This window comes from Lissotriton helveticus, chromosome 7, assembly GCF_964261635.1.
Source record: "Lissotriton helveticus chromosome 7, aLisHel1.1, whole genome shotgun sequence".
NCBI lineage: Eukaryota > Metazoa > Chordata > Amphibia > Caudata > Salamandridae > Lissotriton > Lissotriton helveticus.
Genome location: NC_136068.1, coordinates 1,127,645,027 through 1,127,933,384, shown reverse-complemented (window position 1 = coordinate 1,127,933,384; position 288,358 = coordinate 1,127,645,027). Strand labels below are relative to the sequence as shown.

The following is a 288,358-nucleotide window of genomic DNA, read 5'->3' as shown; positions in this document are numbered from 1 at the left end:
AATGCCACCAAAAGACTGAGGGGGTCTTGCCTGTCCCAGCCTACTGGGCGGCTCATTTGCGTTTCCTTTCAGAGTGGGTGGTTTGTGAAAGCGAGAAACATTGGTTTCACATGGATAGGGCGGTTGCATGCCGCCCTCTTTGGGTTTGGCCTGGCTACCAAAAAGAGCGTGTCCACGCAGTGCCTACATTGCAAGCACCAACAAGAACAGTCCTGGATTTATGGGACAGAGTAGCGATCAACTGTGGGCTTACCTCCTTCCCCTCTCCCAACACGCCCCTTGTCCACAATCCTGGCATCCCCCCAGCCCCCAACCCAGCTCTTTTCAGGCTTGGGTAAGCAGAGAGTGTCGTACGATCACTGCCTTCTTTGAGAGAGAAGTCTTCAAATCCTTTGACTGCTGTAGACAGGAATTCCATCTTCCAGCTTCAGCACACTTGCAATACTATCAAATTCGGTGCTGGCTATATACCCCCTTAAATAAACTGGGTGCCACGCATCAACTTACCTCATTTGAGATGCTAGTACGATCTTTTGATGGCTCGTGAGGCCTTATTTCCAGTACTTATGGGGTCCTGCAGCACTCTCAACCTCTACCACATCATCCCTATCAACAGAAATGGCATATAGATATTGCAGAAGATGCCCCCCCTGAACACTGAGAACAGCTGTGGAGAGACATTCCCATCACTTAAAAGAGTATCGCACAACAAGAGACAGCTCATAAAATTATGACCTGTTGGTATTACACCCCACTTCGCCTCCAGAAAATGTTCCCCACTTCCAATGTCTTGTGCTGGGGCTGCAATGAGGACACTGGTTCATTTATTCTCATTTGGTAGTCATGCCCACTATTGAGGATTTTTTTGGAAGGAGGTGCTGAGCCACATCAAAGACTTGGTGGGGTTCCCTATCCCGAGAACCCCTGGGAAACAATTCTTGGACTTCAACCTCAATCTCTAAAAGCTATGACCCATTCGGATTGGCGCTTGATCCTATACATGCTAGGAGCAGCAAAGCAGGTCATTGCTTTGCAGTGGAAAAAAGCCCTGACCACTCCGTCTCCGGTGTGGCTCACCCGCCTCTGGAATATAATGGCGATGGAGCTCCTGTCCAATCGTCTTGCACACAATGACACTAAAGTTGCACAAATTTGGCAACCCATAGTGCAAAATCTTTCTAAATTGGAGCACGCCCACTTGTCTACCCCCGACTACGGGCTCTTCAATTATTTGAGGACTCTTTACTTACATGAGAAGCGGACCTCTTAGAGTGACAAAGGACGAACCAAGTACTCACCTCTCCCCTCCCCCTTCTTGCCACTAACATGGGCACACACAACAAATCAGGGGTAGGGAGTATCTCCTAGCGATGTGCATGTGGAAGGGTCCCCCCAACCCATCCCCTTTCATCCACCCCATTGTTGTTCTCAGTTTTGCTTTTTGTTGTGCTTTGACAAAACAGTGCTTGACAGAGGAAGATAATCTATTATCTACGCCAATTAACTATTCCAAGCATACTAATTCATAGGTGACGCTAATACCTTAAGACAATTGGGCCTAGTCAGGGCTTTGTGGTTTTTGAAACATTGATGGGCACTGTTTTTAATCTGTCATAGATTTATATATTTGCAGGCTTATTGCCTTCATTGTCTAGGTAGAGGTTATAAGTTTGTATCCGATTGTGAAAACAATAAAATTGATGTCAAAACAAAATGTCTAAACTTTAACTCAGAAATGCATTTACAAAGAACACTCTGAATATCATTACTATATGGATCACAAGAATAACCCTATCTAGAAGTGGTCAAATAAACCATGAGGACCCCAAAATGGAGTCCCAGAAAACATTTTATTCAGAAAATACAACCTTCAAAAAGAAGGAATTGTTTAAAGAATAACAGCATAACTTCCTTTACAAGAATATATAATCAAAAAACGACTGCTTTTAAATTTAAACTATGTTTCTTTCAATCACTTTAGCGTTTTCTACAACTACATGAAAAACTGTGGTAATAAACAAGAGAGGTAAAGTTGTGTTAAAACAGATGAGAGGCTTGGAATTATCTGCCCATGTTCAGAAAAGGTTCTTTTAAAAACAAATCTTTGTATTTTTTGTAGCTTTACCCAGTCTTGCTTCTGAGGATAAGCTAAAATCAAGTTTTCTTTAAACGTGTCGGCCTTGATACATTAAGGAGTTGGTGAACTTTGCAACTTACAATCACAAAACCCTAGCATTCAGAAACTAGTGACTGTTGTATTGTCCATGATTAGTCAATGAAGGAATGTTAATATGTTTATAATTTAGTGGAACTTTTTGGGCTAAAACGTGTATACAATTGTTTTGTTATGTTGTCCAATGAATACACTAAATATGTATAATGTTTGTGAAGGAACTACTTTTTGTATCCAATGCACCCTGCACTATGTGTCTTTAAGGGTGAATTATAAATATTATAAAGGAAGGTTTATGCCTGGCAAAAGGTTTATTTGATCAGGTTGAAATGGCAGTTTGAAACTGCATTACCGGCTGCAGAGACATGTTTTACAGTGCTACTAGTAGCATTTAAATTACAGGTACTGGGTACCAATTACTAGGGACCTCTAAGTCAATTAAATGTGACAATGAGGTTTGCCAATTTTAACATGTTTAAGGGAACACTTAACAGCTCATTAGCAGGGATAAAGTGCATGGAGTCATAATGCCAACAAAAATATTAGCAAAAAGGGGAGTGAAGGCAAAAGGTTTGGGGTAATACCATGCTATGGATGTCAGGTATAACACAAGGCAATCTATGAGTGTAGATCTTCTAATCTTCACATAATTCATAGCTACCCCAATAAGTGAAATCCCAGCACCTAAAACATCTAGCACACTTTTACTCTTCTCAAACCAACAGCATCACTCAATTCATTTACTTCGTAAACCCTTGGAAACGCCTAAGAGTTTTATCTAAATATTGGCTCTTCACCAACCAAAAACTCACCATTCACAACATAACTACTTTCGCACCCACTCTCTCCAAGAAACTTAATTGATCTAATTCCCTTAGCCCCTTTTCATTGGATCTAGTCGCCTTAACCCATTTTAATTGGAATTAGGACTGTTATCCTTCTTTCATAAATATGTGATGAACTTCTCAAGTAAACACTACTCATGTATCCTGGCATTTACAGTCGATGAAAGATCCCTTCATTCAAAGCAGTGCATTACTTCTTACGACAGCCGCATAGCAAAATAATATAAATGTAAACATTAGTGAAAAGCAAGATATTGGTGGAAGATCTAAGCATTACAAATGTAACACATTAGAAATGAGTGCAGCTAATACTGCTGGATATAACCGAACAAGAGTGATAATATCAAACAAAAGCATGTATAATGATGCAATTTGTGATGATGACATGGGGAGGCAGGCACATGTTGAGTCCTCCAGGATTCAAATTCACTTGTTATCAGGATCTCATTTATCACTAATTGTAATGACAACACAACAAAAGAATACATCATGTTCACTAATGAAGGTTCACAGAAAGGTAAGTACACAGAGTTTTAAAGTAACTTCCAAAAAACCCTTCCCTCACAGACAACTCCACTCTACTCCTCAACTAACCCATTTGAACCACCACATTTGCTAATAAACCCATCCACCTTCCTTCTGCCCTATCCTAATTACCACTCTACTCCATCTTTTCCTGGTCCATAGCGACTAAGTCTTACCCTAATAAATCCACTCTCCAACTAATCCTTACTCTACATGTATATCTCATCAACTACTATACCTGTACACTGCACTTATCAATGTAACCCAAACTACTTACAAAAATATAGATATTTTAAGGTCACAGACTTTCGTTTTTCTTGCTGGGGTGGTTCTGATCAGACTGAATTTTCTCTCCCATTTCAAGACCTTATATGGGTTTACCTACTGATGTGAGTTTGATTGTGTGGTGATAGAAGGGGGTGGGCAATTGCTGATGGTGCTACTTTTCTGACAATCTCCAGGCATTTGTGTGAGTGACAGCCATTCATTGTTAGTTGACTATAGATCACTTGTCCATAGCTTAGTTTCATCTAACCTGGCAACATGCCCCTCTGCCACACGCCTGGTAAACTGACAGAGAGCATCGATCATGTCCCAAATTGCCCTCCAGTTGGCTTTCTCCTCTACCAAGCCCAACACATGATGCCTTTGGTCAGATTTTGAATGCTGTGCTGCAGGTGTTATGCTAGTGCACTGTGCTTTGACAGTAGTGGTAGGTGAGGTAGCAGGAATCATTGTGGGGACAAACAATTATTGTAATGCATTCCTCCTCTCATACTGTGGTGATGGTACCTAGCTGTTAGACGTTTGCGCATAGGTGCCTTTGTTTGCCTGCAGTAGGAGTAGAGTAACTAGAAGCAGTGATGTGAGACGTGAAAGCCTAGAAGCATAAGTGTGAAATTAGGCTAAATTTCTGCGGAGTCACTCATAGCTTTGTTTCTAAATAGTAGCTGCTACTACCCTGTCATACTGTGCCCAAACTGGGATGAAAAGTCACTTATTTCACTGTTAAATATGTTGCACAAACAACCTATCCTATGTGTAGTGCCCCACAAATTACCCTACTTTTCACTCATGTGAAAATTGTGTATTGAATCTTCTGTGATTTACATGTTGGATTTTCAGTCTTCCTTCTTCACTTCTAATGTAGGAAGGGGAGCAATACTAGCCTTCACCAAAAGGACCTGTGCATATAGCATTGCTTATCAAGCCATTATAATCCTACCCCAATTTCCTATGTATTATATTGATATCATCATGTACATTATTATGTATGGTGCACAGCCTAAATATCGATTTTTTTATATCGACCTACAAAAATATCGAGTTGGAAATATCGAAGGTATAGAATATCGAGGTCAAGAATATCGTTGGACAGCATATCGACCCTAAGGTAAGTAATATAGATTTTTTTAATATCGATGTAAGTAATATCGAAGTTAGTAATATCGATAGCATATATATGGATGTAACTAATCTCGATGTTACTAATATCGATATTTGTATTATTGGTATGTATTTTAATATGTATGTGTAATCTGTTTTTGTTAAGTATTTTAATTGTTTTAAAATATATGTGTACTATTTTTATATATTAATAATGTTATTTTTAACTAAATTTTTGTTTTAGTACCGGAGCGGGTTGTGGGTTTATAGGGGAATAGGGTGGATAGTAATTTAAATATACTAAATTAATTATTAATTTTTAGGAATTATAAATTAATTTAATTATTTTTGTTTTTATTTCTGTAGTGGGTTGTGGGTTTATAGGGGAATTGGGTGGGAAGTAATTTAATTGTAATTAATTAATGATTTATATTTATTTATTGGTATGGATACTTATTTTATTTATAATTAATTATTAATTGGCAATTAATTATTTTAATTGATAATTAACTTTGTTTAATAGGTACTTAATGTCTTAATTGTTAAATCATTTTTTTAATTGGTAATTAATTATTTTAATTGGTAGTCAATTTTTTAATTGGTAAATAATTTTGTTAATTGGCAAATACTCTTTTTAATTGGCAATTAATTTTTTGGAGAAATTATTTTTAATTAATTGGTAATCAACGTTTCATAAAAAGTATTATTTGGTATCAAAAAGAGTTTTATTGTTTAATAATTTTTAATTGGGAATTAATTTTAAATAATACATTTTTTGTATTAAAAAATATGTTATTGTTTAATATTTATTATTTGGTGACTAATATTTATTAATTAATATTTATTGGTATTTATTGTTAATTTATTGGTAATTATTTATTCATTTGTAATTGCTTTTAATAAATATTAATTGTTTGTAAATGATGCAGATTTGTTTAAAAATTACATTATTTATTATTTTAAATACAAAAATTATTTATAAGTATGTTATATTTAAATTTTACGCTATCCAACATTTTCCTTACTGTTTCACTCCCTGGAGTTGGAATAGTAATTTTTACCAGTACGGTATCCAACGCTTTCCCTATTGTTGCACCCTCTGGAGGTGGAATAGTAGTTTTTACCCCTACGCTATCCAACGCTTTCCCTACTGTTGCACCCTCTGGAGTTGGAACAGTAATTTGTACCTCTACGCTATCCAACGCTTTCCCTACTGTAGCACTCTTTGGAGTTGGAATAGTAATTTTTACCCCTACGCTATCCAATGCTTTCCCTACTGTTACACCCTCTGGAGTTGGAATAGTAATTTTTACCCCTACGCTATCCAACGCTTTCCCTACTGTTACACCCTCTGGAGTTGGAATAATCATTTTTACCCCTACGCTATCCAACACTTTCCCTACTGTTCCACCCTCTGGAGTTGGAATAGTATTTTTCACCGTTAAGCTATCCAACGCTTTCCCTACTGTTACACCTTCTGTAGTTGGAATAGTAATTTTTACCCCTATGCTATCCAACGCTTTCCCTACTGTCGCCCCCTCTGGAGTTGGAATAGTAATTTTACCTCTACTCTATCCAATGCTCTCCCTACTGTTGCACTCTTTGGGGTTGGAATAGTAATTTGTACCCCTACGCTATCCAATACTTTCCCTACTGTTACACCCTCTGGAGTTGGAATAGTAGTTTTTACCCCTACGCTATTCAACGCTTTCCCTACTATTACACCCTCTGGAGTTGGAATAGTAAGTTTTACCCCTACGCTATCCAAAGCTTTCCCTACTGTTACACCCTCTAGAGTTGGAATAGTAATTGTTACCGCTACGCTATCCAACGCTTTCCGTACTGTTACACCCTCTGGAGTTGGAATAGTAATTTTTACCTCTACGCTATCCAAAGCTTTCCCTCCTGTTGCTTCCTCTGGAGTTGAAATAGTAATTTTTCCCTCTACGCTATCTAACGATTTCCCTACTGTAGCACTCTTTGGAGTTGGAATAGTAATTTTTACCCATACACTATCCAATGCTTTCCCTACTGTAACACCCTCTGGAGTTGGAATAGTAATGTTTACCCTTACGCTATCCAACACTTTCTTTACTGTTGCCCCCTCTGGAGTTGAAATAGTAATGTTTACCCCTACGCTATCCAATGCTTTCCCTACTGTAGCACCCAATTTTATCATTACTTTCGTTTTTTTGAGACTTTGAATAGTACTTTTATTTATTTAGCTGTTTAATATTTTTATAATTATTTTTGATAATGTAGTATAATAGTAATTTAAAAAACTATTGAAAGTATATTTATGTATTAAATATAAATATTTACTTTTATTTATGTTATTGTTTTATGTTTAGATGTATTTTTAATGTATCATATTTTTAATAATGTATGAGTTATTAAAATAATTATTAAAACGTATTATTAAGTATATATTATATATTTTATGTATATGTTTAATTAATGTTATATTATTTTATATGTATTATTTATTACTTGTAAACATTATTCAATATTTGTATCTATGTTTATTTGGGTTATAAGTATTATTTACTTTATTTTACACTTTTTTCAATTAAAAAAATACAATATTTTTAATTACGATATTTTTAACATCGATATATTTTTTCAATATTTTTGTACTTACCATGTTGTAGGTAGGATGTCGATATTCTTGCCTTCGTTTTCCAGCGTCCATTTTTCTGTAGGTCGATATTTTGTCCGTCGATATTCTGTCAGTGATTCATTATGTACAACAGTTAAAATTTTGAATGTAACTAATCTATATATTGAAAGAGTAGCCATTTGATAGACTCAGTTGACTATTTCATACGTGTTAGGTTATGCTATCTTACAGTATCTTGTATGGCACACGGCTACCCAGAGCTAGCTTCCAAGTGCTTTGGCAGAGATCGTGGGATGAGGGATGGGCTGATTACACAAAGAAGTGTGTCTTGGGTTGCTTTCTGAAATTGAGTAAGTTGCTGTTTGCTCTTAAGTGAATGGGTAGAGAGTTCCACATCTTGGACACTAAACATGCAAACAAAGACCCTCCTCCTCTAGCCCTTTCAATTTCGGGCGTAGCCAGGAGGACATGCATTGTAGTAAGCATTTATGAGATTACTAAGAATGTGAGGGCCATGGGCATGTTTTACCTTGTGTGCAATACAGAGAGCTTTAAATTCTTTTTTTTTTTACCGGCAACCAGTGAAGGCTGGCCAGAGCCGAAGTACTGTCTGTGATTTTGAAAGACTCAGCAGTGCTCGAGCTGCAGCATTTTGAATGAGCTGCAATATCCTGATGATTAAGGCAGGGCTGCCTAGATACAGCAAATTGCCATGGTCAAGGTGTGAAAGTATAAGGCTGAACACCACAGTTCTCCTAGATTCTACAGGGAGCCATTTGAGCATCTTCCTAAGGGATCTAAGCAGACCAAAGCATGTTCCTGCCCCTTTTTTGGCTTGAGTGGTCATGGCGAGGTCTTTTTCCAAAAAAGACACCTAAACTTTAGTTCTGATTTATGGGAAGGGCAATGGCCCATGCATGGCTGCCAGAGGAGATGGTCCTAGAGAGATGGATTGTTCCCCACCACCATGACCTCTGTTTTGTCGCCATTTAACTTGAGGCTGGTAGCAGACATCCAATTATTCACTCGTTCCATACAGGCACACCGTTTTTCTGCTGACGGCTGATGTTAGGAGCTAGGGAAATGATGATCTGGGTGTCTTTGGCATATAACACCATTGTAAAACCTAATGAGCAGATGCTGTTAGCTAAGGGATGCGCATGCACATTAAAGAGGTTGGGACATAAGGTTGAGCCCAGGAAAAATCTGCACTTGAGCTGATCGACCACTGACAAACACTTGACCTGGAAGCTTCTATTATCTAGGGATGAGGTCAGCCATTTTAGTGCCTTTCCAGTGATGCCCAGCACCTTCAGCCTATGTCTGAGGATGCCATGGGAGATGGTGACAAAAGCAACGCTCATATGAAGAGGAATGAGTGCAGTTGATCCACCTTGGTCCAAAGTTTTCTTCAGGTCCTCCGTGGCCATTAAGAGGACTGTTTCTGTACTATAGCCAGGGTTGAAACCAGTCTGCATCTGCTGCAAGAGGTCATGGTTTTCCAAGAAGTCGGATATATAGCCATTGACCACTATCTCTAGAATATTCCTGACACCCGGAAGCAGAGATATGGGTCTATAATTATCTGCTTTGCCAGGGTATAGGAGGGCTTTTTCAACAGCTTGTTTCTAGGGGTTGGGTACCTGTCTACTTTCTAGAGATAACTTATACATAGTCGTCAAGGCAGATATTATAGTATATCCTTATTTTAGCATGATATCTATAGGGGTTGGGTCCAGAGGGAAGCCCGATTTGACTGTATTTGCCACTTTCCATATAGAGTTGCTACTTAATTGTGGGAATGGTGGGAGAACTGGGGGGTCTTGCTATCTGGAATAAACTCACTTGTAGCTGAATACAGGTCTGGATCCGCTACCAGGGAATCATAGATGAGGCTGACTTTTTCAAGAACGAAATTGATGTTTGTTTCAGCGTTGTATCTATGGAAGAAGGGGGGCCGCTCCTGTGATTTTTGTTTTTTAGAAGGAATTTACTATCATGTACATTTCTTTGGAGACCTCTGAGGACTGAGGGATACTATCAGCAGAGTCTGCTAATCTAGCTCTCCTAATTGCGTGCTGATATTTTTTCACTACTTTTTTGTAAATAGACTTCCTCTCTTCATCATAATTGGCTCTCCATTTTACTCTCCCTCTTAAACTCCCTGATCTTGGATGTGAACCATGTAGCACTGGTACCAGTTTGAGACCTTCTGGTATCTTTTTTGAGATGTGAGTCGCTAGTGTTGACTTAATCCATTCATTGAAGGCCTCGTAGACAGTGACAACATCTCTGTCTTGGTTCCAAGCTGAATCCTGCAGTAACTCTGTCCAAGGTGAAATGTCAAGTTTGTCACTGTCTGGTCAATTTAGTGTAAAGGATGCTGGGTATAGGTGATTCTGTCTTCATGATGAAAAACTCAATCAGCGAATGATCTAAACAGGGTACCAGTAGGGTGTCATTTACCTTCAAAGTAGGCATATTGGTAAAGATAGTATCCAATTGTTGACCTTTCCTGTGTTTAGGGAGCTTAACCAATTGTGCAAGCTGAATTGTTATCAAATCATGTTTAAGATATAGAGCTTGTGGATAGGTGTTTTCGTCCACATGAATGTTCTGATCTCCCAACAATGAAAAATTTGCAGGTTCAAGGCCTGTATTTTGCTATGATTTCTGGGATAGCCTGTACAAAAAAATGAAGCAGGCCCTGGGGGTCGGTAGAGTAGCAGACCCGAGAATGTAAAGGAGTGTGATATTTCGAAAGAAAATATCAGATTTCTGCAACCTTCAATGTCTACTTGGGAGAACCTACATTAAAGAGTATCTTTATAGATAATGGCTACACTTCCCCCTTTCTTACCAACCCAATCAATGATTGCGTATCACAGTGGGATGGCTACCACAATATCAGGACCATTGTCCTCACTCAGCCACTTTTCTGTGGGGAATAGCACAACTTCCAGCTTCTGCTCCAGATAAATGCCCTCTTTACTTATCAGGATGATGACGATGCACACCTTGTCCTCCCAAGGTTAGTGGTCCAATTTTGATGCAGGTCCACCCAACTTGCCATTGACTCTCGGCAGCTCTTGATAGCTCACTGACACTATTCTTCAAGGATTAAATGTGGCTTCAAAGAACAAAAAACGTTATGGCGAATAGCACTACAGAGAAACCATTTCACCTGAACTGTTTAATGGAAAGTTTGAATGGCATTTATCATTTCATAGAAACCAATTCATAGAAGTCTCTGTTTCAAAATTGACTTTTGCATGCTTTTTTATGGTATAAATGCATTGGTTGCACATCTTACTTTCAGAAACATTTTTGTCTGAAGTAGGTAGTTCATTGGTTTCATTTGGAGAGGCACAATTTTTGAATTATATCTATTACAATATCAAAATTACTTTGGTGGTATTAATTAGCAGAACCCCCCACCATACCTAAACACCATCCATCCATAACCCATAAACTCCACAAGTTCTGAACCCTAAATGCCTTTATAACCCTGAACTACAATCCCATCAGCAAGCCTAAACTACACCCATCCCTGTTCCCTAAACTCTAACCCTAAAACCCCTTTCTAGGCCTAAACCTCTCCCAAGCCTGAACCCTAAAACCCCATCACTACCCTAAACTCTACTCGTAACTGAGCCCTAAATAACCCACATCATCTCTATACACCACCTCTAAAAATGTTTTCTACAACACTCCGCCCATTCCTGAACCCTTAAACTACTTTGCCACCCTAAATTTCACTCCTTCCTGAACCCTAAAACCCCACCCTTCCCTGACCTCTAAAACCTTTCACCACCCCTAACATCCCTAACACCCCCCTGCTTCCGAAACCCTACAAAAAATCACTATCCCAAACCCTACCCATAACCGAATCTTAAAAACCCTCACCACCCCTAAACTATGAATTCTAAAAACCCCTTATCACCTCTAAACTCAACCCATTATTTATCTCTAAAAAAATCCTCACCCACCCCTAACTTCAACAAATCTCCGAACTCCCTAAAAGCCCCTATCCATGCCTGAACTCCACCCACCCCTGAGCCTTAAATACCCCTCATCACTCCCTGAACCTCACTTCATCCCTGAACCCCCAAAAACTTTAATTAATGTCGTTTTGGATTTTTTTCCTTAAAATTACCTTTCCTTTCAAATGTTTCCTCTATTTTTATATTTATTTGTCTTTCCTTATAACTGTCATTCCTTAAAATTATTTTCCATGGTTGGTTTTCCTCTAATGTGGTGCTCAGTTTTTACATTTCCTTTAATTCACGTATATAACACTTCAAGTTGTTTAATTGCTTTTTACAGTCCAAATGGTACAAGGAGGGGAAGGCACCACATTATTAGGGATCACCAGCCTCAGTTTTCCTATCACCTTGACATTTGCTTTATGAAGAAGTTGTTCCATATGCCTGGGCACGTTCTTGACCACTGCCTCTGGCACAATCTGCTGTTCTTGTTCAGTGAATTGTATCTTCATCTTATGATATGAGACCAGGGTAAACAGCTGGGATAGTTTGAGCTATGGGTAGCTTTTCAGTGATGTAAATGGAACTGGACTGACTAAACCAAGAAGACTGCTGTAGATATGGTAGGGAGTTGGATGTCCTCAAAGTAAGCTTTGTATGTCAAACTAAATAGAGGCTAGGCAGTGTCAGCTCCTTCAGCACCTGACATGATGGAGTCTGACAAATAGGACTCTTGTCTTGCTTTTGTAGGCCACTTCATGAATGTAGTTATATATTTTTCCTCTAATCCCTTACCCTATTACTCTCACCCATGCAATAAATTTGATCTTCAGTGTTCCTCAATTGGCATGTTGCTGGGTTAGGCCCCAGAAGAATTGTCATCATTTACAAGCACATGTTTCTTAAGTGGCCTTTTATTCATACACAGTGACTTTTGACATACATTTGCCTGCATGAATGTGCAGGATTAATTTATCTGAAACCAAATTGCTTACATTTCCATTTCGTATGTATCCTATCACAACACCTTGAACATTTAGTTCAAGGCCTTTAGTTCAAGGCCTAAAAGTAGATTGTACAAATGTTGTTATTTGTTGATCATCTATAAGGCAACACACCTATCACAAGAGGATAAACAATTTCAACCTGGCTGAGGTTTGTGAACGGAATCATGGGTGCTGTTTAATACAAATACACAAACCATGTTTTAGGAGAGGAACACTCTGCTGTTACCTTGACCCTTCACTGCTCTTCAGAAATCTCAGCCCGCTGATTCCAGTTTTCCTTCAATGAGGAGGAATGTCTGACTTGTGACCAAGACGGGTACTTGCATGCACTTACCTCCTGGTAACGGGGCGTTAGATCATCCAGTAAGGGATTTTGGCAGATCACCCGCCCCAGGCAACTAAGGGGCCGATTAGGATTGCGGTTTTTCCGCATCCTCCGGGCCGGCGGACACTTCCGCCGGCCCGGAGGATGCGGAAAAACCTCTGCGGAGCCTTCAAAGACCCTCCGCCAGATTAGGATGGCTGGGGGGTCAGGAAGACCGTCCGCAGCTTTTCCGCCACGGTCGCCTTCCGACCGCGGCGGAAAAGCTCTAACATGTCCGGCGGTGCCGTGGAAAGGCATACGGACTTTTGTTTGGGGGCCCGTTGCGGGTCCCCAGAGGTGAAGGGGGTGGGGGGTGCACATGGGGCGGGTACCTATGGTTCCCCGCTGCCTTTGCGTGCACGAAGTGGCAGGCACCACGCGGTGCCTGCCGCTTTGTGCATGCAAATGCACTGCTTTCATTTTTAACATTGCGGCGGGTGCTGCTTCAAGCAGCACCCGCCGCAATGTTAAAAATACAGGATGTGACCGCCAGGGTGGCGGTCACACCCTAATTTGCACGGAGGGACCGCCGCTGCCCCTGCGGACGGTCCCTCCTTCTCTGGGGTGGCGGACGGACGCAGGTACGTCCGCCATCCTAATCGGCCCCTAAGTTAGGAAACACATAGTAAGAGAACACTATACACAGTACTTATATGCCTCCATATACACTCACTGCTTTAGTACGATGGTGGAATTGTTTATCCTCCTCACGGCTCCCGTTATGCTAATAACTTTTATCTGCTTCTGTCTATTAATCATTGCAACACACGTCTTCAATACAAGAATCAGAGTGGTTCAATAAATATTGAAACACCTATTTGTGCTTTTCTTTTGTATCTCTCTGGGAATTCATAAGAGACTAAGTGAAAGGGTTCTAGGTCTGTTACCATGATTACTGGGGGAGTCAGGGTTTGTCATGTTCTGAGGTTGCATAATCCAATTGTTACCTTCCTAGGGTAACTTATGGTTGCACTTTGAGCTAGCACTCTACGCCAACATATCCTAGGGATGAGCACAGAATCAGTCTTGCACAGTCCTAATTGTTATGTTGTCAAACAAATGCATAGTTTTGCCCATGTGTTAATTCAGAAAATTTAGTTTTTTCTACCTGTCGCTGGTGTTTGACTTGCATTCTGTTTTAAGATCATTTGTGAGTGTACTTGATGTAATAACCCTATTCTGCTTCAACTTTTCAGAGACAATTTTTAGTGCCTGTTCATTTTGAAGATAGACGTTATGTTTACAATGGTGTTCCTGATTTCAAATAATGCAATTTTCTTTGCGCTATGATAATGGCATTTGTGCATTCTGAGACTTGACCTACATGGTATCATGCCCCAATGCCCTAGTTTTAAACTCATGTCTACTATGCTCAACTCGTTAATTGATGTCAGCTGTTCAAAATGGAACTGCTGTGACCTCTCTTCAACACTCTAACTTAATAGAGGAAAATGCCATGCACACTAATGTCATTAGGTACATGCTTATCAGACCATAAACAGAACATGTGTTTCTGTCACAAATGAAAAGTGTTATAAACTAATGTCTACTAAATGTATGTCTATTGCTTCACACCATGAAATGTAAGATGTAGAATCACTGCCAAATCTGGCAAATGTTTTTCAATATCACTAATGTCTAATAAGCACAGCTGGACTGGGTACCAAAAGCAGCCCTGGCAAATTTTGTCTTTGTCATACCAGCTTCCCATAGTGCATGCAGCAAGCGAATGCAGAAAACTAGCCTGACCCTGCACAGGAGGATTTGCAGGGAACGGTGGAGGGGGGTTCTCCCGTCAAGAATTTTTTTTAACACAATTGCACAGATGGTGCATTGTTCAACAGATTTTTTTATTATCAAACCTTATCCAATCATTGAATGGATGGACCCTGGAGACCGTGTTGCATGACTCAATGATGGAATAGTGAGATGGTGGGGAGTGGGTGAATGGATTTAATCAAGAATGGATGCCAATCAGAAAAGACTTTAGCTACATGGAGCAAATGGTGGCAATGTACTGGCCGAAGGAGATTTCTCTGGTGTTCATTCTAGTTTCAGCATCAAAATATCACCCTGCCAAACACACTACCATCACTTTGCAGCTAATCCTCTATCGGAGGGACACTACTGACATTGAGACGAAACGTTAGAATTGTCTGGGGTTTTTCTTCATTGTCCATTCTTACAATATATTCTCTCTATTGTACTTCAATGAGAAATTATAACTGGTCACTCTCTATGACAGCAAATACCTTCTGTATAAGAAATTGGTGTTGGGAGGCGTGCATGTGAATCCTTATATTACTTAACACAGCAAGTAAGGATGGAGGTGCTCTGTGAGACCTTTGATTTTCTGAGTACAGTCAATTTAAGGGTGCACTGACAGACCTGTAGACGCCCCAGTTCTAAGATAGTGGTACATAGAGAGCGTTAGGCTGGAGGTGCATTGTGAAAGGTCCAGCATTGCTTCAGTATAATGAGGCCGGCGCATGTGCAAGGCAGGGATTAGGGGCTTTTTGAAAGCTCTGCAGATGTCCCAGTCTTGTGATACTGGTGCAAGCAGGCAATCAAAACAAGGTACCTTGAAAGTGTTTTGGATGTTGCTGAACAAGTATTCTAGTCTACTATAAGAATTGAATTGCTAGAGAGGTTCCTGTGTCTAATTGCTGAAAACAAACCATGCAACTAGTTATGGATATAGGCCAGGAAAGATGTGAGAGCTCTGTGCAGGTTGTGGCACAGGCATTCTGGTCCAGTAAATGAAGTGAATTTACTGGACCAGAATGCCTGTGCCACAAGCAGGCTGGGCATCTCATCTATGAAAACAGGCCATAATATAGGCCGAAAGGGAGATGCCTTACGAGAGCTCTGTGCATGTTGTGGAACAGGCAATGTGGTCCGATATGTAAAGTGAATTGTAAGAGTTGTGCTGGTGTCTCATTCCTGAAAAGGAAGAACAGGTGCACAATATATACCAGGATAGAGGTTCTTTGTGAGAGCTCTGTGCATGTTGCAGCATGCATTCAACGCCAATAAACAAAGTATATATATATATATTTAAGTGCCTTCCTCATTTTCAAATATGCCCCGATGAATCCTATAATCATGATATCCACCACCTTAAACCAGTAGTTGCTGAAATTCCAGAGGGATGGCCCTAAACTGATACAACATTTTCGGTACGAAAATCATCTGTATAACGTCCAACTACAGAAAAATGTAAATTGTCCATTCTATGCAATTCTCTATCTGCCTTACCTATAACGGGGGCTAGATTGATATCAACCGGTTGAACCAACTCTGGCGTCATGGTAACTCCTAAGTAGAAAGCTCTCTCAACTACCCTATCAATTCTAAACTGTAAATAACTGTTACATACTCTGTGGGTTTTGCTTTGATTCAGCAAATAGCCTGAGAATCGCCCAAATGCCTGAGCCTCCTTTTCAATTTCCGTTAAAGCCATTGTGGGGCTAGGGGTAACTATTGCCACATCATCTGCATAAGCAAGCACTTTAGTATCCTCACCATGGAATTGCATAGGTACGATCAGGGGGTTCAGGTCAAGGTTCCAGCTCACAGGATTATTATAAAGCACAAAGAGTAAAGGGGAACAGGGACACCCCTGCCTGAGCCTCATGAATTTGGATTTCCCCCGACTACCCACTCATCAATTGCAGTCTGGCAGTCGGCCTTTGGTACACTACTCTTACTGCTTTAATGAAACCAGGTCCTAATCCATACTGACCCATGACTGTCCAAATATATTTCCAGGAAACCCTATCAAACGCCTTTGCTTCATCTAATAATATCAAGGCCATAGGGCTCCCGGACACAGTCAAGGCATCGAAAAGTGTAATGACCCAGCGGGTATAGTCTGTGGCTCCCTTTCTCGGTATAGACCAATGCTGTCTTGGTGATACTATTTTACTTATAATTAAAATTAAACGTGAGGCTAGAATTTTAGAATAGATATTTGTGTCACTATTGATAAGTGTTATGGGCCTATATGACCCGGGCTCTTGGGGTGGTTTACCTTTTTTGGGGAAAACAATGATGTTTGATGTTGACCATGAATCTTGAGCTGGCTGACCCTGTTGTATCTGCAAACATTTATCTAGCAGCTGTTATTCTAGTAGTGATAGAAAAACGTTGTAAAACTCTAGAGGGATCTTATCCCATTTCACTGCATTCCCCAAGGGCAAATGTTTTATGGCAGCTTGCACTTCTTCCAGCAATAGGAAGGCCTCCAATAGATCTCGTTCTTCCACGCTAAGTCTCCCAAAGGGTACTGAGTCAAAAAAGTGTATAATATCCCCTAAGTCGTTATCATCCTTCTTTTCTCCCTTAAAAAATTTCTCTTAAAATCTCCTGAACACTGTTGTAAATACTATCTACAGTCAATGTCTCTATGATCTCTGTTTCTCTATGTACTCCCTACATTCCAGAATGTGTATTGCTCTGACTCTACACTCCATGTTCTTGAGGAGTCAGTTGGAGTTGGTCAGTAGGCGTTTGGGTTACTCTCTGTTGTTCTCCTCAATAAATCAGTTGTCAAGCCAATGTGTACCTGAGCTTATATACGACATTTCTGGCGACGATTGTCTGCTGACCAGAGAGATGAAGGAGCGGAATTAACACTGTAATGATAGCGTTTTACTAGCAGCAGCAGAAGTGACCCATAGCAGAAGAATCCACGTGAACCCATTTTTACTAAAGAAGGTCTACTCAGAAAATGAGGAAAATCGGATGAAAATTCGAGAAAACAACATTTTAAGAAGAAACTGTACCTCGTTGCGGTAGAGCATGTGGCTCTAAAACGTATCATAGCAACAAGCCGGATTCCATAATTAAAGGGAAGACGTCAATTGTACAGCCTCTCTCAGAATCTTGGAATGTGTGCAAGGAAGTGACGCATCGCGTGATACGCGCAGCGTAGACGCAAACGTGCGTTGCAAGCCTCGTTTTAGGAAAGCGGCCATCTTTCAATTATAACTACAGCGTTTCAGTCACTGCGAGCTGTCACCCGGTCTAGCAGCATTTAATCAACGATATTTACCGTGGTCTGGCCATATTCAACCAACCCTTTATTGCAGTGAATTTCAACTGGCATATGGTATTGTCGCATCAACATATCCAAAGGAATTTTCTTAAGGAAAGTTTGGAAATTAATTTTGGGGTATGATGACTGATTATTTTTGACTGCCTGCTTTAAGATCGCTCTGTGCATCATAACTGAGCATTACTGTATGTCTGCTTTTACATCGCATCGCATTTTCTCACTCAAGTTAGCAATGATGACTGATTATTTTGGACTGCCTGCTTTAAGATCGATTTGTGCATCATAACTAAGAATTACTGTCTGTCTGCTTTAACATTGCATCACATTTTCTCTCTCAAGTGAGCAGTATTTACAGCTATTTGTTTCATACTTTAAATCCCTCAAAGGTAAAGTTTATCAACCTATTGTATCTCAGAAGTATTTACTGTATGTCCAGTAAGGAAACCATCATGGCACATTAAGTGAATGTCACTCTTCCTCCACCATTTTTGAATGAGCCTGGTAATCCACCCATATCCTGGGAAGACTGGTTCAATATGTTTGACAATTACTTAGAGGCACTTGATGGACAAGAGTTTTCTCCTAAGAGAAAAAAGGTGATACTGTTAAGCACATTGGGCAAAGAAGGGCAACGAGTTTTTAGATTCTTACCGATGGCATTACAAGCAAATGGGCAATCTATGCCTGACGAATACAAAGAGGCAATTTCTAGACTAGAAGTAAGGTTCTCAAAGGAGGAAAACCTTGTCATGAATCGTAACAAATTTTATATGCAGAAACAGAAAACTTAGGAGTCTATTGATGACTATGCTGCGCCAGAGAGAGCTATCCATCAAATGTAAGTTTGGGACAATGAGTGATGAACTCAGTTGTGATCAATTGATAGTACAGTGCAACAACAGGAAGATTCAACAAAGACTGTGGGCAGCGAAAAATCCCATGTTAAAAGTAGCAATCGAATTGGCAAAAGTAATAGAATAATCTGAAAAGTGTATTAAGGTGATTGAGTCACAAAAGAAAAACAGTTCACAACAGGAAGTTACTGAAGTCTCAGAGAAAAACTATATTGTTGAATGTGGGGGAAATGGAGGTGAGTCAGCTGTGATTAAAAACCAATTCAAAACCAACTTGAGGAAGAATGTTTCTACAAATAAGTTTTGTTCAAGGTGTGGGAGTAATACCCACACTTCGGAAGCTAGATTCTGCTTTGCAGCCAACAAGGAGTGTCTCAAATGTGGACGTATTGGACATTTTTCCAAAATGTGTAAGACGAAGAACAGACAGAAAGTCGCAGTTGTTGAAGAATACACTGATAGTTGTAGAATTGAAAAAGACATAGTGTTAGTTGTCGATGATGTTGACATAGTTAATGAAGACGATAGAAGGCAAAACAGACCAAAGGCTGATTTTGTGATAGATGGACGTGAAGTGTCACTCATGGTTGAGACTGGGTCACTATACACAATTATTCCCCAATCTACATTCAAGATGTTTTGGATTGATAAACCTTTGTTAAAAAGTGACATTTCGCCTAGGGGTTTCCAAGGGGAAGCTATTGACATTGTAGGACATTTTGTTTCAGAAAATTGTTTTCAAGAACAGATCCACTACTGGATAAATATATGTTTCAGTTGATGGCCCTCCAATTTTGGGTCGGGTACACCAATATGATTTATACATCATTATTAATCCTAGGGCACCTAACCAGATTATGGTTCTTGAAGATGATTCAATTGATGCAATATTGAGTGACTTCACCTCTGTTTTCAAAAACGATTTGGGGGAAATGAAGGGCTATTCTCATCTCATCAAGCTTAGGAAAAATTCATTACCTGTTCAACACAAATTGAGAAGAATTCCACTCTCTATTAAAGATGAGGTAAAATCTCTTCAAGATGAGATGCTTCATAGTGGAGTTATTGAGCCAGTGGAGGCGTCCTCATGGGTGTCTCCGGTCATGATTTCTAAGAAATCGGACGGAAAATTAAGATTCTGTGTTGATCTAAGATCCTTGAACAAGTGCGTGATTGCAGACACTCCCATTACCCAACATTGGTGCAAATTCTTTTCGAAGTTGGATCTCAAGAGTGCGTACCACCAAATAAGGTTACATGAAAGTTGCAAACCCTCACAGCTTTCATCACTACTGAAGATATTTTTCAGTTTACACTGCTCACGTTTGGCTTAATTTCAGCAGCCACGTATTCCAGCGTATGGTTACTGAAATTTGTAAAGGGATACAGAAGGTTGTGTATTTTCAAGATGACATTGTAGTTTTTGGCGATGCAGTGGCAGATCACAACAGTGTACTCAGAGAGGTTATGCATAGGATTTCGCACACAGGCCTTACTTTACATAGGGAAAAGTGTTCGTTTCTTGTGCAGCATGTCGAGTATCTTGGTCATGAGATCTCAGCCTCTGGAGTCAAACCAAAGAAAGATTTATTAGAAGCAATACGTTCTGCCCCATGTCCGATTGATAAGGATCAACTTAGGTCGTTCATGGGGTTAATAGAGTATTACTCTAAATTTGTTAAAAACTTCTTAGAGAAGACAACATGCCTAAGAGCTCTACTTAAAAAGGTTCAAAGTTCGTGTGGAGTTCAGTTCAGGAAACAAGTTTCAGACAAATAAAAAAAGAAATATGCGAGGCAAATGTTCTTGCACCTTTTGACACTAAATGTACCTCAATACTGATGGTAGATGCGAGTGCAACAGGACTAGGTGCAGTACTTCTACAAAAACACAATGAGGGTGAACGTCCTATTGCTTATTGCAGCTTATCCTCCTCTGAACTGAACTATTCTATAATCGAGAAGGAGGCATTAGCAGCTGTTTGGGGTACGCAATATTTTCGTACATATCTTTGGGGCACAAAGTTCATTCTCAAAACGGATCACAGTGTGGTATGTCACACCATCGAACATCGCTGTACAATCCCCAGGGAAATGGACTCTGTGAGAGGATCAATAGACTTTTAAAAGGTACAGTTCAACTAGCTCACTCCAAGGGTGAGTCAGTTTCTGATCTTGTACAGGATATGGTTTATGCATACCGTACTACAATTCATGGTTGTAGAGAGAAATCACCCTTTGAGATTATTCGTGGTAGAGTTCCAAGCACAAAACTCAAACCTGCTTGGTTGAAAGATTTACATACCAAGGTTGTCATTTTGAGTCATGAAAACTTAATTGGTGACATAACTTCTAACATTTCAAAAGGTGACTATGTAAAAGTAAAACCTGGTAGGATCACAAGAGGCCTATCCAAATGAAGGGAGCCTTACTGTGTTAGAGAGGTGTTTCCACATTATGTTGTTCTTTCCATTGGGGAGAAATGGAATACCAGAAGAGTCGCTTTCTATCAAAAGAATGGGTCACTGTCGTCTGACAGTGTTTTGCAGGATTCTTCTGATGTATTTTCCAACAGTAGGAATAGTGGTTACATGTTCTCTTCTACTCAAACCCCCATTTCATTTTCATCTCCTGTTAACAGAAGTTGTGATGGTGGAGGTGATGCCACTGATTCTGGCTGTTCAAATTTTCCAAGTGTCATCACTGATTCCTCCCTTTCTCAAAAATCTTCTTTTGATGCAAATGCCAGAATTACAAGGTATCGTAAATCACCTGCTTATCTAAATGATGATTGTTGCAATTAATTTGCTCTGCATTTTATTCTTCGTTGTTCATTGTGTTATGTATGGTTTCCTGTATTTTGTAAAGGAGGAAGATGTGTTGTAAATACTATCAATAGTCAATGTCTCAATGTTCCCTGTTTCTCTATGTACTCCCTACATTCCAGAATGTGTATTGCTCTGACTCTACACTCCATGTTCTTGAGGAGTCAGTTGGAGTTGGTCAGCAGGCGTTTGGGTTACTCTCTGTTGTTCTCCTCAATAAAACAGCTTGTCAAGCCAATGTGTACCTGAGCTTATATACGACAAACACCTCCCAAATTCCATCTGGGTCGGAGACCAAGGCACCATGAGCACCCCTTATTTCCCTTATTCCAGACTGCGCACTTTTTTCCCTTCCCTTGGACTGCCGATAAGTGCCCCACCCATTGCTATATTCATAGCATTCCCTTTCCCGTGGTATATATTTTTCTGCAGCTATCTTTCCCGAAATATAGTTGATCGCGGCTTTAGCTTATGCCAACTTGCGCTGAGCCTCTTCCATATTGTGCCCTTCTGAGACTGCTAAAATTAGCTGGGATTCAGCTTCTTCCAAGGCTCTATATAGCTCTCTGAGCTGCCACTTTTCTCTCTTTTCATGATTTAGGCCAAAACTGAGAGTCTTCCCCCCCATTCATATGCTGAATGTAGTCTTCATCCGAGAACAGTGCGTGCTCAAAGATCCAATGCCTAACCGTAGACCCGAAACTCATCGTCGATAATTCTAGGGCCAATGGGTTGTGGTCCAACATTCCCCGAGAAAAATTTAAATTTTAAACCCTTGTAAAATGCTGTATGAAACAACTATATAAATTAAACCGGCATGTGACCTATGAGGTGCAGAATCATAAGTGTGTCCTAGATCTGGCACTCTAAGCTTATACCAATCATCAGCCAGCCTAAATTTATTCCACGCACAAACCAGCAATTTAAAACCTTTTGGCTTACTTCGTGAATATCTGCTTGACCTCCCGTCTATCCAGCCCCCACTTTCATTAAAATGTAAGTCTCCACATATTACTATCATAGTTAGCCATAGGGGAAATAATTATTCAACCAATTGATGATTGCCGGGTCATCAGTGACCTACCCATACAGACCTACCCATACACTAACCCAAAGTGAAAAGGCCATTCACATGCTGACACACAGTAAACACTCATCTTCCAAGCCTATCTGCCTTTGTGTGATTAAAACAGCAGATATTTACCCATGCCATAATGGCAACTCCTCAGGTCCTCACCCACTGGGTTGTTTGCTCAACCAGTTTAAAGCCAATGGTTCCAAGCAGGTGTTTCCATGATTCTTCCATTTGTGTGTCTTGTAGACAGACTATATCCGCCTGCAGGATTTTTAGATCTTGAATCACCTTTCTCCTTTTACTATTGTCATTCAGCCCGCAGATATTAACCGTTACTATGCTTATCTTACTCATACTCCTTGTTCCAGAAGAAATGTGTTTGTACTATTACCCACAAAGAACAGTCTGTGCCAATACCTCCCCTCTTAAAATGCCCCCAATCCTCCCACCCCTTCCTCCAGCCACCCTGGCACCCAACCCAAGCCCCCACCCCACAGGACCCTGCAAACACCCTCCCCCCACCACCAACCTGAAGCAATCAGACCCTACAGGGCTTGAATAATGGATATTGATACCACTCTTCACATGTTATCCCCCTCTGCTCATAGATACCATATTTTGAGGGAATACGAAAGTGTCAAAAGAAAAAACATCCAAGTACCTCTACCCTATCTTACAGAAGAAAACAATAGATAATTCCTCCCTTTTTCTGGCCCACCCAAACATATCAAGACACTACCCCAAGAACAATATAACTACCAATATTGACAGCAGTCATCACTTTATATTAATTCTCCTATACTAGGAGACTTACCCAACATCAGGGGAAATATTCTTCAAAAACTCCGAACTTTTATCATAGACAAGATGTCCTCATTTGCCTTTAAAGCTGACCTTCAGGCTAGTTGGATTCAGCAGAAAGGCTTCTGCTTCCAAGTCCTAGAATGAGTTAAGAGCTGCCTAAGCTGCCATCTTCTCTCCACTGTTGCCTGACAAAAATCCAGGCGGGCAAAAAAAGAATGCCCACTGAAACTCGGCTTGGTATCGGGAAGGACTTTTCAAAAAATTGCTTGTCACAACAAAAAACTTCCAAAGTAAACCAACATATCCCTGGGTCCATCAACTTGCCCACCACATAGTTTTTTAAGCATTAACGGGAAGCGTTGGACTTCCAAGACTCAATTCCAAATGGTGAGTTCAGTAAAATCCCTTTTGAGGAGATTTACCATGAAGACCATACTATTACTGCCTTCTATTCCCTCAGTAAGGCTCTAAAATCTCATTTCTGCCCTGCCTATTTTCTAAATCCTCCATCTTCCACATTAGATCAGACTTCTGAGACTGCTGTTATTCAGTTAGGCCTCAGAACACCCCGAGATCTGCATGCTCTTCCACAGCAGAAATTAAATCCCCAATTTCAGCACATGTGACTTTTCTGATATCCCCTCATTTCTGGTCTCTTCCTGCAACTTTCTTATAGAGTTGTATATAAGTCCCAGTGAGTGTTTTCCTCTGACCGCAGAGGTCTGATGACCATCTTCATGAGAGGGTACGTTTTTCTGGAGCAAGGGGTCTTCAGGAGAGACTTGGTTTGTTGCAGAGTAATCCCATTTCAAGGCTCGGCTATTAGAGATCTATTTTGCCCTTCACTCTGTTTCTTTGAGCTTCTCCCTCTCAAATTCCCCCCCAAAGTTTCTTTTGTTTAGCAGTACATGGCTCATCCTGTGTGGTACTTGACCTGAATAGGGAGGCTTCCAAGGCTCCTGAAGCTGCAGATGGCAGGTCTTTATCTAGATCACTAGCGCTTGAATTAGAGGTGTCTGACCCATCCGTGAGAGAAAAGAACTTGTCCCCATGTTCGGGGGAATCAACCATGTTGTCTAGCCCAACTAACTGCCCTTTATTAGGGCACAATTCTCTCTTTGGGGAAATAGGCAAAACCTGAGCTTACCGGGGCACTAGAAGATTGTAAGCATTTGACTGAAGGGGATTAGCTGTAGCCTTAGGTATTGCATTAAGATGTTGTTGCCCCTCATGTTCTTTGCCTGGTTAATTTTCATCTTTCTCCAGAAGCATTGGGGCATCAGACCAAACAGAATTCACACTTCCGATTTCCGCTTCCGCTCTAGGGGTATACCTCAGTACCAGCAAATACCATGCACTGACCTGTTTACTTAGGAGCAAGGGAATTTTTTCCCGAAAAGCGTAGAGTGGCTTATTTGCCTATGAACTTTCCAAATTAAAAGGCTACCTTTGGATGCAAATCTGCGTTCGTGTATTTACTGTTACCAGTGGACATCATTGGAAAGAGACGGTATTTTGAGTTTATTTGAAGGTTCGCCACCTTTACACGGACCGCTGTTGTCAAGTGGCTGGACCATGGCGCTGCTCGGCGTCTGCTGAGCACAAACGAGTTTTTATATATATATATATATATATATATATATATTACGCTCCGTTGTGGACAACTTGGAGCATTGATATATATATATATATATTCACTGAAAAAACCATAGGTTATAGACCATATATAGTTAGGAATTAGCATTTACAAAACCTTGAAAATTCACTGAAAAAACCATAGGTTATAGACCATATATAGTTAGGAATTAGCATTTAAAAACCCTTATTTTACTCACACAAAACCATTGAAATTCCATATATAGTTAGTTGTACTAACTATATATCGCGCACCCGCAATCCACTGCTGATCATGTCACATATTACATCATTCATGACATGGTCAGTGACATCACTGATGACATCACTGATGACATCTCAAATGACATCACTGATGACATCACTGATGACATCTCAAATGACATCACTGATGACATCACTGATGACAACATCCAGTGACTGTATTTTTCTGCAAAGTTAAAATATGTCTTACATATTGAAGAATGAGTGGATGTATAAGTGTCTTGATGAAGGATTTAGTAGGGGCATGACTGACTGTATGAGTGACTGATTAAATGTGTCTCACTGAGTGCATGGGTTAGTGACTAAACTGTCTTAATTTGTGCATCTTTATGTCTGTTGTTCTGTAAACTGCTGCATGTGTTGATCAGTAGCTATATGATTAACTATATGGGTTATTGATTGGTTGCCCAAGCATTTGTATGGGAGACTGAGTGTGTGTGTGGGTGGCTGGGAGGTGTATGACTCTCTGCATAGATGTGTGAGCAGTTGATTCACTAGATGTATGGGTTCAAAAGTGCATGTGGAAACAGCTGTATGGGCGGTTGACTGTGTGCATGAGTGTATTGGTGAGTGAATGGATATCTCAGTGCTACATGTCAAAGTAAGTACATATGTAAAATACAGTACATGTGAGAGTTGATATATATAAATAACTGTGCATAAGAGCCAGTGAATGTGTGAGTGGCTGTATGGATCATTGTGAACTTGTATCCAGGATTGTATAAGTGAGTAAATATGTTTTAGTATATGTTTGAATAAGTAAGGTGTGTATAACTGTATAGTTGAGGAAATGGAGGTGTGATTGATTCTTTGCATGACTGACTAGGTGTGTGAGTAACTCCATGGATGAGTGACAGTCTGTGAGTGTATGTTTATACTGAGTGTATCTAAGATTATATAAGAGTCTGAAGAGGTTCATCATAATATCACATGAATGATGTCATCAGTGATGTGATCAGTAATGTCAAATGAGATGTCATCAGTGATGTCATCAGTGATGTCATTTGAGATGTCATCAGTGATGTCATCAGTGATGTCAAATGAGATGTCATCAGTGATGTCATTTGAGATGTCATTTGAGATGTCATCAGTGATGTCATCAGTGATGTCATTAGTGATGTCATTTTAGATGACATCAGTGATGTCATCAGTGATGTCATTTGAGATGTCATCAGTGATGTCATCAGTGATGTCATTTGAGATGTCATCAGTGATGTCATCAGTGATGTCACTGACCATGTCATGAATGATGTAATATGTGACATGATCAGCAGTGGATTGCGGGTGCGCGATATATAGTTAGTAGAACTAACTATATATGGAATTTCAATGGTTTTGTGTGAGTAAAATAAGGTTTTTTAAATGCTAATTCCTAACTATATATGGTCTATAACCTATGGTTTTTTCAGTGAATTTTCAAGGTTTTGTAAATGCTAATTCCTAACTATACATGGTCTATAACCTATGGTTTTTTCAGTGAATTTCATTGGTTTTTTAAAAGCTAATATCTGTAGCTGTAAAATGTAATCTTCTTTAAATCCAAAAATATATGTTATATGTTTATTAATAATTTTTTTTTAAATATTTTTTTTTCTTCGCTCCCGGTTCGCGAACCGGGAAGCTTCCCGTTAGCTCAATTTGATGCCGCGACCCGGTCCGCGAACCGGTAAACGTTCTGTTTGCGCAACTGCCGCGTTAGAAATCAACATCGTGACGCGTTGCGGAAGCGCGACATATCACGTTGTCGCGTAATGCGTCTTATGACGCACCGCGTTAGCGCACCCGGAAGTGCTCCGGAGCGCGAACCGAGGCGCGAAGGGCAGCGACCTGGAAGCGATCCGGGGCGCGTTCCGCAGCGCGTAACATAAGCGTAACAGGTCATGTGACTTGTTAATAAAACTTTTCATTGGTTCATTTCACTTTTGGTTTCATAATGATGTAAGGCTAGGTCAGGTGACCTAAAAATAACACTTTTCATTGGTTTCGAACTATTGTTTTTCCCAAATGATGAAAACCCCTCCTTCTTTCCTCACTCTGACTTTCATCTTTGAGAGAGGAAGACCTTTTTTGATAGTTCAGCAATGGCTTCATTGGTAGCTTCAGCTGGTGGACCCCCACCACCACCACCACCTCCTCATGGGAAGAGAGGACCACCTCCCCAGTTCATCAGCAACACAGAGGAGGAAGAGGATGAGCAAGAGGAAGAGGAGACAGAAGGACCACAGTTTTTAGAAGAGCAGCCCCGGGCTTCTCATCGGAAAACCAGTTTTATTTGGCAGTTTTTTTCGATCCCTGAAGGGCAGAAGAAAGTAAATGCCAGATATGTCACCTGCCTCATATGTAAGGAGAAGTTATCTAGAGGCACCTTAAAAAAATACAGCTTCGGTAACTACACCATGCATCGTCATATGAGCAGGTGGCATCCATTAAACTACAGCCGGGCAGAGATGCGTGACCAGCAGGACAACCCAACAACTCCTGTGGCCAGGTCATCATCACAGATATCTTTGACAGCAGCAGAGGCACGGGAAACCGTGCCAAACATTCAGGACAACTTTGTCCATATGAAGTTTACCTGCTTGTATTGTGGTGCATTACTGTCTTGTGGCAATATGAGTATTACCGTAATCAACCGAGCTTATGAAAATCACAATTGCCCTAAACGCCGCAGACAGTAATTTTTTTTTTTTGCTCCTGTTGAGCCCTTTCCAATGCCTGTTTTTTGTTGTTTCCCCTCCATCAAAAACCAAAAAAAACATAAAACTGTTCAAAAAATACAATAAAAACAAAAAATGTTCAGAAAAATAAAAAACAAATATAAAACAACAAAAACATTTAAAAAAAAGTTCTTTTCAGAACTACCTCCCCTTTCAAAAAAAATTGCTAGAATGTTTAGCACTCTGGCAAGCTCTATTTCTTTTGGTTCGCTTCCCCGTTCGCTTCCCGGTTCGCGAACCGGGAGCGAACCAAAAAAAAAAAAAAAAAAAAGAAGAGTTAGTATAAGGGAAGTAAACAGAGAGTAATGTTAAAAGAAAGACAGCTATAGGGAGTAAACCAGAGATACTGTTTAATAGATCTATTTACCGAAGAAAAGATGGAAGAGGGTATAATTGTGAAAAACAAAAGAAAAAAGGAAGTGAAAGAAAAAAAAGAGAGTAGAACAATAACAAAGAAGAGTTTCTTGGAGAATGTGAGTGAATGTTCAAAATAAGATTAAAACATGTGGAATAACAGAGAGAAAAAACAGAAAACAGAAAAGAAAAAATAACAGAAAAAGATTAATTGAAACAGCAAAGAAATGTAAATAACATAGAGCCATATCATCAACATAGCCAATAAAAGTTTTGCAGCTTTTATCGGCAGAAATGTGTCGCTAAAGCCGCTTTTGCGGCAGAAAACTGCCGCTAAAACCACTTTTGCAGCAGTTTTCTGCCAATAAAAACAGCAATAATTGTATTGGCTGTGTTCATAATATGCCTCTTAGTGTGCTTCAACTACACAGAGAAAGCATTATGAACAAGTAGTGAAAGAGTGATCAGTCAAAGACACTAAGAGTAATAGAGATGGAGTGAGTGAACAAGAGTGAGGAACTATGAGAAGAGAGGGACTGAGAAAAAGAGTGGAAGGAGTTGAGTAAGTAGGTAATAGAGAAAGGAATGAGGAAAGTAGCAAAGGCAGGAAACTGAGGGTTAAAGAAATGAAGCTGTGGAACTAATAGTAGGTGAATGTGATAGAAAAGTAACGAAAAGAGTACAAAACATTTACCTTATAATTGTCGTTAACTTACTCACTTTTTATTTTTATACTTTCAATCTGTGAAAGAGAGAACAAACATTTGAAAAATATTAAAACATGTATTTAAAAATTAGAAAAGACAAGGGAAAAGATTGAAGGACAAACAGTTTTTCAACAACTTTGACACTTACAGAAGCTTCTGCTTCTCCAGGCCCCCTACACAGTCCTAAAGATATACATTTTAAACTAACAGTATCTTGATGCAGATGAAGTGAGGCCTATCTTAAAACATGGTGCATCTTTTGCACTGCTGTTGTCTCACAAAAGTATCGCAAGACACTAACATTTTAAATGATTGTTTCAGGATTCCAATAAGATGTGTCCTATCCAGAGGTTTGTTTGAGGTGAGGCCTACTCAGGGTTCCAAATGAAATTTCGAGTTGTTGAAGAGAACAGAGGACATAATACATGTGAAGGCCTACCAATGAAGTAAGACATGTCCACTTCACTCTTGAACAAAGGCCAGACCTCTTCTGTGTCCGTGGACAGACCTAAAGTTCATCTGCACAATGTCATTCGTAAACTTAGGAAACACTGGTGATGTAATTGAAAAATGTGGAGTTTCTTTTCCTCATTTCACAATCACATCACCTGTGTTGCCTTTGGTTAGGTATCTCATAGTGCAGATGGAGTCTAGCATATCAAAGAGTACATAGAAGTTGAGCAGTATATACAACAATTTTGACATTTACAGAAGACTTAGCTTCTTATCTTGTTGGAGATGAAGTCAGGCCTGTCTTGCAACATGGTGCATCTTTTGCATCACTGCTGCATCGGTTTCATGTGGCACGGGTTTTTTACAGCATGACACATCTGCCTAGATGCATCAATTTGTAATTTTGTCGCCTCATAGCAAATCTTTTGCACCGCCGCTGCATCACAAAAGTGACGCACAGTGGCGCAAAAGAGGCATACACCTATCATAAATCTGTCCCTAACATTTGAAATGATTGATTCAGGATGACGATAAGGTGTGGCCTCTCCAGAGGTTTGTTTAAGGTGAGGCCTACTCAGGATTGCATATCAAATTTATGCTTGTTGAAGAATACAGAGGAGATAATACATGTGAAGGCCTACCAATGAAGTAAGTCATGTCCACTTCACTCTTGAACAAAGGCCAGACCTCTTCTGTGTCCGTGGACAGACCTAAACTTCATCTGCACAATGTCATTCGTAAACTTAGGAAACACAGGTGATGTAATTGAAAAATGTGGAGTTTCTTTTCCTCATTTCACAATCACATCACCTGTGTTGCCTTTGCTTAGGTATCTCATAGTGCAGATGTAGTCCAGCATATGAAACAGTACCCAGAAGTGCAGCACTGCATGCAACAACTTTGACACTTACAAAAGCTTCAGCTTCTGCATGCCCCCTACACAGTGCTAATTATATACATTTTAAACTGATGGTATCTTGCTGGAGATGAACTGAAACCTATCTTGCAACATGGTGCATCTTTTACACAAAAGTGACCCACAGCGGAGCAAAAGAGGCGCACGGCCATCATAAATCTGACCCTAACATTTTAAATGATTATTTCAAGATGCCGATAAGGTGTAACCTATCCACAGATTTGTTTCAGGTAAGTCCTACTCAGAGTTGCAGATGAAATTTAGGTTTGTTGAAGAATACAGAGGAGATAATACATGTGCAGGCCTACCAACGAAGTGAGTCATGTCCACTGCACTCTTGAACAAATGTCAGACCTCCTCTGTCTCCAGGAACAGGCCTAAACCTCATCTACACAATGTGATGTGTAATGTTAGAAAACACAGGTAATATAATTGAAAAACGTGCAATTTTTTTTGCTCATTCCACAATCATATCACCTGTGTTTCCTTTGCTTAGGTATCTCATTGTGGAAATGTAGTCTATCATATGAAAGACTACGTAGAATATGAGCACTGTATGCAACAACTTTGACACTTACAGAAGCCTCACCTTCTCCATGCCTCCTACACAGTTCTACATGTACATCATAAATGCAAACAGTACAGAATTAATTATACATGTTAAATGGTTTATTTTTGCTGTTCTCAGAATGTATCAAATTTCACTAAAAACAGTGACTTGAAGGTATTCATCATATAACAGCGGGGAAAAAAAACACAATCAAAATGATTGTGTTTAAAAAACCCATACAACATAACAAATCAGAATTCAGAACTCCTTAAAGTTAACTTACTTTCCATGACGTCGAAGGATGTCCTATGAACAGCTTACACTCTGTTGTGCTGTTATTACTTTCAGCCCGCCACTTTCTGAAAGAAAACCTCATCGTTTTGAAAAATATGTTACATACAATAAATGACTTCTCGCTCTCTACCACACGTTTCCACAAGGCCAAATCATGTCAGAGCCATTTATAACTCTTAGAATTCTTGTAAGCCAATCCCGTCATGTTGTATTTCCGCAACTTTCAGAATTAAAATGTTGAAGATCATTTTCACAATCCTGGACTACTAATATCTTACCCTTCTTGCTCACTCATGTTCTACATTTCCTATGACACTGATACTGCTTACTATGAAGCAGACTTACACTACCTCTATGACTACTACAATTATTTAATTCTCTACATCACTTTTAATCACAAAGCAATATAAAACAGTAGACAGCATTGCAGACTTACATTCCCTCTACTCCATGTTTTGATTGGCTGCTTGAATTAGCTTATAAAAAGAAATAGTTTTTTCTGAACTCATTCAAAGTGCACTTATTTTTCCATGATGTCCAGTGTTATGGTAAGAAGTTATGTCTCTGTACTACACTTATCCTCAAGGCCAAATCGTGTAGGAGCCATTAGAACTTCTTGAAATTCCTCAGAGCACATCCCGAGATTCTTTCCCTAAAATTTTGGTTTTAAAAACACCAGGTAAGAATTTTTAAGGTCATACGGCAATTTTTTTGTGAAAATTAAAACAGAATCGTTGCAGAATGACCAGCCATTTCTAGACTTTAAATAAGCTGTGTAATGTCCTGATGTTATTGAAGGACCGTCATGATATATAATTGCTACAGTTACAAAAGTCCTTCCTGATATTGACAACTGTGAAGCCACAAAATTTTTAATTAAAGTTGTCAATTTTGTTCCATCAGGCCTACATCGTTGGAACATTAAAATGACATACTGGCCATGTGTTCGTATAAATAATGTTGAAATCATTTCAGATTTACATTGGCTACATTCCATGTTGTGATCAGCTGCTTTTACTAGCTTATTAAAGGAGACTGATTTACTGTCTGGCAAAGTTAAATACATAAATCTTTCTGAGTCTACACTAGTAGTACTTGATACCCTACAGTTCTCGCAGTCATGCTGCCATTGATAAGAAAGCCCAAACAGGTGATCTACATCTACACCTTCAGCATGCAATACATCAAGCATATACATTAAAAACTCCTGACAATCTTGCTGAATATTTTGAGAGAATTGTGTTTGGCCTGAACATCTGTCTAACAGATTTCGAATTTCAGACACACTTTCTATTTTTGTTTTATCAGTGCTACATTTCTCTAACACAGAATTTAACAAACTGCATAATCTTTGATCAGAATTGACCACAATCTCTTCTTTTACATTTTCTAGAGAAAACAAAACATTAACCACTACATTAGCATAGCAGTTGACACCAGAAGTGTTTTCAAATTGAAAAACAAACAACATCTTCAACAGAATCCTTTTTGTTTCTGCTTATAACTTCAGGTTCATCGACTTTTCGTCTTTTTGCTACAACCTCCCCAGTATTGGTCACATTTCTTCGTTTCCGGCCTACCACACGTTTCTCAAACAAAGGATATTGAGGCAAATGTGGCGCATACTCTCTTCTCAACCTATTGTATTCCTTAACACAATCTAGATCCGCACAAATGTTTGTGACATCACACTCAATCAAGTACAATCCCGATAAAGTTCTAACTCTTGACAATGCCACATATGCCATACCCTCCTTGAACACAGAACTGCCAATATTCACCAATGCACTGTCTACACTTAAACCTTGCGATTTATGGATTGTCACCGCATATGCCAAGCAAACAGGAAACTGCTTACGGCGAACATATAAGTCTTTTACATCCATTTACCAGACCTCTTTCAACATGTAAATTCCTTCTTAAAATTATACGGCAGTTCAAGCACACATTCAGACTCTTTTCAAAACCTGCAGTTTTAGATATAGTCTTCTCTAATGAATCCAATTTTGATTTCAAATTCTCAGACAAAATAATTGTTGATCCCATATGCTCTACTCTGTCAATAGCTTCCAGTTTCACAATCTCTTGCTTTTCTAAATTCAACATTTTGTTGTTGAAGATGGCACATTCTGCAAGAGTTGGCATCAAACATATTCCAGATATCTTCTCAGTAATTTTCTGAAAAATATTCTCAGGCCCAACATCTTGTTCTGGATATAAATTTGACAGTAATCGTGCATGTAAAGCTTCTTTCCCATGCTCGGTCACTTTTCCTATTCTAACATCTTGTAGAATATTCTTGTAAACTTCATCCTTCGCCTGACGCATATTTTCATGCAGTTCAGCATAATTGAAGTTTAACCATATATTGACGTTGCCAATGCTCCCTAGGCACTTCCTGGTATCTTCATGCGTGAGCATTTTGAACACAGGTTGCCCTTTCACTGGTGTCAGCTGCAGAAGATCTCCGAAAACAATGATGTGTTTGCCACCAAATAACACATCATACTCTGTTTTGAGAACTTCTTGCATTCTCAAATGCACAAAGGCAAGCATGACATTGGAAACCATGCTTACTTCGTCAATGATAAGAAGTTTCATTTTCCTCAAGATTCTTGAAACTTCACAACAAGCATCTCCAGATAGCTTGTGATATTGTAATTTGTTGTCATGCTCCACTGGCAGCATCAGTAAACGATGTAAAGTAATCCCTTTAATGTTATGTGCTGCCAGTCCAGTTGGAGCGGTGACAACACAAGACAGCGATGACTCAGTCCTTTCCTGCAAATAACATGAAATTGCTTTAATAAGGAAACTTTTTCCAGTTCCCGCTTCTCCACTCACGTAGAGTCGGACAGGCTTCAACAACGTACATGAGCACTCTTTCTTCTCATGACTTAATCCATGATCAATTTGCATGGTAACTTCGTCATATATTTTCCTCTGCTCAACGTTGAGTTGTCTTTCCAACTCTTCTAAGTTAACCGCATCCTCCTGAGCATGTGCCATGGCTCTTTCCACTTCATTCATAGCAGTGGCAGTTTCATTTTCGATAACAGGTCCTCCTAGTGGATCCTGACTCAATGAAGCAGAACTCTGACTGTCCTGAGAACTGTCTCTGGCAATCTCGGCTGCAATCGTTGCTTCCTGTTCGATTTCCACATTCAACATTTCTACATATTTGGGAAAAGCAGGACATTCTATGGTCTCCTTGGCGGCAGTGAAAGAGTCTTCGTAACAGAGGAAATCTCCAAGCAGTTCCTCTTCTGCACGCCAAGGCTTGAAAAGTTGCAAAAGTGCTAAATAGAAAAACTCCTTTTTTTCAGGAGATTCGCCACTCAATTTTCGATGGTTTACCAAGTGGCATTTTCTTTGCTTGACCAGACATCCCTCACTTCCAATTACAGCATACACTCCTTTCTCAGTATCTTCTTTGATGTTCCTCTTGAATATGTAATTTTGAAGAACCTCATACAGACAAACATTCTCGAGGTGACTGCTTCGATTTGGATAATATGTTTCCAACATGTTGCTCTTCAAAATGTCGTTACTGTTTGGCTCCTTTTCCGCCAAATACTCAATTTCCCGCACAGGTTTCAGAACTCGATTACGCGTTGCAGCAAGACCAAGACTCGCCCAAACGATACTCCTAGATTTGGCATAGAGACTTGCTGAAGACAACCGGTCAGAACATTCGTAAGCTCCGATTTCTCGATGCGACAACATCTTCAGACTGAAACTGTACAACTTCTTACTGAGGCTCTTTTCATGGGAAATGTCCTCCCACATATCCTTCAATTCTGTCTTCTCTTTTTTGGTGATGTAAGATGTCACATACCGAGCCACAGCCATACAGTTATCAGCCACAAACTGTATATCCATGTTAGCATTCCACATGGACAAAATCACCGGGTTGTAGTCGTTGATGTACTTGGACTCTTCGTTCCTCTTCAAATTGTATGTGTTTTTAGGTGATTTCTTCATCACATTATGTCGCAGCGAAGACATCAAACTGTTTACTCTTCCTTTAGAAATCACCGGTCGTGGAAAGCCGAAACGACATTTGGTGTAGAACTTGTCCTTGTTTCGGAATTTACGACGACAGTACTTTCCACAACGATGGCTTTGGAAACGTAGAACTTTTTCTCTTAGGCTTTTCTACTCCTTTGCGTTTGGAACAGCACACGTAGAATACTGTTGTATGAAACTCATCACTGAGTCTTCTGGATCTGTTCCAAATTTAGGTGCATCCTTGATCCACAACAGCATATGTATGTGAGGAGCACCTCTTGCTTGGTACTCCTTTCTCCAGAAGAAATCCAACACCTCTCCAAGAGGTGGATTCTTCTTATTCATGATGAAAGACATCATAGCTTCAAATCTATGATTGAAGTACCGGCATACATTGACTGGATCCAAAGAGCACAGTTCTCCGGGTGTCTTGAATTCGATGTTTTCGATGTTTCCATTTGCCTCTCGTAGAAATTCAAGTAAGTCTTCCCAGCCATACTCGGCACAGCTCAGAGTGAGGAACCATGTGGGAGTTCCTAAGTTCCTCAGCATACATTTTAAATCACCATGACGACGGTACCAGTACTCATTAGTACCACGCTGACACGCCATGAGATTAATCAGGTGAGAATCCAAAATACTGTCTTGGACATTGACTTTATCCATAAAGTCACTTGCCGAGATGTTTTGCATGTGTATACCACTTTTCAAGATGTGGTTCACTGCATATGACAGTCCAGACAGATCGCTTTCAAACAGGAGATGAAACAAATAGGGAATACATTGTCGAAACCTAGCATCTCCTGCATACAATCGCAAAGTCCGGTATTCAGAAGCAGGAATTTGATGAGGTCGCTCATCATATCTTCCTCCCTGACCTGTTGGAAAAAGCTGTGGGAAACACCGAGCTTCCAAACTTTCCTCCCAAACACTAATGGGACTCCCTTTGGCTTGTTTCATTTGAAACAACTCAATAGCATTCCCCATGACTTCCTTGGAATGCAAAGGATGAACACTATAATGTTCATATATTTCTTCACTAGTAGAGGGTTCTACTTTCTCAATTTGACCAGCACACAAATCGCTATCCTCTTCCTCACTTACTTCCTCTTCTGCAACATATATATTCTTATAGTACTTATTATTTTTTTACAATGTTGCCTTTTTGACTTTCCTAACATTCACTAAATCTTGCCATATTTTCTTATTCTTTGTCGGACCCCCATTAACTAAGATAACCAGAGGGTCCTCTTCCACTTTTTCTACTCCAATTGTGTTAATGTTTTTCTTCAAATCTAGAGGCAAATAAACAACTCTTCCCTTTAATCCTCTCTGTAAATCTGATGGAGGCAATTTCCCTGTCTTTGGCTCCATACTTACAATAGCCTGAAAAGGATGGATACTTTGAATCAAAATAGATTCATAAGTATTTAAATCCTTCAATTCAGAAGGAATCTCAACCAATTCCAGATTATTATGAACTGCTCTAGCAGGCATCTGGTTTTGATTTAATTTGCTACAACAATAAGTACACACACGTTGATCCGATCCCAAATCAAAACTATTTTCTACCATCAAATATGTTGTGAAATCCTTCCATTCACTATTATTTTCCCTTTCACTTTTTGCATATAAATCCTCTAACTTAGTCTAATTCTTATAATAAGTGCGTCGACAACACACACAAGTGAAATTAGGCCTCTCACTTGATTTCACCTGAAACGTCGCAATTTCCCTCTGAAAATTATCTGTACTGGAAACCTGTACACTATCTTCCACATTACCCTCTTCTTCTTGGTCAATTTCAACATTCTCCTCTTTACTTCCAAAGTAACAAAACTCAATTTCTGCACAAATATTCTTCACATCTATTTCAGAACCATGCAAAAGAGCAGCGCATAATTGTTTAAGCATAATTGCTGGACTCTTAGCATAATACAACATTCTAACTAATTTCCTCACTTTATTATGATGCACTGCTAGCATCCTGAAATGATGAAAAACACTCTGGCAAACTCTCCTGGAAAGACAAGCCAGTGAATGACCATGCAAACCTGTCACTTCTCTCACTCTGCAAGGATCTAATTCTTGCAACAACTTCATTTTCTGCTTCAAACTTTTCTTATTAAATGTCCGTACAAAATCACAAAGCAAATTGATGGAATCCTGTCGCACACTGCAAATACTACTACACTTCCAGGTGTACACAGGACCCTTAGGACGTCTTCCTAAAACCTCATTATCTAACACCTCTTCTGTCTCTGTTGTCACAAGTTTTTCTTTTTCAACTGGACAACCATCTTTCACTTCATAAGCTCGACCACTGGTGTCAACTGCATGCACCAAATCATTATCCTGGAAATAACTCTCCTCATTAAAAAATGCCTCACAACTTGAACTATGCATCCATTCTCCGGAAAAAACTTCACAAAAATTACTACGATTAACTATTCTCTTCCATCTACTATTTCTTTTGAAATCATAAATTGCCTTGTTTAGCTTCCTAATTCTATTGATTATCAAAATAAATAACTTACGTTTAATTTCAAATGCCTGATCAATAACTTTCTCAACTTTTTTTTTCTCTTATAAAAAAACACTTTCTGTTGACCTTTCTTAATATTTTTTAACAAATTGCCAATTATCCTGTTGCGGAACATTCGTTTACGAATGTCCCTAAACTGTTGTTTCCTTCTACTATCATGCACAGAGTTATCTCTTGCTCTAGCAGTAACATTTTTGATTGGCCTTTCCTTTCCGTTTAAAATGCTTCTCTTTTTCTGGACTGAAACATTTTCTGTAGTAATATTTTTTTTACAACAAATATTTCTTATAAATGTTTTTGTGCTCTTACCCGGTGCTTTCTTGGTGACTTGACAAGTTTTTTTGTTAGATAACTGCTGCATTATATCATGTACCTGCTGTCTTTGACGTTTTGCAGCCTTTCTAAGTCTTTCTTTAGTTGGCATGCTGAAATCTTAAAAATGATCTGCAGTTGAATCTGTGGTAAAATATAATAAAAAATGTTATTAACCACTATTACCAAACAGTAAATCAATAACAGTCATCAAAAACTTAACACACTACTTGAAATTTTTAGTGCTTGGCAAATTTAGAATACAGAAATAGCAGAAAAGAAATGGAATTCATATTCATTTTACCTGTGCTGTTTTATATGTGAATCTGATCTAATTTTACGAGCATATTTTAATATTTTATTGAAGACACTACACATAACCTGTTTTTGAAGGTGTCTTTATTTTTAAATGAAACGGTTTACATTTTTACTTTTCATTTATTATAAATTTTTAAAAATAAATGTTTATAGTTCCATAGGCTCAAGCACGTCAGCTTCCCACCATATGTCATACAATTCTGACAAATCTGCATCCTCATCATGTTCTTCTTCATCCTCAGGATTTAAATCATCCAAGGGATCTACTTCCACTGATGTTTCAATTACGAGTTCAATTATGAGGTCGAGATCAACTGATTGCTGATTGTCGCTCATGTTGATGTTGTCGTTATCTTTAAAGAAAGAGAACAACAATGAGATGTTGCAGAGTAAGGCACAAATCTCAGAGACTATAATAGTAAAATTGTTTAACAAGAGTAACATTTTGCAGCTATTATTTAGCCATGACCAGCGATGCTGAGGAGGTAAGGCCTATGTCCAAGTTTTCAGTGAACAGGACTCATCTCTTCTTAACCTTGGATAAGCCTCACCAACTCTGTGTCCCCTGCTCATACTTAAATGTAAAGTGGCAGATTTATGTTAACTGACCAATTCCCAGGGATGCACCAGTTAATGTGCACCGCTGCTCTGCCACCCATGGTGTGCGGCATTTACAATGTGGAGCACCATTGAGTGAAAACAGCACAGATGCGTCACGCATCTGTGCCGCAAAAGCAGCACATTGCAGGAATCACGTCGTAAGCGCAACATGTCTACTGCAATGCACAGGAGCAAGCCACACATTGCATGGTGCATCACTCCTTATGCCTGTTTCAAACAGGCGTAATGATTTGATTCAGCAATGCTATAAAGCTGAGTCAGTGAAATCTTCTAAATTTCACTGTGTTAGTTTTACAGGGCTTTCTTGCAAATTAATGCATACCTTGCAACAAAACACCTATATGAAAACTGACGCAGGTTTCATGTGGCACAGGACTTTACAGCATGACACATCTGCCTAGATGCATCAATTTTTAAATATGTCGCCACATAGCAAATCTTTTGCACCGCCGCTGCGTCACAAAAGTGACGCACAGCGGCACAAAAGAGGCCCACGGCTATCATAAATCTGTCCCTAACATGTTAAATGATTGATTCAGGATGACGATAAGGTGTGGCCTATCCAGAGGTTTGTTTAAGGTGAGGCCTACTCAGGGTTGCAGATTAAATGGAGATGGGGCACCCCTGAGCCTTGCTGGAGCTGCATGGCACTTGCGATGCAGCTCCAGCAATGCGCCACCTTTACGGCACAGATGCGTCACGCATCTGTGCTGTTTTTGCCCCATGGTGCGCCGCATTGTAAATGCAGCGCACCATGGGTGGCGGAACAGCGGCGCAGGATGACTGGCAAATCCCTGGGGATGCACCAGTCATCATAAATCTATCCCTAAGCTTCTTATCTTGTTGGAGATGAAGTGAGGCCTGTCTTGCAACATGGTGCATCTTTTGCATCACTGCTGCATCGGTTTCATGTGGCACGGTTTTTTTACAGCATGACACATCTGCCTAGATGCATCAATTTGTAATTTTGTCGCCACATAGCAAATCTTTTGCACCGCCACTGCGTCACAAAAGTGACGCACAGTGGCGCAAAAGAGGCATACACCTATCATAAATCTGCCCCTAGCATTTTAAATGATTAATTCAGGATGACGATAAGGTGTGGCCTATCCAGAGGTTTGTTTAAGGTTAGGCCTACCTACATTCATGGGGAAATGAATTAAAATGTCCTTAAGACACATGAAAGCGTTTTTTTAAAGCCTTTGCAGCATTTTTGGGTCACTTTTAACATGGCTATGTAACTTAAACAATCAAAATCTAAATTTGCCAAGCACAGGTGGGAGCATAATTACAAGGAATTTGCACCACGGGGAAAGGTCTTACATTAAAATGGAAAAATGACATCAGAGACACTCAAATGCCTTATAAAAAAGCATACACCATTATGTCCTTGTCATAAATGTTAAAAGCATTCCTTTTCCTCAAAAACGATTTTCAAGTCTTAATTTGAAAACACTGCACATGGGGAAATGACTTAAAATGTCCTTAAGACACATGAAAGCGTTTTTTGATTGCCTTTGCAGCATTTTTGGGTCACTTTTAACATGGCTATGTAACTCAAACTATCAAAATGTAAATTTGCCAAGCACAGGTGGGAGCATATTTACAAGGAATTTGCACCACGGGGAAAGGTCTTACATTAAAATGGAAAAACAACATCAGAGACACTCAAATGCCTTATAAAGAAGCATACACCATTATGTCCTTGTCATAAATGTTAAAAGCATTCCTTTTCCTCAAAAACGATTTTCAAGTCTTAATTTGAAAACACTGCACATGGGGAAATGACTTAAAATGTCCTTTAGACACATGAAAGCGTTTTTTGATTGCCTTTGCAGCATTTTTGGGTCACTTTTTACATGGCTATGTAACTCAAACTATCAAAATGTAAATTTGCCAAGCACAGGTGGGAGCATATTTACAAGGAATTTGCACCACGGGGAAAGGTCTTACATTAAAATGGGAAAAATAACATCAGAGACACTCAAATGCCTTATAAAGAAGCAGACACCATTATGTCCTTGTCATAAATGTTAAAAGCATTCCTTTACCTCAAAAAACGATTTTCAAGTCATAATTTGAAAACACTGCACATGGGGAAATGACTTAAAATGTCCTTAAGACACATGGAAGCGTTTTTTGATTGCCTTTGCAGCATTTTAGGGTCACTTTTAACATGGCTATGTAACTCAAACATTCAAAATCTAAATTTGCCAAGCACAGGTGGGAGCATATTTACAAGGAATTTGCACCACGGGGAAAGGTCTTACATTAAAATGGGAAAAATAACATCAGAGACACTCCAATGCCTTATAAAGAAGCAGACACCATTATGTCCTTGTCATAAATGTTAAAAGCATTCCTTTACCTCAAAAACGATTTTCAAGTCATAATTTGAAAACACTGCACATGGGGAAATGACTGAAAATGTCCTTAAGACACATGGAAGCGTTTTTTGATTGCCTTTGCAGCATTTTAGGGTCACTTTTAACATGGCTATGTAACTCAAACATTCAAAATCTAAATTTGCCAAGCACAGGTGCGAGCATATTTACAAGGAATTTGCACCACGGGGAAAGGTCTTACATTAAAATGGGAAAAATAACATCAGAGACACTCAAATGCCTTATAAAGAAGCATACACCATTATGTCCTTGTCATAAATGTTAAAAGCATTCCTTTTCCTCAAAAACGATTTTCAAGTCATAATTTGAAAACACTGCACAGCTCCTATGCACAAAAACACCCTGTCAGTACTAATACTTCACATTTTCTCCAATTACAATTTCTCAAAGAAACAAAATCTATTTGTAAAACACTTGAGGCAAAGCAACATTTTAAAAACACAACTTTCTTCATCATTTTCTCCTTAAAGCACACTATTCTCTATCTAAATTAAATAAATCTTTTCTCACCTTAGCAAATACTTTATGAGTTTCAAAACAGTCTCAGAAACACACCACTTTGTCTTTAGCAGAGCAAAAGGTATGCACTCCAGAGTCTGCAGCTATCAAAAGCACAGAAATGCTGTAATTCTTCACACATATCTCTCATGTCACCCAATCAAAACTCTTCCCTCACTTTTTTCAAATCAAAACCCTTCCCCCCTCTGCCCTCTCTGCCTTTTTTGCATATCAACCACCTCCTGGAAGACCTCTGGTGTTTGCAAGTTCACACAACAATGTTTCAATTCAACTCTGAACTCTCAGTGCACCTGCATATCCAGTGCAATCTTTCATTTAATGATTTTTTATTGACCATTCAAAATACATCTTTCAAATAACTCATCCATGCACCCTAACTTTCTGTTTTCAGCAATCAAAATCCACCAATCACTGTTACTGCTTCATTAACACAGAAACTCCACAGTTTTTTTCATTTTAAACTCTTATTTTTTCAACTGCCATTTCATTGCCACACTTCATCTGACTGCAGCAGAACCTTCTCTCACCATGTTTTTTGTCTGGATTGTTGGACATAGTTACATCTATTGGGCTCAGAGGTATGCTGAGAACAGAAATTTACCTAACCTCAATTTACAAGATGTGGAAATTAAGTGGTTTGGCCACAGAGGATTAAAATGTCACCAATTGATACCATTGGTGAAAACCTTTATGCATTTGCCAAAACCTGACCTGTTAATTGTGCACTGTGGAGGTAATGATTTGGGCACTTTGACTGGGGTAGGTCTGGAAATGCTTTTAAAGGACACCTTTGAGCAATTAATGGCACTTTTTCCTCAAACTGCCTTGGTATATTCAAATATATGCCAAAGACAGAAATGGAGGTGGTCGAACCAATTTTGTCCACAAATTGAGAAGTCGAGGAAGCATGTAAACAAATCTGTTTCAGCTTACATGAGAGACCATGGAATGGGCTCCATGTACAACAATAACTTGCGTTACTACATGCAAGATATCTACAGAGGAGATGGAGTTCACTTCTCAGATGAGGGCAACAGAGTTTTCATTCTGAATTTAAGACTGTGCATTGGTACCTACTTATAAGTAACTAAATGTACCATAAACCCAAAAGCTCTTCTCAGAGCTACCCTACATCTGATCACTCACAATTATTATTTTACTCTAACTTTTTTCACTAATTTTCAACAAAGTACGCTCCCCGGGGCGCTACCCGGTACGCGGACCGGAAGCTAACCTCGCGAAATTTTTAAAAAAAATGGTTTTTTTTCGCACATATGGGCCTCCTCAGCCACCCTCAGAAAACCTAGGGGGTCAAGATAAGTCTACCGTGCCCCCTTCTACCCATTCTGAACATTAGTTGCCCTCCATCTTGTATCTCAATTATACCGAAACACAAAATGGAGGACTCCCGTAACGCTTCAGGTTCGCGTACCGGGGCGCTCGCCAGTTCGCGTACCGGGGCGCTCCCCGGGAAGCGCTCCATCAAAAAAGGTGGGAAAGTAATTTACAGAAAAACGACTGGAGACACTTTCACCAAATATAGATTAGCTCATACTACATACCAATCCCTATCATTTTCACAAATTTGATTGAAATTCCATTTAGCCATTTAGCCTGTAGACCTCTCTAAATACCGTGAGGTAAATTACTTCACAAAACACATCTGAAGTGTTGGAATTGACAACCAATGAAAATGTTACTTTCATTTTCTACTTTTTTTACCTGACATTTGATTGGTTATATACCTGAATATATATAAAGGAAGAGAAGGAAACACAGCCATTTTGACTACTACTTCCTGGTGTACATTTCAATTGGATTTTCACTAATCACTTCAACTTCTTTGTAAAGGTAAGTTGTTATTTTAAAAACTGAAGTATATTGTGCACTATCAGTTAATATGGTAAACTTTTTCTGATAGTTATATACTATCCCTCTGTAGTAGTTATAGATTTAGATAGACTTCTCTGTTATAGTTATGGATGGAGTTAGGTTTCTCTTGTATAATTATGAATTTACTTACGTTAAATCACATACACTTTTTTATATTCCTACTTCCACTCTGATACTATACACTGCCCAAAGATAAATTCACTGATAAAAACTGCCTATCTAAAATTAATCCCAACAGTGCCCTATCTCTACTAATATATATTTTTTTATCCAAATTTCAGGCAACATGGAAGGCGAACAGAAAGTTTCATTTCAAATTGTCCTGCAAGAGAGCAGCCAAGAATTAATTGATCCAAATTATATAGAATTTATGGATGAAACTTGGGACCAAGAACTACTGCAATGTGTGCAAGCAGTAGATGACCTCCTTCAAAATGAGGACATTTTACACACTCAGAGATTACAAGCTATATTCAATGAAAATGACGACATTTCAGACAGTGAAATGTTAGAAATGTTATTAAATTTTGAAACACAATCACAATAATAAATAATTGCTTAAAAAATAAAGAAATTAAAAAATAATCAACAAAACCAACAATCAATTAACATACAGTATTTTAAAAGTCTATCATTCTTTTTTCCTTATAGTACGCTCCCCAGAACGCTTCCCGGTTCGCGGACCGGGCGCTCCCCACGCAAAAAAACAAAACAACATTTTTTTTTTTGCACTGCGGGGCCCTTTTAAAGCCTCCACATCAAACCTAGGGGGTCAGGGAGGATCTACTATGCCCCCTTATGGTCATTTCCCCCTTTGTTTTGGCCTCCTCTTGTCTCTCGATCCTACCGAGAGACAAGATGGCGGCCGCTCCGGACTGTTTAGAATGTTGACAGACACCGGAGAGCCAATCAGCTTCGCTACGCGAAGTTCCGTTACGCGTCAGGTACGCGAACCGGAGCGCTGCCTGGAGCGCGCTTACAGATATATATCTTTTTTTGAACGTTAATTTCTCAAAATCCACTGGAGCACATATATTGAGACCTAGCAAAGGCACATCAGGCTAACAGTCCCTACAATTTTGCCAAGTTTCGTGCAAATCCATTCAGCCGTTCGGCCTAAAAATGAGGCCAACCGCCCTATGGAAATTAACATGGGAAAAACACGTTTTGAGACCCCCCTTTTTTCTCGGCCACCCCTTGACGACCCCCCCCAAATTTCCAGGGGCTGCTCAGAAACAAAATGTTCCATTTTCCTGAAAATTTCAGCCAATTCCGTCCTCAAACGCCAAAGTTATTAGACATAGAATTTTCAAAAATCCCATAGGGTAAAAATCCTAACTATATATACCTACTGGCGACCGCCAGTAGGTAATATATATATATATATATATATATATATATATATGACTGCTCCAGAAACACCAAAAGCGAGTCACTCTTAGGGCGGGTGCTGCAACGCGGTGGTGTAGCGTGATATTTATAATATATATATATCAAAGCTCCGTTTGTCACACTTGCACAAATAGTGCACTGATTCGGCGGGTGCTGGTTACGGTCGTGACAGACCGATATTAAATTCAAGCTCGTTTTCTCCAAATCCCAAAGAGAAAGTCTTGTGCGAGCCCCTCCACCTTGAGTGCGGTATTTTGTCTTTGGGATTTGGAGAAAATGAGCTTCAATATCAATATATATCTATATATATATATATATATATATTTATATATATATATATATATATATATAGATATATATATATATTTATTCACTGAAAAAACATAGGTTTCAGGTATGCTTTAGTTAGTTGGACATTTTGGCTGTTATAGTTAGTTCAGCTAACTATAACTCGCGCCCCGCGCAATGCACTGCTGATGACGTCACATATTACATCATTTATGACATGGTCAGTGAAATCACTGATGCGGTTTACATTTTTTATTTAGTTAGAAGAAATTCCAAATTATATGAATTCATTTTAGATATCTCTAACTCAAAAAAGGCACAGGTGCTCGGCCATTGGGCAGCGCAGCTTCCCATTGTTGAACTTTCAACCCCCGGCTACCCTATTGACAAAATGATTTGGTCTTGGGCAAATCATTTACCTTCCGGAACCTGTTACCCTACTTTGCTCATCCGCTTAAGGAAAAACACAAGCGAAAGAGCGGAATGGACATGTGTGTAAAACCCATGGTGCGCATGCCCCCTGCCCTGCGCACTAACCTCATCTCCGCGGCTTTTTGTCTTTAAGGCCGGTTGCGTAGTGAAGCAAGGCTCAGTGCTCCTCCTCCTCACAGGCTCCTATCAGCGCTTCTGCCTTCTTCCTGCTAACTTTCAGTTTACAGCTCTTGAGTAGCTCTTTTAATGCATGCCTGTCCAGCCACGGAAGACTTAAGATGTTGTGAATGGAGCACCTGCTTATGCGGGTGTTGCCAGGTCTGTGCACGTCCAGATTGACAGGTACAGGCAGCACGTGCGGCGCGCCAGCTATATTAATAAAATGTAAAGCACATTTTTAAGAAGAGAGATACCTCACTGAGGCACAACTTACTTTGCAAGGCGACTCAATGAGTGGAAATTGTATGGGCTGCTCGATGCAAGGCACAAGATGGCTGCCAACACTTCTTGGTTTGAAGTGTTGGCAGCCAATTAGAGCCAAGCTCATGCTCCGGGGTTAGGCTCCACCCAGATATAAATATATATTTTTCCTTTAATAGCTCAACAACTACTGAACCGATTTACACCATTTACAAAAAAGGCCTCTTTCTGAACCAAGACCTTCCTTTTGTCAAATGGGTAAAACGCGTTTTGGGACCCCCCTTTTTTCTCGCCCCGACAGTTTTTAAAATTTTGCGAAGATTCGTCAAACGGCGCCAAAGATATTGGCTAAAGAAAAAACGCTTTTTGAATAGAAACAATGTCCTAACTATAACTACCCCACCAGTTGGTAGTATTCATATATATATATATATATATATATATATATATATATATATATATATATATATATATATATATATATATATACATATATATATATATATCAGGCTCACGCTTGCACCAACAGGCGGGAGGAACGCGAGCACGGCCACGGGCCTCAAGCTGCAGCCCAAACTTCGATCTAGAAGCCGTCTGCTTGCCACATCCTTTAGCAGCCCCAATCACCACTGCCTGACGCGTTTCAATTATTCTTCCTCAGAGGCTTGGGCGAAGGAGAAACCACGCATACAGCTGTCCTGCAGTATTCAAGCTTTATTAATTGCGCGCCGTGAATCAGCTGCTCATATGAGCCTGCGCATTGCTTGCTGGTACCTGCAGTCCAGAGGGATGTAGATATCCCCTCAGAGTGTGCGTGAAAATGTTCTGCTGGCAATTAGGCCCCCCAATGGGCCCCGAGAAACAGGTAGGTTCTGTATTCAGTGTCCGTGAACCCACATCGTGAGGCTTGCTGGATGCACTTCCCAGTGATGTCATCAATGATGTCATTTGAGATGTCATCAGTGATGTCACTGACCATGTCATGAATGATCTAATATGTGACATCATCACCAGTGGATTGCGGGTACGCAAAATATAGTTAGTACAACTAACTATATGGGAGCAATTTCAATGGTTTTGTATGAGTGAAATGTCCAGCTAACTATAACACCCCTAAAACTTATAGTTTTTTGAGTGACTAAAAGCTAATTCCTAACTATATAAGGCCTGAAACCTATGGTTTTTTCAGTGAATTTGCAAGGTTTTTTAAATGCTAATTCCTAACTATATAAGGCCTGAAACCTATGGTTTTTTAAGAGAATTTGCAAGGTTTTTTTAAATGCTAATTCCTAACTATATAAGGCCTGAAACCTATGGTTTTTTCATTGAATTTCGAAGGTTTTTTAAATGACAATTTTTAAATGTATTAATTGTTATTTTTTTTATACTGCTTTACTACATTTTTGCAGGCAGGTGTTCAGAGGCCACGCCCCCTTTTTACAACGTTCTGCAGCGCGACCCCTGGCGCGTTTGCAGAGGAGGAACTAATTCCCCTTGCATACTGGGGGTCCGTGGGGGGCAACTAGCCCACCAGGAGCCTCCAGTATAAGCCAGGGAGCTGCATTACAGAGAGGTGTAATGAGGCCTCACCCTTTTTTACACCTCTCTGCAACGCAGCCCCCGGGCGTGTTTGCAGAGGGGGAACTGATTCCCCTTGCATACTGCAGGACCCTGGGGGCCAATTAGCCCACCTGGAACCTGCAGTATGCGCCAGGGGGGTGCATTGCAGAGAGGTGTAATGAGGCCACACCTAGCGCAACCCCTGGCGTGTTTGCAGAATAGGAACTAATTCCCCTTGCATACTGGGGGTCTCTGTGGGCCAAGTAGTAAACCAGGAGCCTCCAGTATGCGCCAAGGGGCTGTGTTGCTTTGCCCCGGGGGCGGCGGTCCCCGGGGCAGTGTGGGGGGGATTGTGGACCCCATACACTTCTTTATCACTATGCCGCCATGATTTGGTCCCCCCGGGGGGTAATTTAAAAAAAAAAAGACCAGGTTTAAAAAAAAAAAGAAAATGGGCCTTTTTTGTCCTTGTAGGACCACCTGGGCAGGCCTAGGGGGTCAGGGTGTATCTACCCTGCCCCCTTTTTGTGTTCTTCACGTTTGTTTTTCTGCTTTCTTGTGCCTTTGTCTAACTGTGGAATTTTAGTTCGTGAACTGAACATCATCTGCGCCATCTTGCCCATTCCTCAGACTCACGTATGAACATACACGACAGCCATTTTAGGTACCATGGTCTCCCTGTTCACGATCGATCCTCAGCGCACTTCCCTGACCCTGCAAGCATCCCCCATGCACCCTGGCTGCCCCCGCTCTCACATGCACAAGTCATGAACCCTCCCCTTCCGCATGACTCTGTCTCTGGGTATCACACCCCGCGCCTGACCAACACCTCCTTTCCTTCCATGAATACCCCTCTTTTGATAAACCCTTCCTCTACGCTCGATTGTCCACACCGATCCTTCCTTTCATGAATATCTCTCCTTTGATGACCCCTTCCTCTGAGCCCGATTGTCTGCACGGACCGCTGGTCATCCCTTAGCCTGAGGATACAGTTTATTGCCCACTACTGTATGCACTCGCCCCTCTTCAAAGGAGCTACTATTGATCATGACCTCCCCACCCCCTGAGATTCGATCAGGCGCACACATTCCAAAGGAATCGGCGGAACACTCAGCTGCGTGATAGCCCCCTCCTAATGTATGGGGGGTGAGGACCTCTACTGTAGCCACGTGTTGGAATGAGCCGGAACTGGGGGGTACCGGGGATGTCATTTTTCATTACTTCACAATGTCCTTATTGTAATAAAGAGCGGTCACATGTCGTAAACCAGTGTATAAAAGGTCAGGTCTCAGAGAGGCTGTTAGAGAGCACCTCGAGACGATACCTTGTTGTCCGATCTGATGTGTTCTGCTCCGTCGGAATAAAACTTGTTTCCTGTCTTCCTGTCTCCAGCGCCCGCCTCTTTATTTGATAAGCTTCGTATTGTATTAGAGGCGTTTAACGCCGGGCAAAATTACTTAAGAAACATCGACTAAATCGCCTGACCATTTTTTAGAAATCCACAATTGGCGCCCAACATGGGGCCCATCAGCGACACGTGGATCCAGTGGGAGAGGTCCCGACGACAGAGTGAACGACTGCAATGATCGGGAGAGCTTCTGTCCGATAGACCCTCGTCTGACAGCCGATCATCCGAACTTCACTGGTTCCAAGCAGACCTCTCCCGAGTGATCTACGGTCCTGACTGGGAACCATCAGGAGTGCCACGGTAGCAACAGAGAGTAGAGGACGATCGGGCGCTGGAAGCGGAAGACGAGAAACTGTCCATGCGGTCCGGGTAAGGTCGTGACACACGACGAATTGCGAATTGATTGATTGTTTGATTGATTGAAATACTAGTATTTGCTTTGTCGCTCTTTAAGATATTCGCTGCCTGCAAACGGGGAGGAATAGGAATATTCTATCTCCCTTTGCGGATAGTGAAGGGTAGGTAACGCGGACTTTTGTCCCCCATTGTAATCTGCCGTACCTATTTTTCTCCCCACTGATTGATTGTCCGAACAATAGATTGTTTTAGGAGTATAGTTCTTTTGAGGTTCTCTGCTTGCAAATAACGTAGAATAGCAATATTCTGTCTAGTCTTTGCAAATAGTGAAAGATAGGTAGTGCGGACCTTTGTCCCCCGTTGTAATCTGTCATGCCTGTCTTCTCCCCACTGATTGGTAGTTGGTACAACCCGGACCGCTTATTAGAGATGAACCATCCAGTTCCATTGGAAGGCACCCCTAATAAGGACATGTTCACTAAACAAGGACTAGTCGCTATAGCTTATAGTAAGTTATGGCATAAATATACAAAAAAGGACCCCGAAAGTCAGTGGCCACTGATAGGTTCCTTTGATGATCATAAAATAAAAACGTTAGAAGCAGCTGTTAGAACAAATAAGGCAACGCCCACCATGCTCGATAGTATCGGCATGTGGCGCAAAGAAGCAGAGCAACGAAGAAAAAGAGAAGAAGCAAAAATAGGGAAAGAGTTACGAAAGGCAGCCCACCTGGCCGCTAAGGAACTAGATGAAGAAATAAGAAGGAGAGAGGAAGTTAGACAAACGCAAGAATCAGGGTCGGCAGGCCAATGCCCTGTTAGGACCCCCTCTACGCTCTACCCGGAGATGCCCTCCAAACAACGGGCAAACGACGAGTTACTGCTAGGTCCTCCGATTATCTACATGCCCCCTCCTTATGCCCCCTGCCAGCCTCTAGCACAGCACCTACCAGTTCTGAGTGCGGGCAAGGGTGACCCTAGCGCTAGTGCCCCGGCTCTTACGGCCTTCGCACCGGCCACATTGGTAACAACATCAGATGAACTCGAGACTAGCAAGCAGCCAACAGCCAGACCAAATAGGTTGAGCAAAGACGAGCGGGATGGGATTGACAAGATAGCAAAGACACTGGTAGAACGGAAAGAGAGCGAAGAATATACGATGGATATGCACAATTCACATGCCGGTAGCCACAGACGGCATTTCATTTTACGGTTCAGCTACCACACCCTGAACGCATTTGAGGATAGATATCAAACTAAGGGTCCTGCTAAGCTGACGGCTCTATATAGAAAGGTCGATATTGGAGATGGGACTGAGCGCGATGTGACGGACCTCTTCATGCAAACGCTTGAAGTCTTCCGCCACCTCACGGAACAGAAACCAGAGGTCAAGATCACAGTCCCTGAAACGGCTGAGTCCCCATTAGAAGTAGCTAACACTATGATGCCTATCAGAGAAGCCGCCCCCTACTGGGTTCCCCCAAGAGGTCAGGGAACAAACGACGATATCAACCACGCAGATGCAAAAGGAAGGGTTGTGTACAATTGGGTTTACCAACCATGGGATCGACAAGATATTTTAACCTTTAGGCAAACCCTGCCTGATTTAAGGAAGAACCCGACAGCATTTTACACCGAATTAGGCACAGCCTTGGGCTCAACGATAATGACTCTAGCAGACATTGATTTGTTTTTCGGGTTATGTCTGCCGGCTGACGTGTGGAAGCAAATCCGGAAAGCCGAACACACAGATCTGTTCGGACATACCTGGAATCAACTCAGTGAGCTAGATAGACGACGAGAGCCCGGAAGGAAACCGATAAAAGACATACTGGAACTTCCGGACAAAATAGTTCAGAAGTTAAAAACCTTGATCCCAGAGAAAAAGGTAGATTGGTCAATAGTCACGGCTTGCCGTCAGAAACCCCAGGAAGACGTATCAGAATACTTCTCCCGATTTGAAACGGTGTTCTCCGACTACAGTGGCCAAGACATGACATCCGCAACCGGACAACACCTATTTGTGCAAAACTACGTAAAGGGTCTGTCACGAGAGGTTTCCCAAAAGTTACAAACGAGCGAGAGTAGTTGGGGGGCCTCCAAACCCGCCGCTATTCTCCAAATGGCTCAGTACTACGAACACCAAAAGGATGAGAATGATAGGGCAATCGAGAGAAAGAAGAAAGATTTGAAAGAAAGGGTGATGATAGCCCAGATACAAGGGGTGGCAGTCGGGAAAGAACTACACAGGGGGAGCTACCAATCAATCGCCCCTAGAAATCCACCCCCAAAGGACTGCACACCCACTCCCTACTCTGGACGTAGGGATATAGAAAATAATCAGTGTGTATTTTGCAAAGGATTCGGGCATTGGAAGTCTCAATGTCCGGTTCTTCTGGAACTAATTAAAAATAAAGAAACGAGGGACATGACGAATGGCCCCAGGACTAGAGGACAGGGACGGGGGTACACAAACGACACCAACAGCGACAGACCAGGAAGATCGAACACATTTGACCGTCCCCGACAGAACCAGTACCAACTATCTGACAGTGAGAACACTCCCGACTTCGCATAGGACTGCCAGGGGCAAGGGAGGGATCCAGTAGAGCTCTGTGTTGACCAGCAAGGTCCTTACGTCACCGCTAAGGTCCTGGGTACAAAGTCTCCATTCTTGGTAGACACTGGAGCGACACGTAGTGTATTATCAAAGCGACTGATTCCAAGGGCACCCTTGTCTGGCTCACACATTACATCGATAGGTTTCGATGGAACGCCCTCCACTAATCCCCTGTCTGCACCTATCTCCTTTGACCTAGGAAACAACCCCACTGACACAACATTTCTGCTCTCCTCCAACTCCCCAGACGCCATTATGGGTATTGACTTACTAAAACATTTCCGAGCTACTATTAGGTGTTCCCCAGATGGAGTCCGGGTCATCCTGTACGACAACCCGAACATGTCCAGATCCCGCCCCGCACGACATATGTACTCTATAACTGATGCTAACCTATCCTTGCTCGACACCCTACCCCTGTACCTATGGGCCAGAAACGACTCGGATGTAGGACGAATGATGATCGACCCTGTGCACATAACTGTTCGACCAGACGCAATACTCCCGAAACTCCCACAGTACCGGATATCGCCCGAAGGCGAGAAGGCATTGGTAGCGATTATTCAGTCCCTGGTAGATGCAGGAGTGGTAGAGGAAGTGGTTAGTAATGTCTGCAACAGCCCTATCCTACCCATTGTTAAGAAGCAAGGTGAGGGAGATGAGAAAGCGTACCGCTTCATCATCGACCTGCGAGAAGTCAACAAAGTGGTGGTGCCACAGTACCCCGTAGTCTCAGACATCACCACCATTCTGACCCTCATCCCGTCCACTGCCACCACCTTCACCGTTATTGATCTCAAGAATGCATTTTTCTCTATCCCCATCCATCCAGACAGCCGTTATCTCTTCGGCTTCACCTTAAAAAACCGTTCGTACCGATTTTGTAGAGCTCCCCAGGGCTACACCGAAAGTCCCAGCATTTACAGCCAGGCCCTCAAAAGACAGCTGGACGCCGTCCAGCTACCAGATGGAGTGGTGTTGATCCAATATGTCGATGATATCCTTTTGGCGGCCGACACCACTCCACTTGCAATCACGGCCACTATCCAACTCTTGCACTTTCTTGCGGAGAATGGCCACAAAGTCTCCAAAAAGAAACTGCAGTTCTGCCAGCCTCAAGTGACATACCTAGGCCATCTCCTGTCCAAAGAAGGGAGGAAACTTACGCCCGACCGAATCCAAACCATCCTAGACACCCCCATCCCAAAAACACAGAAGCAAGTGAATGAATGAATGAATGAAAAGAGATTTATAGAGCGCAAAACAATAACCCGCAGGTATCAAGGCGCCTAGCAAAAATGATCAGAGAATGATCAGGAAAAAGACATGAAGCCCTACACATATGCTTGCTGAAAGAGAAGGGTTTTTAAAGCAGTACGGAAGTTCTGTAAGGACGGGAGAGATCTCAGATCCGGAGGAAGTTCATTCCACCACTTAGGAGCAAGAGTGGAGAAGGCTCTGCCACCCCATTTGGCTCTTCGTACACGGGGGGCTGCCAGAAGCAGTTTCCCAGAGGAACGCAAGTTCCTTCGGGGGACATAGTGGGAGATGATGGATCCTATTCCAGTGTCGCTCTTTTTGGCGATGGCTCTGTAGGTCATACATAGAGTCCGTTCATTGGTGGGCCTTACCTCTTTTTGCCGACAATGGTTACCAAATTTCAGTCTCATTATAAAGCCCCTACTTTCCCTGTTGGCCAAAGATGTTCCCTTCCCACTCCCTTGGACCCCCGAATGCCAAGCATCCTTTAAGGAGTTGCGGGATGCCCTTTGCTCGGCACCCGTCCTAGGGACACCAGATTACTCCAAGCCCTTCTCCCTCTTCACTCACGAAAGGGAGGGATGCGCATTATCTGTTCTAACTCAGCCCATCGGCTCCAAACAACGCCCTTGTGCCTACTTCTCTGCCACTCTTGACCCAGTCGCCAGAGCTTTACCTGCCTGCCTTCGAGCAGTAGCCGCCGCTGCTGTCTCTATCCGTCAGAGTGAGGGAATTGTACTTTCGAACTCTCTCACGGTGTTAGTACCCCACGCAGTTGACACCCTTTTGAACCAGACCAAGACCCAACACCTGACTAGTGCACGACTGACGGGGTACGAATTGACTCTACTTGCACCCCACATCACTCTGAAGAGATGCACAACTTTGAATCCTGCTACACTGTTGTCCTTGCCTGAAAATGACCCCGATGTGCCCCCTATACACGACTGTGTGACCCTCACGGACGAACAGACCAGGAGTAGAATTGACCTCCGAGACATTGCTTTTACAGACCCTGATGGAGAACTATGGGTAGACGGCTCTTGTATCAAACTCCCAGACGGCACCACTTCAGCTGCCTATGCGGTGACGACAGCCCGAACAGTAGTTGAAACAGCCCGCATCACACAACGATCCGCACAGGCGGCAGAGCTAATTGCCCTCACACGAGCATGTATCATAGCAGCAGGAACCACGGCGAACATTTACACGGACAGCCAGTATGCCTTCGGGGTGGTTCATCATTTTGGGCTCTTGTGGAGGGAAAGGGGATTCCTGACGTCCCACGGCACGCCCATCCTTCACGGAGATCTAGTCTCCGCCCTGATTGAAGCAGTTCTCCTCCCCAAACGATTAGCAGTGATCAAATGCCAGGCACACAAGAAGGTGACGGACTTAGTTGGACAGGGAAACGCACTGGCCGACATCACTGCCCGAACCACAGCTGAGAATAGGATGACGACACACATATATGTGACCAGGTCACAAGCAGAAAAATGGACTGACGCTAGGGAAACGATTAGGGACATCCAGTCGGCCAGCACACCTCACGAACTGACTGAGTGGGCACGGGTGGGTCTAAAGGACGATGAAGGCTGCTGGCGGACAAAAGACACAAACAAATGGTTGCTGCCTGACTCATACTTGATTCCCATACTGACTATGGCGCACTCCCCTGCACACATAGGTTCTGCCCCCATGATTGAACTCATTTCCAAAGTCTGGCACAACAACAAAAATCCCCGACTCAGCCAAACGCCTGGTCCAGCAGTGCCTTATCTGCCTACAACACAACCCCGGGAAAGGAACTGTGGTACCCCGGGGAGGGTTTGGGATCCCCGACCACCCCTTTGAGGTCCTCCAGATGGATTACATCCAGCTGGAGAGATGCCAAGGCTTGAAGTACGTATTAGTCATTGTATGCGCCTTCAGCAAATGGGTGGAAGCCTATCCAACCCGTGATAACACTGCCATGACTACTGCCAAAGTACTACTGAAAGAGTTTTTCCCTCGCTACGGCCTTTGTCGAATTTTATGGAGCGACAATGGCCCCCACTTCATTGCTGAAGTTATTCAACTAATCTTGAAGGGCCTGGGGGTAAAGCAAAGGTTTCATGCGGTCTTCCACCCCCAATCCGCTGGCCTAGTTGAGCGACACAATGCTACACTGAAACTGAAACTGAAACTGTCAAAAATAGTGGCCACCACAGGGCTTAAATGGCCAGATGCCCTCCCACTGGCATTGCTATCGATGCGCTCCACTCCCACTAAGCACCACTTGACCCCCTACGAGGTTGTGTTTGGGCGACCAATGAACCTCTGGACTGCCCCCAAACCGACCTCCATTCACGACGTCCCCGACGTCCTGCTGTCAGATTATTTATACAAATTAACTAAAACGTTGTCTGTCATTCATCAACAGGTGCAGCAGGCCATCCCCGATGCTTCCAGGGGTCCCGGTCACGATATCCAACCGGGAGATTATGTTTTAGTATGGAATTTTCAACGGGCCAAGAGTCTAGAACCCCGGTAGACGGGCCCTTGGCAAGTACTGATCACCACTCTGACGGCTCTTCGAGTAGAGGGGAAAAGGCACTGGCTGCACGCCCACCACTGCAAGAAGGTCTCCTCGACCCTGGCCACGACAGAAAACGTCGACACCCAAGAAGAGCTCCTGAACAGAGACCGGCCATCACTGAACTGCTATCCTGATACCGAGGCACTTGAACTTGCAAAATTCTCTGATCCCACTGTGCCATCCCGGGAAGGGTATTTCCTGCGTCGAAAGGAGGGAGCTTCGGCTAAGTAGACCTCGGACTAAGTTGAATCTCAGAACGGTAGCCTAAAACAACCAAGGGTTACCCGGAGAGAAGCTAAACAAAGTCTGTGGTTCTGCCCACTACCGAGCATCTTGAAGATGATGGAAGCGCCAGATAAGAAGATGATGGAAGCGCCAGACAAGAAGATGATGGACGCAATCGGAAATACCCACTACAGGAACCCAAAGGCTGACAATTTGCACAAATCAAAGACAATCGCCTTCTTCATTCTCTTCCTCCTGTGCCTCCTCCTCATGACTTCCTTCTGGATCTTGGAGGAAAGCACACCCGCTCATCAGATATTGCCGACCACTGCACAGCCAACCACCATGAAAGAGCATCACCTGATCTCCCTTTCGCCTCAGCTCCGAGAAAGGCGTAAGGAGTTCTGGAACAATTCCTTCGTGCAACTATTGCACCAGCACAACCTTGCTGCAAATGCCACGAACTGCTGGGTCTGCGGGTTGATCCCGCATGCCACTGGACACTCCATCCACTTCATCCCTTCTCCTTTCTCAGTTCACGGCTCCTGCCTCGCCTGGTTGATCCTCTTGCAGGAAAGCCACAAGGACAACGCCGCTTCTGGTCAAACAGTGTCACACTTCTACTATGGGTTCTGGCTGAACAAAACAGGAAGGACGTCTGCCCCCTTTTGTCCTGTGACCTCAGGTTCCGCCTTCCATATGAACATCCCTGCCAAAGAACGAGTTGAAATGCAAGTGCTCCACAATCCAGCTAGACCCACCTTCTCCTACCTGCGGAAGCGAACGGCTGCCACTCTGACTGTGGCCCTGTCTGTCATCAATGTCACAGGTCTCGTGTGCCTCGAAGGCCAGGGAACACAGCTGGTGGGTCACAATTCCTGCCACATCACCAGAACATTGGTCTCAGTTGATCCCCCCTCCTTTGTTGCTTCTCCGAATATGTACTTTGTTTGTGGCATCAAAGTTTACACTTGGCTCCCGAAAGGTTGGAGGGGTACGTGCTACATCGCCTTCATTCTCCCCCCCACGTATGTGGCCCCAGCCTACCATCACCGGCAAAAGCGTGCCGGAGACATTGGACAAGCCGACTCCACCGGAGCACAGTTCCTGGATGCGGTGAAGGGACTTGTTCCTCTGTGGGGCCCAATGGCAAATAGCCGCGCTATCCGACACCTGACTCAGGCAGTGGAAACGACCATTAACATCACGGCTGGCATCCTCGCTAACAACACGGCTGAGCTTCAGGCAGTCCGCCTGGTGGCGCTTCAAAACCGCCTTGTTCTAGATGTGGTTCTGGCCGACCGTGGAGGAGCATGCCGCATCATCGGCTCCAGCTGTTGCACCTACGTGCCAGATAACTCGCCTTCCGTCTACAAAGCAATCGAACACCTCCACAGACTATCCTCAGAGGTTCACCAGGAGCAAGAAGGATGGTCGCTTGGAAGCTGGTTTTGGGACACTTTGAAGGACTGGGGATGGAGGTTGTTTACATTTATACTGATACCAGTCGTGGTACTGTGTGGGTGTTGCTTAGGTATTCAATGTTTGCCACCTTTGTGTTCACTCATTTCTAACTGTATGTGCCCTAAGACTTTGGACTTTAGAACTGAGCACATGAGTCCCCTCTATGAGATAGAAATACGTGGTCTTATGGGGATAGATCCGAATTGACAAGCTGGCGAGACATGTTAAAAGGGAGGACTGTGGAATTTTAGTTCGTGAACTGAACATCATCTGCGCCATCTTGCCCATTCCTCAGACTCACGTATGAACATACACGACAGCCATTTTAGGTACCATGGTCTCCCTGTTCACGATCGATCCTCAGCGCACTTCCCTGACCCTGCAAGCATCCCCCATGCACCCTGGCTGCCCCCGCTCTCACATGCACAAGTCATGAACCCTCCCCTTCCGCATGACTCTGTCTCTGGGTATCACACCCCGCGCCTGACCAACACCTCTTTCCTTCCATGAATACCCCTCTTTTGATAAACCCTTCCTCTACGCTCGATTGTCCACACCGATCCTTCCTTTCATGAATATCTCTCCTTTGATGACCCCTTCCTCTGAGCCCGATTGTCTGCACGGACCGCTGGTCATCCCTTAGCCTGAGGATACAGTTTATTGCCCACTACTGTATGCACTCGCCCCTCTTCAAAGGAGCTACTATTGATCATGACCTCCCCACCCCCTGAGATTCGATCAGGCGCACACATTCCAAAGGAATCGGCGGAACACTCAGCTGTGTGATAGCCCCCTCCTATTGTATGGGGGGTGAGGACCTCTACTGTAGCCACGTGTTGGAATGAGCCGGAACTGGGGGGTACCGGGGATGTCATTTTTCATTACTTCACAATGTCCTTATTGTAATAAAGAGCGGTCACATGTCGTAAACCAGTGTATAAAAGGCCAGGCCTCAGAGAGGCTGTTAGAGAGCACCTCGAGACGATACCTTGTTGTCCGATCTGATGTGTTCTGCTCCGTCGGAATAAAACTTGTTCCCTGTCTTCCTGTCTCCAGCGCCCGCCTCTTTATTTGATAAACTTCGTATGGTATTAGAGGCGTTTAACGCCGGGCAAAATTACTTAAGAAACATCGACTAAATCGCCTGACCATTTTTTAGAAATCCACATATCTACACGCACACATATACACAAATATATATGCATATATAAGCATTTATATATATGTATGTGTATATATATATACACATACATATATAAACATATATAATCTGCATATCTATATAAATACAAATATAAATGCATGCATACATATACATATATGCATACATATGCATGTTACTTACATGAAAGTTTGAAAAACACTATTAAAAGCAAAGCTAAAAAGCCACCTCATTACAAACAGAATGGCTTTATCTTAAACGAGGGCGAGATCTATTGCATTTTCAATGCTTGTTTACTTTGGTTCCATCAAGAAGGCATTCAGATGTGTGACATATTTGCCATAAATTCTGAATGTTAGCACTCTAGTTGCTCATTATATCACTGTAGTAAAGCTACTGCTCACCAGGGAAGTCTACTGCTGGTATTCAAAGTGCATGTTTCAGTCTGCATGTCAGAATTTTTTTAATGAAATAGAAGAGGATTTGAGAAGTCACTCAAAATGTGCCCTAATTTTTCTTTCTGAAGCACTAATCATACTTTCTATGGCAAAATGCAACCCCCTCATTTTATTCCTTTTTAAATCAAATGTTTTCAGACTTACAACTTCATTCCAATCAAGATGGCTTCTGGTGTGCCATACTTTTGTCATAAGTAAGACTGTTAGCGTTCTAGTTGTTCTTTAGAACACTCTGGGACATTCTGTCATTAGGCTATACTTGGGCTACATCTGGGTGATATTTGAGCTACATTTGGGCCCTTTTGTCTCTGGTGGCCATCTTGGGAGACTGCATGTCAGAATTTTTTAATGAAATAGAAGAGGATTTGAGAAGTCACCCAAAATGTGCCCTAATTTTTCTTTCTGAAGCACTAATCATACTTTCTATGGCAAAACATACCCCCTCATTTCGTTCCTTTTTAAATTAAATGTTTTAAGAGTTACCACTTTATTCCAATCAAGATGGCTTCAGGTGTGCCATACCTTTGTAATAATTAGGACTGTTAGCGCTCTAGTTGTTCTTTAGAACTCTCTGGGAAGCTGCAGTAGAACACAAAGGAATCAACTGACAGTCTCTGTCCTTGTTGGATGTACATGTTTTACTGAGAATGTCAGACTTCATTCTCACATGACTGAGAAAGATAATGTGAATTTACAGAAAATATGCTTTCAGTTTATCTTATAGATCCCCTTCCAAATCACTGTGGGAAAAGCATGAGATAATAGTTTTCTTTCAAACATGATTCATGATATCCCAGCAGAAGGCTTTTTCACATGGTAAAATCACCTTAGAACACACCACAATTCCTAAAATGAGTATGGTACCATCAACAAATGATTTATAATGTAACTAAAGTCCTAAAACCTTCTATTAACTGCAATGCTTTTTAATGAGGTGCTATCGTGTATATTGGTCCCAAGATGGCTGCCGACACTTCTTGGATGAAGAATTTGAATTTTGAAAACAATTTATTTATTTTTTTGCCTTGGGGGTCCTTGTGGGATCCCTCACCAGGCCTAGGGGGTCAGGGTGCTTCTACCCTGCCCCCTTTTTGAGTTCTACACGTCTGTTTTTCAGCTTTCCTGTGCCTCAGTCTACCGAGGTACAAGATGGCTGCCAACAATTTCTGTTTTGGAGTGTTGACAGACATTGGCAGCCAATCAGAATGCAGCTCGTACTCGGGAAGGTACAGAGTACAGTAAGCTTACAGTAAGCTTACAGTAAGCTTATATAGATATATGTGTTTTTGAAGTTAATTTTCATAAAAACCACTGGAGCAATATTCACCAAATATAGAAAAGGCACTTCTGCGTACCAGTCCCTACAATTTTGCAAAGTTTGGTGTAATTCCATTCAGTGGTTCGGGCTGTAGCCTTGTCTATACGTCCTATGGAAATTAACATGGGGAAAACACGTTTTGGGGACCCCCCTTTTTTCTCGGCCCCCGCATGATGAATCCCCCCGAAACTTCCAGGGAACAAGCGGAGCGGAGCTGGCCTAAATTTTGGAAAATTACACGCAAATTCCTCAACCAGCACCAAAGTCATTCCCAATAGAATGTTGCGGATTTCCTATGGTAGCTAGGTCCTAACTTTATATACCTACTGGCTATCGCCAGTAGGTAATATATACTTTTGTATATATATATATATATATATATATATATATATATATATATATATATATATATATATATATATATATATATATTACCTACTGGCGGTCGCCAGTAGGTATATATAGTTAGGATTTTTTCTCTATGGGATTTTTGAAAATTCTATGTCTAATAACTTTGGCGTTTGTGGACGGAATTGGCTGAAATTTTCAGGAAAATGGCACATTTTGTTTCTGAGCAGCCCCTGAAAATTTGGGGGGGTTCGTCAAGGGGGGGCCGAGAAAAAAGGGGGGTCCCAAAACGTGTTTTTAACATTGAGTTTTCCATAGGGCGGTTGGCCTCACTTTTAGCCCGAACGGCTGAATGGATTTGCACGAAACTTGACAAAATTGTAGGGACTGGTAGCCCGATGTGCCTTTTGTAGGTCTCAATATATGTGCTTCAGTGGATTTTGAGAAATTAACGTTCAAAAAAAGATATATATCTGTAACAGCGGACCGGGCAGCGCTCCGGTTCGCGGACTTTACGCGGCACGGAGCTTTGTGAAGCGAAGCTGATTGGTTCTCCGGTGTCTGTAAACATTCCAAACAGTTCGTAGCGGCCGCCATCTTGTCTCTCGGTAGGATCGAGAGACAAGCGGAGGCCAAACCGAAGGGGCAAATGACCATAAGGGGGCATAGTAGATCCTCCCTGACCCTCTAGGTTTGATGTGGAGGTTTTAAAAGGGCCCCGTGGGGCAAAAAATAAATAAATAATAATAATGGAACGGCTGAATGGATTTGCACGAAATTGGCAAAATTGTAGGGACTGGTAGCCCGATGTGCCTTTGCTAGGTCTCAATATATGTGCTCCAGTGGATTTTGAGAAATTAATGTTCAAAAAAAGATATATATCTGTAACAGCGCTCCGCTTCGCGTACTTTTCGCGTTACGGAGCTTTGCGAAGCTGATTGGTTCTTCGGCGTCTGTAAACATTCCAAACAGTCCGTAGCGGCCGCCATCTTGTCTCTCGGTAGGATCGAGAGACAAGAGGAGGCCAAAGCGAAGGGGCAAATGACCATAAGGGGGCATAGTAGATCCTCCCTGACCCCCTAGGTTTGATGTGGAGGCTTTAAAAGGGTCTCGCAGGGCAAAAAAAAAAAATATCGTTTTTTTAGTTTTTTTGCGTGGAGTGCGCCCGGTTCGCGAACCGGGAAGCGTTCTGGGGAGCGTACTTTCTTGAAAATTAGTGAAAAAAGTTAGAGTAAAATAATAATTGTGAGTGATCAGATGTAGGGTAGCTCTGAGAAGAGCTTTTGGGTTTATGGTACATTTAGGTACTTATAAGTAGGTACCAATGCACAGTCTTAAATTCAGAGTGAAAATTCTGTTGCCCTCATCTGAGAAGTGAACTCCATCTCCTCTGTAGATATCTTGCATGTAGTAACGCAAGTTATTGTTGTACAGGGAGCCCATTCCATGGTCTCTCATGTAAGCTGAAACAGATTTGTTTACATGCTTCCTCGATTTCTCAATTTGTGGACAAAGTTGGTTCGACCACCTCCATTTCTGTCTTTGGCATATATTTGAATATACCAAGGCAGTCTGAGGAAAAAGTGCCATCAATTGCTCAAAGGTGTCCTTTAAAAGCATTTCCAGACCTACCCCAGTCAAAGTGCCCAAATCATTACCTCCACAGTGCACAATTAACAGGTCAGGTTTTGGCAAATGCATAAAGGTTTTCACCAATGGTATCAATTGGTGACATTTTAATCCTCTGTGGCCAAACCACTTAATTTCCACATCTTGTAAATTGAGGTTAGGTAAATTCCTGTTTTCAGCGTACCTCTGAGCCCAATAGATGTAACTATGTCCAACAATCCAGACAGAAAACATGGCGAGAGAAGGTTCTCCTGCGGTCAGAAGAAGTGTGGCAATGAAATGGCAGTTGAAAAAATGAGAGTGTAAAATGAAAAAAACTGAGGAGTTTCTGTGTTAATGAAGCAGTAAGAGTGATTGGTGGATTTTGATTGCTGAAAACAGAAAGTTAGGGTGCATGGATGAGTTTGTTGAAAGATGTATTTTGAGTGGCGAAGAAAAAATCATTAAATGAAAGATTGCACTGGATATGCAGGTGCACTGAGAGTTCAGAGTTCAATTGCAACATTGTTGTGTGAACTTGGAAACACCAGAGGTCTTGCAAGAGGTGGTTGCTATGCAGAAAAAGCAGAGAGGGGGCAGAGGGGGGAAGGGTTTTGATTTGAAAAAAAGTGAGGGAAGAGTTTTGATTGGGTGACATGAGAGATATGTGTGAAGAATTACAGCATTTCTGTGCTTTTGATAGCTGCAGACTCTGGAGTGCATACCTTTTGCTCTGCTGAAGACAAATTGGTGTGTTTCTGAGACTGTTTTGAAACTCAAAGTATTTGCTAAGGTGAGAAAAGATTTCTTTAATTTAGATAGAAAATAGTGTGCTTTAAGGAGAAAATTATGAAGAAAGTTGTGTTTTTCAAATGTTGCTTTGTCTCAAGTGTTTTACAAATAGATTTTGTTTCTTTGAGAAATTGTAATTGGAGAAAATGTGAAGTATTAGTACTGACAGGGTTTTTATGTGCATAGGAGCTGTGGAGTGTTTTCAAATTATGACTTGTAAATCGTTTTTGAGAAAAAGCAATGGTTTTAATATTGATGACAAGGACATAATGGTGTCTGCTTCTTTATAAGGTAATTGAGAGTCTCTGATGTTATTTTTCCCATTTCAATGTAAGAAGTTTGTCTGTGGAGCAAATTGCTTGTAAATATGCTCCCACCTGTGCATGGCAAATTTAGATTTTGAATGTTTGCGTTACATAGGCATGTTAAAGGTGACTGAAACATGCTGCAAAGGCAATCAAAAAACGCTTTTATGTGTCTTAAGGACATTTTAAGTCATTTCCCCATGTGCAGTGTTTTCAAATTATGAGTTGAAAATCGTTTTTGAGGTAAAGGAATGTTTTCAAAATGTATGTGCGCCATATGCCCCCAAATTTCTTTTTCAGGGGTGCAGCAGGGTGTTCTTGAGACACCCCTGCACCCTCGGAAAAATTCGTAATTTGCGATGAGGTAATTGCTAATCGCAAATTGCACCTTCATTCCTATGGGCCTCCTGCTGCATGGAAATGAATGGGTAATTTGTAATTAGCAAATAGCTCATCGCAAACTAGGAATGGTAAAGAATCGCTATTTATTCCTTAAAGTTCGCTATTTAGGAAATGCAAAAAACTTTGATGATACATATGGCGGTTCATCTCTAACAAGATAAGAAGCATAGGGATAGATTTATGATGACTGGCGCATCACCAGGGATGTGTTAGTCATTCTGTGCCGCTGTTCCGTCACCTATGGTGTGCTGCATTTACAATGCGGCGCATCATGGGGCAAAAACAGCACAGATGCGTGACGTATCTGTGCCGTAAAGGTGGCGCATTGCTGGAGTTGTATCGCAAGTGTGATGAAGCTCCAGCAAGGCTCAGGGGTGTCCCTGTCGCAGGGTTTCTGTTCTCGCACAGAACTGTGGACAGAGGATTGGAACCTCGGCGAATTAGGGTGCCCCAAAACTCACCTTAGTAATCAAAAACCCCTTAGCAAGCTAGGTACAGTGTCACATTGGATATAACAAACTCTCAATGTTTAGACAATCCAGAATATGAACTTATAGTACCTCAGGATACGTGGAACTCATGAACAGTCGGTCGTTATATATTTCTTAGAAACCAGAACATGGAGTTAAGAAGAACACATGTGTATTTGAAATGTTTATTTACTAATGCCGTCTTCTCAGGCGTAGTATCTTAGATAATACAAGTACACATATTATCAGTAGCAAAATTACCAGCATAGTTACTAGTACATAAAAAGCGAATGGTGACAGTATGTTAACATGCTGTAAATGAATAAGAGTTAGCAACACTTATAAGCAGCCGCGGGCCGTGGAGGGAGTTACGGTGGGGCAGGGAGGCGGGAAGGGGGAGGGGCAGGGTGGAGAGGGCTCCACCCTGCCTCTCCCCCTCCCCGCCTTCCTGCCCCACCGTAACTCCCTCCACGGCCCGCGGCTGCTTATATCTCACCCTCCCTAATACACATATTATATTATTTGCTAAGAAGGTCTCTTTGTGTTGGTTTAGGGCGTGCCCGTACTTTAGTGTCTTAGATTTGAAGGAATCACATCAGCATACACCAGCTCTCTCTTCATGTGAACCGCATCAAGTGTTGTGTATGTGTGTTCGGCAAAGCAATATAAAACCCGCCTCATGCCCAGAATTGGCAGAAGCTGCACTTATGTTATGAGTATGAAGTCGTGGAGATCAGACCTCATAACAATTCTGTATCGTGTTGTTCTTGAAACTTCAGCACTCGCTGTACAGATATAGTTTAACAAGTAAAGCAGATAGTAGAGCAATAACATATTATTCTCATGTAAATCACGATGAACTATTAGGTTGAAAGCTAAAGCAACAACTAAGTGTCGTGTGCAGAAGTTGCAAAAAAGGAAAAATGGCGTTTAGACCGGTAATGAGCCCATGCTAACTTAACACGTTGTAAAGATATCCAGGATCTAGATGACACCTCCCCATGATCCGGAAACGAACTGAATAAGATAATAGAAGTGCCATCTCATGAGAGCAGATTGCAACTTTATATGTGGACGGTCCGCAAGGTAAAACATTAAAAACTAGGAAAATTTAATGCTAAAGAAAAATAAAACAGCCAACCACTTTATCGAGGCTTAAGCCAATAGGCAAGCTAAATAATAAAAACTTGACAAATAAGTCAATGAATTGTCAATGAAATGCTAGTACTCAGCATATCAAGCATGAAAAAGGTCTATGACATAACTGTGTATGCAAAATAAGCTGCAACAGCCTCTAATAGGAAGTCACCGTCTTCATCCGAAAAGAGTTCAGCCATCCAATTTAAAAGCGGAAAAGAACATACGTGCTCTCCCAGCACCGGATCCTCTATCACCATCAGAGGACAGCTCGGTGGGTTTTCAAGAAAGCTCTGTTCCAAGAAAGACTGTGTTGCCGCCAGTAAATTCCAGGGACCAATTAGTCCATGCATCAATGCCACAGCCATAATCCTTTCGCCAGGACAAACCAACTCGTGAGTAATGATAGGAGTCATCAGCTGATTAAAGTCGACGTCAGGAGAAACCGGTCCGCAGAGACACAAATCAATGGCCCAATCGAAATCACAGGTCAGGCAGTGAAATACAGGCTGGACACAGGTGAAGTAGGAGAATCGAAAAGATAATCCATATGCCGTGCTTAATATCGCCAACGGCATTGTGCCATAATATTCAAGCATGCGATTGCGGAACAGCGTCAGCAGCTGCAGGGCGGGAGCTTGCACAGGAGGGACATCCATATTTAAAAATGTAAAAAAGCACAAGAGCGTCCGTTGGTAATGCAAGTAAAAATGGGAATCCACCAAGCACAGTGGAAAAAATAGAATGAAAGAAAGCAGGGATGACTCCAAAGATTTTCTCAAATGAAGTCACGAGACCACTGGTAACAACTTTAAAAAAGTGCGCCAGGCCCTTTGTGGAGGACGCGTTAAAGATAGTCCGAACCATGTCGCTGAAATGCAAAGGCGAATCAGTATTTAAAAGGGTCTGCACCTCTGTACGGGTGTTCGCTATGTGAAGCACGAAAGTTTCACGGGCCGAACTCAAGGCCACCTCTCTCTGAGACAAAAGAGCTCTTATTCTTGCCATGCCGTTGAAATGTGCTCCCAAGGTTGGTATTTGTGGCCAGATTGAAAACTCCCTATGTTCATGTGTGGGAGGAAATAGAACATTTCTGCAGCAAATAACCCGTTCACTTACTGTTACGATAAAAGGAATACTTTTAATTAACCCAGAACAATCTTCATTATTGAGCATCAAATAACTACCATTTTCCAACAACTTGAACGTGGGGATGATAGCAGGAACTGGCGTGCCTTGCAACACGCAAGCCATATTTGGTCGGTGTTTGTTGCATGAACCGTGTAACTGTATGTGCCTACACATTAGTGAATGATCTGGCATCTCAGTGCATTCCTCTCCATTCAGATAAACTTCTTGATCATCTTTGAAAATCTGTATGTGTATGGAAGCGACCAGACCTCATGAAGAAAACCACTACCTAAAGGTTCATAACGACCTATTGGTATATATTTCATACAATTTGAAAACTTATATAAAGCAAAAGGCAGCGTTATTAAACCGTGGATAAGGCACGTTGCCAAAGCAGCCAACCTTTTGGATTTATACTGGAAATGTTAAAGGAAGAATTACGGAGTAGGGCCTGTAAATCTTTAATGGACAACCGAGTAAAATTACTCCAACCATCATATTCCTCTAACTCCGGGATAGTAGGGGTGTTTAATTTTTTAGAAGTAGCCAATCCAAAGCATTTGGTCTGGGAAATTGTTTCATTCACAAACAACATATGATTTGGGATGAGACATGCACGGTGCAAAGCCTCAGTGCCTTGTACCTGCCAGGTTCGTGAACCCCAAACTGATGTAGATCCTGGATATCTTTACACTGTGTTAAGTTAGCATGGGCTCATTACTGGTTTAAACGCCATTTTTCCTTTTTTGCAACTTCTGCACACAACACTTAGTTGTTGCTTTAGCTTTCAGCCTACCTGCGTCAAGATCTATGCCTGCTTCAAGCAGGCGCAGGGTTTTGATGCAGCTTTGTCCTATCTGATTGTAAATGCGGCACACCGTGGGTGGCAGAGCAGCGGTGCACGTTAACTGGTGCATCCCTGGGGATGTGCTAGTTAATATAAATCTGCCCCTTTACATTTAATTATGTGCAGGGGACACAGAGTCGGTGAGGTTTATCCAAGGTTAAAAAGAGATGAGTCCTGTTCAGTGAAAAATTGGAGATAGACTTCACCTCCTCACAGCCGCGGGCCGTGGAGGGAGTTACGGTGGGGCAGGGAGGCGGGGAGGGGGAGGGGCAGCGTGGAGGGACCTAAAAACTGGCATATGGATAATTGCAGGTAAGTACACAATTTAATTATTTAAACGAAATTCGTAGCGCGCACAGCATCGCATTTTGCGATGCTGTGCGCGCTACGAAATTTGTTTGAATAATTAAATTGTGTACTTAGCTGAAATTATTTATATGCCAGTTTTTAGGTCCCTCCACCCTGCCCCTCCCCCTACCCACTTCCCTGCCCCACCGTAACTCCCTCCACGGCCCGCGGCTGCCTCCTCAGCATCGTTGGACATGGTTAAATAATAGCTGCAAAATGTTACTCTTGTTAAACAATTTTACTATTATAATCTCTGAGATTTGTGTCTTACTCTGCAACATCTCATTGTCGTTATCTTTCTTTAAAGATAAAGACAACATCAACATGAGCGACAATCAGCAATCAGTTGATTTCGACCTCATCATTGAACTCGTAATTGAAACATCAGTGGATGTTGATCCCTTGGATGATTTCAATCCTGAGGATGAAGAAGAACGTGATGAGGATGCAGATTTGTCAGAATTGTATGACATAGGATGGGAAGCTGACGTGCTTGAGCCTATGGAACTATAAACATTTATTTTATAAATTTATAATAAATAAAAAGTAAATATTTAAACCGTTTAATTTAAAAATAAAGACACCTTCAAAAAACAGGTTATGTGTAGTGTCTTCAATAAAATATTAAAATATGGTCATAAAATTAGATCAGATTCATATATAAAACAGCACAGGTAAAATGAATATAAATTCCATTTCTTTTCTGCTATTTCTGTATTCTAAATTTGCCATGCACAAAAAAATGTTCTATGTAAAAATGTTAAGTAATGTGTTAAGTTTTTGATGACTGTTATTAATTTACTGTTGGGTAATAGTGGTTAATAACATTTTTTATTATATTTTACCACAGATTCAACTGCAGATTATTTCAAGATTTTAGGATGCCAAGCAAAGAAAGAGTGAGAAAGGCTGCAAAACGTCAAAGACAGCAGGTGAATGAAAAAAAGCAGCAGTCCTCTAACAAAAAGATTTGTCAAGTCACCAAGAAAGCACCGGGTAAGAGTACAAAAACATTCATAAGAAATATCTGTAGTAAAAAAAATATTACTACAGAAAATGTTTCAGTCCAGAAAAGGAGAAGCAATTCAAACGGTAAGGAAAGGCCAATGAAAAATGTTACTGCTAGAGTAAGAGATAACTCTATGCATGAAAGTAGAAGGAAACAACAGTTTAGGGACATTCGTAAACGAATGTTCCGCAACAGGATAATTGGCAATTTGTTAAAAAATATTAAGAAAGGTCAACAGAAAGTGGTTTTTTATAAGAGAAAAAAAATAGTTGAGAAAGTTATTGATCAGGCATTTGAAATTAAACGTAAGTTATTTATTTTGACAATCAATAGAATTAGGAAGCTAAACAAGGCAATTTATGATTTCAAAAGAAATAGTAGATGGAAGAGAATAGTTAATCGTAGTAATTTTTGTGAAGTTTTTTCTGGAGAATGGATGCATAGTTCAAGCTCTGAGGCATTTTTTAATGAGGAGAGTTATTTCCAGGATAATGATTTGGTGCATGCAGTTGACACCAGTGGTCGAGCTTATGAAGTGAAAGATGGTTGTCCAGTTGAAAAAGAAAAACTTGTGACAACAGAGATAGAAGAGGTGTTAGGTAATGAGGTTTTAGGGAGACGTCCTAAGGGTCCTGTGTACACCTGGAAGTGTAGTAGTATTTGCAGTGTACGACAGGATTCCATCAATTTGCTTTGTGATTTTATACGGTCATTTAATAAGAAAAGTTTGAAGCAGAAAATGAAGTTGTTGCAAGAATTAGATCCTTGCAGAGTGAGAGAAGTGATAGGTTTGCATGGTCATTCACTGGCTTGTCTTTCCAGGAGAGTATGCCAGAGTGTTTTTCATCATTTCAGGATGCTAGCAGTGCATCATAATAAAGTGAGGAAATTAGTTAGAATGTTGTATTATGCTAAGAGTCCAGCAATTATGCTTAAACAATTATGCGCTGCTCTTTTGCATGGTTCTGAAATAAATGTGAAGAATATATGTGAAGAAATTGAGTTTTGTTACTTTGGAAGTAAAGAGGAGAATGTTGAAATTGACCAAGAAGAAGAGAGTAATGTGGAAGATAGTGTACAGGTTTCCAGTACAGATAATTTCCAGAGGGAAATTGCGACGTTTGAGGTGAAATCAAGTGAGAGGCCAAATTTCACTTGTGTGTGTTGTCGACGCACTTATTATAAGAATCAGACTAAGTTAGTGGATTTATATGGAAAAAGTGAAAGGGAAAATAATAGTGAATGGAAGGATTTTACAACATACTTGATGGTAGAAAATTGTTTTGATTTGGGATTGGATCAACGTGTGTGTACTTATTGTTGTAACAAATTAAATCAAAACCAGATGCCTGCTAGAGCAGTTCATAATAATCTGGAATTGGTTGAGATTCCTTCTGAATTGAAGGATTTAAATACTTATGAATCTATTTTGATTCAAAGTATCCATCCCTTTCAGGCTATTGTAAGAATGGAGCCAAAGACAGGGAAATTGCCTCCATCAGATTTACAGAGAGGATTAAAGGGAAGAGTTGTTTATTTGCCTCTAGATTTGAAGAAAAACATTAACACAATTGGAGTAGAAAAAGTGGAAGAGGAACCTCTTGTTATCTTAGTTAATGGGGTTCCGACAAAGAATAAGAAAATATGGCAAGATTTAGTAGATGTTAGGAAAGTCAAAAGGGCAACATTGTATTTGAAAAAATATAATAAATACTATAAAAATGTATATGTTGCAGAAGAGGAAGTAAGTGAGGAAGAGGATAGCGATTTGTGTGCTGGTCAAATTGAGAAAGTAGAACCCTGTACTAGTGAAGAAATAAATGGACATTATAGTGTTCATCCTTTGCATTCCAAGGAAGTCATGGGGAATGCTATTGAGTTGTTTCAAATGAAACAAGCGAAAGGGAGTCCCATTAGTGTTTGGGAGGAAAGTTTGGAAGCTCGGTGTTTCCCACAGCTTTTTCCAACAGGTCAGGGAGGAAGATATGATGAGCGAATTCCTGCTTCTGAATACCGGACTTTGCGATTGTATGCAGGAGATCCTAGGTTTCGACAATGCATTCCTTATTTGTTTCATCTCCTGTTTGAAAGCGATCTGTCTGGACTGTCATATGCAGTGAACCACATCTTGAAAAGTGGTATACACATGCAAAACATCTCGGCAAGTGACTTTATGGATAAAGTCAATGTCCAAGACAGTATTTTGGATTCTCACCTGATTAATCTCATGGCGTGTCAGCGTGGTACTAATGAGTACTGGTACCGTCGTCATGGTGATTTAAAATGTATGCTGAGGAACTTAGGAACTGTCACATGGTTCCTCACTTTGAGCTGTGCTGAGTATGGCTGGGAAGACTTACTTGAATTTCTACGAGAGGCAAATGCTAACGTAGAAAACATCGAATTCAAGACACCCGGAGAACTGTGCTCTTTGGATCCAGTCAATGTATGTAGGTACTTCAATCATAGATTTGAAGGTATGATGTCTTTCATCATGAATAAGAAGAATCCACCTCTTGGAGAGGTGTTGGATTTCTTCTGGAGGAAGGAGTACCAAGCAAGAGGTGCTCCTCATATACATATGTTGCTGTGGATCAAGGATGCACCTAAATTTGGAACGGATGCAGAAGACTCAGTGATGAGTTTCATAGAACAGTATTCTACGTGTGCTGTTCCAAACGCAAAGGAGAAAAAAAGCCTAAGAGAAAAAGTTCTACGTTTCCAAAGCCATCGATGTGGAAAGTACTGTCGTCGTAAATTCCGGAACAAAGACAAGTTCTACACCAAATGTCGTTTCGGCTTTCCACGACCGGTGATTTCTAAAGGAAGAGTGAACAGTTTGATGTCTTCGCTGCGACATAATGTGATGAAGAAATCACCTAAAAACACATACAATTTGAAGAGGAACGAAGAGTCTAAGTACATCAACGACTACAACCCGGTGATTTTGTCCATGTGGAATGCTAACATGGATATACAGTTTGTGGCTGATAACTGTATGGCTGTGGCTCGGTATGTGACATCTTACATCACCAAAAAAGAGAAGACAGAATTGAAGGATATGTGGGAGGACATTTCCCATGAAAAGAGCCTCAGCAAGAAGTTGTACAGTTTCAGTCTGAAGATGTTGTCGCATCGAGAAATTGGAGCTTACGAATGTTCTGACCGGTTGTCTTCAGCAAGTCTCTATGCCAAGTCCAGGAGTATCGTTTGGGCGAGTGTTGGTCTTGCTGCAACGCGTAATCGAGTTCTCAAACCTGTGCGGGAAATTGAGTATTTGGCGGAAAAGGAGCCAAACAGTACCGACATTTTGAAGAGCAACATGTTGGATACATATTATCCAAATCGAAGCAGTCACCTCGAGAATGTTTGTCTGTATGAGGTTCTGCAAAATTACATATTCAAGAGGAACATCAAAGAAGATACTGAGAAAGGAGTGTATGCTGTAATAGGAAGTGAGGGATATCTGGTCAAGCAAAGAAAATGCCACTTGATAAACCATCGAAAATTGAGTGGCGAATCTCCTGAAAAAAAGGAGTTTTTCTATTTAGAACTTTTGCAACTTTTTAAGCCTTGGCGTGCAGAAGAGGAACTGCTTGGAGATTTCCTTTGTTACGAAGACTCATTCAATGCTGCCAAGGAGACCATAGAATGTCCTGCTTTTCCCAAATATGTAGAAATGTTGAATGTGGAAATTGAGCAGGAAGCAACGATTGCAGCCGAGATTGCCAGAGACAGTTCTCAGGACAGTCAGAGTTCTGCTTCATTGAGTCAGGATCCACTAGGAGGACCTCTTATCGAAAATGAAGCTGCCACTGCTATGAATGAAGTGGAAAGAGCCATGGCACATGCTCAGGAGGATGCGGTTAACTTAGAAGAGTTGGAAAGACAACTCAACGTTGAGCAGAGGAAAATATATGACGAACTTACCATGCAAATTGATCATGGATTAAGTCATGACAAGAAAGAGTGCTCATGTACGTCGTTGAAGCCTGTCCGACTGTACGTGAGTGGAGAAGCGGGAACTGGAAAAAGTTTCCTTATTAAAGCAATTTCATGTTATTTGCAGGAAAGGACAGAGTCATCGCTGTCTTGTGTTGTCACCGCTCCAACTGGACTGGCAGCACATAACATTAAAGGGATTACTTTACATCGTTTACTGATGCTGCCAGTGGAGCATGACAACAAATTAGAATATCACAAGCTATCTGGAGATGCTTGTTTTGAAGTTTCAAGAGTCTTGAGGAAAATGAAACTTCTTATCATTGACGAAGTAAGCATGGTTTCCAATGTCATGCTTGCCTTTGTGCATTTGAGAATGCAAGAAGTTCTCAAAACAGAGTATGATGTGTTATTTGGTGGCAAACACATCATTGTTTTCGGAGATCTTCTGCAGCTGACACCAGTGAAAGGGCAACCTGTGTTCAAAATGCTAACTCATGAAGATACCAGGAAGTGCTTAGGGAGCATTGGCAACGTCAATATATGGTTAAACTTCAATTATGCTGAACTGCATGAAAATATGCGTCAGGCAAAGGATGAAGTTTACAAGACTATTCTACAAGATGTTAGAATTGGAAAAGTGACCGAGCATGGGAAAGAAGCTTTACATGCACGATTACTGACAAATTTATATCCAGACGAAGATGTTGTGCCTGAGAATATTTTTCAGAAAGTTACTGAGAAAAAATCTGGAATATGTTTGATGCCAACTCTTGCAGAATGTGCCAAATTCAACAACAAAATGTTGCATTTAGAAAAGCAAGAGATTGTGAAACTGGAAGCTATTGACAGAGTAGAGCATATGGGATCAACAATTATTTTGTCTGAGAATCTGAAAACAAAATTGGATTCATTAGAGAAGAGTATATCTAAAACTGCGGGTTTTGAAAAGACTCTGAATGTGTGCTTGAACTGCAGTATAATTTTAAGAAGGAATTTACATGTTGAAAGAGGTCTGGTAAATGGATCAATGGGTAATGTTGTTGATTTTGTGAAATACAGAAATAGAGATGGAATTGAATTTTTAAAAATTAAATTTGATGGCATTGAGGAAGTACAGCTAATTGGTCGTTGTTCTGCTAGATTTTTGCTTGTAAAAGACTTATATGTTCGTCGTAAGCAGTTTCCTGTTTGCTTGGCATATGCAGTGACAATCCATAAATCGCAAGGTTTAAGTGTAGACTGTGCATTGGTGAATATTGGCAGTTCTGTGTTCAAGGAGGGTATGGCATATGTGGCATTGTCACGAGTTAGAACTTTATCGGGATTGTACTTGATTGAGTGTGATGTCACAAACATTTGTGCGGATCTAGATTGTGTTAAGGAATACAATAGGTTAAGAAGAGAGTATGCGCCACATTTGCCTCAGTATCCTTTGTTTGAGAAACGTGTGGTAGGCCGGAAACGAAGAAATGTGACCAATACTGGGGAGGTTGTAGCAAAAAGACGAAAAGTCGATGAACCTGAAATTATAAGCAGAAACAAAAAGGATTCTGTTGAAGATGTTGTTGGTTTTCAATTTGAAAACAGTTCTGGTGTCAACTGCTATGCTAATGTAGTGGTTAATGTTTTGTTTTCTCTAGAAAATGTAAAAGAAGAGATTGTGGTCAATTCTGATCAAAGATTTTGCAGTTTGTTAAATTCTGTGTTAGAGAAATGTAGCACTGATAGAAGAAACATAGAAAGTGTGTCTGAAATTCGAAATCTGTTAGACAGATGTTCAGGCCAAACACAATTCTCTCAAAATAGTCAGCAAGATTGTCAGGAGTTTTTAATGTATATGCTTGATGTATTGCATGATGAAGGTGTAGATGTAGATCACCTGTTTGGGCTTTCTTATCAATGGCAGCATGACTGCGAGAACTGTAGGGTATCAAGTAGTACTAGTGTAGACTCAGAAAGATTTATATATTTAACTTTGCCAGACAGTAAATCAGTCTCTTTTAATAAGCTAGTAAAAGCAGCTGATCACAACATGGAGTGTAGCCAATGTAAATCTGAAATGATGTCCACATTATTTATACGAACATATGGCCAGTATGTCATTTTAATGTTCCAACGATGTAGGCCTGATGGAACAAAATTGACAACTTTAATTAAAAATGTTGTGGCTTCACAGTTGTCAATATCAGGAAGGACTTTTGTAACTGTAGCAATTATATATCATGATGGTCCTTCAATAACATCAGGACATTATACAGCTTATTTAAAGTGTAGAAATGGCTGGTCATTCTGCAATGATTCTGTTTTAATTTTCAAAAAAAAATTGCCGTATGACCTTAAAAACTCTTACCTGGTGTTTTTAAAACCAAAATTTTAGGGAAAGAATCTCGGGATGTGCTCTGAGGAATTTCAAGAAGTTCTAATGGCTCCTACACGATTTGGCCTTGAGGATAAGTGTAGTACAGAGACATAACTTCTTACCATAACACTGGACGTCATGGAGAAATACGTGCACTTTGAATGAGTTCAAAACTGTTTCTTTTTATAAGCTAATTGAAGCAGCCAATCAAAACATGGAGTAGAGGGAATGTAAGTCTGCAATGCTGTCTACTGTTTTACATTGCTTTGTGATTAAAAGTGATGTAGAGAATTAAATAATTGTACTAGTCATAAAGGTAGTGTAAGTCTGCTTCATAGTAAGCAGTATCAGTGTGATAGGAAATGTAGAACATGATTGAGCAAGAAGGGGAAGATATTAGTAGTCCAGGATTGTGAAAATGATCTTCAACATTTTAATTGTGAAAGTTGCGGAAATACAACATGACGGGATTGGCTTAAAAGAATTCTAAGAGTTATAAATGGCTCAGACACGATTTGGCCTTGTGGAAACGTGTGGTAGAGAGCGAGAAGTCATTTATTGTATGTAACATGTTTTTGAAAACGATGGAGGTTTTCTTTCATAAAGTGGCGGGTTGAAAGTAATAACAGCACAACAGAGTGTAAGCTGTTCCTAGGACATCCTTGGCCGTCATGGAAAGTAAGTTAACTTTAAGGAGTTCTGAATTCTGATTTGTTATGTTGTATGGGTTTTTTAAACACAATCATTTTGATTGTGTTTTTTTTTTTCCCGCTGTTATATGATGAATACCTTCAAGTCACTGTTTTAGTGAAATTTGATACATTCTGAGAACAGCAAAAATAAACCATTTAACATGTATAATTAATTCTGTTCTGTTTGCATTTATGATGTACATGTAGAACTGTGTAGGAGGCATGGAGAAGGTGAGGCTATGTCATCAGTGATGTTATCAGTGATGTCATTTGAGATGTCATCAGTGATGTCATCAGTGATGTCACTGACCATGTCATGAATGATGTAATATGTGACATCATCAGCAGTGGATTGCGGGTGCGCGATATATAGTTAGTGCAACTAACTATATATGGAATTTCAATGGTTTTGTGTGAGTAAAATAAGGTTTTTTAAATGCTAATTCCTAACTATATATGGTCTATAACCTATGGTTTTTTCAGTGAATTTTCAAGGTTTTGTAAATGCTAATTCCTAACTATATATGGTCTATAACCTATGTTTTTTTCAGTGAATATATATATATATATATATATATATATATATATATATATATATATATATATATATATATATATATATATATATATATATGTATATATATATATATATATATATATATATATATATGCTAAAGTGATTGATGACAAATAAATAAACAAGATATTTAAAAACAAAAAATTTGACGCAAAGAAATAAAAGCAGTAAAAATATTATATGCACACATATATATATATGTATCGCTGAATCATTATATCCATATATAAGTAGGTCAATACAGCAATAATATATAAGCTGATGAGTGTATGCTTATGGTTATTTTCCCTATAATAACACGTGTGTCACAGTTTATAAATCTCAGTATAGCAATTGTAACTATAAGTGCTCCACTTCTGAAATATTGGGGGATGTATATAAATGAAAAAAAAAACATAATATTAAAATTACAAAAAAAACCTACAGCAAAAACGGAAAGCGCAAGTTTATAAATATTTATCCAGGCATGTACATATGGGACTTTATCTTTTACAATTTTATATCTCCAGCTTAATTTCCATGTGTATCATGTTAACATCTCGATGTATTTATACCTCTTATGTGTGGTTATATATCTACATATTTAGATATTTTCCTCCCACTGCAGAAAAAATAAAGCTAACTGATCTCCTCTCAAATTCGTACCAATCTTTGTTTACTAAAATGATTTCCCAAATAACTCTTTCCAAACTCTTCTCTCCTCTAGCCACCCTTTATCCTATTCACCCAGCTAGCAGGCTCTCTGACTCCTCCCAAACATATGTTACCACTATGAACTCCCAAATAATTATTTCTAAACTCTTCCCTCCTCTATCCATCCTTTATCCCATTCGTCCAACTAACAGACTCACATATCTACCACGGCCAACATTGCCAATAACACTCCCAATGACAATCTATATTTCCCTCTACTAATCCACCATCCGCCACTAATCCATATTTGGGTTCTGGAGTAGTATGCTACTCGCCAAAAGCTATTCACGCCTTGTCTGGGGTAGTAAGTGCTATATAAATACAATTTTGGTTACAACTTGTGTATGGGAGCTTCTAATTCTATCTCTGAACCTTTATCTGCCCTCCCACTACCCCCAATCCTTTTTAACTCCAAATGCATGACTTTGGCCAGAGCCACATAGACCCCTACTAGGTCCTGTTCTTACCATGTCTTTGGGGTACGGAGTCAGATGCCAAAAGCTGCTCCATTCTTGTCTTCTAGCCCTGGTCTGAAGGTGTGTTCAGTACATGATATGAAAGTTGATCTACACAGTGTTTGGGGAGGTGGAGTGAATGTGATCTCTTCAAAAAAGGACCCGCTACTCATGCAGTTAGAGAATCGAATTGAATGGCGGAAGGTTGATTATTTCTTAACTCCCTTCACCTAACAAAAAGATACTTTTATGTGAAGCACTATTTAGTAATTTTACTGCAAAAACTTAAAATGTTGCTATACTTTGCCTATTTACTCTGGCCCTTCCACGGAAATCCATAAACCCTGGGTACCTTTAGAATCTCCTGGATATTGGAAAAAAAGACACACATTTGGCATGGGTACCTCATGTGTAAAAGAAGTTATGGTGCCCTAAGCGCAAACTACCCCTAATAGCCAAAAATGGGCTCAGCATTGGGGGACAGGGGAAAAGGCCCTGCAAAAAAGGAGGAGCGCCCTGTGCAGGTAAGAGTGATGGGGCGGTGGAACCAGGTTTGGGGGGATTTCGACAGACGAAGAGGGAAAATTAAATAAATAATTAATGTCCCCTCATCATCATCATCGTCTGTCGAAATCCGCTCCCTCCCTCCCCCCCAAACCCGGCCCCATCGCTCTTACCTGCGGGGGCCGTGCGGGGGCTGCAGCTGCAAATAAGGGGTTAAAGCCATTTGTTTTGCATTATTTATTTATAAAGCACTGAAGGCAGGAACATGGCCAGCTGGTACCCATCAGCAAAACCAGCACCTCACTAGCAGTGAAACTGGCCCCCACACTGTCAGTCCACTGGAAAAACGCCTGTTGCTGGTAACGCCGGTCCAGAACGAGTCTACAGTCCACTGCACTACTGGTATTGCTCAAAATGCAGATTGGGTTAAGTCAATTGTCGTAAATTCTGACCAGGCTCCCAAATGCGTCTGAATCAGGATTACAAACGTTGGGTTTGACAGGTCGAAACTGGTGCGAATTGAGTGAAATTTCGTTACAAGTATCGAGTTTGCACACATTGGAATAGGAAACAATAAGTTGTTTTTGTACTTGTTCCTCATTCCAAGCTGGGTACGTTGGAATGCGATGCAAATTGTGCATCAGGTGAATAGCAAGAACTACGGTATCTGTGTTTAGCATGTGCGCATTTGGCTCTGGGAAAATGTACAATTTGCAGGCCAATCAGAATGAGGGTCGGAATGGTTTCTGGTAGATTTGGCTACATTGTGCGGGGAGGGGACATAAGCAATTAAGTCGCTAAATCGACGTAATTACAATGCGTCTGGTTAGGGGTTGGGTGAGAAAGGATGAAGAAGAACTATTTATTGATGAGACGGACTAGCAGAAGCGAATACACAGAGCCCATCTTTTATGACATTGGCCCTGGATAGGGGCCATTTAGATGTTTTTAAATTCCTTATGGATACTGTGCGCCTCTACTTACAAATGTTTTAAACAGTGTCAGAGAAAGCAGCGTTCCCCAACCATGGAGGAAATCAATTCCTAAATGAAATTTTTGCCATCACCCAATTTGCTTTACAAAGTTTTACACACAAAATAGAAACATGTTAATGAATTGGGTTCAGGAATGGGCTAGAAATAAGGGTGTTCCTGCCCAAACTCTATAAGGCTTGCTTTAACTAGGTGAACATTCAGAGGATGAGTGCCTTTCTGAAGAACTCACATCACCAAAAGATGACTTACATCTTGCTTTTGTGGAGCTTAAAACTGTGTTCTTTTGTGTCAACAGCTTTAAGCCAAGTATTTTGAAGACATTGGAATCAATCAGGGTACAAATGCGTTATTACAACTCATGCCTGTCGCCTGTTAGCCTGTATCAGATATGGTTTGAAAGAGGGTTGTAGTGAAAGTTTCCACTCTTAAGAGAAGCGCATGAATGGTTTGTGTTGGTTCGCTGCTTTTTAACATTATAAGTAATAGAATTAGAGGTTCCATTGAGGAGGGGCTGCACAGGCAACCAAATTGTAGGGGAGAAACTCAACTAGAACTGTGCGTAGTTTTTATTATGTGAGCGTAATCTCATATGTAAATCCTGCAGTGTTCAAGAGTGGTTGGCAGAGTTATTCCTCTACCTGCTTTTCTAGCCTATTCAGGAATATGTACTTGTAACTAAGTACAGCTGTTATATCTCCGAGATCTCTCGGAGATGTAGAGGAGTTTTCTGCCCTGCCACGCCCAGCCGAGACCTAAAAAAGGAAAGCCCATGACTTAACCGCTGTGTCTCTAATGTTATAAAAGGACTCCATAATATAATCAAAGGTAAGCCATGCTATTTCAGGCAGCACCACTCTGAACGCGGATAGAAATATGAGCACCCTTTTTTCAGGCACGTCAAGTGTAAACCAAGTGGCCCCATTATCAAGTCTGCACCATTAATTGACTGACAATGTTCCTAATTTAAAACTTAATTTTCCCACTTAGGCCTGTTGTGCTTGTGTTTGTTATTTAAAAAAGTGCAAGAGATTTACTCACAGTATTGCACCAACTTTTGAAATATGAGTAGGCCTTATGACCCCACTGCACCAGTTGGCGCCCCATCCACCTTCAGAAATCCAAGGCCTACTAGGGCATCTTCTTGATAAAATGTGTGCCGAGTGCTTTAGCATCACATGCCCTCTGTGCTGTCTCTTTGTGTTTGTCAGTGGCAGCTGTGGGCCTGCTTGAATTAGGGACACTTAAGTGGGCTTTCAAGGAAAAACTATGCTTTTGAAGACTGTACAAATTAGATTTTCAGCAGAGTGACTTTAAATTGTACAGCTCTACGTGGATAAGAATAATAGATGAAGTCATCAGCCAGTTGGGGCTCTTTAGCCAGCATCCCTTTGCATTCTGGCAATTGTAGTTTTAAGTGTTCTACTATAGGCATAGACTATGAATCCAGGCATGCAAAGTACAGTGGGTCAAAAATCCAGAATGGCCTGAAGGGCCTACATTTGACATGTGGCCAATTGGCAGCTAGGAGAATTACAACTCTAGGCATGAATCTGGGTCCAGGATGAAAGAGGGATGATGGCTCTCAAAGAACGCAATCTGTGGTATTCACTTGTCAACAACTTGGGGCCAGTATGAATACTTCTGGATTGCATATCGAGGTGCAAATTTAGCAGACAGCTGAAAGTTCTGTACACATCACTGGTGAGGTCTCATCTGCAGTATTGGGCCCAGTCACAAAAACACACAAAACTTGCAAGAACTAATAAAACAAGGAAACATGCTTTCCCCATCTACACACTCAGGGTCTGTCATTACATCCCTGTTTCCATCAGGACCACCCCAAAGATGCTCCAAGTTAGGAAGGAGCTGAAGATGCATGTTTTTAAAGAACACTCCATCACAGCACAGTAAAGAGTCCACCTCCCATTGCAGAACCCATAATCTTCCACCTAGATTCACTTTCTGGATGGTTCTCTGCCTTTGACCATGTACAGCACTCTGTTGCCTTTCACTACCTGTGCACTTTACAAATGCCGTCAATGTGAAATGATGGCATGCTGTTCAAGGAACAAGTCATGCCATTGGAGGATCTATATTCTTGCATACCGGGGGAGGCATGGATGATGAACAGCAGAAGCTGTACACAATGCAATTGGAAAGCATTCTTTAGTAGTGGAACATTCTGACAATTACAGACAAGCGACTGGTAGCTGGTGATGCTCTGTAGCAGCATTAATTCTGATGGAAATAGTGATGTAAGTACCCCAGCAGAAGTAAAACAAGGCTTGGAGAAGATATTGTAAAATGGGCTTGGATTAACGCCAATCAGTTGTGCTGAGGAAGAACAGTTAACCTGGGAGACTGTTTTGGGTAGAAAGGGGGCAGCGACTCTGAGAATGAGTTGTCCCTTTGGCCCTTATTTTTGGTCATATATAATGTTTCTGTGCTACGCCATGTGGAAGCATGAAAGCTGGAGTCCTTGTGTCTTGCAAAAGGAGAGAAAATCGTGTATCAGCTCTTTACACAGGAGATAATATGTAGAAAGGGTCAGACTAGCCACTCTTGCATTTTCTTTGTGGGTTGCAAGCTAAGAATGCTTAATCTAAGCTGGTGGCTGCAGGTGGGGCCCAACTGCATTCGTTTTAGAGACCGGTACATTTTTTTAAACCATCAGACTGTAAAACAGAACAATAGAGAGAAAGGCATCAAGGGGAGTGGGCGGAAGGAGGCAGGGAAATATGGAAAACAGTGAAAAGGGACAAAGCAGAGATGAGAAAGAACCTGCAAGAGTGAGATAATGTGAATGGAGAGTATGTTGGTGGATGAAAGAGCCAGGAGCTGAAATCGAGAAGAGAGTCTTGGTATTCAACAACCCAGCTCCACCACAGAGTCCCTCACTACCATCCATTAACAGTGCCCCTCAAGTTGCCATAACCACTTTCTCAGATGCATTTAATTAGTTATAGAGCGCCATTCATATCAGTATAGGGTGTCAGAGCATTTTACATCACACACACTAAACAGAAGAAATAATCATAGGTGTGTAAATCAGAGTATAGGAAATGATACATAAATGTAAATGTAAATGTAAATGTACTGGTATTTATAGAGCGCACAGCTACTTCCCTGAGGTAGTGTCCCGGCGCTGTCCGTATACCGCTTAGGAACCCTTCCTGGGTTTCCCTGTGAGTGTCCACTCCTGGGCACCCCCCAGGGTGAAACCAGGCATCCCAGCGCTTTTGGGGCCGTTGTGGAGATTAAGCAAGCTATTGCCCAGAGTCGCAGAGTGGGACCCATGATTAGAATAGGCACCGAGATGAGAATTGTCAGGTCCGAGAAAATTGAGCCCAAGACCCGCCAAGGCGGGTATTGAACCCTGGTCCCGGGCCAGACCTCTGCATCAGGGTCTGCCGCTCTAACCATTTGAGCCACACTTCTCCACAAGACCAAGACCAAGACAAGACCAAGGACTACAAGGTGTAGGAGTCACATGCCATCCATACTTGTAGACAGTATAGTTTAAGAGTGCTTGGTCTGGAGAAGCACAAACTCAAATTTTAAAACGTAATATCATGGTTGAGGGTTTCCCTTTAACAATCAGAACTGATTTCTATCCAAATTAACCCATTTTCCAACATTAGGATTTCATGCACCTCTTTGATGACAGTTAATAGCTCACTGTTCTGTTAGGATTTTAACTTATAAACTACAAACGCAAAATAATCTCTCTGACAAAAGCAATAACCCACTGACCTATGTACATTATATGCACTTTGTGATCTACATGGTACACGTTCTTTGCAGCAGGCATATTAACCCACTGTGGCTACTTTACCATGAGTCAAAACTTCCACTAGACAAACCTCCGATCTCTCTAAATGAAGAACAATTATTCACCTGAGTTATCGTGACATTTTTCTTGTTGCCTGAAAATTGCTGTAGACCAGGAATGCAGCAGCAGATACTTTTCAAACCATAATACACTTGCAAACACAACACCCCCACCTGTAGTCAGCGACCTTTGCTTGCTTGGTGCATGAAGATGCAAGATTCAGATACATGTTTTTTTCACATTTGGTCTAATTACTATGTGAATGTAAATAACAACAAAATATACTTGTAAACTGTGACTACATGTCTGCCTTTCTCATTATTTCACTTCAAAACTATGCGATTGTATTTGTTTAACGGACATACTGTCTTACACAAAGGGCGATTTGTATAGGGTCACAGGAAAGCCCACAAAGTTGTCCCTGTCACCCCCAGAAGTCTAGTGTCTCCTATGCCCCTGTGCTCAACCTTAGCCCCAACTGCTTAAAATGTGTTGCGGCCTTTATCATGGGGTTGGTTTATTGGTCTGTTATAATTGTCCATCTCTTCATATGAGGAAAATAGTTTCTAAAGACGTCTTTTGTCCCTGCCCATTTACACCATTTAATTTCTTCTATATAATGAAATCAGACTGGGATACACTGCATAACATTCAATGTTTAGACTAATTTTGTGACAACCTCAAATTGAAAGGTAATATGAGACTTTCTTAACCTCAATGGTTGACATTGAATCGTCTGGCTAGGTTATATGTCGGAGTCATTCACAGAACAGGAAAGTCCATGCTTACTTCATACACTTCATAGACTTGGCACAATTAAGAATCAGATAAAACGGGTACAGATATTTGTTAACTAAGCAAATATTGCATGAGGTTTTACCTTATGGTGCAAAGTATTATCCGTTTGGAGCCACATTTAGCTTCCTCTTCCTTTTCCTCATAAAAAAGATTCAGCATTGGAATTATACATTTTAATTTTTTTATTCAAAAGACTGGGAAGATCCAGATTCTTTACATTTACACCCTACAGCAAATCATCTACCAAGACATTTACATGTTTTATCTTATTTTGTCCCCATCTTGAAATCTGCTTATTTTAGAAGTTCTCAGTCAGCATTATTGCATCTACAGATGCTATCTTCCAAACTGATGTATTATACGTTGTGGAGGTGTTTGATGGTTGCGGTCATTATTAGGAATTCGATGCCAGACAAAAAGTTGAAACCTTGATAGTAGAATATTTGCATTGTAATGGAAGGGCCTATGACAAATTTTCACTTTATATAGATCAAAGATAAGAGATAGTGTAATGATTAGACTTTTAAATGAAATATTTGTGGTGTGTTGTATTAATGTATTCTCTTTAATTAAAGGTTTTTATTACCTTTACACATAAATGCACATATCTGGATTCAGTTGTAGTTGAGTGATGATCGAAATCCCCTGATTTCTGGAGAAAATGCGAAAATTAGATCACTAGAATGTCCCTTCCATACTAATCTATGCTTTAGGAAATTCTATTGTTGTATTTTGGTCGCATTTTTGTGTTTCCTCAGAGGATTGTCCATTGACACTTATAGGACACATGTTTTTTCACACAATTACTCTAATTTTTCTGAGCAAGGTCCTGCTGTTGCTTTGACTCTGCCCATAGATAATTCACTAACCTGGTACTCATGGCATGTGTTTCTCCTGAAGCCAGAAGAAAGACTGAAAGACTCATTGTATGGGCATTTGTAGTTGCATTGTGAATGCTTTGTATTTAGTCATTCAGCTGCAGGCATCAAACCTGCCTATCTTTTGTACTACGCTAATATTGCCGAGCGCCGGAGGGTGTCAGTGGCTCTCCTTTGCAACAATCAGGCATGTAGAACAAGGACTGAGGGAAGATAGCTAAAAATGTAGGGAAACAGCTGCGCCCAGCCCTACTTCATAAATTCAAAGGCCTATTATATCAGATAATGCAGGAGGCAAAATACGTAGTGCTGATCTGGTTTTCTAAAAGGCACGAGTCTCATGGGTAATGAAAGCGATTTGGGTGAAAGCAGCATCATTATACCATGGGAGTGAACATATGTAAATGGCCTTTTCTAGGGCCTCATATTTTACCATTATGAGCTATAATATTTTGAAAAGCTTTAAACTAACTATTCAATTTGCAGAGTTTTAGCAATAATTATGTAATCTGTAGTAACCAAGGAAGTAGTTGGACATTGAGAGTAGGCGCATCCCCAACCTCTACTAGCGATTATACACATGATGTTGTCGGATGTCAAAGCTTCAGAGTACGCTTCAAATCTTAGCATGTCATGAAGAATGCTGTGAAGACTGTTAGTCTGCCCAGGTGCAAGTCAAGAACTGCAACAACTACATGGTGATCGAAGGAGATTTCGAATTAATGTCAGCCACTGCCAATCACTCTGTGCTGCACTCTAGTCCATAATTTTTTGCCCACCAGGCTACCTCAGTTTGGACCCAGCAGTGTTCAAATCAAACTTGACCATGCTCCAATAGAAACAGTTCAGCCCAAACTGCCAAGGCAGATCCTTCGTGAACCAGAAAACAAGCAACCCAGGACCAGCTTCGCCCAAGTCAAATGCTGGACATACATCCTTATTTGAATTATTAGATGGAAATAGTTGGAATGCGTGTGTTGTTTATCATGGGTGGGGCCAGAATTGTGTGACCTCTAAAAAGACAGAAGGCCCTTGGAATCTTCACTGGTCATTACATTTTGCCAGCTCACAGGCCTGTGTGTGACAGGAAGGAGAAGATGGATAGGGCTGGATGAACTATGGGTGAGAGAAAGATTCCCAGCTCCTCACATCTCCAGAACACGTGTTTTTTATAAAGAGAACCAGAGTGAGCTAATCTTCTGCTGGCCCACAGAAAACTAGACAGGGCCCCGAAAAGGGCTCTTTTGAGAAGTGGATTGGTTGACCATTTGTAACAGGTTCATTCTTGAATCCTCAACGTGAGTGACAAAGCCAACTTTCTCTCGCTATGAAATAATACCCAGAGGGGGAACTCACCAGTAAAAGGTGATGTCAGCAACCTAGACTGAACTTGGAAGGTGGGGGCACAACAAACATCTGTTATTCAGCACCAAGATACCCGTAGTGGTGAACGTGCGCTTTACAAATACACATGTTATGTTTATGTTATCTTCTGACTTAGGCCACTCAGAAGGATTAGAAGAGGCTCTACCTCTGGACTGCTCTGTAAAGTTTTGAAGCTATGATTTGGACCCTCCTTGCGCGAGACGCCTGGCACTCACAACCCCAATCTCCCTGCCTGACTAGAATGAAAACAAGGGGTAACCTGCATTTGAGAGTCATTCTGTTGTTCTGGAGTGGGAGGACACCTCCAGTGGCCCATTGCTAGATATATACAGGAGCCTTATCTGACTTTTCAGGCACAATGTTGAAGAAGTGTTGAATTTAACTTTATTTTGAAACTTAATATTTTTGCAGAAACCAGTTCAATTGTTGATACTTTCCTCTTATTTTTTATCGTAAAATAATTGGTATTTTTACTAAACAGGTGTCACAGCTTTACTGAGTGATTTCCTGATTCAAGTTTTGTGTTGGTGCTGCTGAAACCTAACATGAATTCTGTGAGGTCTCAATCCCAATGTACTATAGGGTGAACAAGGCTGCTTTAGAAAAACAGGAGAAGGTTTTTCACAGTGGTGGTAAGAGAATTTACCCCACCAGGTGATCTGGCTTCATACACCACCCAACTCAACAGAAGCTCACATTGTCTGTTTTTATATTTATTATTCGAGATTGAAAAAGTCTACACTAGTAGTAAGTTTTCTACAAAGGCAGCTGTTGGTACATGTTGGCCGTTATATTTGACTTCACATGAAGCATATTCAAAGTGTATTTATCTTTGTTAGTAGTCTTGACAAAATAGTGTAAAACCATTTCGATTTAATTGGAGATATGCCACTCAGGAACGGTGAACATTACAAAGTTTTTGCAGAATAAATGAAAGTTGCTGTGTCTGAAAGTAAGAGAAAGTATATTCCTGAGATGGGCACCCATTTAAGAAAAGATCATTGGGATATGGAAGGCAAATGTAACTTGGATTAACAAAGGAGAGTCTATTCACATCTTTACATACATGATAATCAAGAGATGTGCAAACTATCACCAAAATTACAAGTGGGGTTTGCATCTCATTTAAGGTTTTGTACGGCTCTACTATAAAGTGTACACGGCCCTCAATTAATCAATCCCTGTTTCTGGTGCTCTGGTGGGATACCCAGAGTCTACCAAATATTTCTGGGGTTCAGACAACTGTGCAAAGTCCCTGTTCGTTGAGGCTACTCTCAGTGCCGTTAGGACTTTGTGGCCACTGCAAAGCATATCCTGCATCTTGGGCGGTGGGCCTGACTAAAAACTCTGCCCTGTGGATTTCTCTGGTAAGCAGACAGTGCATAGAGTCTGCAACCCGAATACCTGTGAAAGGGGTGACTTGATACAGAGCATGGATGAATGTCACATTGCACGCAGAAGCAAAGAACTGAGATCACTGTATGTTCAAAAGCCACGTTATGTTGCTTAAGCCCACTAGATATGATTAGTTTGTGTGGGCTTAATGCAATAAAACCAAATAAATCCAATAAAAACACTTCACAAAAGAGAAGATAAGGTTGTTAATTCACATCATAAAATATTGCATGTTATTCATAGTCCCCTAAAACCTACAGAGTAAGGAATATGAAGGATATGAACTAATATGTAGGACCTGATTTACAGTATAATGGATTGTGCTCCATAACATACATGACGAATATCCTGTCCAGATTATTACTTAGGATATTAGGATATCCATAATATTTGTGACAGATAACCTATCCGCCGAACTCTAAATTAGGCCCTTAATGTTCACTGATTTTCACCAGTTATAATTGGTAATAATACAGTAAGCAATGACAACTTACCCAAAGCACTACTCATGCTCTCACTCAAGATTTCATGCCCTCAGGAAAGATGTCAAATATTATATCACAGATTGCATCATTGATAGCATCACTAGTGACATCACAAATCACATTGCTATTGGCAGCATCAAAGCTGTCCCTTAGTGTGCAAACAATTGATCTGTCCAAATGTGCTACATAGTCCTGTTTTCCATAAGTAAGATATGGGAGGGACAACTGTTCAAAGGATAGAGTGCAGTATCAGCTCGGACTGCACCATGCACCAGATGGTACTGCTTCTGTCTGCTGCTCAAGTAGATTTTCTAGTGAGAGTCATCTTTCTCAACACGAACGGTTGCTACCTGCCTCGACCGCCAGTGCTGAGAAATCTCGTAGGGAGGTTTTCTAGCACCTGAAAATTGAGCTAGGGGTTGCAAATTCTTGCTTGCACACACCAACTTGGTGAACAACACACTGAAAAAAAACTCCACCACGCACTGGTTGGCATAGTTTTGCAGCAACTCCAATGGGCAAAACTCTGTGAACGACACCAGCGGAGCCGAATTTTCACCCATCCCTAGTTTATGTGAAAGGTGACTTGCACATCCTTTAGTTTCTCCTGTGCCTGAAACAGTACTGGAAGGTTGTCTTTATGGTGACGGCAACACAATACATTTTAAGTTATGGCAATGAGCTGTGTACTGTAACTTTACTGAGAAGGCATTTTGCAGGTATGTCACCTCTGAGGATGTGTATTTTTTCTTTGAGTGGTGTACTGCCTTATGAGATGATCTCCCAGAAATGTGCAGAAGTTTGTTATTGGGTAGTTCACTGCCCATTGTAAGACATCAGCAGTGAATGGTGACAACTTTCATTGCATGGCCATTTTGTCATACTCAGATACAAAATAATGTGGGTTCCTCTGCTGTCCAATGCAAATATAACTGTATGTTGTCTTGCTTTTAGGACGACGGATACAGTCTTTTTAATGTATTTCTTGTCCAGCATACAAACTTGTCCTAGTTGCCTACTTGATGTTGAAGACTCCATTATTATGCACAGATGCTCTCCATCACCGCTGTCTGGGGGAAGCCATGACTATGAGTGTCTATCTGTTTGATGTCAAAAGTGAGATTGTTGTCCTGTCTCTCCTTGGGTGGTCAATGTCATTCTTTGAGCACACACTTGCACTTGCAATGCAAATACTTCTAAAGTGATTGTCTGTGTTTAAATTTTGACATTTTTGCCCAACTGTGGGACAGCACTGCCAATGCTCAAATAAATGTAAAAAATAAAGTAAATTTTTTAACACTGGCCATTTGCTTTAAGGAAATGGGCTGAATTACTTTATTGAAAACCAATCAAAGGTGTGGTGGTCAGTAAACCCTAGCTGGTCATCATCTCTGTAAAGGTCTCCAATCAGAGTAGACTGCAAATTGTGAACTACCTTGTCAGTATTTATGAGGTAGTTTGGTTTGCGACCCATTCCAATTCTGAATTTTATGAACTGACCTATCAATACATAGGTCAGTTCGTAATCGTAAAATGCTTTACTGGATGCAAAAATATAGATCTCAAATTGGAATGAGTATTGTTGTATCTAGTATAGTACATCTAGCCCCTAGTGCCCATGAGGTGGAAAATGCACATTATGAGGATACCACATGCCAGTTTATGTGTGGTACTTTATTCAGGGAATTGAGTGTGTTTGTTGGTGGGGCACAGTCCCTTTGTACAATGAGTCAGTAAAGCAAAATGTCTTTACGAAAATGTCAATCATTAATACTTTTTAAAAGATTGGTTTGCTAGGTTGCTCACATTTGTACTCAAGGCATTCCAGAGTTGAAAGTCCAATATTCTCTTCAGTTGTATAGTATTTTCTTTCAGCATTTATGTAGTGCTTACAACCCCAATGTGAGGAGCTGAAAAGCTTTGCCAACACGGGTAGCATGCTACATCGTGTAGGGTGTGTGGCTGGAAAGATATTGTCTTCATTTTGATCTTATGTCGTAAGTGTTTCCATGTTGAATGTAATAAAACACAGCACACACAGCCATAGGTGGATGATGATGTGTGAGAGACAGACACACTGTTTTATGGTTTTTAGTGTGCTGGTAACTTTGAACAGCTATGCATGTCCCTTTAGGGTATTTCTTATGATCTAGTCTACTTGGCTGGGTATTGCACTGGGTTGTCCAATCTGAGATTTTGTGTATAGTTGAGGTCCTAAACTGGCATGGTTGGAGGGAGAGAGAAATACAGAGATCTACTGAGATGGATATTTTATTAAATCCCATTTCAGATTGTATAGATATTTGGGACCTGCTGTGGTGGACTACATTAAAGTCCTACAAATCATCCAGCAATGTGTGACAGTTCTCTTCAGTTAGACCATACATGTTCATTTGGCAATGTTTTTTTTGATGGACTACCCTCGTAGCAGATATATCTTATGAGGATATAAGAGGTATAGGTTACAATTTGCTGCTGACTGCTGCCTATTATGGTATTGGGGGGAGTGTTAGATATTTACAATATATATGCTAGGGGCACTAACACAGGAAGTTCTCCCACTCTAGAGGCTCTGTCCACTTTCCTGGACTTGCAGTCTCTGGGGAACAACATTATAAAAGCAGGAGAACTGAATAGGACTTTCGAGCCACTCGATAGTACGGATGATTCCGTGGGGCAGGATGAGGACACACATTGGGGTATCCCGACCCTAACCTTGGCTCCCGTCAAGCGGTGGACTAAAGATATTTTGTTAATGAATGCCATCTGCTTGGAACATGGGTTGAGAGCTCTCAACGGAAGAACGAAAGGTGATAGGGAAGGTGTGTCCACCTTTGATAATGGCCTAAACCATAGTAGGATTGATTATGTCATTTGCAGCCTTAGTCTATGGCAGTGGGTTAGGGACATGAAAGTAGAGGGTAGATTGGAAAATGATCACAATCCCCTCTGTGTGACCCACAATTGGTGGTCAATAGGGTTTGGTGGTGAGCAATTGAACGAAGATTTAATGCCCATAATGACCAATGATATGCGTAGACTCAATTGGCCTAGTGTTTTGGCGAATGCAGATTCTATAGACTCTATAAGAACTGAGTTGGATGTTGCAATTGATGCAATGGAATCTGAAAATTCCGTTAACCCAGGGTCTAGGGAAATAACGGATATACATAATCAATTCTTCACCCTTATAAGACCTCATTTTGTGAGAGCTTGTAAGCCCAATAGAAAACATCCACCCAAACCAGCCAGGTGGTTTAACCAGCAGTGTAGGGTAGCCAGGTTAGCCTTAGGCAACACTATAAGGAATAGGGACAGGGATGCAATTAGCAAGGCGAGGAAGCACTATAAGGCCAGCATAGCATTAGCGAAAAAAATATGGGACGAAGAGTATTGGGTAGAACTGAAAGAAGCATCAGGGGGCAAGGACTCCAGGTTATTTTGGAGGTTATTAAAGTGGGGAAGGTGTGGGACTCCGATCAAACCAGATAATAATGTTGCAGAGGGTGCTTGGGTAGAATACTTTAAACCCCAATATGCAGAATCCAAGGAGGTTTGGTTTGCGAAGACTATTCCAGTAGTATTCGCAATGGGAAATGTATTCTCCCTTAAAGAAACAGAAGCTGCAATACGTGCCGCCCAAGGGGGAAGGGCCCCGGGTCTCGACGGGATACCCTCTGATGTTTTTAAAAATGATATGGAACGGTGGGTTAGATATGTTTCCCTTTTGGGAAACTACATCGCCAAAGGAGCTGAAGTCCCGGAAGTATGGAAGGGGGCGATCATTATACCCATATACAAAAAAGGGGATAGGTCCCTCCCGGCTAACTATAGGCCGATAAGCTTGATTGCCACCATTCAAAAGGTGGTAGGAAGAATGGTGGTAAACAAGCTGATGGATTGGGTTGAGGAAAACAATGCATTGTCCCCTTACCAGGCAGGTTTTAGGCGGGCCACAAGTACGGTAGACCAGGTGTTCCGGTTTGCCTTACTTCAATGGGGAACGGTGGTGTTAGGCGAGGGCAGCCTGTATGTCGCTTTTGTCGACTTGCGGGCTGCCTTCGACCTGGTCCCAAGGGGGAAGCTTTGGGCAGTCCTGAGTGATATCGGCCTTCCGGCCGAGTTGTTAACCTTGATCATGAGGCTGCACGAGGCCAATTTTGCCAGGGTCCAATGGGGTACAAGCGGTGAATCTTCCACCGATTTCCCCGTGGAACGTGGTGTCCGACAGGGATGCGCGATGGCACCCTTGCTCTTTTCGTTATTTATTAACGGAATTGTGGCTCGGATGTTGGATGTCTGTGTGGACGCACCTTCGTTGGCGGGCCTCAGGGTTCCGATCCTGATGTTCGCCGACGATACATTGATCTTGTCCAAAACCCCGGGAGGCCTGCAGCGTGCCCTCCACATCTTTGACCGCTTCGGCGGAGCCTTGGTTGTGGAATACCTTTGAGATTCCCCTAGTGTGTCTGGATTGCATGACAGACCTATAAAACCTTCCGTGTATTGAATATAACGGGACTCCCCAAGAGCACCCCATTAATCCCGCTTGGTCTTGACCTAGGGAGAAGATCGGTCAGTGACCGAGTACGATTGCGCCCTATCCTTTATTGGCGTCGTCTCTGGATGACTCCAGAGATACGGCACTATGCCGAGGGGTACCTAGCAGTAATAAGAGCGGATGTTTTCCATAAAATAGCTTGGCCTAAACACCTCAGGGCTGCTTTAGGTGACCTCGGCCTTTCCAATCTCTGGAATAACCCCCTGGGGGAAGTTTTTCCCAGCAAAAATACCATCAAAAGCTTATATTGGGGCAGGATTGATGACAGACTCTGGAGTAGAACGAGATCTGACACGATGGGGGGGCGTTTCCTGGAATTTAAACAGTGTCCATTGTTGGAACTTTACTGGGACACAATTACTGTCCCAGGAGACAGGAAACTAATGTTCCAGTTGAGATCTGGTTCCCTCCCTCTGAGGTCTCTGACGGGCAGGTGGAGGAGTGCGACCACCTCGAGCTGCCCGGTGTGTGGTGTAGCCAGGGAAACCATAGGCCACTTCTTATTTCTCTGCAAGGCATATGTAATCCCACGAAGAGTATGGCTGGTACCCATCTTTAGGAATCTAGGGACATCTAGCGGAGTTGAGGCGCTAAGAATTATCTGTACCTCAACTGACTTGCCAGTTGTTCTTGGAACAGCAAAATACTTGGGGTGGGCATGGTCAATTAGACGGAGTGCCACTTCCACTAATGTAACCTGATTTTTCTGTACAAATGTGTATTTAAATGTAATTGTTTTTATTTTATATTGTCAAAGCTGTCACAACGGTTTTTTACTATTGATTGTATAAAAGGATCAATTTTAAGCTCTGTTTTTTCTAAATGTATGTTGTGCTTTTATGAGTATTTTGCTCGAATAAAGCTTTGGAAACGGAAACGGTATTGGTATTATTGTGGGCAATAGCTGTTTTATATGCAAGCTCATATCTATATAATGGTCAGCCCCTCTCAGCTTACCTACAAGGTGTTTCAATTCATGGGTTGTAAGCTGAGGATTGTACTTGAGGGTGCAAGTATTTTCTGGCCTCTGCTATTGGGGTGAGGGTGATACAGTTATAGTAGAAATAGCCATTTTTTCAACTGTCTTTGGAAGATTATATGCACCTGGATGCTTCTGATGTTGGCTGGTAGTGAGTTCCAGAGCTTGGCAGCTAGTACTGAGAAAGCAGTGCCCCCTATGGATTTATTATGCTAATGTGTTATGATGATAGGTGGTGCAACTTTGTAGTGCAGAGTTCTGCTTGGTTTGTATTGCTTGAATTTAACTTGTAGTTATATTGGTCCTTTCCTTGGGAAGCTCTGTGGAGAAGCAGAATTCCGTGAGCATTGCCCTTCAGCTATAGGTAACCAGTGGAGCAATTGTAGGACTGGAGTCATGCATTCTCTTGGGTGATGCTGGAGTAGAAGCCTTGTGGCAGTATTTTGGATCCGTTGTATTTTGCATGCAATGTATGCAAGTGCACCTAGGTGGTGCAGAGTAGAAATATTGCAGCAAAAACTATTGTGGGACAGAAATATCCCTGCAAAAATATTGTGTAGAAGAAATATCGAGAACAAAAATATAGTTGACAAGAATATCGACTGACAGGTAAGTAATATCGATTACATAAATATCTGTGTAATAAATATTGTTTACAAAAATATAGTTTACAAAAATATCGATGTATTAATAATTGTATGTATTTTAGTGTTTGTAATGAGAATTGTTTGTTATTTTATTATATGTTTTAGAGTTTTACTAGTTATTAATTTATTTTAAGTTTAATTCTGCGTTTTAGTTCCGTAGTGGGTTGTGGGTTTATGGGGAATAGGGTGGGTGGTAAGTAATTTAATTTTATAAAATGTATTGAATAATTAATGTGTTAATTGATTAATTAATAATAGTTTAATAATTAGCTAATTAATTTCAATTAGTCAATTAATAAATAGGTTAATTGCTTAATTAATTTTAGGTGTGTGTTGTGGTGTTTATATGTGTAAATAGTGTAAAGGGTGGTAATTAATAAAACACATGTATTGATTAATTATTAAATAATGTTAAGTTAATTACCATCAATTAATTAGTCATTATTAATTGTAATTGAGTAATTAATTTTAGGTGTGTGTTTTGGTGTTAATATGTGTAACTGGTGTGAAAGGTGGTAAGTAATAAATTTTTTATTGATTCATTAATAAATAAATTAATTACTTTTCAATATTTAATTCCTAATTATTAATTTTAATTGTGTAATTCATTTTAGGTGTGTGTTGTGAATTTTATAGTGTTTAATAATGGGTAATTAATTGTTTTATTATCTTTGTTAATAATAATATTTTTAAATGTATATACTAATATTGGAAATAAAATTGAATAAAAATGTTGATGGTTTTATTTTTTATTGTTTTGGGATCCAGCGCTTTCCCTACTGTTGCACTCACTAGAGTGCGAATAGTAAATGTTACCCATCCGCTATCCAGCGCTTTCCCTACTGTTGCACTCACTGGAGTGGGGAAAGTAATTTTTACCCCTCCGCTATCCATCTTTCCCTACTGTTTCACTCACTGGAGTGGGATTAGTCCTTTTTACCCCTACGCTATCCTATGCTTTCCCTACTGTTGCACTCACTGGAGTGGGAATAGTATTTTTTACCCCTGCGCTATCCAGGGCTTCCCTACTGTTGCATTCACTGGAGTGGGACTAGTAGATTTTACCCCTCCGCTATTCAGCGCTTTCCCTACTGTTGCACTCATTGGAGTGGGAATAGTCATTTTTACCCCTACGCTATCCAGTGCTTTTTCTACTGTTGCACTTACTGGAGGGGGAATAGTAATTGTTACCCCTTCGCTATCCAACATTTTAACTACTAATGTTTTTATTTTGTTATTAAATGTATGTATTCTTTTTTTAATAGTTTAATGTGTTAATTAAATATAGAATAATTTATTTTATTTTTATATAATTGAAAATGTTTATAATTTGTATTTAAGTAAATATATGTATATGTCAATTTTTTGTGTTATATTTAATAAATGAAGTTTATTTGTTATAATTAGTTTAAATATATACTACAATTATTTTGTTAATAATATTATTTTTTAATAATTTTTTTTTAAATGTATGTTAGTTTTTAAAGACGATATTTTTTACATCTTTATTTTTTACATCTATATTTTTCAGTCTATATTATTGTACTTACCTGTTTAAGTATAGAAATTTGATATTTGTGTAATCAATATTTTTACATCAATATTTTTTTCAACTATATTTTTGCAATCGATATTTTAACATGGAACCCACCAAGGTATATGCTGTTGGCATATTCAAGCTTGGAGATTACTGATGTGAGGTTGGCTTGCAGTTTATGTTGTAATGAAAGGTCTTGAGAGATACAATGTAGAGTTTTGATTGTGCATTGGCACTCTTTATGACGGTAACATGAGGTATCAAGGATAGGTTCGAATTCATGGTTATTACAAGGTTTCCTATTTTTGTATTGTACTATTTTGAAAAACAATGGTTATTCCTAGGTTTCAAAATTCTCTTGATGTTGTTGTCGGGGCTTCAAGTTCCTTAGGCCATATGGTTGTAGGTTAGTACTTTTACCTTTGTCTGCATGTCATAATCTCTGCTTTGCGGTATTGAACTGTAAATAGTTATTCATCATCTATGTGTTAATGGCATGGAGGCAGTCATCAAGCTGTGAATAGTAGAGGCCTTCAGGCTATCCATTTTTTGAATTATTTGGGTGTCATCTTCATAGCTGTAACAGGCAATGTTGCATAATTTAATCCGCATTAGGAAGGTGCTTAGGTAGATGCTCAAGAATAGGGAGAGGAAATGATGGACTGCTGAGGAACGCCACAGTGTTGTGTATGAAGTAAAATGTGATAGGTCAACAGTTTCACTGATTCTGCGATCACAGTGTCTTTGTAGTAGTGTGTGGTGGGTGGCAGTGTCAAATCCAGCTGATAAATCCAGAGGCAACAAGGCAGCTCCTCCATTCTTGTTCACTGTGAGTTTGAGATCATCCCAGATAGATAGATCTGATGGCTGACTCTGAGCCTCGTCTGAATCTGGACTGTTGGTCTGACATTAAGCCATGTTAGGGTATGTATTCGGTTAATGTGTCCTTTTTGCATACTTTGAAGAGTGTGGGGGTCGAATTTGCCTTTTAGTAACCTTAATACAGTTTTTGGAAAAAGGAAGACAAGTTAAACAGTTGCACACTCACAAAAACAGCAGCTTTAAACTGATATTGCATAACAGAAGCTGTCTGCTCTTCTCACCTTTCACTCTGGCCTTTGTCTCTAGGCTGCACAGGTCTTACTGTAGCTGGGGGAATCAAAATGGGGTTGGCAAACTTGAGGTTCCTTCCCCAAACTTAAGGGGCTGTGCAGGGTTTGGAAATGAACTCCTTCTTGTGTGACTGTACGTCCAGGCCCAATCACTAGGCCTGAATCAGGTGTGCAGAGGGGAGGAAGGGCTCCTGCTTCAGCACAGAATCTACTTCATTGAAGGCTGGCCCGAATAGTTGCCACATCTGTAGAGGTGTCAATATTAGAAATTGTAAATTCCTTCATTTGGAATATTTGATCATCCATCTTTGGTGCGGAGTTACCATGTTGACAAGAGGTAAGAGATTGCACTAATGGACAATGAAAGTCCTACATGTGTTTCACCGAGAATGTGAATGCTTTTTAACCATACCATTTGTAAAGACGTTTTGAGATAACGCCCTCCTTCAACTGCTGTTTGATTCTCAAGGACCAGTTTGTCAAGCCCTCATAAATATAAATGGATTGAGAGTTGATTATTGAGACCTATTTTGGGTATGCCACCACACACCACCATTTGAAGTGATTACACACGGCTTTGGCACTAAGATCTATGCCCGTGAAAGCTGGTAAAGGTTCATCTGTGTATGCTTCCACTTTGGTATCCAAAGCATATATTCTGCAGTGGGCAGTGGGCACTACATAGTAATGTTTGCAATTTTGCACACAGAGGTGTCATTTAGACACTGACAGAAGCTTTGCTGGCCACCACAATAGTCAAGGCCATTGCCTCCATCTCCTTGGTTGAGGGCAATCAGACCTATTTAGAGATCCACTCATGCCTAGCACAGACCTCTGTGCTGTGAAAGGAGACGTGTCTCTTTAGCAACTCCACTCACAGCACTGCAGGTTCGGCAAACAGGTGCCATGAATCCCAGTCTGCAAACTTTTTTGTTTCGATAAAGCAAACTCCCAAAGAGGGAAAATCTTTTCTCTAAAGGAAAGATAAATGGTGCCTAGTCACACTGACTTCTCTACTTGCGCTTCAACCCCATTCTACATTTCCACTGCCTGTGTCCAGCATGCCTTGCATAGAAAATCAGTGACGGCCACTCCACTCTAAATAGGGCAGGACAACTACCACTACGATATGGTGTTGTACAGGCAAATGGGCTGCTGGGTCAAGTACTGCTATTGGCAGAGCGTCCTGAGGCTCCACCAAAGGTAACTGTAGTATTCCATGTTAGTAGTTCTTTTAGAATTGTTATGTTTCTTCTGTGATTAAACATTCTATATCTGGGAGTTGGGCACTTGAAGAGAGACTTCTGAGATCTGTGGTTGTTTAAGCTGTTTGTCAGGAATAAACCACTTTCCACATTATTCCTTCAGGAAAAAAATGTCTTTACCTGTGGCAAACAGCGTTCACTGTTCTCAAAAGGTATTTAATTTATTTACTTGTGTGTTGATTGCACCTGCGGCTGTTTATAAAGTATGTGTCTTGATTGCACCAGCGGCTGATTATCTACTTTTCATCGTTTTGAATTTCATGGCAGTTACAATTTTGTACTTTACTTGAAACAATATCCTTTGGACATATGATCCTATGTCTGGATGAGAATTAAACAAATTTTTATGGCATTTTGAATGTTTTGACCAGTGCTTGTTTGACTCCTATTAGTCATTCAGTCTATCCCGTTCAATTCTGCTTTCCGCTTTTAATTATCCTGCTTTGTTTTCGGCTGTTATTTTCGGGCAGCGGTGTTAAAGTGACATTTAAGTGTGGATTTTGAGCAACTTACTATTGTTCGTGTTCACAATTCTTTTTTCTCAATACCTGCACCATTTTAGGGTTAACGTTCATGAAGCATTTTTTAAAAAGAAAAAGGTGCATCGCTTACTCATTCTCATCGCGTGACCAACTGTTTTGCTTTCTTCGTGGAATTCTCTGAACGTCTTTGTCACGAAGTCAATTGCAACGTAATGAAATCTGCTAACGTGTGACATCAACACGTATTTTCACTTACCACATCACGTTTTGACTGCCATTTTTTTTTGGGGGTTACCTAGTTACGCAAAGCAACGGGGATCACGGAGCAAGACGGCGAATTCGTTTTCTCAGCATTGTGGTATTGCAACACCATTTTCAAGAGGAATTTATAGCACATAAACATGTTCTCAGCAGCAATATTCAACATTCGGATTTTACTTTATTGACTGTACTCAAGTAAGAGTTCTTCTATTTTGTTTACTCGACTTTCTACATGATACATTTCAAATCTCTTCAATAAGGACATCGGTGACTACATTTTTTATTTTACTTTATTGTTTAAATATTCAACCTCTGTATTATATGCTAATGTGTAACAATTTATTTGTTTAAGCTTGTGTATTTCTGGCCACTCAATATGTCTAATATTATTGCTCCTCCACATTTCTTACCAGTAGCAGGTGAACCAAAAATGGAATGGGACTTATGGTACCCAATGTTTTTGGCTTATGTAGATGTATTAGAAGAAGATGGGTGTTCCCCTAAGAGAAAACTCGCTCTTTTAAGAAATTGTTTAGGAGGAGCAGGTTTGAAGGAACTAGCTAATCTTCCTGCTATAGAGAGTGCTGGTGACATTAATGTGTTTGAAGTGACTGTTAAACAAATGAGTTTAAGATTTGGTAGAAAGATCAACACAGTTATGGAAAGGTTCAGATTTTACTCCCGAGCACAGAAAGTAGACGAATCTATTGAAGATTACGTAGCTGCGTTGCGAACTTTAGCTAGTTCATGTGCTTTTGAAAGGATCAATTTTGAACAAGTGTTAAGAGATCAAATTATGAAAGACAAAGAGTAAGAAAATTCAAGAGCGCTTATGGATGGGAACAGAATCTTCCTTAAGTGCTGTACTCAATATAGCTAAAGGTATTGAACAGTCAGAAATCTTTGTTAGCGAAATCAGAGGTCAAGCAGTTAAAACTAAGGAAATAATTCTCGAAGTGGCGGTAGTAAAAGATAATTCCACTTTTAAGAAACCTCCTTTCTTTTTTATTAAGAAAGAGTATTTTGGAAAGGATAATAAGTCTTTTGGAAAAAAATCTCCAATAGTTTGTTATAGATGTGGTGGTACTGACCATGTAGGAAGCTATAGAGGATGTCCTGCCTGGAATAAAATTTGTATTAAATGCAAGAAATCGGGACATTTCAATAAAATGTGTAAATCTTCGCAAAAAGTTAATTTGGTAGCATGCGAAGAAAGCGAAGATTCTGATCAAGTGTCAGAAATCAATAGTTTACTGTGTGTTGGAGAAACCGAGTGTAAAAACTTTCCAAGTGATAATATTTTAGTACACGGTAAAGAAATACCTATGTTAATTGACTCATGTGCTTGGTACACTATTATAGGTAGGAATATTTTTAACAAATTTTGGAATGCAACTAAATTATTACCTCCAGATGTTCAACCTGGTGGTTATACTGGTCGTAAAATCGACCTAGATGGGTTTATGTGGGCTGATCTTAAATTTAAGGACAGAACAACCAAAGGGAAGGTCTATGTGGCTACCAAAGGAGTATCTATCCTTGGTTGGCCGCATCAATTTGAAATGGACATTAAACTTGATCCTAATGCATCTCCACCTGTGTATGTTGTGCCTCCTGAGAAAGATGAATTCTTAAGTAAAGTAAAAAATAAGTACCCTTCTATTTTTACTGACAATTTAGGAGAATTTGTTAATTTCCAACTTAAGATTATTCTTAAGGATGGTGCTGTTCCTCTCCGACAAAGGGTTAGAAATATACCACTGGCTTACAGGGACAAACTGAAAGTAGTTTTGTCTGATTTAGTATCAAAAAAAATAATTGAACCCACAGAATCTTCTCCCTGGGTTTCTCCAGTGGTTTTGTCCCTTAAGAGCAATGGCGAACTTCGTCTATGTGTTGACCATCGTAGTTTAAATAAAGAAATTTGGATTGATAGGCACCCTTTACCCCATATTCATGAATTAATCTCCACACTATCTGGTGCTCGTGTATTTTCCACAATAGATCTTGCCAGCGCATATCACCAGGTGGTTTTGCATGAAGAATCAAAATTTTTAACTACCTTTATCACTCCGGAGGGTATGTTTCAGTATCGCCGCATGTCTTTTGGCCTAGCCAGCGCAGCATCGGTTTTTCAAAGACTCATGAAGGAGGTTCTGGAAGGATGTGATGGCGCTGTCGCTTTCCAAGATGACATTTTAATTTTTGGTAAAGACTATGAAGACCATGACAAGAATTTAGATCAAGTATTACAATGTGTACAGGAAAAAGGTTTGACCTTGAAATTCTCTAAGTGTAAATTTAGACAGAGTAAAGTGGAGTATCTTGGTCATGAAATTTCCTCCCAAGGTATCAAGCCCAAATTTAATGACATCCAGAGTATTTCCAATGCCCCTGCTCCATCAACTAAAGAACAGCTTGTATCATTTCTCGGTCTCACAGAATTTTACAGCAAATTTGTTCAAGACTATTCTTCCAAAGTCCATCCTTTGAGATCTTTGCTAAAAAAAAATGTAACATTTGTTTGGAACAACGAACAACAATGTTCATTTGATCTGCTTAAGAAGGAAATTGTGAATGCTCCTTTTCTACGACCATTTGAAATTGGTAAAGATTGTATTGTATCAGTTGATGCTAGTAATGTTGGGTTAGGTTCTGTACTAATGCAAAGAAACAATGGTGAAGAATATGTAGTCTCTTACGCTTCAAGAACTCTTCGTGGTGCTGAATATAACTATTCCACAATCGAAAAAGAATTATTGGCTTGTACCTGGGCTGTGCAAAACTTTAGAAAACTTTTGTGGGGTACCATGTTTCGCTTGCGAACTGATCACAAGCCGTTAATTAATATGCGAGCAGCTGGTGGCGGTAGGACTTTAACTGCACGTTTGGCACGTCTGGCTGCTAAATTACAAGAATTTCAGTGTGTGGTTGAATATGTTCCTGGTCGTTTTAATGCACATGCTGATTGTATGTCACGGTTACCGTTATCTGACACTCTGGATATTGCCAATATTTGTACGGATTTTGATGTAGCATTTTCTATTGAAGATGTTAATGGTGAGAACTCAAAAGTGTTGACTGATGTTATTTCCGAAGGTGAATGGAAAGCTGACATGTGTCAGGATAATGATTTGTCTGCAGTTGTGAGATTTATGCAAATAGGTTGGCCTGAGGAACGCAAATTATCTGGTGTTCTTTCATCTTTTCACAAAATAAAAGATGAACTTATGTTTGATCATGGTTTTATAATTCGTGGTGACAAAATTGTTCCTCCAGAAACTTTAAGGGAAAAGATAGTTTCAATGGCTCATGAAGGCCATATGGGCCTGTCCAGCACCAAAAGGCGTATAAGGGAATTTTATTGGTGGCCAGGAGTTGATGGTATGGTTGATAAATGGGTTAGATCTTATTCTCCATGTGCTATGAGTGACAAATCTGTTAAACCTGTGGCTGTTGATGTTACTCCTGTTGAATTTGTCACAAGTCAGTGGAAAAAGCTTGGGATCGATATTATTGGACCAATGAACTTATCTGCTAGTAAGGATGTATTTGCTTTAGTGCTAACTGATTATTTTTCCAAATGGCCCGAGATGAAAATTGTTGATAAAATTGGTTCAGCGCAGGTGATTGAATTTTTGGATGAAGTCTTTTGTAGGGAAGGTATTCCTGCTGAAATCGTTTCGGACAATGGCCCTCAGTTTATCAGCAAAGATTTCGTGTTGTTTCTTGATAGATGTGGTATTGCACATAAAAGAGTTTCCAATTATAATCCTCAGGCCAATGGTCAAATAGAACGCTTCAATAGAGTTATTAAAGAGTCGATCCAATTAGCAGTTAACAGTGGTCTCGAATGGAGAAAAGCTTTACGTGCGACTTTGTTGTCATATCGCACTTCTCCGAATTTTGTTACTGGTTTTTCCCCTTTTGAAATGTTACGTGGTAGAAAACCTGGTTCCAAACTTTTACCTTGGTGGATGAAAACTAAAATTCCTTGCAATTCAGTTTCTGATTTTACTCAAGTTAGAAATAAAGTTTTGAAATATCAGGAAAAGATGAGAGGTAATTCGTTGCGAACGTCTACTTGTGGTTCTAAAATTAAAGTAGGCGATTTTGTACGTGTTAAATTTGGTGGTCTTTATGGCAACAAGTGGGCTAAATGGTCTGATCCATGTAGAGTTTTGGAAGTCTTTAGCAAGGCTGTTAGAGTTGAAGGTGGCAAGATTTGGAATTTTAGACGTATTTCATTGTGTAAAATGGAAAATTTGCAAGAACTTTCTTCTTCCAAACCTCACTATATTGATGAAAGTTATTCTGCCATGCTTGACACGTTTGTAGGTGACTCATCAGTTTCTAATTCAGCAACCTTTAATTCTTTGAGTTCTGCCACTTCTTTTGACCCTGTTCCCTGCTTGTTTGATGACAATGATAGACATGTGGGTAATGTTAATGTAAAACCTAGTAATGTGATTGAATTGAGGAAAAGTTCTCGTATCAAACATACTCCTGTCAAATTGCGAGATTTTGTTCATTGATTTTTTTGTTGTTTTTTTGTTGTTTTTTGTTGTTTTTTAGGGGGAAGGTGTGTAGTATTCCATGTTAGTAGTTCTTTTAGAGTTGTTATGTTTCTTCTGTGATTGAACATTCTATATCTGGGAGTTGGGCACTTGAAGAGAGACTTCTGAGATTTGTGGTTGTTTAAGCTGTTTGTCAGGAATAAACTACTTTCCACATTATTCCTGTCTACCTGATTACTTCAGTAACCCAGTAGCTTTCTTACCTCTAAATGGAGCTGGGAAACTGCGGGTTTGGAAGACCTGTACTTTCTGTCGGTGTTCTCGCTTCCTCAAATTCTAAGTGAGGCCCAGGGATTTTAATGGTCCTTTCATCACAGCACCTGGAAATTAGGTCATTGGTTTATTCTGAGATGGTATATGTATGTCTAAAGGTAAGTTATAAAGATATTTGAAGATTATTAGTGAGTGGCTGTGAGTCACTATATATTGTTTCTATCTTCTACCTAGCTGTATTTATAGTGTCAGTTTCCTGATAAATAGTGGAACTATCAGTAGTAGATGTGACATGACTTTACCTGCTAACCAAACTCAGTGTGTTTTTCACAAAACACCTTACTAGTGCTAATAAGGCTTTCCAAAGAACCAGCACTTAAAACCCAACTAAGCTCATGATTCAAATTCAATTTGTATAAGGATATGATGATTAGGATGATTACTTATGAAAATTCTGAAGTATGCCTGAGTTCACCTTTCAAACAACTGTGGAAGGTGCTATTGTTTTAAATGACAGGTTTTAGTTTTTATGAAGTATTGCAAATTATTATGTTTATTCTGATCAAATAACTGTGAGGTTTCTATTTAAAACTACGCAATAAAGAGATTAGAATTGAATTATTCAACAAAGGGCCTGTGCAAATGGCAGGCTAAATCTAGGTTACTGAAAATGGTGTAAATGACAAAGAAATACTTAGCCCGAATCCGTTTCCTTCTGCGTTGTCTATTGTTCACCTGTTATTACATTCATATATGTAGTTACAATCTGGTTCAACCCAGACATTATGGGGCCCATTAGGATAGCGGGCGGAAAACCACCACGACCGCCATGGAGGCGGAAAGCAACCGCTCGCCAGGACTGCGGAAATACCGTCCGCCACATTAGGAACAACCGCCACAAAAGACCGACCGCGGCGGTAGTGGACCAAGCAAAGCCGCCCGACGCGGGCGGAGACGGCAAAAAACTGACCGCGGCGGTCGGATAAGCAGCGGAAAAGGCACAACCCACCACAGGGAAAGCGGACACACCGCACGGGAAATTACGATATCCCCGAGGGTGTTGCGGCCGGAACCGCCGACACCAACCGCCGCGGTCGCACCCAGCGGACGAACATGAAAAACATGGCGGTCGATGTGAAAACACCGCAGTGATGCCTAACATTGCATAAACAAAGTAGCCCTGCACCCAAATCATACAACACACATACACAGAAACATAAATAACGAAAATAAATATACAAAAGCACAGAACTACTCCCACAACACACCTGACAACCAAAATCCAATTGGACACACCCACACAGCTGAGTACAAAGCCAACCCCTTGACTGACCACAATCCTTTGCATCTTCCCAGAAGAGAAGGCCATACACCACATCTGACAGGAGAGGCAAGAGAGCACAGCACACCCACCCACCCACCACCACCATCAACACCACCATCACACCATCACAAACAAACCCCCAGCACACAACACACCTCACACATCATCACCATACCCCTGCACCCACACACCCCTGCACACACAAACACCTCAACCCCCACACACGATGACATCACAAAAAATGCCCAAATTCACTGAGAGTGAGTTGACAGTCATGGTCAACGAGATTGTGAGAGTAGAGCCACAACTATTTGGTAGCCTGGTCCAACAGACACCATTAGCCACCAGGACACAAATGTGGGAAAGGATAGTCCAAAGGGTGAATGCAGTAGGGACCACCCCAAGATCCAGGAAGGAGATCATGAAGCGGTGGCATGATCTCAAGAGGGTTGTCAAGGAGAGGAGTAGTAAGAACTGGACGCTGGAGAACGTGACTGGCAGTGGCCCTCCCGTCCCACAGAAAACATTCACACCATGGGAGGAGAAGGTGTTTGCCATACTGCTTCCTGAGAGTCTCACAGGAGTAGCCGGGGGAGCGGAAGCTGGTAAGTACCAACAAATGGCAAACAACACTCAGAGATTTACTCCCTTGCACAACCCAAACCCCATCACACTGTCCACCCTCACCCAACAGGTAGCCAGCCATCTTGCAATGGATACTTGTATGGGGGTGGATGCCTGTTTCACTACTCCCACCATGCCCCCTGGCCCACAGCCCAGCAGCATGGAGGCCTCCCCTACCCAGGAGCATGTGGCAGCCATTGCACTGTTCCCCCTCACTTAACAGGTAGGTAGCCATCCTATGATGGAGGAGTGTGTATGTGTGGGAGGGTTGTATCACTACTCCCACCATTCCCCCTGGCCCACACCTCAGCAGCATGGAGGCCTCCCCCACCCAGGAGCATGTGGCAGCCATTGCACTGTTTAACAAACAGACTTACAGGTTGGTAGCCATCTTGTATTGGAGCACTGTTTTGGGGTGGGAGGATTTTATCACTACTCCCGCCATGCCCCCTGGCCCACAGCCCAGCAGCATGGAGGCCTCCCCCACCCAGGAGCATGTGGCAGCCATTGCACTGTTCCCCCTCACTTACCAGGTAGGTAGCCATCCTGTGATGGAGGAGTGTGTGTAGGGGGGAGGATTGTATCACTACTCCCACCATTCCCCCTGGCCCACACCCCAGCAGCATGGAGGCCTCCCCCACCCAGGAGCATGTGGCAGCCATTGCACGGTTTAACAAACAGACTTACAGGTTGGTAGCCATCTTGTATTGGAGCACTGTTTTGGGGAGGGAGGATTGTATCACTACTCCCACCATTCCCCCTGGCCCACACCCCAGCAGCATGGAGGCTCCCCACCCAGGAGCATGTGGCAGCCATTGCACTGTTTAACAAACAGACTTACAGGTTGGTAGCCATCTTGTATTGGAGCACTGTTTTGGGGTGGGAACATTGTATCACTACCCCCACCATTCCCCCTGGCCCACACCCCAGCAGCATGGAGGCCTCCCCACCCAGGAGCATGTGGCAGCCATTGCACTGTTTAACAAACAGACTTACAAGTTGATAGCCATCTTGTATTGGAGCACTGTTTTGGGGTGGGGGGTTGTATCACTACTCCCACCATTCCCCCTGGCCCACACCCAAGCAGCATGGAGGCCTCCCCCACCGAGGAGCATGTGGCAGCCATTGCACTGTCCCCCCTCACTTAACAGGTAGGTAGCCATCCTGTGATGGAGGAGTGTGTGTGTGTGTGGAAGGATTATATCACTACTCCCACCATTCCCCCTGGCCAACACCCCAGCAGCATGGAGGCCTCCCCCACCCAGGAGCATGTGGCAGCCATTGCACCCTGCACCCTCACCTAACAGGTACGTACCTACCGTAATTCTTCATGAAGTGTGTGTGTGGGACCTGCATCCAGAAAACCAACAACAATTGCACGCAATGCATTGACATTCAACATGTATGACTCCATGATGTCCCTCTGCACTATGAAATGTTACACGGTGTAGCCATGCATTGTACTACTGATGACTGCATATATAACTAGTGTACAGACAGATGATGATACGCAGATGACACAAACACTGACCACTCCCCATCTACTCCACAGATGATGAAGAACTCACTGCTGAGGACCACACCAACGACCAGCAGAGCCAGTCTCCACCCCCGGCACATGGACTCTCAGATGTGGACTCCCAGGACAGTTTGGATGATGAGCTCCAGCCCGGCCCATCTGGTGTGCCACAGACCCAGAGGTCCCAGGCCCCCATCCTCCCCGCCACCACCTCTGCTGCAACAACAACGCAGCAGACCCCTGCTGTCACGGCCTCTGCCTCCACCGCAACCACCACCACCACCACCGCCACCACCACCACTGCCACCAACACCACCAGTACCACCAGTACCACCTACAGCACCCTCCCTGTCCCTAGGGATGACCATCCCACAGCAACACCTGTGGAGGGCAGGGAGAGAGTGAGTGGCCCCCCAGTGGCGAGGGAAGAGGTCCCTGGCAGCAGAGCAGGTGGGAGGGCCAGGGTCATCACCAGACCTCAGGAGGAGTGGACACCATCCCTGGACCACTTCACCAGAGTTGTGCAGGCCTACCAAGAGGTCCAGGGACAAAGTGGCCGGTCTGATGAACTATTAAGTGAGCTCATACTGCTGATGAGGTCCATTGATAACCGCCTGGGACAGATGGTGGACCTCATGGGCCAAAAAGTGGCGTTGCAGAGGGACAGGCCTGTGTCCCAACCACCACCTCCGTCCCCTCCTGTTGCTCCACAGGATGACAGTGCTCCATCCTCCCCTGCGCCAACAGAGAGGGGCGAGTCCTCTGACGCCGCTGGCCATTCAGCAGGCCCCCCACCACCAAAAAGATCTTGAGGCAAAGCACCTGCCACACATCAGTCATGGTGCCAGCCATGAAGACAACCCTCTTCCCAACTGCATTCACTGTTTGGACTGTCTTTCCCCACATTGCCTTGGCAATGGCACCTCTCTGTTGGACTGGGTCACCACATCCATGTGGTGTCTACTCTTGCATCTCTGCGACCATGACTGTCAACTCACTGCTCATTCTCCACCTTCATGTAAATATTACCGCACCAATCACATGTCCACTCCCAAAATAAAATACCTGACACTCCAGATTTTGTGTAGTGAATTCTTTAGTGCAGTATTTACATTGTTGATAATGACCATGATGTGTACAAATGATGTACATTATGCAGGGCAGGAACCCTCGTTAGCACCTAGGGAGACACAACAGAACAACAGTCACTGGTCTCATTGTGGCAACACACACAGATCACTGCACAAAATATACCCAAGACATCACAGGCATACTACACAATGTCTAGCAGGTGTGCACAAATACGCTCCAGCATACATCTCCGTATGGAATGTCAATCTCACCAATACCACACATAGGTGACAGAACATGTGCCTATCGGTTACATCCGTGCATAGCCATTCACAACAACAGCAACCACACCAGACAATGTACAAGGTATACCACGTCACCCACCATCAGGTGAAGTAGCGGCTGATGAGCTGCAGGCGCAGGTCTACTCCTTCTTCCTCACCACTGTCCTCATCACTGGACTCAGGTCCTTGAGCAGGTGGTTGCCTTGGTTCCTCACCATCATCCAGGAGCAGGGGGACCCCTTGTGGATGGCCAGGTTGTGCAGCATACAGCATGCCACAACGATCTTGCACACCTTCCCAGGCGAGTATGCCAGTGCACCTCCGGTCCTGTCAAGGCACTGGAACCTTGACTTCAGCAGGCCGAAAGTCCGCTCGATTACCCGTCGGGTCCTGCCATGGGCCTCATTGTAGCAGATGTCTGCTGGTGTCCGGGGATTCCGGAGTGGGCTCAACAGCCATGGCCTACTGGGATATGCTGAGTCACCTGTGAATGACAAACACACATTGCAATGTTGTTCAGCCAGAGTGCAGCAAGTGACACACAGCACGCCATAGCAGTAGTGATAATCACCCACAATCCAGGCACGTTCGGGATGCAGATTCTCCATCATCCGTGGCACTATGCTGTTCCTCATGATGTACGAATCATGGGCCGAACCGGGATACTTTGCACACACATGTGATATGGTCATGTCCGCAAGGCACACCACCTGCACATTTATGGAGTGGTAGTGTTTGCGGTTCCGATAAATGTGCTCCGTCGCCTGCGGTGCCACCAGACCTACATGGGTGCAATTATTGGCACCGACTACATGTGGGATGCGCCCAAGGGGATAGAAGTCACCCTTACCCTCAGCCAATTCACGTCCCCTGGGGAAATGTATGTAGCGATTGCGATATAGCATCATGGCCGCAAGAACATCCCTCAGCACCATGCTGGACATGGGCTGCGACATCCCCCCAGCGTTAGCCACGGTCTCCTGGAAGGAACCAGTCGCAAAAAAGTGGAGTGCTGCCAGCACCTTGTAGGTGGGTGTTAATGCCGTAGGATATTGACGGCGAGGCTGCAGGTGGGGCTCCAATAGATCACACAGGATCTTTAATGTTGGTCTGTCCAGCCTGAATTTCCTGATGATTGCCTCATTCCCCATGTCCTCCAGCACTGTCAGGTGACGTAGGAGATTCGGCCTCCTCCTAGTTGAGGAGTAAAATGAATATGTCAGTGACAAGCATCATGAGATGGGCATAGCACAAAGCATCAATGATGTCATGGGAAAACAACAAGTGCCAGAGAGATGCATGGCACATCAGGGTACATGGCTTCCCAATAGCTACACACAGAGGGCACGCCTCTCCAGTGACAATACACAAGTGCCACAAACACATCAGGGACTGTGAATGCGGATATAATGGATGAAGAATTCACATGTGCAGAGAAGGTGCAGCAAGAACCGCCAATGTATTGTGACTTACCATGTCTATCATACCCATCTGCTGTACCTGCCACACCTCAATGCATCATGTAAAGTCGGCACACATTCATCAACACAAAGATCACAGTAGCAGGGACACTTCCGGTTGTGTGCATCAGCAGTTGTGAATGCACAAGTCTAGTATGATACAATGCAGTGACACCAGCCAGGTCAAGGTCTGCACTGACCCACAACACATTAAACATCACAACATCATTTACACCAGCTGAAGTCTGTCAATCATCATCAGCCATTATATTTCTTACTAAAATGGCTGAACCACAGGCCAAAGTGTCTCACACTGAACGTGCGTCCACCTGTGGATGACATGGCTGTGTGTCATCGTGTGTACAATGATTTCCCCTTCACCATGTTGCTGCAGGGTGCTGATACAGTGTTCTGGATTGACATACACAGCAATGGGTACAAAAATGGCAGTACCTACCGCCGGTCCCCGGCGGTGTGACCCCAGCCCCCCCTTCACAAGTGCAGTAGCCATTGACATATGGACATGTGTATATGGCGGTGGGTATGCTCCGCCGCATGAGTCGCGGTACCTACCGCCGGTCCCCTGCGGTGTGACCCCAGCACCACCATCTACCCAGCTAAGGTAGCCATTGGCATATGGACATGTGTATATGGTGGTGGGTATGCTCCGCTGCATGAGTCGTGGTACCTACCGCCGGTCCCCTGCGAAGTGACCCCAGCACCACCATCTACCCAGCCAAGGTAGCCATTGGCATATGGACATGTGTATATCGCGGTGGGTATGCTCTGCCGCATGAGTCGCGGTACCTACCGCCGGTCCCCTGCGGTGTGACCCCAGCACCACCATCTACCCAGCCAAGGTAGCCATTGGCATATGGACATTGTATATGGTGGTGGGTTTGCTCCGCCGCATGAGTCGCGTTACCTACCGCCAGTCCCCTGCAGTGTGACCCCAGCACCACCCCCTTCACAAGTGCGGTAGCCATTGGCATATGGACATGTGTATATGGTGGTGGGTATGCTCCGCGGCATGGGTCGCGGTACCTACCGCCGGTCCCCTGTGGTGTGACCCCAGCACCACCATCTACCTAGCTAAGGTAGCCATTGGCTTATGGACATGTGTATATGGCGGTGGGTATGCCCCGCTGCATGAGTTGCAGTACCTACCGCCGGTCCCCTACGGTGTGACCCCAGCACCACCATCTACCCAGCCAAGGTAGCCATTGGCATATGGACATGTGTATATGGCGGTGGGTATGCTCCGCCGCATGAGTCGCGGTACCTACCGCCGGTCCCCTGCGGTGTGACCCCAGCACCACCATCTACCCAGCCAAGGTAGCCATTGGCATATGGACATGTGTATATGGCGGTGGGTATGCTCCGCCGCATGGGTCGCGGTACCTACTGCCTGGCCCCGGCGGTGCATCACCGCCATGGGGCATTGCATTCAGCCAATGGCAGCGATGATCGCGGTGGCATGATGCAGATTTGAAAATCGCAGAAGGTGTGCTCCGCTACCGCGGAGGCGGTCATTGGATGCTTTTGAATGATGCACCATCGCGGTAGCTTACCCCGGGCACCCGCGGTGCGTCACCGCAGTGGAGCATTGCATACAGCCAATGGCAGCGATGATCGCGGTGGCATGATGCAGATTTGAAAATCGCGGAACGTGTGCTCCGCTACCGCGGAGGCGGTCATTGGATGCTTTTGAATAAGGCAGACCCGGATAACCAATTGTAGCAGCTTTTAAGCTTCCGAACGACCCCGGGGGGATATAAATCTGTGGGAGTGAGACTCACATTTCCACTGCTCACAGAGCCTGCTGCCTGGGACCATCTCCTGCTGCTGCACCAAGAGCCTGCTGCCTGGGACCCTGTCCTGCTGCTTCAAGAGCCTGCTGCCTGGGACCCTGTCCTGCTGCTGCACCAAGAGCCTGCTGCCTGGGACCCTGTCCTGCTGCTTCAAGAGCCTGCTGCCTGGGACCCTGTCCTGCTGCTGCACCAAGAGCCTGCTGCCTGGGACCCCTCACAACTCACTTCGCCACAGGTCTGCCATATTCACAGGGATGTCAAGAACAGATAAGATCCATGCCAGTCCATTCACGAGTGAGGAGCTGGATGCCCTTGTGGACGAGGTGCTGGCACAGTACCCGCGGCTGTTTGGTGGTCCCAATGTTGTGCTAAGTCACCATGAAGGGAGCTGTAGGGCAGGGTGGTGTCAGACGTGTAGTCGTGATGCTGCAGTATATGCTTGTGGATGTGGGGTGATGACAAACAATGACAGACAAGCTGTTTCCCGGTCGAGGGAGTGTGTGTGTTGCAATGTGACTCTTTCCTACGCCTGTACTCGTATGTGTGAGTGGGATGTGTTACATTGTCGGGCATACAGAACCAATGGTTGTTAGCCTTTTAGATGCCAGGACAGTGAACGCTTGTGAGGACATTTCAGGGTGCCCCTGTAGTCGGAGTCAGTGTGACCCACAGAGTAGGTTCAGTGCCTGCACAGCCAAACGTTGAACATCAGCCAACTTACATGCTACAGTTGCTTCACACTGATTAGTAGATATGCCCCATCAGTGCCCTGTACAATTTCTGAATTACACACTACTGTCGATGCATTTGTTGAGGCATCATGCATTTGTGTGAATATCACGGAGACTAGGAACCACAATGTGTGCATGCATTCACTAATGTTTATGCCATGCAGAGTGCCCTTGTGAGGGTACCCCCAGTTCTGGAGGGAGGGAGGTTACTGTGAGTCCTGAGTCAGTGTCTGGCTGATGTACTGATAGATGCTGACATCTGACATTGTGTAATTGTTCATTTGCCCTTCTTTACTCTCATACCTGCAGCTCAAGGTACACCAACGTAAAGCCGTGTGGAGGGCCATAGCAGCAAAGGTGCGAGTCCTGGGGGTAACATACAGACGACACACACACTGTCACAAGAGGTGGGACAACATCAGCCGGCTGGCTAAGCAAGTGGCAGAGATGACCTTGGGGATGGTACCACGCACAGGGCGTTTGGCACGGCGCACCATGACTCCGCTGATGGGATGCACACTGGCAGTGACCAGTCCAGACCTGGATGCTAGTCTGAAGGGGCATCAGCAGCAAGACAGAGATGGTGAGTATCTGGGGAGGGAGAGTTTGTCTGGGAGTGGATGCATGTGTACAGGACCTGTGACAGCGGTGACATATGTGATGTGCGTGTGTTGCCATGCTGTGATATGTGATGTGAGTGGCGACTGTGATGTGTGCCTCTATGAGGCATTGGGCCACCATGGCCTTACTGTGCTGCTCCTGCCTGCAGTTCTCAGTCCTTGACAGTTTTTTTGTGTCCACATGGTCACTCTTCTTTGGGATGGTGTGGGGAGTCCATATTGTGCCGAACTGCAGTGTCCACTTAATGAGTGTGACACCATGTCTGTCTACTTTGCATGCACCATGATGGTTGAGGCCCACACATCTGACGACAATGTGAACCCTGATTGGCACATGGTGATTGCTATGGCATAGTTGGCATTGTGGCATGTGTAGTCAATACAGGTGTGTGTGGTCCCCTCTGGTTCCCTGTAGGGCTGCAAGTGGTGATGTGTGTTGTGTCTACATCATGTCCATGGGGCAGGTCAATGTGGGCTGGGGGAACACCATCCATGGGCAGGGTGTAGTGCTGTGTGGCATCGACATGCCTCACTCCTGGCAGTTTGTCTGCATGACAGGCACTGTTGTGGTCTATATAGGGTGTAGCTGCACAGTGATTGCAGGGTGTGGTGGTTACCATGTAGCTCTAGGCCTCTACTGTGCTGCATTGATCTGAAATCGTGTGACCAGATGATGACACTTACACAAACCTGTTTCTCTCACTAATGCAGATTCGCAAGACACCACGGCGGTACATGATCCTGAAACATGTGGTGGCGAGACCAGCACCACAGCGGCAGCGGAGGCAAGTGAGACTGAGCCAAGTGACACTGAGCACACCAGCGCTCCTGAGGGTGACAGGAGTATGCATGAGGAATCTGTGGCTAAGACACAGAGTACCACTTCATCTGATGCCAGCGGGGATGCGTCCCTGTTAGCAGGCTCAGGGGATGGGGAGTCTGCTGCAGCATCTGACACCCAGCGGCCACTGCCCAGCCTCCCATCCACTTCCTCTGGTGCTGGCCGTATCCGTGTTACTAAGAGGGGACGTGTAACATTCACACATAGCACCACTTCCCCTGCACCTGTCCCCCCTGCTGCCCTCAGTGCAGAGTGCGTAGAGCTCCTGCGCCAACTTTGCGTGGGCTAGACCGCCCTGCTCAATGCCTTCAGTGCCCACGAGAACAAATTAGGCCAGGTTCTAGCATTCATGGAGGGCATACACTCTGACGTGGGTGGGCTACACCGTACAGTCCAGTCATTGTCAGCCACAGTCACGTCAGCCCTCCAACAGGCACATGCTCCCATTGCAGCTCAGGTGCCTGTGACGTCCACCCATTCAGTGGCCACATCAAATGACAGTGACCACTTGGGACCTATGTCAACTAAACGATACAACACTAGGAGCACAGGTCAGACCCAAACCAAACAATCCCGTCCACAGACTCCATCCCGAAAGAAGAACAGGGCCCCCCCAAAATGCACAGACAAGGTGAAGTCACAGAAGAGGAAGGCCAGAAGATCATTGTGGCAGACATCAGGCTCACATGCTGCAGAGGCATCACCAGAAATTAACTCACCTATGCCCACAGAGGATGTGTGGCATGTCATGGCTACACCTGGGGAGAGCACAGGGACACAACCACCCACCACATCAACCCCAAAACAAAGTACATCGAGGCAGGCGGAGGAGAGCTCTGTTGTGACCAGCCCAGTCATTGAGGCAGAGGAGAGCCCTGTTGTGACCAGACCAGTCATTGAGGCAGAGGAGAGCCCTGTTGTGACCAGCCCAGTCATTGCGTCAGAGGAGAGCCCTGTTGTGACCAGCCCAGTGATTAAGGCAGGGGAGGGCAGTGTTGTGTCCAGGCCAGTGATTCGTGAAAAGGAGGGCAGTGTTGTGTCCAGGCCAGTGATTCAGGAAAAGGAGGGCAGTGTTGTGACCAGCCCTGGCAAGAAGGGACAGGAGGGCACTGTAGATACCACCCCTGGGGGAAGTGGGAAGGTGGGCACTGTAGGGGGTAAACCTTCCAGAGAGGGTAAGGTGGTCCGGAGGCGTAGCCAGCCCAAGCATTCTGCAGGATCAAGCACATCACCAGAGGGAGTGCCAGTGTCTGCCCCTGATGTGGGACAGTTGGTGTGTGTGCCTGTTGTGTCACCACCATTTCCCATCAACCCCAAGACAGGGAAGCCATTTCATGTTCCCAAAAAGTGGAAGGGTACCCCTCCAACCTCTCCCACCCACACTGTGTCAGGGGTGTGCATGACTCCACCTCCACGTGCCACTGTGCCACCTGGTCCGCACAGCCCTCCACCTTACAGGCCCTCTGTTATTACCACATCACATGGCCCTCTGTCACACCAGTCAAGTGGGCCTGCTGTCCACAAAACACAGCCAGGTCCCAGTCCGCATGACAGCCAGGAGTGAGTTGTCAACACTCTCATACGCCTGTGCCTCACACAGGTGTGCTAGTAAAGACCATTGTTTGCGACCTGGGTGTGTTGCTGACCCTGTTGCTCTGATGTGCTGTACTCTCCCCTGTGCAGCCTCTCATGTACTTGCTGTCTCCCCTGCCAAGGACTCTGGGCCTGTTGCTCTGCTGTGCTGTGCTCACCCCTGCCATGGACTCTGGGCCTGTTGGCCTGCTGTGCTGTGCTCTCCCCTGCCATGGACTCTGGGCCTGTTGGTCTGCTGTGCTGTGCTCTACCCTGCCATGGACTCTGGGCCTGTTGGTCTGCTTTGCTGTGCTCTCCCCTGCCATGGACTCTGTGCCTGTTGGTCTGCTGTGCTGTACTCTCCCCTGTGCAGCCTCTCATGTACTTGCTGTCTCCCCTGCCAAGGACTCTGGGCCTGTTGGTCTGTTGTGCTGTGCTCTCCCCTGCCAAGGACTCTGGGTCTGTTGCTCTGATGTGCTGTACTCTCCCCTGTGCAGCCCCTCATGTACTTGCTGTCTCCCCTGCCAAGGACTCTGGGTCTGTTGCTCTGATGTGCTGTACTCTCCCCTGTGCAGCCCCTCATGTACTTGCTGTCTCCCCTGCCAAGAACTCTGGGCCTGTTGCTCTGATGTGCTGTACTCTCCCCTGTGCAGCCTCTCATGTACTTGCTGTCTCCCCAGCCAAGGACTCTGGGCCTGTTGGTCTGCTGTGCTGTGCTCTCCCCTGCCATGGACTCTGGCCCTGTTGGTCTGCTGTGCTGTGCTCTTCCCTGCCATGGACTCTATGCCTGTTGGTCTGCTGTGCTGTACTCTCCCCTGTGCAGCCTCTCATGTACTTGCTGTCTCCCCAGCCAAGGACTCTGGGCCTGTTTGTCTGCTGTGCTGTGCTCTCCCCTGCCAAGGACTCTGGGCCTGTTGCTCTGATGTGCTGTACTCTCCCCTGTGCAGCCTCTCATGTACTTGCTGTCTCCCCTGCCAAGGACTCTGGGCCTGTTGCTCTGCTGTGCTGTGCTCTCCCCTGCCATGGACTCTGGGCCTGTTGCTCTGCTGTGCTGTGCTCTCCCCTGCCATGGACTCTGGGCCTGTTGCTCTGATGTGCTGTGCTCTCCCCTGCCATGGACTCTGGCCCTGTTGGTCTGCTGTGCTGTGCTCTCCCCTGCCATGGACTCTGGGCCTGTTGGTCTGCTGTGCTGTGCTCTCCCCTGCCATGGACTCTGGCCCTGTTGGTCTGCTGTGCTGGGCTCTCCCCTGCCATGGACTCTGGGCCTGTTGGTCTGCTGTGCTGTACTCTCCCCTGTGCAGCCTCTCATGTACTTGCTGTGTCACCTGCTATGGACTCTGGCATTCCTGTTTGTGTTTCACCTGTGCATAGTCTCTACCATTTGTACATGATTTTTGGCTTGCTGTTGTCTACTAATGTTGTATTGCTACATCTGTGCAATATGTGAATAAATACAGTTACTTCTGGTGTGTTTTTTATCAGTCTCCTTGCTGATTAAAGTCCATTTCTTGTTTGCATTTGCTTGACTGTGTACCATGCTCTATTTTTCAGTTCAACATTGCAAGGCTCTTTGTAGCCATCTGATTTTTAGACAGGGGTGACAGGGTCTTCAGTCCATTCTGGCCCTGCTGATGTTGTACTCTGTGATGGCTATTTTACTGGCCATGCAGTTATCTTGTTGGTGATTTGCTATTGTTGCATACACTGTTCACAGGTCATGTTGGGGGACACTGGCAGCACAGGGTGTGCTGCTGTTCAGAGGTTTTGTAGCTGGCTGTGATCTCATGATGTATGTGTGTGTTTTCCTTTCTGTATGCCCAGGCGTGTATGTGTATTGTCATCTTGTGTTGGCCCTTAGTCCTGGTGGCATGGCTTACATGACGTGTGGTGATGGGTGTAGCAGAGGTGTGCAGTGTGAAGGGTGTAAGTTTGTAGTGTATGTATGTGTGCCCCTGTATAGTGTGAGACACACATGTGTCAGCCAGGAGTTGTATGCCTGTTGTTTGTTTTGTCTTGCCCTGTGTGGATGATTGTATGCAATTGTGTGGGCTGTGGGGAGTGCACTGGTGTTGTGTGTTCCTTGTCAGCCAATCCTGCAGTGCCTGTGTCCCTGGTTGTGTGTTGTGTGTTGCAGTGTGTGTGTAGTGTGCTTGTTGTTACAGTGCGTGTTGGTGTGCATGGGGGTGCACGGGATAAGCACCTGGCCTGTGACTAGCTCGGGTGGGGTGCAGTGTGGTTTGGGGTGGTGTGTCCCTGTGATGTTTGTGCCCTGCCCATGCCTTGGTGTGGCCCTACCTTCTGCATAGTGCGCATGTGTTGACCGCGGCGGTGACGTGACCGTGACTGGGACGTTGCTGCTGGTTGGCGGACGTTGTGTGTTCCGGATGCTGTGGGGTGCCTTGTTGTGAGGTGGGTGAAATGTGGGTGCCCGTGTGGATGTGTTGTGTCCCCCCAGCAGGGTGTCTGTGTGGTGCTTGGGCCCTGTGTCTGCATGTGTGTTGTGTGGTGCATATGTGTAGTGGCGTACCTGTTTCAGCAGGTACATGATTGGATACATGTGGAGGGCTGGGTCCATGGGGTTCATGTTGGGTCTCGACGTTCGCGTTCCGCTGTCGACTTTCCGCCTGCTTCAGCTGTGCAGTGTCTCCGCTGCGGTGCGTCTGCTTGTTTGGGCCATCCTAATTTGTCGAGCGGGGCGGACGTCATCGGGCGCGGCAGAGGGTCTTGATTGGATCCTGCCGCCGCGGTGGCGGGCGCACTTTGATGGTGGTGCGCGGTGCTCAACGGCGGACGGGAAATAACCTGTGTTTACCTATCCTAATGTTGCGGACGTGAGTTCCGCTGCCTGCGGGCGGTAAATGCTGTTTTTCCGCACCGCCATCACCGCGGTGGTGCCACCGCCCGTCATCCTAATGGACGCCTATGAGTCGACCTATTACCTAAATCTATCATGAAAAGCACTTATTTTTCATAAAGCTCTTTACATATCTTCAGTCTTCAATACGTGATCCTCTAAATATTCCAGAGATCAGTTTACAATTGTTTAGTTTTTGTATTTACTGAAATATCTGGATGCCCTTTTAGCAGACATGCGTTGCCTTTCCATAGCACATAAAACCAATGTGTAAATTGGCAAGTACATGGTCAAGTAGGCAGAGCTCAAGACTCATCGTTTTTAGGTAATGAGATTGAAATAAGATTATAGAATACATTGAGTATTTTTACATGACATGTACATATAAACGCTTCTGGGTGAAGGGACACATATTGGTATAGTTATCATTAGCCAATGAGGGAGAACGGGTAAGCATGACCATCTGGCCTGACTTTCAAAATCAGGAAGTTGTTTTTTATAGATAATTTACAGTATGAAAGGGAAAAGTTGGCTTAGAGATGTTCAGAAATAGTTCATAGAACAGAAGTCTTGAGAGGGCACAAGAACAGCAAAGTGGTTTAGGTTGTTAGAGAAAGAGATGCAGGTCTGGACAAAGAATGTGATGTTTGTGCCCTGCCTATGCCTTGGTGTGGCCCTGCCTTCTGCATAGTGCGCATTTGTTGACCGCGGAGGTGACGTGACCGTGACCGGGACGTTGCTGCTGGTTGGCGGACGTTGTGTGTTCCGGATGCTGTGTGGTGCCTTGTTGTGAGGTGGGTGATGTGTGGGTGCCCGTGTGGATGTGTTGTGTCCCCCAGCAGGGTGTCTGTGTGGTGCTTGGGCCCTGTGTCGGCATGTGTGTTGTGTGGTGCATATGTGTAGTGGCGTACCTGCAGCGGCGTACGCGGCGGCCTATCTGGCGATAGTGTTTCAGCAGGTACATGACCGGATGCATGTGGAGGGCTGGGTCCATGGTGTTCATGTTGGGTCTCGCTGTTCGCGCTCCGCTGTCGACTTTCCGCCTGCTTCAGCTGTGCGGTGTCTCAGCTGCGGTGCGTCTACTTGTTTGGGCCATCCTAATTTGTCGAGCGGGGCGGACGTCATCCCGCGGCCGCGGTGGCGGGCGCACTTTGATGGCGGTGCGCGGTGCTCCGCGGCGGACGGGAAATGACCTGTGTTTACCTATCCTAATGTTGCGGACGTGAGTTCCGCTGCTCGCAGGCGGTAAATGCTGTTTTTCCGCCCAGCCACCACCGCGGTGGTGCCACCGCCCGTCATCCTAATAGACCCCTATGAGTCAACCTATTACCTAAATCTATCATGAAAAGCACTTATTTTTCATAAAGCTCTTTACATATCTTCAGTCTTCAATACGTGATCCTCTAAATACTCCAGAGATCAGTTTACAATTGTTTAGTTTTTGTATTTACTGAAATTTCTGGATGCCCTTTTAGCAGACATGCGTTGCCTTTCCATAGAACATAAAACCAATGTGTAAATTGGCAAGTACATGGTCAAGTAGGCAGAGCTCAAGACTCATCGTTTTTAGGTAATGAGATTTAAATAAGATTATAGAATACTATGAGTATTTTTACATGACATGTACATATAAACGCTTCTGGGTGTAGGGACACATATTGGTATAGTTATCATTGGCCAATGAGGGAGAACGGGTAAGCATGACCATCTGGCCTGACTTTCAAAATCAGGAAGTTGTTTTTTATAGATAATTTACAGTATGGAAGGGAAAAGTTGGCTTAGAGATGTTCAGAAATAGTTCATAGAACAGAAGTCTTGAGAGGGCACAAGAACAGCAAAGTGGTTTAGGTTGTTAGAGAAAGAGATGCAGGTCTGGACAAAGAATGTGATGTTTGTGCCCTGCCCATGCCTTGGTGTGGCCCTGCCTTCTGCATAGTGCGCATGTGTTGACCGCGGCGGTGACGTGACCGGGACGTTGCTGCTGGTTGGCGGACGTTGTGTGTTCTGGATGCTGTGGGGTGCCTTGTTGTGAGGTGAGGGATGCTGTGGGGTGCCTTGTTGTGAGGTGAGTGATGTGTGGGTGCCCGTGTGGATGTGTTGTGTCCACCAGCAGGGTGTCTGTGTGGTGCTTGGGCCCTGTGTCGGCATGTGTGTTGTGTGGTGCATATGTGTAGTGGCGTACCTGCGGCGGCATCCGCGGCGGCCCACCTGGCGATAGTGTTGCAGAAGGTACATGACCTGATGCATGAGGAGGGCTGGGTCCATGGGGTTCATGTTGGGTCTCGGCGTTCGTGCTCCACTGTCGACTTTCCGCCTGCTTCAGCTGTGCGGTGTCTCCGCTGCGGTGCGTCCGCTTGTTTGGGCCATCCTAATTTGTCGAGCGGGGCGGACGTCATCGGGCGCGGCGGAGGGTCTCGATTGGCTCCCACCGCCGCGGTGGCGGGCGCACTTTAATGGAGGTGCGCGGCGCTCCGCGGCGGACGGGAAATGACCTGTGTTTACCTATCCTAATGTTGCGGACGTGAGTTCTGCTACTCGCGGGGGGTAAATGCTTTTTTCCGCCCCGCCACCACCGCGGTGGTGCCACCGCCCGTCATCCTAATGGATCCTTATGAGTCGACCTATTACCTAAATCTATCATGAAAAGCACTTATTTTTCATAAAGCTCTTTAGATATCTTCAGTCTTCAATATGTGATCCTCTAAATACTCCAGAGATCAGTTTACAATTGTTTAGTTTTTGTCTTTACTGAAATATCTGGATGCCCTTTTAGCAGACATGCGTTGCCTTTCCATAGCACATAAAACCAATGTGTAAATTGGCAAGTACATGGTCAAGTAGGCAGAGCTCAAGACTCATCGTTTTTAGATAATGAGATTTAAATAAGATTATAGAATACATTGAGTATTTTTACATGACATGTACATATAAACGCTTCTGGGTGTAGGGACACATATTGGTATAGTTATCATTGGCCAATGAGGGAGAACGGGTAAGCATGACGATCTGGCCTGACTTTCAAAATCAGGAAGTTGGTTTTTATAGATAATTTACAGTATGGAAGGGAAAAGTTGGCTTAGAGATGTTCAGAAATAGTTTATAGAACAGAAGTCTTGAGAGAGCCCAAGAACAGCAAAGTGGTTTAGGTTGTTAGAGAAAGAGATGCAAGTCTGGACAAAGAATGTGATGTTTGTGCCCTGCCCATGCCTTGGTGTGGCCCTGCCTTCTGCATAGTGTGCATGTGCTGACCGCGGCGGTGACGTGACCGTGACCGGGACGTTGCTGCTGGTTGGCGGACGTTGTGTGTTCCGGATGCTGTGGGGTGCCTTGTTGTGAGGTGAGTGATGTGTGGGTGCCCGTGTGGATGTGTTGTGTCCCCCAGCAGGGTGTTTGTGTGGTGCTTGGGCCCTGTGTCGGCATGTGTATTGTGTGGTGCATATGTGTTGTGGCGTACCTGCGGCGGCGTCCGCGGCGGCCCATCTGGCGATAGTGTTGCAGCAGGTACATGACCGAATGCATGTGGAGGGCTGGGTCCATGGGGTTCATGTTGGGTCTCGGCGTTCGTGCTCCGCTGTCGACTTTCCGCCTGCTTCAGCTGTGCGGTGTCTCCGCTGCGGTGCGTATGCTTGATTGGGCCATCCTAATTTGTCGAGCGGGGCGGACGTCATCGGGCGCGGCGGAGGGTCTCGATTGGCTCCCGCCGCCGCGGTGGCGGGCGCACTTTGATGGCGGTGCGCGGCGGTGCGTGGCGCTCCGCGGCGGACGGGAAATGACCTGTGTTTACCTATCCTAATGTTGCGGACGTGAGTTCCGCTGCTCGCGGAGGGTAAATGCTGTTTTTCCACCCCGCCACCACCGCGGTGGTGCCACCGCCCGTCATCCTAATGGACCCTTATGAGTCGACCTATTACCTAAATCTATCATGAAAAGCACTTATTTTTCATAAAGCTCTTTACATATCTTCAGTCTTCAATATGTGATCCTCTAAATACTCCAGAGATCAGTTTACAATTGTTTAGTTTTTGTATTTACTGAAATATCTGGATTCCCTTTTAGCAGACATGCGTTGCCTTTCCATAGCACATAAAACCAATGTGTAAATTGGCAAGTACATGGTCAAGTAGGCAGAGCTCAAGACTCATCGTTTTTAGGTAATGAGATTTAAATAGGATTATAGAATACATTGAGTATTTTTACATGACATGTACATATAAACGCTTCTGGGGTTCATGTTGGGTCTCGACGTTCGCGTTCCGCTGTCGACTTTCCGCCTGCTTCAGCTGTGCAGTGTCTCCGCTGCGGTGCGTCTGCTTGTTTGGGCCATCCTAATTTGTCGAGCGGGGCGGACGTCATCGGGCGCGGCAGAGGGTCTTGATTGGATCCTGCCGCCGCGGTGGCGGGCGCACTTTGATGGTGGTGCGCGGTGCTCAACGGCGGACGGGAAATAACCTGTGTTTACCTATCCTAATGTTGCGGACGTGAGTTCCGCTGCCTGCGGGCGGTAAATGCTGTTTTTCCGCACCGCCATCACCGCGGTGGTGCCACCGCCCGTCATCCTAATGGACGCCTATGAGTCGACCTATTACCTAAATCTATCATGAAAAGCACTTATTTTTCATAAAGCTCTTTACATATCTTCAGTCTTCAATACGTGATCCTCTAAATATTCCAGAGATCAGTTTACAATTGTTTAGTTTTTGTATTTACTGAAATATCTGGATGCCCTTTTAGCAGACATGCGTTGCCTTTCCATAGCACATAAAACCAATGTGTAAATTGGCAAGTACATGGTCAAGTAGGCAGAGCTCAAGACTCATCGTTTTTAGGTAATGAGATTTAAATAGGATTATAGAATACATTGAGTATTTTTACATGACATGTACATATAAACGCTTCTGGGTGTAGGGACACATATTGGTATAGTTATCATTGGCCAATGAGGGAGAACGGGTAAGCATGACGATCTGGCCTGACTTTCAAAATCAGGAAGTTGTTTTTTATAGATAATTTACAGTATGGAAGGGAAAAGTTGGCTTAGAGATGTTCAGAAATAGTTTATAGAACAGAAGTCTTGAGAGGGCCCAAGAACAGCAAAGTGGTTTAGGTTGTTAGAGAAAGAGATGTAGGTCTGGACAAAGAATGCGATAAGCTAAGAGAATGTTGAGGTGATGTACCATGTATGTTTCTTAACATTAGTGTGAGGAGCTTAAGTGGTTTGAGAAGCACCATAGTTAGTATGTTTTGGGTGAAGCAGTTGTACATCTAGGATTATTGAAAAGTGTTCTGGTCAAATTGATTGTGCCACTGGTGAAAACGTGTTTTGTGTATTATCAGTAAACTGATGCAATATTCCAGTTTCCGATCATTAGATCTGATTGACAATTACATCGACTTGAAAGATAGGTGGGAACACATGTTCAGATCTTAAATTAATGGTGGCCGGGGTGTAAAGCAGAGGAGTAAGTGAAGCACTCCCATTTTATAGTTGAATAGTAATGCATAATAAGGCTCTTGATGCAGGACAGAAAGATTAAATCATGTGGAGGTCAGATAAAGTTATAGAGCATAGTAGTTGGTATGGAAGAGGTAGTAAATTAATTATAGCTGTATTAAATGATTTGAGTATGAGGGAACAGGGTCATTTATAATTGGAAGGCCTTGTAATAGATGTTTTGCTTAAAGTTAAGATTTGAGTGAGGAAAATGAGCAGAAATGTATGCGCCATCACTGCAGACATTGGAAAAAGAAACCTAAGTAAGAGATAATGTCACATGGTGTAAGATGTTAAAGAGGAAGAAGCTCGGGGAAATGTCAGTCAATGAGGTAAGCAGGAACTGAGGGAGAACCATGAAACAGAGAATGTGGAAATGGCACAATAGAATAATAATCACATGAGTCCTGGGTCTGTCATTCCCAGGGATGTTTGGAACATAAAGACAGTGTGATATTTTACATTTTTGAATGCTGGAGAAATTAATCGAATTAATGAACAAGAGGTGTGTTTGTGAGCAGTAATACGAAAAAGAGACATTCATGAGTGGGGCATTCTTGTGCAAAATAGCCAGGGTTGGGAAGATTGTAGAGGGATAGGCTACTCATGGGGTAGTTACTTAAAAGGGTCTACAGGATTTATGACAAGGATGAAGAGGTTGAGGACTGTAAAGGGTAGGGAAGGGAATTGGGGCTTGCCAGTGTTTTTATTTAGCAAAGCAGAATAACTGCTGACTTAAAAGGGATTTCTGCTTAAAGAGTGAAAAGAGAGAAGTCAAACTATGGAAGACAGATCTAGTGCCTTGATTATTTTGGGAGAGAGCAAATCAAATGGGGACAGGTCAGGTTGGGATATCAGAGTTTAGAGATCCATTATGTTGGTCACGTGATAGAAGAGCTGAGTATTGATGACAGTGGGAAAGGCAAGGGTACTTTGTAAGAGTGTAGGTTGAAGCACAATTAAGTACAATGATCTTTGAGAAAAATGAAGTCAGAGTGGTTTGGGGCGGGGGACTAGATGACAGTGTTAGTGTTATATTATAGATGATAAATGTAAGGTTTGAATAAGGAGATTAGGTCAATATAATGATCAGATTTATCTCAGTTAATTGCTATAATTAGGTGTGAATAGCATCTATGTTACTGTGTACGTGTCTGGAAAGTGAGTAATATCCTCTACTATCACAGCCCGGGACACATTTCTGTCCTAATGATACCAAAGGAGGAGATCAGTCCAAGGATGGGGCCTAAATGAGAGGGGGTGAACATGCAAGTTGAAGAAAAAAATTGAAGCAATTGTGCATATGGTTAAGATGATCTGGTATGGGTTGGGAATGTTCGTCCATTTAGGAATATAGATTTTGGCATTCTGGATAAGGACAGAGAGAAGGTAAGTGGTACAGGTATGCAGGAGTGGTCAGAAAGGGAGGTGATGAGCATGAAAACCAGTATGATGAGAGAAAATGTTCATGTGAATTTCTATGCCGCATATATTAGAAAGGGTTATCTTATGGAAGGAACTGAAAAACAACCTCTTTCCAAAACCCTCTACATAAAGAACGTTATCTGGTTATTCGATTTTCTTCTTCTTCTATGACAGCGAGAACTTCCATTCACTACGGTGACCAAGAGCACAAATGCTGATACTGATACATAATTCGAAGGAGCATCTGCCTGTCAATTAAAATAACTGTAGTGTAACATAGCACCGATGTATGTGATGAGCAGTAAAATAAATCCAAAGTATCTCACCAGCAAAAAAAAATCTAACTTTTTATTTGGCAATAAAGTGTCAACAATTTCTCAGTAGTTGGCACGTTGAATTTCATTTAACATTATACATGCAACTAAACTACATTCATATTTCTATGAACAGTGCTGATCCGTCTTGGGCACATTTTCACTTTAAACTGTGTACTATAAATTCAGGATTTGAGATGAAGTCTGTTTCTTCATTTAGCACGATTCGTTTCTGGGTGAAACAGATGCAAGTATTCACAATTTCAATCTAACTGCTTAGGAAAAGTTAAGGGACAGATATGTGAAACAGGGGAAGGAGTGGGATGCACGAGGGACAGATGTAGAATGTAGTGATGGGGCTGTCCAGGTACTGGACGTGGGATCCACTACAGGAAAATGTTTATTTAAGATTAGGCGAATGCAAGATACAGGTTAAGTGTTATAAAGATAAATAGTGTAGAAATGAGACAAACAAGGGCAGAAGTTGGGCAGGTGTTGAACTCAGTTGACTGGATCATGGAAAAAGTAGGGGGCACCAAAAAATAAAAGACGAATCTAAAGCACCCTCAGATCATGCCAGGCTAGCTTAATATTTATCATACATATACACCCTCTCCAGACCGGGACCCTCATTTCTGCCTCCCCACAGTTGGTCACGATGTAAAGTGCAAAAAGACCTTAAAGTATATTTGGGATTGATATGTCAAACACAGTTATTCAAGTATCATATTATGTCCATTTCCATTTTTATATACGTAACATTGTAAGTAACGATATGCTAGACCATGCTGTATTTTTAAGGAAAAACCATACGCACTAGATAGCATGGCAATAATAATCACAACCACCCCTATAAGACAGTGCGAGGGCTTCAACAACTGGCAGCAGAGGTGTGGGTGGTTCCAGAACTCAAAACAGTAGCAACAATGAACAATGTCTATTGCTGTCTACTACCCCATCAGCCCAATATTTCACCCTCAAATTGTAAATTGTGGATCTGGAATAATTCTCACTTTTCACAGGCTTATAAAAGTAAAATGACAACGACTTGTGACAAATTAAGCTCCTGGAAGACAGGTCAACCTTAGTGGCGCTTTCTGTACATTAGATGTTTAAGGGATGATCCTTGCCTGACCCATGAACCACACACTATAAGACCATGCCTCAGAACATGTACCTAGCCTGCTCCCGGTCTACAAGGCTAGCCCGGTCAGCTCAGCCACTTCCTTCAAGATGCTCTTGGCTTCCTCTTGATACTGTCTGGACTTCTGCTGGACCAGACCAACTTTAAGGATATTGTCCTCCAGGTTGGCCTCCACTCGCACCTGGTCCAGGTAGGCCAGCTGCCTCTGCTTCAGGTTTTCAGACAGCTGGCTCTTGCTGTGAAGCACCGAGCGGATCATCTCCTGCAGCTTCGTTTCATTGGCAAGGATCAGCTTGGTGGCCCTGCTGAGCTTCTCCACTTGCACTTGTGCCTGCTCCAGGTTCTCGGGCACGTCCTCATCATTTTTCACATGGAGTGAAAAATTGTAACCCTTCATCTGCAGTTGTACATCATAGTCACCTGTAAGACAAAAGTGCATACACTCATCTCGTGCTTGGCGGACATCCCAACAGCAGTCTAAACATTTGTCTTCAGTAAACGATCCCCTTGGGACTGGAAAGCCACTAATCGTGAATGACTGTCAAACGTAGTATGAGAACAAAGTGCACTTATAAATCAAAATCTATCTAGTTTTTTCATTAATTACTTCTGCTATTCATTTGTGTTGCAACTGAGGCTCTGAAACAGAAGCCAACAGCCAAGCGAGGACCTAACCACTTGTTTAAATATATAATCCTTCGACTTTGCAGCCGTTCACTACAATCCATCAAGTTTCGTTGGGAAGAAAGTTGCCCTAAGTGTATTTAAATGTGTTCTAATGGCATTGCCTCATCGGTCGTGTGCTACTCTGAGAGCAGCAAGTTTATTTTCATTCATATGCATTTGGTTTCGAGAGCTATGTTTTTTGGCCCCCTTTGTGTTTCGCTGCTCTGCGTTTCCACAGTAGGAAGATTTACAGTTAGCCTAAGGGTTTGGATTGGCTGCCGACTGAAACCTTAATGCGATGATGGCGGGATGGGCCTGAAATAAAAGGGGGAAAATGTGACAGGGAAATCAGATGGTGATAGGTTTGCTATCCTTGCGGTCTTCACACCACAAACAAGGCATTAGCACAGGGAGCAAACCAAAGAGGGCTTTTCATGAGCACACAAATCCTTAGTGTTTTGGACAAACTCTATGCAATAACACCATGCAGGACTATGCAAAAACACCATACAGGACTTTCCATTTCCACCTCTCCTACGGCCCTGCCCTATTAGCTGCAAGAAAGTGTGTTTCTAGGGTCAGGAACAAGGAATTACTCTACGTGTCCAATGAGTGCAGCATGCGATTATTGGATGTTTCGAAAAAACTTGCTATTCAAAACATGCATAACTGTTCTCTTAGCAGGAACATAAGGACTTTCATCAAGCTAAGTATTCACATGTGAAGCAAAAACTAAACAAGCATTGGCAAATCCTATAGGTTTGGAGTTGGCTGCCAGCTTTTTCCCTTTGTTAATGTATGTTTTATTATGGTTTTTGAAAAACTTTATTCTTGTTGAAGGTGTTAGGACTCCGCAAAATATAAAAAGAAAAATATTGGCTAAAAGCTAAACTATAATATTTGTTTTAAATGCATATACCAATATAGTAATCCCTGGCACTGAAGGGGACTCCTTTGAGTGTAATGTGCTCCATGCAAAAGTGCAGAATGCCGTCACAGCGCAATGAAGTTAGCCAATAACTTAAGTGGGATGGTCGACTGCCATATAGTGAATGGTTTAGTGGGAGAAAGAAAGCTTTGTATGGTGCAATAACAGAACAATGGCTTCTGAGGGCTGGCTGTAAGCAGTCCAGATTACAGCTGCCCACTCTAGTCTTCAGACAGTGGTAAGCCAACTGCATCCCGCTTAATTAATATTCATTAAGCAAGTTTTTTCAGCAATCAACTGCAAATATTCAATTTAAGAAACAACTTATGAGTGCATAAGTAGGATCGCTCATAACACAATGGGCGAGATGGAGGTATGAACAACACACCCTTCACGATCACTAATCAAATATCAGAAACAAGTGAAGTGGCTGAAGATATAAGGCCAATTTGGTCTAAATCATAGGTATTCTGAATTGGATCCCAAAGAAAATACTATCAAGAGTTGTCAATTAAGTTGGAAGAGGAGGCCTCTCACAATCTTTGTGGCATGCTTCATCATTGGCGACCGCATCCCACCCTGGTGATCATACTACCAGGGTGGACTCACCCTCAATTGAGAGGGAGCACTTAGACAAATCTAATTTAGACAAAACTAACTGAAAAGGAAGGAATCCAGATCATCTAAAAATACTTGAAGGTAAATCTAGGATAATACCTTTATTAGTGGGTACCTCCGGTATGTCTAAAAATGATACAAGAATGGGGAACGGACATAATGGCCCTACCGTCCATCATAAGCCAAAATGTTTCTGCTCTAATGTTTTGCAAATACTGGTCAGGGGCATTCTTCAGGGCCAGTAGGGAACCCTATCACAAAAAATCATGCTAATTCAGTGAGTATAAAAGAAATAGGTGTCAGTGTGTGTCCTACCCTGACAACCCAGGATTTGCTTCCCAAACTTTAGGAATGGAGAGCTTCGTGGTCTGGGTGGAGATGGTATCCTCTGAAGTCACACATTCGTCAAGAGGCATACCATGTGGAACAACTAGGAGTGCATTTAGGTGTGTCTGGGTGCACAACAGGCGAGTGTGAAGTTCTTTATGTGTGAGCTGAGGCAATGTCTTTGAAGTGCAAATTGGGCTGTGCTCAACTCTGCCCCCAATCCTGCTTGCACGGGCCCTCCTGCCCACAACCAGTCCCCCGATTGTGTGGCTGTGTAGGAGGAATTCACAAAGGCCAACTACCAACTACATTGTCGTGTGACCCAGGAAACAGGCTAAAGGCACCAAATAGTTAGGACAAAAACAGACCAACTTTCTAAAAGTGATTTATTCAGAAGTGTGACTTTAACATTTAAGAGGATTTTAAATTACAATTCCTTACATACCAAACACGATATTGCTACCTGTTCCTAAACAAAGGTTATCACTTAATAAATGTAATAATAAATCTCAATGTTATCCTATTGGAGAGGTAGGCATCACAGTAGTGAGATAGAAATGTGTGAGTTATTCACTACCAGGACATGTAAATCTTGAAAGTACATGTCCAACATTTCAAATACAATGCACCCTGCCATGTGGGCTGTTTAGGACCTACCTAGGGGTGACATATATGTAATAAAAAGGGAGTTTTCGGTCTGTAAAGGGGTTTATTCAGCCAAATCAAATTGGCAGTTTAATGCTGCAGACAGGCTGCATTGGCAGGCCTGGGACATGTTTTAAAGGGCTACTTAAGTGTGCGGCATAATAAGTGCTGCAGACCCACTTTTTATTGACGAGCCCTGGGTACATGGTATACCATTTTGCTAGGGGCTTATACGTAAATTAAATATGACAAACAGGTGTAAGCCAATTTTACCATATGTTAGGGAGCGAGCACAAGTGCTTTAGTCCTGGTTAGCTGTGGTAAAGTGCACAGAGTCCTAAGACAGACAAAAACAAACTAAGCAACAGAGGAGAGGAGAAAGCAAAACGTTTGTGGGAAGTCTACCCTAAGGTTGACAAATCTAACACTTAGCCTCTCAAAGATAACTTGGCTTGCAATGTTTCATCTTGGTCTATTAATGCACTTGCCTGACTATGTACTTGATTTCAGGTGGGTGGCCAATATTTGTTCCCTAGTTGCTCCCTAGATGTAGTACAGCCTTCCTTCCTTATTTCTCTTAAAACCTGTTTTGTGCAATCATGCTGACTCTCCGGTCTTTCTTAAATTTCTGGTGTTGATGAGTGCTCCTTGCCTAGAACAAATGCTCCCTGTTTTACTGCACCATAAGTAACAATAGGTGTTGGGACTTCTCCAAATATGGGTTCTTACTTATCAAAGAGGAGTTCACAAAAAATTCCAATACTTCAGAGTGTCTCATGGAAACCAAAAGCAATACTTCTATGCAGCGGTAAAACATGTATGCAACTTTTAGAAAACTGAGTGCTATTCCCTCTGAATTTTTACAGGATGGATGGCCATAGGGTTTGTCAGCGGATCTATGATCTCCTTTCAGTGCCCTTCTGCCAAAAGCCTGCCCATCCTGCCATGGTTGTTTGTGCTCTCTAAGGCCAATCCAGCCTTAGAACCTGCTGATTTATCCTAGATGCAACTTTTTAGGTCGAAATGTAACCAGAATAATACTTTACAATCTTCAAATCACGTATGACTGCTCTTACAGCTTTTTACATTTTATGACTATTTAAACAATCTCTGATGTAGCTTTCTAATTTACCGCTTCACTGTGGCAGACATTTCGCCACGATGCAGAAAAAAATGTTTTCTTTTATAAGAGAATAGTGGCTGTTCATGCGTGATTCCAGTGGAAATAATCAAAGGCCAATGTCTTTTGATAATAGCAGAGATTTGATTGCTGCGCGTTCCAAATGTGGTTACATATCGAACGCGCTTAATCTGTTTCTTGAGCATATGACCCTGCCAGGTATATACCAGGAAAAACTATTTCTTAGAAAAAGAAGTCCCTGCTGATAAAGTGCCTTATGAACCAGACATAGCACGTTGAAAGTAATCCTCTTCCTAACTGGAAGCCAGTGTCATTTCTTGATTTCTCCATAACCTGACTGGTACTCGGGGTTTTTACAGAGCACACGGACTGCCACATTCTGCAAGGTCTGTAATTTATTCAGGACATGCTGATTTGCATGCAAGTATAGCCCGTTGCAGTAATCAATCTGTGACAAGACCAGAGAGGTATTCACTGTCTTCTGTAGATGAGCCAGGATAAATGGCAGAATTTTCTTAACCATTTTTAAAGTAGCAAAGACAGTGGAAGTGACCACGTTTACCTGGTTAGCATAAGATAGTTTAGCTTTAGAAACAGCTCCCAGGTTATTTGCTGACTTAACCGGGGATGGAGGTAAACCGAGTTCTGACGATCATCAGCAAGGGGACCAAAACGATGGCTGAGCCCCAAACAACAACACCTCGGTCTTACTGGCATTGAGTTTGAGGTGTTTTATGGCCATCTAATGGCTGACTGCTTTCATGCAGTTTCAAAAATTACCAGCAACTGTTTGGTCATCTGATGCAAACGACATGACAATTTGCGTGTCGTCGCCAAATGTCATTATTGTGAAACTAAAGGAGCGGATCAGATCAGCAAGAGGTATAACATATATAATAGAAAGAGTTGGACTAAGTGGGGATCACTGAGGGGCCCTCAGGGAAGAGAAAATGTAAGAGAAATAAAATTGTCCAAAGTTACTGGTTGCTCCCATCCTGTAAGGAAGGAGTTCAGCAAATTCCACGCTGACCAAGTCACCCTAATCCTGCCCAGACGATCCATCAGCAGCCCATGACTCACAATATCAAGGGCCACTGACAGATTAACAGGACCAGGGCGGTCCTGCCTCTAGAATAAAGGGGCATCCTGATCTCCTCCATCGCCTTGATGAGGGCCGTCTCTGTTCTATACCTCACCAGGAAACCAAATTGGGTGGGGTGCAAAAAGTTGTTAGTCAGGACATAATCCACCAGTTGTTTATTGAGGGCCTTCTCGATAATCTTGGACGGTAAAGGGAGGCAGGAAATGGGTCGATAGCTACCTGTATTACGTAGGCCAAGTGAAGTTTTTTTTATTAATGGTCGCACTGACACTGTTTTTCAAACAGAAAGAAAAATTCCTGAGTGGCACATCAGGTAAAAATATCAGCCAATACTGGGCCACGAACTTCAGCTGCGAAAGAGGCTACTCTCAGTGGACAAGAGTCTCTTGGTGAAACTGATTTAGAAGATGTAATCCTTTCCATGAATTCCTCCACAGGAGGGATAAATTGACATGGCAAAGACCCCAGATCAACTCGCAGGGGGGGGTGGGGTTCTCAACTGAGGGGAATGAGGAAATGCATGTGTAGAAATTATTATAAACTTCCTTGACTTTCCGGTGAAAAGTGTTCAACAGAGAGTAATAAAAGGATTGGCTATATTCTATCGGCATGGAGGAGGTATCGGTAGTGAACTGTTTATTGTCACAAACAGCTCCTTGGAAGAATTTCCTGCTGCTTCAATTTTATTAGTAAAATATATTGACTTTGCCTTACGAATCGCTGTCTTATATCAAGCCAAACAGCTCTTATATCTAGCCTTCTCAGAGTCACATTAGCGGACTCTCCAATACCTTCCTGGTCTTCTACAGGCCTTTAGATTGTCAAAGAACCAGGGGCCCATGGATGTTCTCGCTTGATCCTGGTCTTCTTTGCAGGCGCCCGAGTGGTATTGGTCAAAACTGGCCAGTTGGAATACTGTCCTACTGAGGACTCAACATCCTCAGAAAGTACCCGCATCATGTCCGTTAATAGCTGGGAAAGGGCCGGCCTTTGGATTTTGTGCCCTGTCTGTGATGATGTCCAAAAGCCATAGTCAACACCATAGTTTCGATTTCTGCGCATTATTCCACCCAAAACTCTTTCTGTGCTGATTACTTCATTTTGGTCATGTCACCTAATGCCCTATATATCACTGTTTTACGTACGTTCCCCAGATTCACCAGCACATCATGCACCACATGGTTACAGGAGGCTCAGTTTCTTGAACTCCATGTGTATGCATATATCATCTCTAACATTGCACTGAATAATAAAAATTGTCCCACGTATATTGAGTGGGACTGGTTAAGATTCTCAAATATATGAAATTTACCCTCTTCAATCAAGTCACCAAACTGCATGACCTTTGCAGCATCCCAAACCCGCACATCTATTTTACTAGCTGGATTATGAAACACCGGCAGAGACGATAGAGCCAAATCAGGAGTGAAAGGCACTGTAATTTAAATCCTCAATGTCATTACATCTATACAATATCTCACAGACAAAATTAATCTGTTGTATTTGATATTTTTGTGAATGGGATCTGGCAGACACATCAGTGGATCTACTCCCTCACCTTCGAACATCCCATATCCTAAGCTCTCATCTGTAGAATCTGGCAGCCATCTAACCACCAACTGTAACTGCACGGCCAGATGATAAAGTTGCATATCTGGATCCTTTCTCCAACCTCTGTGGTAGGGAGCTGTAGCTTTCTCAGGGAACACTTACAGCCGTGACCAACCCCCCTGACCCCCTATCAAATCTGTCAGCAAACTATTAGTTCTCCCAAACAGGTTCCTGGACAGTCTCAGCAGGGTCACAGTAAAAGAGTCCAATAGCCTTAGAAGGACAATCCGTTTGGACAAAACTATTCTGCCTAAGGCTGAGATAGGAAGTCACTTTCAGATTTTGAAGGACCCTTTAATTGTAGCAAGTGACCTTATTATGTTATTTGCTATTATGTCTTCTTCAGTGTGGTATATTCGGACTCCTAGATATTTAATTGTGTTGCTCTCCCAGTGGACAGAAAGCACCAGCTCGCCCCCTATAAAAGATCCTTCCTGCTGCCACACAAGTCTTAGCAAAGTTCAACCTCACTCCCAACACTATTCTAAACTATTTCAGTGCAATCAACACCTGGTCCATGTCCTCATTTCCTTTGGCAGATACAGTAAGACAAACCGATATGATGTACGCCTCTCGGCCTCTACTTATCCCCCAACTCTCAACCCTCTGTCTATATCTTGTTGCCAACCATTCCATGATCAAATCGAACAGGAACAGGGAGAGTAAAAACACCTTCTGCTTCCCCTTCTCAATCAAACAGGACACCAAGACCAACGTGCCAGTTTTAGCTCCTGCAGGCATTTGGTTGAGTGTACAGGAGACAAATGCATGTATGCATCCCATTGCAAAACTCCATTTTCTCCAGAACTGTAAATATGTATTTCCAAATTAGGGTTTTGTAGGCTTTCCACAGATCTATTGACATTGCTGCTGGATATTGACACTCTAAAGACATTCCTACATGGCATGGTGAAGGCTTCTAATATTCAAGGCGACACATATATTAGTTATAAAAACCTATCTCAGGATGAGAATGTTCCAAATCCAGAGCGTCATTCTTTCAGCTATAACCTTATCCAATATTTTGTATTCAAGATTAAGTATCAATAGGCGCCATTATGCTTTGGTCTGTAATAAATCCTGACCGAACTTGGGGATTATCACTATAATCACTTCCCTTGTAGTCTGTGACAATGTCCCACCAATACATGCTGCTTCGTGCATTTGCTGCCGTTTGGAAGCCAGAATCAATGCATATGGTGAATATTACTCTATTGGGATAACAACCCCACCTGGGTCCTTTCCTGAAGCCAGTCATCTGATTGCGATTATAGTCTCCCTCACACTCAGTGAAGCTTCCAACCATGGTAGCAAACAGCTTGTTTTATCTCCCTTAGCATGCTGTCTGAGGGTCATTTCTCTGTAATCTAATGTACATAGACTATGTATCAGTTCACAGTGTTTCTTCACCGTAAGGGTTTCTCAATTCTGGACTCCCCCAACCACCTCTCTATCCATGCTGGTTATCTTTTTCTCAAGAGTCGTGATATTCTCAGTGCTACTTTATTCCCATAAGTGGCTGTAATGCATACACCCTGTATATATGCAATGAAGCAGCCACGGCCCGTGGAGGGAGTTACGGTGGGGCAGGGAGGCGGGGAGGGTAGTGGTGGGGGGGAGGGTGCTAAAAACCGACATATGGATAATTGCAGGTAAGTAAACAATTTAATTAATAAAACAAATTTGGTAGCGCGCCTTGCATCGCAAAATGCGATGCAGTACGCGCTACAAAATTCGTTTTATTAATTAAATAAATACCTATGGTACCCCACTGTATTTGCATGCACAAAGCGGCAGGCACCGCGCGGTGCCTGCCGCTTTGTGCATGCAAATGCACTGCATGCAGTTTTAACATTGCGGCGGGCGCTGCTTCAAGCAGCACCCGACGCAATGTTAAAAATACAGGATGTGACCGCCAGGGTGGCGGTCACATCCCAATTTGCACGGGTTTACCTCCGCTGCCCCTGCGGACGGTCCCTCCACCTCTGGAGTGGCGGACGGACGCAGGTCCGTCCGCCATCCTAATAGGGCCCTAAATGTCAGGACGGGGCTATGCCAGTACTGCGCATTTTAAAGTTCTCTAACCTAGCCGTCTTAGACTGCTGATTTAGCGAAAGCACAGGCCTCCAGGTCTCTTAGGAGCACTGAGAGCGCCAGCTCTATCCAATCTTGGTACTGCACTCATGCTGTGAGAGCAGCGCCAGGTTTGGATAGTGCAGTTTCCTGTGTCTGGAGCTTCCAGAAGACACTCGAGGGAGGAGAACGTTGCGCTGCAAGTTAGGAAGGTAAGCCTATTTTTGTTTGTGCCCCCGCCTCACCATCTGCGATACAAGCCAGCCGCCACTGCAATGTACTGTAACAATACAACAAAGATCATCCTAAATACCATCACTATCGTTTTTTTATTGACAAAGGTACATTATTTACCTCTCTCTGGTGTCTTCTTCTGAGGCTAAACGTACAACACAGGGAAGATGACAAATTATAAGAGGCTGTCTGGCAGCAGGGTTATTTGGCCAAATAATAAGTACATCACTCGCACAAAGTAGACTCTTGTGTTTTTCTCTCCTTGGACAGACTGCTAGTTGGGGAGCACTGTTCTCCAAATGTACATTGGCTTCCTATTTTCTTTCTCTCTATTTTTTTTAAGTCGTCTTATATTTGTACACTGGCCAAAATCAACCCTGGCGCCGTGCCGGACTTTCCTTGGTTTAGAGTATTAACAAGGCATGGCTGCCAAGGTCTAAGCTTGACATGAGTAGGTGGGTGGAGAGGGAACTTAGTGTTTTCAGACATATGGATGAAACTACAACGCACAAAGTTGGGCATCTCCCTGGAGTGTATGTGGCGGGGGAGGTAGGGGCACGCTAATATATGTGGGCCAACTTTGCGAAGAATGGAGGCTCTTCCATCAACTTAATGCAAAATGAAATCACAGCAATTCAGCTTTGTTCGAATGTTTACTTTATATGATGAAAAATTCCTAGCATAGACATACTTTCGACTATTACTATACATGTTTGTAAGTTCAGGTATAAAACACCTATTTTGTTTGCTCGTTGCAGTCTTTTGGACCTGCCTGGGAAATGAGCTGATATTTATGGAACATTGATAAACGTTTTCGAGTCTACTTTGGGACTTACAATTCTGCTGCCTGGTGCAGATTGGGAAGTTTGTGAAACCAGCCGTGGTACATTTTGAATTTGAAAACTTGTTTTAAAAAACCTTCGTTAAAAGAAACCTAGAATTATTATGGCACCGGCTATGGGTTCAGGGTTGAGTATGATTAGTTTTTTTTTTCCCAGTCTCTGCAAAATGTTTTCAAAAGTTTACATGCATCCAATATGTATGAAGGCAATTAATGTGGTGAATGATGCTAGAAGTGTTTCCATGGTAGACAGCGCTATACTAACAAAAACATTATTATGTAAAACACACGACTAAACTTGCTCGACATTTTCGACTTTAGAACATGTTTACAATATAGAACGCCAGTAACACATTCAGCGGGGGAGGGGAGGGGGGGAGCGAAATACCGAGTGCGATTTCAGACTGGTGCCGAGATGGACACAGCCATGGCATATTCGGAGACTCTATGTGCAGTTGTGGGATGGGCAGCACGTACAGAGCCGGTATGTTTACAGCGGGATAGAGGCCCGTTGCCAGGAGTATTCCAGAAGCATCGGCAGCGGCCTCTGCGCGCTTTGCTCGCACTCTTCTGCCCCCAGCCAACAAAAACTGCACGTCTGTCACTGGCTGCTGCTGCCCCGCCACGAGCTGGGCGGGAAGCCCAGTCACTGGTGACAGACGCGCAGTAAGCGCTGATGGACATGTTGTCTGTCCGTACCCACCGGTCCACATGTCTGTTATCAAGTCCACTTTCCTTCCTTCTGATTCGTCTAGTGCCCTGCCCCCCGCTGTCAGCGCGTTCCTGCGCAGCTCAATCACAAGATCTCTTGAGCAATCGCGATGATTTGGAATCTGCCAACAGGGAACTGAACCTTTAATTAATTCGCCTTAACCCTGTGCTTCCATGGCCAAAATGTGAAATATTTTGTTTTTGTAGATTGAGATTGCTATTTCCCATAAACTCCAGCATAGTCATGCAGAGTGAGGCAGTGCATTGGACAGGTTCCCTTGATTAGTCAGACTCCAGTATGGCTAAACCAGGATAAGGCCAATCTCACAGCGACATCCGGAAGGAACCATTGCAGCCCCGGACTGGGAACCCAAAGAAGCCCTGGCAAGTGTGATCAGACCAGCCCCGTACAGTGCGTATAGAGCGAACACGCACAGCAAGCAAGCCTGGCCACCACAAAGTGGGCTGGGGGTGTGGGGGGTGTTCTCTCCCAAAGAACATTTTGGGGAAAATTTACAAAAATGGTGCATTCTACAACATATTTTCATTATATATTGATTTGTATTAGCTTTTACAGCACAGTAAATGATGATCATACAGTGCACCAGGAGACAACAATCTGGTCGGGGCACTTCAATGATGCCCTCACTATCACCCTCCAACAGTGCCCCTCATCTTTCCATATCCCCTCTCAGATATATTTCATTTGTTTTACAGCACCTCTCATACCAGTGTGGGGAGTTGGAGTACTTTACATCGAGCACACATACATAGACAATTAGTCATACATGTGTAAATCAGAGTTGGGAAAATGTTACATAAGACAAAAAGGAAACAAGGTGTAGGGTTTGCAACCCATCCATACTGGTAGGCATGTTTAAGAGTGCTTGGTCACGAGAAGCACCAACTGAAGATTTAAAATGTAACACAGTAGATGGATTTACTAATAAGAATGCAGTTCTACCCAAACAAACCCATTTTAGCAACATTAGGATAATGAAAAACTGGTGGAAAACACATAACTTCTGAACAAGTATCATGCAATTGGCATGCAGCTCATACATGGCCGTTCATAGCTCACTGTGCTAGATTTATTACGATTGTAAGTGAAGAATTGCAAGTAACTTAAGGATCTCTGTTACAAAAGTAGTAACCCACTGAGCTATGCACATTGAATACAGTTCTGTGATGTGTATGGTATACAATCTTTGCAGAAGGCATATTGACCCTCTGAGCTACACTAGATGAGTCAAAACTACGGACAAAACTCCGATCTCTCTCCAGCAGGAAGATAAACCGACAGAGTTATCAATCTTGGCACTTTTATTGTTGCCTAGAAACTGTTGGGTATGCAAGGAACACTGCAGTGAGAATAAGAAGTGAGTCATTATGCTGGACATCGATGCTGATTATGTTACTGGGGCGTGATTGCAATACTGCTGCAAAACTGGCCCCCAGTAACAAAACCAGCCTCCCACACCTCTGGTCTCTTGGGGAAACACCAATGACTTAAACGGCCAGTCCCGCCTTTAGCACATGGCAAGAACCATTTTGTGGGCTTGACTGAGATGAGCTGGACCAGTTTTGTGAGTCATTCAGAGGTAACACATGGCGCAGACCGCCAACACCTCTTCTTTTGCAACATCTCCTTGGGAAAGAAGAACATGCAGATTATAGCCATTAAGTGTAGGAAGGCATTATGTCGAAAATAGTATGTAGGAATGATGTCTTTTTTAAACAATCACGTTCAAAGCAAATTGGTATGTGTTGGCCGTAGCATTTTGGCTTTGCCAATGCTTGTTTCGTCATGATTTTTGCAAACCTTTATTGTTGGGGAAGGTGCAGGGCCCTCATCAATCTAAAAACTGTGCTTAAAATCAAAAATATACATTTTGGACTCAAAAAGCACACATTGCTGGTATGTCAAATCAGGTACTACTTTGTGGATGTGCTCCTTGTGAAAGAGCTGAATGATGTCACTCACAGAAAAGTTAGCCATTGACTACAGAGGGCAGAACTACTGTCCATGATGTATGCTGCAGTGCGTAGAAAAAAAATTGACTGACAAAATAACAGACCAACGAATCTAGATAGCTGGGTGAAAGCAATGTTAAGTAAGTATATTGTACATATATATTTACCAAAATGACAATGTGTTTGTAATCAAGTTCACGCCGGACTTAAACACTGCAGCTGGCAACGGCATTGAGAGGGAGGGAGCAGCAGGGGTGAAGTCATAGACTGGATTATGGACTGAGAACAGTAACAGGTGGGCACAGTGAGTGCTGAAGTAGGCTTTTACTTCATTGCATAATACCACTGCAACCATCATCTGAAGGCGGCAAAGCAAAAAGGTCTTGCCCATGTGAGATGTATTAGCTTTGTTAATGTTTTTTAGTCATGTTGTACACCTCTGCGGTTGTTGTGCAGCACGGCTGAAAGTAAAAAATGTTTTTTTAAAAAGCACTCTGATGCTGGTCAATATGGCAAAAAATACCTCGACAATGCCAACCGAACCTGCACAGGTGAGCTCTATTCTGTGTCAATGCTTTTTCACTAGGAACAGTGCTATCCACAACCAGGTTCCTATTCTGTTGAGTTCGTTATGCTGTTGCTGTCAACACAAGCAGTGGTGTAGCACCCTTGTCCATAAAGTACGAATAATTAGGTTTTCACTGATTAAACTATCCCAGATAGACAGTGCATCGCCTACCCCCCTAATTTCTCAATGCTTTTTTTGCCATATTGTACAACAGCACGGCGATTGCAGAGCATGGTTGGAAAAAAAACCACTATGACGCAGCCAGTGTTGTCAGTGGCATAGCACTTTCTTTTTTTTGCTTTCAGTCATGCTGTTCAGCATCCACGCTGCTGTACAACATGGCTAAAAAAAGAAATAAGACAATACATCTCGCATGGGCGAGCCCTATTGACTTTACCAATAGTTATTTAAGTTTACAAAAGATGTTGCAAGTGACAGTGTCACAGGCGAGACCTAAAAAGTCTTATTTCATAGGTTTAAATCCCCGAGTCCTTCAAGTAGAGGAACAATTCTGAAAGCAGCCTTGCTTAACAAATCAGCAGGGCTCTCTGATCCTGGAAGATTGTCTTCTTTCCTGAGTTTAGTAAAAAACACCCGCCTCACTGTAATCACCCAATGAAGATCGTAGTTTTATACATTACAGCAACAGTGTCCAAAACGTATACTGAAGGCCGGATGCGAGACAGCATTGCACGAGAAACAGTGACTATGTAAATGAGTGGTGCTTTGAATCGTATGTATCTTATCTTGTATGTAGTAGATGGTTCTATGCTGTGCGCGCTTCCCCTCCTACAGAGGACTTGGGGTTATTTCCAAGTCCCTGCCATACTTTGAGGGTGCCGACCTGCAGGCCACTAAGTGCAACTCAATAAACACGTTGCAGTGCTGGCACTTTGGAACCACCTTCATACAAACGAATCCATCATGGCTATGCTTCGTCATAACACGGGTCCCAAACTAATGCAATTGTGCTCCAGTTTCAGAGGAAATACTTAAACTTCATACACCCTTGTCAGAAGTTGGCCCCCTGACGCCAACAAAAGTTCCAGACTTTAAATATTTAGCATAATAGAAGCGAAACACATGGAAGGCCTGATTTAAAAACACCTCCCAAGACCATGCCTCCCACATGAGAAGTGTCCGCTCCAGACCAGCGCTGCTAAGGTGAGATCCAGACAGGCCACATGTATCCAGCCCATCCCCAGAGGAAGTGGGAGAGCTGCCGACCAACCACCAGTGCACCCGAACCGACCTCCAAGCAGAGATAAAAAGGCAAAGTGCAAACACGACTCTCCAACCAGAGAAGTGTAAACACAACTTTTCATACATGTGCGACAGCATAGGTAGGCAGGTTTGCAAAACAAATGGCTACAAAATGACACCCAACCAACAAAAAAAAATCACCAAAAAGTCATAGCACTTTTTTTTATTTATTTCAACCATGCTGCACAGCAGCCATGCTTCTCTACAACATGGTAGGCGAGGCTTACTGCGTTTGCCAAAGCACAGGAAAAAAACTAAAAGTGCTATTCGGCGGCCAGCGCCAGCCACGTCATAAATAAAAGGGAAGGGGCAAATTTTCAATGTCTGGCGCATCTCTGCAAATCAGCAGGGATTCGCCAGAATAGATGCGTCACGCAATCCCCCCTTGCAACACCACGGATGCGTCACATTTACAATGCTTCAGAAAAGGGGGTGGTGATGAACAGAGTGCCTGAATTAAGCAGACCACTCTTACCCAGTCCAAAGATCAGGGCTTGATCCATCACCGTTTTTTAGCTCACTGCACCATCCCAGCTCAGAACTTGGCTATATGCAAATTAGTCTGTTCCTGTCCCAGTGCATGATGGGAACAGGGCAAACCAAACTACCAAGCCAATTCTTGTACTGGGAAGGAAACAAGCTTCCGGGGACCGGTTTCTGCCATTTCAGGCGTCGTCGGCCCGGCTTGCTTGAATCCTGATGGTGCAATGAGCAAGGGACTCACATCTGAGTATACCCTTCCACGCTTATGGTGGACAAAATGATTCAGAAAAGGGGGTGGTGATGAACAGAGTGCCTGAATTAAGCAGACCACTCTTACCCAGTCCAAAGATCAGGGCTTGATCCATCACCGTTTTTTAGCTCACTGCACCATCCCAGCTTAGAACTTGGCTATATGCAAATTAGTCTGTTCCTGTCCCAGTGCATGATGGGAACAGGGCAAACCAAACTACCAAGCCAATTCTTGTACTGGGAAGGAAACAAGCTTCCGGGGACCGGTTTCTGCCATTTCAGGCGTCGTCGGCCCGGCTTGCTTGAATCCTGATGGTGCAATGAGCAAGGGACTCACATTTGAGTATACCCTTCCACGCTTATGGTGGACAAAATGATTCAGAAAAGGGGGTGGTGATGAACAGAGTGCCTGAATTAAGCAGACCACTCTTACCCAGTCCAAAGATCAGGGCTTGATCCATCACCGTTTTTTAGCTCACTGCACCATCCCAGCTCAGAACTTGGCTATATGCAAATTAGTCTGTTCCTGTCCCAGTGCATGATGGGAACAGGGCAAACCAAACTACCAAGCCAATTCTTGTACTGGGAAGGAAACAAGCTTCCGGGGACCGGTTTCTGTCATTTCAGGCATCGTCGGCCCGGCTTGCTTGAATCCTGATGGTGCAATGAGCAAGGGACTCACATCTGAGTATACCCTTCCACGCTTATGGTGGACAAAATGATTCAGAAAAGGGGGTGGTGATGAACAGAGTGCCTGAATTAAGCAGACCACTCTTACCCAGTCCAAAGATCAGGGCTTGATCCATCACCGTTTTTTAGCTCACTGCACCATCCCAGCTCAGAACTTGGCTATATGCAAATTAGTCTGTTCCTGTCCCAGTGCTTGATGGGAACAGGGCAAACCAAACTACCAAGCCAATTCTTGTACTGGGAAGGAAACAAGCTTCCGGGGACCGGTTTCTGCCATTTCAGGCGTCGTCGGCCCGGCTTGCTTGAATCCTGATGGTGCAATGAGCAAGGGACTCACATCTGAGTATACCCTTCCACGCTTATGGTGGACAAAATGATTCAGAAAAGGGGGTGGTGATGAACAGAGTGCCTGAATTAAGCAGACCACTCTTACCCAGTCCAAAGATCAGGGCTTGATCCATCACCGTTTTTTAGCTCACTGCACCATCCCAGCTCAGAACTTGGCTATATGCAAATTAGTCTGTTCCTGTCCCAGTGCATGATGGGAACAGGGCAAACCAAACTACCAAGCCAATTCTTGTACTGGGAAGGAAACAAGCTTCCGGGGACCGGTTTCTGCCATTTCAGGCGTCGTCGGCCCGGCTTGCTTGAATCCTGATGGTGCAATGAGCAAGGGACTCACATCTGAGTATACCCTTCCACGCTTATGGTGGACAAAAATGATTCAGAAAAGGGGGTGGTGATGAACAGAGTGCCTGAATTAAGCAGACCACTCTTACCCAGTCCAAAGATCAGGGCTTGATCCATCACCGTTTTTTAGCTCACTGCACCATCCCAGCTCAGAACTTGGCTATATGCAATTTAGTCTGTTCCTGTCCCAGTGCATGATGGGAACAGGGCAAACCAAACTACCAAGCCAATTCTTGTACTGGGAAGGAAACAAGCTTCCGGGGACCGGTTTCTGCCATTTCAGGCGTCGTCGGGGCACCATGGTGCAAGGAGGGGCAGATGCGTGACGCATCTTGTGGCGTAAGAGCGGCGCATTGCTGGAGTTGCGTCACAAGCGCAACGCAACTCCAGCAATACACAGGGGCCGCCCATACTTAACGTGGTGTGTCACTCATTACACCTGCTTCAAGCAGGCACAAGGGTTTGACATAGCGGCGTCGTAAAACAGACTCAGTGAAATCTTGTAGATTTCACTGCATCAGTTTTACAGGACTTTCCTGCCAGGGAATGCCCACCCTGCGCCGGAACGCCCTCACGAAACCTGACGCAGGTTTCATGTGGCGCAGTGCTTTACAACGTGACGCATCTGCCTAGATGCATCACGTTGTAAATAAATTGCAACGTGGCACATGATTTATGCTGCTGCTGCGTCACAAAAGTGACACAACGGCGGCGCAAATGTGTAGCAAGGGGCTTGTAAATCTGCCCTGCGGCCATTGAAGGAAGTCAGGTAGAGCTGGGACACAGACAGGCACAGTTCAGGCGAGTATTTCACAACCTCAGTGGCCTGTTGGAGTCACTGGCATGTCTTGATATCCGCAAGCTTCCTGAGAACCCAGCAGGGTCTGCCTCTCTCTACTCTAGCTCCGCTCTTAAACTTAAAACCTCAAACTCTACTCGCAGCTGCAGTGTGTGGTGGAATTTCAAAATGGCCCATATCACCAAAGGGTTCGGGGAAGACACGGTGGGGCACACTGAAAGGAACACACAATAATGCGTGCACCAACAGCGTTTAGGAACGATACATACGACTTGGAAGACGCATTTCGAAGCCCAGCTTGCACTGCCCGAAGCAAATGCCATAAAAGAAAATTGTCTGGTTTATTAATAAAGAAGTAAGGCGTGATGATTAAGTCACTCCCAGGTTAGTAGTCAGCCACAATTCCCAGCTGCCGCTGCGCCTCCTATTCTCTCAGACTCATATTAAAAGTGGAGCCCTGGCAGGGCGCTCGTCGTCCTCGGAGCTCCGAATTTATGAAGTGCGCCTTTGACTTGGTTACTGAAAAGAGATTAGGGGCCTGAAGTGTCCTAAAAATTTGCAGTCGAGGGAGGATGTTTGCTGATTTGAACGAGGGGCTCATGATTTGGCGAATGTATTAGAGACTTAAGGGTCTTTACCCCTCATATATGTGTCAGCAGGGCTCAGGCAGTGCACTTTTTCCTTCCTTCTGGGACACTAGATACGGGCTTAAAGGGATGCCGTCGAAATGAAACAGATCCCAAAATAACATGCTGTTTAAACCATCATGTTAAAACGTCTCGTGATGTCACTCGTTTAGCAGGCGCTGCAGTTACTAGCAGTAATGGCTGTGTATGGTTTTTAAGTAGGACGGGCAAGGAAAAATAACAAGCATTGGCAAAGCCAACATGTCTCACCTTTGCAAGAGGTATTAGGCTTTCAAATGTGTTTAAGCCATGTTGTACACCAGCATTGCTAAACGTTAATGGCATAGAGACGAGTGGTATGGAATGACGTTGAGTGAAGTACAGTGTTGAAAAGTGGAGTAGAGTGGAGAAGAGTGGCGTAGAGTGGAATGTCGTGGAGTAGAGCTTCATGGGATAGAGTGGAGTGTCGCGGATTAGAATATCATAGAGAGAAGGGTCATAGAGTGGAAGGTCATACAGTGGAGAGGTTTAGAGTGGAGGGTCAAAGAGGGAAGCAGGGTAAAGTGGCGTTACAGGGAGTGGCATTGAGTGAAATGGCATAAAGTTAAGAGGAGGGAAATAAAGTGGAGTAGAGTGTCGAAGAGTGGACAGTCGTAGCAAAGAGTGGAGTGTCGTGGAGTAGAATACAGTGTCATGGAATAGAGTGGAGGGTGGTGAAATAGAGAGGAGTGTCGTGAAGCAGAGTGGAGTGTCGTAAAGTGGAGTGCCGTTGAGTGGAGTGTTGGGGATTCAGTGGAGCAGCTCAGAGTGGAGTAAAGGGAAGTAGCGTAGAGTGGAGTAAAATGGTATGGAGTACAATGGTGTAGATGGGCATAGAGTAGAGTGGCGTAGAGTGGAGTGGCATGGCGCAGAGTGTTCTAGAGTGGGACTGGCATAGAGAGGATTGTTCTGAAGTGGAATACAGTGTTGTAGAGTAGAGTGGAGCAGAGTAGAAAGTAGTACAGAGTCATGGAGTGAGCATCTTGGAGTGGAGTGTTGTAGAGTGGAGTGACATGGCGTCGAGTGTCCTAGAGTGGCATGTCGTACAGTGGCAAAGCGTGGAGTGTCGTAAATTGGAGTAGAGTGTTATGGGTGGAGTGGGGTACAGTAGAATGGAGTACAGAGTCATAGAGTGGAGTATCCTGGAGTGGAGTTTTGTAGGCTGGAGTGGCGTAGAGTGGAGTGGCACATAGTGGAGTAGTGGAGAGTGAGGCAGAGAGGTGTGGAGTGGAGTGGTGAAGAATGGAGTGTCACAGAGTGGAGTGTCATAGAGTGAAATAGAGTAGAGTGGCACATAATAGTGTATTGTGGAATGTCGTGGATTGGCATAGGGTAGAGTAATGTAGGGTAGCATAGAGTGGCATAGAGTAGAAGAGAATAGAGTGGCATAACATACAGTAGAGTGGCATAGAGTGAAGTAGAGTGGCATAGTATAGAGTGGTGTGGCATGGGATAGAGTGGAGTAGAGAGGAGTACAATAAAGTGCTTTATTTGTGCATTCCTTCTTCTGATATATTCTTATATGTTTGCACATTTCATTTACAAACATTTACATTTTGTTGTGTGCTAGAAAAAAGCCTTTTGTTTACACTCCCAGATTGTCAAATATATCAAGCCAAAGAAAGAAAAGTAAACACAAAGAGGCCCCTGAAGACAGAGCTTGACATTCTACCTCTGTCTTTGAATGCACAGCACTTGAGACAATATAAGAACACAGTTTAAAGGCCTGTTTACAGAAAAGAAGCACTCATGGAAGAATACAGTAAACAGACTATGGTCCACAAAAGGACAAAGGCACATAAAGCCAAAACATAGAAAGCAAGCAAGTGTGAGTTACAAACCACAAAGACAATGGCAAGCATTACATTAATTAGTTAGCTTTCTGAATGTCCCCAAGAAGTATTTAGCAATAAGACAGCTGAGCAGTCTGGTAGGATTTGACCTAAAAAGAACAGCTTGAACAGCGTTGAAGGGATTCTTGGTTTAGTGGAGAAAGAGAGAGAAGAGAGAGAGATGGAGAGAGATTGAAAGAGAGAGTGTGTTTGTGTGTGTGTGTGTGTGTGTGTGAGTGTGTGTGTGTGCGTGTGGTTGTTCATTAGCTTAGGCGAAAACAGTGATAATGCAGTAGAAGTAGCATGGGCTGTGGAGGTATGAGAGGCAAGAGTGTGGAAGTTCTTTCATGTTGGATGTTTATTCTGTTCAGATTATAGGACTAATCATATTAACCATAATGAAAAGAATAAAGAAGCATTGGCATTGGGAAAGCCAAAAGGTCTGGTTTACCAGTCAGTATTTTGTCTTTGTCAATGCTTGCATTGTTTTGTCAAGGATTTTGAGAAAAAAAATATTTTTGGGAGATTGCTGGGCAATGGCTACAAGCAAAATGATGTTTTGATCTAAAAAAACAAGTATTTTATAGTAGTCCCTGGCACCGAAAGGAAATACTTTGTGTTAGAGTGTGCTGTTTGTGGAAGAGCAGAATGATGTCACTCAAAGTGTGGTATCTAATGGCTGGCTGTAGTGGGTTATCCCTACAGTTATATGATGTAGACTGCATAATAAAAATGTGAAAGGAACAACAGACCAATGGATGTAGATCACCTGAAAGTACCTAAAAGTGTTTATGTGTGTGTGTGTGTGTGTGTGCATATGTGTGTGTGTTTGAGTTGTTATCATTGATGTCATAAATTATGTCATAGAGCATGTCATGAGTGCTGTAATATGTGAGGTTATAAGAGCAGTGCATGGCGGGGACACGAGTTATAGTTAGCTCTGCTAAATTTGCCTAACTATAACTTTACTTTAACCTTTGTATTTTTCTGGGAATTTCTATGTTTTTTGTTAAACAAAAAGAGATCTTTTTATCACACCTAACTATAAGATTACATTTATCTTTTTTTTTCAGTGAATATATGTATATATACCCAACACAAATTGGGGCTATTAGTTGATGGATTGATACCCTTCTCAAGCAGGGCCAGGACCCAAGTCTTACCTGTGTTTAACTTCAGACAGTTGAAGTCCATCCACTGGGCAGGCTCTGACAAACAGGCCCTTGGGGCAGCCCCACGGGCAGAATTTGGAAACAGAGTAATGATCAACTGAGTGTCATAAGCATATGATAAAATATTGAAGCCGTGACTTTCAATAACATCAGCACGGGGGAGAAAATAAAAGCTAAATAAGGTGGGGCTCAGAGAAGAGCCCTGGGGCACCCCGTGCCAGCGGGACCACCTTTGATCAAAAAGGTTTTTGAAAAACATGGAAGGAACGGCCCTGCAAAAAAGATGCCAAACATTTTAAGGCCCTGTGGCCCACCCCGTAACTCCACAGCCGCTCCAATAGGTGGCTGTGAGATACGGTATCAAAAGCCGCGCTCAAGTCTACCAGCAGGGATGCTGCACTGTTCCCTCTGCCACAACTCGGCGCGGAGAGTCGGATACGAGAATCAGAGCAGAGTCTGTGCTGTACTGTGGGCAAAAGCGCAACTGAGTTCTTTGCAAAGGGTTTCTTTCCTCAATGATCCCTGCAATCGGGAAACAACCTTTACAATGTAGTCATTACATCGCACTACATTTACAACAAAGTCATTACATCGCAACATCCTTTACAATGCATGTCACTACAACGCAGTCATAACATTGCATATGACACTACAACGCATGACACTACAATGCATGTCACTACAACACAGGCATTACATTTCATGTCATTACAACTCATACCATTAGAATGCATAGCATCCCTACACTATCCAACACTTACCCTAATTTTGCAAGCCCTGGAGTTAGAATAGTAATTTTTACCCCTACACTATCCAACATTTACCCTACTGTTGCACCCTCTGGAGTTAGAATAGTAATTTTTACCCCTACACTATCCAACCCTTACCCTACTGTTGCACCCCCCCAGAGTTAGAATAGTAATTTTTACCCCTACACTATCCACTAAATGCAATGTAATGGTATGCATTGTAAAGCTATAATGCGATGTATCGGAATGCATTGTAAATGTAGTTTTAAAAAAATTTGTTGAGTGGCATGCAATGTAAATGTATGCATTGTAAAGGATGTTGTGATGTAAAAACTGCGTTGTAAAGGCATGCGTTGTAAATGTATGCATTGTAACGTCATACATTCCCTGCAATATGATGATTAATATAAAGCTGCTTAATATAAAAGATGCTTCAAAGTGCACAAACAGAAGGTGATTCCAAACTTTGTGGTGAGGGCTTCACTCCTAGATTAATGCCTCGCAAGTGCCTCATCACTTGATTGATGCAATGTGTCAAATAAGCAATAGAACTGATGAGTGACTTAAATTGCTATGTACCGTACGGAAATATCGTGCCAGCGTCATTATTAAACTATGAAAACTTGAGCTAAAAATTTTTTCAATGTGCAAAATTAAACAGAATAGCCTCACACTTTATTCTTAAATTGAGACATAATGATTGAATTTTGCTCCCCTTAAGTCATTATGCTCCATCGTCTAGAACATTCTTTGTTCACCCAGATGTATAAATGATCTGTTAGATGTTCAACATTTGATTCCATGCCTTTTAGACTCCCCATTTGACTCTTGTTTCGATTATTGTTTTGTGTACTGGTTATTATTCCTGTATATGATTATTGTATGTACTCCCCTTATCTCTCTATGCTCCATGCCATAGCCCATTCCTATTCGTGCACTCAGGTTATATTGAGCTGTTATGTTTGTACTAGTTGATTCAATGCCCATTAGATTCCCCATGTTAGACTAATGTTCTGATTCGTTACCTTTGCCTCAAATTGTAAAGCGCTCTGATATCCTTCGGGATCAAGTTCGCGCTATATAAAACTTTATAAAAAAAAATAAACCACAAAATAACCTATGTTTAACCCTATGGCAGCTTGGCACTGAGCATTTAGGCATGAGTTAGATGCAAGGTAAAAAGAATTTATGCAGCAGTTCAAATATTAATGAAGTGAAAACACAACACAAGAAAAATCCAACACAAATTTAGAAAACGTTAAATTAAATAAATAAAACAAGACCACAATGACAGTAGAACTGGATCTATGCAGTTTTAAAGATTGAGGTGAAAATAGCACATAGAAGCGCAAAGCACCATTTGCAGATATCGGGTCATGTGAGACTGGGAGAGAGTCACAAGATCAGGCCGGCCACAATCGAAAGTGGGTTGGATACAGTAACCAGGACCTGTGCCAAGAGTTCTGTTTGCAGTGGAACCGGCCGCAAAGAGCAGGGAGAGCATCACAGGTGTCTGTCGAAGTAGAGTGAACAGCTGGATGGTTTTTGGGAACAGTCGTTGCTGTAGTGCGAAGATACTATCAGCGTTGCGGACGTTCGGGCTAGAGCTTCGCATTAACAGTCACTGTAGTGGTCGAGGCTGGAACATGAGGAGTGGGTTCACCGGAACTTCGTGGTGGCAGGTGTAGGCTGCATAAACTTGGCAAAAATGGGCCCATTCACAAAGAGCCCAAAAACTTCAGAGGAGCTCAACTGAGCCACACCATTGGTCCAGGACCTGAGAGGCACCACTTGGGAGTCAGGAACTCACTGCAGCAGATTCAGCTGTACGTCCAGGCAGAAGGTCAGCTAGGCAGTTGGACAGAGCCTCTGGAGCTTGTTATATCCCTGTAGCTCAGAGCAGGAGGCCAGCTGATTGACCCTTGGAGTCACCTCAGCCCGGGTTGATGGGTGCAGGTCTAGTGTTCCTTCTCAGTAAGTAGGGTGGCACGCAGCAGAACAGCAGAGTAGCAGAGCAGCAGAGTTGCAGTCCTTTTGACAGCAAAGCAGTACAGTAGTCGTTCTTCTGTAGTATCCACAGGTCCAGGAGTGTACTGAAGAATTGGTGGCTGAGGTCCAATATTAATAACTTCTGCTTTCTTTGAAGTGGGGGAAGCTGCACAAATTTTGCCTTTTAAATGCACATGTTTCCTGCCTCCCCTGGTTTCAGAATAACTACAGGGGGTATGCAATCCTTTGTGTGAAGGCAGAACACAGCCTACAAAGGTGTAAGTGGGGCTGTGCTTAACGCCACCCTCCCATCCTCTTAGTGATAGCCCATTTAAGCACACCTAAGCTCTCTATTGTGTGTGGCTGTCTAGGAGGTTTACATAAAGTGCAACTGTCAACTACACCCAGTCATGTGACCCAGGGACAGGCTGAAGACACTAAATGGCAAGGTAGGGAAATGCTGACATCCTAAAAGTGCCATTTTCAAATTGTAGTAAAAAACTCTGACTTCTCCACAAAGAAGCATTTTTCATTACAATTGCAAAGACATTAACCATGGTCTGTTTATCTGTTCCTATTTGAAACTTAAAGCTTATTAAATGTAATATGATAACACCAATGTAATGCCATGGGAGAATTAGGCCTAGCAGTAGTGAAAAATGAATGTAAGAGTTTTTCTTTGCACCCTGCCCTTTGGTCAGTTTAAGGCAGAGGTCTTCAAACTTTAGGATGCTGAGACCCCCCTGTCAACACTTTCAGGCGTAAGGACCCCCTCCTTACAAAAATGTGTAAACCTGTAGGCAGGGCTACTAGAATTATGAGGCAGGTAAGGACCAAATTACGCGACAGGCTTGACCAAATTGTGTGGGAAGAAAATGTAAATAATGTTATGTGATACCGCGTATTTTGGGATAGCATTGCTTCATTATTTTTACACACAGTAACATTGAGAAACGATTTCATCCTATCAGTACCAGTTTATAACCAAAATACAGCAATTAACATCAGAAAGATGTCTATTTAACCTTTGTGATGGGCCTTCTACTCCGCAGGAATACGTGCTGCCACATTAGAAGCTCACCTGGCCCTGGCCGGGACCAGCAGGGGTCCCTTAAAACCCTGGCGGTCTTATGCAGAGTTAAGCAGTTTACCTATGCCGCTTTCCTCTCACCCCCTCTCCTCTCCTAATCCCAAATCCCTCTCTCGCTTTGCAAGCCATTTTTATCACCCCTTTTTACAACTTCTGAGCTCTCCCCATTCAAACTCTCACTTCACCTTTAACCACCTTCTGTCATTCTGTCTTTTCACTGCCCTCATCTTTAACAGTCTCTAGCATTTATCTCATGGCCTCTCTGGCCCCGTCACCTCCCCTGCCCCTCAGCACTTCTCATTCACCTCAAGTCTCTCCATTCAAATTTTTGTCTATTTGTATCTTACACCTGTTCAGCTCCCCATTCATCTTCCACACCTTTGTTCGTCCACACCTTCTTGAACCAACGCCCCTCTCCCCTGTTACCTCAGCACCAGTGCCTAATTTGAGCAGATGGTTTCCGGTGCTCGGCACTGGCACCTAATTGTGCACACTGGCACTATGAGAGTCTGCCACATGATGGCTCTTTCTAATTTGTGTAATTTAGAGATGAGCAGTACAGAAGTTTATTCATTCAATATACAATAAAAATGATGAACTCCTGACACCCATGCCATTCTTATAGCTTTGGAGGCTTGAAATAGTCTGAACAGTCACACTTGTACAAGTGTTATGTTTCATAGTTCCATAGGTATTGTCATTGGCCGCCCAGGCAAGGCAATAGGTGGGTGGTTAAAGTTGCAGTGGCCTACTGGTGAGGGTCCTGACACATGTTTTATTACAAATTAACCACTGCTCAGCACCCACCCCAGTACTCCCTCTCTTCCCCTCTCACTGCTGTCCCGCACCCAGTCCTATGATAAGGGTTCCCAGCTCATTATTGTGATGTCCCAGATGGTACAAAAATAAGGAGTCACCTAAAGCTGTATTTTCAGCACTTATCTGTGCATACTTAGAACAGCAAATATAAATAGAACACACTTTTAATTGTGTTCTAGGGCTGCCTCAATGATCCACGACTGATAATGAAAGGTAAAATAGACAGAAAAGTCACATAACAAATTAATATATATTTTATTTATAACTCTATTGAGTGTCAAGAGGACGCCATTGTGCTCAAACTAACTCTCCTGCTTGCCACATCTGGTCCTCTGTGCTGCCACAGCCCTCCCACCTGCCCTGTGTGGCCGACTTGCTTCCCCTGACCCCCGACCTTCCCTCAGTTGTCTATGCATATGCCACAATAGTCTCACTGTTGCCCTCAATGGTCTGTTGTGCTTCCAGTGCCCATTCTGTCTGCCCTCCATGGTCAGCTTGCTGCTCATGCGCTGCCTCCTTGCCTCCTTGCCCCCTGCACTCCCTTTTCCATGTGAAAACCCCTATCCCCCCTCCTGCCTTGTCTGGTCCGTTATTGTGCCCCTGCCCCCTCCCTCATGCTCTTCATTCTCTGATATGCTTTAACTGTCCCTCCTGTCTGTCCAATATGGTCAACTTGCTGCCCTTTCCTCTCCACCTCTGTTGTCCATGTGAATGGCTCTATCCCCTCCCTATTGCTTTCTATGGTCAATTTTGTTGCACTGCCATCCTGCTTGCCCTTTGTGGTATATTGTGCAGCTGCAATCCCTGAATACTGCCCTGTAAGGTCAGTTTGGTGTCCCTGCCATCTCAATCTTTCCCTCTGTTATTCAAGCCCATGTCCCTACAGCATACCTCCTGCCCTCTGTGATCCAATGTACCTTACTTGCCAACTTTTTGATCTTGGTAAGAGGGAAACTTTGTAAATATACATAGGGAATTGATTTTCTCCATTGACTTACAATGAAAAAGAGGAGATTTTAGGCAGAGTACAAATTAAATAAAGCCTTTTTGAGATTGAAATCTTCAGGAATCTCCTGCCTGAATTGGGTCTGTTGGCATGTATGGTTGGACTCCCACTGTGTCTTCCTTCTGCCCTCAATGGTCATTTATATTTCCACAGCCTCTCTTGCCTGTACTGCATGTTTGGTTTGTTGCCGCCCCTGCCCCCTTTTCCTCTGCCCTCCATAGTTCATTGTGCTGCCCCTGCCCCTCCTCCCTGCCCAGCATGGTCAACTTGTTGCCTCTGCACCCTCCTCCATGACAGGGTCTTGTTCCCTTAAACATTATGGTTAGTGCTCTAAATAACTAGAATGAGGACATTTTTTCTGAGTTCTCAAATAGCGACAAAGCACTTTAACATAATTTGCTATCTTTATGTTTTTTTATCCAGTTCATCACTTGATTATATGGTACACTTAAGAGAGAGGATGTGGTGCCATGACCAGAGCTGAAGACTCTGCAACTGGGGAACCAGGTTTGAGTTTCGGGTCAGCTCAACATCCAATGATTCTGGGCAAATCACTTCATCTTCTCATGCCTAAAACCAAAATGAATGCGTTCTTGTGTAATGTAACTGATGCTCATGTAAAGTACTCCAATACCTTTGGGTCAAGTCTGCTCTATATAAAACTGCAATAAAACAAAATAATGATATGTTTTGCACACTTCTGTCATTGGAATATGATTGGGCTGCATTTGAGTGATATTTGCCAGATGTACGAAGCTTGCATTTTGCGACTCGCAAAATGCGTCGCTTTGCGACTCGTAAAATGCAATGTACAGCAGTATCTCAGACACTGTTTGCGATTTCCAATGGGATCGCAAATTGGATGGCTCATCAGTATTAATAAGGCAAGTGCAATTTGCGACCCCATTAGGAATGGCTAGCACTCACAGGGATGGAGGCCTGCAGGGGTCAGCAGACCACCATGTCTGTGACTGTTTTTTAATAAAGCAGTTTTTTTAAATGCAGGAAAATGGGATGCATTAAAAAAAATGAAACTTTTCAGTTTAATGTTTTTAAGGGCAAGCAGTGGTCCCTGGAACCACTGCCTGCTCTTAAAAAATATTTCCCTGGGGACTCTTTCCCATTTGGGAGTGGTTAACCACCTACTTGAAGTAGGTGGTAAACTGCAAAAGTCAGTGACTCGCAAAATAGCATTTGTACATGCCATTACCCTTTTTTGCGGTCGCTAACAGGCCGATCTCCCATTTGCAAGTCCAATAAAGGGTCGTACATCTAGCCATATTTGAGCTATATGTGGGTTCTTTTTCTCTGGTGGTCATCTTGGGAGACTAGTTTGTTATGTAGGTCCCCAATTTCCTCATTTACTCCTTATCTTATTCCACTTTGATTCTATCAAGTCACGGTCAGATGTGCCACACTTTTGACATTTATTTTAAATGTTAACACTCTAGTTGCTCATTAGAACACTGTAGTAAAGCTGCTGATCACCAGGGAGTTAACAGGCAGTCTGCTACTGGTGTTACAAATGCATGTTTCAACATGAATTTCAGAATGTTTTAATGAAATAGAAGAGGAAGATATTTCCAGCAGCCCCCTGTGTGTGTCAGCAATGTTGGCTCCTGCAGGAGGTGGGGAGCCGGTTGGGACTGCAGGGCCTTGAGGCTCCCCCTGCAGTCCCTAATATGGGTCCAGGGCACCCAGTGAGATGTGGCCGGGCCCCAAGGGATGGGGTCCCAGGGGCCGAAATCGCCCCAGGGCAGGGGGGCGCATATCCCCTCCTCCCCCATTGAATTGTGGCAGTTCCCTGGTTGATGTAGTCCTCAGGTCCAAAATCAGTCCAGGGAGTGGGTCCACACAGTCCCCCCCCATTAAGTCATGGCCGAGCTGGTTCCCAAAAGTTGTTCTGGCCCTGATGCTCATTTCACAGAAATTAAACATCAACAGGAAGCACTTACAAATATAAACATAGTGAGTTCCCTAGCTGAAGTTCCACTTCTGTAAAGGACAAACAATTCTAAATCCCGAGTTGGCGAAGGCAAAGCAAGCTTTTTTTCTCAGCAGTTTCATATTGAAAGATATCTGAAATGGTTTGTGAAGGTGAATGGAACGATGAGCTACTGGAGGCACATCTGTAGTGACTGTGATGAGTGCATCCTTTCTTGTCTTTACCTGATGAGAGCAGAGTCCCTGATTCTCCCTTTAAATTGTTACAAGTATTCAAATGTACAAATCACTTGGAAGCTTCACTGTTTGGCCTTGCCCAACATAGTAGTATGCAAAGGTCTTCCTCTGCTTTTTGCCAGGATGATGGGCAGCTTAACAAGTAGCCCCAGCATGTTTCTCACTGATTTTGGTGAGGCGTTGTTGATGCCTAGGAATATGAGGATATCTCCACCAAACATAGAAGCACTTGCTTCATATAGTTAAGAAGGAAGATGCTTGTTGGTGGAGATTTACCTCTTTGTAGTCTCGTTGTCTTCTCTGTAGGAGGATTTATGCTATCACATATTTCTGGATAAAGACGCATAAGGAATATTCACATTGCCAAAATGCACACAAAGTCTCAGATGACATTTCCTCGTGCTCCATTATGCAGCTGTAATGTAGAACAAGTACTGGACATTTACTTAAGGATGTAACACTTAAAATAAACCCTTAGAAAGTACTCCACTTGGGTAAATACTTTGTGCAAAACGGTGGAGTCTTGTCGCATTAAGTTGCAGGTGTGGTTCCTTTGTGGACCAGTTTCACACCCAGCTACTGACACAGACAATTAGACACCCACTCACAAACTCAGGCTCTCACACACCCACTGACAGGCCAACTCAGACACTGATACACCCACTCAGACCCCTCACCCACCCACTTACAGATCGACTCACACACCCACTTATAGATCTATTCAAACACTCACAGCCACTATCTGACCCATTCAGACACTCATGCACTCAGTAAATGACCCACTGAGAGACTCATGAACCCACTCACAGACTGACTCACATGCTCATGGAGAAACTCACAAACCTACTCAGACATTCTGACACCCACTCAAAAGACACACTCAGACACTCATGCTCTCACAGACCCACTCACATACTCTCACGCCCACTCACACACCCACTGAGACACTTATGCAGCCACTCCCACTCACACATCCACTGACAGACCCATTCTGATACTCTCACACCCACTCACAGACCCACTGAGGCACTCATTCTCTCACTCACACACTCACTCTCAAAGGTTACAGGTTACAGGTTACAGTTAGGAAATAAACATTTTTAAAAACCTTCGAAATTCACTTAAAAAACAAAGGTAACAGGGATGTTTTAGTTAGGAAATAACATACAATCCAGTAGAAATTTACAAAATAAATGTTACAGGGATGTTATAGTTAGGAAACTGAATTAAAAGATCCTTATAAATTCACTGAAAAAAACAAACGTTACAAGGACGTTACAGTTAAGAAATATTTTTTTTTAAAAACCTTAGAAATCCACTGGAAAAAACAAAGGTTACAGGGGCGTTATAGTTAGGTTCAGATTTTACTCACACAAATCTACTGAAATTGAGCAGTTATAGTTACCCGAGCTAACTATAAATTACACCTGGCAATCCACTGCTTATGACCTCACATATTACATCACTCATGATCATGGTCAATGACACCACTCATGACATCTCAAATTACATCACTGATGACATCATTCACAGAACCACTAACATACCCACTCACACCAAGATACAACCTCTCATACATCTACTCAAACACCCACACAACTACTCATATATCCAGCCACACACCCATACAAGTATTCACACAACCACTCACTCCCCCATAGAGCTACTCCCACTCACTCAATAATACAGCCACTCACTCAACCATTCACTCACCCATGCAGCCACTCATACAAGTCACTCACCCATATAGCCACTCACACAACTACACACTCACCAATACAGCTACTCACACACACACTTATTCACCTAAACTGCCACTCACACACCCATACAACCTCTTAAAACAACCATACAAGCATTCACACACACACTTGCACACCCACACAACCACTTACATACCTATTCATACATCCATATAAGCACTCCCACATCCACTAACTCACTCATAGTGCCATTCACACATACACTCACTTTCAAATGCAGCCACTCACACACCAACTGACTTAACCAACACCCACTCAGTCACTCACTTACCCATACACCCACTAACACACCCAGTCACTCACTCATGTAGCTATTCAGATACCCACTCACTCACCCATAGTCACTGATACACCCATCCCACCCAAATAGCTACTCACTCACCCATACACCCACTCACTCACCCACACATCTACTGACACACCCACACAACTACTCACACATCCACTCACACACCCCCTCACACAACCACAGAGCTAGTCAGAAACCCACTCATTCACCCATACAGCAACTCATGCACCCTCTCACACACCCATACAGCCACTCAGACACCCACTCACACACTGATACAATCACATTGCCACTCAAATGACATATGTTAAATAACACTGGGCATAGTTCGCGTAGTAACGCCATGCGTAGCTACGTGAAGTGCACTTCGCACTACGCGAGCTACGCGTACTTACATGAACTGCGTAGTGCACTGTGCAAAATGCTGTTCGCACTGTTTGCACAGTGCCGGATGCTTGTCCGCACTGTGCAATCAGTGCAAACCGCATCTTGCACACTGCAAGCGGTCGTTTTCTGGCGCTCAAGTAGATTTCTACTCGAGCGGCAGCTTTATCAACGCAGACTGGTAGTTTCTCATCTCATTCAATGAGAAACCTGACCTCCTCATGTTGAGGATCTTGCCGGGAGGTTTATTTTCCACGCTCGCAATCGGCAACTTGATGTTGCTGATCGCGAACGAGGAAAAAGTCTCGCCGGGATGTCATTTTGCTCGCTCGCAGTCGCCAACTTGCCATTGAGGACCGCAAGCAAGCAAAAAATGACCGCTGCACTACGCTACGCTTGTTTGCACTGCAATTCGTGTAGTGCAAAGTAGCAAAAACTTCGCAAACCACGCGAGAGTAACGTAGTGTTTCGCCCAGGGTTAATGTTAAAAATAGTCTCACCCATTAGCCCTGCAACTAGTATACAAATCTATTTTTTGCAGTAGACTAGTATGTATGTTTAATTCTCAAACTCCTAGAAAACACTTACTTGATGATGTCATCAGTGATATCATTTGAGATGTCATGAGTGATATTACTGACCATATCGGAGTGATTTAATATGTGAGATCATAAACAGTGCATTGCGGGAGCTTAAGTTACAGTTAGCTCAGGTAACTAGAACTGCTGAATTTCAATGGTTTTGAAGAATCAACACACCTTGAAACAGAAGGACCATGGTGAGCGGACCTGTATAAACAGTTTGACATGATGGGCAGTTTTCACCCGACCCACTTGGGGAACACTTGAATTAATTGAGGCACATAACGGCACCCACTGGGGCATTGATCTGTTAGAAAGGAACTTCAAGTACCAGTGTGCTAGATGGCATACGCCTACCTGGGCGGGACTTGCAGCGTTTATCAAGGGCTCCTTTCGACTGCCGCTTTTGTGCTTTTCTTCGCTTGTGATCAAGAGCACAGGAGTGCTCGAAATACGTTGGGCTGTGTACGTGTAGAGGTGAAACCACCCTGTTGCCTAACTGTAGTTCCTCACAATAAAAATGGCGATTACCTCCTGTGATGTGGCGCCTCCTCAATAGGCTACTCATTTTTGGTGGATACATATATATATATATATATATATATATATATATATATATATATATATATATATATATATATATATATATATAACCTCCAAATTGCCACAAGACTGCGCCGGACTCTCTCGGGATGGGTGCTCAAAGGGGCACTCGTGGCTGCACCCCAAACTATTGTCACTCACATCCCTCACCACTGCAGAGGGAAAAGAGCACCACGGCAACACAGGTGAGATGTCAAATTCCTTTAATTCAGGCGTTGTGCATGACGCGTTTCATTTTATGTAAAATCTTCCTCAGATGCCGCCCGGAATCTTGCAAGTGCATCTCCCGCCCACATTTAAAAGCAAATTGTCCCGCTACGATTGGTCAGAACACTGCTGGTCACAATGTGCTGGGTAGCCACAAACACCAGAACCTGGATTCGCGTGGAGCAGACACTTGAAGTAAGTACGAACCCAAGTGGGCGTGGTCTGCTCACTTCTCCCCAGCGTTGACCTTTGTTCTTTTGAATGGGCGATGTGACAGCTCTCCGTGTGCCTCAGCCCACCGCTGAAAGTCCCATAGAGCCCATGCATACCGCCTAAGTAAGCAGTATGTCCACACGAAGTCATAGTCCACTGTGAAGCGGTTGGGCTGGTCTCAGGCATGCGGCGTGTCCTGGCGCTTCTACAAAGAACCTCCAAATTGCCACAAGACTGCGCCGGACTCTCTCGGGGTGGGTGCTCAAAGGGGCGCTCGTGGCTGCACCCCAAACTATTGTCACTCGCATCCCTCACCACTGCAGAGGGAAAAGAGCACCACGGCAACACAGGTGAGATGTCAAATTCCTTTAATTCAGGCGTTGTGCATGACGCGTTTCGTTTTATGTAAAAACTTCCTCAAATGCCGCCCGGAATCTTGCAAGTGCATCTCCCACCCACATTTAAAAGCAAATTGTCCCGCTACGATTGGTCAGAACACTGCTGGTCACAATGTGCTGGGTAGCCACAAACACCAGAACCTGGATTCGCGTGGAGCAGACACTTGAAGTAAGTGCTCTTTTCCCTCTGCAGTGGTGAGGGATGTGAGTGACAATATATATATATATATATATATATATATATATATATATATATATATATATATATATATATATATATATATATATATATATATATATATATATATATATATATATATATATATATATATATATATATATATATATATATGAACTCCAACCTGTCCCTCGGTGCACTTTCCGTGCGGACAAGAACGGGGACACCAAATAACGCCACAGCCAGACTTAGATCACAAGTAATTTTCTTTTATTTGTGCATACAGGATGCAAAGCCTTGTCAAACGCGTTCGGCACCGGCTGTGCCCTTGCTCACTGACAGTTTATCTTGGTTACTCCACTGCTATAAATACAACTGAGTAAAGAAATTTGCGCGCCAACCTTCCAATTCGGTAATGAACATAAATGAAGGACTAATGACATTGTAGATTACACAGGTTACGGGAAATTGATCCACCATTTTGGAACGGTACAATGTAAGTAAGCCCAATACTATCATAATGACAATATATCCTAAAACAAATGTGCCTATATAAACGCTAAAACCGTTAACAAACGTTATAAAATGCATATTATTTGTACAACATATTGTAGGTAATGAATATTATATCCAACACATTATTTGTATATCATCCAGATGGTACGGGATAAACATGAGTAGATATGGAAAACAGGGTAATGTGGTATGTTTTTCAATGGCATAATGTACAATGTTAGTTAAATTCGATCCCTAAAATATATGTATTGTCCTATTCACACTGTGCAAATATACTATGATATCATTCTAATATGTATCCGTATAGCAAAGTATAACGCTTCACTATCGCGGCGTAATGCCCGATATACCATTTAAAGTGCTAATGTGCCAATTTCATCTTTACAAATGTAAACATATGACCTGTGCAAATTTATCCATGCAAACTAAACACAAAATAAATGAAGCACAAAGCGAACGGAGTATATAAAGGGACCAAAAAATTGTACAGGAAATGCGAATATATATAAAACCACAATCACATTTTAGTTTCCCTATGGGCATCTGGACGAGGGCTAATTACAGATAGTAACAGTATATGGTAATGCTCAAATGCAAGGTAAACCTGTGGAGTGTAAATGTAAAACACGCTGGAGGTCGCGTAACTAGGGAGTTGGTGTACTATACTTGTTGTGTATATGTGTATCAATACCCACAGTGGAGAACGTAATTATGCATGAAGCTTACAAAAAAGAGGACACTCCTTGTCGAATGTTATGACAAGATGTGAAAGTGCATAAAGTGACGTGTGAATGATATTTCACTAAGATTAAAAAACCTACTAACAAAAATGCGTATAATAGGTTGTATTTTGGTTTCATAAGGTTCTCAAAAAGCCCTCCGAAGGCCGGGATCAGTTACAGATAGTAGATTAAATTAGGCTGTATAGTGTAAATGCGCTGCTGGATATGGTCCCCAAGCCTGGAGTCCATATGGCCCTAATTACTGAATTTAGAGAAAATTGCGGAGATCCTCCCCCATGTTGAGGCCCCCAGGAGTCTTGCTGTTAAGTTTCATAATATATTTAGACTCTAACTGGCGAAGTTTTTTATATGTGTCACCTCCACTTTTCCCCTGCTCAATTGCATCAATAACAAAGTATTGTAGATTTGTAAAATCTTTGTTGTGAGTGGTCGCAAAATGTCTAGCCACGGGGTATGTTATATCCGTGTTGACAATTGCTCTTATGTGCTGCAAAATGCGGACGTGGGCTGGATGTTTTGTGCTGCCCACGTACATTAGATTGCAAGAGCATTGCAGTACATAAACTGCATTTTCTGTGCGACATGTGAAATGAGCCCTAAGGGGGACTGGGGTGTTGTCAAACGGGGTGGTGTAGGACATGGTGTTCACCCCAAAAGTGCATGCCCTGCAGGAACTGCATTTAAAGAAACCGTTTTTGGGGGACAGACAATTTTTTCCTTTTTTGGTTTCCGGGCTGCTGGTGACCAAATCATTGCGCATTGAAAATGCGTGCCTGAAGGTGATAGTAGGGGCTTTGGGCATGATCTCTTTTAACACCAAATCAGACATAATGATGGGCCATTCGCGTCTGACTATTTGGCTTATTTGTTTAGCCTGTCTGCTGAAACCAGTGATGAGTCTGATCTGGTTGTTACCCATATCATCAAATACCATGACATTGTTTTCTCTGTTGGGATTAAGAAGGTCCAAACGGTTCAGAGTGTTGGCCTTTTTCATGGCAGTATCTAACATGTGAGGTGAGTAACCCCTGGCTATGAGTCGGAATTTGGCCTCTTTTTGCTGGAGATCTCTGAGCATTGGTGAACTACACGTGCGATGAATTCGCAAAAATTCACCGTAGGGTATGCTGGCTATAGTGTGTTTCGGATGAAAGCTCCTAGCATGGAGGATTGTATTTCCTGATGTGATCTTTCTGAAAATACTGGTGGTTATCTTGTTGTTTACAATTGCCACATGCACATCAAGGAAATCTGCCTCAGTTCTACTCATGTTAGCTGTAAACTTGAGATTGAGTTGGTTGTCATTGATGTTATTGACACAGTTCTCCGCTTCTTGTGTCGATCCCTGCCATATGATGAAAACATCATCGATATACCTCCAATATTTGAGGATATGTTCTGAACAGGATGTAGCAAAAAGGACCCTGAGGACATGTTCCTCCCACCAGCCAACGTGGAGCCCCGCGTAGCTGGGGGAGAAACATGCCCCCATTGCCACTCCTCTAAGCTGTTTATACAAGGTGTTGTTGAACAAAAAAATGTTGTTGTTCAAACATTTCTCAATCATTTTGAGTATCATGCAGTTGTGTTTGTACATTTCAATGGGCCTCTTGCTAAGATAAAACTTCACTGCTCTGAGTCCATCAATATGCTCAATGCTCGTGTAGAGCGTTGCTATGTCCATAGTAATGAACAACAGTTTGTCAGACCATTCACATTGGTTTAACAAAAAAAAAAATTCCGTAGTATCCTTGAGATAGGCAGGCAATGAAGTCACAAACTCCTGGAGATAGTGGTCAATGTACTTGGAAGTGTTCTCAAATATGCCATTAATGGAGGATACAATGGGTCGCCCCGGTGTGGGCGTGATGTTTTCTTGTGGACCTTGGGGATGAAATAGATATTTGGTATAGTTGGGTGTTCTTTGCACAAAAATTTAAATTCATCCTTTGTAATAGGGCCCTCATGTCTCCATTGATTGAGTTCATTTTTGTATTGACCATGAATGTTATTAACAGCCTTCATATCTACTCTGGTGTAACATTCTCTGTCATCGAGATGCCTGTGTGCTTCCTCCATATATTCCAACTTTGCCCCATAGAACTATGTTCCCTCCTTTGTCGGATTGGTTTACGACAACAGTACTGTTTTGTTTCAGTTTCTGCATGAGATTGGTGTATTCATCATTTTTGGATCTCTGGGGCTGATGTTTTCGAGCGGTTTTAATATGTAACAGTTTTATTTCCTCTGTTAAACGGTCAGCATAGATGTCAATTGCATCTCGCGGCATATTGAGGATGAAGGTAGAAGGTACTTTGAAAGGACTGTTTGATGCTTGGCCAATTTCAATGTCTTCCTCATTGGCCACTTCCTGAGTGCTTGCAGATTCGTTCTCAATACCTTGCAATGATCGCATGGTGCGCATAAGTGGAATATCTCTAACTAAAAGACCACTGCGGTCTGTAACTTTGGTAGTGTTCATTTTCTTTTTAGCTTCCATGTTCATTTTGATAGAATAGTATTTTTTTAATTTGATTTTTCTAATGAACTTAAAGATGTCCTCGCGCGTATTGCAATAATTAAAATTACTCTCTGGGCAGTATGAGTGACCTAAGTAGAGCAGTTGTTTTTCAGCCAGGCTTAACTCAATGCCAGTAAGATTCACAATGGTGTTTTCTTCTACTGTTTTTTGTTCTTCCAAAATCGTTTTTTCTTCTGCTGACCTCCTTTTGGTTTTTGCACATTTTCTGCGTTGCTTTCTCCTGGCATTCTTTGTTTGCCTTGTTGTTGGTTCTGATTCCTTGAGCGTAGAGTGGATTTGCGTTGGGCCAGAATGTATTCTAATTCTTCGGCCAAAGTGAGTTGCCCCATATCCCCTTGTTTTGCACCTGGGTCACTTTCATCGGAGTCGTCGCTGATTGGGACCAGGCTTCCGTCGGTACTTACAGCATCTGAGGCATTGGTGTTTGTTTCCTCATTTTGTGCTCTCTGCGTTAATTTCGCCGGAGTTTTGCCCCTTTGTTTACGCATGTAATCAAACTTGCGAGCGAAAGTATATATCTGTCCCAACTCATAATCCTGCTGGTCCCTAGAAAAGCTATAAGCTTTCCTTGTTTTTATGACATCCTCATGTTTTTTGAGGCGATCGTGCATTTCCTTCATTGTTTTGTCAATGTAAGCTTTATCTTTGCTGAACTCCTCTTTAAGTAGTTCCTCCTTGATATGGGCTATTTCTTCTAAATTCTTTTGCCTGTCCACTCGTGCAAATTCGACCAGGAGATCAACTAATCTCATTGATTGTTCTAGATTACTTTCGGCCCACGCTTGAGTAAAAGGGGGTTGGGGTTTTCAAAACAAGGGACCAACATTATCCGAAGCCCTCGGGGCACCCTGCCCACCTCGTCATATTTTTCAAGAGATCAGATCTCCCACCATTTTGTGAGCTCACTGCGGCTGTTTCTCTCAAGAGCTTTCATTAAGGATTTCACATCCGGATTCCCACTGGTCTCAGCATTCATATTTTTGTTATGGCTTGTTCCCGGACCAACTTTGGGCAAGTTGAGAAACATTTCCTCAAAAGCTTCCTCTCTTTCGCGTTCCTCAGACATTGCACCCTGCTTAGTTATGAGATAAGTGAAATGTTCGAAGGGTATATGTATATATCCGTTGCAACAAACAACCTCAGTACCCTTTTGCTGGCTTACGTGGCACCTCCCCACCTGCTATTTTGATATTCAACGGCTTGCTCACCGTGCGTGCTGTTCCCCGGTCCGGTCCTCCGACGTACACCTCGGCAATAGCTCGAACTCGATCAGCAGTCTGCCTGTTTCCGTAATTAGCAGGGGGCCAATTCCATTTGCTCCTTATCGAACAAAAACTCCAAACGGTCTTTGCGGTTTCGTAGGCCAACTTGGGGGGAGGGGTCCTCGTAAAATCGGTGAAAAGACCAATCCCGATATAGACGAACTCCAACCTGTCCCTCGGTGCACTTTCCATGCGGACAAGAACGGGGACACCAAATGACGCCACAGCCAGACTTGGATCACAAGTAATTTTCTTTCATTTGTGCATACAGGGTGCAAAGCCTTGTCAAACGCGTTTCGGGCACCGGCTGTGCCCTTGCTCACTGACAGTTTATCTTGGTTACTCCACTGCTATAAATACAACTGAGTAAAGAAATTTGCGCGCCAACCTTCCAATTCAGTAATAAACATAAATGAAGGACTAATGACATTGTAGATTACACAGGTTACGGGAAATGGATCCACCATTTTGGAACGGTACAATGTAAGTAAGCCCAATACTATCATAATGACAATATATCAAAACAAATGTGCCTATATAAACGCTAAAACCGTTAACAAACGTTATAAAATGCATATTATTTGTACAACATATTGTAGGTAATGAATATTATATACAACACATTATTTGTATATCATCTTGTTCGCAGATGCGTTTCAGCATTTCGCTTTCTTCAGTGCGATGAATGAATGACACCTGGCACATTGCGTGGTACATCCAGCGTTTTTATTGGTGAATAATTGGCCAATGGGAGGGCAGCTACTCTTCATTGGAGAGCCTGCAAATTCAAGACGATTTTGCAGTTGACATGCTACGTGAATGATATTTAATGTTCACAATTTTCTTGCCTCGAATTAGTCCAGCTTCAGCTCGCAGTCACCCCGAGCTGTCTACAACGTGCCATTACGTCCTTCACCTGTCACCCGTGTTGCACGCAGAAATCCGTGGGTGTCTGTCATATGGCAGGAAAACCCTCAGTTTGAATACCTGGCGGCCAGCATGGCCGACGGAGTTGCGATGGTGGCGGTTCAGTCAGGCCATATAAATCCACTCCTTTCTTCCACAACAAGGCCTGTCTTACCGAACTCGCGGCGGGTGCGCCCAATCACGAGGTGTCATTCATTCATCGCACTGAAGAAAGCGAAATGCTGAAACTCGTCTGTGAACAATCCTGACACATCCTAAGAGTGCACCCACTGAGCTGTAGTTGTTGTGGAACACACGGGTTCCTTCCCCGTGATTGGGCGCACCCGCCACGAGTTCCGTAAGACATGCCTTGTGGTGGAAGAAAGGAGCGGATATATATATATATATATATATATATGAATGAATGAATGAATGAAAGAATGTTTCTACAGCGTCTAACTACCTGGAGGCCTCGTAGCGCTTAACAGGAAAGAAAGCAGAGCGCAGACAAGTTCTCATCTTAAAAGGACATTCCAAACAGGTGCGTTTTTAGAAGCTTACGGAAGGACATCAAATTACGGTTCTCTCGCATAGCTTGAGGAAGAGAGTTCCACAATTTGGCCGCAGTGCATGAGAACGAGCGTCCTCCCCATCTTGACTTCCTGATTTTCTTAATGGTGGCAAGGTGTAAGGTGCTGGAGCGAAGGGATCTCGGCGGCAGGTAAGGCGTTAGCAGAGAATGGAGGATGGCCGGGCACGTTTTCCACATGGCTTTATGGGCCATGCACATAGCCTTAAATTGTATCCTGGCAGCCACAGGTAGCCAGTGAAGCTGTCGGAGGGCAGGCTTTGCTGATTGTCTCCTGGGGACCTGAATGAGCATCCTTGCTGCGCTATTCTGGACTACTTGCAGTTTGTTTACTGTGGCCAACGGGGCTCCTAAATACAGCATGTTACCATAGTCCAGCCGAGACAGTATCAAGGCCTGGACCATTATTCTACGCGCTTCAAATGGGAGGAGGGGAATAATTTTGCGGAACATTCTTAGCAGCCCGTAGCTGGTAGGTGAAAGCACCATAGCCTTGTGTCCGAAGTTGAGGGAGTTATCTAGCCATACGCCTAGGCTCTTTATGTGGGGCTTTGGAGATGGAGCAAGACCTAGACATGACGGCCAGATGGGGATGGACACGAAAGGGGAGGAGTTACCCAATAGCATAATCTCCGTCTTGTCACCCTTCAGACGGAGATAGGAGCACTCCATCCATTTGGCCACTGCTTCAAGGCAGGGAGCCAGCATGCAGGACGATCCCTTGTTGTGGCAAAGAGATACCACTAACTGGGTATTGTCTGCATAGCTGACGATCTTAATGCCAAATGGATGGATGATTCTCGCCAGTGGCCTCATGTACACATTAAAGAGCGTCGGACTTATTGCCGAACCCTGTGGTACCCCGCAATCCAGAGACATCCCCCTCAAATACTTGGAAGCGGCGGTTGCTGAGGAAGGAGGAAAACCAGGCCAGTGCAGCACTCGACACCCCGACACTCTTGAGTCGGTCAGTCAAAATGATGTGATTGACTGTGTCGAACGCTGCACTTAGATCTAAAAGAATAATGGCGGCCCTTCCACCGTCATCCACCAGCTTCCTTGCCTCTTCAGTCACCAACAGCAGCGCGGTCTCTGTCCCATGATTTGGACGGAAGCCAGTCTGCGTGACATCTAGCAAACTGTTGGATATATATATTTATATATATGTTGAAGCTCCACTTTCCACCAAAAAGCACGTTTTGCCAAACTTTTAAGGCGGGTGCCATAAATGAGTGAGGATGGAACTTACTTAACATACCAGCTCCGACGCTTGCAAAGATACTGCTCGCTTAGGCACTCAAGGGGAGTGAAACTCTTTTAATATATTGCAGACGTGTTTCAGCCGTAGCTTTCATCAGTGCTTTTAAAAGAGGCTTCAATGTTCAAATGTACAGCACGTTATTTAAACCACTTAAAGTCTCTCGTGATTGGCGATTTTCAAATGGTGGAAACTGCGGAGGGACTCAGATGAATTGGACCTCCCCGGGCAGTCCGCTCAGTAAGACACTTATTGGTTATGCAAAACCTCGGACATATCAACTGTTTTTCAAGGTGAGTATGTTATTATTAAACAATCAAAGTTCTTACTGCTGTGGCTTGCCTGTTGTTATTCAAGCATATCCAATATTGTCACCACCATTCTGCTGCACATTTAGTCCCCACGCCAAGCCCCCGTTTTTAAACCAAGATGAGTCCGGTGGCAGCAGTAGAATTACCGAGTGCCATGAATTTGAATAATCCCCGACCTTAGGTCGACGGAGACATCCTGTAGAGACGGTTCGCACTCCTGTTACCAATTTAAGCTCCACTTTCCACCAAAAAGCAGGTTTTGCCGAACTCTTAAGGCGGGTGCCATAAATGAGTGCGGATGGAACTCATTTAACATACCAGCTCCGACGCTTGCAAAGATACTGCTCGCTTAGGCACTCAAGGGGAGTGAAACTCTTTTAATACATTGCAGACGCGTTTCAGCCGTAGCTTTCATCAGTGCTTTTAAAAGAGGCATCAATGTTAAAATGTGCAGCACGTTATTTAAACCACTTAAAGTCTCTCGTGATTGGCGATTTTCAAATGGTGGAAACTGCGGAGGGACTCAGATGAATTGCACCTCCCCGGGCAGTCCTCTCAGTAAGACACTTATTGGTTATGCAAAACCTCGGACATATCAACTGTTTTTCAAGGTGAGTATGTTATTATTAAACAATCAAAGTTCTTACTGCTGTGGCTTGCCTGTTGTTATTCAAGCGTTTCCAATATTGTCACCACCACGCCCAGCCTCCGTTTTTAAACCAAGATGAGTCCGGTGGCAGCAGTAGAATTACCGAGTGCCATGAATTTGAATAATCCCCGACCTTAGGTCGACGGAGATATCCTGTAGAGACGGTTCGCGCTCCTGTTACCAATTGAAGCTCCACTTTCCACCAAAAAGCAGGTTTTGCCGAACTCTTAAGGCGGGTGCCATAAATGAGTGAGGATGGAAATCACTTAACATTAGAAGAGTTTCACTCCCCTTGAGTGCCTAAGCGAGCAGTATCTTTGCAAGCGTCGGAGCTGGTATATATATATATATATATATATATATATATATATATATATATATATATATATATATATATGTTCAAACAAACGATCTCGAACCTCCAACTTGTGGCGAACAAAGACCTACGAATCCCAAAAGTAAGGCAAGATGACTTTATTTATTGCACCAAGCTCAAAAAAGCACAGCGGACTGGCGCGTTTCGGGCGGATGCCCTTGATCACAGTGAAGTGCAATTTGAAATGCCTTATTCTTATATGCTGTAGTGCACACCATGTGACATCTAAACATAAACAACATACTATAGAGTGAACATGACTCCATGAATGGAAATTTGTTAGGTCCCCTTTCTTTTCAAATTAATATGTTACATTGCCACATTGATATTTTCAAAAAACATATTCCTGATTCAATTTATTAATGGAAATGTCTACCTGCATGAATGCAGAAAGAAAATGTATATTATTAACAAGCTAAGTAAATACAGTACTAATGATCTAACGGGTATTTAGCAGCATGATATAGATGTGCAAAATATCGCAATTGTAAACAATGGAAATTGTGCAAACAGTTTATCATATGTTAAAATTAGTATCTTATATACTTAAAACCTTAACGGAAATATCATATTCCATATAAACCTTTGTTCCTTGTGGAATGTGCAAATTATCGCAATGTAAACAGACTGATTAGTGCAACATATGCTAATAGTTTAAGTACTGTCATAACTAAAGCCAGAATATTAGAAACCAACTTAATTTCCATTGGGGACATCAATTATAGATGGCAGCCCCACTGTGTTTAAGACCTATGAACTGAGCCATAGAGAATGTGGCTAAATGTTAATAAAGTAAAGGGGAACCAGAAATAACTTCCATGGTGTAGTGAATGATAATAATACAGCTGGACTTAATAAGCCAGAGCTGTATTCCCTCGCGTCATAAAAAAGTGATTGAAAACATCTAAAAAATAGGATCAATGAGTACATTTCAAATTCTATAATTACAGAAAAGTACTAGTGAGGGTGGGGGCAGTCTAGACTGAAGTATTTTAATATCGAGTATCTGCCCAAAATTTCATTATTGATCAACACCACCTCATTCTCTGTAGAGCCCTACAAAAAATGGTAAAAGTCCTCTGTCGTGTTAAGTCCATTAGGTACCTTGCTATCTAATTCTAGAATAATTTTTGATTCCAGTTGTCGTAGCATTTTGTCCCTGTCACCCCCTCTGCAAGGTTTAGGTACAGAGGTGAGCACAAAGTAATTGAGACACTGTAAATTATTGTTGTGTACACTCCTGAAGTGTCTCGCGACAGGGTAGGAACTACCATTGTTAACAATTGCACGCAGATGCTGCAATATTCTGGCATGCACCTGTAGCCTGGTGCTGCCAACATACCTCAGGCCACAGGTGCATATATATTTTTATATACATATATATATATATATATGTATATATATATATATATATATATATATATATATGTGTGTATATATATATATATATATATATATATATATATATATATATATATATATATATATATACACGCACACACACACACACACATACATATACATATCCATATATACATATCACAGCAAAAGCCAAAGGTTAAAGGGACGTTCTATGTAGTTGAAAATTTCAGTTAAACATGTTTTAAAATAACAAAACCATTTAACCTCACCAGCTATAACTATTTCAAGTAACTATAACTTGTGCCCTAAATTAACTATAGCTCCCACTCTCCCTATGCACAGTGTTGTTACCAAATATGTAATTTCAGATGTCAATAAAGATGTTATCAATGCAGTCACTGAACATGTCATGAGTAATTTAATGTGAAGGTACACACAGATGATGGCTAGGGTGCGAGTTAGGGCTTCCTGGGGTTCCCGCTACCTGTGGCTGTGTTTACATGTGCCGAAGACTCCTGCTGAGAAAGGCTTAAAATCTGCAAAGAAAACAAAGAAACAAGCACATCTTCGCATCAGGGAAGGAAAAAAGGGAATTCCTTCTAGCCTGACCACTGAATATTTATAGCATATATATAGTGGAATACAGAGTGTTGGTGAAAGGGTCTGATGAAACAAGTCATCATGGTGCATCTTAAATCCTGTGATGTTTCCAGCAATCTGATGAGAGGAAGTAGTGTGGGGAGAACTGCATGCATGAAGTGTATTAAAAGGAAGATATAAGTCTAGTAGGCATGCAATGAGCAATAAGTACCAATATCCCTATGCCCTGCATTAGTGTTTGTATAATTTGTCCTGCCCGTGGTTTGTGAAAATTAAGAGTGGAGTAAATCTAGTGTGTTTACCATATCACTCTGTTAATTTTATCAGCCATATCCATAGACACCATCAATACTACGTTCACATGAGGTATACCATGCACTACACATTTACAATTTGCTCACGGAATGATCTGTCCATTGACGTAGGGTTGCAGAAAAATGGGATAGTGCAACCCCTGGTCACAAGGGCATGCATTCGCCATCTAGGACTGCAGTCATACATTTTATTCAGCATCTAACCAGCCACTTCAAGCAGGGTCCAATTATTTGCCTCAATTCACTCCCCATCAGCCTTTAAAGCCAGTAGAGCAACAGAGAAACTCATCAGTTGACGAGAAATATATTATTCGAGAAGTCTTGCCCCTCAAAGTCCACTGCCTCGCCATCTCACCCTCATCTTGAATTCCCATGGCACCAGAAAGTGGTCAGGAAACTGCAAAGAGACTCATCAGACTCACGATGGAATGTGATTCTCCCCATACACTGAGAAAGCCAGGTGCCCATTTTCTGAGCTCCATGATGGTGGGCATTTAAAGCCAGTTGCATTGTGGAGTAGTACACTAGCTAAAGTCAGACATAGGATTGTGGCAGGGTGCTCTCCATGTCCACTGTCTCCCCACCAGCATCCACAAGAGAGAAGGCCTGTATGATGATATAACAATCTCTTTAAGGTTCTGCCTTTACCATCACGGATTTGATTCCTCCCAATACTTTACACAAAGCAGGCAGCTGATCTCCACTGCTCAACAGAATGTAAAGCCTTAAGTACTGCAGAGTGTAAGAGTCTAGATTTGCTCCTCATATCCTTTGTGTAATACTACAGTGTTGTCAATTCTCTTTAAGTGTCAGTTACTCTTTGACCCCGGTACTCAGCAGACTGAGTGATAGGTGCCCCTGCATGCCCCCCACAACTGGAGAACTTGGTGCTTGGATCTCTGGATGTTGTCCTGTATGTCTCTTCACACTGCTAATTTGAGAGATAGCTGCACCTGTAGATAATGGCACATTAAGAATATTTTGGTAGAAGAACTGATAAAACAAGATGTCCTGCAGTAAGAACTTCTAAATCATATGGGGTCCCTGTATTCCATTCTACCATGTACTGAGTAATTGGTAGCCCTGTGCACCCTTCAGCCAGAAAACATTAAAGAATGAAACATTTCAGCACCACGTTCTCCCACAAAACTGACCAGTTTGTGTCCCAGTTCATTCTTGTACCATACACACTGAGTGACTTGTTCCCCCTGTAAATATGAGTGATGTGTGCCCATGTTATTGGTGTCTCTGAACACCACTCTGCATTCTAAGCAATGAGTTACTGATGCCCACTGCATTCTATGAAACTTTATGATCAGTACCTCCATGCACCATCTGTTCCTGAGCATCTGAGTTATTGGTTCCATATTTATTTAGATCAGGTGCATAACAAACTGGCCCTACTCCTAACATCCATGTCACATGGCTTATTAAATGCAAACCACCAGACAATGTTTGAATCTCACAGCCCCAAAATAATTCATTTACCTCAAATGTCCACAATTCTTGATGATCAAGGTTCTGTTTCATCTAATTTCTTTATACATTGCTCCATTCTCTTATCTTAATTTTCCTGCTCAAAATGTCTGTTTTCCTGCCTCCCACTTCAACTATCACACAGTCTCTTAGATACAATTTTCTCTAAGATGCTTGAAAACCTTGAGTTTAACCAACTCACTCACTATTGCTTATTGCATACAAAATCCTCTCCGTTAAGATTCCATTTCGTCCACTCAACCAAGTATGTCCTCACTCAAGTGTTCAACTTTATGACTGTCACTCATCTTGAATTGCGTTCCTACTCCCCCAAATCTGAGTCTTTCTTCTCCCTGAGGCATTTTACTCACAACACTCACAGACTTGGCATCACTAGCATGGCTCAAGAGTGGTTCACCTTCTACCTATCTGACCATTCCATAGCCATTTGATGATCCTCTCACTCTTCACTTTCTCTGCTAACTTTAGTCAATCTTGAAAGCACAGCTAATGCTCACCTCCTACAATCTAACACTCTTGGTAACTAGTTTACCCATTTAGCTTCTTCTATCTGGGCTGACCATTCCCAAACCCTGTGCACATCTACATCCTCCAAACTCTACTTCTGCCTCTCATGCTGTCATCTATGTATGTACCACTGGACGAGTTTCTGTTCACTGATGCTGAACCAAAAACCAAACAGCAGTAATTACCACATCCATATCTCCGCATTTAATAGAGGACCCCTTATTATTCCTGTCTGATTTTCTCACATCCTCCCAATTGCCTCAAAGTCTGCAAATTATTAAGCCCTTGTTCACATCTGGAAACATTAGTCTGCAACCGCAGAAACAGATCATATAATGCAATGTACAGAAAATCCACAATTATCATACATTCCACATCACAATGGAACATATTAATGCGCTAGTCCTGAGCAAAATTGATAATTGTTAAATATTATATTTATCTCAACACACTATATTTTCTCATCTGTGGATAGGGTTATTAACTTCACCACACAACCTGTTTTCAATTTCCCCAAACTACCATCCATTGACTCATAGCAGTACCAATCCTGAAGCATGTCTGTGGAAGCAAAAACACTATATGAATACCAACACTAGTTTTTCAGCACCATTCTGACAATAACAGCAGTAGATCTTACTCAACACAGAGAGCATCCAAACTGCCCCTCCTGCTTCTAGATTCCAATCCTTTGATTCCATTATTCCTCTGCAATAAAGCTAAGTGGCATCATGTTTCTTGGAATCTAAGATTCATACTCTGAAGATCTTTAAGATCAGGCAAGGGCACACATGTGCTCCTTGTTCTCCAAACAAAACAAAAAAACTACTTTCGGGGGCAGGATCCTTCACAGTGTTGCCTTCTCAGTGATGGCACAAGAAAATGGAATAACGTACCTATTACCTTTCCTCTTTTAAAGACTTCTCTAAAAACCTACCTTCTGCAACCTGATGCACATTCTATCTATAAGGCATAACACTCAGGCCCAACATCACTACTAACCAGGACAATTGGATTTCAAACTGCATTAATGTCTTTTGAGTGTTTGTTAACTGACCAATGCAGTATACTGTGATGTATTCCTATAGGTTCTGTATCGATCCCCCTATTCCTGACCCTATTCTGGTTAACAAGTTAACTAGCAGCCATCCCATGAGGCAGAAAACCCCCATGATGCAGGAACCGTTATCTGATAAAGCCACACTACGGCACAGGAACGTGTTATCTGATTAGGTCATAACGCTTGCCATCTAATTAGACAAGCGATATTCCTCCAGCCCCTGATAAGGCATACGGAGTTCTCAAAACAAATCAAACCTATGACAGACCTGGGAAAAACCCTGCGGCCATTGTTTTGATTTCACCGAGAACTTCAGCAAAAGAATGTGCTAACGACCAGGTCGTATGACATCCTTATTGACGTATCTATGTCCATCCTTACGTCAATCTCGGCACCTTAAAGGTATAAATATTACCGATATTGCCCTATGCAAACACACGCGGTGGTGACGAGATCGGAGCAGCCAGACTTGCCGAAGCCCAGAGCAGAGAAGACCCCGCTGGCGCAGCCCCGCCTTCCTGACGCGCTGAGAACGAGACGCTGCTTTCTCCTGCCGAGAAATCCAGCTCCGGCGCTTCCGGGTAGCCCTCGCAGGCAGCCTGGGATATCGAGACCAGAGACGAGAGATACCATCCCTCATTCATCCTAGATTCCAGGTACAGAACTGAATAACCCCTTGCAGAGAATTCTTTAGTCAGTCACTTGGCAAAACAAACTTAACTTAAACTGTAACTTTCTATTCCCGCCCACGTATTAGGCTTAGGTCAGGTACACGGGGTAGGCGTAGTTAGAAACACCAGTTGAGTACGATTAGTCAAATGTAAATGTGTATGTATTCATTTTAAACCTTCATATGGCTTAGAAACCATATCAATGTTTTTACAGTATTATTTTATACTTCTACTTTTATTGTATGCACTTTACTTAACCATAAGTATTGCAATAATATCGATCCATTTCTCTTGTATGAGAAAAGAGACTGATCAATAAATAACATCTTTTATTGAACACGCCCGTCTCTTCCTTTTCTCTACAATCTGGTGAGACTAAGAATGCACGTACTGACTGAGTAAAATAAGTCGTCTTTTGTTTTCACACGACTCTAGAGATACAATCTTGATTAGGGGAGAGCAAAGTTGTCATGTTCTATGGTTGTCAGAAACTAAATCCCTTCTTGTCTATCCAGGGAGGTTCAACTCCTCCTTGCCTATTCGAGAAAGTTTCTAGTGAACTCTGAGCTAGCTGGCAAAACCCAAAACTTTAAGTCTAATATCGACAGTAGTAGACCTAGTTAACGTCTGGTCTAGGCCTATACTATTGAAGGTATTATTCCAATGCGCAGAGCCTATTGGGATAATAGGAACTACACTACATGGCGCCCAACGCGTTTGGAAGGGCGATAAAACTAACGTAAGACATTTAGAGTAACTCAGTCGTGCTTTTTCACTCAGACCCCTTTTTTCCCATAATACTCCAAAGACGTCTGGAGTGGGTAAAAGGTAATATCCGCTAGACCTCGCAGGAGGAAACTCCTATGTATGGTTCTTGGTTTAGTCAACGTTGAAGGATACACTGTTCCAAAATATTGTGCATCTAATCTTTGTTTCCATAAGAACCTGATCTGCAAACAAACTAAATAACCTTCCTGTCGGTAAAATGGTAGACAGTGATGAAGAAAGAGAGACAGTTAGGATAGCAACTGAACTCGCAGCAGCTGATAATGCACTGCAAGACACAGACCCGGATATAATACTCATCCCGGTCATCAAGAGGAAATCTATAACCTTAAAACTTATAGAAAATGGACTGACACCTAGAGGTGGCACAGTCATATTCGTGATTGAGGCACACGAATATCGGCAGACAGAGGTATATTATTCATGGATACATTTTCCAGCAGCAAATGCTGTAACAAAGTACTTCCACTATTACAAAACAGAGGACCCTCCTAATGAGTACACTCCTTTCGAGGAGGTGGAAGTACCACTTAAATTTCAAGAGCATCTGCTCTTATTTAATGGCGCCCTAAAACATAATAATCACATCACCAGGCTCGGTCCATTAGGTAGACCAGGAGCAACGTGGCCGGTTCTAGCCGGTTACACACCACATCCAGACATCGATGGAATGTCTGCAGCAGAGCTTTTAACACAGCTAAAACAATTAATAAAATTACATAGACAATTAGTCCAATATGTGATGCGGACTTCAACAATTCAACCAGCAATTAAAATTCCACAGCTGACCCCTCACCAGGGGAACACAAATAAAATTACACCACAGAACATACAATCCTGCCTAGGTAAAGTGCCAGCTAAACGGGAACAAATACCATTCTGGTTAGCACAAAAAATCACCCAAATAGAGGCGGTGTTTCCAGACACCACCCCGTTAGAAAAACACAGGATTCTGACTATCTGTCTTCCAATGGGAATCGCACCACACGTGGAGGACTGTGACACTTGGGGTACAGTCTTTGCTTCCATCTACACAAAAACGCACGGTGTTCCATCCATTTCGGTAATACCAGATGTGCTAAAACAAATTCAAGACGAATACGGTCCAGAACCCGCTTTAACTCTTGGTATGAAATTACTAAAAGACTTCAAGCAGGTCTCGGCTATATTATTAGCCAACATAAAGGGAGAAGCAGCAAACGTGGCGATCCGCCAGAGGTTAAAGGAGACAGATATAGCAGATCAACCAGCTGAAATTGCCAGAATTATAGAAAAATCCTATGAGGAACTAGGTAGAGATAGTTTAGGTGGAATACCAGTAAAACCACAACTGATTGAAAGTCCTGAAAAAATATTTTTTAATAATAATTCAACATCACAAAAAAAGAGCTGGGATGGAAACAAACAATCCAATCCTAAAGAAAAGAAATTCCAGTCCAGAGGAAGGTCTCCTAGGCGGAGAGAAAAATCTCCGAACCAAAGACACAGGTCACCCCAAAGTGACCCCTCTGGGAAAAGATATAACCTTAGAAATAGGGATAATCTAAAGAAGCCAGATAGATATCAAGATTTTGATACACGTCCCTCTCAATCTTTTCAGACTTCTTCGCAGAAATCGGAAAGAAGAGGACGATCAGAACAAAGAGAAGAGCACGCCAAGTCCAAAGACAAGGAACCTGCTCATCTAAAAAAGAAATTACAATTTCCAAAAAAGAAGGTAGCCAGTATCAAGGTAGTTAACAATGCCGAGAATACTGAGGACACAACTGAAAAATGGAGAATGGGCTCAGACAATGCTAGACAGCGCAGCAGAAGTGAGCATAGCTCGCAAAGTCCTTATGAATCTTCTGGAGACAGTGGACACGAATGAATATCTTCAAGTGGAAACTGCAGACACCAGAGTTAGCAAACCTCACAAAATATATGAAATAACTTTACGTATAGAAGGGGATAAGACTAGAAAAATAAGGGGACTATTTTGGGATAATCTCTCCAAGGGCTATGACATCCTTCTAGCTGAAAAAGACTGGCCACCAGAGTTTGTCAGGGAGTGCCCTCATGGCGAAGAAATAATTATGCCTGCCTTCTCAAATCATATCCCAATTCATAAAAAATACACACTTGCCAGAAAGTGGGCAGTAGCTCAAGCTCCTGCTTTATATAAAAATCATGTAGGATGGAATGAGGACTCTCCTCCTCACAAAATCCAGTTAAAATCACAACCTACTGCACAAAGACAGTACCCAATTAAGCAAGAAGCTAAAAAACAGGTAAAAGAAATCCTAGATCAACTAGAATACCAGGGGGTGATTGAAACTTGCACCTCATAAATGAACAACCCTTTGTTTCCGGTCTCCAAACCAGACAATTCATATCGTCTAGTTTTGGATTACCGACACCTTAACTCATGTTGCAAAACTTTTGCAGTACAAAACTCGCATAGTGCTGCACTAATGAATAACATAGTGCGCAAAAAATACAAAACAACATTAGACATCTCTAATGGATTCTTTTGTCAAAACATAGCACCAGAGAGCAGATATTTGTCTGCATTCTCAATAAATGGCACTCAAAAACAATTCTGTCGGTTAGCCCAGGGGTACAAGAATAGCCCAGGGGTATTCTCAGCGAGAGTAACAGAATTACTACAAACATATGATGACGAAGCATTATCTTATGTCGACGACATATACTTAACAGATGATGACTTGGATACTCACTTGAAGAGAGTGAACACCATAATACTTGGGTTCGCAGCAGAGGGTTACAAATTCAACTTTAAAAAATCCAGAATTGCCCATCTAACAGTCCTGCTCTTAGGATACGAATTATCAAGTGAAGGCAAAAGCCTGGCTGACAATTTCCTAGAGAAATGTGCCGTACTCCAAGCACCTAGAACACTAAAAAACCTACAGTCAACTAGGCTTTCTAAATTTCGGAAGAACATACATTGCAAATTACGCAGAAAGGGTCAAACCCCTTTATGATCTAATAAAACCAGATTTTAAAAGAACCAATTGGACTCAAATACACACAGAAATTTTGAGATCCTTACAAACAGACATGTTAATTAAAACAAAATTAGAAACACGTGATAACACACGCAATCTTGTGATTCGAGTCATCCCAGGAAGATGCGGACTCACATACCTGACCTCTAATGAGGGAGAAAAGGTACCAATTGCATTCAAATCACACTTGTACACAGAAGCTGAAAAGAAATTCAGCATTAAAGAAAACATTGTTCATGCAGTTCAAACCGCAATAGCTAGAGAAAAAGATCAAGCGGACGGTAGACGTATCACAGTCAGAACAGCAGAATCAGCCTTTGAGGCATTAACAACACCTTGTAATTTACCAACAACAACATTGAATCCGGAATGGATACAATGGGTGAATTCAATTACAATGGACAAAGTATACTACTACTTTGATCCAGAACTAAAGGAATTGAAAAATCTAGAATATGAAAGAACATTCCCTCTGCCTATCGACATTCTGCCCTTACGACAATACGCTTGTGTAATCTATACAGACGGACATGCTCAACCCTCCGTTTGGGGAGAACAAGCATACAACCCAACATGTGAGATTACAAAAGAAGTGTGGCGCGGAGGTAAACTAAGACCTCTATTAACAAAAACACACTCAGTAGACACTAATTCAGAACAACAGACTGAAATAATAGCATTGAAAATGGCGCTAGATAATGCGGATCGCGAATTCCTGACACTTATAGTGTCCGATTCATATTACTGCGTCAAATCATATAACAAGGATTTGCAGACATGGATTCAAAACGGTTACAAAGATGACACAGATGCAACAATAAAGCAGAAACTGCTTTGGGAACAAATAGCTCTTTTACAAAAAGAACTACCAAAGACTCACGTGATACATACACTGAGTCATCAGCGTGATGGCGTTCACGTTGCAGGGAATTCATTGGCTGAGACAGCCACAGCGGTAGCAACTAAATCGGCTTCCGTAGCTCGAAAAAAGCGTACAGTGAAGTATATTGACGGTGAAACAGTGCTGGCAGTGAAAACGTCATCAAAAGGCGACTGCTCAGCGCTACCGATCAACTATCCACTCAATTATACATACATAATCGATGCAAACTCTGTCCCTTTTGCTCGAATCCCTGGAGTGGGGGATAGAGTGATTCCAAACATGGACAGGAGAAACTTGTTAATAGCAGACGCACATATGGGCGAGGGTCTCAGACACCTCACACTAAAAGATTCTCTGGAAGATTTACAATCAAGGTACTGGTGGCCAGGCATGAGCCTGCATCATACCATTTTTGTAAAGAACTGCCCAAACTGTAACAGAAATCGCAGTGGTGAGAGAAACGGTGTAATACCGTGTCGTTTCACTCCAGAAAAGATCAACAGTGAAAAGCAAAGCGTCCGATTAACATATACAGGCTAGTTTCCACTTATAATGTAGATCATCAGCACTCGGCTGACGTCTGGACTGTTATACAAAGATTTGCGAGTCTAAATGGCATATACGCTAAGAGCATGCTACGTTTGACCATTGTTTTCAATCTGGCCCTCCAGCCTGAGGGGAAACATGGCCAAGTGAGCATAGCACAGCGGGACTCTTCTCACTTCCTTCCTGAGGGATACGGGATGGTGTAAAGAAAAAACCAAGGCATAAAGCTATCTATAACAGAAAGGATATTAGGTTCGGGAGCTGGGTGGGTCAAACATCTAATAAGTGTCCAACGTAGTCTAAATAACTTGCCAAGAAATTCTCTGAAGGGATTCAGTCCGTACGAATTATTATTTGGAACTAGGATGTTAGTCTTAGACCTCGACAGTCAGACTTCAGTGGTGAAGGAAAAAAGCTTTGATATCAAAGATCGTTTGGCTGTTTTGCAGGACTTAAACGAAACAAGAAAAGACCTGAGCAACATAAAGTTGAAACAGCAGCCAACAACCACTGAAGAACCACCACCTGTCCCAGCAAGACCTGTCTGGATTCCAAAAGTCGGGGATCTAGTCAGAGAAAAGATCGCGGTAAAGAAGGAATTTGGGCCTTCTTACAGAAAAGCAGTTCCTCTCTTGTCTGTCAACGGGACAAGATCAGTTGTACTACCGCCGCTTGCTGGTAAAAAGGAGAACCGAGTTGTATCCATCGACCTGGTAAAACCACAACATGTGGCCGATAACAAATAGTAGGCCAAGTGGACTCCCGAGAAGTAGTAGAACACCAAGATTTGCTACTAACACAGAGGTTCAATCTAAGAGGCTAATCACATTCGAAACGCCTACAGAACTACAACAAGGACTATGCAACAATGCAATGGAACTTAGACCTCTGAAAACCCAAATAAAAACATTTAGCAGAGACACACCAATCTATAATGAAGTAACAAACGACTATGCAAGAAACAGTAATCCTGAAGCAATTGGAACAATTGACAGAACTGCATCCGGCTACTTCATAAACTTCGATGATTCCTCTGAAGGCTTCACTGAATCAAAAACACAGCCATCAACAAAAACCTTTAAAGATAAAGTTAAAGTACTTTTGAAACAACTGAAAGAAACATATCTAATTTCTCCATGGATTGAATTTTGGGTGGGTTTTGGTGCATTTATCCTCATACTTTGGCTCATCATGGTACTAACTTTGGGACGCTTCATTGAGGGAAAATATGCTAAAATGGACACAGCAAGTCAGAAAATCAACTTGATCCTCAAACCACACACATCTTCACATGTCGAGAAAAGAGAACTTTCTTCAGTCAACTTCACAGCCAATCCTATACCGGGTGGGGTAGCATGGGACAAAACTGACTACGAAATTTATGGTCCGGTTGAAATCCTGACATATCCACACCAAATTAAGATCTCGTTGAGTGACTTTGTAAAACCAAGCTCATTTGCTGATGATTGGGACTTTGAAAGTATAAATAATATGATGTCTGACTTAGTGATGTCTGCTAAATTTACCAAACATGATTATTTGCAGGGTTCGACAAATTATGATAGTATGTACTGTTATAACCACTATGGTAACCATTTTCTACATAGATCTGCACAACCTAGAAATGTTTTAAATTATAATCAATGGGAACATTGTGCAACCCCTCCAAAAGGAAGCTCAAGAACCGTTTATGACAAATATTCATACTTTTCAGGTTTTAACACAAGTAATGCCGAAACATTTTATTTCAAATTGTCAAATAAGACAGGGACAAAGACCATGATAACAAACACGAAATTGATATATTCAGACTCATTCTTTGAACAAATGAATACTTTTGGTTTTGATTATTGGGACAAAAATGTTGAAGTAAAAAGTGTTTGGGGTACAAAAGAATGGCAAGTGCAGGGTATAGAATCATTGTTTAGAGCCTGCATGATCCCAGAACAAATTATATTTTTAAATGACACTGTTCAACAAACTACCTGTCTTGGCTTAGCCAAAATCAAAGACTTAAATAAACCGTCTATTCCAAAACCAACAATGAACAGCAATAGCTCTACAGATGAAGATATAGACGTAAATTATGTATTAAACCAAAACAGAACACATCCTGATTGGAAACAGTGGTTGATCTGGCCCACAGATACTAATAACTGTCAAAACAGATTCCTGAACAAAACACAGGGGTTCAAAATGACCAGGCCAGACCCTAGATATTCCCAAAGACAACACCCAGGAATAATAACCACCTACAGTGTGGGCAAATTATGCCTTCAGTGGCTACAGACTTCCACACTGGCAGAAATTAAGCAACACCTAACTTTACTTACTGATGGTGCTGACTTGCGTGATTTCATTATGGGACCGCGCAAACAGCGTCAGAAACGTTTCATAGCAGCCTCTGTATATGCAGCATACAACGAGGCCTGGAAGGTGACTCAAATTGAGACAGCAGAAAGAATACGGGAAATTGACCGTATTAATTTGGAAAAATCACTTTCTGTAGTGGACAATGGGTTAATGACTCTGTCCTCCAGAATTTTTTCTCTGGACAGCATTGTGTCTTCAGCAATCGACATATTATCGCAAGACTTACTGTTGTTACAACACGGTCAGTCTCAATTGCGTTCTATTGTACAGCTTGGCTGGACGTTACAAAATCTGCGTTCAGGCTATGTGCCTTGGCGTTTAATCAACACAACGTCACTATTCAATATCTTTAACCTTACTGATAAACAAATCAGTATGGCACAAAAGGGTGCTGATTATACAATTCTGAGCATTGAGAAACTCGAGAGATTACCAGTGACAATGTCAGAACGACCTGTCAGTGAATGGATAATACATGGGATAATTAATATTCCAATATCAACCTTCAGGTTTCAATACTTCCAAAAATATATACAGGCTGGCATGTACGAAAAATTGGGAAAGGGGTACATTAAAACAACATGGAACTTGCCCTATTCACATGCATGTGTCAGTAATAAAGGACAGAAAGTGTTTCTTAGTGGCAATAATTGTGCAATGTCACTGAGCGGTACACTTCTGTGTAATGGAATTAGTTTGCATGGAGCCTGTGAAGGGAACTCAAATAACCTTTCATGTCACCAGCTAGGCGCACCTGCAACAGAGATAGAACCATTCTTTCAAAGACTCTATAATGGGAGTTACATTCTAATTGTAGATCGCAGATGCTGTAGTCTTATGCCCGGGACTCCTTATCTCGTAACTACGACTGCGAAGGTCAAGTGCTGTGGAAGCTTATTGTTCCCCAGCTCCCTTCCAGACAGGGAGGCAAGGGCATGGCCCAACTTGAAAATTACTTCTATTCGAATAGATACTTTAAGCAGAATGAAAACAGTGCTTCTTCAGACGCCGACCAGACTCACGTCATCAAAAGAAACGTATGATCTCCTAGTCGCAAGGACGACTGCAGAGATTCACTCCTTATTATCAACTAATTCCCCCATACATTTCGCAGAAATCCTGAATGAAATCTTAAATATTTCTGATACCAGTGGAGTCTCAAAAGTATTTAAGACAGTATTTTCGATGGCATTAACACCATTCAAAGCCATACTGGGTATTTTTCCAGATTTCGTCCATTCGATTTTTGGCGGACTTCCCCTCATTTTAGGACTAATTGCAGGAATCCTATTCTTAGTCCTTATATTTCGTTATGGCAAACCATGTCACAGACAAAACACCTGCGACAAGGGAAGAAACAATCCTAGCCATTGGATACCGGGACCGGATATCAAAAATCCTGGGACTATCCCGGCTTAGAGACCTGAACATGACTTGGTTTCTTTCGTTTCGACCAATGTGGCATCGATGTGTTTTACCTGTATTAAGGTGCTTGCTATGCGGAGAAGAATGCGTGTTAGACACCTGTCTGACTCTACAATCAGATGCGCCAATGGATGCAGAAACATTGTTGAGTCCAATAAAGGCTCATGCTTTGTGCTGCCCTCAACGGCTACCAATCCTGATGACGGCATTCGTGGAAGCTTCACCACTACGATTAAGGGGTAGTGAAGTTCAAGATGAAAGCAGCATTGATCAGGTACGACCTTCTGTCAGCAATACTAATCAAAACGTCAATGGAGACGATCATGCGCACGAATGCAAGGTTACATCTTTTTCCGAGTTAGTGGAACTCTCCCAGGAAGCTGTTGACAGCTTTTTCGACAGTCTAAATGATATGATGTTCTCACCAGAGCAGAAATAGAGACTTTTGAGCAAGCTCGCACACGGCGTTCCCTGAATTTGGCCTTCAACTAGAATAGCAAAATACCATGAACAATTTTCCCTCCAGTTCACGGACAGCAATTTTTTTTCAGCAGCCCCAAAATATTTTTACGAATTTTTCGGGACACTTATTTTCTGCTTAAAGTAAGAACTATTCTTAGAGAACTAAAATTTCTATTTTTAGATACTTTATAGACATTAGCTGCCCGCTGGTATGTTCATAATTATTTTATTCTGTGATGGAATGGTCTAGAAACTTTTTTCTGTATTAAGAGCCATTTCATGTGTAAATTCTCATATACAAATTAGTGATAATGTATAGATATGCGTGATTACTTTAGCATTATTCTACAGCTTGAGTGCATATATTACATGTGACTGTTTTTTCCGTATATTTGATAATTTCAAAATGTATTTATGTATTTTGGGGTGGTAAGGTATACACGATACTCTACAGTATGTTTTACTATGCATAGATTCGTAAATATGTCCATAGTTAGCGTGGAGTGGGTGTGATGTATTCCTATAGGTTCTGTATCGATCCCCCTATTCCTGACCCTATTCTGGTTAACAAGTTAACTAGCAGCCATCCCATGAGGCAGAAAACCCCCATGATGCAGGAACCGTTATCTGATAAAGCCACACTACGGCACAGGAACGTGTTATCTGATTAGGTCATAACGCTTGCCATCTAATTAGACAAGCGATATTCCTCCAGTCCCTGATAAGGCATACGGAGTTCTCAAAACAAATCAAACCTATGACAGACCTGGGAAAAACCCTGCGGCCATTGTTTTGATTTCACCGAGAACTTCAGCAAAAGAATGTGCTAACGACCAGGTCGTATGACATCCTTATTGACGTATCTATGTCCATCCTTACGTCAATCTCGGCACCTTAAAGGTATAAATATTACCGATATTGCCCTATGCAAACACACGCGGTGGTGACGAGATCGGAGCAGCCAGACTTGCCGAAGCCCAGAGCAGAGCAGACCCCGCTGGCGCAGACCCGCCTTCCTGACGCGCTGAGAACGAGACGCTGCTTTCTCCTGCCGAGAAATCCAGCTCCGGCGCTTCCGGGTAGCCCTCGCAGGCAGCCTGGGATATAGAGACCAGAGACGAGAGATACCATCCCTCATTCATCCTAGATTCCAGGTACAGAACTGAATAACCCCTTGCAGAGAATTCTTTAGTCAGTCACTTGGCAAAACAAACTTAACTTAAACTGTAACTTTCTATTCCCACCCACGTATTAGGCTTAGGTCAGGTACACGGGGTAGGCGTAGTTAGAAACACCAGTTGAGTACGATTAGTCAAATGTAAATGTGTATGTATTCATTTTATTCATTTTAAACCTTCATATGGCTTAGAAACCATATCAATGTTTTTACAGTATTATTTTATACTTCTACTTTTATTGTATGCACTTTACTTAACCATAAGTATTGCAATAATATCGATCCATTTCTCTTGTATGAGAAAAGAGACTGATCAATAAATAACATCTTTTATTGAACACGCCCGTCTCTTCCTTTTCTCTACAATCTGGTGAGACTAAGAATGCACGTACTGAGTAAAATAAGTCGTCTTTTGTTTTCACACGACTCTAGAGATACACTCTTGATTAGGGGAGAGCAAAGTTGTCATGTTCTATGGTTGTCAGAAACTAAATCCCTTCTTGTCTATCCAGGGAGGTTCAACTTCTCCTTGCCTATTCGAGAAAGTTTCTAGTGAACTCTGAGCTAGCTGGCAAAACCCAAAACTTTAAGTCTAATATCGACAGTAGTAGACCTAGTTAACGTCTGGTCTAGGCCTATACTATTGAAGGTATTATTCCAATGCGCAGAGCCTATTGGGATAATAGGAACTACACTACAATACTTTATGTGTGTTTGCTAACTGGCAAGCGTATATGTATATCCTTTAGTTGGGGTCACCAACACCCATGTCCAAATATGTAGAGCACGGCTGGTAGCTAGTCTTTCATTTATTTGTTAATACACCATACAATCATATCTACTGTTGAAAAACGGTATTGTGTTTAAGGCTACTAGTTCCCTGAACCTGTTTTTTGGCCACTGAGTTCAGGCTAGTTGCAGTAACTGGAGCACAATAAGAGATTACCTGACCATATTATTATCTTGGACTGACTGGACTCAAAGTTATTGTTAGAGGACCCCTTTTTGACCAAATCAAAAGAAACATCCAGAAAAAATAGATGAAAAGGATCTCATTTGGGATGTTCATCTGTGTGACTGAAAAAGCAGAGGTCCTTACTTGAATCTACCAATATACCCTTGCTTCAAGTCACAATGGGATTTTTCTCTCACTAACTGTCAAGAACTCTATATCAATTTCACTGACTAGATCAGAATTTGATTTTGGTAGCTACTCCACCCCCACATCTCACTTCAAGTTAAATAAAACCACTTTAGATGCAATTGCTATCGAAGACAGGGAACGATTTTTAGCAGATGTATTTCACACCTCCATCCATAAATGAATACCAGATTTATACTAGGGGTGAGCATAATTTGTGAAATTCAGTGCAGCCTAATCACGCAAAATTTGCAAAATCTGATAGATTACACCATATTACACAAGAAGAGTAATTCTGCATCTGTTGCTATTTTTGCAGGATGCATTTGAGCTAAGACATAACTTTAAATGCACCAGAACATGAATTCTCAGCATGAGCAGCCACTTATGCTCACTAAATGTACACTTGGGGTAGGATTTATGCCCAATGTAGTACCAGTATTTAGCAGTAGTTTTTTTTTTTTTAAGGTTTTATATAGCGCTAGCTCCACCCAAGGGTATCAGAGCGCTTTACATAACAGGGGTAATACACAAGAAAGCAGCAAAACAAGTTCCATATTTGGGTAGATACAAGTTAGAGGAACCATTTAGAGTACATAGTGTGAGGAGTACAAATCATATACGCAGAACGTCAATTACAAGAAACAAAAATGTCATATTATATAGCTATTTTACAGTGTGCAAGGAGGACTAAAAAAAGCAGCAAAGCGTTGCAGGAAACAAATATACAGAAAGGAGAGCAGGGGGCTACATTCCCCAATATTAAGTGAGGAAGTGTAATTTAAGGTTTCTTTTAAAGTTGGCATAGGAGGGGTTGAAAACGAAGGTCTTTGGGGAGGTTGTTCCAGATGGTTGGGGCCTTGCCAGAGAAGGAGCGGGATTGAGAAGAGCTTTTTTTGAGGAGAGGGGGTATGAGGAGGAGAGAGTTGGTGCTTCTCAGAGTTCGGGTGCAGCCAGCTTTTTTCAGTTTAGTTGATAGGTAGGATGGAGTCTTCCGATAGATGGTTTTGTGTGTGATACAGGCAATTTTGTAGGAGGATCAACCTTCAATGGGGAGCCATTTGAGGGCCTTGAGGGCGGGTGAGATGTGGTCGAAACGCTTACAGTTTGTGGTGAGTCTGGCTGCGAGGTTGAGGACGGATTTGATGGGGGCAAGATGGGTTTTGGGGGTACCAGAGAGAAAGGCATTTCCGTAGTCGATTTTGGAAAGGATCAGTGATTGGGTAATAACTTTGAGGTCTTCAGCCGGAATAAAGGGTTTGATTTTTTTGAGATGCCGGAATGTGAAAAGTGCACTTTTTGCTGTGTTTTTAATATGGGAGTTAAGAGTAAGATTATTGTTGATGGTGATGCCAAGAGATTTGACAGATTCTGCGAGGGAGAGAGGTCAGTTAAGGGCATTGAGATCCGCGATCCATGATTGAATGGGGAGAGGGTTGTTCTTGGGCGAGAAGAGGATAATCTCAGTTTTGTTAGGATTGAGTTTATGATGGTTGCTGTGGAACCAGGTTTGGATCTTGGTTAGTGCTGAGTTGAGGTGTAGGATGTCAGAATGGGGTTTTACTTTATAGTACAGTTGAGTGTCATCAGCGTACAGATGATAATTGATTTTGGCTTGTTTGAGTATCAAGGTGAGGGGTTCCATAAAGAGGTTGAACAGAGCAGGAGAGAGGATGGATCCTTGCGGTACACCAAGGGAGACGGGAGTTGTGCAAGATAGGGAGTTTTGAATTTTAATTTGTTGTGTTCTGTGTTGGAAGTAGGAGGTGAACCAGTTATGGACAGTGCCATTCAGGCCAAAGCGATCCTTGAGTATATTGAGTAAGGTCGGGTGGTACACCGTGTCAAAAGCAGCGGTGAGGTCTAGAAGGATGAGTAGGTAAGTCTCACCCTTGTCCAGGGCAAGGTGTATGTCATCTACTATGTTGAGCAGGGCAGTTTCCTTGCTACAACCTTTGTGGAAGCCAGATTGAAGGGGGTCAAGTAGGTTGAATGTGTTAATGTGTTCGTCCAGTTGAAGTAGGGTGCACTTTTCGAGATATTTGGAGAGAAGGGGAAGGTTGGAGATGGGGCGGAGGTTGTTGGGGTCATTAGGATTGGCTTTAGGATTTTTGGGAATAGGGGTGATTTGTCCGAGTTGAAGGGAGGGGGGAACATTCCCTGTTGAGAGGGAGGCGTTAATGATGCTGGTCCAGTAGGGGACAATGATGTGTTTGAGATCTTGGACAAGTGAGGAGGGGAGAGGGTCTTTAGTGTGAGCGGATGGTTTGAGATGTGTTGTAGACTTCCCGTTCAGAAACGGAGTGGAAAGTAAGCCAAGAGGCGTTGTTTTTAAGCAGAGTGATAGTAGGGGGTTTCCGGGGGGGCAAGAGAGGGGAGGATGGGTGAGGGTGTTGTGGGAGATTTCAAGGGCGTGGGATTAGGTGTAGTATCCTGGGGGGGTTGAGGGTTGGACGAGGGTTGGGTATTAAGGAAAGCACGGTCGATTTTGGCAATTTTTTCGGCGAAAAAGCTGGCAATTTCTTCACACTTGTTAATAGAGGCCACTGGGTTGTGTGGTGCCGGGAGGTTTGGTTTCTAATAAGGTTGAACAGTTCTCTGGGTCTGTTTTTGGCATGTGAGAGTTGAAGGCGGAAGTGAAAAGATTTTTCAGAGAAGATGTGTTTTTTGTAAGAGGATCTGGCAGTTCTAAGGAGAGCAAGGTGGAAAGGTGTAGGGTGTTGTCTCCATGCTCTTTCTGCTAATCTGAGTGTGCGTAAGGTCGAGGGTAAACCATGATTTGGAGGGGTTGTTTTTTAGCGTTTTACTTTTCAGCGGGGCAAGCTTGTCTAAGACCTCTGCGACAGTTTTGTTAAAGTGTTCCGTGAGTTCATTTGGATTTCAAGAGGGGGGGGGGGGTGAGGATGAGATGGGATTGGAGTTTCAGTTCAAGGGTGTCGGGAGGGATTTGCTTAAGATTTCTGCTCAAGATAATAGTTTTGTTGTTTTTGATAGGAACAGGTGGGGTTGGAGGGGAGATTATGAACAGAATGAGATGGTGGTCAGACCAGTCGATAGGGATGATATTGTTTAAGGATGTCAGGTCGGGGTTGGTGATGATGGCATCAAGAATGGCTCCTTTAGCGTGGGTAGGGGAGTGGTATAGTTGCTTGAGGTCACTAATCTCAAGAAGGTTAGTGAGAATGTTGATTGTGGGGTCATCCGGTTCATTCCAGTGCAGGTTAAGATCTCCTAGGAAGATATCATTGGAGTTGGAGAGTAGAGATTTAGTTAGAAGGTCCGAAAGTTCTTCGGCAAAAGGAAGGGGTTCACCAGGAGGGTGATAGATATTATGAAGCCTTAATGGGGGGGAGATTTTTATTTTAAGTTCTAGTCCTCCACCTATTCTTACAGGTCTGTCTTTTCTGAGAATAGAGTAGCCAGGGGGGCGAGAAGGTCAAGGATGGGCATGGAGTGGTCATTGAGCCAGGTTTCGATGAGGAATGCGATGTCGGTATCTTCATTAAGAATGGTTTCAGAGATTTCAGTTGCATGCCGGACGGCCGAGCGGCAATTCACTAGCATGCAGTTGAGGGGTTTAGGGTTGTTGCTAGTGACAGGGAGTAGTTGAACGGAGGTGAGTTGCGGGGGGGGGGGGTCTGGGGTAGTTGGGATAGTCGGAGGTTCTGTTCATCCCCAGGATAACAGGGATCTTGGAGTGAGGGGGAGGCAGATCTTTAGGCGAGGGTTTCTTAGTGTAAGTGTTGCAGAGTACGGAGAGATCGTGTCGGAGTAGGTATTCAAGGTTTGAGGGGGTCTGTGGGAGCAGGGTAGGAGAGGCGTTGTTGACCAATGTTTGAGGTATGGACGTTTTCGAGGGTTGGCGCAAGGAGCAGGTGGCCAGGTGGGGCTGGCTGTGAGTTTGTCGGATTTGAACCGAGTAAAGTCTTTCCTGAGTAGGGTAAGTTCATCCACCAAGGTAGAGAGATTGAATTCAATGTTACGAAGTGCTTGGTTGAGTATGGATAGGAGGGAGTTGGGCGTGATTGGAATGGAGGGGGAGTAGGGGACAGATTGGTTAGGGTGGGATGGATTACCGCCAGGGGATAGTGGCACTCCAGGAGGGTTTGACGACGGGAGTTCAGTGTTAGTATGAGGATTTGGGAAGGCCAGGGGAGGTGGGTGGGGTGTGGACCAGAATTGGGAGGATGGGATGGGCAGGATGGCAGGTGGACTGGTGGGGAGAGGGGAGGAAAGGGGGAGATGAGCGTGGGGAGTGTGGGGGGCGAGGGGGGATGTGGTAGTGGCGTACTGATTGGGGTAAAGTTTGTGGAGGAAGGGGCAGGGGAAAGAGGGGCTATGGACGTTATGGGGCAGTTTGGAGGGGGAGTAGGGGTGCTAGGGAGGAGGAAGGGAATTGGAGGTGGGCTATCATTAGGAATCAAGGTAATTTGGTGGAGTGTCGTAGGGGATAGGAGGGGGGCCAGGTTCAAGGAGGGGGGTAGGATAGGAGAAAAGGGGTTAGAAGTACCCTTACGGATGGAAAAGTCCAGGGGGAGTAGGGTTTGTCCCAAAGAGGCGGGGTAGAGCAGGGAGGGGTCATGAGTGGGAGCAGGTGTGGGGCGGGGGGAGCAGATTGAGACAGGGAAGGGTTCACGAGGGGGGGAAGTAATTAGTGAGGGGGTTATGAGTTGGGGCGGCTGTGTCCTGGGGGTGAGGAGTCTGTCTAAGAGAGGCTGGGAGGGCTGGTAGGTGGCATGCGAGGGTGCGGGGAGGGGGAGCAGATTACGAAATGGGAGGGTTCAAGAGGGGGGTGTTGTTAGGGAGGGGGTTTGGCATTGTGGCGGCGGTGGGGAGCTGGGATGTGTTGGGGGATTGAGAGGGTGATGGGGGAGGTGTGGGTAGTGATAGCTGGACAGAGAGAGTGCTGAAGAGAAGTTCAAAGCATGTGAAGTCAATACTGTGAATAGGGCATAAATGAATGTGAAAATGGTTTTTGTGTTAAATAAATAGTGCTAAATAAAACAGAACACGAATAGCAGCACAAACAGCTGCTCACACTCATTAAATATGCTCTTGTGGTAGGATTCTTTCCTCCAAATTACACAAGAATGCTTAATTGCGTTATTATCTCTAATTCAGCTTCAAAGAATAAATCAGAATTACCAAATTTATCCCATAACTCTTGCCTAATTAAAATCACATCATGGCCTAATTAATACTCGAGAATAACTGTGACAACAGGTTTTTGAAATATGTGACAGCTTTAATGATGCAGCAGGTATACCATGGATATTTATTTGTGTGGCTTCTGATGGTAACATTTGCATGCTGTTCCTTTTAGATCTATCCCCACCTTTTGGGATCATGGACCACTTCTTTTTATTGACCAATTTGATAGCTGATAAAATAGTTTGTTAGAAGAAAGGGCCGGTATAAATATTTTATAGAAAACAGGTATTGGAGAACCTCAGAACTGCAAACACAGAGCTACTTTTTGGGCGGCCCAATGGGGAACATCCCTGTCCCAGACTATGCTTATTATTTTCATGGGTCTCCTAGTTCGTTGTACTATTCATATAGGGATGACACTCAAATATGCCCATCATTCAACATGCAGCAAGATCATTTCATGTTCATGTTGATTATTACCAAACCATGACAGTCTGTATTTTCTCCCATCTACATTTAATCAACTAGAAAGAACAAGGTGATCCATGCACTTGAGGAGGAAGGTGTTCATCAACTCAGTGATGCTGGGATACATTGTTGGTAAAATGTCTTGATTCATGCTACTTGGTTTGCTTTTACAGGCATGTTAGGAGCCTATGATTTTTTTTTACATTTTGTGCTAGCTCCAATGTTTTGAAGGTGGATATAGAATATCAGGTGTCCTAGTAGTTCCAACTAACCTTATGCAAAACCAATATCCATTCCCAAATATTTGGGGGTTAACATAGCATGAACATCTACTCAGTAGTTGATGTTACCAGGGATAGAAACATACAATAATAACATGGCATTTTATAGTCTCTACTGAGAACCCTTCAGGTGCTTTAAATAATGTGTTTTATGCCCTATTCACAGTATTGACTTCGAAAGGATGAATGGTTAAGTGGAGTCACCTGGATTCCCAACATGTGATGTGGAAATTGCACTCTGTTCTCAGCAGCAGGCAGTGAATCAATGAAGCTATCTTCCTGGCTGCTAAATTTAGGTTTCATTTTCGAATAGTTAAGTGCACCAAAAGTGTCAATAAAAATGTGAGAAAATTGAAATTGCATCAATATTTGTGCTGATAAGTCTGAGGTTCCAGAATTGAGGATACATAAAAAAGCAAATATGGGGTTGGCTTCATGGCTATAGATGTTCTTTTTATCTCTCCAGGGAGAAGAGCTTTCCTGTGTGTGGTCATCAATTCAAATGTACAGCCACCAGCAGGCACATACCAAGGGCCAAGGGGGATCGTTAAAGGGGTTTCACTGTTCTCAAATCTGTGAAGATCCAAAGACTGAAGATGGCAATTTTCGGAATAAACTATGAAAAGTGAAAGTAAATGCCTCAATGACTGAGAAATTCGAATCAACCACTGACCACAGGGCTGTAAAATACATCTTCAACTCAGTAGTATAGCCCTTCCTTCCCCACCTTAAAATCCTACGATTAAGTCAGATATACTGTATATTTGATTTGTACAGTATGGCAATCACCTTATGCTCACAGATTAACTCTCAAGCAGATCTCATGTATGAATGTATGTGAGCACCACATACCTAGCTCTTAGGGCAGAAGAGTACTGAACCGGGTATAATAGAAAGTATCCAGTCAATGAGTGGTAGGAGAGGTAGCTTAGTTCTGGTTAATACACTGTGAAATGTGCCTAGACACCTATGTGTAGTAGAGCGCTTTATAAATTGGAATTTCATTTAATTTCAAATAGTGTTCTTTAAAGAGGTGTGTCTTCAACTTTTTCCTAAATTGGAGTATTGTTGGGGTGCTCCACATTGTCTCATGATAATGTGGATGAGAGGATGGTGTCTGCACCAGATATTCCCACCAAACGTGGAAACCCAAGTACAGAGAAAAACCTGTTTTTCCGCCCACTTACCATTGTCCATTTGTAACTTTTCAATACAGCTTTTCAGGCTACTGTTGGCAGCACAGTTGCACACTGCCTGAAGCTCCCTGATGGAGTCCCCCATCATTAAATGATGCTGCCGTTGTTCGTTGAATGTATCAGCAATATCAGAAAACAGCTTATCGACATCTGCAATGTCCACAACTTTCATTGTGAGTTTCTGATCCTTGAGCAAATCTGCTGAAGACAGAAAATAATTTTTAAGTGTAATCCTTAAGAAAAAATTCACCATTGTGAATCAAGAAAGGTTCAAATTCGCTAGGTCAAGCATGTCAAGTCTTTATTTTTCAAAAAATGTATTGTGATTGTATACTTTAGTTCTGGTAAAGGAGTAGAGGCCCACTAATGGCAGTAATGGAGGATGGGCTTGTGCAGCTCCAGTACAAGAGGACACTGAAGGTGCTAGCACATATTAGTCACCTAGAGAGGCGCATGCTGCAACTGGCCCTGTATCACATGGCTTTTTAGTTATTGTTCTATTGGAAAATCCTGAAAGTTTTGCCACTGCCACATACTAAATTGTCTACACCAACAAAATCATTTGTAAACTAAATCGTTCATTCGCTCACAACTTGGAAAGTGAATAACTCCTTTAATTGTACATAACTTTCCTCGTACATTTCTGGACAAGACCACCATCACAAATATGGCAAAAAGAACACTGTGGTTGCGAGTCTCTGCATGGTAATCAAGGAATGAGCAATGAGTCAACTTCCTTCTTGATCAGTTAGCAACCTCATGCACACTGTCTTTCAGTGTGAGGTAACTAATACTAATATGGATTATCCAGGACTCCCAATACATTAATTCACACCATACATGTCTGCAAGTCTATCTATGTGACTCACTTTGTTTTATGCACTTTGTTAGATCTGGGGGTCTCTAGTTGGCAGACGTAGGTACCACTGTCCAAATAGGGACCCTTGCTTCTAGTCAGGGCAAGGAGATAACCCTCTGAGATAACCCCTGCTCACCCTCTAGGTAGCTTGGCACGAGCAGTCTAGGCTAACCAGAGGCAATGCCTAAAGTATTTGTACCAACACTCACAGTAACACAGTGAAAACACCACAAACTGACTCCACAACAGTTTAGAAAAATAAAGGTATTTTTAATCTAAACTACACAAGACCAAAACGACAAAAATCCAACATACACAGTTCAAGAATATGGTTTCAAAAAGAGTTCTTAAGGTTGCGTTAGAATTCTCTACGTTGCGATAGAATTCTCTACTGATGCGTGAAAAGTTCACAGTTGCATCACGTTTACTCACAGTACCTTTTAGTTGCAACAAAGTTCCAAAAGCAGAAGCTGGTGCGGTGGAAAACAAGCGATGCGTTGCTCCTGAGACCCTGGGGAGGCGATGCGACAGCCCCGCTGCAGCAGCGGGCGTGTTGCGACGAATCCAGTCTGTATGGGGAGGAAGACCACTTGTATGGATTCCGATGCGTAGGTTCCGTAGGAAGTCTGTTCTCGCAAAGGCACGATGCGACGATCTCGTAGGAGCTGCGACGATCTCCGGGGCGACGATGCGCGGTCCAGCGGTGATCCTCTCTCTTGCAGCTCTTCGATGCGTTGATTCTGCGACGATACTCGCAGCGACGTGATGCGGTCCGCAAGCAAGTGGTGCGGCGTTCTCACCCAGCGACGACAGGTTCTGCGACGATACTCGCAGCGATGTTCGATTCTCCCGCACCGGTCTGGTGCGTCCCGCAAACGAAGGATGAGACGTCTCTGTGACGATCTCGACCTCCGTAGCGGCGGGAAACTTCTCGCACTGTCGGGGATGCGCTCCGCAAGCGAGCGATGCGACACTTTTCAAGTTCAAAAGTCACTGAAGCTCAGTTTCAAGCTTCCCAGCTCAGGTACAACTTCCAGAGGCCCCACAACTGGATCAAGCACTCTAGGAAGGACAGAACTCTCTCAGCAGAGTTCAGGGAAGCTGGGGGTGAAGTCCTTTTGTTCCTGGGACTTCAAAACAGGGAGCCAGCTCTTCTCAGGCCCTTGGAGATTCCTTCAAGACAGGGGACACAGCTCAGCAGCAAAGTCCTTCCCCTCTCCTTGGCAGCAAAGCAACAGGTCAGTCCAGCAGAGCAACAGCAGGACAATCTTCCTTCTTCAGTTTCAGCTTTCTCCTTGGCAGAGGTTCCTTCTTGATTTCCAGGATGATCTAATTTTCTGTTGTCAGGGGTCCTGTACTTATACCCCTAAAGTCTTTGTTCTCTTGGTGCATGTGGGTCCTGAGCCCGGTCTGAACCAGTTCTGGGTGGATCCTGAGCACTTTGTTTTGCTGGCTGCATCTTTCCTTTCAGAGTGAGGGGCAGGGTCCTCAGCCGCCCAGCAGGGGGGTGGAGCCAGCATTGTGGAAGGCAGGCACAGCCCTATTCAGCCCAGGTGCTAACTCCTCCCACCACTCCAGTTGCCATTGCAGTCATTCAGCCTAGTGCTGACTCATCCAGCCTCCTGGGGGATCCCCCAGCCCCTGTCACTCTCAAACCAGACAGTCAATACACAAACAGGCCCAGGCACACAGAAGGGTCAGACAAGAGAACAGCAACTTTCTAAAAGTGCTGTTCTCAAACACAGGATTTAAAAACAACATTTCCTAAAAGATGTGTTATTAAATTCTGAGTTCAGGGATACTAGATACTTATGTCCTATCTTGTTCCTATGGGAAGAAATACTGTTAACCACTGTAGCCAGCATCCCCCATGTTAACCTATGGAGCAAGATAGCCTTACAGTAGTGAAAAACGAAAATGGCTGCCATTCACTACCAGAGCATGTCACCTGCACTAGTACATGCTCTACCTTTTACATACACTGCACCCTGCCCAGGGGGGTACCTTGGGCCTTCCATAGGGGTGACTGATGTGCACAAAAAGGGAAGGGTTAGGCCTGGTCAGTGGGGACACCGACCAGGAGGACATGGCAGTTCTAAACTGCCCATAGGCACTGCAGTGGCAGGCCTGAGACACCATTTTAGAGCTACTCCTGTGGGTGGCACAATCAGTGCTGCAGGCCCACAAGTAGCATTTGTCACCACCAGCCCTGGCACACCCAGTGTACCTTACTAGGGACTTCATAGTGATACAAATATGCCAAACATGTATATTCAATCAGAATAATAATTTACACAGGGAGCACTTACACTCTGGCACTGATCAGCAGTGGCAGAGTGTCCAAAGCATCTAAACCAGCAAAAACGAAATCCAGCACAGCATCAAAAATACAGGCGGTAGAGGCAAAAAGATTGGGGAAACCACGCCAAAGATGCCAGGTCTAACACGTGTCCCCTCCAGCTGAAAGTGGGGAGAACTGCCCACCCTCTTGGGAGTTCTCTTCACTAAGGCGGAAAAATCTGGACAGACCATCAGCATTGGCGTGTTCTGTGCCAGGGCGGTGTTCCACCGTGAAGTCCATTCCCTGGAGGGAGATGGACCACCTCAACAGTTTTGGGTTCTCACCCCTCATTTGCATTAACCATCTGAGGGGCCTGTGGTCGGTCTGAACACGGAAGTGAGTCCCAAACAGGTAGGGCCTTAACTTTTTCAGAGCCCAGACCACAGCAAATGCCTCTCTCTCAATCGCACTCCACCTCTGTTCCCTGGGGAGTCGTCTCCTGCTAATGAAGGCTACCGGCTGGTCTCCTCCCTCCTCAGTGATTTGTGAGAGTACTGCTCCCATACCATGCTCTGAAGCGTCTGTCTGAACTATGAACTCACTGGAAAAATCAGGTGCCTTGAGCACCGGTGCTGTGCACATAGCAGTTTTCAGGGTTTCAAAAGCAGTTTGGCAGGCGTCAGTCCAGTCAACTCTTTTGGGCAACTTCTTGGAAGTGAGTTCTGTCAAGGGGGCGACAATGGTGCTATATCCCTTGACAAAGCGCCTGTAATACCCGGTGAGTCCTAAAAAGGCTCTCACCTCTGTCTGGGTCTTGGGGGGCTCCCAAGCCAGAATGGTATCAATCTTTGCCTGCAGGGGCGCCACCTGGCCGCTCCCCACCTGGTGTCCCAAATACACCACAGATCTCTGCCCTATCTGGCACTTGCTTGCCTTGATAGTGAGGCCTGCCCTTTGCAGAGCCTTCAACACTTCACAGAGGTGTTGCAAGTGTTCCTCCCACGTGGAGCTGAACACAGCAATGTCATCCAGGTATGCGGCGCTGAATTCCTCCAGCCCGGTCAGTACCTGGTTAACCAGTCTCTGGAAGGTGGCAGGGGCATTTTTCAACCCAAAGGGCATGACTCGGAACTGGAAGTGCCCCTCTGGCGTTGAAAATGCTGAACTCTCTTTGGCCCCATCAGTTAAGGCAATCTGCCAGTACCCCGAAGTCAAATCAAATGTACTGAGGTACTGGGCAGCTCCCAACCGATCCACGAGCTCATCAGCTCTGGGGATGGGGTGTGCGTAAGTCTTCGTGACCGCATTGAGCCCACGGTAGTCCACGCAAAACCGGAGTTCTGGCGGGCCACCGGGCGTAGCAGCTTTCTTGGGCACCAAGACCACTGGGCTAGCCCAGGGGCTGCTGGAGGGCTCAATCACCCCTAGCGCCAACATCTTGGAAACTTCTTCCTTGATGCTGGCCCTGACTTTGTCAGCCACTCTGTAAAATTTTTGTTTCACAGGCGGACTGTCACCAGTGTCCACATCATGGACGCACCAGTTGGTGACTCCTGGGGTCAGGGAGAACAGGGAGGAGAACTGACCCAACACTTGGCGACAGTCACTCTGCTGTTCTGGGGTCAGGGTGGGCGAGAGGACCACACCATCCACTGACCCATCTTGCTCCTTAACTGCCAGGAGGTCAGGGAGAGGATCACTATCCTCTTCCATTCCTGCATCTGTAGCCATGAGCATGGTTACTTCAGACCTCTCAAAGTGTGGTTTGAGGCGGTTCACATGCAAGACTCTCAGGGGCTGCCTGGGAGTCCTCAGGTTAACCACGTAGGTTACCTCACTCTTCCTTTCCACCACCTCATATGGCCCAGTCCACTTGTCTTGGAGCGCACAAGGCTCCACTGGCGCCATCACCCACACTCTCTGCCCAGGTTGAAATTCGACCAAAGTGGTATTCTGGTCATACCATCTTTTCATTTCTTCCTGGCTTGCTTCCAGGTTCGCCTGAGCGAGCTTCCTGAAGCGTTGTGTCTGGTTGCGGATGGCCAGCACATAGCTGAACACATCCTGGGGGGTTTTCCCACGGGACTTTTCCCAACCCTCCTTCACCAGTGAGAGAGGTCCTCTAACAGGGTGGCCATACAGGAGTTCAAAGGGACTGAACCCTAAGGACTTCTGAGGCACCTCCCTGTAGGCAAACAACAGGCATGGTAACAAGACATCCCACTTGCGTCTCATGGGCTCCGCTAGGCCCATAATCATACCTTTCAGGGTCCGGTTGAACCTTTCAACCAACCCATTTCCTTGAGGGTGGTAAGGAGTGGTGAACTTATAAGTTATCCCACACTCCTCCCACAGAGACTTCATGTACTTAGAGATGAAGTTGGTACCCCGGTCGGAGACCACTCTCTGGGGAACCCCACACGGGAAAAGATCCCCATCAATGCACGGCCCACCACGGGTGCTGTGATTGTCCTGAGAGGGACTGCTTCCGGGTACCGGGTGGCATGGTCCACCAAGACCAGGATGAACCTGTTGCCTAAGGCTGTCTTGGGGTCCAGGGGCCCTACAATGTCTATGCCCACCCGCTCGAAAGGGGTGCTCACTACTGGGAAGGGTTGAAGGGGTGCCTTCAACTTTGTTCCAGTCTTGCCACTGGCTTGACAGGTTTGGCAAGATCTGCAAAAGGAACCAACATGCTTTCTCATCTGGGGCCAGTGGAAGTGGGTGACAAGCCTGTTTAGGGTCTTGTCTTGCCCCAGATGTCCTGCAAGAGGCATGTCATGAGCCAGACCCATTAGGAAGTTTCTGAAGCGCTCGGGTACCACCAGCACACGGGCTGCACCGGGCTCAGCAAACTTAGGCTCGCTATATAACAAGTCATCTTCCCAGTAGATGAAGTGATCTCTGGCTGCTCCACCTGCTGCCTGATCTACAGCCTGTTGCCGCAGACCAATGAGGGAAGGGCACTCCTTCTGCGCCTTGCAGAATTCCTCCCTGGAGGGACCACCTTCCTGCTGCCAATGGGTCAGCTCAGGCAAGTCTCCCAGTTTGGCTACCTGTTCCCCTGTAGGTTCCAGGGTATCCCCCTCAGGTTCTGCTTCCTCCTGGACCGTGGGAACGGCTGGGGCTGGTTTCCCGTGCCCTCTGCCTCTTCCTCTCCTGGCAGGTCTCTGGGCCACTGTTTCAGGCTCCAGTTCTGCTGACTCCCCCTACTGGCTGTCATAGCACGTGTGGACACACAGATCCACGCAGGCAAACCCAACATCTCCAAGTGAGTTCTGTGTTCTACATCCTTCCATGGAGAACTCTCTAGGTCGTTACCTAACAGACAGTCTACAGGCAAGGCATCACTGACATCTACCTCCAAAAGACCAGAGACTCCCCCCCATTCAAAGGGAACACGCGCCAGCTTGCTGAAGCGCACTGAACTGTCAGCTGCCACTACAGGGCGGAGTACACCAGGGATGATCTGCTCTTCAGACACCCACTGACACCTCACGGATGTCACGCTGGCTCCTGTGTCTCTCAGAGCCTCAATCTCCCTCCCATTGATGGTCACCTTCTGCCCATATTTCTTAGTGTTAGAGGGCAGTAAGGTTTCTTGGACCACCTCTTGGTCTCCTAGAGAGACAAGGGTCATAACTGCTAGCTCCGCCCAATCACTAGAAACCAAATCCCCTCCCAAAGCTACACTAGCTAACGCTGGGGCGGGGGCACCAGTGGGTGCTTGCTTCTTCTTGGGACATTTTGGAGCAATGTGGCCCACCTCATTGCAGTGATAGCAGGTAGGTGGACCCCTGTTGTCTTTATTGTCCCGCCTGCCCTTAGAGGGCCATGGCTGTTTAGGTTTGGGGGGTTGGGATTCCTTTCCCTGGGAACTATTTTGGGGCCCTTCTGAGAACTCCTTTTGGTTACCCTTGTCCCCCCCACTCTTCTACTGGGGACCCTGCCCACCTTTGGCTGTGGTACCCACAATTCCTCTGTGGACCCTGGTACTGGTCCAGCGGTCCGCCTCCTTAGCAAGCTCAATGGGTTCTGTCAGCTTGCTGTCTAAAAGATGCTGGCGCAGCTCTGGAACACAAAGACTACTCAAGTGCTCCCAACTGATTAAATGCAACAACCCCTTAAAATCAGTTGCTTTACTGCCCTTCATACAACCTTCCAGTGCACGCGAGTACAAATTCACATACTCCATCCAAGTCTCAGACTCTCTCTTCTTGGAGTTTCTAAACTGCAGTCTGTACTGCTCTGGGGTAAGGCCATACCTGAGACATAAGGCCTCCTTCATATTGGGGTAGGTCATGGCACCTGCTAATTCTAAGGGCTCTAGAGCACTCCTCCCAGAAGCCTCAAAATGTTTCCACAGGCCCGCCCCCCAATGCTGATCAGGCACACCATTAATCTTCAATGCAATTTCATACGAAGTGAACCAGGCATAAATATCCGCACCCCTATGGTAATTCTGTACCAGGTCCTTGGGAATATATACTTTACCCCCATGCCCTGGCTGCGCGCTGCCACCATTAGAACTGGCATCCACCTCCTTGGCTTTAAGATCCAGTTCTCTCATGCTCAACTCATGAGCCAAAAGCAATTTCTTTTCCTCCAAGGCGCGGGCACATTTGCTCTCCTCCGCCGCCTTTTCTCTCTCTTTATCCATTTCCAATTGCTTCATTTTAATTTTCAGAACTTCCAACTCATATTCTCTTACTCTCTGATTTTCTTGTAACTCTTCTGGGGAGAGGCCCCTGCTGGAATGGTTGCTGCCAACTCCTGCACCTACTTTGCCCACTGGCAGATCTGTGCTTTGAAAACCATTTTCTACATCCACATCATCTCCCTCTTGTGCCTCCCAATGGGCTTTCAAGATTCTCTGCAGCTCCTCCTTTCTGTAGGCGCTTTTTATGGGGCACTCAAACTCAAGGCAGAATTTCCTCAGTTGCTCAACTTTGTATGAACACAATTCCTCAATGCAAAACTCTAATTCTGCTTCTGCCCCCTCACTGAGTGCCTTTCCTTTCGCAGACATGATGCTTTGAAGAGTTACTCAAAAATAGAATCAAAAATCAAAAACCAGTAGTATGCGGTGGCGTAGTGGTCTGCACTCACTAGTGATGTACACCAATTACTGTGGGTCAAGTACAAATACAAGTTCAAATCCCACCGTCTGACCACCAATGTTCGATCTGGGGGTCTCTAGTTGGCAGAGGTAGGTACCACTGTCCAAAAGGGACCCTTGCTTCTAGTCAGGGCAAGGAGATAACCCTCTGAGATAACCCCTGCTCACCCTCTAGGTAGCTTGGCACGAGCAGTCTAGGCTAACCAGAGGCAATGCGTAAAGTATTTGTACCAACACTCACAGTAACACAGTGAAAACACCACAAACTGACTCCACAACAGTTTAGAAAAATAAAGGTATTTTTAATCTAAACTACACAAGACCAAAACGACAAAAATCCAACATACACAGTTCAAGAATATGGTTTCAAAACGAGTTCTTGAGGTTGCGTTAGAATTCTCTACGTTGCGATAGAATTCTCTACTGATGCGTGAAAAGTTCACAGTTGCGTCACGTTTACTCACAGTACCTTTTAGTTGCAACAAAGTTCCAAAAGCAGAAGCTGGTGCGGTGGAAAACAAGCGATGCGTTGCTCCTGAGACCCTGGGGAGGCGATGCGACAGCCCCGCTGCAGCAGCGGGCGTGTTGCGACGAATCCGGTCTGTATGGGGACTTGTATGGATTCCGATGCGTGGGTTCCGTAGGAAGTCTGTTCTCGCAAAGGCACGATGCGACGATCTCGTAGGGGCTGCGACGATCTCCGGGGCGACGATGCGCGGTCCAGCGGTGATCCTCTCTCTCGCAGCTCCTCGATGCGTTGATTCTGCGACGATACTCGCAGCGACGTGATGCGGTCCGCAAGCAAGTGGTGCGGCGTTCTCACCCAGCGATGACAGGCTCTGCGACGATACTCGCAGCGATGTTCGATTCTCCCGCACCGGTCTGGTGCGTCCCGCAAAGGAAGGATGCGACGTCTCTGGCAGCGGCGTCAGGCACTGCGACGATCTCGACCTCTGTAGCGGCGGGAAACTTCTCGCACTGTCGGGGATGCGCTCCGCAAGCGAGCGATGCGACACTTTTCAAGTTCAAAAGTCACTCAAGCTTAGTTTCAAGCTTCCCAGCTCAGGTACAACTTCCAGAGGCCCCACAACTGGATCAAGCACTCTAGGAAGGACAGAACTCTCTCAGCAGAGTTCAGGGAAGCTGGGGGTGAAGTCCTTTTGTTCCTGGGACTTCAAAACAGGGAGCCAGCTCTTCTCAGGCCCTTGGAGATTCCTTCAAGAAAGGGGACACAGTTCAGCAGCAAAGTCCTTCCCCTCTCCTTGGCAGCAAAGCAACAGGTCAGTCCAGCAGAGCAACAGCAGGACAATCTTCCTTCTTCAGTTTCAGCTTTCTCCTTGGCAGAGGTTCCTTCTTGATTTCCAGGATGATCTAATTTTCTGTTGTCAGGGGTCCTGTACTTATACCCCTAAAGTCTTTGTTCTCTTGGTGCATGGGGGCCCTGAGCCCGGTCTGAACCAGTTCTGGGTGGATCCTGAGCACTTTGTTTTGCTGGCTGCATCTTTCCTTTCAGAGTGAGGGGCAGGGTCCTCAGCCGCCCAGCAGGGGGGTGGAGCCAGCATTGTGGAAGGCAGGCACAGCCCTATTCAGCCCAGGTGCTAACTCCTCCCACCACTCCAGTTGCCATTGCAGTCATTCAGCTTAGTGCTGACTCATCCAGCCTCCTGGGGGATCCCCCCGCCCCTGTCACTCTCAAACCAGACAGTCAATACACAAACAGGCCCAGGCACACAGAAGGGTCAGACAAGAGAGCAGCAACTTTCTAAAAGTGCTGTTCTCAAACACAGGATTTAAAAACAACCTTTCCTAAAAGATGTGTTATTAAATTCTGAGTTCAGGGATACTAGATACTTATGTCCTATCTTGTTCCTATGGGAAGAAATGCTGTTAATCACTGTAGCCAGCATCCCCCATGTTAACCTATGGAGCAAGATAGCCTTACAGTAGTGAAAAACGAAAATGGCTGCCATTCACTATCAGAGCATGTCACCTGCACTAGTACATGCTCTACCTTTTACATACACTGCACCCTGCCCAGGGGGGTACCTTGGGCCTTCCATAGGGGTGACTGATGTGCACAAAAAGGGAAGGGTTAGGCCTGGTCAGTGGGGACACCGGCCAGGAGGACATGGCAGTTCTAAACTGCCCATAGGCACTGCAGTGGCAGGCCTGAGACACCATTTTAGAGCTACTCCTGTGGGTGGCACAATCAGTGCTGCAGGCCCACAAGTAGCATTTGTCACCACCAGCCCTGGCACACCCAGTGCACTTTACTAGGGACTTCATAGTGATACAAATATGCCAAACATGTATATTCAATCAGAATAATAATTTACACAGGGAGCACTTACACTCTGGCACTGATCAGCAGTGGCAGAGTGTTCAAAGCATCTAAACCAGCAAAAACGAAATCCAGCACAGCATCAAAAATACAGGCGGTAGAGGCAAAAAGATAGGGGAAACCACGCCAAAGATGCCAGGTCTAACACACTTTCAGAGACAAAAGACTCATCTGGAAACACAACCATGGGAAGTATGCCTTAATTATGATGCAACATAATCTCCTTGGAGTTATTCCTTAAACCATTAAGTTATATAGGGTTGCCTCTATAGAATACCTCTCTTCCTAGCTACAATCTGGCACTGCCCAATTATCAATGAAAGTTAAGAATTGCCTGTGCACCATCTCTAACTTGATATTGCAGTGCATTTAAAAAATCCACTAAAGAATTCATAGTACCTTCTGGATCAGAGACGGCATGTGTGGTGCGTTTTGAGACGGCTGGCCCGCTGACTGGCACAGAAGCGTCATTTGTCGGAACATTGTCTGTGGGGTTAAAACATACTTGTGTTAGTTTCAGTTACATAAATATGAGAAGGCTGCTTGAGGAAGAGGGTAGACAGACAAAGGGAAATGTGTCCCCTTGGATATTTTCTGAGGGGTCTGCATCTTCATTAATTGGGATCATTATGCCTATAATATGTACTCGGGGAGGGTGTTCTCTTTTAATCTTTCTTTTTACAAGAGGACAGAATGTGTTCAGAAGTAAAATAATAAAGGCCTTTTTTGGTAAACTCTTAGCACCTTGTAAATTTTATATTATATTTTTTATTATTCGGACTGTTTGATCCCTATCAGCAAAGAGAAAGTGGACTATTAACTTGCTGTGTTTTTGCTCTGGAATCAGTTAAAAAAGCAGCATGTATCCAGTGCTCCAGAATTCAGAGTTCTGCACTGTGTAGGGACTCACAATATCAAAACCAAGGCCCAGCGGTTTTAATGCTCTTTTGACAGAACTCAGATAAGGCGGGGCTCTGGACAATGTGGAAGTATTACAATCAGCGGAGGGGAAATGTATCATTGTACATCTATGATAACTTTGTGACGTTTTGTTTAAAAGGTTATCAACTTTGTGAATTTCATGAAGTTGCAGACATTTTAAATAATATGCATGAAAAAACCTGCTACATCTCGTTTTTGGAGGGAGAAACACTAGACTGTACTACCGTTAATAGAAGTGTCTTGGAAAACGTATTTCTGCAGAAAACCTCATCCTTAGGCCATGGTGTTCAAAGTTCACCAAGTTTTGATTTTCTGAACGTCACAAAACATTTTTTTATTTTGTACAAACCTACTATACACCTTCCTCTTCAATATAGATACATACACAAAGAGTTAAGAGGGTTCCATAGATGTTCCTTTGTGCAGTTGCTTACCGACAACTGCAGGTCGATACTGCCCACCCAGCAAGCTAGCAGTCTGCTCCATAAATAATCGGATATATTGCTTTATAGGCAACATCTAAGTATTTTATCTTACAAAATCTCTACGTAAAGTAAGAATTCTTATAATTGTTTGTAGGAAACTCACCTCTCTACACAGTGCACCACAATGGGGTACATTGCACAGAGAGGTTAGAGAGACCCTTATTGGTTTACAGAGGCAAAGGTAGATAATACTAACATTATTTTTGTGGTAGTGTGGGCGAGCAGTAAGGCTTATCAGAGGGTAGTGCTAAACATTTGCTGGACTCCCAGAGGCAATAAATGATACAAGCACTCAATGAATGAAGTTGAGACCGAATTAGAAAAATAGTACTTCTTTTCATATAAATATTTAGACAAAGAACTTCTGGTACAACCTAAACACCTTTCACAATATGAAAAAAACACAGTAAATGCAATATTTATAGTTGTGCGCAATTGCGCACAGTATATTTCCTTTGGAAGGAAAAAGGCAATTGGAAAATCAGTGCAATGCAGTTACTTTTCTTGGTTCACCTTTTGGAATCAGAAGGTTCAAGGGCCAAGGTACAGTGATCCAAGGCCAAGTTCTTGGAAGCTTTCTGGGTTTCTAGGAGAGCAAGGAACAAATGTACTTTGTAGGTGCCGTGATACGGAGGAAGGGGTTCACTTGTAAATGAAAAGCTTGTAGACAACTCTTTGGGCTATTAAGGGAGAGTAGAGGTCACAAAGGCTCTGGGGCTATAGGAGCACAGTTGATGGTTCTAAAATGCCCTGAGTCGGTGGGCTGGGTGCAGTGAAGATGTGCAGCTGGGCAACGGCACGCAAAGAGACACCTCACAGTCAGTGGCTGACAGCTTGGAGCGACAATTCTGGAGCTGCAGGGATCACTGCTGTAGTGGGTGTCCGGAGTCCTGATGCCCCTCGTTGGGAGCTAGTTCACTGTAAAGTTGGTATCCACTTGGACTCGGTTTAATACATTTTTGCTGCAGGGGTCCAGTACCTTGGGTATTCGTGTATTTCACTTCCAGTGGACCCTGGGGGCTTAAGACTTGTTGCAGAGGCTGAGCTGAATCCCCCAGAGCAACTGTACCTTTTGCTGGCACTGAGAGATGTTGGTCAGACTGGGAGCTGGACAACGCTGGACCGGACTACGCTGTTTTTGAGACGTGCGGCTGCAGGGAGATCGCTACTCTTTCCAGATGGAGTTCCTTGGTGATTTCTAAAGTGCTGATGTCTCTCTGGAGTTTGTGAAGGCACCACAGCAATGAGACAAACTGGAGGATGGTGATGGTCAAATTCTGTGATGGCAGGCAGGAGTTTGTGCCCATAGTCCACCACGAGGTCTGCAATTCTCGGTACAACAGCGTTACTTCATTCGTCGTCTTTTTGTGTCCATGGATACTAGTTTCAGGGTCTGGTGATGTTACCTATATACTACATTTAGGGATGTTAACAAGGAAGTGATAGGTAGTGGCCAATGGGCTCCTTACCTGGGGTATCTCTATGGGAGCCGAACATAGCCCTGGCCCTGATTGGAGAAGTCCAACCATCTTCAAGATGGTGGGTACTGAAAAATGTTCTTCACTTCACCTCCAGTATCTGAGGGTTGGAGTTGGCAGAGGGGATATATTTCCTTCTTTGGTTTTCCACCTGTGTTCATGCCAAAAGGGAATGAGGGGGGGGGGGCTGCTCCTTCTTTCAGGAAAAACAGGGATCAAGTTTCAAAGGTGGCAAGGCCTTTGAAGCTTTCCACCACAGATGGCTCTTCCTGACCGGGGGAGGTGGGAACACCTCTGCCCAGGGCAGGCATTTTTCTTGACCTATGAGCCACAGGCACATACCTCATGAGTTCAGAATCTGTCTTGTGGTGACAGGCTGGCTTAGACTTGTCGGTGCCACACTAAGGGTTGGTAGCGTTGTGTGGACCCCTCTAAGGGGTCCTGTGTGCAATTAATAATAAATCTGAAACTGGAATCAGTATGTACACGTTTATTAAGATGAGATGTTTAATACCAAACATCCCATAACACAGTGAAGCCATCATGGAGCTGGGGAACTCGTAATGATGAATATCCAGCCCATGTACTCTCTAAGGCTTACCTGTCCTCTTACAATATTCAAGAATGGACATGGATATTGCAGGAGCATTTCTGCTCATGCAGCTATGCACTCACAAGAGATACATCTAAGGAGTGCACCCTGCCTTAGGACTGTAAGGCATGGTATAGGGGTGTCTTACATATTTCCTATGCAGTGTCTATGGGCATGGCACACAGGGATGTGTGTCATGTTGACTCTTTGGTTTTGCCTGCATCAAGGCATGCACTCTGCAATGGCAGTGTCCACGGTCTTGGTGGGGGGAGCCAAGCGTGGCACAATTTGTGCTGGAATCCCTCTTCAGAGCCAATAACCTAGTTACTAGGGGTACCATTTAATAGGGACTTACATGGGGTACTGATGTTGTGCCAAATGGGAAACAAAATGTACATTTAAGGGAAAGAGATTCAGGCACCGGGGACCTGGTTGGCAGGGACCCTGTGCACTTCCAGTCGCAAAGGCATCATTTTCCTGGCAAAAAGTGGGGGCTAACCATGTCCAAAAGAGGCTGTTCATCAATATGGCAACAGTATGCCATTCTTTTGCATGAGTCTAATCTTTTAACATTAGTGAATATACCTAACATCATCAAATGTGTATTTGCACAATAAAAGGAACATGTAGAAAAGTGGGTGTATAGCTATCTATCTATCTCTCTATCTATATATATATTCACTGAAAAAACCATAGGTTATAGACCATATATAGTTAGGAATTAGCATTTACAAAACCTTATTTTACTCACACAAAACCATTGAAATTCCATATATAGTTAGTTGCACTAACTATATATCGCGCACCCGCAATCCTCTGCTGATGATGTCACATATTACATCATTCATGACATGGTCAGTGACATCACTGATGACATCACTGATGACATCTCAAATGACATCACTGATGACATCACTGATGACAACATCCTGACATCACTGATGACAACATCCAGTGACTGTATGTTTCTGTAAAGTTAAAATATGTCTTACATATTGAAGAATGAGTGGATGTATAAGTGTCTGGATGAAGGATTTAGTAGGTGCATGACTGACTGTATAAGTGAGTGATTAAATGTGTCTCACTAAGTGCATGGGTTAGTGACTAAACTGTTTTAAATTGTGCATCATTGTGTCTGTTGTTTTGTAATCTGATGCATGTGTTGATCATTAGCTATATGACTAACTATATGGGTTATTGATTAGTTGCCCAAGTATTTGTATGGGAGACTGAGTGTGTGTGTGGGTGTCTGGGAGGTGTATGACTCTGTGCATAGATGTGTGAGCAGTTGATTCACTATATGTATGGGTTCAAAAGTGCATGTGGAAACAGCTGTATGGGTGGTTGACTGTGTGCATGAGTGTATTGGTGAGTGAATGGATATCTCAGTGCTACATGTCAAAGTAAGTACATATGTAAAACACAGTACATGTGATAGTTGACATATATAAATAACTGTGCATAAGAGCCAGTGAATGTGTGAGTGGCTGTATGGATTATTGTGAACTTGTATCAGGGATTGTATAACAGAGTAAATATGTGTTATTATATGTTCCAATAAGTAAGGTGTGTATAACTATATAGTTGAGGAAATGGAGGTGTGATTGATTCTTTGCAAGACTGACTAGGTGTGTGAGTAACTACATGGATGAGTGACAGTCTGTGAGTGTCTGTTTACACTGAGTGTATCTAAGGTTATATTAGAGTCTGAAGAGGTTCATCGTATCATCACATGAATGATGTCATCAGTGATGTGATCAGTAATGTCAAATGAGATGTCATCAGTGATGTCATCAGTGATGTCATTTGAGATGTCATCAGTGATGTCATCAGTGATGTCACTGACCATGTCATGAATGATGTAATATGGGACATCATCAGCAGTGGATTGCGGGTGCGCGATATATAGTTAGTGCAACTAACTATATATGGAATTTCAATGGTTTTGTGTGAGTAAAATAAGGTTTTGTAAATGCTAATTCCTAACTAAATATGGTCTATAACCTATGGTTTTTTCAGTGAATTTTCAAGGTTTTGTAAATGCTAATTCCTAACTATATATGGTCTATAACCTATGGTTTTTTCAGTGAATTTCATAGGTTTTTTAATAGCAAATCTTTATAGTTTTAAAAAATAATACATTTTAAATCGAATTTTATATTGTATAATTATGTCATTTTTTTTTTTTATTCTTTTTGGTGCGCTCCCGGGGCGCAGACCGGTGAACGCACGGGTAAGCGCAATCTTGCGGCGCGCCCCGAGGCGCGTACTGATGAGCGTCCCGATAGCGCTATTGCCGCGAACGAAAACAACATCGTGACGTATTGCGTAGCCGCCACGCCTTGCGTCATAAGACACGTATCGCGTAGCCGTGAGATGCGTCTTACGACGCACCGCGTAAGCGCACCCGGAAGCGCATACGATCGCGCAACGTAAACGCCCTGATGCGCTTACGAAACACGCCCCGGGACGCGCCCCGGGGCGCGTAGCGTAAGCGCGTCAAACCATGTGACTTTAAAATAACACTTTTCATTGGTTCAGAACTTTTTTTTTTCCAAATTGTGTGAAACCCACCCATTTCTCTCACTATTGCTTTGTACTTGGAGAGAGCAAGAGCTGTTCTGTGTACTTTGTTCATCTCCTACTTTTCTGATCTACAGCAATGGCTGCAAGAGAGTCATCCAGCAGTGATTCAGACGGATTTTTAGATGAGGACCCTCCTCAGCAGAAGAAAAAAACCCATTTCATCTGGAAATTTTATGACATCCCTGAAGGACAAAAAAAAGTCAACGCTCCAAAAGTAACCTGCAAAATTTGTGGTAGTAGTTTATCCAGAGGCAATCCTCTGAAAAAATATAGTTTTGGAAATGCTAATTTAATCAGGCATGTGAAAAGAAGACACCCTAACAACTTTGCCAGGGAGAGTGTCAGAGAGCTGGCACGGAATTTACCCACAGATGGCGGCAGCACCTCCACTGGTGGAGCAACACCTTCGGGACCACCCCGTGGAAGAATGGTCCCTAACATTCAGCCGGTGTTTGCAGGCATCAAATTTCTGTGCACGGAGTGTGATGAACTGCTCTGCTATGGGGAGCAGAGTGTTGAACTCATTGCCATAAAGAAACAGCAACACCGCTGCCCTGCCAGTCCCTAAATTTTCACATTTTTTTGCTCCTGTTGAGCAGTTTTGGAATCCCTGTTTTTGTTTTTCCCCTGACAAAAATCCAAAAAAAATATAAAATCGTTTTAAAAAGTCTAAAAAAATATAAAACAACAAAAACAAAAAAAAAGTTATTTTCAGAACTACCTCCAATTTATAAAAAAATGCTATTTTTTTTTTTTAAAAAGTGTCATTTTTTATCTCCATGGTACGCTCCCCCGTACGCTCCCCGGTGCGCGTACCTGGCGCTCCCCCCGTGAAAATCGATTTTTAAAAAAATTTTTTTTTTTACCCGCGGGACCCTTTTATGGCCCCCACATCAAAACTAGGGGGTCAGGGGGGTGTACCCTGCCCCCTTTTGCTCATTTCCCCCTTTGATTTTTGCCACCTCTTGTGTCTCAATCCTACCGAGACACAAGATGGCGGGCGCTGCGGACTGTTTCGAATGTTTACAGACACCCGAGAACCAATCAGCTTGCCGTGCACAAGTCGCGTGGCGCGCCCGGAGCGCTCCCCGGTACGCGCACCGGGGCGCGGCTCTAGATATATATCTTTTTTTAAACCTAATTTACTCAAAATTCACAGGAGCATATATCTTGAGACCTAGCAAAGGCGCATCGGGCAAACAATATCTACAATTTTGCCAAGTTTCGTGGAAATCCATTCAGCCGTTCGGGCTAAAAGTGAGGCCAACCGCCCTATGGAAATTAACATGGGAAAAACACGTTTTGGGACCCCCCTTTTTTCTCAGCCCCCCCTTGACAAACCCCCCCCAAATTTTCAGTGGCTGCTCAGAAACAATATGTTCCATTGTCCTGAAAATTTCAGCCAATTCCGTCCACAAACGCCAAAGTTATTAGACATAGAATTTTCAAAAATCCCATAGAGAAAAAATCCTAACTATATATACCTACTGGCGACCGCCAGTAGGTAATATATATATATATATATACCTACATATATAGATATATATAAAATATACTATATTACCTATTGGTGGTCGCCAGTAGGTAGTTATAGTTAGTTATAGTTAGGACCTATTTTCCATAGGAAATTTACAACATTCTATTCCAAATAACTTTGACGCCGGTTGATGAATCTTCGCAAAATTGTCAGAACTCGGGGGGCGCTCTGGTCTGCTCCTATCTTGAAAGTTTGGGGGTGATTCATTAAGCAGGGGTCCAGAAGTGAGGGGGTTCCCAAAACGTGTTTTCCCCATGCAATTTCCCATAGGAAACTTTAGCCACAGCTACAGCTCGAACTACTGAACGGAATTACACCAAATTTGGCAAAAAGGTAGTCCTTGGTTTAGAGTCGTACCTTTTTGTTAAATGGGGTAAATCCGTTCAGTAGTTGCTGAGAAAATCAAAAGTAAAATTGCATATATATCACACCAGATGCACTGACCGCCCTGCTAAGGTCAGGCTCCCTGCGTGGCAAATGTGTTGGTGTGTTTATTGTTGAAGCCTGACCTGCTTGCCCCCTGAGAAAGGATTTTCAGAGCGTGGAAAGTAAGGGAGCAGGAGGAACGATTTCCATTAACTGCAGGAATATGTTGCTTTCAAGAAAATCAGTGGAATTGTTAAAAACGAACTGTGCTGAGAGGGACACTTTATTTTTCTTGGTGCAAAGGAACAGACATAATATGAGAAAAAACGTGCAGATTACTCAATGAAAGACATGGTTTGAAAATAGTATTCTGCATGCAATTCAAAAGTCGTGAAAGTTTTCCTCTGCGCTTCTCTGCAAGAGAATGTGGCCTGCGTGTTTAAAAGGAAAACCACGTGGGCAATTCAAAATGTTAGAGAGACTGCCTCCCGTGATCAAGGCTCTGGCGAGCAGAAACGTTGGGAACAGTGAGCCTCTTTGCCTCCGTGTCATTCCATGAATAAAGGATTTCGAAAGCAACATTTCCAGAGTCAGTGTGCTTCTTTCGAAGGTAAAGGAGGAGTGTGGAACATATACCTACATATATAGAGATATATAAAATATACTATATTACCTATTGGTGGTCGCCAGTAGGTAGTTATAGTTAGTTATAGTTAGGACCTATTTTCCATAGGAAATCTAAAACATTCTATTCCAAATAACTTTGGCGCCGGTTGATGAATCTTCGCGAAATTGTCAGAACTCGGGGGGCGCTCCGGTCTGCTCCTATCTTGAAAGTTTGGGGTTGATTCATCAAGCAGGGGTCCAGAAGTGAGGGGGTTCCCAAAACGTGTTTTCCCCATGCAATTTCCCATAGGAAACTTTAGCCGCAGCTACAGCTCGAACTACTGAACGGAATTACACCAAATTTGGAAAAGAGGTAGCCCTTGGTTTAGAGTCGTACCTTTTTGTTAAATGGGGTAAATCCGTTCAGTAGTTGCTGAGAAAATCAAAAGTAAAATTGTATATATATCTATGGCCGCACAGGATCCTCGCACCCTCTGGATGACAAGCTGTATGCTAATTGGCTGTCAACACTCCAAATCAGGAAGTGTTGGCAACCATCTTGTGCAAAACGCAAAAAGGGGGCAGGGTAGAAACACCCTAACCCCCTATGCCTGCTTAGGGAGTCCCACTTTTTTTTTTTTTTAAATCAGCAAAATCCATGCTGGTTGCGCGGATCCTGCTGATAAAAAAAAATACGACGCGCGGGCTCCAGCGCTTCCTTGGTAATTAGCCCCCGGGGGCCAAGTCCCAGGAGCAATATGATTAAAGTGAAGGGGTCTAGAGGGGCATTCCATCCCTGGGGACCACCACCCCTACCGGACTTTTTTCAAATGGTTGCGGTGGGACGTTCAGCCCCCCTCCCCGGTGACCGCCCCCGGGGCTTTGAAAAAGAATGGGTGAGGGGGCTCAAAGACCCCCCCAAACCCCGGCAACCGCCACCCCCGGGTCATTAATTATAAAATAATTATTACTGTATGGGGGGCTTAAGCCCCCCACATGCCCCAGGGACTGCCACCTCCCCGGGGAACTAAGTATTATAATTGGGGGGCCGTGACGGACCCCCAGCCCCGGGGACCACCACCCCCTGGGGCTTTGTACATGTTGGGAGTGGGGCTGCGGGGACCCCCTCCTGGAGCCCTCAATGGCCCTGGGGACTGATACCCTCCAGGGCTGGCTCCTGCAGTGTCCCGCCCCCGGGACACTGTAGTTTGCTATGGCAGGGCGGGAGCCTCAGGGGCTCCCGCCCTGCCATAGCACACAGCTTTGGCATTTGGAAGAGAGAGCATGAAACCTGCTCTCTCTTCCAAATACCAAAGACAATTGCTATTCCACTTGGGGAGCTGCAGCTTCGCAGATCCCTATGTGGAAAAGCAATTCCGGCTCCCGCTGGCGGGACCGTGGGGGGATTGGGGACCCACATGGTCCCCAACGGAGAGGGCCAGCCCCGGGAATGGGGAAATAATAAAAAATTAAAATAAAAAAACAAGAAAAATAAACAAAGGCCGGCCCCGGGGATGGGGTCCCCCGGGGCCATAAATGGGCATAAGGAGGGGTCAAGGCAGCACCCCTCCAAAATAAGAATACAAAAATGGCCATGCCCTGGGGGATGGGGTCCACGGGGCACATTATGGCCTCGGGAGGGGTCCACACGGACCCCTTCCCGATTTTTTGTTTTAAAAAAAAAATTGAGGGCAGGCCCTGTGGGCAAGAATATTAGGAAAAGAAGGGGGGCCACAAACCCCCTTCTTAAAAAAAAAGACCGACATCGTGCTGGAGGCCTGCCCCCTCCTTTCGGCCCCCTGGCACATTTACAGGTGGGGAACAAATTCCCCTTGAATACTAGAGGTCCTTAGGGGCCAACTAGCCCTTCAGGAACTTCCAGTATGCGCCAGGGGGCTGGGTTGCAGAGAGGTGTTCTGAGGCCACGCCCCTTTTTACACCTCTCTGCAATGCAGCTCTGTGGCGCTTAATGGAGGTATCTGGTGGGCTAGTTGCACCCCAGGGACCATTAGTATTCAAGGGGAGTTAATCCCCTAACTTAAAACACGCCACGGGCGCGTTTGCACAGTGGTGAAGGGAGGTGGCGGGGCCTGGGTTGACATGTGTGCAAACACACCCTGTGATGCGGTTTAAGTTGGGAAATTATTCCTCTTCAATGCTGAGGGTCCCTGGGGGGCAAATAGCCCACCAGGTACCTCCTGTAAGCACCACGGAGCTGCGTAGCTCTCTGGCGCATACTGGAGGTACCTGGTGGGCTAGTTGGCCCCCAAGGACCCTCAGGATTAAGGAGGAATTAATTATCCAACTTAAAACACAACACAGGGCGTGTTTGCAGACATGTCACCTCAGGCCACACCCCCTTCCTTCACCATTGTGCAAACACACCCAGTGGCGAGTTGTAAGTTTGGGAATTAATTCTCTTTCAATACTGAGAGTCCCTGAGGGCCAACTAGCCCAACAGGTATCTCCAGTATGCACCAGGGAACTGCGTTGCAGTCAGGTGTTCAGAGGCCACGCCCCTTTTTTCACCTCTCTGCAACGCAGATCTGTGGCGCTTACTGGAGATACCTAGTGGGCTAATTTGCCCCTAGGTTCCCTCAGGATTCAAGGGAACTTAATCTCCCAACTTAAAATGGCCGCAGGGCGTGTTTGCACAGTGGTGAAGGGAGGGGACGTGCCTGAGGTGACGTGTGCAAACACGCCCTGTGGCGTGTTTTAAGTTGGGGAAATAATTCCCCTTCAATCCTGAGGGACCCTGGGGGCCAACGAGCCCACCAGGTGCTTCCAGTAAGCGCCACTGCGCTGCGTTGCAGAGAGGTGGTCCAGGCCGTGCCCCTTTTTACATCTCTCTGCAACGCAGCTCTGTGGTGATTACTGGAGGTACCTAGTGGGCTAGTTGGACCCTAGGGCCCCTCAGATTCAAGGGGACTTAATCTCCTAACCTAAAATGGCCACAGAGAATGTTTGCACAGTGGTGAAGGGAGGGGACGGGGCTTGAGGTGTCATGTGCAAACACGCCCTGTGGTGCATTTTAAGAGGTAGTTTTAATCCCCCTGCCCTATTATATACTAGGGGTTTACAGAGGAGGTCATGCTAATCACAGGGAGACCCCAACGCATAGTGTTCCCTAGTGTATGTAGGTGTCTTCACTGTATTCTAAGAGTCTTTTAACTTAGCACTGGCTCTAGGACTGATTAGTCAGACTCAGTTACCACTAGTATCCGTCTGAAAAGTTGAGGGTACAGGATGATTTTGCAACAAGGCTTATTTCTGCTCTTCTGTACGTTCTTTCTGCACGTTTTCCTTCTTCCTGCACTTTTCTTCATCTTTCAGGACTTCTGTTGCTTCTTTCAACATTTCTATTTTTTTATTTCTGTGCGTTTTTTGTTCTTTCTTCACATGTCCTATCTCTGTAGGTATAGTTAGAAATTATCATTAAAAAAACCTTTGACATTCACTGAAAAAACATAGGTTTCAGGCACATTATAGTTAGGAATTAGCATTTAAAAAATCTTAGAAATTCACTGAAAAAACCATAGGTTTCAGGGCTGTTATAGTTAGCTGGACATTTCACTCGTACAAAACCATTGAAATTCCTCTGTTATAATTAGTTCTGCTAACTACATATTACATCATTCATGACATGATCAGTGACATCACTAATGACATCACTGATGACATCTCAAATGACATCACTGATGACATCATCCATGTGACAATCAGATACACTTCATCATACACTAGTATAACCTTTCATCACTCACTGTAAAATACAGAGTATCATATTTGAATCCACTGACACACCAATACAAGTTTCTAAAAACTCACTCAGTGATTCCTAGATCTACACAGACATCTAATCACTTACCTATAGATTCACTCATACATGCTGTCAATGAACAATAGAAAACTATCAAATATACTTATACACCTATATCGACATTACACACCAGCACACATCCTATTCACTTATCCAGTCATCCTTTTCACTTATGCAGTCATCCTACTCACTTATGCAAACAATGGATCATACTTACATTTAGTCAGCTACACAATTATACAAACACCACTTCATTTATTCAGATAGATAGTAACTCATACTTAGTGTGTTATAAAATCCCTATTACAAGTATACAGTTATCCATACAGTAACTCATACAATCACTGAGTCTTATGTATACTTATTTATATACAACTACTGTCACATACACTGCCTTTTATTTTTCTAGTTTGTTGGACATGTACCATTGAGAGATATATTTGCTCATCACCACACCCATAAAGATATTCACTCACCCACACAACTGTTATAACATGCAGTCTTAACCTCATATACCTACTGAATCAACAAGTCACACATCTTTGGGCAGTCACACCCCCCCCCCACCGAACCACACAAACATTCACTCTCCCATACAAATACTCAGTTAAGTAATCAATAACTAATATAGACTTTCACGTTGCTAGTAACCAACTGGTGCAGCAGTTTACACAACAACTGACAAAGTGATACAGATATTCACACAGTTTAGTCACTATCCAATATATTTAGTGAGTCACTATAAATTAGTCAAGTAAACAGCCAATCACACTGCTACTAAATCCTCCATCCAGATATGTATATATCCACTCATTCTTCAAAGCAGATTGCTTTATATATATAGTACATATTTAAATAACGAACCAAACCACATTCACTGGATGAAGTCATCAGTGATGTCCTCAGTGATGTCACTGACCATGTCATGAATGATGTAATATGTGACATCATCAGCAGTGGATTGCGGGCGCGCAAGTTACAGTTAGCAGAACTAACTATAACGGAGGAATTTCAATGGTTTTGTACGAGTGAAATGTCCAGCTAACTATAACAGCCCTGAAACCTATGGTTTTTTCAGTGAATTTCTAAGGTTTTTTAAAAGCTAATTCCTAACAATAACGTGCCTGAAACCTATGTTTTTTCAGTGAATATATATATATAGATATAGATATACAGATTAAGATATATATGTTTAGAGAGAGAGAGAATATTATGCGCTGAAGATACAATATTTTGACATTTTGGACCAGTGAAAATTATTCCTTCTATATAATAATTGGAATCATTGCTACAAAAAATAAAATGTCCATATTTTGTTTTTTTAACGTTCAAATTATTGTATCTTAGCCTGAGTGAATACACACATACCAAGTGGTTTGCTATACTCCAAATACACAAACATAAATGGTCTGCTGTCCAGTGCTGAAGCCTGCAAGTTCTATAACTTGAGCTATGTCTCTGATGCCTAATCCTAAGTATACAAGAGTTATGTAACTCTGCTGTCCGAAGTTGGAATATATATAATACATGACCTGAAACATAGCGAATAAGTCTCAGATTTGGGCTTATCTAGGTAACTTGAGACATAATTCTATTATCTATGCTTGTTGCTCCTGAGTAACTAGAGGGGTAGTTATGATGTCCAAGTCCCAATCCTGTAATGTAGTTGTACCAGAAGGAATACCATGCGGCCAATGTTGTATGAGATGTGTGTAACCTAGCAAATGGTTCAGTTTTAACCTGCACGAGATTACCAAACCATAGTTCTTCTACCCGGGATTTCGTAATTCGTGCAAATGTTTTATTGCCCAATCCTATGAGGATTTTAAACCCGAATACTAGACCTGTTCTCAGAGACAAAAACGATGTATGTAACCTAAAGAATGTCTTTCTTACTGAGACATCAGACATAGGAGCTGTGCAATCAGAGAGATAGTAGTGCTGTTCAGCCTGTAAGGCATGAGTGACAGAACAGATGACTTGGGTGTCAGCAGTAATAGTCTGCAAGTTTCATGTAAGTTAACTGGACCCACATTGCATGCATTGAGTTGTTTCAGAAATACACAAGCAGTAATTATCTGAGGAGAAGATCTGCCTGCAAATAACTTCTGTGAGATTGTGCAATATCTTTTTATATTTATTTTTATGTTCGAACGATGTGATAGTCAGTTTATAGATTACTAAAACTACTCCTCACCTACCCTTCGAGAATTATGTCAAACAGTTTCTTCTTCAGCATCAATTCCATCTGGAGCTTTCGAATGCTTTACTGTCTTGTTACTCTCGCGTAGTCTCTCACTATATTATTAGACATGTTCTGCTTTCTCTTCATTTGACTTTCATTCACAACGTTCTCCATCAGAATTATTGTGTACTGGGCAGAGAATAGGGTTGACCTGAGAAGGTTATTCCCGCCGTTTCGATTTGGCCAACACATCTCTGTAGCAGCAATGGTAAAAATGTGTTTTTTAGAGAAACATATTCCCGAATCAGCAGATCAGCACTGCAGTGAATAATCGTTTTTCAGATGACCAAACTCAGACGTATTCTGCTTCTCGAATCTATTCCCAATAGGGCCTGGATGACAGAAATGGCAGTAAATGCTTACCTGGATTTTGTAGTGCCCATCTTGCTAGTACACCTGTTTCCCAGATCCACCATCTGAGGTGTAGAGAATACATCTGTCTGTCCGCTATCTGGCCAGTGAAGCCAGGATCACTTCAAGGCAGCCAGATGAGCACTGCAGTGGCGGCCTTTGAGAGATAGGATCCAGTAAGTATAAGCTAAACTGCCTAGCTTTCAGATGTTTACATAACCTGGCCCCAGCATCTTATACAATGGATTTATTGCTACAGTCCAGCCAGATATCTCACAAGAATGCGTTTACATCGTATTGTTAAGTATAGGATTAAGCTACTCTCCAAAAGGGGTGGAGCGTTTTCATATCATGGTCCCACGTGCTGGAAATCTCAACCATTGCAATTTAGCCAGATGCCTTCGTTACTTTGTTTCGGAAGGCTCTGAAGGCACATCACATCGAATTTGTTAGTTCTGCACCACTGTTTGCAATGCCCACTCAAAAGTGCACGATATAGATGTGATCAGTCAGTCTGGCTACTCATCCTTTACTTTCACCTCCCATCTCCTTTCGTTTTCCTACTTTTGTAACTGTCCTTTGACTGGCATTTTCTTGAGGCTTTTATACATACGTAAATATTGTACATTTTGTTTATTTAAGTACTCTGACCTGCCACGTCAATCTATACTGTTTTACAAACTTCCCACCACATGTTTGTTCTAGCTCTTAACCCCCATTTTTAGATGTATACTTGTTTCTCAGCCACTGAACATGAAAAGTGCTCTAATGCCTTTGGGCTATGGCCGTGCTATGAAACCTGCAACACCAAATAAGTAATTTTCTGAAATGTAAGGTACTTTTTATTCATTTCGATGTGTTTATATTTAGAGAGAGGTTTAATTTATTTTGTGAACTGTGCATTTATTTTCAATATTTACACTTCTTTCAGGTCCTGAGATATTGCCTCATATTAGGCCCATTCCTATATTCTTTTTCTTTTCCACTTTGTGTGATGTCACTCACAAAATGCCATTGGTAGATGCTTAAGGGCATGTAGTAATACTCTCGGTGATCTCCTCGTTTATTAATACATCAATTAACCCTTTAAATATTTTTTTGAGGTCTTAGTCCTTGAACATGACACTGGGTAACAGATCATCTGTGTCTATTAATTGAACTGGTGGCAACTGAAAGAAAAGGTACAAGGACACTTTGGAGGATGCTCCACCTACCGTAAATTTTGCCGCCCTGGTCTCGTCGCGGATGTGATTGATTTGGTCTGGAAATGGGAAGCCGCTGTGAAGAGAAGACAGAGACTTGGACAGGCCGTTGTAGACAGAGAACAGAATCATGTACAAATACATGAAAGTAGACATTGGAATATCAGGCTAATTTATGCAGTCCATTTTTCAACACACTTGTGACATTTGTTTCCAATTTTACCCCTCCTTCATTAGCCCCAGTGCTCCCCCTGTCTCCGATCCTCTACTCCAATAAACATGTATTTTGTTTGTCTTCTCATGTTTTGCTGTATTTGCTGTGATTTCCATTACATTTTAATTTTGAATGAGTCTTCATCCTCAGCACATATTTTGACTTCCGGTTCTAGGAGTGTTTTGCCATTGAACCGTCTCTGTACAGTGTTCACTTCCGGAGTTCTAATGCCAATTCACAAGCCATTCTATTCCTTACCTGTATAAAAGTACATATTTATTTCTCTCTCTCTTTCTATAGGTCTTAAGATTCAACATACTTTACACATCTCTGACAGATATATATTTTTCTCAAGATGCGGCCACCAGAATAGACAAAGCACAGCTGGTGAAACTTTTAGGAAATATCAGAACTGCACATGAGCTTTACAGAATTAACCACACCATCCCAGATGAGGCATTTATGATAATGCATAATGGTATTACAGCCTCCTTTTCCTAATGTTACTATCGGTACCTATGGACTCAAGAATTTATTGTGCTATGGCCATAACTGCAGGTAGTTTTTAAGTCCCTTGATTGGTTGATTGTTTTTCCGCCCAGAATAAAGTAATCAGGTTTGCCACCGAAAAATGTAAACCTGCCCCCCCCCCTGTGGTTCTGAAATTCTGGACCCTACCGTTGTCCCGGTATCGAGGTCCAATACCCGTGTCCCGAAACATCAACGTACCATGACGAATTTTGCCTGTTTGGGCAGCTCCTCGCCCAGTGGCCAAACACGATAGCATCAATGCACAACATACCACAAACCATTCACCGCGTACAGATCATGTTTTCTACACACATACACACCTGTCCACGCTCCCTGTTTATGGCCAGTTTTATGACTAGGAGGTGCCTTCTTTTATTGGGGCTTCACCGATATCTGATGGGAGTTCCGGGCCTGGCTAGGTAATCTATCACGAATTGGACATCTAAAATACGGGCTTGCCTACATGACTTCGCTCTTTTGTATTATTGTAGAAATATGTGTATAGCCATATCATAAACTCAAGAATTCTCGCTTGCAGCTATTATTTCTTTATATAAGGAGAAGGCTGGTTCTGTAAAAACGAACAGTCTCCTGAGAACACATGACCCGTGTTTGTCGTGCTTCTAGGACACCTGTTACTTGGTAGCTGCCAATAAAACTTGATCTCTGACTCGACTAGAAGACTCCGTGTTTCTGTGGTCCGGAACAGGGAGAACTCAGAGGTCTTCGGGTGTTATCCCCTGGCACCAAACGGGTTCCTAAAAACCCGTTACCTCAGTTGGCGCCCAACTCGGGGCGGTATCAAGCGGCGACGGTCCAAGCCAGATGTTCGTGAGGAGCTTCGTGTGAAAATTCCAGAGGACGGCCAGCCACTTCAGCGACCCCTGTATGTCGACGTGGTTCCGAAGGTCTTTGCTGCGAGGTTCCCCGCGTCCCGACGGCTATGAAGGACTGCTGCCCTGACTATCGCCTTGTTTTGGACCCAGTGATCCTTGGTAGAGCAAAACGATAGACGAGTCTTCTAGCGACGTCACCGATCTTCAAATACTTCAGTTAAGTATAAGTGGAGCGTCTCCCAGTCCTTAGTTTGTCCTTAGTTTTTGGTATCCTTGAGATACGCTTTGATTTGGTACTTGCAAGCCCCAAAGCCGAAGGACTTGTGTATTCACGACAATATCGTAACAGATAATCCTTTGAAGTTTGAAGCTAGACTAGTGAGCAAAGATGCCTGGTTTTAGCAGACTTGGAAACTTGTTTTGTCTTGGTTATAGTAAGGACTCCCGATTAGAGGATTCCTGTCCGGTTCCTCCGATTGGAACTCCAACATATGAGCTCTATGTAAAGCACGGCGTAGGTCCTATCACATATAATGAAGTGTGGATAAAATACACCCGCAAGGATGGTGTTTTAAAATGGCCCCAATATGGTAGTTTCGACTCAGAAATATTAGATAACCTAGAGGTCAAATTATTTAAGAGAAAAGCCCGGCCGGCGATGTTTGACTCTTTCCGCTTATGGCGCAAAGAAGCCAAACAGAAAGAAATAAAATTAGCAAGAAGTAATAAACGAGGTATGTCAATGGTGCAAGCTGCCGTTGCATACAGGGATAACGAGGAAGAGCAAGAAAGCGAACAAATACTTAGGAGCAAGAAACTAGCAGTAGATAAATGCTACCCGATGTTACCAAATAAGGGACAAGGTCAAGAGGAGAGATCTGAGAAAGATCCATTAATGTCCCACTTATTAAGCTCACCTCCACCGTATGAGTTAGACGCTACTACAACGCCAAAGCACTTTACTATACCGCGCCCCGGTGCACGTAACCCAGCTCTTGCACGAACGCCAGCTCCTCTTCAGCTGGTTTCTACTTCTCCGGCGCAGCCTTCTCAAGGGCCGCCATCTTTGCTACATACTCCATCTACTTCTACGACTTTGCCTACAGCTCCAGCTATTGTCTATGATACTACGTCTACTACTACTTCAACTTCCTCTGCTATTGCCTCTACTTCTTCTTTGCCTCAGCCTGTTTTTTCCGATGCACTTGCCCCTCCGCAAGGTTCTCCTTCTATTAGACAAAGAGTGACAGGTACCGTCACTAGTCTATTTTCACCTTTCTTTGGGTCGCCTAAAACAACGCCTAAAACAGAACATAGACAGTCCCGTAGTCAACTGCCTGATTACGATGAAAGAAAAGTGCTGAATGAACTAGCACGCCAATGGATTACGGATACTGTTAGATATGATGTTCAGTCTGTTATGGAAGTTTTCCGTCAATGGAATGCACCCACTCAGAGATACGTATTCGAAGAAATGTGTGTATATCTGGGCGAAGATGTGAAGACAAATGATCCCAAATACACAATGAACGAACTATGGCGTACACGCTTTAAGTTCTATGAAGGTATGATTATAGGTGCAGATGTTGAGAAAGCGATAGAGTTATTGCTCTCTTATAGGGGTAAGGGAAACGTCTCTAGATCATGTCACGAAGACGATGCACCAGGCGGGAAAAGAGCGAGACAGTACCCCATGAGAGAGGTTCCTCCGGTTTGGAGGGAAGGTGATGCGAATGCGAATCCACCAATTCTGCCTCATTTCCAGCGTGTATGGGTACATGTCCCCTGGAAAAGATCCGATGTCTTAGCACTCAAGCAGACACTTCCTGATCCTCGTAAAAACCCGACTGGGTATTATAAGGAGTTATCGCAAACTGCAAGCTCATGTATAATGAATTTAGCGGATATAGACATGTTGTTTGGGAACGTTGTTCCACATCCTCTATGGAGCAAAATACGTCATACGAACCATGACCAAGAACTAGGTGACTCATGGGCGAACATTGCCGCTATAGATGCTAGACAAATTGGTGGTTCTAAACCTGAGCCGATAATAGCTGAACTTCCCAGTAGAATTATCGCGTACATGAAAACGATAATGCCTGAAGTACGCGTAAACTGGGACAAGCTATCTGCGTGCAAGCAGAAGAAAGATGAGAATGTGTCTGACTTTTTCACAAGATTTGAGGAGACTTTCACCGATCATAGTGGTCAGGATATGGCTACCGAGGGTGGTCAAAGATTGTTTGTAGACAAATTCGTACATAATTTAATCCCTGAACTGTGTAATAAACTGAAAGATTCAGAGAGTGCTTGGGCTGTCTCTACATCAGCGCAAATTTTAGCTACAGCCCAGTACTATGAAAATAGGCGCAAAGACGAGCTAGATAAAGTCGACAAAAAAGACAAAAGATTTAAAAACTAAAGTTCTTCTCCAGCAAGCCTATCCGCCTCATACGACTAGTCAGCCCAATTATCAACCACAACAGCAGTATTCGAGAAAGGAGCAAGGAAAAGAGTTTTCCCATCAGCGTATTGCTTATGGCCCGAATCAATGTGCGTATTGCAAGGAAGAGGGTCACTTTAAAGGAAATTGTCCGGCTCTTGCGCGACGTTTGAGCGGTGCTTCAGGTGTAAGGGGAAGAGGTGTTCAACATGCCCCTAGAGGTAGGGGCCGTGGAAATTTCACCCAGAATACAACTTCTTTTCCGCCTCAGAATTCGATGAACAGCTTTGACCAACAGAATAATGCATCGTCTAGGTCAGCTCAGTACTATGCTGACGACTATTACACCGAACACGAAAATTAGGGTAACGATTGCTAGGACAGCCATGGACAAAGAGAGGGAGTTGTTTCAGTTCCAGTAGATCAGAATGGACCTTATGTCAAGGTAATTACATCAGGAGTGTCAGAGCCATTTCTGCTGGATACTGGTGCTACAAAAAGTTCTATCATGCACTCGAAACTTCCTGGCGCACCTTTGTCTGGCGAAATGAATGTTTCAGTAGGTTTCTCTGGCGCCCCTGTTAGAAACCCGATCTCCAGTCCTATATCTCTTTCTATTGGCCTGTGCGAATTAGAAGCACCCCTCATTCTTACAACAGGTTGCGGTGAAAATTTGTTAGGTTTGGATTTGCTAAAAAGGTTATATGCGACTTTGTACTGTTCCCCCTTGGGAGTACAACTTACTTTAGGTAAGAAAGTCATTTCTCCAATGTATTTGTCAAAGGACAATATTCCGACTGAATTGTCATCACTTCCTGATATCCTTTGGGCTAATGGCTCTAATGATGTAGGTCGTTTGGAAAAAGCACCGTATGTCATAACATTGAAAGCTAACGTTAGGTTGCCACGTATTGCCCAATACAAAATATCTAGCGAATGTGAAAAGGCTTTATTGACGATTGTTTACGACCTGATTGATAAAGACGTCATCGAAGAAACAACAGGAAATGTTTGTAACAGTCCAGTTCTGCCCGTCTTAAAGCGTACTGATCCTTTGCAACCGCCTGTGTACAGGTTCGTGATCGACCTCAGAGAAGTGAACAAGATAGTTATCCCACAGTTTCCAGTTGTCCCCGACATTACTGCTTTATTGACGATGGTTCCAGCTTCAGCAAATTGGTTTTCGGTGATCGACCTGAAGAACGCTTTCTTCAGCATCCCGATTGCCGAGGAGAGTAGAGATATTTTTGGATTCAATTTAGGAGGACGAAGCTTCCGCTTCAAGTGCGCTCCTCAAGGCTACTGCGAGAGCCCATCAATATTCAGTCAGGCCCTGAAAACACAACTAGACACGATTATTCTACCGAATGGTTCAACTCTGATTCAGTACGTAGACGATCTGCTGATCGCTGCAGACACTGAAGAGATTTGCAAGAAAGCTACGTTATCATTATTGCATCACTTATGTAACATGAAGCACAAAGTCTCTCTTTCCAAACTACAATTTTGCCGACAAGAAGTAACCTACTTAGGTCACATCTTGTCGAAGGAGGGAAGGAGACTGACACCAGAAAGAATACAGGCAATTGCAGAACTGAGTGCCCCAAGGACACAGAGAGAGGTTCGAGCCTTCTTGGGCATTACATCGTACTGTAGACAATGGATACCGAATTTCTCACTACTAGCCAAACCCTTGCTGGCACTACTCTGTAAAGACACGCCAAATCCTATGCCCTGGTCTGAAGATTGTCAGACGAGTTTCCATGAGTTGCGTGATGCATTATGTTCGGCTCCTGTGTTGGGAAACCCCAACTACAGTAAGTCTTTTACATTATATGTCCATGAGAAGGAAGGTTGTGCATTATCAGTTTTAACACAACATTTTGGGGACAGACAGCGCCCATGCGCGTATTTTTCGGCAACTCTAGACCCTGTGGCTAAAGCCCTACCAAGTTGTCTGAGGGCTACCGCCGCAGCAGCTGTCTGCATTCGACAATCCGCTGGATTAGTCATGAATAATACTCTGATCGTTATGGTTCCGCATGCAGTAGACATTTTACTAAACAGGACGAAGACACAACACCTTACTAGCGCTCGACTATCCAGTTACGAACTTACACTGCTAGCAAGTCACATCCACATAAAGAGGTGCGATACACTGAATCCCGCAACGTTATTACCCATTCCGACAGAAACAGACAAGATTGATAACCATGACTACTGTTTTAGGACAGAAGAAGAGACAAAAGGGAGAGTAGACTTACAGGACACTCCCCTTCCTGAATGCAACGATACTTTATGGGTTGATGGTTCATGTTTCAAGCTGCCGAATGGTGATACGACTGCAGCATATGCCGTAACGACATTACACACCATTATAGAGACCGCGCGCATTTCCCATAATTCTGCACAAGCTGCAGAGCTAATTGCGCTTACCAGAGCATGTGTGTTAGCGAAAGGAAAGCGAGTGAATGTGTACACTGACAGCCAATACGCCTTTGGTGTGGCTCACAGTTTTGGGCGATTGTGGCGTGAACGTGGGTTTCTTACGTCACATGGTGCAAAGATACAACATGGTCAGCTAGTTAAGGAGCTCTTCGAGTCACTGACCTTGCCACTACGAGTTGCAATTGTAAAATGCAGTGCACACAAAAAGATTCAGGATGATGTTGGCCGCGGGAATGCATTTGCAGACGAGGTTGCGAAAGAGACTGCAAGGAACACAATGAGTAGGATGTATGTTGTAGGTCCCGCTAGATGGATTACTGATGTGGGAATGTGTGAGGACACCATCGAAAGCGTGAAATCTATACAAGCCGAGGCAACTGAGAAAGAGGTGAATGAATGGAGAGAAAGTAAGGGTAGGTTAGATGCAAATGGTTGTTGGGTCGAATTGTCAGAACACCAGCGATGGCTATTACCTAACGCCTATGTACTTGCAGTAGTAACAATGGCTCATGGATTTGCGCACATCAGTTCGAAAGGAATCTGTAAAGTATTGGCCCCAGTATGGCAAAATAGCAATATCCCGAAAAATGCAGAGAATGTGGTCAGAAACTGTATGGTGTGTTTGAAGTACAATCCCGGTAGGGGAACCCCAACTCCAGCTGGTCATTTTGCGCCTCCAACGTATCCGTTCGAGGTTTTGCAGCTCGACTTCATTCACATGGAGAGATGCAACAATCTGAAGTATGTGCTCGTTGTTGTTTGCGCTTTCTCCAGGTGGGTGGAAGCATACCCCCTTAAGGACAATACTGCCTTGTCAACTGCCAAAGCCCTTGTCAAAGAGTTCTTCCCGAGATTCGGCATGCCTAGAATCATCTGGAGTGATAATGGAAGTGAATTCGTAGGACACGTGATGAAGAGAGTGTGTGAGTGTTTAGGCATACAACAAAAGTTTCACTCAGCGAATCACCCCCAATCAGCTGGATTAGTAGAATGCTACAATGGCACTTTAAAGCTCAAATTAGCCAAGATCCAAGCCTGTACAGGTCTTAAATGGCCTGACGCCTTGCCCCTTGCACTCTTGTCAACCAGAATGACAGTCCATTCCAGGTTAGGACTTAGCCCCCATGAGATAGTGTTTGGCCGCCCAGCCAACGTCTGGGGCGTGCCAAGGCCAAAGAAACTCAGCGAAATAGAGCACCCCGTACTGCTTGACTATTTGTGCGAATTGACAACAAAATTGCGTGTTTTACACCAACAGGTTCACAGCTCCTCTCCGCCAGCCTCTGACAATCCAGGTCACTCCATCGAACCTGGCACGTGGGTCTTGGTGCGGAATTTCCAGCGCACAAACAACGGACAGCCGAGGTGGACCGGACCATACCTGGTACTTCTTTCCACGAGGTCAGCTGTTCGGGTGGAAGGCAAAAAGAACTGGGGGCACGGGACCCATTGTAAATGGGTCCCTCTGCCCCTTCCATACGACCGGTGGGTCAACGAAGGAATTGCCGACTCCGAGACAGAATCCATACCTCGCTTCATCCCTTTCAGTGATGCACGTTTAAAAGAAACTGGTACCGAAAAGGAGAGTGATCATATTTTACAAGGACTTGTGCCACCGTCTATGCAGTTGGACACTACCGAACCTAAGACATTGTTTAAAGACCACACCGTACCTGGAAAACAACAATATAATCTAAGGTCAAGACAAAGAGACTAATAAAAAGCGAACCAATGTGATTTCCCTTCCCCCAAGAACTATTTTTGATTTTTCAGCTCTCTCACTCTCAGGAAACTTGCTCATTTTTGATTTTCGAACCGCCATCCGGTTCTGCTGCTAGGGTCGCGGTTGAAGTCTGGGGAGTGCAACTGGAGACGTCTAGGTCAACGGTTCTGGTCGGTCCAAGGGAGTTACCCCGGACTGAACAGAGCGCACTCCCTGGCAGAACCAACCTACCACCGCGGGCAGCAACTAGAGGATGGAGTTTCCTAGGGTAAAGAGACCTACCAGACTCACGAACTTTGAAAGACAATTATGCACTGTACTGGCCAAAAGAAGGTTTTTGATAACATGTATTTTAATGTTGTGTAGCATAACAATGTTTTTGACTGGTTATACTCTATTCGTATTCCAAGTTACTTTTTCAAATGACACCCGGCCACCGCCTCCTTCTACAATCTCTCCACACTACTTTCGCCCTCTACCTGAACACGAGTCTGCCAGAAGACTCGAATTTGTAAATAACTCATTCATTCAACTTCTACACCAACACCAGTCCATAATGAACACATCGAACTGTTGGGTATGCGGACTCATGCCACACACGACTGATAAGGGTATCCCATACTTCATCCTGCCTTTCAGTTATTATGGTTCTCTGTGGGCTTTCCAGACCATGTTCCTATTCGCCCTAGAACCGTACCCGACCCGTTCTACTGAGAGTGATTCCAGTAACAAGGCACTAGTAGCAGGGATAAGAAATATGAGTAGAGAGTTCGACACCTATCTTACGATTCCCAAAGATGAACTCACTCCGTACACTCGTTGGAACGTAACTAAATATGGGGTTTACCTGAGTAAGAGCCAGACGGCAAAGAAATCCCGCCCAGTTTGGATAGTACCCAACCGAGGTCACTTATGTTTACAAGGTATCGGCAGGGATCCCAAAGCACAATTAGGAAAGAGTATATGCGCGGAAACATACGTGTTCGCTTCCCGAACTTCCCCTATACTATTAGCAGCCAAAGGCACGTATTTCGTCTGCCATGACCAAGCCTACACCTGGTTGCCCCCTGACTTCTCAGGTACATGTTTTATCTCATTTCTGCTGCCTCCCACCTACACGGCCAGAGCAGATTACCATCGGACAAGGACAGCTAGAGGGGTCGTGAGTAAAGACGACACCGCGGGTCAGGAATTCGCTGACTTCGCAAAGGGTTTTCTGCCATTTTGAGGGCCTATGGTGAACAGCAGGAATATTCGCCAGTTATCGAGGATAGTTGAATCCGCCGTGATTACAACGGCCGGAGCCCTTGGCAATTTGACGACCGAACTTCAGTCGGATCGACTTATGACCCTTCAGAACCGAGTTGCCCTAGATATCATACTCGCCGATCGTGGTGGTGTGTGTAGAGTGATCCAATCCAGTTGTTGCATTTTCATCCCTGATAACGCACCGACAGTGTACCAGGCCATCTCTAAGCTACACGAGATATCTGGTTCCCTTCACGTAGAAAAAGGGGACTGGTCCTTACTAGGGTGGTTCTGGGAACTGATCGCTACATGGGGATGGAAAACACTGATCTTCATTGGGATGATCTTAGCACTTCTGTTTATGTTCTGCCTGTGTGTACAGTGCGCTCCTGCACTATGTGGCCTCTGTGCTACCTCATGTGTACGGAAGCCTGTGTCAAGGGACGAACTGAGCAACAGAATGATGCTACAGCAGCATCTCCACGAATTCCTTCATACAGATTTAGACTCAGATTAACATGAATTATTGCCTTATATGAGGGCAAAAGGAGGGTCTGTGGTTCTGAAATTCTGGACCCTACCATTGTCCCGGTATCGAGGTCCAATACCCGTGTCCCGAAACATCAACGTACCATGACGAATTTTGTGTCGACGAACCGATAATGATTAGGACATCATTCCTATGCATTCTCGTCATGATCGAGGTATGCTAACACCCCTGAATCGTAGTTTCCGTCCCGACCCCTCAGACTCCATTTTGTAAACGGTATCCATCTTGTGTCTTGCCCTCATGATAAGTCAATTAAAGGTCGAGCTTGATCTAAAAGGACACGTCCACCTTCCCTGACTCCCCCCCCTGACCTGTCCCAACTGACTCCCTTGCCTCCAGCCAAACCTGTTTGGGCAGCTCCTCGCCCAGTGGCCAAACACGATAGCATCAATGCACAACATACCACAAACCATTCACCGCGTACAGATCATGTTTTCTACACACATACACACCTGTCCACGCTCCCTGTTTATGGCCAGTTTTATGACTAGGAGGTGCCTTCTTTTATTGGGGCTTCACCGATATCTGATGGGAGTTCCGGGCCTGGCTAGGTAATCTATCACGAATTGGACATCTAAAATACGGGCTTGCCTACATGACTTCGCTCTTTTGTATTATTGTAGAAATATGTGTATAGCCATATCATAAACTCAAGAATTCTCGCTTGCAGCTATTATTTCTGTATATAAGGAGAAGGCTGGTTCTGTAAAAACAAACAGTCTCCTGAGAACACATGACCCGTGTTTGTCGTGCTTCTAGGACACCTGTTACTTGGTAGCTGCCAATAAAACTTGATCTCTGACTCGACTAGAAGACTCCGTGTTTCTGTGGTCCGGAACAGGGAGAACTCAGAGGTCTTCGGGTGTTATCCCCTGGCACCAAACGGGTTCCTAAAAACCCGTTACCTCACCCCCCTCCCACAATCAGCCACAAGCTCCCAAGGACACAAGTTAAGATAGAGCTCTGTCAAATACAAACATTGCTAAATGTCCTTAACTTCTCGCTGAAAGCCATTTGCAGTAACAAACAGCCAAACTTCATGAACTGTATTTTATAACTCGCACACCATTGCATTTCAAATATCTCTATTGCTTGAACCAATACTCTAGGATTCTTTACTCACTAGAGAGTTTTATGATAGTTGTTATTTTGAATTTATAATTATACTAACTGGAGCGGTTTCGTTGTCTTACACAACAAAGAACCATAACACGACACAGCAGTGAAATCACGATGTACTAAACAGAAAGCAATTCTTTATATCCAGGAATGAGCCATTCCTCACAGATGTTCAATGAGCCCTGAAAGCTAACTTCATTTCTCTCAAACGTTCAGTCATTGAACTCTTTGTCTATCCTTACAATAGTCAACGTACTTCTATTCTTGAGTACTGTTATACAAAAAATTAAATATGTATTATTATTTATTATTGCAAATGTTTTATTAAGATGAAGATCATTTTCGTCTCTCTTAAAGCAACATTTTAAGCCTCGTGTTCAAACGCATGTATCATCTTTAAATCTGTGTGGAGCCGCCCAATTTTTCTTGATCTCAAGTACTAGCTCGTTACTTTGACCACTAAAAAATGTTCCGAAGGGTTTCCAATACCATTAAATCAAATATAAAAAGACCATCCTCCCACTCACACCATCACTTTTAATGTTATGGATATTTGGTTGTAGTTGTATCAACTATGAAGAAATTGTCTTGGGTCCGGTACATTTCACATCAATTTCAAGCCTTAGAAGACTGCTCGCCAACCATTAATACTGGCTCACATTTAAAATGACCTTTGTTCGAAAAAGATTTAGATATGTATTACTATCACTCATTTGCCATTGCAGGTTAAGCAGAGCAATGAATCATTGCGTCCTTGATTTGGAAAGCTGCCAAAAATAAAAATTATAAACTTCACTACAACTCTCGAGATGGAAACTGACGCAGTTTCCAGAATATAATCCTCTCCAACGTGAAAGTCACTGTGTAGTATATTGCTCTGGCTGAAGAGAGTTTCAGTGCTCTTTTACAATGAAAGCAACAAGAAAAAAAAAGGAAAATCAACAATCTTTGAGGTAAAGTGATAATGTATAAATTTGCTTAGCAAGCAAGGAGGATTTCGAGTGCATTATCTGAAACTGGGAACTAGAATCACGTTTAGACAGTGACTGATTATAGGCGTTCATGCTGTATTATTTAAATGAAAAACACTTTCAGTTTCCTGGTTCTAGAAGTTTTACTGGGATGAGCACTGGATTGGACAAGATCAGCACGGATTTATTGTATTTTCGTGGGGCAGATACCAATCTCTATGCTTCAGTGGCACAACAAAACTTGAGGGCCCCTCCCTGCAAGGTACAAGGAGACTCCCCCCCTCCAGACTCAACCAGGAGCTCTCAGTCCAGGGTACTATGCGGAGCGCCCGCCCCCCACCCCCAGCACCTCAGGGGCTGCGAGTACCTATGTTAAACCACTGCAATGCGTTAGAGCAACCCTGGGTTTTTATAAAAAAGGCCTTCTGTTGGATATTCAACTTGTCTGCTCTGCTTGTTGGTACCAATGAATCAAGCAATTTGGGGTACACATTGGATTCTATGGTGTGTTACCATGCAAATGCATTTGCTCTTAATATTCTGTGCTATAAAGTATTATCAGATTTTCTTTAACTGGGTGCTTGTAAGCTAACCTTTTGTAACAGATTAAGACAGAAGGATGTTATGTTATGTTAAGCGGTTTTATATAGCGCACAGCTGCCCCAGCAAAGGGCTGAAACAGAAAACAGCAGAACAAAGACAACACACAACAGTCTATAATGGAAAAAGATACGTTTTGATCACCCTACGGAATACCATGTAGTTTCCATGCCACGAATAACGGAGGGGAGCACGTTTCAGAGTCCGGCCGCCACTATACCAAATAAATGTCCACCAGCACGCGCCCTCCTCACCTGTGGGACCACCGCCAAATGCTGGCCCATAAACTGAAGTTGGTTAGAGGGGATGTAAGTTGTAAGCAGATTGGCCAAGATGTCTGGAGAGGAAGAATTAAACATTTTAAAAGACATGCAAAGAGTCTTAAAGTCGATGCACAATGCTACAGGCAGCCAATGTAGCCGACGGATAGCATTAGAGGTAGGACATGTCCTGGGCAGACCTAACAAGGCTCTGGTGGCAGTGTTCTGGATAGAGAGTTAGCTGCACAGTGACTGGCCATTTATTTTCTATAGCAACTGAAGGGGGTCAAAAGTGATGTTCCATTGATCAACCAAGCACTCTGCCTTGTGAAAACAATTTTCATCACTTTCCCAGCATGTTGTGTCATGCTCATGATATCCGGGGCGGGAATCACCCATTACATCGATGTCAATACATCGCGGTGCCATCGTACTGCGACTTTTACATCGCAGGATCGTTGACATCGCATGCTTTTACTACGCATGCTACAACGGCGCGATGTCATTAACATCGCATGCAACTACAACGCATGCGATGTTAATGGTGTCGTGTTCTCCTTGCCCAGGAACACACGCAGGACACGATGCTGGTTTTCAAGGTAACCTTATTGGCTAGTTACATGCTGGGCGCAGCGCGATGTTTCCATGACCTCTCACCCCAAGGTCCAGGTCCAGTCTGCCCTCTCGTCCCCACCCCTGACCGGATGTGGTGTCCGGTGTCCCCTGTCCCCCACCCTGTGTCCCCAGGGTCCTAGTGCCCTCGTCGGAGCACGACATCTCCCCCCTTGTTGTGAACAAAAACATTTCTTGCCATTTGTCCCCATTGCATTGAGAAAGAAAGAAAAGAAAAAAGAGAGAGAAAGAGAGAGAGAGAGAGAGAGAGAGAGAGAGAGAGAGAAAGAGAGAGAGAGAGAGAGAGCGAGAGAGAGAGAGAAACTCCACTCTTCTGACATGTCGGTGTCCACATCTCAGTCTCTTCACATCTCCTCGATCAGTATTTTTGTCTTTTTGCATTCTCTCCGTGGTCGCTGTTCTCTGACGTCCGTTGGTGACTCTGCTTGTGATGTTCGTCCCTTCAGCTCTTTCTTCGGCATTTCCTCTTCTTTGGTTTTCAGTTCCCTGAAGTGGGAGCTGTTTCGTGTAATGTTGTACTGGCCGGCTGATGCTGTGACCATTGGCCCCTTTACTTCCGTCACTTTCAAAGGATCTTTTGAGAAATCGCTGTCTGACTTTCTCGCCTGTCCCTGTTTCACAAGTACTGTGTCTCCTTCTTTTATTTTGGTGGTTGTTGCATGCCTTCTTTGGTCTGCGTAAGCCTTCATCTTCGCTTTCTGTTTATTGTCTCTTTCAGCTACATCTTTATTTTCCTTTTTCTCCACTTCTTTTATTTGTGGCAGTCTTGTTCTGCGTGAGCGCCCTAGTACTAACTCTGCCGGGCATCTTCCCGTGGAGCTGTGAGGGGTGTTTCGATAGTCTCGTAATACTGGACATAGAGCTTGTCCTGGTCATGTTTGTGCCAGCTTTGCCCTCTGTATCGCCTTCTTGATTGTTCCCATGAACCGCTCGGTCATTCCGTTTGCTTGAGGCCACAGTGGTGTTATTCGTCTGTGGTTTATTCCCAGGTAGGCCATGAATCTCTTGAACTCCTCACCTGAGAATGGTGGGCCATTGTCTGTCTTGAGAGTTTGTGGTGAACCCCAGGCTGCAAAAATGTCATCTAGCACTGGCAATGTCGCATTTGCTGATGTTGACGATACTGGGCTCACTATGGGGAACCTTGAGTATTCATCTATTATAACTAACAGGTAACTTCCTGTTTCCAGGGGGCCGTAGAAATCTGCTGCCAACTCCATCCACACCGCTTTTGGCAGTGGGGACATTTGTAGTGGTTCCGGTTTTGAGGAATGTCCTGTTATTTGACAGACATGGCAGTGCACCACTGTTTCTTCCACCATGCTATCTAGTCCTGGGAACCACACCTTTTCCCGCAACATTTTCTTGGTGGCCACCATTCCCCTATGTGATTCGTGTGCCAGTTCCACCATTCTTCTTCTCAGTGTCCGGGGCATTACTATCCTGGTGCCTCTCATTATTATTCCATTTCCACACTCTGATAGTTCTTCGTTTACCCGTTTGAACGCCAGCAGTTCCTCTTTGTCTACTACTCGTTCCACGCTGCTGTTGCCGTTTACGTGTCTCCATCTCTGCTCTTTGGTGATCTTCATTGTCTCCTGCATGGTATTGTCCTTCTTTGTCTCATGTTCCAGTTCTTCTAGTGTTATTGTTGCAGGTGTGCTGAGCTTCAATGCGAAATTGAGATACTCTTCGGCCATCGTTGTCGCTTGTGACCTTTGTGGCAGAGGATGTCGCGACACGTAATCTGCTGGGTTGTGCTCTTTTCCTGGCTTGTGGATTATCTTGAAATTGTAGTCCATGAGCCTAATTCCCCACCTTTCTATCCTTGGTGGTATCTTTGCGTTCGGGTTGCCATAAACTGTTATCAGTGCCTGGTGGTCTGTGACATCTGCCATGAGATACAGTTGTTCCGTTTTCTCTTCTTCACACTCTTCTTCTGATTCTACGGACAAGCTTCTTGCTCCTGTCTCAACATGCCTGATGTGTCTGCTTGTCGGCATTCGTGCTGTTCCTGGTCTTCCTCGGTCATTTCTGAACTGCATCCCTTGACACACGCTGGCATAGTGGTTTCTTCCATTGCATATTCTGCAGGTCTGGCCAAATGCTGGGCATGGGCCTCGGTGTGGGAACTCCAGTCCGCACCTGTAACATGTTCCTTCTTGTTGTTTCTTCACTGTCTGGTCACCTCTATCTTTTCTCCAGCCTCCCGATCGGTTGTTGGTCGTCATCCGTTGGATCTGTTCTCCACCTCTTACTTTGCCTCGTTCCATTTCTTTTGCATGGGCTGTTGCTCTGGCTTCCGCTCTTCCTAGTGCTAGGATGTTCTCCAGTGATATTGGTTCTTTTAGGACCCTCGCACGGAAATCTGTGTCGTGACAGCCCTCAATGATGCGTAGCCTTATTGCCTGTTCATTGTCGAATTTGTCAAATTCACAATGTGTGCAAGTTTCCGCAGCCTTGTTACGAAATCGTCCAGGGATTCTTCTGCTTGCTGGAAAGCGATCATGAAACTGTATCGCTCAAAATCAACGTTTATTTGAGGATCAAATTTGTCTGTTAGGCACTTTTTTAACTTATCATAAGTGGCAATTTCTTCTTTTGGTAGTGTCACTAGCAGATCCTCAAACTCATCTCCCACCAGATTTAGGAATAGTCCCAATTTCTTGGCTGTCGTGACATCTGTTGCGTCCACATAGATTTCAAATCGTCTGACCCATTTTTCCCATCTTATTCCAGTTTGCGGTTCAGATAGGCTGAATGGTAGCGGACTCCTGTACTGTGCACTTGGTTTTGGGTCAGCAATTCTTGTCTCTTGGGCACTTTCTGTGTTCTCTTTCCTCTATGTATTTCCTTTTGTTCCACTCTTTCTTTTGTTTGTTCCCCTTTTGTGTCTTTTCTTGCCTTTCTTTAACTTTTATTTTTGTTTATTGCCCCTCTTTGTTGTTATTTTCACCTCTTGTTACTTCTTGTCTCTTTATTTTTCGCTTTTTCTTTGTTTTGCACCTTTTTAATGCTTCTTCGCGCTTTGCCTGACCCCAAAATGGCCGCCGCGCTGACTCTCGCTTCCTATTGGCTCTCACGCCTCTCTTCAAAATGGCCTCCGTAATCTCGCGTTGCTTCGCGGACAATCAGGACGATGCCTGACTCCCAAATGGCCGCCCGTGTAAGCTCTGTTCTTAATGGCTCTGCCGCGTGATTCCAAGATGGCCGCCGAGACTCTCGCGAGAGCTCGCGCCAATTTCTTTCAAACTTCACGCTTCACTCAGGCGCTTACCGGTTCACTTGGCTTTTCTCTTACAGCGATCGGGGTGGGCTCCCGCGTCGCAGCGCTTTTCTTGGTGGCACTTCAGTCCTGTTCTCGCTCCGGTCACGATGCGATCCAGGGTGGGCTCCTGGTTTAAATCGCGATTTATTTCTGCATGCCGGTGGGCTCCGATCCCATCCTCGTCGCCAGTTGTCGTGTTCCCCTTGCCCAGGAACACACGCAGGACACGATGCTGGTTTTCAAGGTAACTTTATTGGCTAGTTACATGCTGGGCGCAGCGGGATGTTTCCACGACCTCTCACCCCAAGGTCCAGGTCCAGTCTGCCCTCTCATCCCCACCCCTTCCCGGATGTGGTGTCCGGTGTCCCCTGTCCAACACCCTGTGTCCCCAGGGTCCTAGTGCCCTCGTCGGGGCACGACAAATGGCAGCTTTACAGGTTTCGTGCAAATGTGTGAAATATTGGCTTTGTCAGTGTGCCGCCCAACTTGTATTTTGCTGTTTCCATCATTGCATCCAAATATAAGATACAAGTCACATCATAGATACAAGTCAGGACTATTGGCTTTGTCAGTGTGCCGCCCGACTTGTATTTAGCTGTTTCTGTCATTGCATCCAAATATATGATACAAGTCACATCATAGGTACAAGTCAGGACTATTGGCTTTGTCAGTGTGCCGCCCGACTTGTATTTTGCGGTTTCCGTCATTGCATCCAAATATAAGATACAAGTCACATCATAGGTACAAGTCAGGACTATTGGCATTGTCAGTGTGCCGCCCAACTTGTATTTTGCTGTTTCCGTCATTGCATCCAAATATATGATACAAGTCACATCATAGGTACAAGTCAGGACTATTGGCTTTGTCAGTGTGCCACCCGACTTGTATTTTGCTGTTTCCGTCATTGCATCCAAATATATGATACAAGTCACATCATAGGTACAAGTCAGGACTATTGGCTTTGTCAGTGTGCCGCCCGACTTGTATTTTACTATTTCCGTCATTGCATCCAAATATTTGATACAAGTCACATCATAGGTACAAGTCAAGGCTATTGGCTTTGTCAGTGTGCCGCCGACTTGTATTTTGCTGTTTCCGTCATGGCATCCAAATATAAGATACAAGTCACATCAAAGGTACAACTCAGGACTATTGGCATTTCTTTTAATCAGCACGATGTGAAGCAGGTTCCTTTTAGTCAAAGCGCCAGGATACCCGTTGGGTGACAGACACGCGCTATAAAAGTATACCAATACAATACCAATACAATTGTCAGTGTGCCGCCCGACTTGTATTTTGCTGTTTCCGTCATTGCATCCAAATATATAATACAAGTCACATCATAGGTACAAGTCAGGACTATTGGCTTTGTCAGTGTGCCGCCCAACTTGTATTTTGCTGTTTCCGTCATTGCATCCAAATATATGATACAAGTCACATCATAGGTACAAGTCAGGACTATTGGCTATTGTCAGTGTGCCGCCCGACTTGTATCAATGCAACTGTCCATTGATTTGCAAAGCGAATGGGGTCTAATACACCAAGTGTCGTAATTAAAACATATGGCTAAGTGTGCATTCAAGGGACTATGCGGCAGTGAGGTAAAAAAATGTTTTTAATGCTGTTGTTGCAGGTTGCCCACAGCACACCAGCATTTTCTGTATGTGTTTCCGTCATTGCATCCAAATATATAATACAAGTGTTATATTAAAACCCCTTGTTACCCGACATCACGTTTGGCAGAGTTATTAGACTCTGGCAAACAAAAAGCGTAGTAACGGGAGGCGATATCATCTACTGCGTTGTAATACCACTAACCATCTGGGACACAGCAATCGCGTGGTAACGGCATGCGATGTAAATGCGTGCTATGTAATTGTTTTTGCGATGTTAAAACTACGTTGTAATACCATGCGTTGTTACGGTTTGCGATGTACCGTCACACATCCATCCGGGGCATCAAACTCAAAAGTAAGTTGCATGCTCATATTTGCATGTGCATGTTTTTCTTTGCAACTATCGTACCCGGGTTGTTGCAGTGCAAGACCTTAGTTCAAGCTGATCACTACTTCAGCAAAGAAGGAAAAGAGGAGCAGCTTCTCTTATAAGTTTTGACAGTGTTTGTGTTTAACCCCTTCGCTGCTAGGCCTTTTCCCCCTCCTGTGCTAAGGCTTTTTTTGGTGTTTTGGGGTAGTGCGCGCTTAGGCCCTTGTAACTTTTTGACCACATAAGGGATCCGCGCCAAATTTGCGTCCTTTTCTTCCAACATCATGGGGATTCTAAAGGCGCCCAGGGTTTGTGGATTCCCTTGGAGGGGTCCCAGAAATTAACCAAAATATAGTGTTTTTTTTGTTTTTTTCAGAAAAATGGGAAAAACGGGCTGCAAATGAAAGCCTCTGGCTTTTTCCCTGAATATGGTATCAAAAAAGGGTTTGTGGGGCTGAATTCTCCATTTTCTCAGCTTTTAGGGAATGACAGTGTTTTGTCAGAGAACCGAAATTTTTCACTCAGTTTTGGCATTTTTCTGGGACATAGCCTATTTTTGCTATTTTTAGAGCTTTCCACCTCCTTCCAGTTAATGGTAGAAATGAGTTTGAAAGCAATAATGGATCCTGGAAAGCTTTACATTTCCGAAAAATAGACAAAATTCTGAATTCAGAAAGGGGTCATTTGTCTAAATCCATGAAGGGTTCGTTATAGAAACTAACAGTTAGATATTGGAATATTTGAAAATTTGTTGAAAACAACGGCCTTTTGTCTCAACGTTTTCACCTATAACTTTCTCTAATTTTGACAGCTCTTGGAAAGCAATATACCGTTACATCCGTTAGACCTTCCTGGTTGTGGGGATATATGGGACTTGTAGTTTCACCAAGAACCCGACGAACCCAGATCCAAAAACTGAGCAGCAACTTGCAATGGTATTTTTTCATTTACTGGGTATAGTGCACTTTGTCTTGGAAAATGTACACATGGAATAATCTGCATGAAAGACACCTATGTATGTATGAATTGGGTACAAATTATAGAGTTCAGAAACAGTATATAATTGCACATTTTCAAAGTTGGGAATACTCATACTAGCATGAGAATAATTGGTCATTTTTCATAAAGTTTTTTTTTCTACACAATATCTTTCATTCAAAGGGAGAAATGCAAGAAAGCTCAATTGGTAATAACAGTTGATTTACAAATCTGAATTACCCCAAGTGTCCCGATAAAAACGGTACCTCACTTGTGTGGGTCGGCCTTGTGCCTGCGACAGGAAACGGCGCAAAATGCAACGTGGTCACACCTAAATTTTGCAGTTACAAATTGACCCTTTTTTGGCAAAGTGCCTACCTGTAGTTTTTGCACCCTAGTTCTTTCGGCACCTAGGGAAACCTAGCAAACCTATACATTTCTGAAAAGTAGACACCCAGGGGAATTCAGGATGGGATGACTCGACTGCCTACCACCAGGTTTTGTTACCCAGAATCCCTTGCAAAGCTCAGATTTTGAAAAAAAAAACACATTTTCCTCACATTTCTGTGGTGAAAAGTTCTGGAATCTGCGTGGATCAACAAATTTCCACCCACCCAGCGTGCCCCCAGGTCTCCCGAAAAAAATGGTACCTCACTTGTGTGGGTCGGCCTTGTGCCTACCACGGGAAACGGCACAAAATGCAACGTGGTCGCTCCTCAATTTCCCAGTGAAATCTTAAGCTCTTTGGACAAAGAGACTACCTTTTGTTTTTGAGCCGTAGCTCAACCAGCACCTAGGGAAACCTAGCAAACCTATACATTTTTGAAAACTAGACACCCAGGGCAATTCAGGATGGGGTGACTCGTCTGCCTACCCCCAGGTTTTGTTACCCAGAATCCCTTGCAAACATAAATATTTGACCAAAAAAACACATTTTCCTCACATTTCTGTGGTGGAAAGTTCTGGAATCTGCGTGGATCAACAAATTTGCACCCACCCAGCGTGCCCCTAGGTCTCCCGAAAAAAATGGTACCTCACTTGCGTGGGTAGGCATAGTGGCTGCGACATGAAACCGCGCAAAACGCAGCATGGTCGCATCTCAATTTCCCAGTGAAATTTAGCACGATTCGGACAAAAAGACTACCTTTTGTTTTTGCGCCGTAGCTCTGCCAGCACCTAGGGAAACCTAGCAACCCTATACATTTTTGAAAACTAGACAACCAGGGCAATTCAGGATGGGGTGACTCGTCTGCCTACCCCCAGGTTTTGTTACCCAGAATCCCTTTCAAACAAAAAAATTTGACCAAAAAAACACATTTTCCTCACATTTCTGTGGGGGAAAGTTCTGGAATCTGCGTGGATCAACAAATTTCTACCCACCCAGCGTGCCCCCAGGTCTCCCGAAAAAAATGGTACCCCACTTGCGTGGGTAGGCATAGTGGCTGCGACATGAAACAGCGCAAAACGCAGCATGGTCGCACCTCAATTTCCCAGTGAAATTTAGCACGATTCAGACAAAAAGACTACCTTTTGTTTTTGCGCCGTAGCTCTGCCAGCACCTAGGGAAACCTAGCAAACCTATACATTTCTGAAAACTAGACACCCAGGGCAATTCAGGATGGGGTGACTCGTCTGCCTACCCCCAGGTTTTGTTACCCAGAATCCCTTTCAAACAAAACAATTTAACCAAAAAAACACATTTTCCTCACATTTCTGTGGTGGAAAGTTCTGGAATCTGCGTGGATCAACAAATTTCCATCCACCCAGTGTGCCCCCAGGTCTCCCGAAAAAAATGGTACCTCACTTGCGTGGGTAGGCATAGTGGCTGCGACATGAAACAGCGCAAAACGCAGCATGGTCGCACCTCAATTTCCCAGTGAAATTTTGCACGATTCGGACAAAAAGACTACCTTTTGTTTTTGCGCCGTAGCTCTGCCAGCACCTAGGGAAACCTAGCAAACCTATACATTTCTGAAAACTAGACACCCAGGGCAATTCAGGATGGGGTGACTCGTCTGCCTACCCCCAGGTTTTGTTACCCAGAATCCCTTTCAAACAAAAAAATTTGACCAAAAAAACACATTTTCCTCACATTTCTGTGGTGGAAAGTCATGGAATCTGCGTGGATCATCAAATTTCCATGCACCCAGTGTGCCCCCAGGTCTCCCGAAAAAAATGGTACCTCACTTGCGTGGGTAGGCATAGTGGCTGCGACATGAAACAGCGCAAAACGCAGCATGGTCGCACCTCAATTTCCCAGTGAAATTTAGCACGATTCGGACAAAAAGACTACCTTTTGTTTTTACGCCGTAGCTCTGCCAGCACCTAGGGAAACCTAGCAAACCTATACATTTCTGAAAACTAGACACCCAGGGCAATTCAGGATGGGGTGACTCGTCTGCCTACCCCCAGGTTTTGTTACCCAGAATCCCTTTCAAACAAAAAAATTTGACCAAAAAAACACATTTTCCTCACATTTCTGTGGTGGAAAGTTCTGGAATCTGCGTGGATCAACAAATTTCCATCCACCCAGTGTGCCCCCAGGTCTCCCGAAAAAAATGGTACCTCACTTGCGTGGGTAGGCATAGTGGCTGCGACATGAAACCGCGCAAAACGCAGCATGGTCGCACCTCAATTTCCCAGTGAAATTTAGCACGATTCGGACAAAAAGACTACCTTTTGTTTTTACGCCATAGCTCTGCCAGCACCTAGGGAAAACTAGCAAACCTATACATTTCTGAAAACTAGACACCCAGGGCAATTCAGGATGGGGTGACTCGTCTGCCTACCCCCAGGTTTTGTTACCCAGAATCCCTTACAAACATAAAAATTTGACCAAAAAAACACATTTTCCTCACATTTCTGTGGTGGAAAGTTCTGGAATCTGCGTGGATCAACAAATTTCCACCCACCCAGCGTGCCCCCAGGTCTCCCGAAAAAAATGATACCTCACTTGCGTGGGTAGGCATAGTGGCTGCGACATGAAACAGCGCAAAACGCAGCATGGTCGCACCTCAATTTCCCAGTGAAATTTTGCACAATTCTGACAAAAAGACTACCTTTTGTTTTTGCGCCGTAGCTCTGCCAGCACCTAGGGAAAACTAGCAAACCTATACATTTCTGAAAACTAGACACCCAGGGCAATTCAGGATGGGGTGACTCGTCTGCCTACCCCCAGGTTTTGTTACCCAGAATCCCTTACAAACATAAAAATGTGACCAAAAAAACACATTTTCCTCACATTTCTGTGGTGGAAAGTTCTGGAATCTGCGTGGATCAACAAATTTCCACCCACCCAGCGTGCCCCCAGGTCTCCCGAAAAAAATGGTACCTCACTTGCGTGGGTAGGCATAGTGGCTGCGACATGAAACAGCGCAAAACGCAGCATGGTCGCACCTCAATTTCCCAGTGAAATTTTGCACTATTCGGACAAAAAGACTACCTTTTGTTTTTGCGCCGTAGCTCTGCCAGCACCTAAGGAAACCTAGCAAACCTATACATTTTTGAAAACTAGACACCCAGGGCAATTCAGGATGGGGTGACTCGTCTGCCTACCCCCAGGTTTTGTTACCCAGAATCCCTTGAAAACATAAATATTTGACCAAAAAAACACATTTTCCTCACATTTCTGTGGTGGAAAGTTCTGGAATCTGCGTGGATCAACAAATTTCCACCCACCCAGCGTGCCCCCAGGTCTCCCGAAAAAAATGGTACCTCACTTGCGTGGGTAGGCATAGTGGCTGCGACATGAAACAGCGCAAAACGCAGCATGGTCGCACCTCAATTTCCCAGTGAAATTTTGCACGATTCTGACAAAAAGACTACCTTTTGTTTTTGCGCCGTAGCTCTGCCAGCACCTAGGGAAAACTAGCAAACCTATACATTTCTGAAAACTAGACACCCAGGGCAATTCAGGATGGGGTGACTCGTCTGCCTACCCCCAGGTTTTGTTACCCAGAATCCCTTACAAACATAAAAATGTGACCAAAAAAACACATTTTCCTCACATTTCTGTGGTGGAAAGTTCTGGAATCTGCGTGGATCAACAAATTTCCACCCACCCAGCGTGCCCCCAGGTCTCCCGAAAAAAATGGTACCTCACTTGCGTGGGTAGGCATAGTGGCTGCGACATGAAACAGCGCAAAACGCAGCATGGTCGCACCTCAATTTCCCAGTGAAATTTTGCACTATTCGGACAAAAAGACTACCTTTTGTTTTTGCGCCGTAGCTCTGCCAGCACCTAAGGAAACCTAGCAAACCTATACATTTTTGAAAACTAGACACCCAGGGCAATTCAGGATGGGGTGACTCGTCTGCCTACCCCCAGGTTTTGTTACCCAGAATCCCTTGAAAACATAAATATTTGTCCAAAAAAACACATTTTCCTCACATTTCTGTGGTGGAAAGTTCTGGAATCTGCGTGGATCAACAAATTTCCACTCACCCAGCGTGCCCCCAGGTCTCCCGAAAAAAATGGTACCTCACTTGCGTGGGTAGGCATAGTGGCTGCGACATAAAACAGCGCAAAACGCAGCATGGTCGCACCTCAATTTCCCAGTGAAATTTAGCACGATTCGGACAAAAAGACTACCTTTTGTTTTTGCGCCGTAGCTCTGCCAGCACCTAGGGAAAACTAGCAAACCTATACATTTCTGAAAACTAGACACCCAGGGCAATTCAGGATGGGGTGACTCGTCTGCCTACCCCCAGGTTTTGTTACCCAGAATCCCTTACAAACATAAAAATGTGACCAAAAAAACACATTTTCCTCACATTTCTGTGGTGGAAAGTTCTGGAATCTGCGTGGATCAACAAATTTCCACCCACCCAGCGTGCCCCCAGGTCTCCCGAAAGAAATGGTACCTCACTTGCGTGGGTAGGCATAGTGGCTGCGACATGAAACAGCGCAAAACGCAGCATGGTCGCACCTCAATTTCCCAGTGAAATTTTGCACGATTCGGACAAAAAGACTACCTTTTGTTTTTGCGCCGTAGCTCTGCCAGCACCTAAGGAAACCTAGCAAACCTATACATTTTTGAAAACTAGACACCCAGGGGAATTCAGGATGGGGTGACTCGTCTGCCTACCCCCAGGTTTTGTTACCCAGAATCCCTTGAAAACATAAATATTTGACCAAAAAAACACATTTTCCTCACATTTCTGTGGTGGAAAGTTCTGGAATCTGCGTGGATCAACAAATTTCCACTCACCCAGCGTGCCCCCAGGTCTCCCGAAAAAAACGGTACCTCACTTGCGTGGGTAGACATAGTGGCTGAAACAGGAAACGGTTCAAATCGTACGGTGGTGAATTTACATTACCTTATTGCAAAACTACCTTGATTTTGGGGGGGGGGATCTGAATTTGTGGCCCGGGGCTCGGTGGTATTCTTTGCAAAGTAGCAAACCTAAACAGTTCTGAAAACTAGACACCCGGGGGAGTCCAGGGAGGTATGGCATGCATGGGTCCCCCAATGTTTTCCTACCCAGAACTCTCTGCAAACCTTAAAATTAGGTAAAAATTGCACTTTTCCAAACTTTTTGGCGTGGGATCGCCGTGCCGGCAAAAAAGTCGTACCACCCTGCGTTCCCCTTGTTCTCCCGAGTAAAAGGATACCTCACTTGTGTGGGTGCCCCAAAGCAGAACACCCCAAAAATGAATTTTGAAAAAAGTAGTTTTTACTCATATTTACGTTTTACAAATTAAGCACCCCAGCCTAAGTCACTTGCCTTTGGCCCACCCACACAAGTGAGGTATCATTTTACTCGGGAGAACAAGGGAAACGCTGGGTGGTAGGACATTTGTTCCGGCAGCGAGATCCCACCCAAAAAAGTATGGAAAAGTTGGTTTTTGGACCAAAATTTCAGGTTTGCAGGGGTTTCTGGGTAGGAAAACATTGGGGGACCCACGCATGCCATACCACCCTGGACTCCCCCGGGTGTCTAGTTCTCAGAACTGTTTGGGTTTGGTAGTTTCCAAAGATGCCTGCCAAGCCCCGGGCCAAAAGCTCAGGTGACCCCCTCAAAAAATAAGATTATTTGGCTAAAGGTAATGTTTTCGTCTCCACAGTATGAATTGGGCCTTTTCCTAAAGCAGCCGCTATGCCTACCCACGCAAGTGAGGTACCATTTTTATCGGGAGACCTTGGGGAACGCTGGGTGGGAGGTAATTTGTGTGAGCCCAGTGATGCCACGCTTTCCCACACTAAAACGTGTGAAAAAAAAAGATTTTTTCCAAGCAAAAAATGAGGTTTGCAAGGGATTCTGGGTAAAGGAACGTTGGAGGATCCACGCAAGCCATACCTCCTTGGAAGCCCCCGGGTGTCTACTTTTCAGAAATGTGTAGGTTTCCCTAGATGGCTGTCTCGCACGGGGCCAAAAACCCGGGTAACCCCTCTTGCAAAAGCTGGTGGACATGAATTCTCCAGCTTTTGCAAGAGGGGTTACCTGGGTTTCTGGCCCCGTGCGAGACAGCCATCTAGGGAAACCTACCAAACCCACACATTTCTGAAAAGTAGACACCCGGGGGAGTCCAGGGAGGTATGGCATGCGTGGGTCCCCCAATGTTTTCCTACCCAGAACTCCTTGAAAACATAAAAATGTGACCAAAAAAACACATTTTCCTCACATTTCTGTGGTGGAAAGTTCTGGAATCTGCGTGGATCAACAAATTTCCACCCACCCAGCGTGCCCCCAGGTCTCCCGAAAAAAACGGTACCTCACTTGCGTGGGTAGACATAGTGGCTGCAACAGGAAACGGTTCAAATCGTACGGTGGTGAATTTACATTACCACCTTGCAAAACTACCTTGATTTTGGGGGGGGGGGATCTGAATTTGTGGCCCGGGGCTCGGTGGTATTCTTTGCAAAGTAGCAAACCCAAACAGTTCTGAAAACTAGACACCCGGGGGAGTCCAGGGAGGTATGGCATGCATGGGTCCCCCAATGTTTTCGTACCCAGAACTCTCTGCAAACCTTAAAATTAGGTAAAAATTGCACTTTTCCAAACTTTTTGGCGTGGGATCGCCGTGCCGGCAAAAAAGTCGTACCACCCTGCGTTCCCCTTGTTCTCCCGAGTAAAAGGATACCTCACTTGTGTGGGTGCCCCAAAGTAGAACACCCCAAAAATGAATTTTGAAAAAGGTAGTTTTTACTCATATTTACGTTTTACAAATTAAGCACCCCAGCCTAAGTCACTTGCCTTTGGCCCACCCACACAAGTGAGGTATCATTTTACTCGGGAGAACAAGGGAAACGCTGGGTGGTAGGACATTTGTTCCGGCAGCGAGATCCCACCCAAAAAAGTATGGAAAAGTTGGTTTTTGGACCAAAATTTCAGGTTTGCAGGGGTTTCTGGGTAGGAAAACATTGGGGGACCCACGCATGCCATACCACCCTGGACTCCCCCGGGTGTCTAGTTCTCAGAACTGTTTGGGTTTGGTAGTTTCCAAAGATGCCTGCCAAGCCCCGGGCCAAAAGCTCAGGTGACCCCCTCAAAAAATAAGATTATTTGGCTAAAGGTAATGTTTTTGTCTCCACAGTATGAATTGGGCCTTTTCCTAAAGCAGCCGCTATGCCTACCCACGCAAGTGAGGTACCATTTTTATCGGGAGACCTTGGGGAACGCTGGGTGGGAGGTAATTTGTGTGAGCCCAGTGATGCCACGCTTTCCCACACTAAAACGTGTGAAAAAAAATGATTATTTCCAAGCAAAAAATGAGGTTTGCAAGGGATTCTGGGTAAAGGAACGTTGGAGGATCCACGCAAGCCATACCTCCTTGGAAGCCCCCGGGTGTCTACTTTTCAGAAATGTGTGGGTTTGGTAGGTTTCCCTAGATGGCTGTCTCGCACGGGGCCAAAAACCCGGGTAACCCCTCTTGCAAAAGCTGGTGGACATGAATTCTCCAGCTTTTGCAAGAGGGGTTACCTGGGTTTCTGGCCCCGTGCGAGACAGCCATCTAGGGAAACCTACCAAACCCACACATTTCTGAAAAGTAGACACCCGGGGGAGTCCAGGGAGGTATGGCATGCGTGGGTCCCCCAATGTTTTCCTACCCAGAACTCCTTGCAAACCTTAATTAGGTAAAAATAGCACTTTTACAAAAATTTTGCCGTGGGATCGCCGTGCCGGCAAAAATGTCCTACCACCCAGCGTTCCCCTTGTTCTCCCGAGTAAAAGGGTACCTCACCTTAACAGAGTTACTCAAAAGACAAACATTCAAGCACGGCTATCTATTCCTCAAAGACACACACATACAGGTTGGATTTGGCACGAGGGCGAGTGATGGTTCAGTATATAAAATTTTATTAACAAGATATTTCAAAAAAATGAAATGCTCTGTCAATAAATAAATGCATAAAAACCGAACTAGTGACTCGCAACTCGTGAGCTGTAAAGCCACGACAAGGCACCAACCGTTTTACAGGCCATTCACGCACCTTTCATACCTGATACAAACAAGACCACTGACACCATCTGGAATAAAAGCAACACATTACAACAATCACAATAAGGGACAAGGTACACCCTAATGCAGAAAGAGAAAAAAAACAATTATTACTGCACACCCATCTAATCCGCAAGCACACACACATACTGGTTGGATTTGGCACGAGGGTGAGTGATGATTCAGTACATACAATTGTATACACAAGTAATTTCACAAAAATGAAATACACTGTGTATAATTGCAAGTATGATAAACTGAACCACTGACTCACAGCTCGTGAGCTGTAAAGCCACGTCAAGGCACCAACCTCTTTACAGGCCATTCATACACCTTTCGTACGTGTGACACATTCAAAACATTCACACCGCCAGCCGCGGACCCATCACATTTCAACACTCACACCAGCAAACAGCGCCATTCAAGGGCCCATCACTTTCACACGCCCACATTTCTGACACTGGAACTACACAAATTGATGGACTGCGTGGAGTGTCACTCAACAAGCAGTGTGTGCAGTGACCAACAGAAAGTAACTACTCACACACCGCCAGCCGAGCGCCAGTCCACCCACACCACCAGCCAAGCACCAGACCATGCACACCGCCAGCCAAACACTCAGCGCACACCACCAGCCAAGCGCCTCTCCACGCACACCGCCAGCCAAGCACCACTCCGTGCACAGACAGCTAAACACCGCTCCACGCACACCCTCCAGCCAAGTACCACTCCGCAAACACCACCAGCCAAGCGCCACTCCACACACACTGCCAGCCAAGCACCATTCCACACACACCGCCAGCCAAGCACCACTCCACACACACCGCCAGCCAAGCACCACTCCACACACACCGCCAGCCAAGCACCACTCCACACACACCGCCAGCCAAGCACCACTCCACACACACCGCCAGCCAAGCACCACTCCACACACACCGCCAGCCAAGCACCAGTCCACACACACCGCCAGCCAAGCACCACTCCACACACACCATCAGCCAAACACCACTCCATGCACAGACAGCCAAGTACCACTCCACGAACACCACCAGCCAAGCGCCACTCCACACACACCGCCAGCAAAGCACCACTCCGTGCACAGACAGCCAAGCGCAACTCCACACACACCGCCAGCCAAGCACCAGCCGGCACACACCGCAAACACATTTAGAATTCTTTTTTTGAAAATGACACTAAACAAATGGAAATACCTACAAATCAGGTAACACAAATTCTTAAAATAAAAACTTTGCACTAATGCCAATCCTTGAAACAAACTAAAAATGTTTTACAGAATGCAGACCAAGCAATTCACTTTACAGCTCAATCAAACTCCCAATAGTTCTTTTGCGTGTGGTACGATTTAAAACAAGCTGACATACACAATGCAGGCTTAGAAGGACAGTCAGGACAGTATATACGAGACTCCTTCCGCACGCCTCTTCGCCAACAGACTCTGCATCTTCTAGTCGGAAAGTCTCTAGCAGTAGTGGAAGGAATAGATTCAGGAAAGTGGCGATCTTGCAATCTAGCCACTTCCTCCACCACTCCAAATCTAGGAACACTTGCCTGCTGCACAAGTACAAGGCTGCCTATTATAGACTCCTGAAACTTAAGAAAAGTCATCTTCGTCCCAGGACAAGACTTCTGGTACACAACGAAAGCATTAAATGATGCCAAGTGGAACAGATGGATAGCCAACTTCTTGTACCAAACGTAAGCCTTTCGAAGAGCAGCATAAGGTTCCAACCTCTGATCTACTCTGTCAACACCACCCATGAACTTATTGTAAGCTACAATGCACACAGGTTTGCGCACTTCAGCACCCTGACCCCAAACAGGCACAGGTACAGTACTTTCATCGTGGATAGTAGTCAGCATGTACACATCTCTCTTGTCTGAATACTTCACAGCTAAAAGCTCCCCACATCGCAATGCCGTAGACTGTCCCCGCACAAGCCTTTTGCAAACAAGTTCCTTTGGGAAACCTTTACGGTTACTGCGCATTGTGCCACAAGCAACAGTGCCCACTTTGGCCAACTCCTTGAACAACTGCACACCAGTGTAGAAGTTATCTACATATAAATGATGGCCTTTGTTAAATAATCCTCTACCTAGTTCCCACACAATTTTCTCAGTTACTCCAAAAGTAGAAGGACAACCGGGAGGGTTAATGCGGGACTCCTTACCAGTGTACACCCTGAAATTGTAGACATATCCAGTCTCACTGTCACACAGCATATACAGTTTGATTCCATAGCGTGACCTCTTACTAGGAATGTATTGCCTAAAAACCAAGCGGCCCTTGAACAACACCAAAGACTCATCCACTGCAATTTCTTTACCAGGGACAAAAATCTCAGAAAAACGATCAACAAAGTGATCAAGGACAGGCCGAATTTTAAACAAACGGTCACAATCAGGGTGATCGCGTGACAACGCTAAACTATTATCAGCAAAATGCATCATCCGAAGAAGAAGCGTATACCGATCACGACTTATGACTGCTGGAAATACAGCTGTTACCATCAAGGGACTAGTGGACCAATATGAAGTAATTGATGACTTCCTTATCAAGCCCATCAAAAAAGTTAATCCCAGAAACTTCTTCATCTCTTCAACATTGGTGGGAGTCCACCGGATTGCTCTACAATAGGGCTTAAGGCTGGCACTGTTGGCCCTCAAATATTGTTCTGCATATAAATTGGTTTGCTCAACAATCTTTTGCAAAAACACATCGTCAAAAAACAACTGAAAAAAATTAATTGGCAGAAAATTCTCTGTATTCACTCTACACCCAGGAACACCAGTGAACTCTGGCAATGCCGGCTGCACCAAGCCAGGGGGAACCCAGAGGCCATCCCTATCAACGGGGGGAGCAGCCACCCCAGCCTGCAGCACCGAAACATCTTGCTGCTGTTCTCCAACGGGAAGCCTAACAGCCACAGATACTTCTGGCTGCACAACACCAACAGAAGACGTAGCATCCCCAGAGGGCTCTTCCTGCACTACACCAACGGGAAGCCCAGCAGCCTGAGATGCTTCTTGCTGCACTACACCACCGGGAAACCCAGCAGGCCCAGATGCCTCTTGCCGCTCTACACCAATGGGAAGCCTAACAGCCCCAGATGCCTCTTGCTGCACTACACGAGCAGGAAGACGAAAAGCACCAGATGCCCCTTTGCGCACCACAGCAATGTGAAGCCTTTTGGGTGCAGGCTCCAGCCCACATGCCTCTTGCCGACGTAAAAAGAAAGGAAACCTTGCGGCCCTAGGCAGCAGCACAGGTGCCTCTTGGCCCACTACCGGCAACACAATGTCCTCCTGTACCATAGGCCCTTCATCAGCACTAGAAGAAGAGTCATCATCCGATGATGATGATTCCATGCGAAGAGAAAACTCACTGCCTGAATCTTCTGCCACTTCCTGGGAGTCCGAATCGGACTCAGACTCTGAACCATGGTCCGAGGAAGACTCAAAAAGCAAACCAAGAACCTGCTGAGCAGTAATCCTGCGACTAGCCATTATCCTTACAAAGCAAGAAGACTGCACACACAAGTGAACAACAACCTACACTGTGCAAAGTAAGAAGTAAACAAGGTAAGGCTTTCACTAAAAGATAAATACAATCCAAAACAATTTCACTCTTACAAAATATAGCTACACTCACCAGCACCTACTCTGTTGAGACACAGCGAAAAGAAATGAAATCCCACTAGAAAGAAAAAAAGAAATGACATTAGAAAACAAAGTGCACATCAAACACTAATCCTGAAAAAAAAAACACAGAGCCACACAAACTGCTAGAGGTACAACCTTTTTCAAAAAGACAAACATCAAGGAGAAGTAGTACAAAATACATTCACTTACCAAGCACAAGCAACTACACAAGCTGCAAACAGACACGCAACCTACAACAATCCAAACAGCAAAAGCCTGGAACAAGACAAAAATAGAGAAGAAAAAAAAATTACTACCACATTTCACAAACAATATAACAATTAAAAAAACAACACACAAATTTGCCCCCCAAATTAAAATTCGGCCAGATGGGCCATCAATTAGGGCTTAGACCAAATGAGATTAGATGAGTTTTAACATCAAGACACTGGATAATTTTTTGAATTTTTGTAAAGTGCCTGACCACTTTGGTGCCAGTCAGTCTTTTGCTACTACCAGTACCCATATCACACAGGGGCAGTAAGGACATTCATACACCTTTTGTACGTGTGACACATACAAAACATTCACACCGCCAGCCGCCCATCACTTTCACACGCCCACATATCTGACATAGCAACTACAGAAAATGATGGACTGCGTAGAGTGTCACTCAACTAGCAGTGTGTGTAGTGACCAACAGAAAGTAACTACTCACACACCGCCAGCAGAGTTCCAGTCCACCCACACCACCATCCAAGCACCAGACCATGCACACCGCCAGCCAAACCCCACTCAGCGCACACCGACAGCCAAGTACCACTCCACGCACACCATCCAGCCAAGTACCACTCCCCACACACCGCCAGCCAAACACCACTCCCCACACACCGCCAGCCAAACACCACTCCACACACACCGCCAGCCAAGCAGCACTCCGTGCACAGACAGCAAAGTAGCACTCCAGCACACCACCAGCCAAGCGCCACTCCACACACACCGCCAGCCAAGCAGCACTCCGTGCACAGACAGCAAAGTAGCACTCCACGCACACCACCAGCCAAGCGCCACTCCACACACACCGCCAGCCAAGCAGCACTCCGTGCACAGACAGCAAAGTAGCACTCCACGCACGCCACCAGCCAAGCGCCACTCAACACACACCTCCAGCCAAGCAGCACTCCACGCACACCACCAGCCAAGCGCCACTCAACACACACCTCCAGCCAAGCAGCACTCCGTGCACAGACAGCAAAGTAGCACTCCACGCACACCACCAGCCAAGCGCCACTCCACACACACCGCCAGCCAAGCAGCACTCCGTGCACAGACAGCAAAGTAGCACTCCACGCACACCACCAGCCAAGCGCCACTCCACACACACCGCCAGCCAAGCAGCACTCCACACACACCGCCAGCCAAGCAGCACTCCGTGCAGACAGCAAAGTAGCACTCCACGCACACCACCAGCCAAGCGCCACTCCACACACACCGCCAGCCAAGCAGCACTCCGTGCACAGACAGCAAAGTAGCACTCCACGCACACCACCAGCCAAGCGCCACTCCACACACACCGCCAGCCAAGCAGCACTCCGTGCACAGACAGCAAAGTAGCACTCCACGCACACCACCAGCCAAGCGCCACTCCACACACACCGCCAGCCAAGCAGCACTCCGTGCACAGACAGCAAAGTAGCACTCCACGCACACTAACAGCCAAGCGCCACTCCACACACACCGCCAGCCAAGCACCACTCCGTGCACAGACAGCAAAGTAGCACTCCACGCACACCACCTGCCAGGCGCCACTCCACAAGCACCACCAGCCAAGCACCACTCACCGCCAGCCAAGCACCATCCAGCCAAGCGCCACTCCACACACACCGCCAGCCAAGCAGCACTCCGTGCACAGACAGCAAAGTAGCACTCCACGCACACCACCAGCCAAGCGCCACTCCACACACACCGCCAGCCAAGCAGCACTCCGTGCACAGACAGCAAAGTAGCACTCCACGCACACCACCAGCCAAGCGCCACTCCACACACACCGCCAGCCAAGCAGCACTCCGTGCACAGACAGCAAAGTAGCACTCCACGCACACTAACAGCCAAGCGCCACTCCACACACACCGCCAGCAAAGCACCACTCCGTGCACAGACAGCAAAGTAGCACTCCACGCACACCACCTGCCAAGCGCCACTCCACGCACACCACCAGCCAAGCACCACTCACCGCCAGCCAAGCACCATCCAGCCAAGCGCCACTCCACACACACCGCCAGCCAAGCGCCACTCCACACACACCGCCAGCCAAGCAGCACTCCGTGCACAGACAGCAAAGTAGCACTCCACGCACACCACCAGCCAAGCGCCACTCCACACACACCGCCAGCCAAGCAGCACTCCGTGCACAGACAGCAAAGTAGCACTCCACGCACACCACCAGCCAAGCGCCACTCCACACACACCGCCAGCCAAGCAGCACTCCGTGCACAGACAGCAAAGTAGCACTCCACGCACAACACCAGCCAAGCGCCACTCCACACACACCACCAGCCAAGCAGCACTCCGTGCACAGACAGCAAAGTAGCACTCCACGCACACCACCAGCCAAGCGCCACTCCACACACACCACCAGCCAAGCAGCACTCCGTGCACAGACAGCAAAGTAGCACTCCACGCACACCACCAGCCAAGCGCCACTCCACACACACCGCCAGCCAAGCACCACTCCGTGCACAGACAGCCAAGTACCACTCTACACACACCACCAGCCAAGCGCCACTCCACACACACCGCCAGCCAAGCACCACTCTGTGCATAGATAGCCAAGTACCCCTCCACGCACACCGCCAGCCAAACACCACTCAGCGCACACCGACAGCCAAGTACCACTCCACACACACCGCCAGCCAAGCACCGCTCCACGCACACCATCCAGCCAAGTACCACTCCCCACACACACCACCAGCAAACATGCCCAAGGGGTCGCTTCCTAAAAACTTTGTGTTAGTGGGCATTTTCCGCCCCCCCTGGGGGCAAAACGGCAAAAAAAACAGGCCGATTTGCCCCCAGGGTGGACAGAAAAACAAAAACACAATCATGTCCACCTGGAAGCGACCCTTACCCAAGGGGTCGCTTCCCAAAACAAACACATTGCCCCAACAAAAATCCCTGGTTCTAGTGGGTAATTTCTGCCCCCCCTGGGGGCAAAACGGCCGAAAAACGGGCCGATTTCCCCCCAGGGGGGGCAGAAAAACGAAAACATACTCAGACCCCACCTGGAAGCGACCCTTGCCCAAGGGGTCGCTTCCTAAAAACTAAAATTACATCCCTGGTGTCTAGTGGGCATTTTCTGTCCCCCCTGGGGGCAAAACGGCAAAAAAAAACGGGCCGATTTGCCCCCAGGGGGGACAGAAAAACGTAAACAAAATAAATGGCCGCCATCTTTGTACAAATCTATATCCCTGGTGCTAGTGGGGAATTTCTGCCCCCCCTGGGGGCAAAACGGCCGAAAAAACGGGCCGATTTCCCCCCAGGGGGGGCAGAAAAACGAAAACATATTGCCAGCCAGCCTGGAAGTGACCCTTGCCCAAGGGGTCACTTCCTAAAAACTAAAAGTATATCCCTGGTGTCTAGTGGGGGCATTTCCGCCGCACAATCGCGACGCTGTGCGCGATCGTGAGGCAGAAATGCCCTGCAAAGAGACATCAGGGGAAAGGAAAATCTCTTTCCTCTCCCCTGATGCCTCTTCGCTGCCCCAAACCCCCGCCGGAGTCCCAAAACCTACCTTCTTCTGAAGCGCGCAGGAAGCAAATGGCTTCCCGAGCGCTGGGAATCCCTGATGATGTCAGCGCGCGCTGTGCGCGCTGACGTCATCAGGGATTACCATGGGGGGGGGCGGGGGCGGCAGCGGAAGCTCTTCCACTGCCGCCCCCAGCAAAACAATGACGATCTGAGAGCCTCGGGGGGAGCGCCAGCGCTTCCCCCGAGGGTGGGGCTGATGACGAGCTGGCCTTGTCATCCGCGCAGGACAGGTAAGCGCGATGACGAGCCCAGCTCGTCATTAGCCCCGAAGGGGTTAAACAAAGAATGATGCGCAGGCAAGTCTTGTACAAAAGGTAATAGATTTATTCTTGAGATTACTTCATAGGTTACAAGTTACAGGATGTTAGTTGGATCCATAAAAGGCAGAGAACTTCAATAGGGAGGATGCATTGAGTAACAAGTACATTACAACCGTTTGCTTAGGTGCCCACAATTTAATGCAGCTGCCCGTGTTCGATATTTGTCTAAAGCCTGATTACATGTTGAAAATTCTGTTTACTTTCAGCAAATTTACATGACAATGTGTAGCTTAAGATTTATGCACAATGAAAGCGTTTTTAGCTCAGACAATCAAAATGTAGTTTCCCACCAGGACAATTACATGTAAAAATTGTCACAACAGTACGTGCCAGTCAGACGAAGTAGCATTTCAGAATCCAGGAAGCTCATTTCGCCACCATCAATAAACAGGGTTCTCAAGGTGAGGGTCAGGACTTGAAGACCTCAGGCAGCATGCCTACACCATACAAGCATGAAACATGTACCATGAGTTCTTGATGGCAGACTTTACAGCCCTATATTCCCATTAGCAAACTCTTAGTAGGATGAGGAATTATATAGAATAACATATTGTCTTCATTCATATTATTTACTTTCTGTTATATTTCACTCACTGCAATTGTAATATTTACTACTATAATTTAGCATACAGTCTGCACTTGCTATGCTTTAAGATATTATAAGATACTACATTTCTTACATGTGAGCATTCTGGAGAAAGGGTGGGAGGAACTGACAAAGCTACCTGTGTATCAGGTAGGTAATGTTCATTCCTAATCTATATTACTTGCAAATAAGTTTGGGAGAGATTCATGGGAAACCACCTGTCCATTTTTACTGCTCCAAATGGTATCTTCGTCTTCCTATACTGTCTGTGAGGCAAGAAAAAACTACTAGGTATAGTCACGATTAACATGAGAAGTAACATAGTGCCCAACTGCTGGGCCAAGTAAACTGAGCACCCTAAGGGGGCACACTCAAGAGTGAATACCAATCCAGAGAACATTCCTCCAACAAATCGGGCAGGAATGCCCTGTTCTGCTAAAGGGTTTCTTGAGCTTAACTACTAAATGGAATTCCTGACATCTGATTGAGCTTTCAATAGTATTCAGAATCTGTTGCAATGGAGGTGCCAATATACTGCTAAGAGTTAAATTGTGTGGTATTTTGACTATTGAATGTCACAATGATTCCATTACAATATGTGAGATAATACAGGTTGTTAGATTAAGGCAAAATGGAGAAAGTTTAGTCACGGGTACAATGGGACCTAGTTAAACCAGATTGAGCATTTTTTACTAGCTAATATTACATAGAATCTCCAGCTAGATATGCACCTTAAGGTACTCAGGAGATTCCCATAATGAGTCAGGAACACTTACAATGGTTAAATGAGGAGCTACTACTCAGAGGAGAGTGAGTTAGAATGGGACAGTTAAGCATTCCAGGGCATACATGGCCAATTTTAGCAGGATACGCACAACATTCAAATGTTGAACAGTTAAGACAGTTGCTAATAGAATTAGTGACAGATCCCAAAGAGGAAGATAGAGGCTCAGAGGACAGCGGCATAGTAAGTAAGCAATTCCACAGGCCTGCTCAATCATCATGAGGTGGCAGAGTTCACTGATGATCAGTTGGCGAAAGGGCTAAGGAGGGGTGGGGGGTCACAGAAGCTGGGACTAGAACCAGGAGAATCTGACCAAGAAAGCCAGGGGTGTACCTCACAGGTGACCACCCACGCTACCGCCTGCAGACCAACCCGTCCATTCAAGTGCTACAAAGGTTATGAGCATTAAACTGTGAGTTGGTGATTACCACTGCTGACAATCCATGTATTTGTGATTGTCTGATATTAATATTGTTTAGGTTTTGGAGGAATGTGGTGTCCATATGTACGAGCCTACATGCACTGCACAATGGATTAGTCTGCTTTGCTGTTTGGTGATCTGGGGATTTGGAGCTGGGTGGTTCCATCCCAGGTGACACCACTTGTTCATCAAAAGGGGCAAAAAGCCCCCATCTAATGCATCTCTGTTTATGCTGCATAATATTCTGGCTTCACAAATATCTCCCCTTCAGCTCTGCCTGTCTAACCTCCAGCTTCGTAGCCATAACAGGTGCAAAATTGATAGTCCAGATGGATATTTTAGTTATGTGTTTTCTTTAAATATGCTACCCCACAGTTTAATTTTACTTTTGTCAATATTCATTACAGCATCGCATTTCATTATGCTGTCTCAAGAGGTTTTCTAAAATAGCCTGAGCAGAAGAAAACAGGAAAGGGTGGGCATAACTTGTGCAATTTGCTGTAGTATGAATGACGTGAAAAATTTTGCAAGATTACACAAATTAGAATTACTCGAGGAGTGTATTCTAGCATTTAGTGCTATTTTCCAAAATGCACCTAAGGAAGCATTTTGCTCTATGAAAATAGTGCTAAATGCAACAGCACATGAATAGAAGCAGGCAGCAGCCGCCTGCACTCGCTAAATTCGCTGTTCCTGTGCTCCTGTGGTAGGATTTTACATGCCAAATTAATGCATAATTACTGGAATAGGTATCAAAATTACAGAAAATAATCGGGTTACTCTGTTGTAATTACATTTTCACCAAGGCCTTAATACAGCTCAACTTTATGTGCAATTTCAGCAAAATAAAAGTTTCGCCGAGAGATGTAGGTAGCCTCAAACTATATTAACACTTTGCCAATCCCTCGAGTTTAAAAGTAGTAACCACAGAAGTATTTTGAGATTGCTAATGTTGCCACGCAAATCTTTATTACCTTGGCTTACCCTGTGTTCACCAATGGCTTGGACTGGGAATGGTGTAGTCTCTATACCAACTTTGGTGCTCCCCGATTGGACTAGTCTCTAGTGGCCCGATGTAGGTAATTAGTATTTACCGATTCGTAAATACCGAATTTTACCGATTCGGTATTTACAAATCGGTAAATGCTATGTAGGTATTTTTACCGATTTATTTACGAATCTGTAACATTCGGTAATTACCGAATCGGTATTTACCGATTTGGTAATAGCCATTGATTCCTATGGGCCTTGAGGCCCATAGGAACCAATGGCAATTACCGAATCAGTAAATACCGATTCGGTAAAATTACCGAATTGACAAGGGGGACAGGGTGTCAAAGTGACACCCTGTCCCCTTGTCAATTCGGTAATTTTAACCCTGATTTTAACCCTGATTCAGGCGTGTGTGCCATGTGACACACATACATGCCCTTAGGGCATTTATGTGTGTCACATGGCACAGGTGTACATGCACAGATGTGCATGTACACAGGAATTCGTTATTTACCATCAAATAGTATTTGATGGTAAATAACGAATTGTGAAGGGCTGGTGGCACTGTTTTCAGTGCCACCTACATCACAAATTAGCGATTCGGTAAATTTACCGATTCGGTAATTTACAGAATCGGTAAATTTACCTAATCTGTAATTTTACCGAATCGGTAAATTTAAGGCCCCCTACATCTGAAACTCCAAATACCGGTCGGTAACAGCCGAAATCGGCCTTTACCGACCGGTATTTGGCCTGCTACATCTGGCCCTAGGTCTTTTCGGACTCAGTAATGAACTAGGACGGTGGGTCATAGTTTCAAGGCTTTAGGCAAATAATTTTTAGGCAATTCATGAAATAGCATCGAGGTGGTTAGCAGCGAGAATACAGATCATAATTACACAGCACTCAGTAAAGTTCAATTGTCAATTCAGTATAAATTTTCGTTCTAGGAGTGGGAAATGTAGGTCTTTTTATAGGACTTTAGACAAAGGATTTTTCACATTACTACAAAAGTACATGGTTCTCAGGATATGTACCAATGAGAAAAAGGCAACAAGAAATATTATCTCATAATACTATTTCTTTGGATTCAGAGCTCCCAGAGTCGATTAAGGTAACATAAACTGCAGCATTGTATACAGAGTTGTCTGGAACAGTTAGGTTGTCCTTTGTTAGGTACATCTTAATCCCAAAGAGAGGGAAAGCTCACAATACTTAGTTAGAGAAAAGGCAACAACAACAATTGTCACGTGGTGAAGTGTGTAGTCATTTTAAAATGGATGGCAGTACACATTTGGTTATATTAGAGCAAGCTCAATTTCAAACACATTGGAATTTGGAAGCTTATAAAAGATAAAAACAACACCCCTCCGATGATTTCTAAATCATCATATCAACCTCTTTATTAAAACACAGCTTTCATTAGCTTGGTGTTCTATTCTTTAAATTCTCCTAAATTCTTCATAGTGTTGATGAGTTCACTGTGCATCTCTTCAACCCTTATATCAATTCTCTTTCTCTCACTGCTGACTACTTCTTTTACCCACAGCCATGCCCATTACCTGCTGTCATTTCTTTGCATTTTAGGAGAGCACGCATGCAACAGCTATTAGTATAATCAAGAGAGGATTTAAAAGACATTTCAGTATTCCTCCACCTATGCTCCCTAACCATTTGCCTATCTTAGCAAATCCACTTCCAGTAGATCCAAATACTGAACCTATTCCTTCCCACGTACCTATCTAACTCAGCTAGTTGATGTGTGATATTTGTTGGTGACCTTACAATCAAGCTGGCTAATAGCACTTTTTTGGGATGTATGCACAACATTCCAAGGAATGGTTGAGTTTGCAGACTTAGCCTTTGCAAGCCTAAAATTCAACGCAAGGCGGTTCCACATGATCATAGCTCTCATAGCAAGAAATTCCTTATTAGTGATTATTAAGGCACTTTCAGTATTAGTGGCAAGTCTATCTACTAAAGTGGGCAGCTTTCTAATCTTAACATCATTTAATGCAACTTCTACAGAGTGTATTAATTCTCTTAAGATATCGCTAAGGATCTGCTTAAAGTCAGCTAATCCCTTGCAATATTCCCTTGCAATATTCGCAAACCAGATCATCTGTCATACCCACAAGGGCATGCATCTGGAATGGAAGGGATTTGCATGGCTCTTCCCATCAACACCTCGTGAGGAGACAATCCTGTCCATCTGCAGGGCGTGCTTCAAATGCTCATCAATACCAGAGTAAGGGCATTGGGTCATTTAAGAAATATGGTCGCACCGGCTTTTGCCTTTTTTGCCTTGATAGTTCCATTCATTCTTTCTATAAAGCCTGAAACTTTGATCTGTAACTGCAATGGAATCTCTGATCTTTCTCTAAAGCTGTCTATAGGAACTGCAATACCTCATTTTTTAAGTGACTTCCTTGGGCTGATTCAAGATGAACTACCATCCCGAAATGCGGGATTAATTCCTGCAATGGCAGTTTGGCGACTGTCAGACTGTCACATCTCCTGTTTGGATATGCTTCCACCTAACAGGAAAAGAGGCAAAAAATCACAAGAATATACCTTAGCTGATTACATTGGGGCACCTCCACAAAATGGATCTGAAGATGGTTGAAGGGACCATTACACTTTCCAATATGGCTCATGGTCACTATTAACTTTTTGCCCACATTTTGCTTTTGACAGATTACACAATACAAGCTCTCTGCCATGGATCAAAAGTGTGGATAATGCCTAATGTGCTTAAAGGTTGACACCATCCCTCCCTCCCCATGTGTTGGTCCATGCACATGTCTTACCATAGAAAGTGGCATAGAATCAGGGAGGGCTAACCGTCCATCATTGCACACCGATGTGTCACTGGTGTCTTTTATGCATCCCAATCTTTCCCACCTGTCCTTTTCAGTTTCTGTGGCATTGTATTGTAACTCCCTTAGCTTGCTGAAAGTCTGTACAGGGTTGAACAACTTGCTGGTCACAGTTTTTCCCTCAGCGTTGTCACTCCTCTCTACAGCACATTCAAAGCACAGACATTTCTTTGGGTTACTGAAGGGCTTCCAACAGGTTGGAGAAATGCAGTAAACTCCTGATAGGTGAGCCAGCAAATGTCAGGAATTCTCTCTGCGACCATAACTGCCCGAAGTCATGAACAATGCTAACTGTATACTGGTGTAAATAGAAACTTGCATGCCTTCAGATGTACAATAGGCTCTAGTGAGGGCAATAAATACTGCTATCTGTGTGGATGTTACATGGCACAGATAAGAGGCTGCCACAACCCCACTTAGGGTGGTCACCGCATATGCAGCTCTCAAAATGCTGCATCAAGCTCTCAAACAAGACCCATCGACAAACAGGGTGTGGTTGGATTTGGGAAGGGAAACATCCAATACGTCAGGTCTTTGGTGTGTGCACAACTCGGTAACACTAACAAAGTGGTGGTCAAAATCTCCCTCTTCGTCTCCTTCTGGGGCTGGTAACAGAGAAGTGGGCTTAAGGTATTACATCTCATGGTAGAAACGTTCTCAGCAGCCAAAATGATTATTTCACAGAGGGTTAAGCAGCTGTTGGTAAAATGTTGTGTGTGGGTATGTGTCATGGGAATTTCGAATGAATGTGGGACCATCACAGTTAGTGGATAACCCATTATTATTCCTTTTGTTTGCTGAATTCTAAGGCTTACCACTGAGGATGCCTCAAGACAATCAGGTAATGCTGCAGCTACGGTATCAAGAGTAGCTGAAGAATGCCTGATGGGTCTCCCTATGGGCCTGTGTCAGCACAGATAACGCACACCCATCTCATTCATGAGAAAAGAGTACAAATTATTTGGTGCAGTCTGGTATTCCAAGAGTGGGTGCTCTATAAAGTAGATTCTTACGCTCCTAGAAGGCTTCCATGCTTTCATCGTTGTTTGGTACCGAGTCATTGACATCAATATGTAGCAGTATTGACGCAAAATAAAAAGTTTGGGATCCACTGTCGGCAGTAGCCACCAATGCCCAAAAACATTCGTACTTCTCTATGTGTGGTTTTGAACTTCATTTTAAGGATTGTTTCAATGCATTCATGGGACACTTGCCTGATTCCCTTCACTATCTGATGTTCCAAGTCTATGACCTCATTTTGACAGTACTGTAAGATTTTGGGGGAAGCCAGCCAAGTTGTTGAGCAGTGCAATAGTGTTTTGCCTAGAAGCTTCTTTTATCATTTGTGCAATGAATAAGTCATCAATGTACTGTATCAGGGTCAAGCTACAAAGTAGTCACAGAGTTTGTAGGTTCTTTTATAAGTATGACATAGGATGGGATGTCTGTATTCCCTTGGGGAGCGCAACACTACACAAGAGTCTTCTCTTGGAAATGAACAGCGGAGAAACTAGTTCTCTTCATGAAGGAAAACTTAGAAGAATGCATGGCAAAAGTCAATGACCATGAACCATTCATCTTATGGGGGATATGGAACAGGAGCACAACAGGATTGGGTACCACAGGAAAGTATGAAACAACTATTTGGCTAATTTTTCAGAGATCACTATCCTCCACTTTTTAATTGCTTTTTGCAAAGCCATAATCAGAGAGTTACACGGACTCCTGATGACTTCCTTCAAAATGCCCTGTTCTATCATATGCTCAATGACAGGCTTTATCCCTGCATTGACTTCTGGTGTCAACTTGTATGGATGCGTTTGATGAAATATCGCATTAGACCGCAAGAGGGGTTTAGGTGTTTGGCTTCTTTAATCAATCCAATTTCTTTCCCGGTGAAATTCCATACATTTTTGCTACAGGTCTCTCTCAAATCAATAGATAAATCTTTAGTAATGACCAGATACTGCTGGACTACATGTTCCAGGGCCTGCAATTTAAATTCTTTATCCACTGCGTGAGTCTCTAACTCTACTCCATCTTGTGTACATTAGATTACACAATTGAGCTTGTAGAGAAGATCCCTCCGTAACAAATTCACAGGGCTTGAATCGGACACAGCAAACTGGCCTGCTCTTTGATGTTTCCAATTTTAACTGGGGCAGTAATCTGATTCGTACACTGCTGATTTGAAACTGCTACGATGTTTACTTCTTTTCCACAGAGGGGTAGCTTTGGGACCTCAGCTGTCCTAGCAGTCAAGCGAGTGCTCCGGTGTCTATCAAGAAGAACACAGGATGCCAATTGACCTCTCCATCTACATATGGGCCACACTGATTCACTTCCACTTCCATGACTCTTCCAAGTACACCCTCCTCCTCTCCCCCTCAGGCACTCAAAGTCTGTGGAAGTCTAGAACATCAAGGCAACTGGGGCAGTCTGAGATGTGAATGAGTTATGATATTTTGTGGCTTGGTTGGAAGTGGGGATTTCCTCCCTGTATCTGTACCAGCCCTGGGGGATTCTGTGGCATGCTTAACTTCGGGACCTTTGAAGTCTGTAAATGGGGTCTGGGTACTGGAAGAAGTTCTCCCTGCACAGTGAAGTTTGGGGATTGGGCATCAATCATTGCTTGATACGTATTGTAGCAAAATGTGTGCTTCCAAAGCTCAATCGTGATACAGATGTGACAAATGCCTTCCTACTTTTTCCAGGTGCACTACCACGGCCTCTTCCTTTTCCTGCGACATTCCCTCCATACGCCATCAAGACTCTCTGCATATTTATTCTAGTACTGGGGCCAAAGTCAAGTCAATGAATGGACTTTAGGTACCCTTTCTCTTCCATTCTGTGCCTACTGGGTCTGTGCAATCATGAACCTTTCTTTCATCCTGTTACATTTTGTGTCCAACTTATCACTGCAAATTTTTGCATATTACAGAATCTCATTTATGGGTTCACTCTACCAGTAAACAGCATTCTTTATTATATGATAGCAGTCCTTGCACTAAGGAGGCAAAAAACCCTCCCATGTTATCCCCGAGCGAGTCGTTTAGACTGCTAGGCTACCTGTACATTAGCATTGGCCTTTCATAGTATGCATGCACAGATTTTTGGGGTTCTTGGGATGTACAGAAAATGTTGAGCCTATTCATCTCCTTTTGGGGAACCTTAGTCTTGAAATGGTTAATGATTGCATCATATTTGGACGTGGCCAACGGCGAAGAATCATTTGTACCTGCTATCTGAGGGGGGTTACTGCATCGGCCACAACACTGCTCACTTACATTTCACCCAGAGGTCCTTCCAGATGTCACTTCAAACAACATGTCCAAATCCTCCCATAATCACTTTGAAATGGTAACTATCCAATCTATCTGCATGTACCACATATCAGAATTCTCCCTCCATCTGGGGAGAAAATGGAAATGATCTGTCCTAGACCATGGGACATGCACAAAAGTGCCTCCATGTACTTCTCTAAAAGGGTACTCCTCTTCTAGTTCTCCTGCAACTTCTCCCTCATCCTACTTGGGGATCTCCTTTCTCCGTTTTCCCTTGTCCCTCTCCTTCTTAGACCACAACTCCCTGAACTTTTCAGTCTCACTCCAGAGCCTAATGTTCTCAATCAACTCTGTTACTTGCGTTCTTAGCCTGCTCTGCTCCAGCAACTTTAACTCCTTGTCACCCATCATCATCCTGACATTGTTTCTCAACTTCTTTCTTTGTGTACTCCATTATCTCCATGTTTTCATATGCCTCTCGCGCCACCCTCGCAACTGTCTAATCATGTTAAGTAACTTGCTCTTGTTGCAGTGTTCAAGGAAGTCCATCCCTATGTTACCCTAAACAATTTAAATCTGGCATTTAATTGGGTGACTTTGTCTTTGCAGGGTCTGTCCCTTACTATGGGGTTTGACTGGTAGAGTTGCAGTAATCGTGTGACCTCCTGCCACCGAGTTTGTCAAAGCCTCTCCCTGGGGTGAGCCTGACGCTATTACACTAGATACCAGTTTGCATACTGAGGAATACTCAGGGAGGTCTGACTTTGGGACATGTTAAAGGCTGTCGCCATAGGGAAAACATTCAGAGTTACTGATGAGTGTGAAATACCCATTGCTACGGGGGTTAAGATCTGTGTTAGAGGTGGAACAACAGTGTCTGAGTAACTTGGGGGGTGCACTAACTTCCGGGGTGACAACAGTGTTTGTGTCTGGTTCAACCTCCTGTGCTGTAGCACTGGGTGAGGTTGCTGCATTATATGGGGGCGGTCTTAATCTTAGGAGCTCATCTAAGAAGCATTTTCCTCATTGCTCTCTACTTCTGTCTCGTCCTTGGTTTCTTTTTCTCACTGGGTTTTGCCTTTTCCATCTCCTCATCCTCTATTAGCGAGAAAGATCTAATTTTCTCAATCACTTCCTCTCTCCATTTCTTTTGTCTCTCATCTTCCTGAGCATCCATCGGTAAATAAATCTTATGAATGATTTTTAATGCAAACTTCTTTCTCTTTATCCCATTCCCAACTTGTTCCCAAAGGCGTAGGGCCACAAACTGTGTGCGTCTTGGCCGAGGTTTCATGTCATACATTCCTTGTCTTAAATTTTCGATTCTAGGAATGTAAAATGCTCTAATCAATGGGAATCATAATTCACCATCCTTAGATGAAAATTCTGGCCATTGGCCAAGCCACACCTTTCTCTTTTTTCAAAAATGGATTTCTCATTCTGATAGTGTTTTTAGTCACTCCATACCCAAATCTCACACTATCTCTACAATTTTATTCACAATCTGACTACTAATAGCAGCGCGTCTGGATCAATATTCACTCTACTACACAACACAGCTTCAGTGTCCACCAGCCAATCCCTGTGCAGCACCAAATGACGCTAACACCTGACTACTGCCAACCTCTCCTGAACTTCTTTCTCCACATTTAACGTTCTGTCTGCTTTGCATAATCAGAAGCCTCTATAGTACCAAGACCCCTGCTTACTTTCACACACCAGCAGACTCTCAACCTGCGCGAGTCGATGTATTCAGCATATTCACTCCCGGGGACTAAGGTATGAACTGCCACTAATCTCGATGAATGCATTCTCATAATAGAAATGTTACGACCTATTTTCGTGTAACTGACAGCGCCTCAAAGTACACCTCACCTTATGCGACAGTTCAGCAATTCCACAAAATCTATCTGAGGTGCCACTCTTCAACTTTATGCAATAATTATGTAATACATTAACCGTTTTTTTTCTTTTTTGCTGCCATGTCTGTTTCATTTTTTTCCATACAGCCATGGGAACGCCTGTCCTGAGTGACTGCATGATTGGTGTTGGCCCGCAAGTTGCTTCTCCTACTCCAGGACCTGAATCATATTGACCCGTGAGAATTTGTTCCATGTATAAGTGTCTCTTTAAATATTTGAAGGTTATGTCAGGTGACAGGTAAAGCATGCGGCCCCTGTCCCAAAGCGGGATGCGTCTCATTAGATCTCGAACACACATTTGAATCCTTGGGTTGGGACTATTTGTTCCTGACACTGCGCAGATTTAATATTCCTCCCACCTTCATTGATTGGGTTAAACTACTCTATACTAATCCCAGCCTCCGTGCCAATTATAGAAAGGGAAGCATTTAAGTTGGTGACTGGGGAGTGTCTGTAGTAACAACTATGGGTGCTACACAATCTGTATTGCGAGACTTTCAACACATCATGTCTCGGGCTCCTTCAACAGTAATTGATACATGACTGTACACACTTGGATGACTATCAGGAGGCCAGGATGCAGCATGCTGAACTCTTGAGGTGCCTAAGAGTTATAGACCATAAAGCATATTCACAGCTGTTACACTCCGATGGTGATAGTGCAGGTACATTACTAACCCGCATGATACAACCAACATTCTCCCATACACCGATCCTCTATCTAATGGCACGTGCCGGGGAATGTTGTGCAATGCAACTGGAGCTAAACTAAGCTTTTTGTTTTTATTACACAGAGTTGTATGCAGTTCGGCCTCCCACTCCTCTGCAGAGATTGACATGTTTCTGTGTGACTTAGGACTCTCACAAGTATTGTAGGTGTCAAGAGTAGTACCTGGAGCCTCACTATCACCTGGTGAATTGCATCAAGCAATTGGAGACATGGCATTTAACAAAATACTGGGGATTGATGGGCTATCCATTGACTTTTACTTTATATTCGCCTCCCATTTGGTCCCCCACCTGGAGAAACTTTACACGGCCTTCTTGGCACTTGGATCATTGCCGCCCACTACCAGACAGGCCCCGCCCACCTCTTTACTTAAACCTGGCTGGGCTCCTGAGGACCTTTACTCCTACAGATCGCTTTTCCTTTTGACTTCTGAATACAAGATATTAAGCAAAGTGTTGGCCCATAGGTTGCTTCTCCTAATCCAGGACCTGAATCATATTGACCCCTGCGATTTTGTTCCATGTAGAAGTGTCTCTTTAAATATTCGAAGGTTATGTTGGGTCATAGGGATAGCATACGACCCCTGTCCCAAAGCGGGATGAGTCTCACTAGATCTCCAACACACATTTGAATCCTTGGGTTGGGACTATTTGTTCCTGACACTGAGCAGATTTAATATTCCTCCCACCTTCATTAATTGGGTTAAACTACTCTATACTAATCCCAGCGCGAGGGACAAAACCAGGACACGCATCTCCGTACAATACTGGATTTCCTGGGGAGCCCATTGTCATCCCTCTTGTTTGTTCTAGCTATGGAACCCATAGCACAGAAACTCAGACAGAAGTCGGCTGGGTGGGGTATATCTCGTGGACTTCAGTCCTATGCAGTTTCATTATGTGAGGACAACACAATAGTATACAATCGGGATCTGAGTACAGGCCAACAATACCAATTCGTACGCATTCTCCTTCTGTGACACCTATCATATGACATGGTCTATTTGGGAACAAGGCACATCACACATTCCGATATTTGGGTATTCAGATCTGCAGATCACACACAGATCTATTGGATGGGAATCTGTTCATGATCATCACTTTATTAAGAGCTCCGGTGAAATTCTGGGTGACATTGCCCTATCAGTGGCAGACCATTTAGCACTCTCCAAAATGGTGATGCTGCCCACATTGTTATATTATTTTGTGAACTTGGTAATACTTGTCCCTAGTTCTGTTTTTAAGGCACTAGACTCCCTACTACTCTAACTTATTTGGGGTTCTGGGCAAAAGCACGTTAGCCTACTCAAGTTGCAACTGCTGCCAGATGGCAGGATGGGGGTGGCTGGTGTGCCAGACTTTAAACCTTATTGCTTTGCTGCCCAGCTACAGTGTATTTTAGGGAAATATGCCGGCAAGGGATTTTATTTCAATAATTGAAGAATTGAAATTAGGGCCACAATGAGAGGTGACTGAATCAATTACCCACGCAAAAGTCAATTAGTGGCTGTAATTTTTGATTTACAATTAAAGAAAAATGTAAATAATGTTACCACACTAACAATATGAATAAACACAAAAGGAATGAAAAAAACACAGAAACCAGGATTTTAGTCAAAGGGTTATTATTTTCTTTGCAGTGAATAAAAAGGGTACTAAAAAATGCATTTGGGATAAAGGAGGGGCATCCTATATACGCCTACCATAAATCACCAAAACAGTCAAAACTGCTGAATATTATTAAAACAATGATTACAAATCAACAAGATATATGAGAATCAATGTAGATAAATGAAAATCAAGCAGATTTTTGCCCAAGCCCGCAAGGGTTTATTGGGTCGCTCACCCTTTTTCAGATAGCCCAGCTACAGTGGCTGTCTTAATGGTTGGCTGGGTTACACCTACAACAGAATGACTACTCACTGCGTAAGCTGTGTTCGGAAGATTTACGTACATTGCTGATACCGGGTGTGCCACGCCCCCCAAAGCTCTCCATACTCTTTAACAGTGCTCTTACATACTTGAGAAACGCTCTCTGTTTTACACACATTCCTACGAATTATGCACCAAACATTCCATTGTGTGGCCTGCCTACCCTGGGGAGCACACTACGGTGGAAGAATGCAGAGATCAAGACTGTGGGCGATTTGTTCATGAAGGGGCACTGCTGTCCCATCAAGATTTCATACAGCAGCATGAGTTCCTAAGGGCCCACTTTCTCACACATGGAAATATCCTTGGCTACATCTGGGCGCATTGGTCACCAGCAGGCTGATACACATGCACAAGGTCAAGCATGTAATAAAACGGGCACTGGTAGATACCTATTCAAGTGTCTTTACAAGGGGTTGTGTACCCATTTTTACACCTTACTGCTCCTGCTGAAAACCCACTGGGGAACTGATCTTAATCGTGCTCTCCATGATAAGGAATGGAGTTTTCTGATAGAATACCATAGCATAATACCCCACAATAAATGTTTTAAATTCATTCAGTTCTCATTGTCACACAGGGCATATTTAACACCATCTAAACTTCATACAATATTCCTTGCACCCTCGCCTTCCTGTCAGTGATGCTGAGCTGATGCTGTGGACTTGCTACATATGATGTGGTCCTCTCCCATGTTATTATCCTCCTGGTCAGACATTATGAATTCACTCATGCAACATATGGGGTAGATACATCGGAATATAGTTGAACTCTGTCTTTTGTGGCTCTACCCTAGACAGGCGCACAACACCCATTGGGCTCAATGAACTTCAGCCCCCCACGTCGTGTGTGTCAGCCCGGACTGAGACAGCTTCCAGGGCACACACACAGCCGCACCCGAGTACTTCACAGGTCTTCAAAAGACCATTTGCTTGATAATGAGACTTTCTTCTTTTCCACCCCTTCTTAGAGCCCCTGCATCTCCACTCTGCCTATTGCTTGAAGAAATAGCCCCCCCCCAAAAAAAATTCTTAGCCCCCGAAATATGGCTCTAGTTGCGCCTCTGACCTTAGACCTAAAACATCCAAGACTGCCATGCAATTTGCAGATCTAGCTCTTCTCTTGGGCAAACAGCTGATTACTCCTCATTGGAAATAACCCATTGCTCCCCTCTTGATGGGCTGGCGGGAGGAAGAGTGGCATTGGGGCTCAGCGGAAAGTCATGCATTGCGCTGGGAGGAACATCGTGGGTATGTAAATAGCTATGGTGTGGGATGTCCTACTGGAAGAATTTAAAGCCCAAGGTGACAATGCCACTGGACGACATTATATTATTTGGTGCCCATATTCTGGGGTCTCTAGCTCTGCTCATTCACCTACTATTTGTTATGTGTTACATGTTGGGCTGGTATTTCCTAACTGGGGCAGGGGGCTCTTAATCTCACAGGTGTGTGTTGCTTTTAAGAAAGGCATAGGCTTCACATAGTGGAAAATGCTGTGAGGTTGGTGGGTTATTGTTTTATACTTCACTTTATATTCGTATTTTCCAACATGCACTGCCTTAAGGCTCACTTCTCATACACCCATTCCATATTATTCCTAATGTCATCCTTTGTCGGGTTACCACTACCTCATCCTCAGGAACCAGGAATGGGTCAGGGTAGGATCAATATAAAACTTGGTGCGAAACAGCCTGAACTATTGAGGTACAGTGGTTAGTTCTATAGCCAAATGGGATTATTTAATGCTGATCAGATCCAATGTGACCCATCAGCTCTGCTACCAGATCCTTTGGCACGCCAATCTGTATCATCTTGGCTTACTGTGCATACTAGTGGCTCACACCGGGAGTGGGGTAGTTACTATATTGACTTTGCTGCATCCCGATGGGGCCAGTCTGTATTTCTGTAAAGAATCAGTAATAAACTAGGACTGTCACTTTCTCAAGAACATCTAGGCTTCAGAGCATTAAATGGCTGCTACAAACCTGACAAACCACCTGTGCCTTTGTTGTTTAACTAGCTCTGTAGCATCCCTTATCGATTATACATTTGTGAGCCTTCCACTATTGCAGGTTGTCACAGCTAACATATTTGGCGAGAAACTGGAAAAGTGATCATCGGTCTCAAGAAATACCTCTAGACATAGGCTTAGAAGCTCATACACCTGCACTGGATCAGGTAATTTCAGGTTATAAAATCAACCTGACATGTATAAAGTGCAAGGTCGCTTCTCTACCAGATTTGGCACAAAGTGCTAAACAACTGGTAGCAACCTCAACAACATCAGGAGAAAACCCATTGACCACCTGGGAAACGTTTAACACAAACCTCGCAAATCAATTTCGCCAAGTCAGTTAAGCCGGTTACTACTAACACACAATGGCATGAGAGCATGGTCAATCCTTTGAAGTGGAGTGGGTACACCCCTACGATCAGAATGGCCAAAAAGAAAGTAAATCATCTCTGGCAGGCACTACAAAGGTCACCCAAAGATTCTGTCATTCTGAACTACCTCAGGGCCACGAGGAAACAACAAAAAAGGGCAAAACTGTAGCTTCAAAGGGAGTGTCAGAGCTCGTATTGAGCCAAGCAGCTGTACGATAAAAGGAAAAATAACCCAACATCCTTTTTGCAGACTGTAAATGAAATCAGCAGAACCCCTCCAATTGTAGCCACCTCCAGTATTTCTGAGACCACCTGGTGTCATTTCTTGTTCAGTCATTAGAATCTTGGGGCACAGGTGGAATAACTGAAGAGCTACTCAGAAGACTGTGATCTAGTAAGAACCGTTCAAATCCCAGTTAGGGGTAGGGCCAAACATCATCTTGTGGCACTATTACTCCAGGCTTTGTAAAGAAGCAAATTGCAAGGGGGTGCAGGGAAGGGGTGCTGTGCCCAAATGGAATTCTGCCAGCCATCTACAAAGAGGACCCATCGTTCTGGGCAGCTCAATTAAACCCAGTCTTCAACATTGATATCCAGATACATGGCATTCCATAATCATGACAAGGCATGATTCTCTACCCAATTTATAAGGGAGGGGACAAGGGTGAGCCTGGAAACTATTGCTTAGTAGCCCTAATTGACAATGATGCAAAATATTTTACAGCAGTTCTTCTGGAGAAATTACAGCATTGGGCAGAAGGACGCTCCATTATTTCCCCAAACCAAACTGGCTTCACAAAACAAACATGGACCACAGCAAACATCATGGCACTTTGGTTGCTGATCGATACCACTAAAATTAACAAACACCCAGTTTACTTAGGTCTTATCGACTACAAATCAGAATTTGATAGGGTGGACTGGGGAAAACTCTGGAGGAAATTAGCAAACTTTAGCATCCTGAATGGCCAGCTAAAGGCCTTGGAACTATTACACACTGAAACCTGGGTCAGAAATAAGGCACGGGCCTACTTAAATCAGATCTTGGGTTCTTTTAGCCCGGGACTCATTTTAAGCTCAGAAAGGTAACCAAATCCAGCCCACAGCTGCCATCAAAGCTTGAGGTCAAAGACCGACTGTCCAAGCGCAGTCATGGGTGGATAACACTTCAAAATTACACCAGGCTAAAACCACAGCCCTATCTAGGCAAAACATACAGCAACTAGGGCCATGGCACACTTCCTGAAATATAGGATGGGACAATTACCCTTATTAGGACTTCTTCCGACAAATAGAAGAAGGCCAGGGCAAGATGCTTGTCTGCTATGCAAACAAGAGCCAGAGAACATTGTTCAAGTCTTATGCCTGTGCCACTCTGGTATGGGAGACCAATGTGAGCTCCCGTGCAGGAAGTGGAGAGATCAGGCACAAGGTCATGTGAGAAGGCGGTGTTGACCTTTTTTGAATCAACAGACACTGGTCTGAACTGCACAGTGGTTAAGTTCCTACACAGATTTAATAAGAATTCCGTGGCCAAGGATCTAGCTGAAGGCAGAGAGGCGGGAACTGTCCTAAGAAGATAGCATTGTCCTTGAATTTCTTATGTGCCTCCACACCTCAAATTGCCCACAGCACCCAACGGCTGCATTCATGTCTAAATTCTAGAATGCCCATCGCTCGGATTCCTAAGGAGAAAATACTCGCACTTTAACTTTAAAAATGCACTGCCTCAGACATCTTAACGTGCACTTTGGACTTTCTTCTCTATAATGGTCACAACTCCTATGACTAGCGCTTGCTCTAGATTTTATCATAAGCATCTGTACACTAAATTTTATAAAATAAGATTTTATAAATCAGCACTTGCACCATAATGGTTCATAATACACTGCCCTAGGGCGCTCAAATGAGCATCTGCACTTTCATTAAAAAAATTGACTCTGCTTTTTTGGTCGCACTGCTTTCATAGATTTTATCTTTCTTTGATTTTATAATACACACTCACATTCTTAATTAAGCAGAACACTGATCCCGTAAGACTTCTTAATCTGTCCCGGCACCTGGACTCTAAAATGAGCATCCACGCTGGAACCCTTACTATCCCACTGTACCTTCTGACAAAGTAGAACTTGCATTGGGAAAGGAGCTCCCTTGGCCAGAGGAAAGGGTCTTAATTGATTTTATTGCCATGAATTCATGATGACGGTTAAATTGTATGTGTTACTGTATGGGTGTTTATCATGTTTTACATTGCAATTGTTTTTTATTATTCAAGCAATAAAGAATAACGTTACAGTTAAATGACTCAGTAATGAACTAGGACGGTGGCATTCTCAATAAGAATGATAGACATGGGTTAGAGTTTCAAGGCATCATGTAAAATAATTTTAGGCAGCACATGAAATAGCACTGAGCGGGTTAGCAGTGAGAATACACACCATAAGTGTAAAGAACTTTACAGTAAAGATGAATGGCAAATCCAGCAAACAGTCGCCTTCTTAGAGTGGGTAAATGGGGATTCCCTCAACGTGTGAAATGCAGGTACTTTAATGGGACTTTAGATAAAGGATTTCAGACATTACAACACAAATACATGGTTATCAGCATATGCACCAATGAGGAACAGGCAACAAGAAACGTTCTACTACAGAATACATTTGAAGATTCTCTCATAATGCGATTACATTGGATTCAGAGACTCCCCGAGTCGATTCAGGTAACGTAAACTGCAACATTGTATACAGAGCGGTCAGAGAGTGGTTAGGCACTTCTCTTAATCCAAAAGACTGGAAAAACTCCCAATGCTCTGTTAGAAAAAAGGCATGCAACACCAATGGTCACGTGTTGCAGAGCGGTGTCACTTCAAAATGTAAGACAGTACACCCTTGGTTATGTTAGTGCAATTTCAAACACGTTGGAAGCTTAGAAAAGATAAAACAACGTTCACACTAAAAGCACATTGAATTAATGTATCGGTTGCTGAGGCATGTATGCAACATTCGGGTGACATTGTTTCAATTTCTGGCCAGGGCAAAACTCTCATGATATTCTGCTGCCATATCAACAAAATAAGTCCCATTTAGCAACACATCGTTTCTTGAGCACACTGGGTTCCTAAACGTGTGTTACATTTAACAAACAATTATAACCATAGGCTTTTATCTAATTGGCTGAACTGAGTGAACTAAGACTAAGGCTCCCAGAATGCAAGTGGTTCAATGAAAACCCGGAAGAGGAAACAAGCCACCGCTCGCGGCATTAAACAAGTTATTACTCTACTACTAGACCCCATTGCTTGCCAGATAGTGCACGATTATCACGTTAGAAGTTTTATAAAAACACCTGCGTGGCTGTTGCATAGCTCCGCCCCCCGGTGTGTGTTCAGAGATTTCCTGTCACTTGAACCTCCGTCTCCCTTTCTTTATGGTTTCGATCATGGACAAAGAAGCTTGTGGGGGAGCTTACCTCCTCGGCACTCGAAGTGGTACAGCAGTCACAGCATGAGAAACAGAACATGTTAGCTTAGGGTCGAGTAATTCAAGAGGAGCCCGGAGCTGGCGCAATGAAGTAGAGAGACGCGTAATGCCCTCTTGATGTTTTCACAAAGTTTGCTTTGTTCTCAAGTCCGGTCATAAGACCTTTGAAAACACGTAATCCTTTTCCGGATTCGAGCTGTCCTTTCGCTATCTATCATCGCATCATGTGTGCAGCACCGAAAAGCTGCTCTCATAGGCAAACTAAATTTTATCTCGAAACTCTATCCGAACTCGAACAATAAGCCACTTCCTTCTTTGGCAGGCGGGTGTCGCCGGAATGTGCCATTCCTTTGGTGCCTGGGGAGAATGAAAACAAAGGTGGCGTGTACCATTGAAGTAACTATTCAACCGTGCCTCTTCAACTCCAAAGGCAAACTAAATAGCAGCATGATTTTCGATTATCATGAAATCTGAATATTTCCTTTCCATAGTGAAAATTGCTTTTAACCACTGTGGGGAATTTTTTCAGCCCCTAGAGATAATTATTTTGTTTTCTTTATACACTATATATCATTTTACATGTCCATTTTCTTACATGTTTAAATATCTTTTGAAGGACACGAATGAAAAGTGTAAAACAGTCCTCTTCTCTTTCCTTTTACAATTGATGTCCATGTCATGCAAACATTTTATTTACAAATACAATGTAGAACAAGTGTTTTGATTGAAAGGAACGATATGTCTACTACATTTGCTTGCACTTTTCTTTAGGTAGAAAATAAGTGTTAAATGTGCTAGAGCACAGGCTGCAGTATCTGTATCAAGTGGAAACTTGACAGGTATTCCCATAATTGGGCAAGGCGGGGGAGATAAATTACTGCTACTACTAATAATAACAAGACATAGGGGCCTTGAGAGCAAAGATTGACGAACTGTTGCGATTAAAATTCTGACTCCGAGCTAAATAGATCATAATCAGGCTTCAAGCACTCTGGCAGAAGAGTGCTTACGCTCGCAGCGACCTCCGCCTTCCAAACAGCATCAAAGTACTCAAACATGTGGACGACTATTCACTTCATTAGCATCAAAGAGGGATATAGCACCTCCCACTTTACACAATAGACAGCACAGGTCTTCAGCCTTGCATCCCCAGAACCCAGTTTTGCAGCAAATTCCTGTACCTTGCATGGTAACTAATAACACACAAGCATTAATAACAACCTCTGAAATAGTGACAGGAAATAACCGTCAGCTAACTCCTTATTCATAAGGGAATAAAGTTTACATGGTGAATGTTCCAAAACTGGGTATTGCATCAGGCTACGAAAGCGAGGAGTCATTGATAAAAAAGTCAATACATTGGATTCGTCATGTTAGGGGGTGTCGTTCACTTATTAAGGAGGATATTTTTAGAGCAAGGAGGTACACGGCACGCATACAATCACAAGATTATATTGAATTGACTCTAGTTAGTACTTTCTTGGCAGAGAATCTTGTTTCACTCGAATTCCGTACCTGCTCCCCTGACTCATCACTAAAACAGCTCAGGCGGCTTCCATTACCTTCATCATTAGGACGAGTTAATGTCCGACATCCGGTAGGGCTGACAAGTGGATCCTCGTCTTTGGAAGCCAATGATTGGCCACTAAGCATGGGCGGATTTTGCGGATTGGCAATCCGCGAACTTGCGTATTTACGGATTCGCAATCCGCGAAGATCCGCGAACTCTAGCGGATTTGCGGATTTTTCCGGTTTTTGTGTTGGCGCGTGTTCGCGCCGATTTTGGGACAAGTTCGCAATTGCGAACTTACTTTTCGGCTTGCAACGGCCGCGACTATGTTGTTTCTACGTCTGGTTTATCATCACAGGTTCACAGCACCCTCTGTTTCACCACTGCCACCCTCTGGGACACCCATGCCACCCTCTAGTACATCCTCACTGGCACCTATTAGGTTTATTTATCACTGTAGATTATGGTGGTTGAAAAAAGCAAGCACACCTGCCCTTCTTCAACTGCCATCAATTAATTTGTGTTTCATTAATGTGTCAGTAATTTTGAAAGTTCCAGTCTGGCTGGCACCTGCTTCCTTCCTTATCTGTAATTTGCTTTTTGTTGCAGTGAATTTTTTTTTTCACAGGACCTTTATGGTGCTATTCTATGAGCCTGCTGTTTGGGTCATAGCAGGGTCATAGAATAGTTGCAAACTCTGGAGGGGCCCATCAGGAAGCACTACCTTGAATGTTACTAATGTTAAGTTTGAACTTTTGCACCTGCTCATTGCTTTCAGTTTAGCTAAAATCGTTTTTTCTGCAATTTCGCGCGTTTTTTGGGGCGCGAATCCGTGCGAGATCGATTTCGGAAGCCGCGAATACGTGCGAATCCAAAATTGTTTTTGTTGCGACGTGTATGTTCGCGTGATCTTGCGCGTGTTCGCGAGGCGCTTCTAGCTATACGTTTGCCAAGTTACCCTATCGGTCGTACACGGGCGCGGCCATCTTGTTGGCGTGACGTAATTCCGTTTCCGCCCGCTATGTGTAATCTCGCAAAGTGTGCTGCTCGCTAGTACAATTTCGCGCGTACTCGCAAGGAAAATCTCGCGCGAACTTACCCACGCGGTCGTGAACGGGCGCGGCCATCTTGTTTCTCATTCATTGCTATGGTTCTGGGCATGCTTTCTCTATCCTCTCTCAATCTCTGCCATCCTTTGCTTGTTTGAAGTTTTTTTGATCTAATTTTACTTATTATCTAACCCTCTATTTTTCTAGCTCTATATTTTTGTGTTTTCTGCAGCTTTTAGTTACTTTTAAACTACTTTTTTAAACTCTTTTCTTTTCTTCTTCACTATTCTATTTCTTCTTTATCATTTAAGTTTATTTCTGCCCAGACCATGGTAAAGGGAGCCGGGAAGCACCCTGAGAAGGGGAAGGGTCCCGCACCCCGTGCCCGGCTCCCGTGCGGGCGTTTAAGGGGGGAGCAAGTGGTCCCGAGGGAGATCTTCAGCGCGGAGGAAGTGGCGGCACTGATCTTCCACGTCCAGCGCCGCCTCCCCAAGACGATCCTGGGAGGCGGCAAGATCGCGACCGGCTATGGCATCCGGGAGCGCCGCCAGCGGTGGGAGAAGGTGTGCCGGGCCATGTACAAGATCTCTGGGGTCCGGCGCACATATAACCAGGCCACCCACCGCTGGACCGATGTCATGGACCGGGAGCGGGACTTGCTGGACGCGCTCGGCGTAGAGGTCCCCGGGCTTGGTGAGTAGTAGTAGTAGTACATTTACTACTCTGTTTTATCCTGCTCTGTTATTTGCAAATCTTTGTTCTTTACCAAGAGCAATAATGCTGCCGATTACATTGAGGTAAATTATATTTCAAAATCTTCTATGCATTTCATTTTCAGGTGCACTGCTCTCCTTCTCAGTAGCCTTGCTTGCTACTATGCTTCTTTGTTTTGTATGTTGTGTTCAGAAGCATTTCATTGGCCTGAGAAATTATGTATGAGTGTACTGTAAAGAAAAGAACTGCGTAATGCTAGACAGTAAGGGTCATATTTTCAATTACCGGCGCATCCCTGCAAAGTAGCAGGGATGCGGCAGTAATTGTGTGCCATGCCACCACCACCCATTGGCCCAAAACGTCACAGAAGCCTTACGCATCTGTGCCGTAAAGGCAGCGCATTGCTGGAGTTGCGTGCCAACGATGGCGCAGCTCCAGCAATGCTCTGGGGTACCCTATCTCCCCAATGCTGCATCAAGCCGTACGTCGGCTTCAAGCGCGCAGGGTTTGAGTCATGCATCATTGTCCTAAAAGTGACTGATTGACATCTTGTAGATTTCCCTTAGCCACTTTTAGGATTCGTTCCTGCGCAGGTACGCCCTCCCTTGCGCCGGAACGCCCCCTGATGGCGCAGGGCTTTACAACGTGATGCATCGCCCATATGCCCATATGTGTTTTTTTTTTTAATATATACGCCGCACCAACACCATGGCGAGTCTTTTGTTCTGCCGCTGCGTCAGAAAAGGCACGCAACAATGGAGGAAAATCAGCCGCAACTTCCGCAAGGGACTTATAAATCAGCCCCAACAGACTGAAGTCCAGTCCTTCCTTTAGACAGTCACATGGCTATCAGAAGAAATAGTGGCGGTGGTGGCGGGTGGATTGATAGTTTGAGTATTCACTGATCTGCAAGCAGGATGGACTTTGTCTGTCACGTGTTGCGCACTGCTGCCTGCAGTGCCAGGCCTAGGCAAACCTCTTTAGTAGTCTGTTTTTTAAGTTACATAGGAACTTTCTAAGTCAACGTTCCGCAAATCAGGCAATACGAATAACGTAGTATACCACATGAGATAGATCCCGTGGAATAGTTGTCTATCTATTTGCTATTTTTCCAAAATATGTTGTTATTGTTCTTTTCAAATGTTTGATTTGGTTGAAAAATCTCATCCATGTTTTCTGGTTTTTCTTTCTTTCATGTTGTACATCAGCTCCCCCCAAGGGCAAGAGGACACAGGAGGAGGGTGCTGAGGATGCAGGCCAGGATCGGGCAGGCGAGGGCTCCTTTGCTGGCCCCAGTAAGTTTACATTTTAATAAACAGTACCTATTTTTTCCTAGCGTTCCTCATTCGATTTTTTCTAAATCGTCTTTGATCTTCTTGTAGACTGGATATAAATTCTTATCCTGCCTCGAATATGACTCCCTGTGGTATTACTAGACTATTCTTATTAGTCTGTCTGTGTAGCTAACTAAGATTGGACATTTGGCAATTCCATTGGACTCCCATTATATTCAGCAATACCTCTATGCACTGTCTCCTTACTGACTAGATAGTGTGGCAGAGTCATTCAGCTCCCGAAGTCACCGATTATAGATCCCCAATGATCTCTAGATTATCGTACGCAGGACAAGAGAGTAGTACGGAGTCACAGCACAGTCAAGAAGTGTCAGAGGCACTCATGCTTGCAAAAATTCCAAAACCTTTAGCTCATCCACTCTAGTCTAGAGGAACAAAAACCACAGAGTCTATTTAAGTGTAAAAGCTTTATTAAAAGTAAACACATTTATTAAAATCTACTTTGTCATAAAACTATTTAACTGTAAACGGAAAAGTGGTTAGTGCTGACGATTAATTGGACACATTTCTTGTGGTCGAGCCGAACTCTCACCTAGTTTGAACTTGATCCTGGTCGTGTTCTTAGGACTCAGGAGTCAAGCTTCTGTCTGTTAGGAGAAAAAGTGGTGCGTGTTAAAAATCAAAAGCAAGCATTCATCAGTTGTGCATAAAAGTGCAGCAAGACAACAGCCTTCCCTGGAAAATGGGACATTTTTACTATGGAGTAGACAGTCACAAATTATTACATTGTATTCTGTTTTTTTAACATTTCTCCTAGACCAAATATTATATAGTAGTGAGTGGTGTATTCTAACATTCTTAAATGTACTTTGTAGGTGTAACATCTGGTGACGGGGCCAGCGCGGAGGTGGCTGTGTTGGACTTGGACTCGGAGGCCTCTGGGGAGGAGGCGGCGTTAGAAGAGCTGGTGGCCGTTCCTGTGGGGGATCAAACGGTGGTGGCGGAAACAGGTAAGCTATATATTCCTTACTTATTGAGATTGAAGACTGCATAGTGTGCTTTCTGCACGGGTGTATTACAATTACAAATCAACCAGGTAGTAGCCTCCTCGAAATGTACTTCGACTTAGCTGTGAAGTTTTTGGTGAGAAGAATCCCAATAAGTTCTTAGACGAACGTGATGGATGGGATGAACGAAAAGCGAAAGAAGGGTGTAAGTAAGTGGGACGCGAACTTGTATGATGGCTGGCAAAGAAGAACGATATGTGTTTGCTTGGACCCAGAGGTGGCTGGGAAGGAAAGAATATGGTATGGTGCATGGCTGGGTCAATGATGAAGCAAGGATGGGTGGAAGGACAGCAGCCTGGGTGGGTGAAACAGAAACTGTATGTGTGCGTATACTTTGACTGAATGGATGCCTGGAGCATGGTATTCTCTGACTCTTACATAGCACATGTGTATCTAGAGAGAGTAGATGGTCGCCAGGTGAAGTAAGTGTTACCTTGAAGAGCATGTACCACCGCACCCGCACGTCCGTCCCAGTGCAGGGAAGGCAAGGAAAAGAAATTGTAAATGTGTCCAATACTACCATGAATAGTAGCAGTACTTTGTATTGCGTTTGCATTCACAGCATATATCTGGTTATTACGGTGGACACTCCGTACCTCTCTTAATAACTTTAGTTTACTTGTAGTACGTCATTCATGTGTGGGTGTATCACTGTTCACTCAATATTAAGCAAAGCACCTAAAGTCATCTCATCTGTCATTAAATACGTCCCATGTGAAGTGATAGATAATTAAGCATGGGCGTAAAATCCGCTCCGCTCGCGGATTTTTCAGATTTTCGGCAAATCCGCAATCCGCGAACGCTCGCGAATTTGTCGAAAATCCGTGAATCCGCTCGCGGCGGATTTTTTGCTTGGTTGCGGCGCGCGGCGTGGTGCACGGCGTTCACTTTCCGTCATATTAGCGTTTGCCGAGTTGTTTTTCTTTGCGAGTGACGCGCCATTTTAGATCTTGCTGCGTGTTCCCGCGGGAGTTTGTCGCCCGCGAATACGTACTCGCGGCTTGCCACCTTGCACAGCACACCTCGCGAGAGTTCGCAATTGCGAACACGTAGTTGCGGCGGAAAGGAACAATCTCGCACTTGCGAAATAGAGATTTTGCAATTTCGCACAAGAAAATCACCAGCAAACAGGATAAACCTTCAGAAAATTATGATTTTTATCAGAATCACTCCTCAGGTTGACATTTGCATGGCCTTTTTTTTTGCAAGGAGTCCATTTTGGGGGGGGGGGGAGTAAGGAAGTGCCCCACAGTCTCCAACTTCCTGTTCCTGTCCAGCAGGCTCCTCCCAGTGCTTTGTCCATCTCCTGGTCACTTTCATTTGGATCTGGAGCTGGAAGGATTACTTTTTGTGGGTGCTGCTGGATATTTGGATTTGAGGCCTTTTTGACTGTCTTTGGATCACTTTTGGATTAGAAATCAACTTTCACAAGTAAGTTTGTTTGGGGCATTACAGTTGCTGCAAGTACAATTTTTGAACTTTTTCAGAAAATTAAATAAATTATATTGTGGGTAGCCACAGTATCCAGTAGGACCAGGGTTGGTTATGGGTGCATGATACAACTGTTTTGTTGAATTTAAACACCATTGAGGCCATGGATGGGCTGGGATTGTGCAGATTTTATTGTTTTTTGTCGTTTTTTTGGGCCTGCTGGTGTGGCCCTTTGCCCAGGGGTGGTGAGTGTTGCATGGGCCTAGTCTTTCTGTGGGGTGTCTTCTTGAATTTAAACATAATTGAGGCCATGGATGGGCTGGGATTGTGCTTATTTTATTGTTTTTTGTCGTTTTTGGGGGGCTGCTGGTGTGGCCTTTTGCTTGCCCAGGGGTGGTGGTGGTGCATGGACTGAGTGTGCCTGTGGTGTGGTCTCACTCTCTTTGATGTAAACATCATGGATGGCATTGGATTGTGGTGATTTCTGGCTGTTTTTCTGTTTTTTGGGGGTGTACTGTTGATGTGGACTGGCCATGTGGGTGGTGGTGGTGGCCATCTTGAGTGCTGGCTGGTACAGGCAACATGTGCTTGGGGTGTAAGGGGGCCATTTTGAGGAGAGGCAGTGTCTGAGGCCTGCACTTATTTTGCCTACTTTTCATCCCTTATGCCCAGGGGTAGTGAGTGTTGCATGGGCCTAGTGTTTCTGAGGGGTGTCTTCTTGAATTTAAACACCATTGAGGCCATGGATGGGCTGGGATTGTGCAGATTTTATTGTTTTTTGTCGTTTTTTTGGGCCTGCTGGTGTGGCCCTTTGCCCAGGGGTGGTGAGTGTTGCATGGGCCTAGTCTTTCTGTGGGGTGTCTTCTTGAATTTAAACATAATTGAGGCCATGGATGGGCTGGGATTGTGCTTATTTTATTGTTTTTTGTCGTTTTTGGGGGGCTGCTGGTGTGGCCTTTTGCTTGCCCAGGGGTGGTGGTGGTGCATGGACTGAGTGTGCCTGTGGTGTGGTCTCACTCTCTTTGATGTAAACATCATGGATGGCATTGGATTGTGGTGATTTCTGGCTGTTTTTCTGTTTTTTGGGGGTGTACTGTTGATGTGGACTGGCCATGTGGGTGGTGGTGGTGGCCATCTTGAGTGCTGGCTGGTACAGGCAACATGTGCTTGGGGTGTAAGGGGGCCATTTTGAGGAGAGGCAGTGTCTGAGGCCTGCACTTATTTTGCCTACTTTTCATCCCTTATGCCCAGGGGTAGTGAGTGTTGCATGGGCCTAGTGTTTCTGAGGGGTGTCTTCTTGAATTTAAACACCATTGAGGCCATGGATGGGCTGGGATTGTGCAGATTTTATTGTTTTTTGTCGTTTTTTTGGGCCTGCTGGTGTGGCCCTTTGCCCAGGGGTGGTGAGTGTTGCATGGGCCTAGTCTTTCTGTGGGGTGTCTTCTTGAATTTAAACATAATTGAGGCCATGGATGGGCTGGGATTGTGCTTATTTTATTGTTTTTTGTCGTTTTTGGGGGGCTGCTGGTGTGGCCTTTTGCTTGCCCAGGGGTGGTGGTGGTGCATGGACTGAGTGTGCCTGTGGTGTGGTCTCACTCTCTTTGATGTAAACATCATGGATGGCATTGGATTGTGGTGATTTCTGGCTGTTTTTCTGTTTTTTGGGGGTGTACTGTTGATGTGGACTGGCCATGTGGGTGGTGGTGGTGGCCATCTTGAGTGCTGGCTGGTACAGGCAACATGTGCTTGGGGTGTAAGGGGGCCATTTTGAGGAGAGGCAGTGTCTGAGGCCTGCACTTATTTTGCCTACTTTTCATCCCTTATGCCCAGGGGTAGTGAGTGTTGCATGGGCCTAGTGTTTCTGAGGGGTGTCTTCTTGAATTTAAACACCATTGAGGCCATGGATGGGCTGGGATTGTGCAGATTTTATTGTTTTTTGTCGTTTTTTTGGGCCTGCTGGTGTGGCCCTTTGCCCAGGGGTGGTGAGTGTTGCATGGGCCTAGTCTTTCTGTGGGGTGTCTTCTTGAATTTAAACATAATTGAGGCCATGGATGGGCTGGGATTGTGCTTATTTTATTGTTTTTTGTCGTTTTTGGGGGGCTGCTGGTGTGGCCTTTTGCTTGCCCAGGGGTGGTGGTGGTGCATGGACTGAGTGTGCCTGTGGTGTGGTCTCACTCTCTTTGATGTAAACATCATGGATGGCATTGGATTGTGGTGATTTCTGGCTGTTTTTCTGTTTTTTGGGGGGTGTACTGTTGATGTGGACTGGCCATGTGGGTGGTGGTGGTGGCCATCTTGAGTGCTGGCTGGTACAGGCAACATGTGCTTGGGGTGTAAGGGGGCCATTTTGAGGAGAGGCAGTGTCTGAGGCCTGCACTTATTTTGCCTATTTTTTATCCCTTATGCCCAGGGGTAGTGAGTGTTGCATGGGCCTAGTGTTTCTGAGGGGTGTCTTCTTGAATTTAAACACCATTGAGGCCATGGATGGGCTGGGATTGTGCAGATTTTATTGTTTTTTGTCGTTTTTTTGGGCCTGCTGGTGTGGCCCTTTGCCCAGGGGTGGTGAGTGTTGCATGGGCCTAGTCTTTCTGTGGGGTGTCTTCTTGAATTTAAACATAATTGAGGCCATGGATGGGCTGGGATTGTGCTTATTTTATTGTTTTTTTGTCGTTTTTGGGGGGCTGCTGGTGTGGCCTTTTGCTTGCCCAGGGGTGGTGGTGGTGCATGGACTGAGTGTGCCTGTGGTGTGGTCTCACTCTCTTTGATGTAAACATCATGGATGGCATTGGATTGTGGTGATTTCTGGCTGTTTTTCTGTTTTTTGGGGGTGTACTGTTGATGTGGACTGGCCATGTGGGTGGTGGTGGTGGCCATCTTGAGTGCTGGCTGGTACAGGCAACATGTGCTTGGGGTGTAAGGGGGCCATTTTGAGGAGAGGCAGTGTCTGAGGCCTGCACTTATTTTGCCTATTTTTCATCCCTTATGCCCAGGGGTAGTGAGTGTTGCATGGGCCTAGTGTTTCTGAGGGGTGTCTTCTTGAATTTAAACTCTATTGAGGCCATGGATGGGCTGGGATTGTGCAGATTTTATTGTTTTTTGTCGTTTTTTTGGGCCTGCTGGTGTGGCCCTTTGCCCAGGGGTGGTGGTGAGAGTTGCATGGGCCTAGTCTTTCTGTGTGGTGTCTTCTTGAATTTAAACATAATTGAGGCCATGGATGGGCTGGGATTGTGCTTATTTTATTGTTTTTTGTCGTTTTTGGGGGGCTGCTGGTGTGGCCTTTTGCTTGCCCAGGGGTGGTGGTGGTGCATGGACTGAGTGTGCCTGTGGTGTGGTCTCACTCTCTTTGATGTAAACATCATGGATGGCATTGGATTGTGGTGATTTCTGGCTGTTTTTCTGTTTTTTGGGGGTGTACTGTTGATGTGGACTGGCCATGTGGGTGGTGGTGGTGGCCATCTTGAGTGCTGGCTGGTACAGGCAACATGTGCTTGGGGTGTAAGTGGGCCATTTTGAGGAGAGGCAGTGTCTGAGGCCTGCACTTATTTTGCCTACTTTTCATCCATTATGCCCAGGGGTAGTGAGTGTTGCATACTTGCATGTCCGTAGTCTTTCTGTGGGGTGTCTTCAATGTAAACATCAAGGAGGGCATGGGATTGTGCTCATTTTTCTGTGTTTTGTCGATTTTTTGGGGTGTATAACTGAACTGATGTTCCTCTGTCTTCCATTGCTTTTAGGTGCACAAGAAGACTCAAGAGAACCACCAGTGCCAGGAAGAAGTCCTGCAGCGGTGTGTGCAGCATAACGTCACGCGACGTCACGTCTGGACACAGAACCCTCTGCAACTCGTGCAACTGCTGCCTGCTGACCTGCTCTGAAGAGGATGGCCCCAAAAAAAGTAACCCGTAGCTCCTCTAGCAAGAAAGGTGCCAGTAAGGAGCAGAAGAAGCAAGTTACCAAGGAGACTGGTGTGCCGCCCGCCCCTTTTTTTGGGAGTAAAAAAAAAAGTATGCCTGCAGCAGCAGCAGCGGGATCTGCTGGGGACCAAGCTGGCAGCAGCACCCCCGCTCCATTGGGCTCAGTGCCACCACCACCACCACGCCAACTTAAGTCCAAGCCCTTGAGTGCTGCAGAGGCAGCCAGTATAGTTGTTCAATCACCATCGACCA

At 43.7% G+C, this 288,358-nt stretch overlaps 1 protein-coding gene across 4 annotated transcripts; it reads right to left on the bottom strand.

Annotated features, from left to right (window-relative positions):
- Window positions 1–125,963: 125,963 nt before the first annotated feature.
- Window positions 125,964–277,470, bottom strand: LOC144770051 (uncharacterized). Of its 4 annotated transcripts, none has more exons than XM_078654278.1 (5): window positions 277,116–277,470; window positions 221,705–221,768; window positions 205,882–205,968; window positions 194,874–195,083; window positions 125,964–127,507 (listed from the first exon to the last, which is right to left on the bottom strand). In XM_078654278.1, the coding sequence occupies exons 1-5, from the start codon at window positions 277,164–277,166 to the stop codon at window positions 127,137–127,139; spliced, it is 783 nt and encodes a 260-aa protein (XP_078510404.1). In that variant the 5' UTR covers window positions 277,167–277,470; the 3' UTR covers window positions 125,964–127,136. The 4 variants fall into 4 exon arrangements, with proteins under 4 accessions (XP_078510404.1, XP_078510405.1, XP_078510407.1 ...); XM_078654279.1 differs by having other exon boundaries at window positions 194,874–195,080; window positions 277,116–277,406; XM_078654281.1 differs by lacking the exon at window positions 205,882–205,968 and having other exon boundaries at window positions 194,874–195,080; window positions 277,116–277,443.
- Between the last annotated feature and the right edge of the window lie 10,888 nt (window positions 277,471–288,358).

Coding starts and splice junctions, on each gene's coding strand:
- LOC144770051 (XM_078654278.1), bottom strand. CDS start 277,166: ATGTTCTGTTTCTCATGCTGTGACTGCTGTACCACTTCGAGTGCCGAG. Junction 205,969..221,704: donor CCAGGGCGGCAAAATTTACG/GTAGGTGGAGCA, acceptor TTAACCCCACAG/ACAATGTTCCGACAAATGAC. Junction 127,508..194,873: donor AAAGTTACAAATGGACAATG/GTAAGTGGGCGG, acceptor TTTGTCTTACAG/GTGACTATGATGTACAACTG.